The sequence below is a fragment of the Lepisosteus oculatus genome, chromosome 6 (assembly GCF_040954835.1).
Source record: "Lepisosteus oculatus isolate fLepOcu1 chromosome 6, fLepOcu1.hap2, whole genome shotgun sequence".
NCBI classification, from domain to species: domain Eukaryota; kingdom Metazoa; phylum Chordata; class Actinopteri; order Semionotiformes; family Lepisosteidae; genus Lepisosteus; species Lepisosteus oculatus.
The window spans coordinates 27,159,847-27,393,703 of NC_090701.1; the positions used below are offsets into that span (position 1 = coordinate 27,159,847).

At 41.6% G+C, this 233,857-nt stretch overlaps 8 protein-coding genes across 27 annotated transcripts; 5 read left to right on the plus strand and 3 right to left on the minus strand.

Annotated features, from left to right (window-relative positions):
* The first annotated feature begins 5,804 nt into the window (after positions 1 to 5,804).
* Positions 5,805 to 15,317, plus strand: LOC102686764 (protein THEM6). Of its 4 annotated transcripts, none has more exons than XM_069191126.1 (4): positions 5,805 to 5,916; positions 7,220 to 7,354; positions 7,840 to 8,344; positions 11,399 to 15,317. In XM_069191126.1, the coding sequence occupies exons 3-4, from the start codon at positions 7,844 to 7,846 to the stop codon at positions 11,504 to 11,506; spliced, it is 609 nt and encodes a 202-aa protein (XP_069047227.1). In that variant the 5' UTR covers positions 5,805 to 5,916; positions 7,220 to 7,354; positions 7,840 to 7,843; the 3' UTR covers positions 11,507 to 15,317. The 4 variants fall into 4 exon arrangements, with proteins under 4 accessions (XP_069047227.1, XP_069047226.1, XP_015209804.1 ...); XM_069191125.1 differs by having other exon boundaries at positions 7,220 to 7,347; XM_015354318.2 differs by lacking the exon at positions 7,220 to 7,354 and having other exon boundaries at positions 5,805 to 5,933.
* Positions 15,318 to 16,802: 1,485 nt separating this feature from the next.
* c6h8orf82 (chromosome 6 C8orf82 homolog) lies at positions 16,803 to 58,950 on the minus strand. 3 transcript variants are annotated; one of them, XM_069191128.1, is made up of 5 exons: positions 58,842 to 58,950; positions 56,353 to 56,512; positions 35,445 to 35,588; positions 19,782 to 19,830; positions 16,803 to 19,209 (listed from the first exon to the last, which is right to left on the minus strand). In XM_069191128.1, exons 3-5 carry the CDS (start codon positions 35,448 to 35,450, stop codon positions 18,716 to 18,718), a joined length of 549 nt encoding a protein of 182 aa, XP_069047229.1. In that variant the 5' UTR covers positions 35,451 to 35,588; positions 56,353 to 56,512; positions 58,842 to 58,950; the 3' UTR covers positions 16,803 to 18,715. The 3 variants fall into 3 exon arrangements, with proteins under 3 accessions (XP_069047229.1, XP_069047230.1, XP_015209579.1); XM_069191129.1 differs by lacking the exon at positions 56,353 to 56,512; XM_015354093.2 differs by lacking the exons at positions 35,445 to 35,588; positions 56,353 to 56,512; positions 58,842 to 58,950 and adding an exon at positions 20,437 to 20,906.
* arhgap39 (Rho GTPase activating protein 39) lies at positions 22,141 to 162,708 on the plus strand. 5 transcript variants are annotated; one of them, XM_015354221.2, is made up of 11 exons: positions 22,141 to 22,294; positions 96,425 to 96,862; positions 109,841 to 111,323; positions 118,205 to 118,366; positions 125,141 to 125,540; positions 132,670 to 132,762; positions 140,833 to 140,906; positions 149,766 to 149,965; positions 150,531 to 150,622; positions 154,419 to 154,588; positions 155,433 to 162,708. In XM_015354221.2, the coding sequence occupies exons 1-11, from the start codon at positions 22,284 to 22,286 to the stop codon at positions 155,625 to 155,627; spliced, it is 3,318 nt and encodes a 1,105-aa protein (XP_015209707.1). In that variant the 5' UTR covers positions 22,141 to 22,283; the 3' UTR covers positions 155,628 to 162,708. The 5 variants fall into 5 exon arrangements, with proteins under 5 accessions (XP_015209707.1, XP_015209709.1, XP_069047228.1 ...); XM_069191127.1 differs by lacking the exon at positions 22,141 to 22,294 and adding an exon at positions 23,205 to 23,336; XM_015354219.2 differs by lacking the exon at positions 22,141 to 22,294 and adding an exon at positions 79,757 to 80,396.
* A 4,604-nt stretch (positions 162,709 to 167,312) lies between these two features.
* LOC107078209 (uncharacterized) lies at positions 167,313 to 172,140 on the minus strand. The gene is made up of 3 exons (XM_015354088.2): positions 171,946 to 172,140; positions 171,122 to 171,306; positions 167,313 to 170,040 (listed from the first exon to the last, which is right to left on the minus strand). Exons 1-3 carry the CDS (start codon positions 172,127 to 172,129, stop codon positions 169,459 to 169,461), a joined length of 951 nt encoding a protein of 316 aa, XP_015209574.2. The 5' UTR covers positions 172,130 to 172,140; the 3' UTR covers positions 167,313 to 169,458.
* Positions 172,141 to 174,026: 1,886 nt separating this feature from the next.
* Positions 174,027 to 182,993, plus strand: LOC102695793 (GDP-L-fucose synthase). 2 transcript variants are annotated; one of them, XM_006634168.3, is made up of 12 exons: positions 174,027 to 174,112; positions 176,483 to 176,631; positions 177,569 to 177,683; positions 178,743 to 178,871; positions 179,270 to 179,343; positions 179,632 to 179,765; positions 180,000 to 180,064; positions 180,363 to 180,429; positions 181,161 to 181,240; positions 181,379 to 181,478; positions 182,096 to 182,181; positions 182,832 to 182,993. In XM_006634168.3, the coding sequence occupies exons 2-11, from the start codon at positions 176,483 to 176,485 to the stop codon at positions 182,149 to 182,151; spliced, it is 969 nt and encodes a 322-aa protein (XP_006634231.1). In that variant the 5' UTR covers positions 174,027 to 174,112; the 3' UTR covers positions 182,152 to 182,181; positions 182,832 to 182,993. The 2 variants fall into 2 exon arrangements, with proteins under 2 accessions (XP_006634231.1, XP_015209547.1); XM_015354061.2 differs by having other exon boundaries at positions 182,096 to 182,993.
* A 2,636-nt stretch (positions 182,994 to 185,629) lies between these two features.
* On the minus strand, positions 185,630 to 196,337 carry bmb (brambleberry). Its single transcript, XM_006634209.3, has 13 exons — positions 196,258 to 196,337; positions 194,634 to 194,891; positions 194,039 to 194,167; positions 193,548 to 193,733; positions 192,998 to 193,220; positions 191,987 to 192,103; positions 191,637 to 191,816; positions 190,535 to 190,741; positions 189,170 to 189,317; positions 188,659 to 188,708; positions 188,428 to 188,519; positions 188,098 to 188,198; positions 185,630 to 186,692 (listed from the first exon to the last, which is right to left on the minus strand). The coding sequence occupies exons 2-13, from the start codon at positions 194,889 to 194,891 to the stop codon at positions 186,560 to 186,562; spliced, it is 1,824 nt and encodes a 607-aa protein (XP_006634272.2). The 5' UTR covers positions 196,258 to 196,337; the 3' UTR covers positions 185,630 to 186,559.
* A 217-nt stretch (positions 196,338 to 196,554) lies between these two features.
* Positions 196,555 to 205,481, plus strand: pycr3 (pyrroline-5-carboxylate reductase 3). 7 transcript variants are annotated; one of them, XM_015354076.2, is made up of 8 exons: positions 196,555 to 196,661; positions 197,556 to 197,651; positions 199,591 to 199,655; positions 200,358 to 200,537; positions 200,783 to 200,995; positions 201,981 to 202,073; positions 202,482 to 202,666; positions 205,190 to 205,481. In XM_015354076.2, the coding sequence occupies exons 1-7, from the start codon at positions 196,625 to 196,627 to the stop codon at positions 202,662 to 202,664; spliced, it is 867 nt and encodes a 288-aa protein (XP_015209562.1). In that variant the 5' UTR covers positions 196,555 to 196,624; the 3' UTR covers positions 202,665 to 202,666; positions 205,190 to 205,481. The 7 variants fall into 7 exon arrangements, with proteins under 7 accessions (XP_015209562.1, XP_069047231.1, XP_015209565.1 ...); XM_069191130.1 differs by lacking the exon at positions 205,190 to 205,481 and having other exon boundaries at positions 196,556 to 196,661; positions 202,482 to 204,746; XM_015354079.2 differs by lacking the exons at positions 196,555 to 196,661; positions 205,190 to 205,481 and adding an exon at positions 196,889 to 196,974 and having other exon boundaries at positions 202,482 to 204,746.
* A 3,868-nt stretch (positions 205,482 to 209,349) lies between these two features.
* On the plus strand, positions 209,350 to 228,065 carry eef1db (eukaryotic translation elongation factor 1 delta b (guanine nucleotide exchange protein)). 4 transcript variants are annotated; one of them, XM_015354241.2, is made up of 11 exons: positions 209,350 to 209,355; positions 214,579 to 215,813; positions 216,488 to 216,632; positions 220,586 to 220,657; positions 221,408 to 221,458; positions 224,408 to 224,470; positions 225,130 to 225,214; positions 225,732 to 225,841; positions 226,963 to 227,166; positions 227,347 to 227,541; positions 227,961 to 228,065. In XM_015354241.2, the coding sequence occupies exons 2-11, from the start codon at positions 214,579 to 214,581 to the stop codon at positions 227,997 to 227,999; spliced, it is 2,199 nt and encodes a 732-aa protein (XP_015209727.2). In that variant the 5' UTR covers positions 209,350 to 209,355; the 3' UTR covers positions 228,000 to 228,065. The 4 variants fall into 4 exon arrangements, with proteins under 4 accessions (XP_015209727.2, XP_015209728.2, XP_015209729.2 ...); XM_015354242.2 differs by lacking the exons at positions 209,350 to 209,355; positions 221,408 to 221,458; XM_015354243.2 differs by lacking the exons at positions 209,350 to 209,355; positions 221,408 to 221,458; positions 224,408 to 224,470.
* Positions 228,066 to 233,857: the final 5,792 nt, after the last annotated feature.

The following is a 233,857-nucleotide window of genomic DNA, read 5'->3' on the forward strand; positions in this document are numbered from 1 at the left end:
TATAGCCTGAGAAAGAGTTCACTTTGAACAAGTATGGTTCCTGATCTTACATCCATCCATTTTCTAACCGTTTTTTCCAAATCAATCAATCAATCAGTACAGCATACAGTGGTGTTGTCGGCAATGAAAATCGTTGTCCGCGAGCTCGTTAAGAGGGATAGAAGAGTAGAAGGACAGGACTTTATAGGGATTAGATTAACGAAAAGAAAAAAAATAGGATATAATAAATTACACAATTGCAATTTACAATACAATTTACAGATTGTGTAAAAGTAACACAAGGATAGGAGGTATTTCAGGGTTGCAGGGGAGGCAGAGACTATCCCAGCAAGAAACAGGTGAAAGGCTGAGTACACCCTGGACAGAACGCTAGTCCATTGCATTGCACACACAGCACACAACCACACACACACTTGCACTTAGGGCCAATTTTCCCAAAAGCCAATTAACTTACTAGTGTGTTTTTGGACTGTATGAGGAAACTGGAGCACCCAGAAAAAACCCACATGAACACAGGCAGAACATACAAACTCCACACAAATAGTATCCGAGGTCTGAAATTGAGCCCAGAATCCCATAGCTGCTAGTTATCAATGCTAATCACTGTGACGCTGTGCTGCCATTCCTGGTCTTATAGACATATACTGTGTAGTGTATTCAAAATAACTAATTGTCTTCAGTCTAGAGCAGAGAAACTGAGCAGAAATTTGATTTGTGCGTAGAAGATCCTGAGAGGTATAGATAATGTCAAACCAGAGGACTATTTACACTCAGTGGTGAAGCATGGACATGGATTCATAACTGGAAATTTAAGTTGAATTGAAATGCCACAGAAAATAGGAAATGTTTCCTTACTCAAAGAGTTGTGGGTATCTGGAATGGACTTTCCATCCAAGTGGCTGAAGCCTAAACTCGGGACACTTTTAATAAATGGATGGATGAAATATTAGTTTCACTTGGCATCTGAACAAGAAGGGCCAAATGACCTTTTATGGTTTGCATAAGAAATACGTTCTTAATATGAATTACTTTCTTTGTAATTGAGGTTACTTATATTATAGGTGAATAATAAGAACATGAGAAAGGTTACAAATCAGAAGAAGCCGTCTGGCCTGTTTGGTAGATAGTAGTTAATCAACGTTTCTTCAGAGAAGGCAGCATATGAGCTTCAACCACACGGCTGAGATGCTTGTTCCACACTCCCTCAACCGGTTGGTTAAGCCTCCTGTTCTCGGTTTTTAATGCATTTCACCGCGGTAAAGTTAGCTTGAAGTTAGAAAACGATTTTGGCATGCCAGTAGCGTTTTTACGAAACCTCTGGACCTAGAAAACAAAGTACATGGTGAATTTTTCATAGCCTTCACTTTCGTTTCTACACCATTTTTTGACAAATATTCTTATGTCCATATTGCAAGGGAAACACATAAAGCCTTCAAACCAAATGCATTTTAAAGACCACGACTTGTGAAAATTTTCACAACCTCTACAGAAAAAATCAGTAAGCTAATTCTCTTTTTGTAAACCTCAGGTTTTTCATCGATGAATAACTGGAACACCGCTGTGTACTTATGTTCACAATGCGAGAAATGCTGCTCATTACGGGTTTGTGCAAAATACCCGCATATGACCATAGGAAGCAGAACAGCACCGAAACAAACTCAAAGTAGTCTCCAGTTATCCAGTCTGTAAACAGGGAATAAAGCTTTGATTTCTTTAACCCTTTCTTTATGTCCTGTTTTCATTCAGGTAAGGGTCAATTATATACACAATACTGCTGACAGCAGAAAAATTCCTATTCTTTACTCAACAGCTTTTTAAAAACACCACCCATGATGTTCAAACCAATTTTTTACACAGAAGACTGGCACAGCTTTGCGTTGTGAATCTCTTTTTCTTGTGGTTTTATTTAATGTGGCACTATGCAGTGGGATAGGGGGGCTCTGTTTGCGAGCCCATAGCATTTAAACCACAGCACCCCTAAATGCTGCAAGTAAGTGTTTTACACAGTAGGCAGGTCCTCTGACCATTGCTATATTTTTTTCTTAGAAATGTTTTTTTTAGTTCAATGAAAAAGGTTTTGAGATGCAAGCTTTTAAAGGAGCTGTATCTGATATTTGTAATTTAATCAAATGTATTATTTTAATCAATTCAATTCATTCAATAAACTATAACCATGGACAAAAACATAATTTTTGCACCATCAAAAGTGGTGAAACATACAATGTTAACACACTCAGCCAATAGCAAAGCACCCTTCTTCATTCTTAATTCTTTATTAATATTGTTGGTCTGTGTGGATCACCTCTAGAAAAATTGCAGTGCAGAATTGGATGGGGAAAATTTGCACCTCTCCAAAGGTGGATGGAATCTATTGCGCAGACCCTCAGCTAATAGAAAATCACCTTGTTTTAGTCAGATAAGTGTCTCTGTCAAACCTGCTGGGGTTTATAGAGCATCTCCTATTCCCAGACTGGGACCGTGCAGTGATGAACAGGGAGTGGTCTCACTCCCCTCCCTACCAAACAAAAACTTGTGCCTCTCCAAAATACCTCTGATCTACTCTACAGACCCTCAGCTAATTGTACATAACTATGGTTTTCTCAGATAATTGTCTTTGCTAATGTTGCTGGGGTTTATAAGACCTCTTTCTGTTCCCAGCCTGGGACCGTGCAGTGATGGACAGGGAGTGATCTCACTCCCCTCCCGACCACACAAAAATGTGTGCCTCTCCAAAACTAGCTCAGATCTATTCTACAGATCCCCAGCTAATGGTATATAACCAGGGTTTTGCCAGATAAGCATCCTTGCCAATGTTGCTGGGGTTTATAGGAACACTTCCTGTTCCCAGCCTGGGACCATGCAGTGATGGACAGGGAAAAGTGTAAACAACCACCGTGATCCCAAGCAAAGTAATGCTGACACTGAAGACCATAGATCATAGATCATAGTATTGCGACCAAAACCATAGCTGTGACACAGAGTAACTATACAATAAAAAAGGTGCTTAGGCATAGAGTGGATGACTGGCAATGTTTTGAAAAGGCAGAAACTGTAATGCATCTGTAAATCACCCAACAGCCAAATAAACCAAAGGTGGAGTGCGATGCTTGCAATGAGTGGTTTGACTTTGTTTGTGTAGGTATTACACAGAATGACATACATACTGAATCTGCAGGGTTTCTGTGTTGCTCCGAAAAATGTGATGTTAAAGTCACGGCATTAAAAACTGGGTTCAGTTTCATGAACAAATGTGAAGCAATCAGCGGTGTCATAACATCATAAGTCAAATGTAACCCAAAAAAAGTAAAATTGATGTATCACATGTCAGCATTGGTGCTCAAACACACTGGATTATCTAATTTTGGGGGCTTATTGTGTTAAGACAGACAATAAACAGATGGTTTACCAGGATAGGGAGGTCGAGCTAAATGGTGACACAGAAGTGGAAAGTAGAATTGCATGTAGTGCATCCATCACCCAAGGAAATTGTTCCTCATGTCATTCCCTCTGAAAGTGAAATGCACGGTATGTGCAGAAGTGATGTTGATGGTATGAGTCTAGATGGTAGCTGTTATGAGAACACCTCTGAAATTAAAACACTAGCACAGTGGTAATTTTCCAAAACCAGCTAAAATAACATGTATATCTTCAGTGTCATAGTGATTAAAAGACCTCTCTGCTCATATTTATGGCACCTGCATTTTCATGGGTAGTGGATACAGTAACACACTTGTCACACAGTCTTTTTCCAATCTCAGAAGTCGAGTGTCACAACTGAACACTAGCCGTATCCCCACTGTTACAGGTGCTGAAGATGCATAGAGAATGTGAATTCCCCATCTCTTCACTATTAAAAAAACAAGTACATTAAGGCAATGGCAGATATACAGACATGAGAACAAAGGGCCCAATGACTATTTTGGTTCAAAACTTTTTTGGAAAAAAAAAATTTCCTGTCATCAATCCCAATATGGACAGAGATACTAATTGGCAAATTTCAGCAATACCAAAAAATGGACGGACTACATCATTTCTGAGGTAAAGTTCAAAATGAATGTGTGAAAACGTGAGGAACTCTCTACAAAGAACATGAAAGGGAATTTTGTGACGAGATAAGACTGAATTTGTCTAGAATAAGTACGTCTCCTGCCCTTGTGGAAGAGGAGGAATGGAACAAGAACAGAAAATTCCACAATATCTCAGGCATTCATTCCAAAAAACCCTATCAAGACAATCAAACATTTTCAGTCTAAATGATAAATGCAAAATTTATGGTCATCCAAATGATCACAACAAGCCACCTATCATTAAATTCTCAAAAACAGGTAAAAAAAAGCCGTAAACAAGTGCTGGTTTAATTTTGTCATGTAGTGTGTTGCTAATATGAATGCAATACAGACCAAAAAAAATATGGAATTCTATTCTAAAGGTTTTAAGATTATGCCTGGCTGTTTACTGAATTTGGTCAAACCTGCCATCAAAAATCCTAGCAGCTACTTTTCAAAGCCAGTGTTAGATGAGATATTCAAAGTGATATCTTCAATAGATTTCAAGAGAGAAATTGACCCAGATGATTTAATAATTCCCCTTATAATAATAATTAATAATAATTGCTTACACTTATATAGCACTTTTCTGGACACTCCACTCAAAGCGCTTTACAGGTAGTGGGGATGTGCAGCATCCACCTGGATGTCTTGGGTTGTTTGTGGTCAAGTAAACAGTACTGTACCTTTATTACTTCCCATGTAGACTTTTGCTAGAACTGTAGTTTCTTGCATACCGAAATACGTGGAGTCAGTCATTTTTTGGTTGCAGAGATAGCTGCTTTTTTCATGAGTTTATCCACCCTCATCCACAAGTCTTTGCTAGAGAACATAGTCACACAGAATTACTCAAAGTGTAAGCAATCAGTGGTCTGGAAGCAACGATTTAGCTCTTTCAATATTGTGATTCAGATTCCCAGAGCACATTCCACTGTGAACTTTAGTTGAAATTGGAAGGTGTTGGTAAAGTGCAATGTACTATTAAATCAACAATAAGACATGAAGGAAAGTCTATAAGCAGAGGTGGACATTATTGGGCGGTACTTTCGTGCATTGGACAGAAATTTAGAATTAAAGCAAATGATCAAAACATCACAACACAGCCAATACATAGCATAGATTGTGTTTGTTTTCTACAAATAAAGGAGGTATCAGACAGAGACATATGTTGGCCAAACCATGTATTCACAGTTGAGAATGCCAATATTCATGAAACACAAAAAAACCTGGAGCCACTGAACAGTTACAGTTATTTCAGGTATTTTTGGAGAGGCACAAATGTTTGTTTGGTCGGGATGGGGGTGAGACCACTCCCTGCCCATCACTGCACGGTCCCAGTCTGGGAATGGGAGGTGCTCTATAAACCCCAGCAGTTTTGACAGAGACACTTATCTGAGAAAATCGTGGTGATTTTCTATTAGTGGGTCTGTAGAATAGATTTGAACTACTTTTGGAGAGGCACACGTTTTATTCTGTCAGGAATGAGACTTTTTCCTGTCTAGAGTGCACAGCTCTGTGTCAATTTGCAAGGAGGAAGTGATAAGATAAGATTAAAAAAATAATGAAGAACGGCAGTTTCCTATTACCTGTGGGTCTATTTATCACATTCTACCTAGTTCTGAGGATGCACAAATTGTTGTTGTGCTATAAATGTGACTTTGGTCCAGGATTATTTTTTATGAGGCAGGATTTAGGGACTTTTATTTTGAAAGGTGCTGCCAAGCCAGCGTCACTTAATGTAGCTAGCTTCACGCTACTGCTTCCGCTACCACAGTAGCTTATGATGAGTATGACAGGCAGCTGAAAAACCTGCTTTGTTAGCACAAGCCGTCGGAGGTTCTGGTCTGGTGCAGCGTTACCTAATGGAAATGTAAGATCACATAACTGGTAAAATACAAACCGTATACTGTCAGGCAGGGCTCACATAGGCAGCAGGTGAAAATTCTTGAGCGGAGTTAGAAATCTGATTTTTTGGTGGTGTACGGAAGTAATCCATGTTGTAAGGATTTGAATGTGGTTTACAGTGGGATTTTTAACATTACGCTACGGGGTACTGGTATTAAAAATATTCGAAAGCGCCATTCTTCATTGCGTTTTACGACTTTAGTGCTGTAAAATTTCAGTCGAGATTTGTCACTTGAGGCAGGCCTTACTGCTTTGTGAAGCTTAGTGTCTATGGTGCTGGTGACGTAAATGCACGTTGCGGCTGTTAAATATCTTTTGATTTTGAATGTTAGATACAACCACTTCTCATTCATCCCTGACCTCTTCACCACCACTGTTACACAGGCTTTTTAAATAAAACTAATGTAATAAAAATGTCACTAAAATTCTACAATTAATGTTGAAAAAATATTCCGATCCATTAAGTACATCTGAACTTTGATATACTGTAGCACATTATATTCTAAAACCGCGCAGATCACTGCTGTAGTGTAAGTGTATGGGGGGACATTGGATAGAAATTGTGATCTACCTTAACCCATTCCCGGTTAAACTGATTACTTTTCCCTTTTGTATTAATGAAACAAAACCTGTCAGAGAACTTAAAAACATATGAAGAAAAATAGATTATTTAAGCTATTTTTATTTTTAATTAAGCTATTTATATTGAGTGCGTGCACCTATGTAGTATAAAAAATATATTCGATGATGTACATGCAGAATGCTCTTGTACTAATCTCCTGGCACAGGTGAAGCCTAGGTACCAACATTGTTAGGCAACACTATAGAAAGTTATCTATGTTCGGCTTAAGTTATGAAATCAATAATATTCAGTGAAATTGTTGCAATTCACCAGTTCTCTCTTGTGTTAAGCATTAATGACCACAAATTCTTAGTGACTATACATATAGTGATATAATTGTAATTCTAGCTAAAACAACTTACTTTATTTGTTTTTGCACTATCTATAATTGGCACCAGGTGATTTTATAATTAAAAAATATATAAAATACGTGAGTGCATACAGTATATTTATGTGAGTGGTCATATTTTTTGGTGTACCCAGACAATACGACAGAAAGACTATTTGGAATACAGAAAACCTCAAAATCACCCTTCGGTCTATGTGGGTCCTAATGCCCCAGTATAGTGATGGTGACACTATACTGTAAAAAAGGTGCTGTCCTTTGGATGAGATGTAAAACTGAGGTTCTGATTTTCTCGAAAAGAATAGAGGTGTTCACCCCCGGCGTCCTGGTCAAAATTTGGCCCATCCTTTACCAGTTATGGCCTCCTAATAATCCTCATCTATGAGCTTCATCACTCTGTTCTCCTCCTCACTGAGAGCTGGTGTGTGGTAAGTGGTAAGTGCTGGTGCACTTTGAAATCAATGCTGTTGATGTTGATGCTACACACTGGTGGTGGTGGAGGGGAGTTCCCATTACCTGTAAAGAGCTTCAAGTAGATTGTCCAGAAAAGCTCTATAATAATAATAATAATAATAATAATAATAATAATAATAATAAAATAATAAAAGATTGCTTGATCTGCTGAAAATAAAAGTGAGAAGCGGGGTCTAGCGGTCAGACAGGTTCTTTGTGTAACAGTGCGACAGGTTCTGTTTTGTGTCCACTCAACTTGTTCAACTTCCATGTTAAAGCTCCTCAGATTTACTCAGGAGAGAGCCTGGCAATTGTTGCGCCTTATTGCATGACTGTATTTGTTCGGGCTGTCCCTGATAGTTGCAGCTGCATGTTACCCTTTGCTGAATAAAGCAATCTTTCTATGTCCTTAGGCAGCACAGAATGCAAATCTAGACTAAGTGTTTTGTTTCTTTGTCCTTTCCCAGAGACATGTGGCTTTGGATACTTGCTGTGCTGCTGCTGCTGTTCTCCAACACAGACGTGTGGTACTTCCTGCGAGGGGCAGTGGTGGTCCTGCGCGCCTACTTTCAGCCACCAGTGTGGGATGTACTGGCGGAGCAGAGGAGGAGCGGGCGGGTGCTCCCTCACGATATCGACTTCATGGGCCACATGAACAACGCCCGCTACCTGCGCGAATGCGACTTCGCCCGCTTCTCCCTCTATACCCGCAACGGCATGTTCAAGGCAGCGCGGGCACTGGGGGCGAACATGGTGGTGGGGGCCTCCACCGTTCGCTATCGCCGCTCGCTGCATCTGGGGGAGCCCTTTGAGCTGCGCAGCCGTGTGCTGGCCTGGGACGACAAGGCCTTCTTTGTGGAGCAGCGCTTCGTCTCCAAGGTCGACGGCTTCCTGTCCGCCATCATGCTGTGCCGCCAGAACATCCTGCGCAGCAGCCCAGACCAAATCATGCAGCACCTCTGCAAGAGAAAGGTACTGAGGAGGACCCGCTGTCCCCATCATATTGTAGGGTTAACAGGGGACTTGTTTTTACTGCAATTGGATTGCAAATCACCAGTCGCTTTCTAATTTCGAATGTGACACAGACAGGGCTGGTGTGCCAAAAGGGTGTTCTTTTATAGACTGCTCTAGAATAACTGACACACAAACATCCGTGTGGTACACAACTAGTGCTCTTTATTTACAGTGCTTGGAAACTCCACAACCAAAATGCTCTTTAGGCTACTAACTCACCGTCTTCTGTTCCCTCACTATAAGACAGCTAAGCTGATTACCAGCTGCATAATAAAGGAATAAAGTTACTTTATTATACAAAAAATACACTTTTTGTAGTAAAGTCTCCCTTTCAGGCTCTTCATGAAAAAAGGTTCTCTCTCAGACTCCCCCAAAACATTCACACTTCATGGAGTCCATCCACTGGTCATTCCTTCCCCCACTAGTGAGATGAAATATAGGGGAGCTGTCTTTTTTCCCCAGGTGCTTCAGCTTCCTTGTTTTTTCAGTCTTCTGTCCAATTGTCTTCTCCCAGCTGGTCAGGTGAATTGAGACAACAGGACGTTACCCATACCTTCCTAGGGAATAAGATAAGATCACTTTATTGGCCATATACAGTACAACTTCTTGTATTAGGAATTTGTCTTTTCACATACCTTAACTTGCTCTTCATTAAAAACACAGACCAGGAGAGAAGCTTTTTACGGCACCCCTGGAGCAGTTGGGGTTAAGGGCCTTGCTTAGGGGCCCAACAGAGTAGGATTCCTCTGCTGACCGCAGTATACAAACCGGCAACCTTTCAGCCACAGGCCACCGCACCGCGAATGTAGTTGAGGCCAGACTGAACAGGTCTATCCTGTCTGAAAATACTATTTCCTTGATCTAATTAAACCTACATCTGAATATAAATTCTGAAACCTAACACGTCTACATCATGTTCAAAGACATACAGTATCTAAAAGTTAAACTGACACAGTCATAGTGTAGTCCACATGTCCACATTTGGTCATTCCTTGTGCATGGCAGCTTTTCCATTTCTACGTGATCTAATGTAAGTAAGAGAAATATAAGTTAATGTCAGTTTTTAATTTACACAGAACAATTTGTCTAATGACTGATAGAAGCTGTATTAATTTTGAAAAGCAACATTGCAAAGAGATTGTGCTTTGTTTTCATGAAAAGATTAATTTACATGGAAAAATACATTTCAAGCAGCTACGGTATGCCATTATAACCCATTGAAAATGTGTCTTACTGTGTATGTGTATGAAAGGTAAAGTGTTTTAGGATCACTAGTATGCTAGCCAAAACACCAGCTACATTGTTGGCTTCTTTCAAGAAAAGGCTTTGTGAGATCCTTGAATAACTTATCCACTAACCACCTGTAGTGTGCTCTCTGAAGGCACCAGTTCTGTACGGTTTAGGCATTTACTGGGACAATTATTAATTGTAGCAGTAAATCACAAAATTATTCTTTTGATGGCTTTAGAATCCAACCATGCGATATAGCTCAAACAACGCACACACACAGGTGCTAATACACGAGGATACATTTATTAATACATAGAATATGCATATAAACCTAACAGGTCTTATCGAGAGGGTTATCAGAATACAAAAGGTATATATTCAGTCAGTTACGAAGTGTTACATATATCAAGAGGACATATGTTCAGTATATCATTCATTAAGACCGTTTCATACTGTGAACTTGGTTACAACTTCTACATTAGATACTCAAAACAAGTACATAACTCTTAGGAATTAAATTGATATCAACTGGTTGGGATAACAATTGAATTCTCGAGCAGTAATGCAGTGAAGTTGAATACTCATCCAATCTCTGGGGATTCAGATCTCCTGCGGGCTCAAAGAAACCGTTGCAGGCTGTTGCTGTCCAATCCGCGCTCTCTGGCTAGGTGCCAGGCTGTGCTGTGCAGTTTGCGACAGTGCGCTGCAGATGCTCACTGACCGGCTAGTTAGTGTTGGCTTTAACTAGCAAAGTTTGCGCACAGGAGAAAAGATGACTGTGGGTCCCAGCAACTCAGGAAGAGGACCAGTTCGTTCCTGATGAAGCGCTAGTTCTGAATAGTGATTCAGCTGTCCACAGTTCCGACCTGTTTATGAGGCCTGCTGCTGGTGCTAACCTCGGGTGGATCCTCTGGTTACTCTCTGGCAACCTCCGCTCTACACTCTTAGAACAAAGGAAAGTTCTGGCACTTGGACACACTGGCCGTTCCGTGGTTGTCCGGGCTGAGCCTCAGGATGGTCAGGAGGCACGCTGTGAGAATATACTGTTTTTTTTAAATTAAGTGATCCAGATGTATCTTATGTCCTTGTGTTGTACACAATCAGGTTTCTTGTAAACATTTAATCAAACTTTCTTATATATCTATTTATGTTTTAGAACAAATATATACAGAATACAGACCAATGTAGAGTGTTCACAAATATTTTCTTGTCACTGCAGGTGTATATATAATCAGAAACCTTTCATTCCAATAGTATGTTTTCCCCTGTGTAACACTTTACTGATGGAGGCCAGTACATGGGAACAAAATACTGAAACAATTAGGAAAGTGATTAAATCAAAATACATATAATCATTTCTTCTGCTGATTTTCAGGAAGATGGCTCTTCATAAACTCTTACTGTATACTTTAGCCATACAAATGCATGAAGACAATTGGCCTGCATTTGGAAAGACTTACATTTTTCTTGTACTGTATATACAGTACTTCAATACTTGAAACCCTGTCTTCTATGTATTCTGTAAACCCCATCATTCACAGATGAGCAATTTTCTCATACATTTGTTTTTGGAAACCATTAAGTTTAAATATAAATGTGCTGTCTTTCAGTAAGTGGATATGTAAACTCAGAGGTAGTTACAAGATGATATGCCTCTTGTTTCAGTCTGAGCAGAAAGTGCCAATAGAATGCCCTGGAGAAAGCATACAATAACGTGCTATACGCAAGAATAAAAGGGTTGGCCTTAATGACATGAGGTCTGTTTCTCTGTATCCCTTCTAGGTGGAGAGTCCTGAGTTCTCTGAGGAGCTGCAGCATTGGATAAGCTACAACAACGCCAGCAGCCAAGCTCTGAAGGCAGAAAACAGCCCGGATGGGAAGTTGCAGTGAGAGGGCTCTGTATTACGGGTTAAAGACCATAGAGGAGGCAGCTCCATACAGGAGAGATACTGTACCAATGGATTGTCCTAACCTAGCTACTGTAATTCCCCGGGTCAGAGCATAAATCAGCTTTCTTTCGCAAGCATCTTATCAGAAAATGTGCTGGCACATGTCCATTCAGAGCCCAGTAAGATTAAATGAGGACTGTAGTCTCTTACTCTGAATCGCTGGTCGGCAAATTCCTTGTTTCAGAGAGCATGACGCTTCTTGTTAATGATGACCAGCTCCCTTGAAAATTATGTGCTTGTGGGCTGTGTTGGGTTTATGATAGATCCGCATATAAAGGTTTTTATGTAATGTGATTGTATCCTGCACTACAAAATTTCAAAGGGAACATACCGTGCTGAAGGGTTCTCAGATGGCAAAAAACTAAGAGCACTTTAATGCATATGAAGTCGCTGTCCTACAAGGTTTTAAATCTTCATTAAATGAAAAGCTGAAATGAAATGCCTCATTGAGGTGAGATGAGACATTCTTAAATGTTTAGGGGAAGCTGACAGATTAGGTGCAAAATGATTAGCAGCTGTGATAATGTGGCTAAAACCATTATAAAATAATCAAAGAGAGCAGCGTATGTCAAAAATGGTGTTAACCCGACCTTCTGTTCCCACTATCAAATTAGCACCTTGTCATTGTTAAACTATGCAATTTGCTTTGGAATGTGAGTAAATTAAGAGTAAAATGTGGGAATGGGCTGGGATCTGGAAGACTTAGAAGTGCAAAACCTGAAAATGAGGTGTTAGGATTTTGCCCTGTGCTGGGGCAGGTGCAGGTGCAAACCCATTGAATAATTTTATACCTCTTCTTACAACGTGAAAATTATTGGCAGATCCGGTACAAAAGCACACGCCTTTACATAGCTCTCATTTAACTCAGAGCATCAACAGTTGTATATCACAATGTATTTTTGCTATTCTGTGCTGATATACGCTGGTTTTATTGGAACTGCATCTTAAAGACTGAGGTGCAACAATGCACAGAGAATAGCATACAAATAGGCAACAATGACACGTTGCCTTTGTGACTTCACTTATCTGCACTATGATTTTGATATTAGTTATATTGATCAGGCTGAGGATGTCAGGGTGCAGTCTTGTGAGGCACAAGGTGTCTTGGGAATGGGGGGCATTATCCCTGGCTGTGCCTTAGAAGAATTGGTTCAGACCATCTGGCACACCGTCATCTGTTGGGAGAATGTTGGACAATCCCCCCTCCTGCTCCTGATGCAGACCTGCTCTGCTTTGTCACTTCTGCTTTGATTTCTTACCTGCCAGCTGCCGCATTTTCATTACTTGCGTATTGGTCCTCCTGCCTACATTGACCCCCGATACCTGCAGAGGTCTGTTTGACCTCTTAGACTATTTACTTCCTTATGTTGGCAGATGCATCTGTAAAGAGCTCTCTGCTGTGCTGAGTTTAGCTGTAACGTAAGGACGCGCCACAAAAATGAACCTTGCATTTTGTCTTTGTATCGTAAGCGACAACCTCAAACCTTCTGGCCCACACTGAAAGATTCTGTCTCAGCAGAATGAGTTTGTTAACATTTAATTAACAAGATGTAGACAAGATGTAGATGTAGGGTTTGCAAGACAATGGAATAAGGGTCATAACAAGATAACACTCCACATTTTTTGTAGACACATAACAATACTGACACAACAGGACAGCACGCACATGAAATGAATATGCATTTGAGAAAAGAAGATGTATTATGGAGATCATAGGTAAAAACAAACAGTTTCAAACAAACAAAAGTAGTTTCATTTCTCTTCCTGCTCAGTGAAGGAGGTATTTAATGGGATTCTTCTAACAGCTCTTGGTTTATAATTTTTGGTAACATCTTTATTGCTATGAACAAAAGAAAAGCCTACTGGCCAGGAAATAGTGCTGCACATTTAAGGACTACTTCATTTTATGGAACAGGTGTTACAGTGTGTTTTGATGACTTTGCTGCTAAAGAACCCAATGCACATGGTGATGTTTAAGATTTATGGTACCTTAAATAAATTGCATATCTATTATTCTGATGTAGGGCATTGTGGCAATTTAAATTTTGCAGGGTCATTTTGAAGCAGAAGGTCGGTCATAGCATCAGCCCCTAAATGTTCTGCAGTGCAACATTGTAGTTCAAATCTATCAGTTAACCAATTGATAAAATGAAGGATTCCAACATTTGTTTAAAAAAGAAAGAGCCGAGGAGGGAAACCACAAAGATTGAATTTACCTCTTGTATCAGATGTAAATGTAATCAGAAGGTTTTGCAATTATAGAGTTATATGCGCAGACAAGAAGCAGTTTTGTTTTAATTGCATGAAAAACAACATTGTTAGCTCTCTGCAAGTTACATCAGCCATTGATACTTTCAAGAAGTATTTATCCTACTTCTTTTGTCAAAGGTGGACCGGCAGATCACCATAAGAAATGGAATTCATAACGTCTTAAACATGTCTCTCAATTTGGCAATTAAGGTTATTCACACTGATTTTTTTTCAGTGGTTTACGATTATTTACACAAGATCAAAACTGCAGCTATGAATTATTTCTAAACATTAATTTACAAGGTGTGTTATTGAAGACTAAATATCATGATGATATGAATGGTCTATGTTTATGATCTCACTTTGTAATACTTGAAAGCACACTATATGCACTATGTATATAAATGTTTATATAGTGTGGTGATGTAAAAAAATGTCTTTCTGTGATGCTCAGTTTTATATACAGGACTTGGAGAACGTGTATGTTTTTAAATACATAGTTGTAGTTAAATTAATTGGTGTAATATCAGTCTGCACTGCCGCTCTGTGCATTCCTCGCTGTGGACTTAATAGCTGAATAGCCCTGTTGAATTTCTGGGTTTCAATGGCTTGCATTTCTACAGCTCCTTTCTTCCCAAAGTGATTCACATATAGGCGAGAGCAAAATTCATGTATCATTCAAATGCAGCTCGCAGCTGGGTGATGTACAGAAGCCTCAATAAACACTAGATCAGGTAGAGATGAGAGAAACATCACCAGTTGGATTAAGGAAATTTAGGTCACTTGGATTGTGCAGGCCAAAAGGGGAATTTAATAGGACAATGGGATAATTTACCCCTGCTCTTACAACTATAACCATGGGAGCTTTAGTGACCAAAAGTCAGAACCTTGGGTCAATGTTTCATCCAAAGAGTGCTACATCCTACTATAGTCAGATTGGCCCAAAGTAGCTTTTCTACACTTGGATTAAATTCACATTTACTTTCCTACTACTGTTTCATTAAGAGCAACACAAAGTAAATTCAGGGAATAATTAATAGATTTGAACAGTGAACGCTCAGTACCCTGAAAGTCAACAGAGGATGAACAAATGGAATAGGAACTTTATATTAAATTTCAACATCTACTAGATGATCTAGCTGGGCGAGTGGAGACTGAATTTAAACATTTAAATGGTGCTAAAGCACTGTTAAACCGTAAGAATGAGACCTCTAGAACACAGTTAGCCTAAAGGTTCAATACAAAATGTTGAACTACTTTGTCCTTATATTGTGACTTTTCTGTTGCCCCCTTTGAATATTTTTCTGAGCTGCTCTGGTTTTGTTTTCCATTTAAAAACAATGAGACTAATTTTATTGCACAGCTGTCAATGTGGATTCTACCTCCTTCCGGAAAATTGATTTAAATTATTTCATAATGCACTGTGTTTTGAACATGTTTTTCCATTTGTGATTAAGTTGTTTGCCAATGTTATTAATAAATGCTTACACTGTTTGCATGTACTGTGTTGTATGTGTATTTATCAGCATAAAATGGATACATCTTGCTGCTAAGGCAGTAATGGAGAAGGGTGTATAAAAGGGTCTTAAACTTTTCCTGTATAATTCTTATTTGATACATAGTGTATCAGATCTGACTTGTAATTGACCACTAATTGTACTCATTTTGCTGAGCCAATGTACTCCTGTCAAATGCTTTTCAGTTTTTATGCTTTAAATGGCTGTTCAACATAATAAAAGCATTATGTTAAATAATATTTGCATCCTTTCAGTGGATGTTTACAACTTTCATATGTTGCCATATAACAAAGGTCTGATTCAGCCCTGAAAATGATCAAAATTATGCTTATGAAACTATTGCTCATTTATATCTGTACTTTTGTATGAGTAAAAATAGCATGTTTCTGATTCCTATAAAAATTAGCCATTGATAAGGACATGTATAAGGAAGCTTGTAAGCTTCACCAGTGTAAAGTTCCCATTTAAGAAAATTACAAAAAAAAAGGAAATTAGAAAAGGTGCTGCAGTGCTTAGCTTGGCTCAATTCCAGACCTAGGGTGCTGTCTGTGTGGAGTCTGTATGTTGTCCCAGTGTTTGAGTGGGTTTCCTCTAGCTGATCTGGTTTCCTCCCACATCGAAAAACATACAGGTTAATTGGCTTCTGAGAAAACTGGCCCTGGTGTGTGAGTGTCCTGCGATGGGCTGGTGCCCACTGCTGGCTGGTGCAGGCTGTCTCCTCTGTGAACCTGAACTGGATGAAGTAGTTAGGAAACGGATGGATGGTTTATTGATTCAAAGCTTCACTCCACTGAATTATGCTGAATAGATAGACCTCCCATGTGTGTATCGGATTATAGATGGAGTGCGGTCATATTCAGTTTACAGAACAGAAGAATCCAGGTGACTGGGTGGTTCTTACACTTATGTTAAAGTGAAAGTGATGAGGTATGGAATTTGTCTAATGTTTACTTATATTGCCATATATGGATCACAATAAATGCCAAAAAGATCATATTCACTTATTGTCTGTTGTCAGTAGGCTCTCAATTAGGTGACAATCCCTTGCCACAAGAGACAAAGTTAGCACGGTCACAAATGTCAAAACGTAAGACTGCTTTTGTCTTTTCTGTGACCCTGTAATGCTTACCCAACTATACTCTAAAACAGCAAAGAATTTCTGTTAATTTAGAAATATTAATGAAGTCCAAACCTGCCTTTGAAGGATGCATTAATGCAGATTCATGCCTTTATATACTGTATATCTTCCTGTCCACTGTGGTTCCTTCTTTGGTAGTGTGACTAATAGCAACCCCAACAGGCTCCAGCTTGTTTAGAATGTTGCTCCCAGGCAGAAGACCTGTACTTAACTCTCTACTGTACATCACTTCATGCAGTAGTCTACATTGGCTGTCTGTTCAGTTTTTAATGGACTTCAAGGTAGCAACAGTAGCAATATACAGTATAAGTACTGTACATAAGAAAGGACCATTTTGTAGTTTTTAATTAATTTATTCAGGTATATCATTCAGCTGTAAATGTTTTTGAGGATTTAAAATATTTGCATCAGATACCCTCAGTCTCCTCTGTCAGTGTAGGACAGTCCCAGAAAGCATCTTAAGCCCCAGATGCTTTGGTTGCTCTTTTCGGGAAGAGCAACAATATATTTTCTGTAACTTTGTGACCAAAATCATGCACACCATTCTAAATGAGGCTTTTCTACTGCTAGACACAATTTTTAACATAACGAGTTTTAACATAACAGAATGGATTTTAATTCTACACCTTTGACAATTTATCTTACCATTTTGCATTTTTATTGTTCTCCCACCTTGCCCAACATAATAATGTGTAGACATGAAAACCTCTTTAACATCACCGTCTTTTTCTGAGGTTGCCTCTACTAGCTCAGCTTTTCCCATTTTGTATTTTTAGTTCACAGAATATTTTTACTACCTACATGCAAAACCATACTCAGATCTGCATAAAATCTCATCTGCCAGGTGAGATCAGACAGATTTTTCAGTGAGTTTAGCAAAGAGTGATTTATTGGTTGAATCCAGGGGTCATTTGACACTGACAAGACTTTCAGCTGCTATGCTCCCTGTTTTAAAGTCTCCCTCCCAATTCACATTAGAAACCAGGATACTAAATTGTTTTCAAATCAAATTAAAGGCTTACTTTTTTAGATAATGATTTATAAAAGTAAGCCCTTATTTTTGCTCTTTGTAACTGTAATATGTTTTTTTTAAATATTCCTTGTTTTTATGTTTGCCCAAGCATGAAGAGTGTCCTGTAGACAATTAGTAGACTTGTAGTAGACATGTTTGGTATTGTATTATTTAATTCCCATTGAAGGTGTAGTCCTGCCTTGAACCCTGTCCTTCCAGGACAGGCTAGAGGTTGCTATAGAACTTTTGCTTTCTAATGAAGGATATTATTGTAATGTGAGCTACCCTATTAGCTACCCTATTTCCCCTGTGCTGGTCTGTTGCACAGGTAAGAACTGGTAATTCCAAAATGATAAGGTATAAAGTGATGCATAAAATAAAAGTAACAATTCCACATTTAAAATTAAAAAATAAAAATAAGTCATTATCATTGTGAGGATGAGGTCCTTATGAATAAATAAACTTGTGTAATTGTTACCCCATATTATCCAATCAGAATTATTTGAGCAGCAACTACATGTAGATTGTACAAGAATACACTATTAAATTAAATTCAAAACGTTTCCTCACAAACCAATTGCTGGAAAGTTACAGAGGATGTAAATTAGAAAAGAAAATGATTCACATCTGAAAAGATTTAAGAAAAGTATATTTTCAGTATATCAGTATAAATCTTAATTCTTCACCAATGGACCTTTCACCTTTGTGCAACACCATCTTCCTTTGTATACCCTAAAACGTTAATTCTTCTTCAAAACTACTGAAACTGCACTGTTTCATGAACAGAAACATACATAACGCAACAGTTCCAGCATACTGAAAAGCAAAAAGCACTATAAATTCTAAAATACATGAGACTAAGGTATAATTCTATTTTGTTTTACTTAGCAGTACTGCAATATTTGAAGACTGTCTGAATCAGTGACATGTGCTTTCTAGTTTCTTTATGTATACTTTGCTCTATGACATGGTCATCATTTAGATTTCCAGAATTCAGGGCATACTGACCTAAGGCGTGAAGACCAAAATTATCACTGAAGATCATTGGTATTGATACTCAGTACTGGGACACCACTGTAGCCAGAGCCCCGCAATCTACAGAACAACCAGATTATTTTATTATTACTAAATCAAAGCCTACCACACAACATCTTTACTCTTTATTATCAAGTGATCCAGACAGAGATAAAGTGCAGGCATCAATCTCTCTGAGCTCACTATGTCCCCAAGACTTCATTCATTGGGCTGAGCTCCTGGATCGAGTGTGAAGTGGACGGCCAGCTCATTAGTAAGTCTGTGACGCAGGCCTGCCCAGTGGAAATGAGTGGGCTGGCCAGTCTGGGCCTGACCAGGAGCGTACTCAAAGCAGGAGCTGAGCTCAATGGCGAGAGCAGAGCGCACCAGTCCTACAGCCCCTGCCCGTTCGGGACTGGGATGGTACAGTCGTCCAGTCTTGGGTTGCATAAAGAGACACTGGGGGCGGAAGGGAACAGATAGTTTCTTGCCCCCACCGCAGAAAGAGAGGAGCTCTGCAGCCTCACTGACCACTTCTCCACCCCTCTCTTCTTCTTCAGCACCCAGGATCTGCGTGAAGACGACTGGTCGGTCGTCACAGCGCACAAAATTTCGCTCGCGGCCACAGAGAGACAGGAAGGGGAAGGAGTCCTGATAGCGCCCAGTCTCATTCCGGCACAGCCGGCTGAAGAAGAAAACCAGGAAGTGCTGATCTGTGGAAAGGTGGAGCCAAAGTAAGATAATAAAAATCACCTGATCCAATTTTAAGGACATTTGTTTTCATTTTAAAATGTTTATACTGTATGTGGTTATTGTCTGTTTTTTTCAATTGCCTGTGTGTTTATTGTTGTGCTGCATATGTATTCGTCATGGTTACTAATTTCACATTAGTGCTGAGAATTGTTTTACCACAAATGCACTTTATTTGTGTGCACTATGTGAACAGCAGTATTTTTAGACCTTATATTAGAAATGTAAACCATATTATATGCCTTTAAACCACCATATGCCTGCTAACTTTAGATTTCACATTTAATACCACAGTTGTAAAAAAATTAACTCCTTTATGTAGATCCCCAGTTCACATTTCATCAGTGAAATTTGTCAGAAGTAAAGCTATTATAATACCAATCAACATTTTTGTTCATCCTCCAATAAGAAATATATATATAATATATATAATATACAAAAGTATAATATGCTAAATATATGAAGTATATATATAGAAAATATGTCAGAAGTCTGCAGACAAGAGCGTTATATCATGGGCACAACAAGACTGTACCTTTGAAACAAGTGATGAAGTTCTTCACTCTGGTGTCATCTAAGAAGAGCTGCATAGGATACACATCAACATGAAAGATGCTGAATGTGGCCACAGGCACTCTCACATTGACACATACCACTGACTGAATACTAATTGGCAAAGATAATTTAGAAATGCTAAAAAAAGACGCTTCCAAATAAAAAAAACAGTACTACAGTAAAAGACTTTAAATCAGCTACACTTTAATTTAACCTGTCAAAAAATTATCAAGTCCTTCAGAACCAGTAGAAAGATCATTCTTGTATATTTTATAACGTATCCGTTGTTCCTTCATTGTTTATTAAACTGAGAAAATACTTAGGTTTTCTTTTCCAAATGTGTTTTAATTACCCTTTTTTATACATGTAAGCATTCTTTAAAGAATAAAAACCATACACTTTAAGCTCTGTGTAGTTGGTTCATTGTTTTTGCTTCTTTTACGTTTGCTGCAGAATTACCATGTTACCATTTTAAAGTTCATAAGTAAAAACATTTCACAACGAAATTTCTCTCAGAAAATTAAGAAAAAATAAGTGTGAACATCACAATGTAACGTTTAATAAAACCTGTTGTTGTTTTTTTTTTTGCTTTAACGGGCTGGTTTCAAATTTTGCTTTCAACGCGCCCGAGTCACCTGGCCTTGGTGGTCGATATAGTAGAAGTATTCCCGAATGCGAGGCTCTGGGCTTTGACCCTGAGTGTAAGTGACATTTCCCCGAACGCTGCAGGCTGCTATCCGCACGGCACTAAACAGGACGCCCCTCTTCAACCGACGTACCCACAAAGGAAAGAGCATATCAAATTTACACAACGGGCAAAGCCCGAGTCGCTAGATGGTGTTCGTACTACCTAAAGTAATTCTCCCCACAAAAATGTAAGAACGTGAAAACGTTCTTACGTTATGTTTTTTTTATAACCAGCTTAAAATCAGCGGTTTAGTAAGAATAGAATCCCCTTTCTGATTTCGTAAAATTTGTCCAAATCAGAAAGATTCCTGGTGCTAAAGAAAAACAACAGTCCTTTCCCTCAAAACATAAAAACGCCAGCTGCGAAAACCACTTTCTACGTAATGTTTACTTTGGGTAAGGGGGGACGGAACGTCTGTAACACTAGAGAAGGGAAACTAAGAACCAATTTCATTGGTTCCGACTGAATATCGGAATGTCATCCGAATGTCGTCCAGAGTGTCATCTAAATAGACTCAATTTTTTTTATGGGATACATAAATTTTAGAGCCCATTTCAGTGTTCGAAAGCAATGAACATTTTATAATTTGTAATTTTGTTTCAGATATTAATTAAACATTTGGTGGTTACCACTATTAAATTATCCCATACTGTAGATGTTATAGTCACTAGAAATCCATTGGCTTGTGTATGCTTTTAGTCATAACATTTAAAAAACAATACTTATGTTCTGAGTTCAAAATGAAGCGTAATATTTAATTAAATCTAAAATTAAAAATGGAGGAGGCCTGTTTAATATTCAAAATTAAATAAATTGAATCACTTTATTACACCAATGTAATACATTCCCACGAGAGTCTAATCAAACCATTAAATTCGGTATATGACTTTTTATATTTTATAGAAATATAGTATCTTTGAAATTACTATTTATTATTTCGGAAATTTTTACTTTCGGATAGTTACGTTAACTACTATAATATAATGTTTTTTATCTCTGTTTTACAGTATGTGGGTACTGTGCGCCAGAACGCACTATGGCTGCATTAGAATACATTAGTCATGAAAGTATTCCGTTTAATTCAAAACATTTAGACTATAAAGGTGTACGTTTGACAGAACTGACAGTGATAAACCTGATGGCAATTTAACAGTCCACTTCAGACAAACATCCTGGTCTTTAATTTTTAAGACGTGTTTCAATTTCTGTCTTCTTCGTTGTTTCATTGCTAATCACAGATACAGTATATCACGAAGCACAAAAATAAAAAAATTCTTGCACTGTTCACTAAACTGAAAACCAAGGGCGCTCCGGAGTCTTTCAAACAATGGGAATATCCATTCATAATAATTCATTCGTAGTGATTTGGTTCAGTGGGCTTCATTAGCCCATTCATTGGGGTTTGCATGATTTGATATCATAATGGCAGTGTAGCTGTTTTAGCTTTTTTCATATTGTTGTTTGCCAAAAGATTTTGTGAAGACCAAGTGACGGATATGCATGAGTTAGAGAGTGCACACTACACTGCAGTCTTGGTATACCACCAATACTGCAATTCCCAGAGTTCCCAGGGTGGCGTTGCCGTGCCTCCATGACAACGCTTGAGTTATCCGTGCGTGCTCGCCCTCGGGGGGCTGCGTGACGTCAGGTTGTCGGTGGTGACGGAGACGCGGAAAGCCAGTGCATGCTCCATCAGCAAGAGAAGCGACCGACTGCGGCGGCGGATCCTTCGGCACCATGGGTTGCATTCCAGGGATTATTAATTACGGATTTTAACAGGGAAACGCCGGGAACATGGCAGAGAGGTAAGACCGCCGATTAGTTTTAATTGTATCACGCCCTGTCTGTAGGGAAGTCGAGTCTTGTCTCTCGTTGATTGCAAAGTTGGGATTCTGTGGTGCTTTCAAGTTGGTGTCCCGGTCTCTGCTTCCTCCCCATCACCACTACTGGAGCCGGGGCTGAGCGCTCTCCTTCTTTCGGCATGCGTGCAGGTCGCCGCCTCTGTCTTTAGGAAGCTGTTCCATCTTAACGCATGCACCTGTACCGAGGTGGCGCTGGTAAAGGGTAATAATGCTTGCTGTTTACTGCGTTTGTGCTCCCTGATTCCGTTTCACCTTTGCAGATCCGAACTGGGCTGGGCCGCGGGTGTATCGCCTCACGGTCTCTCGCTTGTGATGTTTCAAAAGGCATGAGGCGCGTTAACGGCAGAGCGACGACAACTGTGGAGCTAGGGGAGGTTTGCGCGTCCCCGAGCCAGCTAGCATCCCTTCCGAGCCTCGCTTCTGCATGTCAATAATAGTTGTTTACTTTCAGGTTTAATACTGTAAACCCTTTAACAGTTAATTCAATTTTTTTAGAGGTTAAATATTTTTAAAATAAACGTATAAAACTCCTATCTGTGATGAAGACAATATATTGATTTTTTTTACTGCCTCTTTTTAAATGATTGTATCTGTACTGAAAGAAAGGTGTACAGTATGTATTTGTGCAGGGAGGGCGATGTCATGTATTATGTAGTGAGATTTATCCAGCAGTTTCCAATGCATTATGCCGCGATGGGAAGCTACCATGAGCCACTGGCGCTGGCTGAGATTCCGCCGCGCCTGTGTTTATGTGGTGCGGCTGTTAATAAGAATTTCAAATGGGAAGCGACGCGCGACAGATCAGAGCGCTCAGTCCTAATGTCACGGCGGAAAGAGGAAGTTGTGTAATTATTTCCCAGGCCCAGTCCGGACCGCATCAAGACTGACGAGTGCTCCCCTGGCGAGATCGTGGGGTGCGAGTGTCCCCAGTGCCGTAGAAGCAGTCTGTACATCACCTTTTTATTGTCGCTTGCTCTCTAGGGAGGTAAAAGCGGCGCGTTTGCAATGCCCAGACTGGAATATTGTCCTTCATTTTTGTGTGTGGGAATTGTGGCAACTTGTGTTCGCAGGAGAAGTCAAGGACTGTGAGAAACGTGATCGCCTCTGTTTAGTACTCGTGTTAGGCATTCGTTACAGTTCCAGGGTGAACCCATTGCAAAAACGGGCGTAGCTCTCTCGCGTACTGTGCACGTACTGTATTCGGTGTTTAAGCGCTGGCACCTGTCGGGAAGGAAAGCGTTGTCAGTGTGTGTGAGGTGGGGGTGATGTGCACGGCAGTGAGTGGACTGTTTGGTTCCCTGATATTTTAGTGTGGTTCAGCGTGGACTGGAAAGCTTTTGGTGCGTGAAAACTGGGAGGGGGAGCTACAGTATCTGCAGCCAGACCGCGCACAGCTGCAAAATTCCGAGCGTCTCTCTCTCTGTTGTTGCTGCCCTTCTGTAATGCAGCGTATAGCAATGCACCTGTCGCTTTTAATACCCGTTTCTTCTGCCGTTTCTGCTCATATCAATCATGTATAGTATGTTCCGCATTACTGAGGGGACAATATTTCTAACATTTTAATTTCCCTTATCTCCCTGATTGCGTTCAGATACGATAGTGAACAACCTCTCTCCCGTTAACACCCTACACGTAATTTCTTCTCGCCGCCTTTTTAAATTAAAAAAAGGTTTGGTTTGGGCTCTTTTCTTGAAATCAGATGTTTTGCATTCGAACTGTTGCTGCAGAGACTGGGAGAGTGGTTTTAGCTCGCTGTACCGCCTTACCGGCCTCAAGCAGCAGCATACAGTAAACGCGTGTCATAGAAAGAGACCTCGCTGTTAATCAGCAGCCTCTATTCTCCGCTCTGCGCCAATGTCACACCTAGTAAGTAGGGATCCTGTATAGTGCATATAGACCTCGTTCAGCCTGACCGGACACTGACTGCTGTCTTATTATTGTGGCGATGCAGAGAAACTTGAAGCGCATCATGCATGTCGTAATGGGATCCGTGCCTCTACAATTTACATGCTAATGCCGCAAGCTCTGTTTCTGTTGAGCTGCATTTAGCTACCTGTGAGGCAATGGCTCAGATCATTAACTAGAAGATATAGGTGATTTGAATGTGCACAAAGTTGATTTTATCCCTTATTCTCAGTGCTAAAGGACCGCAGTCATGCTACACAAGCCAGTAGTGAAGGCTGGTTTCATTGTGCAGGATGCAGATCTTCATTGTGTGTACACTAGACCCCTAGGAGGATCAGGGAGGAGTCCTCTTCTTGCATTTTTCCAACAATGTACAGTAAGAGTGAAAAAACTCCAGGAACAGGGATGTCTATGTGTACATGCTTTGATGATGTTGATATGTGTGCTATTAAAAAAACGTATTATAGACAAGGATATACAGTGCTGCATATACAGATATACAGTACATGATAACACTGCTTAAAAGACAGGGATCTCTGATTCAGGTACTGGAGGGCTGCAGGTTTTAAATCCAGCTGGGCTCCTAATGACCTTACTTCATCAGCTCATTACTGGATTAATTAGACCAGTTTAACAGCTTCTCCCAGCTCTTCTGGTACTACTGCTGTTAACAGAACTAGAATACCTGCAGACACATCAGTCCCCTGAGACCAGGAATGGAGACTCCTGGCCTAGATGTGTAGTGTGTGTGGAGACCTGAGTGTTTTCCCTGGACATTGATTTGCGGGGATAATGAAGTCTGCCCACACTAGAGGAACACTGCCTCTCACGGTGCTGATCTGTGGAATGGCTTGGCTTTGTCTAGGCAGTCCATCAGAAAATCATTAGTGCTGTCCTTAATTGTTTCCTCACACACTTACACTACACTTTTTCTTTCCTCCCTGGGCTTCAAAAGTAATCCAGCAGGAGTAATTCTCCTTCTCTCAAAGGAATACATTTACTGGTCAGATGCTTCAGACTGTGTGGGGTGCCTCTGCCTTGCACTGGGTGCCTCGTGCTCAAGGTGAGGCAGTGAGGAGGGAGGCAGTGCTACAGGTCTTGTGTATTCACAGTGCTGTGCTAAAATCATGCCATGTGGAGACCTCTGCTGCAATTAAAAATGAAATTCAAGAGTTGATCTCCATCAACAGCCCAAACGAGTCATGGGACCAGAGTTTTTTCTCAGTGTCTGAGCATGAAGCAGGTTGAGAATGTTAAGAATGTTAGCAGCTCCTGGATGGGGTTATCACAGATTGACCCCTGGTGAGGGCCTTACAAGTCAAGTGGACTATGATGATGTCAGGGTAAAGAACTTTGCTGAAAAATACAGTCACTAACTATGCTGGGGACTTGGAACAATAATGCATGGTTTCTTAAGCCTTTGCAGTGTGCAGTGTAAATATAGAGTCCTCTGTTAATTAGCACCTTTAGATAAGGATTTGAGCAAAGGTTATATTACTATGGAAGAAGAGAAAATTTAAATGGGAGAAAAGAATAGTTAAATAACTCTCTGTAACCCTCCTCCTTAATGAAATGTGTGGCCACTTTGTTTTCTCTATTCATGACTTTCTAGGGCTCAGCACAGAAACTGATGTTTTCATCTACACACACATATATCTTCCTCTGTACTGCACCTCATGATTGATATATTTTATAGCTAGATTTCTCCCTGTTGCCTTCACCTCTTTGGAGATTATTTAGTATTGTCACGCCCCACACTCTACCTCGGAAACGCCGTTCTATCCATGTCGCACCCCACACTCTCCCTCGCAAATGACGTTGCAATCCCAGAACCACTGCTTCACAATCTCATCCCTGATTGAACCCATCACATTCTCACATGCACCAGATTCCTCAAATTCTCACTCCCTAACCAATCATCCAATCACACCCCTTTCCTTTCAATATTTAAACTCCCCTCACACACCTTCCCCTGCTCACTATTGAGAAGCCTCTTGTAGTATTCTTTGTCACTGTGTGTTTCCAAGCATTTTGACTGATCTCATGTTATGAAGCTTCTGCTTCTTGACTTTGCCTTCTGGATTGTTTTAGGATGTTTCTTGTTACCAGACCCTTTGCCTCCCTTATTGACCCAGCCTTTGGATTTCTTCTTTCAGATTGTCCCTTTTGCTACTCTGCATTCTGTGGGATTCCAGTCATGTGTAAGGATCCTCCAATCCTACCTATAGGTTCCCTGACACTTATGGTATAAAACAGGGCTATACATCTAAATATCCTTCCTTTTTTTTTCCTCAAATTTGCAAAGATGGTGAGAAAAACAAGTGAGTGACCATCCTTTGTAAGAATGTTTAGGATTTCAGCATTGGCAGATTCTTTTGATTTTACAGTAAGCCTTAGCTTTGACTGACAGCTGGTGTTTGCAAATGTAGTACAGTTCTCAGATAGAAACAAGATTTCTGGTGCAAAGCTGTTCAGTCTGTTCCAGGTATTCCAAGCTGTAGGTACATGTAACACCAAGTGTTCAATTCATGATTGTTACTTTGTGTGGAGTGAATTTTCAGAGACTGAAACTTGGTTACAATAAATGAACCATGATGAGCTTATCTGTTTCATTAGTGGAATTTCTATGGGTCTGTTGCTTGCAGAGAACCAGAATAATCTGGATAAGCAATTCTTATTTCTATTGATGTTTATTGAACATGAAATGGGACAACTATCTAAAAATTTAAATTAAAATTTTTTTTAAAACTTTTTCTGGACTGTTGACTGTTCTGGGTCACCTTCAGTATGTCAATATTAGATCAGGTAAGGGTGGTGTATTTTTTGGTTTGTTGCACATTTCAGGCCTGTGGTGGGACATGATTTCTATCAGCTGGCAAAATAAAATAGGGCACATACTCAATTGCTTCTGATCTCCCAGTGGACAGTCGATCAGAGAGCACTGCATTTGAAAGATCTGCAGGTCATGCATTTTTAAGTGTCATTTGCATTTCATTCAAGTAAAACCAAGCCCATTATGCTGTTGGCAGCTGCTGTGTGTTGAGGTGCAGCCTAAGGAAGTGTCATTACCACTCTGTTTTACTGTGGTAAACTCGGTGTCTGCGTGGCGACTGCACAAGACAGATGCCTGAGAGGCTCCTGGTGGGAGAAGGAGAGACAGAGTGAAAGTGTTTTTTCTCCACTAACAGGATTAGTGTAGAAATGTGCTGCTGGAATGACGGCGGCTTTGACTTCCTAATCAGTTTTAAGGGATCAGATGCTGGGTGTCTGTAAGTGAGACTAGCCTGGCTTGAAGTACACTTCCTCAGTGCATAATCTGCTACCCAATTCTGTGACTCTGCATGTTACCATGACTGCTGTTTTGTCTGTAGCAAAACATATTACACAGTGTAGGGAACAATGTAGGAACTCAAATGCGGGACAAAAAAAATTCAGATGCAGAGTATGTTTGCAGGCAAGTGGGATAGCAGCTCATCGGCCAGGTGGGGAGCACATTGGACGATTTACAAGAGGAGTGAGCGGGTTAGCTGTGAGTGCCGGAAGGTGGTGAGACCCTGGAAAATTGCACAGGCAGTCCGCTCTAGCACAGTGCCCCATTCCTCAGGCTATTAAAGACGGCATCTAATGGGACTGGGGCCTTAACGTTTTAAATAATGCTGTGTGTATCTCCTTCAACATGTTCATATTTGCCCAAATTCCACTTTCCAGAAGTAAAAAAAAAAAAAAAACTTCTCTGTATTTCTTGTTTGACTTCATAGAAACAAGATCAGAAGGTGCTTTATTTCCTTTCTGAGCATCACAAAACAGTTCTCTCAGGGGCTTTGAAAACTTGAATCACTTTAAAACATGATTTCTTTAAGTGCTAATGTGTGAAAACCTGAACCCACAAAATACCAGTAGAGCATCTGAAATATATTATCAAAGTGTTTTTAAATGTATAATTTGTGGTGTTTGTTTTGCATTAAAGAGGAGTATAGGAGAGTAAGCTATATATTATTGCTTTGTGATGCATGGCAGAATGCACAGTGTATGGTTTTTCTAATTTTGAACTTGTGCAGTGCTTGTATTGATCTGGGAATGTTCAGGCTTTTTGAAGACACACATGGAGAACCATTTAATAACTCTTAAATCGACTCGCATAGTAGTTGCTTCTTAAATCAAACTTTCTATATTGAATTAGGAGTGGAGAGATGGGAGGAGCATACACATTTGGTGTGTGCTAGATGTGGATGCAGCAGTGTAGGTGATGCGTGTTTTTCATGAACTTCATTTCATGCTCATGGCAGATGATCTCATAAGTGCTTGTGTTCACTAGAGGTTAGCTACACAGATGTGACACAAGCAGGTTTTACTTGCACTTTGTCTAAAGCTCTTCACATTCTGATGAGTAAAGGAATTGATTTTAGCTTTAATCATGGGATAGCTAACACAATCTCGCATTGATTATGAACAAAGTGTTGTCATTAACCAGTAGTTGGCAACTGTTTTTTTTAATGTGCCATTTCTTGTGTGTAACATGGCCTAAAAGGTCAGCCAGGGGTCTCACTACATCACTACTTTAGATGCAAATTAGTGATTAATACAAAGTCGGGGATGATCAGATTTATTCCGTTCTCTTTCGGCTGCTTACAATGTGGCTTGTCATGCAATCTCACTGTTGTACCACAATATGCTGTGAAACCACTGACTGGAAGTGACAACAGGGTCAGTCCTGACCCGTCTTTCAACAGGAAGGCCTAGCACACTGCTAGTTTGATTTCTCTTCTTCTCCAGGAAACGTCTCTTCTCAGATCTCATAGAAAATATGAGACCCGCCATGTTAAAATAAGAGAATGTCAGACATGGTGGAATGACAAGATTAGTATTAATTGTGTAGATTGTGCATGAGTGTCGTGTGTGGTTGTCTGGGGGCCCCAGATTTGGGTTTGATCAAGGATGACAAGTGGTAGCAGGTTTATACCCTGACCTGGGATGCCCAGTGTCTACAGGTTTTTATAGGTCTCTTTAAGGCTGCAGAACTGAAGAGTTGGAAGAAACTGTGAATTTGGTCCTGTTAAGCCAGTAATGAGCTGATTGAGCTTGTTCAGGGCTGAGAAGAAAAGATAACTTACAACCAGACTGGTCCTCTAGCAAACAGGATTACCCACCCTGATCTCAACAATGCTTTGGTCTCGTCAGTCGAGCTCATGTTAACTTGCAGTGATAATGACTCTGTAGAATATGGCATGCAACAATTCTTGAATCTTTGTTGCAAATTAGAGAAATTCTAGTCTAGGAGCTGTTCTAGAATTTTTATTACATCTATCACCCTACCAATGCAACAGCAGCTTCAGCTCGGGGGTGAATCATATTGCTGATTCCCTCTTTCAGCATCCAGTCATCGAGAGAGATCTGCCAATCAGCCTTTAAAGCATTTTAAAGTGCATCTCTTTAGATCTGAAAAGCATATAACAGAGTCAAGGCTTTTGTAGGATGGTGTTTGGTAGTAAGTTCAAAAATACATGATAGTAAATTATTGTACATTAAGTCTCTTCTCCAAAGTAAATTGAAATTTCAAACAATATATATCATAACTTAGCAAAAAGCAATTCATTTAAAATGAAGATTACATTACAAAATGAAATAGTTACTAGAGATTTGTCCTGGTCAGAAAGTTATTGTGAGAAAATAAATATAACAAAAGTGATAAGAAACCTGAGGTGTTATCTGCTCTCTTTGTATTCACATGAGTTTTCTCCCACTGTTCAAAAACCAATTGATACGATAATTGGCTTATGGAAAACGTATTGCCCTGGTGTCTGTGTGTGTGGACTGTAATGGACTGGTTTCCAGTCCAGGGTGTACCCTGCCTTGCACCCGTTGTTTGCTGGGATTAAACTCTGACTCTCCCACAACCCTGAATTGGATAAAGAGGTTAGAAAATGGATGGATGGACATTCCCATGTGTTCATGTGTGTATTGGATAGATACAGTACATTATAAAGTAGTTGTACTTTCTAGGCATTGTAAATTTTCTTTAAGTTACAGAGCTTTGAAAGCATTAACATTCATTTTAATAATGTTCTGACCTTTCGCATGTCTTTTATAGGTGTAAAGCGGTCAAGAAATATGAGTGTCTGTGTGCTGATACAAAAAAAGGCGAATAGACCTCTATGAAGCCATTGTTTAAATTGGGGGAGTAGGTGCACCTGTGCAAAAGTGATGAAAAGCAGACAGCTGTTAATGAAGAGAATCTCTTTAACAGATATGCATATTTTAACTCAAGTCCTTGCTGGGGTTTGAAGGGAAACAGGCATGTCCTATCACAAGATGACAAGTTTCCTGTTTTTCCTCTGTCATCTTTGGATTTTATTGCATCACAAAATGTGACTTCTGTCTCCATCCTCTCTGCAGTTGTAAAAGCTATGTTGAGGTTATATAGCACATCGAAAATCTTCAGCCTGCATGATGAGAGGTTTTATACTCAAGCATTGGCTGGTAAGGCAGTACAGAACCAACTGTGTATACTAGAAGTGTTTACAGCAAAGCAGTGTAAATGGTAAATGATGCCTCACGCCCACTACACTCCAATTTGAAAAAACGCAATCTAGATGACGTTTTAAATCACCAAAGGCTACAAAACACATTTTTAAAAAGTCATTTGTTCCAAGTGCCATTACTCTTAATGTATGAGTCCCTTCAGAACATATGTACTGACAGCATACGTATACAGTATATGTATGTCACACTTAAATCTTGTTTCGAGTCCTGTATTTCTTGTATTGACTGTACACATCTGGTAAAATCCACCAGATGTTTTATGTCCTCTGCATTAGCTGTTTTGATTGTCTCAGGGAGAACAAAAGGAACATTTCCACTCTGTGGACAATAAAGTAGATTCTGATTGTGAATAAGAACTAGCTGAAATATGTTCTTTTACACTCTACTGACAAGAACCAGCTCTCTGCAGGGGGAGTTTAATAGACTAATGTAGTAAAGGTTTCCCTGTCCCTCTGGAAGCCTCCAGTGTGCTCACCCTGCATGCTGCCAATTCACCTGTTTTTTCAGAGCCCACATCTTATTTCTCTTTTTGTTTCCCCACGCAGTTGCACACCATAGATATAGTTACAGCCATATTTGATATGGCTGTAGCGTGTGTAGTAGATACCAAGGGGGGGATATTAAATGTGAAGGAGAACACCCTGTAATTCAATCCTCCCCAGGGGGAGGCAGACATTCTTCTGTGCGGACCGGAGCCCAGTTCTCTCTTCCTCAGAACACTGCTGGTCGGGCAGCTCATTGTGCAGTTGGTGTTTTCTGGAATTGTGCAACTGTGGGCGCGAATGCATTGCATGTGAGAGAGAAAGGCATCATATTACAAGATTCAGGGTCTAATTGCACCCCCATTCCTCCACCAAACATCGCCTACCCTCCCATAGTTACCCACTATGTCTCTGCCATGCAGCTCCGCCTATGTGGCTGTTTCTTCCTCCTTTGGGCATTCTTGGGGTTTTTTTTTAACAAGAATAGCAGTCTTGTCATTCTGATATAAGGGCCTTGGACGCACCCCCCTTTTTTCTCTTTCATGGTAGCCAAGTTGCATCTGAACTAGATTTAATAAAAGGATTAGTGGGAATGTGCTGTTGGTGTGGATTAGGCTTGGTAATGCCTTTTCTTTGAATACAGTGTGTGCTGTGTTCCAGGCTTTTCCACATGTGCCATTAATGTTCTCCCCCAGATTCAGTCTGTAATTATTCTTGTGACAAAGAATCACATTTGGGTTTGTTACATTTCAGGTTGTTTGGGACTGTATACCAGAGAGTATTCCAGAAAAAAAAACACACAAACCACCCTCTTCTCTGTTGGGTTTATCCTAAATTAAAAAAGAGGGGCAAATGGTCCATATTGAGTTGAATGAGTACATTTTCGAACTCCACCATTCTCTACATTTGCAGAATCTCATAAAAGCCCTGTCGTATAGAAAGGACCACCTTAACAAAAGCTGGAACTGCTTGGTTTTCCCATAATTCCTCAAAGGTTAACTTACTGCCTTCCCCATGTTTGTTTGAATGATGCCCAAGGCAAAGCTGCTGGCTTCTGCTGTGCCTGTGCTCTCTTAATTTTGTGCTTGGCATTTTGCAGCACTTTGTCAAACCAGGTCTCCAATAACCAGCCTTGGGCTGCAGTGCAAAGTTCTTTTCCTTCATCTTTTTTTTTTCCCCCCTGACAGCTCTCTTCCCAGACATAGGGCCTCATGCACAGCCAGTCTCCTTGCAAAGTGGAGAGAAGACAAGTCCTTTCCATGCATCTGCAATTCAGATGCTCCCCTGGGCTGGTTAATGCATCGGTGAATTCAGACAGGCAGACAATTTGCACATCCATTTCAGAGCTGAAAGGTCACAGTAGGTGTTCAAGGGTGCTGCTCTTGTGGAAGAATTTTCTGAGGCATGGCTGGCTGCTAGCTGTGGTATTTTCATGCCCACGATCACTAGTCCCTTTAGGGTTGGGATTGATTGCTTTTTTTCATTTCCTAAACTATTTCCAGTGGCTATTCTCAAATAAGTTCTTGATACATGGTAAAATTCCTCTACCGTGTTAAACATTTCCACTTCCTGATTCCAACAGTTCTTTCTTGGCACTACAGCTGCTATTGGCTTTACAATTGATTAAAAATAGTTCAGGAACTGGAAATAGATTTATTCTAAAGAGGAATTGAATTTGGGATCATGGAACTGAGCCCCATTGTTGACACAGTGTGAAGTCAACACCAGGCTGACTGCTTTGGGGTAGAAACTGTTGTCAAGAATTGATTGGACTCCTGTTGTCACCACCCTTCCAACAGGCCACAGTACTAGATCTGCAGCACCTGGAAGTGTGGACCCAGCTCCTTCATCTCATTTTCCCTGTTTGGAAATATCCCATAATGTGTCAAACATCATGGTTAAAGACATCCTTTTCAGCACACTTTTCAAGTGACTGCATTAACACATGACTCTTCCAAATCTGAGAATGCTTGAATGTACAATTTAAAGATTGCTGGTTATTGTACACAAACCCAGCTGAAATAAACAATCATGTGTTTGTATCTCATATTACAAAGATCAATGCTGTGCCAGGAAGTGCACAGACTCTTCATGCCTGCTTCACTGCTCTTGCATGATGTTACAGGCACTGCAGTGGTGCATAGCTCAGCATTGATTAGAAGATAGGCATGTCCCTACTGAAAAAGTACAGGTGCAAGTTTCTATGTTTCACCAGGCCCTGGCTGATTTATCCCAGCTGTACCACTGGTCATTGTACTAAGCCCACTGTGAAAGATTTTCTTTTATAAGTAAACCACAGCTGATGGACATTAACTCCTACTACTCTCAGTGACTTGTGTGAATTTTGTTTCAAGAAAAGAGTATGAATTCTATGGTTTCTTAATCGTCCAATTTGTATGCTCAAGTTCAAGATTGGGTTCTAGATCGTATGACTTGCACTGTGTATTTTGCTGTTGCATGATCTGTTTGCAACAGTAATGTTATAGTATAGTACATAGTATCCCCTTCTTTAAGGTAAGAGAATTGACATTCTTTGTACCATTTGTTTAGCTGTTCACTGTCTTGGCTTGTCCTAGAGGCAGTCACGATGGCCAGATAAATATACCAAATTCAAATTAAAACGAAAGCATTGCTGATAGGCCATTAAGCAGTCCCCTCTTACTATGCCTGTAGGAAAAGTGGGTCTCAGGGAAAAATACAGTAAACAGATTAAAATCTCAGTTAGAGAGGATGGATGGAGAAGGACTGTATAAGAGAAGAAACAGCTCAGTTTCTTCAAAGCAGGACTCCTACTTTGGCAGACTAGACAACCGAACATGTCCAGGTAATTTGAGGACTGAAGGGACCAATTTTAGGTTTTAGCAAAGGAACTGTTGGCTTACAGCTGTGGGAAGCTTTTTCTTATTTGTGGTTTTCATAGGCTAAAGAAATCCCTCACCAGTTTATTGATGTGTTGTTTGGAATTGGGGGGAGACTCCTATTTGTTTAGCAGCTGTTTAAGGGAGGTATATAATAAGTTTTTTTTTTTCCTACATGACATCTGTGCTTCAGGGTTGAGTTTTGTTTCCTGATTTTGTTGAAAATAGGGCCCAATTACTCACAGTTGTCTAAATATCTGCATCTAATAAGTGTATAGGAGTAGACCTTGTGTGTTTGTGTTCTTGTAATTGTGTGTAAATCAATGTTTGTCTTGTCTACTACCCAGTCACAACACAATGGGAAACAAAGGAAGTATTGCCTGCAAGAGTTCCACTCAGTTTTTCCTGACAACAGGGTTTGTGAAATAGTTTTTCTTTTATTTGCTTGCAAGCAAGGCAGGTGTAAAGAGATGATTTCCTGTTTTGAATTTTAATCTCTGCTTAATTATGCACACCCTCTAGCTTATTAAAATTGTTTACTTGTTACTAAGCATTTTATCTATGCATGTCTAATAGATTGTACTAGGAGTTTTACTTTACTCATACAATACAGAGTTAACATCTGCTGGAGCATTTTGTTGAAGGAGCTTTTCAGATATTTCAATTACCATATTTTATGCTATGAAATGGTTTTTGTTTTGATTTATGTTTTTGAGTTTTGTCATGCCTGTCTCTATGGGAGCGCTCAAAGAACTTGACTTACTTGAGTTATGAACCTTCTTCATTTTGCCCAACCTCTGCTTGTGTATTTCCATTTTGTCCTTTCATTTAGTGCCACCCAGTTTAGCCTGGCTGCTACAACTTTGTATCTGGACGGTGTTTGACTGTCCATTTTCTCGCACACCTCACTGCCTGCTGTTATCCTGTTTTGCCTGTCTGGTCATGCACCTGGGTTCATTTATTATCCCTGGACTGTTTTTAAATCTGACCATTTTCAAATTTACTTTGACGAAATCTGTGATGTTTTACTTCAATAAATGACTTGCCTACCTGCAGAGAGGGTATGTTGTGTGTTTAAAAGTAATATTTTTGCCTTCATATTCTTACCTAACTCTATAAACTACTGTCTGGAGATAAGCTGAGGACATTCTAATCAGGAATAGAAAAGTAAACATGATTGGTCACCATAAGTCTTTAAACTTCACTCCTCTGTCCTGTGCTTCACTCTTTTTAGCTGGGTCGGTGATGTATGTGTACACCAAGATTTTGAAGGCAGACCGCATTGTCTACAATAGTCATGACACTTACATTCATCCGCGCTGCTTAGCACAGTTTTTCGCTGCAGTAAGCGCCTGGCCCCCTGATTCCACACGCCATGGTTCTGTGAAGCAATGCCAGCTGGAGAAGCATTCAGTTTCTCCACTGGATTGAAATCCATACTGTTTAGTAGAGCTGCAAGACAGGAAAACAAATCGTCGGCTAGCCAAAAGGGAATGTAAAATAACAATGCTGATTTTCCCTGCAGTGTTCATTCTGGGTTTATCACCAGTGAGATGGGGCTTTAATGGAATTCTCCAGTATTGGCCAAACATAAAAACCACTGGATCAAGAGTTGTTATATTTAACACTTATGGTAGAGAGAGCCACAATTCAGCATGTTTTGTATGTAACCCCAGCTCTGTAATTTATAACAATTTAAACTGGAACAAATGTAAGTTTTTCATTTCTAAGTTCATTTTTTCAATTCAGTCTGGTTAAAGCTGTAGGGTCCCAGTTTATTCCCAAGGATCACTAAATTACTTAATTCTGCAAATTAAAGGCTTAACTGTGTGGTCAGAATTAAATTACCCAGAGTCATTAGAGGTGAAGTGATTAAAGGGGACCTGTAAAACCCACTGATCTGTGACTTTCTGGGACAGCGGCTGGTCACCCCCTGCTAGTGTGACAAACTCCCCAGGCAAGTTGTAGGTGCAAAGCCACCTGGGACATTAAACAAAAGTCTTGACAAGGCTTCTGCTTTGAATTGGCTGTGACAGCTGAATGGTCAAGAAAGGCCAAAAACAGTGTTTAATGCTCAGTGTTTTTTGATGTGCTGAAGAAGGCCTGGGTTTGAGTCTCATCATTAATGATTCTTGGCTATCGCCTGCAAACTTAATTTGTAGTTTTATGCCACAAGGGGCAGATTCACAGAAGTGTTACTTTCAGCAATTTCTTAAAAGCTTTCCCCCTGTCAAAGATGGCTGACTGGAGATTCCAGCCACAAGAAGGCAAGTGTTAATCACTGGAGCAGGGATTAGCTGTGCACCCTGCTCCACCCTATATTAACTAGGAAGGGAGCCAACCAGGTACACGGAGCAAACCATTGAACCAAGAAGCTGAACTAAGGGGAGAAAACGAGCCGTATAGAAAACTTGAGAAAGGTGCTACGCTGGGATAAAAGCCATTGTTCTAGAAGAGAAACCACTGCTTTAGCATAGAATATAGAGATAGATTATAATACTTTATTAATCCTGTAGGGAAATTGATATACTGTGCTGTGACAGAAACTACTGTACTAGAATTAAAGGTAGTTTAAATCTGAATATAAAGTAACACACAGAAGCCCAATGAAGGGCTAAATTTTCATTTCTACTCTTTTAAACTCTTTATTTTGTTTAAAAGCAGTAGTAGTAATTTGCTTGTAAATTATACTTTTGGCTTTTTAGACTTGTAGTGGGGTTTAATGATGAAACTTTAATGATTTAAGTAGTCAGGACCAAAGGACATAATCCAAAGGACAGCACTTTCTATAGCACAGTGCCCCTGAGCATCACCTGCTGGTCCCCCACTACTACTTACAGAGGCGGTTTTTCTCCCATGCCAGTACCGAGATCTGACTAGAACAGGTGGTAAATCTAGATAGTAAATCAGGTAGTAAAGCTGTTGTCAAAGGACTTGTAGAGTACAAGACTGCAACAGCATCCCAATATGCAGTAACTGCTCTTAACACCTGGAAAATACAGTCTGCTAGCTAATACATGTTGGTGATGCTCTGAACATGTTTTGTACATTAATCCTCAAATCAAGTCCTCAAAACGAACCGTTCATTGATCTAATCCGCCTATTTGATTTCTCTTTAATTAAAAAGTCAGCCTACTGATAGCAGAGGTCTCTGAGCCCACCCAACCCCTGCCCCACTGAAGACAATGCTCTGTGACACACTCAGAAAACTGGCAGGGCACAGCCTGACATTGTCCGAGCTGCAGCCAACATCTGTGTGGTCCTCAGGAGAGAGAAGGAGAGGACCAGACACAGGAGGCAGTAGACAAGCCATGTGGAGCCACAGATGAGACACAGCAGGGTGTAGAGAACAGTCACAAATATCCCTTAAATATATCTGGTCAACAACATACCATAGGTTCTTGATTAATGTCTGATTTAAAATGTATGAACTGACCTGATGGATAGATGTGTGTGGAACTATTATTATTACAAGCTATGAAGAAAGGCAGAGGCAGAGTTATTCCTTAATTAAAAGCTTTTCTGTTTTAGGCTTCACAGTATATTTACTTTACAACTGAGTTTTTATAGGTTATGCATGACTTACAGTAGATCATCAATATTTTTAAATAACAGCTTATGTCCACATTTGTAGGATTAGCTTTTAACTACACTTAACGGTTGTTCATTAATGTACACTTAACAGTCTGGCACTGTCTATGCAGACATGAATAACGCTGAATCTCACCCAGAATGAATGAATATCCACTTGTCTTTTCAGTCCAACACCGTCTACACAGACATGAAAGACACTGAACCTTACAAAATCAGGCACTAGTTTATGCTGAAATAAAAGCTAAATAAAATATTTCTGTCAGGTTGGTAAAGCATTTTTCAGTCTGCCACACTGTTGGTAGTTTTGGTATTTACTGTCCATCTATTGTTTTAATAACCAAACACTGTATTTATTCCTGTCATTAAATGGTGAATCTACTGTAAATGGGCTGGATTTTTTTATGTTAACCTTTAAATATTGAGTCACCCATTTAATCTAAATGATCTTTAGTTTTATTCCCCCAAGAGGCTGAGTAGAAACTGTGATCAGAAATTGTGTCTGATATGACTTCTTGGCCCGATTGAGCAGGCGGTGGCGATAGTCTGAGCACAGGCAGGGGTCCTGCTCAGCTTTTGTTGCTTGGTTAAACAGTAACTCAGAAACTCCCACATCATCATCAGTTTGCATCTTTTTTTTAGACATTTTCGTTTCCAAAAGTCATAAAAGAGATATTCTGGTGTGATGGGGTGGCAAAATATGATAGAAACCACCCCTTTATGTGTATGTATTAACAAACAAACTGAAGATTGCTCATTTGTGGGAGGGGTTGTTTGCCTCTACCTTCAATGTTTCCAGCTATTGCTCTGTAAAATGTATTACAAGTAAATGTTATGCTAAACCTGTTTCAAGAGTATCTTTTATCTAAACATCACTCTAGCAACAATCCCATCTGGTACATAACATCCAAGTCATAACAATGGGCCTGTTAGTCTGCTCTGTCCAGCTACTTCAATACCTACTAATTTTATTTGGCTGATGCTTTATCAAAACTGACTTACATTTTCACCCATTTGTACAGCTGGGTATTTCACTGGAACAGTACAAGTGAAGTGCTTTGCTCAAGGATACAACTGCAGCATCTCATCTGGGATTTGAGCCCACAACCTTCCATTTACGAGTCCAGAACCCTAACCAGTACCCAAAGGCACGATTCAGCAGGATTTGCAAGACAATCCCAGTAGTAGCCTTAAACCTGTGAAGCCTGAAAGGGTCCATCCTGCTCTGCAGTAGAGATATGAATAGCTTCCTGACTAGAAGGAAGGTTAACCATGGTGTCCTGAGGCTTTGAGCATGTACCTTTCTTAACATGGAAAAGGCAGGGAGGCTGCATGATAGACCAAGCTCTGGTTCTCTCTCTGCAGCAAATGGGAGGTGTGCTTTGGGGTATGACAGGTCTCCAGGGTCCTGCAAAATACCAGCAGAGTTATAGAGCTGCCACTCTCTCGCCCTAGGCTACGGCATACTTAATGAACAGAAAGTAGTAGTGGCTAATATCCCATCCACACTGGGCAGCATGACAGAGCATGCACCATGCAGAGCGCAGTACCCCTGCAGCCCTGTCTACTGTCATGTGCTGGTGCAGTCTGGGGTGAGTAAGTGGAGTGAAGTGTTCAAGTGCTAGTTTAATACTCCAGTCAAACAGTAAAAATGCTGAAGGAGTGTGGTGAATATCACTGCTTTAATCTGGAATAATTCATGAAGAAACAGATGCTGCATGTTTATACTCTGTCACAAGCTTTGGTAACAAATGTAATATTACATATAATATGCTTTGTTTCAACTTGCACAAACAGGTTTACCAGAAACCATGAAACAGTTGGCACAGCAAATCTTTGTCATTAATTTTGCACAGAAAAGTAAATCTGGCTTGAGACAGGTGGCAGAGAATCTGGACTGCATTTCATGGGGGTGAGGGCAGGAGAGAATGTGATCTACTCAAATTAAACTAATATTGCTTTCTTGGTCTCCAAATTCAAATAATTTGTACTGTTCACTCCCATTACTGCTGCTGCTGAACGTTTCCAATATTATGTGGGAATACTTGCTTTGCTTTTACACTATATTGTCAGTTTGTGGGAATGGTAATTTCAATGATGTTGAATGACATACTGTATTATTACAGTAGGTTACCATTGCTCCCATTATTTAGATTTTCTGTACTGGTTCATGTGCAGCCTTTCTCTTGCTGCTATCTCTTCTGTCCTCAGTTTCTTCTGGTTTATATCCCCTCTTTCCCTCCCCCGCTTCCTGCCTCTCCATCTTCCGATCTTCCCCTATCTTCTCTCTTCATTTCCCACTCCCTGCCTCCCCATCTCCCTCTTCTTTCTCACTTCTTTTTCTCTCTCTATTGATTTGAGCCCCTGCTGTGTGTGTATGTTTGCGTGTGAGAATGTGTGCATGCAGTTCCCTTTTGATACATCACCGATAAAATAGGGCTACTGTACCCTGGTCATATGACCTGTGGGCTCTGGTCTCCATGGAAACCAGAGCTGGCTTGTGCATCCATACATAACTGAGCATGCCTTCTCCTCACTATGTTACTATATCTTCCTCAGACAGAGGTCACAATGCACCCTGGATACAGTGTCTAGGGAACCAGGCTTGGCCTGAAGATTTTATATGGTATTTTGCAGTACTCACAAGAAAAACATTTTTGTCCAGTGGCATTTTCACTTTTATGCATTTATAAACTAAACAAAAGTGGTGGTATCCAGTCATTTCCTCTTCAGTATTCCAGAAGATAAAGGTGTAAAAATCTGTTGTCTTCCTCAGAAGCATTATTTTAGTTTTCTGCTGTGTTAATTTAAGTCTGAAACAGTTGCTGAAATGTAGTGGCATGGTATCTCAACTTTGAGTTTTTGGACATTCATACGAGTTGACAATTTCTGAGTCACAAAAACACTTGAGTAGACAATAAGAATGTAAGAAAGATTTTTTCTTATTGTGGGGCTGTCCACTACTGTGCGGATGGCCAGTAAGGATCCTTTTCCAGAGGTGGCCCCAGCCCTGTTCCTTAAAGGCCAAGTGAAAAGACCTTGACACACAGCATGTCCATGTTTGCAGATACTGTTGTAATAAACCCCTGGAATTATTGAGGCTCAGGTATTTTTGTTTTGCCATTGTTTAAAGTCTGTCCTCAGATGGGGAGAATGACCTTTTGATTCTGAGATGACGTGTGTTAAAACAGTGTAGCTCAGCTGTGGAAGAAGTTGTGTGTTTTGCACATGCCCACAAAAATGAGCAAACTTGTGGAAAAGGTTATGCTCCACAATCATTGAATAAAGATTTTTACCATTGATGTGGTAGCTTCAAAATTGTTCTGACTTTTAAATCCCACCTGAAATGGTGGCAAAAGCAATTTGCTTTTACAGTATGTAGCAAAATGGTGTTACTATGAGAATAAGTCATAGGTTTTTGCCATATCGTGGTTTGCAACTGTGGTACTAAAATCATGCATTTTTAATGCGAGCATCTGCTTGAAGTGACTCAAGTTGCGTTAGGGCCACATGGCACTCTGTCAAGTGCTGAGAGATTCTAGGAGACTAATTTTACATTGTGTGAAAGGTTTGTAGTCGCAGCAAGAAAGTTTCTGCGTACAGCCTAAGTTGGTGGGGGAATGTTCAATGTGTCTTAATGCTCAAGATCACCACAGTGTGTGTGTGTTCTGAATTTGCAGTGGGTGGGATGTACAGTATGTGCATTAGGTTTCAATTTCAGTGGCGAATGCCATGCCTTCTGCAGTCTGTATGATTTAGTGGGCTGTGATTTTGTCGTGATTCACTGCTATGTTTTTATTTGTGCATACTGTACTAATTATACACTTTAGTACTTAATTAGTAATGTTAGGTAGTGCTTTATAAGTGCTTTCTGAAGTCTTTGCAAGCATGTGGGACATGCTTAATGCTGTATCTTTATAAAGAAAAACGGCCCCTGTTATTTAGAATTAACCAATTAGCCCATATTTTACTTTGCCAGTTTCTGCTTAACTGTACTGGACTCCTTCCTGTCTTTCAATGTGCTTAAAGTAAAACTGATTCTAGTGATGGCTATTCATCATGTTGTTGTTGCGATGTAGTAATGCAAATCCCCTTCACAGGGTCACAGTCTCTCTTGTAGACTAATAAGGGCCATGGTAAATCTACTCTCATCAAGGCCCAGGACAGGTAAGTGCACTCTGAGCTGAAGAAGATAAACTGGCTGTATGAATCAAGCAATTAAATCTGGCACTAAATCAATGGGAGCCATGCACAGGCGGGTAGGACTGCCTGCAGGAGGGGCGAGGGAGACGGAGAGATCAGTGCAGAGCGTGGAGCCAGTCGGCTCAGGGTGCAGAAGAACCTGCTCAACTGAGCTGAGCCCGTTTGTCTGACTTTGCCGTTCGCTTGACTGCTAATCGATCCATGTCTTATATATGTCTTTCATCGCGCACGTGCAGCCTGTGTCCCAGTAACAGATACTATCTGACGGGCTGTCCTTGCTGGTGCCTTAAAATGGCTGGTAACTCTGGTGTACAGTATCTACGTGTGCCAAGTAAGTACCCAGTCCTGCCTTTGTTGCTGTGTGTCGGCTCTGTTCAACAGACAGTGTTGCTGGCGTCCAAGAAGAAGATGTCTACCAACCGAGAGACCAATTACTTTCCGCCCTTCCGAAATGCATTAGCCCCATTGCTGGTGCCAAAGCAACTAGCGTGCCGTGATGCCCATCGGTTTCCAGTACTTTCACGGCACAGCCCTCAGCAAATGCACGCAGACTGAGGGCTCCTTAATGTTTTATAATGGAGTGTGTTAATGTCAGAGCAGGCTGCTGCTCATGTCAGATTGATTCCAGCTAGGAGGAGGAAAAGAGCAAAGCCTAGAAACGAGATTAATTTAATAAAAGACAAAGTTTTGAAGTACTGCACTAAATACATTGACTGTTATTTCATTGTCTTTTCATTGAGTTCAAAAAGCCAACCGAAGCCAAGACCAGTACCTCAGCACAACCAGAGGGGAAGATGATATCATTCCTGTTCATGTGTCGTGTTTGATGCTCTTTTCAGATGCATTTTCCATTCTCAGTGAAACTGAATTTTCAGGTCATTGATGCTCATGCTCAGGGTTGTCGTAACCCAAGATCATATTCTTCCTGTTTAGGAAACAAGCTGTATGTACAGTATGTGCTACTGATTCCGTTTGTTGTGTTGGGCATGTGATTTGCATTTGAAAAACTTTTGGTCAGATCTCAACCCAGTTTTTTTTTTAAGGACAGTCAATGCAATCTCTTTGAAAGTAGATTGCCGCAACAGGTCAATGCAAACAGACACATAGCATTTTTTATATGACACGTGTGTGTATACAGTAACTTCATTACATTACAGTTCATTTTAAGAACTTAAAAGAAGGAGTTTGAATCCTGATAAAGGATTAACCTAACATGTATTTTATTACTAACTAGCTATTTGTTTTTTAATAGATATAACTAAAATTAAAAAGACCCTTTACATGTTTTAATGAGAGGAGGCTACTCAGCCCATTTTGTCATCAAGATATTTCGTGAAGAATCAGAATGAAACAGCATTAACTACGGCAGAGCGTCTCACTTTTGTACAGTTCATGGCATAACCAACACCCCCTGTTCTTATTCCTGTTCTTTACATTCTTGTTCTTCTTCCTAGTGTGTACCACAAGAAAATGGGTTCAGGTCTTTTAATCTGTTTTAAATAACAAGCCTGGGTTAACTTTGGTCACTCCTTTCTAGATTCCTTCTAGAGCAGAAGTGTGATAGTGACAACTGAAGAGTATTCTAGATGAAGGAGTACTGGCACATTCATAAACCTTAATTTCTGACCTGTCTGGGTACCCTGAAACAGAGAGAAGGGAGAGCTAGCTTTAAATGCAGTCTCAATCCTTTAACTCTTGTCTGATCTAATTTAGCTGGATTGGAACAGGGTTGCTGTCCGCTTGACTGAGTGCTGAAATGGCACGCAAATTCCTCCCTCCACGCGCACTCAACACCCACCCTTGGCCGTCTGCACAATACAGCACAGCACAGACACAACCACAAAGCTGCCAGCAAGCACACTGCTGTTGTTCTCCATATTTCTCTCTTATTCACACATGATTGCCAGTGTTGGTATCAAGGACATGATGTGTGTACTATAATAGTACAATACTGTAATACTGTTCCGTTAAATTAGACATCTGTTGTAGTGACACATCAGTACACAGTGCGGGCATTTTATCTTCAAAACAGACATGATTCAGACTCCAGCTTGAATACAAATCTGCAATCAAAATTATATATTGGGGTACACCTACAGAACATAAGGTACTGTAGACCTCAGTTCCGCATCTGTCAGAGTGTTTTTAGTGTTTACTTTGTTTGCACTTAACATTTCATCTCACATCCCAGCACAGAGACACATGAAGAAAACACATTTGTGGCACAAATACACCAGCACCCATTTAAAATGCATTTTCTGTGTAATCCAGTTACCACCTCACAAAACAAGTATTATTCCCCTGGAAGCAAATGAAAATATCCCAGGACACACAGATGGGCTGAACGAAATGGGAGATGCAGAGGTGTGCATTTCTTGCTGACATATCACTGGTTTCTCATTCATTCTGTGTTGTGGGATTGTGCTGTTGAACTGCAGCAGCTGTCCCTGCCAGTAAGTGTTAATTGGATTGATGTATTGTTGATACAGCTGGTATTGTACTGTTCCCAGTGAATAGTGTGGCTCCAATGCAGGCAAGATGAGTGGAAGTCTGAAGAGCCTATGCTGGTGTTTTTATATATCTTTTTTTGCTATAGTGTGTTGCTTAATGATTTTAACACTTGAAGCTTGCAATTTGGCATAGTTTTGAAATATGTTTATTCTGAAGAAGTGTCAAGCAGAGAGAAAGTTTGTCTCTTCAGATCTTAACTTTGAATCATATATACATTGCTGAGTCCTTTTTATATATAAACCACTGGGGTGGTCAACCTTTTGTTTTAGCATATAGAGATGAAATGTTGTGACAGGAAGAAAAATATATGTGGATGTCAGAATGATCAGCTACACAGAATGTCAAACAGTTTGGCTCTTGACAGTGTAAACAATGATCTTCAGTGTCACAGAGTTCTGTGTTACTTTAAATATGAGAAAAAATATTCTTAGTTCCTAATAGGAATTTACCAAGTTTAATTCTTGACTAGCTTGTTAGAACACCACAAAACATTTTCGCTGTCCCAGTTTTAGTTAAGGCAGTGGAATATTGGGCAAAATGTCATGCATATTTTAGTATTTCTGTCCATAGATACTGTACATGACCTTTGGGGGTGTAGAGAAAGACAGAAAAAGAGAAGGCTACCGCATATTGTTGTTGCTCTGATGACTGAATTAACAGTTGGCAGAGTGGCACAGTGGTTAGCTTTGTTGCCTCACAGTGCTGTAGCACCTGGTTTTTACTTTGGGATGCTAAATGTATGGAGTTTGTATGTTTGTTTACTTGGATTTCCTCTTGTTGTTTACGTGTGATTCCTCTGGTTGCCCCAGTTTCCTCCCAGAGCCAAAGACATACAGTATTGGTTAGTTGGCTTTTGGGAAAATTGGCTCTGGTATGAGTGTGTGAATGCCCTGTGATGGACTGGCATCACATCCAAGGTGTACCCTGTACCCTGTACCCTGTGCCCTGGCTCTGGCTTTTCTATAACACCAAATTGTTTGAAGCAGTCAGAAAATGGATGGATGGATATTTCACTCAGATCATCATGTTCTCCGTCTCCCATTTTGTAACAAGTTCAGGATAAAATTTGTAAAGAAATTTAAGGAAAGGAACAAGATCCAAAGCATGAACAATATATGCACATTGAGTTTATAAAATCTAGGCAGGCTTCAATGATAACTAAAATATAACCCACCACAATAATCCATTTAGCTGGAAAAATTTACAATGGTGAAATCCAGTTTAGAGTAACTCAGTTATGAGTAATTGCTTTTGCGTGGTTTTGCAGAGATAAGGCACTTACAGTATGTTGTAGGTTTCATTTCACATTTTTTTACAGGAAGCAAGGACTTCAGTTTTAAACACAGCACAACATGCATGCTCCACCTCCACATCTGCAATCCGGTCTGTTCCTTCTTCTTTCAGGGGTTGTATTGATTCACGTAATTGAAAATTGGTTTTGATTATGAGAACAGAACTGCATGCTATAAGATTATTATTAAACTATAGTAGAAGCTGAAATATTCTTGGAGTATGGAAGTTGAAGTATGATTATATAAAATGAAGTATGATTTGAGGATATAAAAAGAATTAAGATTATATAAGATTAAGTATAATCAGAGGGTATAAAATTTGATAACAATGTACAAGTTAAAGTATCTATACTCAACTCATGAAAATAATATGCAACATGAAATATGATATAAGTTTGATACTAGGATAGAGTCATTTTGCTTGTAAAATTCCAAGCACTAATGGGCCTACTGTCCTCATTAACCTTTCTAATGGATTCTCTCTTGGGGTACTAATCACCCACCACACCAATGTAAGACAACACTGGCTTTATGTCATTACCACAGGACCTCCTGTTGGCTTTATACAAGCCTGATTAAAAAAAAAATCAAATCCATGTGAAAAGCAAAACTTAGTTTGAAGAAAAAACTGTTTAGTAAAGCTGATGTGTACACTTTTGTGTACCAAAAGTTCCATCAGGCTGTCATCTTACCTTTACTAATTACTAATGTATTGATTAAAGGGTCTCACTTATTAGTTCTTCAAATCCCTGCAACATTGGGTGGATTAATATGCCTATTTGAGGTGTATTAGTCTACTCAGTGTTGCAGGGAGCCTCAGCGTATTTTTCTTTAGTATGACTGGTCTTCTGTTTGTTCAGGTGTCATGAAAGGTTAAAGGAGGGAAGCGCACAAGTCTAGGGCATGTATTTAACATGAAACAGCATGAGGCCTATGCTGGAGAGACCAACAATAAATTTTGCATGAGAGTCAGAGAAGCAGAGAGAGAGATGTAAATGCTGTACAATCAGGCGTATATGTCTGTATGTGTGTGTGCATGGATGAGTAGAATTTGTTTCATAGCTCTTTAATATGATTGCTCTTACACTGAGGATAGAGTATTGATTTAGCAGTGAACAGCAAGCGATTTTATTTGCCAGAGCAAGTGAGGTGAGCTCTCGAAAGCACACAGGACACTGCCCAAAATGCCCTGTAGTTAGTATTGAGACTGAACCTTTGAATGGGGTTCTGGTCAGTCCCTGTCTTTGTCTTCTTTCATTGCCAAATCATTTTTTTTTACAATTAATTGCGAACTCCAAGTTCCATTATTGTTCAAAGAGTTCCATCTCCAATTCAAGCATCATAAAAGGAGTGGGAATTGGGAGAGGGAATTGGAACTGGAAGCCGCAATTCATTTTGAAAAGGAATTGAAAATGGAGCTGAAACCCAGGGTCAGTGATGTAGAACAAATTGCCCTTTTGCCATTTCTGAAGTTTGTTTGCCATATACTCTGCTCTTATCAGCTGGAACTCTGTCTGGACATTCCATGTCCCCTGTTGCTATCTAAAATGCTTGATTGATTCATTTTAGTCTCTATAAACTGATAGGCTTCCAAATGCTTTTACTCCAAATGACATCTGGATAAAAACCAAATACTGCTCTCATTTTACAAGTATAAAAATCATTTTCAGACATTTCATAGCAATTCAGGTTTTTGATGTTTTTTTTTTCAATGGATTTGAGCAATGGCAATTAGAGCTCCAGGAGACACGCAATTTAAAGGATCAAAAATTAAAATGCAGTGGGTGGCAAGAAAATCAGTCGTACTGATGCCTAAACTACCAGAAAAGAAAGAAAAATGTAAACCTGCTCAATTCAGTATTGATTTGTTACTTTACCCCTGTTTGTCTTAGTCACTTGTGTTCATGGGCCACGTTGATTAATTAACACTGAACTGTTATAGCTGCAGCACTTTACTGCATCTAGTAATTAACAAAGAGTGTACATGACTCAAAACAAATCTTTGGCTAATTGCATTAGTTGTTCAATCACTTCATTCATGAGACTCCTCCAGCATAATGCTGTGTCTTAGTTGACAATGGGTACAAAATGAAGCTTCATAGAAACATACTGTAAATGAAGTTCTGGGCCATAGTGTTTAAAAAAACGTCCAAGGTTACATTGTGGACTGGGGTGAGGTCAATGGTCACAGAAACAGCCCAAAAGTTTTGTTGATACTGCTCATACTGAAAACGTCAGGGAATTGCAGTGTGGCCCCTGGCAGCATGTTGGCATGGTGGTTAGTTCTGCTGCATCATGGCTCTGTGTTCCTGAGTTCAATTCTGGAATAGGGTGCCTTCTGTGTGGAGTTTGCATGCTCTCCTGGTAATCAATTTCCATTGAAATTACCCACCTGAACTACATCAATTTCCATAAACAGACTAGAGTAATTGTTGTCTTTATTGTGCTTGTGCTTGTGCATGTGCCTTGCAGAAACTAGTGGCTTCACCTTTGCCTTTGCCTTAAGCTTCTGGGATAGAATCGGAGTTGCCATGACACTTAACAGGAATAAGTGGTTTTCAGGTGATTTATGAGTGGCCACACTTGAAACTTTAAACCACATTTTTGTTATGAAGTTATGATTAAAAATGGATGTATCTTGGTTTTGCATGAATTGGTTTTTACAGGAGGTCAGTCATGCCTGATATGTGAACTGCAACCATTACTTTCAAAGACAAATGATAATTAAAGACAAAGAAGGTCAAGTCAAAAAGCCTTATTCTTATGGAAGGAGCCAATTTCACTTTTGGCTGCAACACTCTGTAAAGCCCCTGCGCTGTCCATCTTCCAGGCTTGTGTTCTCATTAGGTTAGCAGGAAGGTGGGCAGGTGGTACTTTTGGGTGTCATCAGCGTAGTAATGAAAATAAACACTGTGCCCTGAATCTGATTGGCCTTCTACAGTTTCACTGCTGTGCGTAACAGACTCACAGCTGAATGTTGTGGTACAGTATGCTATCCGTGTTGCTGTCTCCCAACTATTTGGAGAATGAAAACATGAATAATGCAAAAATAAATTTCTGTGTTAGCAATACTGTCTATTTCCCCACTCAGAAATGGTTCCCTAAGTAACTTCCTCAGACAAAACCTGCATGTTTTTTAATAGAACCTGCAAAAGTTTCTGAATGTGAAGGAACTGCAAGACACTGATGTTTATTCAGTCAGTTAATTTAATTCCTATATATCACCTTTTAATTCAGAGCATTTTCATAAATACTTTACATTAATTATACATTAAAAAGTACAGTAAGTAAAATATAATAAGACCATGTATAAATGTAAAATTAAAGTATGAAAAAGATTATGAATTGAAGATCATCAAAAATCAGTAGGTTTTAAGGTGATTCAGCTGAGGCTGCATTTTTAATATGGTATCATGCAGCAGAGCTACAATTTTTAGCTTACACTCTGGATTTCTGATTTGTGAATTTTTATTTCCTTGAATTCCCCAAAACAACCAAATAATGGAATCATCCCTTTGCCTGTTCAACAGGCCACACAACTTACCTACCTAAATATATACAGTATACTGTATTCATCAGTTCAAGATTTTTTGAAGAACATGTAGTATGTATATATAAATATATATCACATTTATATTATGTAGCCATTTATCTTTATACAGTTAAAATGATGAGCCAGCTAATGTCATAAACCTTTGTGCTTAAAAAAAACATACCTGTAGCTTTTCACAAGGAAAAGGAAGTCCCAATAGTATTAGGATTTTGTCACAGGCTGTCAGCTAATGCTCATCTGAGAAGCCACAGCTGCAGTTTGTTACTACTGAGATAGACTGCAGCCGTGTCCTCTCCATATAAACTGGTGCAGAGTGAAACGAAACTCATGAACCCAGGAGAAAAAAAAATAGATTAGTGTTAGTGTTAGTGTGTAGTGTGTTTTTTTTCTATTGTTCTAGGAGATTATAAAGAGTGCTGCCTTTCTAGTTTTACGTTCATAACACTCTCACTGTCATTATTGGCTTGGCTTGTTGCAATTGTTTTTTCAGAATAGTTTCTCAACCTGGTTTTCAGAATTTCCTGATCCTGTGATTCAGCAGCTATACCTGGTGTCGCCATTTCAGGCATCAACAACGGAGTATACTGTAGGAGTGTAAGCTAACACATAGTGAATTGACAGGTTTCATATGCTTTATAACTACACTTTGTTAGGAATTCAGTGCATCTCTCTGTGTATTGCTGAGCATTGCTGACATTTTTAATTTGTGTTGGTTTTGAGAGAATCACTCGGCAGATCACAGTAAAAGGATGAATCATTGGTGCTGTAAACAGTACAACTCAGCAGTATTTAATAATTATAGCCCCATTAATGTCAGATTCATAATGCAGGTTTAACAAAAAATGAAACAAAAATGCTGACCTGCTGTTTTTTTTTAATATTGTGTACTGTATACTTAATGACATACATTGTGTACATTTACTAAACAAATATTCAAGGTAAATTCTCAATCATGCTATGGTCTTCCTACATTTTCTGTGCTGCACCTTACTATGCTACACCATGAAAATAACATAATTTACTTTGGTTTATGGAAATGCTGTTTACTATTATCTTTATAAAGTTGCTTGTCTATATAATGTTCTCTTTTTATAGCATATTTCATTTAAAAGAAAGTCTCCAAATACAATAAAACAATACAGATGAGAGCCTACTGTTTTACTAAAGATAATAAATTCAGTCTGTGCTATTAGACCTGCTTTTAAAATGTTTAGAAGAAAAGTCTTTTTACAAGATTCCAAAAAAGACATCAGTAATTGAATCATTGATAGATCTAGGAAAGGAGTTACTACAGGATCCCTTGAGACAATAAGAAGGACTTTTTGACAGAGAACAAGCTCTGTTGTGGTATATACTGACAGAGCAAATCCTTGATGTATGTTGGTCCAGGTCATTAACTGCCTTAAATGTATACAATGAAATCTTGTAATCGATTCAACATTTAGCTGGTAATCAGTGGAGTGATGCTAGGATTAAAGATATACGATGATGTTTTTTTGACCTTGTTAAAACCTTTGCTTCACTGTTTTGAATGCGGTTGAGCCTGTGCAGCAGCTTTGCAGTCAATCCAGATAACGGAGCATTACAATAATCAAGCCTTGAAGAAATAAAAGAATGTAGCAGTTTCTCCACATCAGATCTACATAGGGATGGCCTGAGGCGAGCGGTATTTTGCAGGCACAAACAATTAACTCTGCATGAGCTTCAAAAGACATTTATGAATTGGCATTATCCCATAACCATTAATTTAGTTGTGTATACTGGCCTGATTCAGAGAACCCAATTATAAGTTTTCTATGAATTAATTAAGAAAATGCAGCTGCTGTCATAGATTGTGTCCCTCAAATGCAAAAACTACTTTTGCTTACTAGCCAACTACTGTATGCCACCTAGCATAGGAGCCCTGCTAGGACTCACAACAGGTTTTTTTTCCATCTCCCAGATCCACCTGTGCACAAACAGACCAGGCAAGACAGTTATCCTGCATAATATCCTCTTTATATACAGTAATCCATCTTCTCCTCACATAAAAGTATCCATATAACACAGAAACTCATACAACGTCCAACTCCAGCACAAAGCACAGAACACTATATAACTTGTTCATAGAGCAGTACAAGAGCCCCATCCACCCCAGTTATGAGAAGCAAATGTTCCAAAAGAACAGTCTGACATTGCTGTACTCCAAAACCAGATCTGGTCGAGGCCTTGACGTCCCTCGTTATGCCACTGCAAAGAAACTGTGTAGTTTCAGTTATCCTCCTAAGGCCAGATTGAACAAAGTGTCCCTTTTGAGTCCAGCATCAGAGTGCTGGGGAAGAAGATGATGCCAGTGCCTTCCTCAGCTGTTCTCTGTTGAATCCCTTTTGTCTGAGTCCTTTTCTGGGTCCAGCGCCATAATCTGTGTCTATCTGTCTGCTCTCCGCCTTCTCCAAAGTTCTATTAGTTCTCCTGACTGGGGCTTTTTGAAGCCCTCTTAATCATGGCTCATGACCATTCTCAGGGTGGGTGGATGTATTGGATGTGGGCTGAGCTTACTGCCTCGGGCTCATTCTGACTGCCTCTGTAACTGTCACTTGACAATGTGTCTACCTTGTCCAAAGGCAAAACTTCAGTGTGGTGTTCGCTCGGCGGAGAGGGGCATTGGCTGTCACCTGACTTCTATTGATGTTTTGTACAATTCAAGAGCAAAGAAGATGGCAAGCAAGATAACCACTCCCACCCTGGTTACAACCTGTCTCATAAACTTCCCTCAGGAAGATGTTACTGCTCTATTAAAACCAGAACCACCCAGTATCTGAGCAGATTCTTTCCTTAGAGTTTCTTTTTACTTAACCAGAATTCCTAATTATACAGTATGTGTCCTGTATGAATTATGTCTATTGTCTTGTTTGTGTATGGTATATGCAGGATGTCTTTTTAGCTCCTAGTACACCAGAGTAAATCCCTTATACGTAATGTACTTGGCAAATCGAGGTGATTGTGTTTCTGATATGGTAACAGAGAGCCAAAGATAATTCTCTCAATGGCGTAATAAAATTCAGAATCCTAGCATATCTCTGTTCGCAGAACTCAGATCTAACTTAAGAAGAAAGCAGTTTAAGAGCCTGAGTCAGCAGCCATCAGGATAGCCAGTTAAGGCAGTTTCTGGACTTGAGTAGATCAGAAACCAGACTGAAAATTTTCAAAAAGCAATAAGTGAGATTGGAGTCGACATGCTACCATTTTTTTTGTGCAACACAGGAAATTTAATTACTTAATAGCTGTCTACTGTGAACGAATGGTAAGGTCTCAGAAAAGCACAATTAAGCAAGAACAATTAGTGTAAAATGAAGAAGTACAGTATAATTGCCATTCATATCCTAATGTGTCCTGTGGCTCCAGCATGGAGGCCACAGGGAGGACACAGCCTAACCCTTATTTCTGGATAAGAAAAAGAGACAAATGTGTTTACTCAGGCAGCAACACAGTTCTTCAGCTGTATGTCCCTGAAAAAGAGGGAGCCACACACTAACAGGTCGTCCCTGCTCATTTCAGCCAGACCTCCCCTGACTCTCCCTATTGCCCTAACCTTGGACTATAGCCTTTCCTACACCCTGAAACACCCCTTTCAAGACCTGCGGCTCAGCATTCCTTACTTAGCATCTCCTCAGTGGACTCATCTGTTAAGGCTGGAGGCCTGAGCCCATGTGCTCTAGAGAAATGCTTTTGTTTCTGTTATAAGGAGCTTAAAACAGTGTATGAGTAGAGACTGTGAAAACATATTTATTTGTACAATCCTTTGATCCTCAAAGGAATCAAAGTTAATAAATATTAACCGCACATTAAGTAGCTCTTCAACACCAAAGCCGCAGCTTTCTGCAACAAAGACCAGCTTTTTGTGTTGTTCTCTCTTTTCAGGTCAGCTGCAGCCTGATTCCTGTTAGAGATGATCACTCTCTCTCACTGTAGCCTCTGATCTCCTTATTCTTTTGCCTTAAATAAAGTACAGTTGTATTACACCTGGATGGATAGATTTCAGTGCTCTTATGTTCACCACATGGAAAACCTTAAAAACCTCTCTGCAAGATTAACATTCCTTTTCAGTTTCATTGTTACTTATTTGTTCTTTGCAGATCAGAGCAGGCTGCAGGAATCCAGCTTTTGTTGGCTACATGTCCACATGCTCTCGTTTTCTTATTTAAATAAAGCAGGGGAGTGCAGGAGAGCAGAGATTGAGTTGAGCTGGAGGTTGGCTCCTCCATCTCTGTGATTTGCAATGCAAAACTGCACAGATCCCATGCTGCTAGGAAACAGGATCTGCGTTTGACTTTCACCGTCACAGCCACAGATTGTCAGGAGCTGGGCTGGAGCTACGACAGAGTAATTGAGTCTTGTCTGTGGGCGTAATAAGTGTGATTACGTTGGCAAACTATTCATCTGGTGCTTACGTTTTGCAGAAATAATCTAAAAAAAGTAGGTTTTGAATGTGTAGCTGCCCAGCAGAGAATGCAGTTTTGTCCCTGGCTGGTGTTTAACAGGTATTTATAGTGAGATGTTTCTAATAAGGTATGATATTGAAAGGGTGAGGGTGTACTTATTTCCAGTAACTAAATTGGCGGTACCCCTGTGTGAACCAAAATTAAGATGTACAACAGCTTTTGGTCCAGTGTAAAGAAAAAAAACCTTTTCCAATAAATACTGGAAAAAAATACTGGTGATTTCACAGTTTGGCAATGGACAGCACAAGTCATTTGGGAGCCTGACATTGTAAACACTGGTCCTATACACATATATACAGTATGTAAACACTGTCATACTAAACACATCCTACTGTACCTTCTCATATTTTACTGATGCACATTGCTATATAACATCATAAACACTGCACTGTCATACTGTGCTCACACAATGCTGTGTGCTACATCTTACATCGTACTATGCTTACATTTGTTGCTGCTCTGTAGCGTTGTAATTTGCAAGCAATTAACTGTCTCCTGCTGCAGCAGCCACGTGCTGCCTGGCTTTAATTGAGTTCCTGTCAATAGTGAATGGATCTTGTGGAGTACAAGACTTTTTAGACCATGTTGCTTAATTGGAGAGCGACTCATCTTCATAGCAATACATTACAATAAAGTCATTGTCTTTTGCAGGAACATATATTTTTGGAGCTCTCGTGAAGATACTCTACCATTCATAAGATTACTGCAAGGAGTACCCCTGCAACTACAGTACAGCTTTCATATGAGGAATAATGATTCTTGGAATGTCTTCACCTATTTACATAAATGGCACTAAAGTAAAGTGCATTAACTATCTACTACTGTAACTGCTTCCATATATGCTACTATTCTATCTCGTATTCGTATAGCATTGCTGTACAACAGGATGACAGAGGGGTGCTGGTTGTTCCTGTGGCTGCCCTTACTGTACAGGTACAAACTGTTCATTTTAAACACAGTTGGTACTATTAGTTATAACAGTTTAGACTGCCATACTTGATTTTAATTAGTGGATATGTTACAAACCTCTACATTCCCATATGTTTTCATTCTACTGTACCAACATCTTAGTACCAGTTACTCATGATTGGAAAAATAATCTGAGATCATTTGAATAAAAAATCAATAAGGGTGTAGGGTAGGACATTTATGTACGGGATAGTATATGTAAAGTATGCTATCACAAAGGTAACCATGAATTCATATTATATGGTAATTAAATGCATGCAGTGGCATCCATTAAAAGACATTATTAAAGTGCCCTTATCAATCCTGTTTATTGTATGTAGACAGTTTCATATGATCAGAAAGAAAAATAAATAAATCTCTCAGGAAAAGGGCATGGCTTATCCCCTATCCTGCAAATATAATTCATCCCTAATCAATTAGGGAAGTCAATTTGTTAGTTACCTTTATCATATCCTTTAGAATAGTATTGCTTTTATAAATATTACCTTTATAACTTCCAGATAATTTTCTGTATTTCAGATTGTCTGAAGACTTCTTTCCATTTATCATATATTTATATTGGAAATTACACAAAACCCAGCCATGCAATTCATATAGTTTTTTACTTATTTTATTTTACTTATTTCCCATTTGACATATTATCCAGCAATCTTAGTGTGTTTAATTGTGGGGATAGTAAGATATAACTTCCAGCTATCAGCAGCTCTCTTAAAAAGCTACCTCTGGTTATCATGATTAAAGTAATTTCATTAATAAGAGGCAAACATTAGTACTTGTGGGTCACTGTGAGATGAGGGTAGCAGTGTTGAGCAGTGGTTAGGGTTCTAGTCATCAGCCAAAAATAGTAATTGATATGAAAATTGCAGGTAGATTGTATGTAACAGGAAATTCCTGATGTTCTGTTCCTTGGAGCTTTTTCTAGGGGTTCCTGTTCTTATAATTCTGGTGTACTGCAGCAGAGCTGCGCAGTCGGTCGACGCTTATTAGGCAGAGTGGTGGAAATTCCTGACCTCCCAAGCTGCTACAAACGTCTGTTTGAGGGAAGACAGCTCTTATTCTGAGGTCTCAATTGTTGTCACGCAGTTTTCAGAAAGAAAAGATTCACCCCAAGGAAGGAAAACAAGAAAGGAAAGAGGCATGGAGTCTTTGTACAGTGGCTGTTGCTTGTTCTGCCGTGGATTCAGAGCAGGGAGTTCCCAGCAGGAGTAGGACAGTGAAGGGCCACCTGGCCCATTGAGAGGCTGTGCTGGGAGGTACTGTGTGTGTGGTGCTAGGGGCAGGGGTCTGCACTGAAGGCTCAGCAGCAGGTGTCCCTCTACAAGCTTCCTCCTGCTTAATTGAGGTCTGAGTCTTCAGCACAGGACTGGCTCACTTCCTTTGTTGTCCCAGATGGGAAATTTGCATTGCAGGCAGGTACAAGGCATAACAAAAAACATAATACGTCTATCACGACATGAACCTGTTCACAAATAAGAAGCTTACATGCATAAGATACGAAGAGGTTAGCAGCTTGAGTAATCTTTTTAATTAAAAAAAACAGAAAATGGGTCACCATTGTGTGAGATAGGTAAGATACATGCGTGATGATATCGAAAAATAAATAAAAAGTAAAATACCCAATCATCCATCCACTTTCTGACCGCATCTTCCAGTTCAGGGTCATGGGGAAGCCAGAACCAGCCCAAGCAAGCAGTGGGCACAAGGCAGGGTACATCCTGGACAGGATCCCAGTCCATCACAGGGAGGACACACGGACATGCAAACATAAACTCACACCTAGAAACAATATTCCCAGAAGCCAGTTAACCTTCCAGTTTGTTTTGGACTATTGGAACAAAACCCCAGAGAAAACCCACATGAATACAAGAAGAAAATACAAACTCCATGCAGGTAACACCCCAGGAATTGAACCCAGGATCCCAGCACTGCGAGGCAGCAATGTTAAATACTGCACCCCGGTGCTGCCCAATATCCAATCAGATGTTCAAATTAAGTGGGAATAAATTATACCTTAGTTCTATCTCACTTAAATGTGGGTAGTCTAAATCAACACCCTGATGGAAGGATCTCAGACTCGAAGTGGTCGTGAGAATCAATTATTATATTGGGCTATCACACTATTTGTTTGCCATAGCTTCTGGGGACTGGTGTTGGGCTGTTTCACTAACTGGAGGCTCATTTTTTCTTTTTGGTTTCTGAGTAATGTTACATATTAACCTCATCAAGCTTGGGACAAAATCCCGGCAAATCAACTTTCATAAGATGGCAAATGAACTTGAGAAAATAACTTATGGTCTGGCCTAAATGTGTGGTGTTTGCACTATCTATACTCTAGGTCTTGATCTCCTTATGGAACCTGAGAACAAAAACGTCACTCATTCAAGATTTTGAAGTCCCCACAGTCTGCTTTTGTAACAGGACAAAAGAAACTGAGTTTTTTAAGCTCTTTGCGCAACATACTTTGCAGTCCAGCAGTTAGTGTGGTTGATGGTTTTTTAATTCAGGACTCTGCAGGTGCTGTAGAGATGTCTTCCAGAGGTTTGACTACTAATATTGGATTCTGTTGTACAATTGAGGAGTTAAGATGTATGAAGCGTGTTGTTCGGTGTTAGAGGAGCAGTTCAGCTTGTTCTGTTCACAAGTGTGTGAATGTACGTATACTGTCCGTATGTCACAAGTCAAACATTAACAGATTGGTTCCTTTTAAAGTAGCAGTATTTTATTTTTGTATTTACCGGGTTAGAAAACACAATCAACTACAATACGGCACTGTGTAAAACAATTACGTTCAGTGCAGCAGAATTAAATGCAGCACATCATAATACACTGCCAATGCGATTTGCTCTAGTACAGTGGTTTTCAATCTCCTTCAGAATTGTCATTTTCTGTCTCAATATGACCACTATCCTTCATTTCAAGGGTCTCCATCGCTGATCCTGAAGAGCCCCTGTGCAGTAGGTTTTATAGACAGCCATGTAATCACCTGTTTTTAAAGATCTGAGACTATTAATCAATTAAATATGCATTTTTTTAAAACTGAATAAATTAGAGATAATTTGAGACCAATAATAAAGACCATTCAATCCTCAAGGCCCAGTGTTGCCTTCATTGAACAAATTGCTTCTTTAATTGATCCATAGCTAACAGGTGTTTGTATCTAAAAAACGAAGTGTTTCGGGGTGACCTATAAATTTATTTATATTTATTTTTCTTTACCATGGTTTCTCAAGGCCTACATCCAGTTTTACCAAACAGACTTAACCACGGTTTTACATTACTTCTCTGTGTAAACACACTGCAAACGTGGTGTGGGTTACTTTCCTTGTATGTTGTTGAAGGCCTCGCTATAGACTCTGCAGAAGTTTATAGCCCATTTGTCTGAATGTCTGACTTGTCTGTCAGAATTGTATGTCTCAATTATGAGAAGCGCCAAGAAAAATTTACCAGTCACTTTGTATAAATTGTCTGCCGGACTAAAGCCTGTGCATTTAGTTTCCAGAGCACTTGTGAGTTCCTTTCTTTCTGCTTCCTGCTGGCCCTGCTGTGAGTTATCACGCTGCTGTCTGCCTCCTTCAGGCAGAATGAGTGAAACTTTGTGAAGTCTTTGGGACAGAGTTTAGCCTAGGTGGGGGGGTGAGACATTGATTTCATTTTCTTTTTAAATTTCTGATGACTTTCTAACAAGAGCATCCTGCCTGGCACTGAACAAAGAAGATTTTAAAATTCTCTCAATTCTTTTCAAAAACCACTTGAAAAAGCATAAGCCATAAGACTGCAGCAGACAAGCTGTTTGCAGCTGGGAGATTAGAGAAAGTGAAGTGTGAGAGGAATGGAACATGAGTAATGAAGTTAAATGCACAGCGGCAGAGAGATTGAGACACCCTGAAATCAGACACTTTCTCTCTATGTCTGAAACTTCATTCGTGTTCTGTCTTTGAGAATGTATAGCATTAAGCAGCATTCTTATGTTTTTCTAGCTCTGTGGGGAGTTTATAAATTAAACATGTATCCATGCACATAAACAATTTGAAGAAATAGCATATACAGAGTTACACACATAGAGGAAGTACACTATAAGAGCTGATAAAAGGAACAAAATACTCACATATGTACAGATACTCTCAACGATACAGGTTGCCTGTGAATTCTGGTGACACTGACTGCACTCTAGGGCAGGCAGTGGGAGCCCGGGGTTAGTGCTGTTGCTCAAATGCTTGGCCTGGCTGTCAGATGCCCAGTTGCTAAGGACAGCCTGACAATGTTGCTGAGACGTAGCCAATCCGGAACTCCTGTAGCAGTGCTGTCCTCCCATGATGCTCTCTGGCCCTAACCAAGGCAGAGCCCAGAGAGGAATCATCCAGAAAATGAGCTCCTGCCAATCGAGCTGTCTCTGCCACTCAGCCCTCGCTCTGTGATGGAGATGAACTGCCAAGGCAGCAGTCAGAGGACACTTGCATGCGCTTTCCTGCTCTGTGAATTCTGTGGTGAGGAGAGTCTCAGAACCTCACTCTCAGGCAGCTCCAGTCTTGATGTGTCCAGCCATAAAAGTGGAAATATGGTACTTTATCAGTGCAGTATTTTTTATTATTAAAGCAAAGAAGTAAACAAAATGAAAAGAAGATATCTCAGTAATTTGATATGAGGTCAATTAAAGTGTACAGGCTGTTGTACCTGAATATAGTGACAAGAAAGCTTTTCTACTTCTAAATGGTACAGAACTACAGAACCTATTGCCTAACCTGGCAGTGGTAGAATAGCTTTCACCCCAGAGCTTCTTCCTCTTTACAAGGAGAGACCAGAGCTCTTTACCCCAGGAGTGAATTCATGGGGAGAACTAACCTCCCCTACCAGTCTACTCTTCATTTGGAGCCAAGTAAGCTCCTCGGAGACTGCTCTCCAGGTGAAGCTTAAACCAGCCCATCCAGCCCTTACCACCAAGAGCCTGCTGTTAACATCCAGGAGTATTTTATGGAGACTGATGAAACCCGGGATCTCATGTCTGGAGTTATCATCATGTCTCTCTCGGCCTCGTAACTCAACTGCTTCTTAAAGATAGCAACTAATGATGGCCAACTGCAGTAGGGCGATGTGCTGTTCACATGTACAACTTCTTTGCTCATCTCGCATGTGTTAATGTGTGCTGTTAACTCACATGCACGCATTTGCCCTGATTTCTCCAATAATCCTTCTTCAATTAACCCTTTGTATGACTCTCTTACAACATTGTCCATTCTCATCTCTGAATCTGACTAAAAGTCATTGAATACCCATCTCCCAAATTTAAACAGTGCTGGAAATTGGAGCAGATATCAATACACAGCATTCTTACAGGGTTTTGAGAACCAGTCCGATCCCTACTCCTTCTCTCAATGTAGCACACACACAAACACTGAAAAGGGCCTTCATAGTAAATAATATGGGAGTCTAATTACTGCGTATGAGCTTAACATTTTAAATTGCAGTCTTCTCTTTGCTGTTCTGCTACGCAGTTTCCCACTGCCTTTGTATTTGTATTTTGACTTCCTAATCCACTGAGGGTAAATCTTCCACGTCCTCAAAGGACGCCTTGAAAGAAACATCTACAAGCTTCATAAATTCCTTCACAAGATCTGAGCCCTTCTCACTGAGCTGAAACATTTCTTAGGTAAGAACTTGTCTCTGAAAACTGTGATAATCAGATCCATGCAGATACTACAGCTGGTTTGAGTACAGCATTGGTTTCTAATTGTGGTGCTGGAAAGTCCCAATCAGGTAATTGACCAAAAATCACATTGACTAATAAAGTATATATTTGTTTCTTTTAAGAAAATGTAAGCTGACACTTTTAAGTGACTTACATTTTACACCCATTTACACATCTGGGTATGTTATTGGAACTTTGCTCAAGTGTACAGTAGTCTCTCTCTTGAGATTTGAGCCCCCAACTTCCCAGTTATAAGTCCAGTATCCTAACCACTGCTCCACAATTAATTACAGTATTTGACAGATCTATTGGAACCAGTAGACCCTCTCGTTATTGGTGCTCAGCGCTGGAGAATCATTAATCTTAAACATAAGAGTTACAGAGACTTGACCCCAAAAGATTCTAACAATGGATCCAAGTTTCTAACCATAATTCCACAGTCCCCACAGATCATGTACTATATTAAGAGTGCTAGAGTGTAAGAATCGTTACAAGCCAGAGGAGGGTATTCGGCTCATCTAGCCTACAGTATTTGGCTGTGGGTAGCTGTTTGATCAACCAGCTGTTTCTTTCATTTTGCCAGCATGTCAGCTTTAATAACATGGCAGAGTAGCTTGATACAAACACCCACAACCTTTTGTGTAAAACTACACATTATCTAAAACCATGTTCTACACAATGGAAATGAATACTGTAAGTGATTAATAATATTGGGGCTCATTCCCTGGGAACATTTTGATTCCCTTCTCAAGATATGGCACTTCATTCCTTTTTTAAATCCTGAAAATCCTTTTTTCTCATATTCCACTAGGCTCCTCTTGCCACAGTGTGGCTTCTGTTATTCATCACACACCTGTTCACATTCAGAATAGCATATCATCACCCACTGTTCCGTATTCTGCATGTGTCTCTGAAAACATGGCGTTCAGAATACTAATCGGAATTTAATATTCATCTTAATGCAGTAGCTTTTTGGGTCCATGCTGAAAGCTGTCACCTTCACTCTTGTATTTATTTTCTTAACCTTTATAAAAGAGAACAAGAAAAGATGAGTAAAATGATTTGCTAGGTGTTGTATCATTTCTTTTTGCCTTTACATATATTTTATTGCACAGTGCAGATAGAAATGACAGCTGTGTTATAGTATACCTAATTAAAATAGAGACTGAATTTATTTTTCTGTACTCCATGTGTTTTTAATGAATGTGTACTTCTTGTCTAATTCTAAGACACACATATACTATAAAAAGATGCCAACCTTTGGATGAGACATAAAACTGAGGTCTGTGGCCATTAAAAATCCCAGGATGTTTCTACAAAAGAGTAGGGGTGTCACTCTGGCATCCTGGGCAAATTTCCCCCTGGCCTTTACCAATCATGGCCTCCTAATAATCCCCATCTATGAATTGGCTTCATCACTATGTTCTCCTCCCCACTAGTAGCTGATGTGTGGTGAGTATACTGGCGTTATAATGTTTGCTGTCGCATCATCCAGGTGGGTGCTGAACATTGGTGGTGGTGGTGGGATTCCCCATTACATGTAAAGCTCTTTGAGTGGTGTGTCCAGAAAAGAGCTACTGTATATAACTGTCAGGATTTATTTATTAATATTTTTATTTTATACTGTATAGTACTTATGAAGTTAAGGACATAAATGTATTTTCAACATACTGGCACACCCACAGACACAAACATACGGACAGGCTTTACACAGGTTCCCAGTAGCCACTTACTGTATGATTGTTCTCTGATGTTGTACTGACTAGAAAGCGAAAGACATTGAGCATAGGTGTGTGGGTATGAGCAGGCATACGTCACAGCACTGTTTACCGGTGTGAAGGTTTCCATGGTAACAGGAAACCCTGGTAATACCCTCAACCCTGCCAGAGTATGGCTGCTCACACTCAGTTTGTTACAGCCATTCAGGCACTGAATCCTTCATATCCTGTAGTGGAAGATGAATTCCCATGTACAACTTCCTGCACTGCTGTGCTGGAAGAAAACCTATTACTTTAAAATTGTTATTTATAATTCTGTTATTTCTTGCTGCTGCACACACAGTGTACTTTCATTATATCTTTTAACACTACAAGCAGCTACTGTTGAAAAATAACATATTTAGTCAAAAGTAATGTTTCTGTCTGATGACTCCCACATTTAAATCAATAATGAATAAAATTAAAAGAAAGGGAGCAGTTGCTTGGAAAATTGGCTCATTGCACAAGTTAGAAACAGTCACAGTTCCCTTTAATCAGACTGAAAGAGATGACTTTCTCCTGTAAAACCTTGTGTCAACTTTTAGAAGCTACAGAGCCAACACTTTCTTATCTGCTCTTAAACGTTTTCTCTTCAGCTCAGTTTTGAAATGGCATCATCTCAAAATCTAGCCAGGTTGACAATAAATAAAAACATAGAACGCTGGTTAAAAATAAACACATAAAAATAAAATACACCCCCACAGTGTTTTATAACAGGTACAGATGAGATAGTTTCAAGGGAGAAAACAAACTTTTCCTTCAGAAGTCTCCCACACGTTACGCAGTGACTGTTTCAGGGCACGTCTGAGCGCCGATGATGGCTACAAGATTTGTTTCCTGCTGGTAATATCATTAAAATATCTTTTGAGACAGGTTTCCATTGCAGAAATTTGCTCCAGCTTTTGTGTTCTGTGTATTATTTTTGCTATCAAAATAATTACGATGATATTTCAAATTAACTGTTAATAGTTGGTGGCACAAGGAAGGAGGAAGTTGTATAACAGATATGTGTGTCTCTAAGTAATGGTCAGGTATTCCTATTTGTTTTCCAATCGTAAGTAAACACACTGTCCTTAAGTATCCTGTCCTGTGTCTGCTGCCTCAGGCCGACTGTACAACAAGAGATGCAGATGTACATTTCTTCCCTCACAGAGAGTTACCGTGTGAAAACGACCAGACATCCCAGACCAAGTGAAACGGTCCAGTGTTCCCAGAACACTAATGTGTGAGTGTCTGGACCAGGATCTATATCAAATTATGTGACGCTGCTTTGTTAGTGTCTGCTGTCTTACAGTATATCCTTGATGTTGTGCTGTATTCATATTTAACCTGGATGAAAAAATCTATTTTTAATCATTCATAATAGTCTTGCAACAGGGATTCTGCTGGCAAGGTTTTAATAAATAACGTTAAGTAGAAGCAATTAAACAAATTCATTTCTGTTAGTTATTGCAACAGGTGTATTGTGTCACACACATTCATGCAGAAAGCTTCTTTTTCAATCATGGATGTGTAAGTGTTATTCGAATGCCAAGCATTTTTGCTGTGTATTAAGAGGATTTTAGTATTGGTTTGCCTCACAGAGAGGGTGCAGAGCTTGTTTTGTTCCTCTTACTTGCCTGTCCTAAACGAATACCAGTCCTGTCACTTCATAGACCAGGAAGAGTCCATAACCCTTACATGCAATGACTCTTGTATATACTGTATATACATAGCTAAACATGTATGAAAAATAATACCCAGAAACAAAAGCTGAAATTCTGTACCTTTGCCTCATATTAATGTTTTGATCTGAAATACAGATTTCATCGGTGCACAGCAAAAATGACAAATTTCACTTCCCTGTCACAATACTTCTGCAATGGACTATAATTGGATGAAGCGGTTAGAGAATGGATGGATGACCGAGTCCTTACATTTTTCACTGCACATTCTCTAGTCACGCTCATTTTCTTCTCACTGACTCACCACACACACTTATTCCCCCAGTCTTTCCTCCTACCTTAGCTGCATGCTCTTTAATATTCTGATGCGTTACCCATGAGGCTCAGGTCACCTGTACTAATTATATTTTTCGATGCGCCAATAATGTAAAGTGTAATTCCTTCCCTGAAACTGCAGTTGTAATGGTCTGGAGTTAAACTGCGTAGTTAATAGTTTTTTAAAAAAAGGAATAATATTTGATTAAAGAATCAGCAGTTTGAGAAGACAGATGAAAGAATGCAGTCAAATATACTCGGCTCATTTCTCGTACCCTGAGCCGAAGAGTCACAGCACCAAGACTTGAACCCTAGAAGTACTGGACACACATGTAAAACTGTCATAGTAAAATAATGGTTCCCCATCCCTCCAGAAGTCCTATTTTTTATTTTTATTTTTTTTTTAAGGAAATTATTTTAAGTTGATCACCTGTACTTTTATCACCTTCTACCTTATTTCTTAGGCTTATTGGTTTAGGGGGCAGAATCAAGGGTCAGTAATTTAGGGAATTTATAGCTCGGACATTTTGTTCTGTTGTTCTTGATTAATTGTTCCCCTTGTATAACTTCAATAAAAAAGGTTTGAAATAAAAAAAACTAAAGAATATTAAAAATAATGTACTATATACCTTAACCCTAATATAGTAAATCCAGGTGTAAATCTTTCCACATATTAACATGGAATTTGACACATGCACACAAAGAAATATGTAACATGACTTCATTATTAATACTGATACTAGCTAACCAGTCCTGAAGTTTTATTCAAAAGTGGAGGTTACATTTTTAAACAATTTTTTTCACACTTACATAATTGAATGACTTGAATTGAATGATGTGGTTCACAATATTGTGTGTATTTACTGTATTGATTTCAGCAAATAGATATGTAAAAGTAAAAAGGCAATGAGTCATTTTATGGCATTCATGAAAATCTACAAACAAAACAAGTATTGTAAATAACCTGAGCTTACATTCCAGGAGTTTTAGAACAGCTGTTGGGAAGTGGGTTGTCCATAAGTCATCATGATATTTCATAGGGTCCATAATTTTATAACACTGTCTTCTGTATAAAGTTCTGTGTTCAAATGGAAATTCAAATGGAAAATAGACAAATTGCAATGAGTTTTCTAAAAGTCAAGGTCAGTTCATTTTCAGATTTTACTCAGGATTGCATTCCTTCCTTTTACATTGTTTCTGCTGAAACAATACCACATTGTCCTTATACAATACACACAGTTCCACCAACAGCAAATGTGGCTTCCCTGTGCATCTCTTTCAGGCCTTCATCTGTTTGCTAGTACTCATCAGTTGCTCAGATCTATGGATTTCTAAACTTGACACTTTGCGCTTTGGGACTTGACAATTTTTTTATCCCTTCACAAACCTTTGTGGCTCACACCTGTCCTTGTTTAAATTCCACTTAATTTCCATTCATGTCTCTGGTTAAGCCTGCAGTGTTCATAGTAAAGAATTGACCATATCAACCCATTTTAGGATTTTGATCACCCTGGTCAAAATTCCACATTCTCACTGTTTTGCAGAGCATCTTGTGTTGTACAGAGGAGTTTCTTGGCTCTTGTGCTATAGGTGGAATGGCTTGGCTGTATTGATGGGAAGAAGGGTGTGGGTTTTGTGTTCTAATCCAGAATCTAGTCTATTCATTTGCTTGTGTCACAAGAAGGTAACTAAGCTGGTTTTCTGTGAATGTGAGTCAGAACTCTCCCAGGGGAATTCTTCTTCCTGCTTCAATTTATCTAGGTTACCTGCAATCACCAGGGTGTTCAGTCCTGGTGTATCAAAAGTTAAAAGAATTAACATATCTACTTTCCAAACAACAGCTGCAGCTCAAGCCATATTAGTTGTTCGAATGGCAGTTAGCACTACTCTTGGGTCCCAAGTCCAATTCTGGGCTAGAGTGCCTTCTACGTGGAGTCTGCATGTTGCCACGTGGGTTTTCACTTAGGGTTCTGGTATCTTTCCCCTCTGATATGCGGATCTGGTTGAATTGCGTATTGGACATTGTTCCTTTTCCCTGTGGAGCTGGTGGACTAACGTCCTGTCCAGGTAGAGGGCAGTCATGCTCTCAGTCCTGCCTTGCGTCCTGTGCTTTCAGGACTGGCTCCTTGTTGCTGCAACCCTCCCAAGACAAGTGGCTCCCTGGTCATGGATGGACATATGGATTGTTAAAACTGGACAGCACATCGCTCCTCTAGACACTACATTTGCAGATTCTTTTGCTTTTAATTTGCTTGAGTTTTGTTCTAGGAAAGGAATGTAGAAACCGAATGACATATAACTGTGGAATTTTGAATTTTGTGGGCATAGCAACGTAGAGGATGACAGTACCAGCATTCCTTTAACCGCATGAGTGTCAAAGAGAATAAACATGTCTCCCGCTGCTGGAGGAGTTAATCTGAGTGACCCCCCAGCCTCCTGAGCGAGGGATCAGCAGTGATCCCTCAAGAGACTCCGGGTCTCAGTGTGCCTGAGTCTTGTGAGGGCAAGGAGATGCGGGGGAAAGGGGCTCCTCCATCACCACACCTCTGTCTATCCTTGCTTGGCTGGAGTTGAAGTGTCACTGCTGTAAAGAGAGAAGGAGGGGGAGTGTGTATGGGTGCAAAGTTGCAGCTCCAGTGTTACTCTCATTGTACACAGAAGAAAATATGTTGAGACACTGTGTTACTGATTTTGGTTTCCAGACCAAAACACTCTCAAAGATTTGTTTTTCTGGTTGCTGTTTTAACCTTCAAACGAGGTGCCTACAAGGAGAGACATAGCACTACTCCTTGAACTCTTTATAGTGCAAGACTGTGGCAGAAGGACAGGTCTGAGCACTGCACGCAGTACTTTCACTTTCTATTTTACTGTATGTCTTTTTTGTGCCTGTATGTACTCAAGAACCCAAATGTTGGTCCTTTCATATTCATCTATTTCTCTCTGTCTTGATTTTACACGCAAACCCAAAGGAAAGCAAAGCAACTGCTTTTACATGTGAGCTTAAGAGGAGCAGTTTACCCAAATTGCCAGGACTCTGAAGCATTTATGACAGAGATAAAGCCATCTTCCTCCCTCCTCTAAGCAGATAATAGATAAAGCTTCTATACTGAGCTTTTTGTGATCAATTTTATCATTTTCTTCAGTCATGATTTTTTTTTGTTTGGGCTCTCCCTCCTCTAGCCTGTCTGCGATCTAATAGCTGTAGTGACCCAAGAGGACACTGTCATTATCCTGTCTCATTAACCCTGCAGGCGGCTGAGCCCTGGTTCTGGTTGACTGGCTGCACTGCATTGGCGATAATGCAGGGAGGGGAGCGGGGCAAGAGAGAGAGAGGATCTGGAGAGAGGGAGGACAGGGATGGGGGGAGACAGAGAGGGATACAGAAGGTGGAGGAGAAGTGAAGAAAGGAGAGGGGAAAGGGGAGATAGAAACAAAGGGTTAAAGCCTGAAGGAGGGAGAGAAAGGCACCAGCAGTCAGGGAGGGGGCTGCAGAGAGAGCCAAGAAGCCAAGAAAAAAAGAGAAGCTGAGCAAGACAGAAGGACTCACACCTAATGAGGCTTTCTTTTCCAGAGAGGAGATTAGCATTCCAACCTAGCGGCACAGTCCACCAGAGGAAGGGGTATGTACTGTAGAAAGAGGGACCGGAAGAACAGAAAGACAGCTTAGGGAGGATGGTCGTGCTGTACAGCGCATCAGATCGAAAACTCTCAGCCTTTCTCACCTGAAGCCTATTTAAAACTCTAATTAAGTGATGCATTAATCCCTTTGCCGGCATGCAATGCACTGCACTTGCCTTATCCTCACCGGGCCTTGAGATGGCTCAAAGCCACTCTTTGGTATGCAGGGGTCACTGCAGTTGCCTGACTCAGACAAGAAACAAAGGAGAACCCTTCGTCTTCTGTCCTGCTGTCTCCCAGTTAAACAGTAAATCCACAGAGGGGTAACTAGAGGGGTAAGATGTGTTGTTCTATACTTCACACTTGTTTAAGGGTAGCTTGACTGGGTCTTGAGATTTATAAAAAGAAAGAGGGTGTAATAACAGACAAACGTATGTGTTCACTGTAAAAGTGCCTTGTGGAGAATATCTAATCATTGTGTTTTTGTTAATGACATTTTTCCCCACTGCTTCAACAAAGCAGCAATGCCATGATCTCTATAACCTGTTCAAGGAAATTAGAAAGGTTATTGGATTTTCTCATTGAGGGTGATTACAAGACTCTGGAACACTGATGTACTTGACACCGACTGACGTATAGGCTTTTAATTTGTGTTTTGGCAGTTTCATCAATGATAAAGAGTTTATGTACAGGTAATTGTGAATCGTTCATGGCTGTACAGTAGCTGACCTTGATATTGTGACAACAACAGGCTTAGAAAATGATGAGCGAGAGCCTCTGTCAGTGCCTTTATTTGTTTAAAGAAGCATCGCTTATTCACTTTTAAACAATTTCCTCAATATAGCCCTTTCCGGGAGTCTCTTTGACATAGAGAAGAGATTGCTTCAAACAGAAGCAATCTTATTAAAGGGGAACTGCGATACTATTTTGTTATTTCTATGTTGGAAAGAATCAGCACTGATGAGCGCATTTCAAACCACAATGAAGCTAAAATGCACACTCTAATGTGTAAAACCTGCAATTTACATCACAAAATTTCCAAGTATGTGCAGTTTCATTCTACGATCTTGAGATGGTTTTGCTAACAAATGCAACCTACTTGTTAACTCTACCTGCAGATCATGTTGGAACGTTTCCGCAGTGAAATGTCTGTCTGCTGTACTTATTTGCTCGTACATCACTTTACATTTGTCATTACAGTGAAGGGCCGCATCACGTAGCAATTCGTGGGAGCTCTCACTCTCGCCTGTGGCGAGACCAGGGGCTTGCAATAGCACGACAACTTACAATACTTTCACAAAGTTCATGATTTTGTGCTTCATCCTGAATTTGTAAACTTTTTCTATAATGTCAATGAGTTTATTTTGTTACCAAAATGTAATAACTGGTCTAAGAAATTGAGACTGCAGTTCCCCTTGAAACCATGTGAAATACATGACAGAATTGATGATGTTTCAAATAATTTCAGTTCCTGTGTCACTAATGATCTGAGTACATCACAAATTTATCAGGAGCAGCCTGAAGCTCAGCAGGTGTGACCCTAGTCAGTACCTGGATGGGAGACCTTCTGGGAAAAACTAAGGTTGCTGCTGGAAGAGGTGTTAGTGGGACCAGCAGGGGGTGCTCACCGTGTGGTCCGTGTGGGTCCTAATGCCCCAGTATAGTGACGGGTACACTGTACTGTAAAAAGGCGACGTCCTTCAGATGAGATATAAAACTGAGGTCCTGACTCTCTGTGGTCATAAAAAATCCCTGGGCGTTTCTCGAAAAGAGTAGGGGTGTTACGCTGGTGTCCTGGCCAAATTTCCCATTGGCCCTTACCAATCATGGCCTCCTAATAATCCCCATCTATGAATTGACTTCTTCACTCTGTTCTCCTCCCCACTGAGAGCTGGTGTGTGGTGAGTGTACTGATGCATTATGGCTGCTGTCCCATTATTCAGGTGAGGGCTACACATCTGGTGGTGATGGAGGGGAGTCCCCATTACCTGTTTTGAGTGGAGTGTCCCGAAAAGAGTTATAGAAGTCTAAGGAATTATTATAATATATGTCTGGTGAATGGTTCGCTTAGAAAGTCATGCTTATTTTACATGACCTGTGTGGCACTTTCCTCAGTTTGCACTAGAGTAAATCAGCAATTGCACATATTTATAGATTTCTATTACAGTATATTATTGCAGTCATATCTAGTATAAAATAACACTTACAATTATTTGACAGTCGTGTAATTTTGTAGACCTGTGTAATAATCTAATGTAAATGGTGTAATATAAAAACATATTTAGCCTGTCATGTCCGTTGCATTGCACGGAGCAGCGACACGTGATTTAATAACTGTTTTGTGGCTAGTGTTGCTTGAAAAAAGCATTAAATCTCATCTGGCAATAAACAGTTTAATACGTTTCTGTCCCATTTAAAGTGATGCCTGTCAACGTCAAACATTTCAAAGGTGACATTCAGAAGCAACTATAATGTAAGACAGTTATAAAGGGAAAGTGGAAAGTAAATCACCTTTAAAATCCAGCCCAGCTACTCAGTGGCAAATATTGTATTGTTTTACTAATTAGTTACCAGTCAGAATCAGTAACGATTCTCAAACCTAAGTAAGTCCCAAGTGCACATAACCACCTTATAAACAAAGATGTTATTATTGAACTATAAAAACTTATCTTACAGTACAGATCTATGTTAATTTTAACTGATTTATTGTTAGTGCGTATTACATAGCTAACAAAGAGTTCTGAGAGAAATAATGTTATGAATCAATCACCTGATGTAAATTGTTGTGTTTCTGTCTGAGTGATTTACCTCTTGCTCTTTAACTGTGAGACCAACACTCAGCAAAGTTGACACAAATCAGTATAGAAGAGTTCATATTACAGGCAATCTGACTTAACATTGCTTTTTTCTGCAGTATTAAATGGGTCGATTAAAGTAATTAAAATTAGCAGATTACTCTGTAAATTTGGAATCAATAATCATAATTGTTTCAATGAATACTCAGTTTAAGTATTCACTCAGGAAACCTCAACTTTCCATTCATGTGATACAGGATACATTTGTTTAATTTTACATCAGCAGCAATATCACCCTGCAACTCACGACTGGCAACCCATTGAAGCTAAGCAGGTATGAGCCTGGTTAGTACCTGGACGAGAGACCTCCTGGATAAAACTAAGGTTGTTGCTGGAAGTGATGTTAGTGGGACCAGTAGGGAGCACTCACCCTGAATGGGTCCAAATGCCCCAGTATAGTGACGGAGGTGCTGTACTGTAAAAAGGTGCCCTTGTTCAGATGAGACGTAAAACCGAGGTTCTGACACTCTGTGGTCATTAAAAAGCCCATGGCATTTCTCAAAAAGAGTAGGGGTGTTACCTTGGCGTCCTGACCAAATTTTTCTATTTGCCTTTACCAATCATGGCCTTCTTATAATCCCCACCTGTGAATTGGCTTCATCACTCTGTTCTCCTCCCCACTGATAGCTGATGTGTGTTGAGTGTACTGGCGCATTATGGCTGCCGTCGCATCATCCAGGCTGCACATTGGTGGTGGTGGAGGGGTGTCCCCTTTACCTGTAAAATGCTTTGAGTGGCGTGTCCAGAAGAGCACTCTATAAGTGTAAGGTTTATTATTATTATTATTATTATTATTATTATTATTATTATTATTATTTTGGGAAAACAAACATTAAGGAAGTTTCCTCTGGGCATTTTGAGCTATGTAGTTCAGACTTTGTGGATTCAAGTGAAGGTTATGTTGTGATCCATACTAACCAGGATTCCTCAGGATGCTGAATGTAAAGTAGCTGAGCTAGTACCGCTGGGGTTAATTTTGCAGAAGTTGACCAGTAGCTTGCTTCTTTCAAGAAAATAGATGAGAACCTCAGATCAGTTAACTACTGACTGTTAAAAGTAGCTAGATGGGTTGAAAGGCCTCCTCTTCTTTGAAACCTTTTTTTCTGGTCTTATTAGCTTTGCTGTACAACAGCAACCCTACAATTTACCAGGCTTCTGTGAGTCTGGGCACTGATGTCTCTTCAGTTCCGCATTTCAGAGGCAGGTGTGCACAGTGCTCATCCCTCTTCCCCCATGTTGATTATCAAAGAGAGCTTACAAATCAGCAGGTTATAAACAGAGTAAAACAATAGCCAGCTGATTATGATTCTTTGGCCAATATTGTCTGTTAATGGTGAGTATGCAGGAGTAACAGCAAACCTCAAAATATGGCTTGTGCAATGGACACTTTGGCAGCTTTAGAAACCAAGTGACTTGGGAGTCTTAAAAAAAAAACAAAAATGTAAGTAATGATATTTCAGATTTGGTAAAGGAGATTTTGTATGACATTCAAGATGTGCATACGATGTTATTGGTGTAGCAATCTGAAAAGCATGGTTTTGGATTTAGGCTTCTTGAAGGTTTTCCAAAAGTGAGCTAAAACTCTGGAATCCAACCCCTCCCCAACCAGCTCTGTACAATTTCGATCAAGTGTCTATTACTGTGTCAGACATTCAGATCAGGGGGTCTACCCATGATCTTGAAGATGAATTTGTAATAAAATTTAATTATGATTAAAATCAGAGACTCTCATCTTATAAATTTCCTTAAGGGTGCAAAAATCTCAAGAAAGACTAAACCTTTTTCAATTTACAGTTTCAGTGTACTTAATCATAAAATATTAGGGAAAGTGGCTCAATGCCAACAGACTTTCCTGCCAAAAGAGTTTTTCTTTACAGCAGTGTTCAGCCTGATTCCCACTGAGTCTAAAAGCCTAAAACTGAGTCATTAGAAATAGGTTTCTGAACATTTCAGCCTCTGTTTTCATGCACAGTGGACATGTGAACATTTTGACATAACAGGACAGTGAAAGTCCTGTTCTTTTCACAACCACTGAGACATTACAGGAGAAACCATTACAGTTATGGTACTTCACCATATGATATTCTACATTTCATAAAGACATTCTACACAGATTAACAATTACTGAATGGCTGAACAAAGTGCCGTGTTACGAAACATAGGGTTTGAAGTTAGAGGTTGAACTTGGGGGGCACTAATGCACTTACCCTTGTGTTCAGCTTTTGCAGGTTTGGATGTTTGTGGCCAAAGCATTATATCCATGGTTAACTGCTTAATTTGCCTGCAGCAATATATTGTTCATAACCAGTTGATTATTTAATGGGGATACCCACTCCATTTTACTGCTGGTGTTGAACTGATGATCAAATTGCTGACAGGTTTATTTAAAAATAGCCAACTCAGAGTTCAACTCAGAGGTGGTTCTAACCTCTTCATGCCCAGCACTGAGCGCCAAATCTTTTTATACCAGGAGGTCATTTCAGTGTTTTTGATGTTGAGTAATGAATGTCCTTTTAGGGAGGGAAGGAGGGGTGAATGCGCTTTTGATGGCATTTCCACGCAGTACAAATGTAGGTACTTGTCTTCACCTCTATTCTTGGTGCGTTTGTAATGTTAAAATGAATCTGTTTTTCACTAGGTCCATCATTTCAGCTCCTGTTATTAAACAAGCTAAAATTAACTGCGGAACCAGAAAGTAGCAGGCAATAACAAGTAGAGGAAGGCATAGATAAAGAAATCTCTATCTTTTGGGCAAGTAACTTTGTGCTGTGTTTTAATGCTGTTGAAGTGACATTGAACTTGCCCTCATGGCTAGATCATAACTGTCAACTAGAGCACTCTTGAAATATACCTTCAGCCCATAAGGCCACATGGACATTTACCAAGAGTTAGGGCTGGAGTAGATTTAGTGTTTAACTTCCAATTAGTGTAGTGTGTCAAGATCATTGCAAGAATTGGGTATATGGAGATTAATTAGCTACTCTGTTCAGTTTGTGTGGGACTATTGTGTACCAGTGTATATTGGTATATTTGGATACATGGATATTTTAATATATATGTATCCGGATGAACACATATAAAGGCCTTGGCTCAGCAGACAACAAGGCAATTGTTGACACTCCATTAAGCTTGAATAAATTATTACTAATTGTACTATTATTGAGTATCACAACCTGATAGTTTTCTTTTTCCATTTGTATTCATTTATTGCCATCTATTCTAGCAGAAGCCTAACTACATAGTACAATAATGTAATATCAAGGTGACAATTCACACTCACAGAACTCTAAGGGAAGCCTATAGAATTCATGAGTGAGGAGTGTGAAATAAATAGAGTCAAGTGAGACCTTACACTGCCTGATGTTTTCTCCTGGTTTAATTGAAAAGGTTAATATGGACGAAAGACAAAGAACTTGACATCAGAGTTTCTGGTTACTTATTATGCTATATATATTCCTCACAAAGAGGCAAACACCAAGGCCTTTTTCACTGATGACGTAAAAGAACAAAAACAAAAGAGAAATGCTGTGATTCCCATTATCTCTTATCAAAAAATACTGTGATAGGAAAGATATTTCTAGTTCTTGAAAGAGAATTGTTGTCTTGATTGAACTTGAGGGCCGTGCCGTTTCAGTTGTCACAAGAGAATAAAGATGCTGTTTTAATAAGTAAAGACAACTGTCGGTCCTGGTTAAGCTGAACCCAATTATCTCCCCATTATCAGTCTTCTTTTGTTATGGATTGCGCTGCGCTGCAGGTTTTCACTCAGTGGCGAGCAAAGAGTGCTTCTCTTCATTATCTTCTGGCTGTCCCCACTGAAGGGCAGTAGAGGGGCTCGCTGCACAGCAGAAAATTCAGTGAACATCCTGGAAAAACCACTTGGCACCAATCCGGTTTAGTGTTTCAGCTGTTAAAAATATATGTACCTGCTTAATGCTGGGTTGAAGCAGAGAACAGTGACACTATGTTGGAACTGCAAAACACAAGCAGTTTTGAGAGATGCATGTCAATAACTTTATTTCAAAATATCTCTAAATGGTTGCATCAGCCTTATGCTCATAATTGCACTAAATCACAAAATCGAAATATGCAAATGAGCGTATAATTGAAAAGTTTAAAAAAACAATGCAAACCCAGAAGCAATCCAAGCAAATTCTCTGGGGAATTACACTTGAATGGCACTTTCCATCAGCTAAATGGCAGTTATCATCATTGCTTTGCAGAAAAGGCTAATTCCCCAGTGATGTTCTTGTAGAAGAGACAGGATTGCATTTCCAGGTTTTGTTCCGCTGAATGTGCATCTGTTGATGTAAATACCTTCCATTGTCTGGGAGGTGGTGGAGTGATTTTGTTGTGTTGCTACTAGATACTCTTCTCGTCCGTGCCAGGAATGCAGTGCAAACGTAACAATTCATTGTGTACATCTGCATTATCTCATTCACAGCTGCTGCCTAGCATACAGTAGTGCGGTGGCAAATTAAGCTGCAATATGTAACTGAGATCGCTGGAGGGGGAACAGCGTGTCCTTTCAGATAACAGAGAGGCTAGAGGGGGAGGCTGAAAAAGACTTCCTCTGCATTGTCTTCTGATCTTTCTCTGATTCTGCCCTGAAAACTTTTCTTCGTCAGAGTTCTCCTGCTCATGCTGTCTTAAAATCAATAAATGCTGCTGTGTCAAATGTGACAATGTAGGTTTTTGCAGTCCAAGGGAAAAAAAGGGCTTGTTTTAGCATTTTTAGTTAAGGTGCATATTACTACATCTCCATTATTTTCTGAAAATAAGTCAGTTTTATAAACATATACATTTCAAAATCAGGTTTCGGACTGCAGTTTTAAGATGTACATTTTGGCTGAAGTATAAGGTCCAACTGAAATATATTTAGCTATTTTATTTTTAACTTATTATTTAAGACTGCTTTTTGGAGTGTGAACTTATCTTATAAATTAATAAGTGTTGAAGCCTTTAACTATTATTTTTGCATTATAGACCAATGTCACCACTGAATTACAATAACAGTTGTCCCCTCTACAGGACCCTAGCAAGCCATGCATGGGAAGTAAACTTTAAAAAACACAACACGTCATTGACCGATAGGTACATACATCCCAAGTAGCACCAAGCATCCTGAATTACAACTACAGCACATTCGAATCCAATTACAACTGCAGAGCAATGCAACAGAATTACATCTAAGCCAGTTCTATATAGTGTAGACCACTATTCTTATTTAATTATGTCTAAAAAACTATTTTAATCAATATTTCTTACTAAATTAGGACTATAAAATATCACACATTAGTGAGCAATGCAGTGAATGCTAAATCTTATCTTCAAGATCTGGGAAATAAGAGCTTGAAGGTCTTCAGTCATTCGTCCTTAACCAGAGGTGTTCATACGTTTCTTTCACATTCATTTCTCCAGTTCCAGATTAAAAAGAGTTTTATTTTCCAATGGAAATAAGAGATTTTTCCTTTTGTCTACTAAATACTCTGTTATAGTGAAATCAATCTTGCAATCTGTCTCTCCAGGCCTTTTCATGGTGAGCACAATCTTCAAGTGTTTTAAAAAATGTTTTAATGAAGGACATAAACTCTTGCATCAAATTGAATCATAACATTGTGAGTAATGGAATAATACTGGGCTATCAAGCTTTAAGCACTTGAGACAATTCAATGTACTTTAAATTTCAAGGATTTTTTGGAGGTTTCAATTCTAAGTAAGGCATTACCAAACTGCATTTGAGGGCTTCATCAGTACATTCTGGCATACAGGCATGTGTTCTAAAGATTTGGAAGAAGACTAACACAACATTAGCTTCCTTTATGAATCTTCAAAATAGAGAGTCATTCACTCATACAAGCTGATCCACACTAGTTTTGGTTTTTTTTCTGTGCACCTGGCAACTGTCTGCCGCTCCTGTACATTTCTGTCAATACCCCCACCTCACCTCTCCCCAAAAAGATCTAGGAAGATTCTTCTTGCAAAAGTGCTGACAAGCCCGTAGTCTTCCTAGTTTTCCCGAACTGCCAGTCGAAAACTTGTTGCTGAAGTGACAAGTTGATGAGATCACAGACAAGGTAAACCGTAATATGGTATCAAACTACATCTCTGATCCTGTTTGCAATGAAAAGTTTAATTAAAAAATAATTTCAGAGGTGGACAACGTAAAACATGCTGTTGTGAGAGGTGAATTACAAAGTGCTCTGTGAACTCGGCAGACCATCAAACAAGGTCATCACAAAAACATGTGGTCTGGAAAGCCATCCCATCTGCCCTTGGTGTACCTTGTGTCAGTTGTATTTAATAAAGTATGTAATACTGTATATGGGAATTAAAATATGAATTCATAATGAGAAGGTATTATACTGTATGTAACATAATTTTAGTTTGTTATTTGCTTACAACAACATAAGGAATGGCAGGGAAGGGCAGAGGCTGATGTTATTTGTACGATATGCACTGGAACAGAAGAGGTTTTAGAGATGCAAACCAGTGTAGACTGCCAAATGAATAAAAATGCTATTTCATCACTAATAACTGATACACATGATAATCCTTATTATGCTGCTAAACGAGGACAACGCACATGTCAGAATCCGGTTTATAAACTGACATGAGTTAAAATGAGTAGGCCTTGTAGCTCAATCCCTAACACATCCAATTTGATCACCTCCAAAACGACCCAAATGATATTGTTTCAGCTTTTTTGTACACACTCCTCAGAATAGTGCTCAGCCTGTGTACCCAAAAATATGCACCAGTTTTATATGCAGGAATGATTGAAGAAACTAATGTATTGACAGGCTGAGGCAGAGACTGTATCTCCGTGAGCTTCTTTCATCTCTTAGGGCAAAAAGTTAGTATAGCTCCAAAATGACAGTGATTCTCTTTGGGGCTGGGCTGATGCCAGAGCCTGGAAGAAGACTGTTCTCCCTCCCTGGTTTAGACAATGTGTTTTAAATGTAGTATTACACCGTTGAAAATGAACGGTTGAGCAATGAGTGGATCAAACTAATAGTGGTATCCGATAAGTAGAGCTTCTGTCAGCATTGCTAACCTGACAGTGCACTTCCTTGGCTAGAGACGCTGATGTTGAAGTAATAAAAGCGCTTTGGCAATCCCACCTCAGTCTTTCCAACACAATACTACCCATCTGAGTCCTATCTGTCCAGGTTGGGCGACTCTTGCACTTTGGAAAGCAGTGTTGTGGGAAGTTGTCAGAGTTCTCAGTCCTGTGCTTTAGCAGACAGGGGTGGTTTTAGTTTCCAGTGTTTGCCTATCTTGAGCATCCAGAAGACTCCAGCCTGGCACACATTCTTCCCTTATGTCTTCTCTTCACACACCCCGGGAATGAGGACAGGGCATAGTCAGGAATGGCTGCCAGGTCTGATTTTATAATGTGGTGAAGCAGGGCATGAAAACTGCTTTTTATTAAAGCCCATATGAAACATGAGGGAGAGACAGTAATTTACCGAAAGCTTCTAGGAATTCAGATTTTATCATTCTTGTACACTTTTTAGGTAGATTGTTACTGATGTCCTGCTGTAGTGAATACAGGGGCAGGAATGGGCAACTTCACTTTATTGTGAAGGATGGTGATGTTATGCAAATTTTGCAGTGCTTGATCTTAATAACTGGTCCACACAATATTCCTTATTATGAATGTTAGAAATATCCATTTACCTTGTACAGTTACAGTGCAAGGCTTTGTGGTGATAACTCGTCATGTATGATGATACAAATATCACAGGGAGTATTTTGTTTTATTTTAGGTTTGTTTTTCTTATTACTCAGTCAGACTCTCGACGAGTCACTGTGCCAAATGAAGTTGCTCAATAATGCTTAAGATTTAGAGCTGATTGGAAATTCACTTGTTTTCACTCCTCAGCTTAATTGAGCATTTACTGATGGTAATGAAACACAAAATAAAACTGCCCAGTTCAACTGACTGTTTGAAATTGCGCTGAATTCATTTTCTTAAGTTAGATATGGAGAATCTCCAAGAATAGCACAAGTCATAGCAAAAATAGCTTAAACCTCCTCTAGCTATTTATAGACATGATTGTGCTGAAGAAAAAAATGTAGATGGTTTCATGACTGCTGATTACAGATTTCTAAGCCGGTTACATGATAAAGAAGAAAAAAGCAGCACCTATTGAGTTCTATAATGATGTGTCATTAGCCCAGGAGTACTGGGATGGCCCAAGTCACTAGTGACTAATTCTCCAAGTGAAGTCAGAAGGGCAGCCTCTTTCTGACTCAACTGAGTAACTCCCAGCAAACCCTGGTTCTGTAAATGTAGTGCATAATGCCTTAATGTGCTATTCTAGATTCTAGATTTGTTTTTTTTATGACTCATTTTGCATCACTATGCTTTATGGCTTTATGACGTTATTCGTTAATTAAATCTTGATTTGTTTGTATCATAAACCTTCATCAAGGCCATAACAGAGCTTTGAGTTTGCAAAGTTGTGGAGTTGCAGTAATTTAAAGTTATTGGTTTTGTGTTACTCCATTCTGCAGCTTGAAATTAATCAATTAAACTGCTTTGGAGTAGCAATATCACTTTTCTGCACAGATTTTTATGAATAATTAAATAATTAAGGAACGATTTATGCTGTTATATTTAAGTTTAGTTGAAATTCTTTTGATTGTAAAGGAGGTGTTTTGTTAAATGTTCTACAGAATATAGTGCACTGAAACTATTAACTCATGTTGTGAAAGTACAGTGATTTTAAAAGCCAGCTTGTGAGGCACCTTTGAGATGTATTTATTTCTTCATTGCATTTGTGACATTTTCTCTAGTCTCTACTCCTTTCATTCATTTTTTAAATATAAGAGATAAATTGGATTGGACAGCAGTGTGAAAATATCATTTGGAAGATTGCTCCATTTCTGATTGTTTTTAAGAACTGCAACACCACAAAAAAGATTGGTTGCCACGGTGAGCGCTGAATGGAGAGATGGTTTGTTTTGGGACTGTGATCCTGTTTGTTGAGGCAGCGCTGCCTCACTGCTTGTCACAATGGTTTGTTTGATGAGCAGAGATGGAGGTGGGCCGCTGCATAGGCTCACCATGGAAACGGAACATCCCATTGTTAAATGGATTCTACAGCCCACGGGTGAAACTTCCTAATGGCCTGGAGCTTTGAATCCAGGAAAAGAGGAAAGATGAAGTGAGGTGGACCAGGTTTTTTTAGTAGAATCCTTAATTTTCTCTAGTTTGCCCCACCTAATGTCTCCTTGCCCTTTCAGTCTAACTGGATTCACATTCTACAAGCTGTCAGCCCTGTTCGGCTGTTGGTAGTGCTTTATCATGGTCTTTTTCTGTCATGTAGAACGCTGCCATATGAAAAGGGGTCAGAACTGGCCTTTTTAGATTGAAAAAATCAGTGTTCTTTGCAGTGGCAATGTTGTGGTTAGTTTCGAAGCTTTCACTGGAATGCTTAGCTTACATGGGAAGTATGAACCGTAAAACAGACCATAAGTAAAAAAAGACTCTTAACATGCCGTGCAACAAGCAAGCAATGTTCAAGGGATACTATTGGTGGCAGAAAATATTAGTAAATACTGAGTATGTACTCTGGTGCTTTCAAGGGTGAATTCTCCATTACCAGTTAGAGCCTTTGAATGTGCTTGGATATAACCAGTTGCATACTGGAGGAGTGTTTTCGATGATCGTATGAGTACAAGCAGAGCAACAGCAGCGCACACAACTGGTGGAAGGAACAACTCTTCTAGTCCAAGCCTACCTTTGAGTCACACAGGGTGAGTCTCCGCTGACATGAAGTGCTCAGGACGGTCTGACACTGCCAGCTTCTTTGCTGAAGCACACAGGATGCATTTGCTGCTTCAGTAGTCCTGGGACTCATTTAGGATGCTCTGTTGCTGTATATCTGAACACAAGGATGCAGATTTATGAACACTGTCTTTAAATGAGCCTTGCATATGTCACGGGAAGCTCAGCATTCGGAATGGAGGACTCAGTCTCCCATGTGTTTGTAATTAAGACCCTCTGAAAGGCGGTTTATCCGGAAAGTTCAGGAGATGGACATCAGGAAAGAAACACAAGATTTATTATGACAAAAGTGATACAGTGGTAATCCATGGCATAGTGAAAAGGGGGAAAGTTCTGATAACAGAAAAAATCCATTCAGGTCCAAGGGGAAGCCAGGAATCAGTCCAGAACCCCAAACTGGGCAATCAATCAAGACAAGAACGGATTAAAATCCCCGGAAGGGGGGGAACATGAACAGGGAGACACGAGGCATCTGAGAGACATGGGACAAGGCGCTCCAAGCCCCGGGCTCAGAGGTCAGGATGTGTGGGGATAAGGCCTATGCCCTCAGACTTTCTCATAGTCTGGTCGTAGGTGGGCCTGCAGCCGTCCATATTCCAAAGTTAGCCTAGAGCAGTGGTTCTCAAACTGTGGTACACGTACCTGCAGTGGTACGCAGAGTGACGCCAGGTGGTACGCCAAATGACCCTGGAACTGTGTTGTGTGCACTGAAAAATCGGGACGGGTTTTCATATTTTGTATTTTAATACGTGTCGAATATGCGGCCTACGTACTACGATACAGTGCATGCTAATACTTCAGTGGACACAAAAGATACTCTGTAATTCTATACCACTCTATAGGAATGCGTGCTATGGACGCAAGTGACCAATTGTATTTTAAAAAAAGCTACTGTATCTCCAGCAAATAGGGAGGTAGGAGAATGTGCGTGATTTTGGAACAATGCCAATGTTGTAAACACAGGAATGCATAGAAATACGTGCTACGAATGCTGGTAATCTTGTGAGCACAGGAAAGCGTGATAGATAACAGAAAAATATTTAAGAACTGTTCTAAGTTAATTTGAGAAAAATATACTGAGCGTCTCTGTTTCGCTCCCATGCACATGAATAAAAACAAAATAAATACGGAAATAAAAACGGAAACGCTGAAAAATACAAGCTTGCGGATTGCTAAAGCAGGTAAGCCCCACACTATTTTTGAAGAATCTTATTTACCGTTGGCAAAAGAGCTGACACGTGTTATGTGTGGGGAAAAAGCTGCTAAACAGCTCGACCTGCTGCCCCCTCGAAAGACACAGTCACTCATAGAATTATTGAAATGAAGGATTATATCAAAAGTACGCTGATAGAGCGCGTTAAAATGAGCAGATGTTTTTCACTGCAATTAGATGAGTCTGTAGTCCCATGAGGACTTTCTGTTCTGTAAGCCGCTACCAACAGGAACTACAGGAGAGCACATATTTCAGCTTCTGAATGAATTTATCGAAGAGAATGGCATCGACTGGATAAATCGCGTCGGAGTTTGTACAGACTGTGCTAGAGCGATGCCAAGCCGACACAGCGGTGTAGTTGCACGAATTAGAGAGTTTGCTGCAGAAATGAATGGACGCATTGCAACATCCACCCACCGCGAGACTTTTGCCGTCAAGAAAATGCCTGACGATTTAAAATATGTTAGACTCTGTTGTGAATTGTATCAAGTCTCGAAAAATTAATTCACATCTGCTTTGCTCGACTGAACAGGCTCACCCCTCTCACTGAGATGGTGCTTTTTATTATTTTTATTTGTTGTTGTTACTGTGTTTTTCTGTAAAACACTTTGAGAAGCCACCTTTAAAGGCGCTATATCAAATAAAGTTTATTATTATCATATTTATTATATGTATGTGTGAGTGTGTATGCGGGTGCGTTCATGTTGGTCATTGAGAATTTCTGGGGCTCCTATGAGATGATGACTTGTAGGTGGTACTCGGATGCTTTGGTTAGATTAGGGGTGTTACTTGGTCCAAAAAGTTTGAGAACCACTGGCCTAGAGCATTGGAAGAACTAGGCTTATATAATAAAATATTGATTAAACACACCAGGAAACGTTTACATCAGAGTTTAAAGTAGAATTAGTGGCACCTAAGGGTAAGAGCGCCCCCTGGGGGAAGGATGCCAACCATGACAGCATATTGCAAACAAACATGCTGAAGAGACCAATGGTCAGTTAGGTTCTCACATAAACTAATGCAATACAATGAATTGCAAGATGTTTGGGGTGTTCTGGACCTCAAAATGTGCTATCCTGCCCAGAAAATGTCTTCTGAGATTAAACAGATAAAGGGACCTCTATGCTTTTCCATGGTACCAGTCTTGTCCGTAAAGATGACAAACAGCAGAACTCAGAAAAGCCTACTACCTTTACATTTTGTGTCTGTGTGCTCATTTCTTTTTTAAAAGAATTTGCATTTTTGCAAGTTGTTCATGATTATAGTTGCAGCGGTTTGACTTCACGTGCTCAAAGGCTAAGTGCCGCAGATGTTATAACTGTGCACAGTACCATGCAGGAGTGAGCTGCTTTGAGCAAGTTCTCCTCTTGGTTCCTGAGTTCAGCTCCTTGGTGCCACCAGCAGGCCCTGCAATCCCTGGAGACTTTAATACAATATAAGTTTTTTAATCAATTCCTTTGCTTCACAGTCAATTCAATTCAATTCAAGGTGCTTTATTAGCATGACTGATGGGTACGATCAGTGTTGCCAAAGCAAATAAAAATAATAAAATTAACATGGAACAAAACATAGAATAAAACTAAAATAAAATCTACAAAACAGACATTTACAACAGAGACATATCATAAAATATTTACATATACTGTAAACATATTGAGCATTATTGGGAGACAGGCTCACTATTCCTCAGGCTGTGACAGGAGATCACATACAGTACTAGGCTGCCAGTTCAACTGAGTTCCCTCCTCCCTCTCCCATTAGTACTGGGACCCGTTGTGATTCTGGCAGGTGTGGGAACTCTGGGACTAGATTTCTGAATTTAGGGAACAATGTTTCTCTAATCCCAGAGTATCTTTCACAGTGCAGTAGGAAGTGCACCTCTGTCTCTATTTCTCCCCGCTGGCAGTGGGAGCACAGCCTGTCCTCTCTGGGCAGCCAGGTCTGGCTGTGTCGCCCAGTTTCTATGGCCAGGCTGTGGTCACTGAGCCTGTACTTCGTCAGGGTCAGTTTCTTTTTGTTGTTTCTTATCTTGGTCAAATATTCGGCTAGTATGTATTGTCTGTTCAGGGTTCTGTAGCATTCCAGTTTATGTTGTGGTGCTCTAGCAGTGCTGTCCTGATGCTGGTTAGTGTCGGTGTGGTTTGTGTCAGTGAGCCTCAGGACCAGCTGGCTCAGGGGGCTCTGTTTTGGACTCAGCTCTTGGCTCAGCAGGGCTTTGTGGTGGTATGAATTTTGGTCTCTGTTTTTTAGGTGTAGCCAATACTTTAATACTCTTTTCTGTATTTTTATCAATAGTGGGTACCGGCCTAATTCGTCCCTGCAGCTGTTGTTAGGTGTTTTTATCCCCACACGAAAGATGTTTCTACAGATCTCCATGTGCAGAGTTTCTGTGGGGTGTTTGTCCCAAAGAGTGTACTCCTGGTATGTGAGGGGACCCCACACTTCACTGCTGTATAGGGCAGTGGGTTGGATTACACTTTGAAATATTTGGAGCCAGATTCTTGTTAGTGGGTTGATGTTGAAGAGCCTCCTTCTTATTGCGTAGAATGCCCTGAGTGCCTTCTCCCTCAGTGCCTTCACTGCCAGGTCAAAACTCCCAGATGAGCTGATGGTGAGACCGAGATATGTGTAGCTAGATGTGTATTCCAGTGTGTTGCTTTTGAGTGTGAATTTGTACCTGTTTCCCTGAGGTCTGGCTTCCATAACTCTGGTCTTGTCCAGGTTGACTGTCAGCACCCAGGTCTGACAGTACTACTCTAGCAGTGCCAGGTTCTGCTGCAGCCCCTGTTCTGTGGGTGACAGCAGGACCAGGTCATCTGCATAGAGCAGGAACTTGATTTCTGTGTTGTGTAGTGTGAGACCAGGAGCTGCAGACTGTTCCAACATTCCTACTAATTCGTTGATATAGATATTGAACAGTGTTGGGCTCAGGCTGCAGCCCTGTCTCACCCCACGGCCTTGGGTGAAGAATTTGGTCCTTTTGTTTCCAATTTTCACTGCACATTTGCTCTCTGAATACATTGATTTAATTATGTCGTACACTCTGCCCCCTATGCCACTTTGGAGTAGTTTATAAAACAATCTTTCATGCCAAATCGAGTCAAATGCTTTTTTTAAATCGACAAAGCAGGCAAAAAAATTTCCGTTGTGTTTTTGGTGGACGTGTTTGTCTATCAGTGTTTGTAACTGTGTAAATGTGATCAGATGTGCTATGATGTGGTAAGAAGGCAATATGACTCTTGCTGAGGACATTGTGTTCGGTAAGGAAGACCAGTATTCGTGTATTTAGGATACTGCAGAATACCTTCCCCAGGTTACTGTTCACACAGATGCCCCGGTAGTTGTTGGGATCGAGTCCATCTCCACTCTTATAGATGGGCGTGATCAGTCCTTGGTTCCAGGCTTCAGGGAAACATCCAGCTGTCATGATGAGATTGAGGAGTTTGAGAAGGGCTTGTTGCAACGTTGGGCTGCTGTGTCTCAGCATCTCGTTGTTGACTCCATCTTGGTCACAGGCTTTGCGTGGTCTGAGGGCCTGGAGTTTGTCCAGTAGCTCCTGCTCAGTGATTGGGGAGTCTAAGGGGTTTTGGTTGTCTTTGATAGCCAATTCCAAAATTATGAGTTTTTCATAAATGGTGTTTTGTTCTGATTGATTTGTATTTGGAAGATTTTGATAGAGATTTTCAAAGTATGTTAGCCAGATTGTTCCATTTTGGATGGCCAGTTCTTCTGGTTTTGATTTGTTTAAATTGTTCCACTTCTCCCAGAAACAGTTCTGATTTAGTGACTCCTGAATTTCTGCAAGTTGTTTGTTTACGTATGCGTTTCTTTTCTTTTTCAGTGTGTGTTAGTAAAGTTTTACCGTTTTCGTAGTGCATTTCTGATTTTTTGCACTCTGTATTAAACCACTTTTCTTTTGCTTTTGTTTTTGGTAGTTTTTTTATTTAGTTGTTTTTAGTTTAGATTTTGATGCCAGTTTGTGAAATAGGTGATTTAATTTTTGTGTGGCCAAGGTTATGCCTAATTAGTTGGTTTGATATGGAGTGTTTAGGAATGTGTCCATCAGTGTCTGAATTTCTTCATCGCCCAGTTCAGTTTGGTATCTGTCTAGGCTGTCAGTGTCCCATCTGTATGCCTGGTTGAGATCGTACACCAGGCTGGGCTGTGTCAGTGTGTTTCTGTGCTGGTGTGCTCTCTTCATGTAGAGTGTGATCTGGCTGTGGTCAGAGAGAGCAGTTTGTGGCCTGACAGTGAAGGCACTGATACAGGAGGGGTAAAACAATCACTGAAAACAATCATCTTTAGAAAGTGCAGAAATTTCTAAAATCACTTGGGCTCCTCTGAGCTCTTGGTTAAACCTGATGTCTAGCAGGTCAGCATGATCACCTGTTAAACTTCAGGCCGTGCAGGACTCTGCAAAGGTGTAAGGCTGATTAAAATAATTAAAATTAGAAATAGCTTTAAAACACGATTTCCTTTGGATATTGATCAGTGGTTTTCAGAATGGTTTCCTGAGATTATGAGGCTTGGTGACCAACAGTGTTGTGTCTCCTGCTAACTATTTGGCTACCTGTCTACAAGATCTGCCCTTAATTTTTTCCAAATAATTTTTTTAAAATTTCCAAACCCCAATGAAACATTGCTTCATGGAGATATTCGGATTGACTGAAAGTGTTCACTTAATTGGCCCCAATTAACCTACTGTCCAGGTGTTTCTCCATCAGGGAGTTGAAGTTGCGTGTAAGATCTACAGGGCTGTGGCTATCAGGAGAGAGTACCACTGGTTAAGGAGGCTTGGCTGTGAACCGTCTTTCCTTCTGCTGTCTCCATGGGCAGAGGCCTGCAAAGACTGAATCCACCTACCACCTTGTGAAGGCCACATGATCCTGAGTAGAATTTTTAGGCTTATAAGTTAGAACGTCTCTAAACTATGAAGTACCCTGTATTGTGATGAATGAGCTTTCTTTTTCTCTTACTCTATTGTTTTAGAACAGTCTTCTAATGCAGTTCAGAGCTACACTTATTAAATAAGGGCAGGCTGCCACAGAGTTGAAGGGAGTCTTGCAGATGAGATGTGAAAAGACTCATTTACCTAGATTTGGATGAAAGTAGGGTAGCAAAAAAAGAGACGAAAATGCAGAAAACAAACAAACCTACAAACTGGTAGACAGAATGTGCTCAAAGGTGTAAATATTGTTAGTAATATTATCACTCTGAAAAGATCTCAACCCACTGTCATTTCCATTAACCAAAGAACATTGATAATGCTCCACCCTACAGACACCACCACCTTTGGGAGTATTAATCTGCTCCTACTACACTGTGATGCTATGAATAGCCCAGCTCTCGAGAATGCCGAAGGCTGAGTTTTCTTGTGCCATTTCACACATCTCTCGACCGGTATGTCTGAGAGAATGCTCTGCGTTAAAGTCCTTTGGACTTGATTTAGCACTGTCATGCAATTGTTTATACTCCAGGCCATGGGGTAACAAATTAGTCATGGCCTTAAGTTGTAATGTTTTATTTGTAATAGAAGAGCCCTGAGTGATGTAAACATTGCAATACACTACAGTCGCTGCCAACACACAAGTGGAGTCTCGAAGGGATTCTTGGTTCATTAAACTATTGAGTGCAAAGGGGGCTGGAAGTTACATCTGTAACCTGTCTTCCATTCCAAAGTTACCACTTACGTTGCTGTGTTCAGGCATTTCATCACCATTCACTGTACCAGAGCATTTCAACCTTTTCCCCATTTTAATGAGCAGTCATCCTTCAAGTTCAGGCTCAATTCAGAGTGGGTTTGTGGGCAGCATCACCACCTTGCGGCCTGATCTCAGTTACTCAAGGTTTGCCTGGTCAGTGTTGGGGTGGGAGACCTTCAAGAAAAACCAAGATGCTCCTCTAAGTGGTGTTAGTGGACTGATATGTGGTGTGCCTACCTTTAAACTAAAATTTACAGAAGGATGTCTATGTGTTGTGATCAGGGACACTGCGCTGAAAGAGGTGCCGCAGATGAGACACTAACCTGAGGTTCTAACGTCTTATTCAACATCTCACCATTCGAAAGAGTGGGGTAACTAAACCCCACACTGGGCTTGAAGATTCTGGCCTTCCTTAACTTAAAAAATGAAGCTGAATTTCAGCTTTGCAACTTTTTGCACCGGATGTTGCCATTGTGGGAGGGCTCAGCTGGCTGACTGGCACTTATATTGCCACTCCTGCAGAGTGGCACAGTGTTGCCTGGAAGGTGTGTACAGTATGTCTGTGTGTCGCTCTGTGTTCTCTAGCTGCTAGGTTTCCATTTTGGATTACAGTGAGAAAAAACAGATTTGCCTGTGAAGTATGTCTCAAAAGAATTGTGTGTATGTGCACATATGACAAGTGTACAGTTAAGCAGTGCAGCAGCAACCTGTGTTGAATATAAAGTAGTGTCTGTCTGTGCTAATGTCTAATGTAATACATACTGTAGCTATGCTTTTTTACTAGGCTCTCAATATACAGTATATCTACTGTATGTTCGATGCATATTTTCTATTAAGGATAGTGAATCCATGGGGGCTAATGCACAAGTCGTTTTCATGTTCATTATCCGACCAGCTCTGCTGGCAGACCGTCGCATACACCTTTTTTTTCCTCTTTTTGTGCCTTAATCACCTGTTTAATATTCCTCTAATCATCTCTGCATGTTTGACCAAATTATAGTGATTTTTTCTCTTTCATGCAAATTACACACTGACACTAACGATAGCCAAAGCAGATATACTAATTATACCTCCTGAGTCAGCTATACAAGCCAGATTAATACCGAATGATTTCACTATTGTGATGTACACTTCTTGTTTGCACTAATGACCATAACCTCACAGATTCTGGGATAAGTAAAGACTTTTTAAAAACATGACACTTCTGTTTTTACTGTATAATCCCAGAACGTGCCTTCAGAGTGTATGTTTTTTTTTAAATAAACAATTGATTTAAGTGTTTTTGGCGTCAATATGACTGATTTAATTGATCGATTGTTCAATTGATTGATCAGTTATGACCGACCATTATAAGCTCCAGGGACTTTGACCCTTGCTTAAGCACTAAATCACCTCATTGAGTGAGAAAATTAATTGGGTCCAGGTAACAAAGTGATGTTACATCTGGTGAATAATAAGGGTTGAGATGGAGATGTTTTTCTGGTGAAAACTGAGAAAGAGACTTCTCTAAGATTTAAGGGAACCAATCATAAGAAGAATGTCTTTGTGCCAACTGGTTGCTGAAGGCTGGGCAACATCAGTGCAGTGTTTCTCATTTTCAGAGGTGCTCACAGCCTGCAATTTCTAACCTGGCAAGATGTTACAGCCAGACACATGCTGTCAATGAGAGGCCACAATCTCATCAGCACCTCAACAAGATGTCAGTCTCATCAACACTTCAACAAGATTGACACAACATTAAGTTTTGCCTTTGTGATCATTTTCACACTTCCTGTTCATTTGCATGAGAAATGCCCAATTGTAGTGGTGAATGCCGAAAGCCTGGCTAAACAGTGCTTCATCAATCAAGGGCCTCACTCACTGCTCTCCCTGTGGCCTGGTGTGATAACATTGCTGCAGGACCATGCATATCCTAATACTGCTCCTGTAACAACAACTTCCTAATATGATGAGAATTCAATAGTTATGTCATGGATTCCTCAGTCACTAGACTGGAGCCCCATTGAACATTTGTAGGAGGAACTGCAATGACTTATGATAAATAGGGCTCAGAGACCAGTGAACAGGCTGCTCAGAAAGACTGGGAGAGAATCCCACAAGACCCACATCTTGCTGGACCTATTCAAGACTGCATCTGCGAAGCATCTTGTATTGCTGCCAACAGTGACAACCTGCGTTATTAATCTATGTCTTTCACAGTAGACCCCTGTCAATTTATATTGTTGATGACAAGTGTTAATCAGCTTATTTTACCTAATTCATGTCTGTTTAATGAAATGCAAATGTGCCTGCTACAAAAAATGATTTGCTGTTTTCTTGATTACTTCATGAATGTGTTATAGTTATAAGTAATATGTATCTTTTGATGCTTACTACAGTATATACTGTGTATGATTTATGAGGACCTGTAAGATAAGATCAGATCAGATTGCTTTATTAGCCAGATACAATTTCTTGCATCAGGAATTTGTCTTTTCACATACCCCAGCTTGCTCTCCATGAGACACACAGATGGGGAGAGAGAAGCATGGGGTCAGAGCACAGGTTCAGCAATTTATAAAGCACCCCTGGAGCAGCTGGGGTTAAGGGCCTTGCTCAGGGGTCCACCGGAGCAGGATTTTTCTGCCAGCCATGGGATTTGAACTGGCAACCTTCCAGCTATGGGTGCAGATCCTTAGCCACAGTGCCACCACTCTGCCCCTGTACAGTACAATAGTTGAAAAATCTTATTTTGAACACTGAAGCACAGTGAAAACATTATGATTAAAATCATCAGGTTAAGTCAATGTACAGGGGAACTGTGTATAGGGTATAGTGTAAAATACCAGGAAAATTATGCTAAGAACTTTTTGATGTGTTTTTGATGGTGAATAAATCTCGGAGGGAGTATTGAACGGAAGGCTTGCGGGTTTTCTGAAAGCTGCTCTGTGGACTTTGTTGGCTCGTGGTATGAGTGGAGGAAAGATAAGGGGAAGGCAGGGGGAAGCAGGTGGTGCGGGCTGTGGTGAGAGCTGACAGCCTGAGGGCTGGTTGTGCATACGGCTGGGAGAGAGGTGGGATCTGAGCTGAGGAGCAGGCGACTGGGAGGCAGGGTGGCTACGTGGTCGACACCACAGAACGGACTGCCAAAGCGATGCCCGTCGATTCAAATCTTCAGTAATCTAGTTTGTCGCTGTGGTTAAACTGTCTAAATCAGGGATTTAGAGATGTGTCCATCACTTGCTAAAAACCCCCAGGCTGATGGCATTGACTTTCTGTTTTCTGCTGTCAGCACAAACTGACGTCCCTCGTCTCCCAGTGCAGCACTCCCTCTGCTTTCTTTGCACATCCTGCCTGAGTACAGCCCTGCTCTCTTTCTCGTCAAAGATGCACCAAAGATGGGTTTTTCTCTCGTTTTTGTGCTCCTGCATTCAGTTCGTCTGGCCAGACCTGTGTGTTGACAAAGCTGGCTTCTGACACGCAGGCCTGTAATGCTGTCACTGACTTTTTGTCTTAAAAATAAAGTGTAAAAAATAGCAAAACAAGCTGTCTTGTTTTCAGTCGGGTTTACTACACAAAATCCACCTTCTGTCACATAGTTAATGGCAAGGGATGGATCTTCAATCTTCAATCAGCTGAGTCCAGGGTACAGACGGCCTCAACACATACTGACTCCCTCAGCAGCCACACTAGCACCATCCTAGCTGCACACAAAATACACACAAAATACACACCTGTCATCAAGCTTTAAGCAAAACCTATTGCCCTGCATTACAAAAGTAATGAGGTCCACAATCAGTTAGCTGTCTAACAGTAAGGCCTGGAGCGGGACATTACTAACCAAGATTAAGTCATGATTAACTCTGGAATGCCTTACCAGACAATCACTGTTATTGTGGTCCTTCAGCTTTGGGTAGTTTTCGGTGGCTAGCTGTTCCAGTTAAAGTGCTGCTCTGTGATAGGGGTGGCAGCTACAGCTGAGTGCCAGGCCTTTGTTCATTAATATTTAAAAACTCTCTGTTCCCCAGGATCTGTCTTGAGCCCCAGTGCTATAACAGATGGGGACACTTGGCGATGATATAGACCTAAAAACCACTTTTTCCCATGTGACCTCCCAGCTTCACCCAATTATTTGTCACGGTTTGTAAGGCAACCAATATTTTGGACTGAAGAGTAGTAAAGAAGACTCTCTTTGGACTGTTTCAGGTTTAACATGTTTCAGGTCAATATGTATATTGCCTTACAAAAGTATTTACCCCTTTCCAAAAAGTCACAAAAGTTGCAAACAAGAGGAGGCCATTCAAGACATTAATCCTGTTTGACAGTTAGTAGTTAATTGATCCAAGGTTCTTATCCTGAAGTTTCTTGAAAGATACCAAGGTATTGTTTTCAACAACATGGCAGGGTAGCTCATCCCATATTCTCACAACCTTCTGGATACAAAAGTGCCTCATGTTCTTGGTTTTGAAGAAAAAGCTTGAAGACGCAGCCTGTGCTGTAATCTTTCTTTATTCAATCAGTTCGGTGTTCAATAGCGCCATGTGTTTCCCCTTGTCAGAGACTGACCGGGCACAGTACCCAGGAATGGTCAATACTCATTTTAAAGGGACTGGCCTCTGCTTTTAGAGCAGAGCAGTCAGACAGGGGATGATTTCTGAGCCAGGACTGTCCTTCAGGCTGTTCTAATGAGAAAATGACGTGGAGTCCACAGTGACATTTTGCAGTGCAGTACTGATACACAATATGTCAGTGAATAAATAAGATCAACTTTTTAAAATTAAATGTACATTATTTATTATAGTCATGACAGTGTTTTATATGAGTATCATTGCGTGATGCTTTTGGAGAATTTTAAGTAAAAGCGAGCTACTGTTATGGTGACAGGCTGGCGTTGTTGTATGCAGAGGTATGGATCACACTTAATCACGTCTGTGCTTAATTCTGTAGGAGTTACTGTGATTGGCAACTCAATTTCAGAGTGTAAAGGGGTAGAGGTACCAGCTCTCTTCTCATCCCTCCCCACTAGAAGCAAAGAGCTGCTGCTGAGCACTGAGATTTAGTGTGTGAGAGCCATACAGAGCACCTGCCTGTCCTGGCTAAGGAGAGAAGCATTTTTTCTGCTAATAATACTCATATTTGCCATATCACCATTCCTCTGTCCTCTTCCACACACACACCTATTTCAGCACCTGCCTATGACGGACAGCTCTCATCCTAGATTTTTAGAACATGGCTTCTGTACTCTTTTTTCTATTTTGGCAGGGTGGAGTGGTTGTAGAGGTCATTTTATTTTTTTGGCTACTTTTTCCAACTTTGTTCCAAATTAAAATATACAAAAACAGTGAAGAATAAAGACACGGTTGCAATAGTTACCAGTGCTAGAATTCCACATTGAATTCTTCATCTGGTGGACATTGATAACCTCGCTGTTCTGTATCCCTGAGCTGAGGGGTTTTTGAGATGAACCTGGCTTCTCACTGGCTAGGAAGTCTCTAGGAAAGAGCATTTTGGGTTTTAATTGAATGTAAACCAAGTGAAAAAGACACCTTTCCATGGCAGGCAGTACAGATAAGTACTTACATTATCTTTCAGTTACTGCTCCAGCCTTAAAGCCTCAGCAGTTTGTGTCCATGCTAGATGGAGGATATATGCCTGAGCCCGAGGGGGTGATTTTCTCCTGCATTGGTCCCCAGCTCCAGACCTCAAGAGTCAAAGTTCCATAGGCAGTACTAGTTACCCTTGTTCAAAGTGTTGCAAGTTTCATAGGTTACAACCAGAATAAATAATAGTCATGTAATAGTCATTTTGAACACACAGCAGGTTGTCCTTGGAACATCTTAACAGTTCTTGCTTTATTTAATGTTCTGTAACCAAACAATTCAGTTGACACCATTCAGCAGAAGACCACATGGCGCCTGCTGGCTTCATGCCCTACATTACATGGTGCCATCGTTCCCGGACTTTCTACAAGTACCGAATTAACAATCGCGCCATCATGCAATTAAAAAACACTTTTTTAGAGACAGCCTTTGTGATTGCTCTGGAAGTGAAGGCATGGGCATTTCAAAGATAAAGAAACTGCATTCCGCAAGCCATCTCTGTTTAGTCAAGGAGAGGATTACAGCCTTAGACCATAACCCAGGGGTACTGTTAGGTAGAATGGTATTAGCCCAACACTTAATCCCTGTAATTTGTTGACCCTAAACCATCTTCCCATTAATAGACATTAGAATTCTGCAGCAAGGCCTGATAATAGTTCCCCTGGACCATGTTACTATGGCCAGACTGAAGAATGTGGGGCTTACATGGTACACTATGTTAATAACAGGTGTGACCAGTGGTGGTGGGGCAAAGTTTTGGACTGTTCAAACGTTTAACCCTAGCAGAGACAGCTGTTCAGTATTTGCATGCATCCCAAACTGGCACCTGAACTGGAGGTACAGTTTAGCACCTTGTTCTCTTTACTGTATCCATGCTGGATGGAGGTACCCCTGCTGGCCAGATAGGGCACATGTACAGAATGGTCAAGGTATTTTCCACCGGAGCTGTAGGTAGTAAATATTCAGATGGATATCTGTAAAAATAAGTATTTAATAAGTATACTGGTTTACAAATAAAGGTGCATAAATATTTTTTTGTATTACGTACAAATGAACAAGGAGTCTGTTACATGACAATGAAAAGCTAATTTTAACTTGATAAAAACAAATTGATTTTTATACACACTAAAAAGAAGTCTTCATGTGTATGAGAGCTGTGGTGCAAGTTTGAAGAGGATAGAATGTATTTTTCCCACCAATGCTTAGGGTGAATGGTTATATTGCCTCCTAGACCACATATATGTGCCACATATGACAAGTCATCAGGGTATATGTTCCATATGACAAGCTCTTTAGGATATATGTTCTATATATGATAAGCTCAAAGAATGTATGTGTCATGTGTCACAAGCTCTCTTAGTATGTACACTGCTTTGTAAAATACTTAGGCATGTTTAGTCATTATGTAAAACACGGTTCTGTGGTGATCCTCTACTGAAATGTTAGCTGTTAAGTTAATCTAGGATCATATATTGCAGTACATCAAGTAGCCTTTTTGTTTAATGGGTTTGTAGAGAGCAAATGATGTTAATGAAAAGAAACACCATACAACGAGTCAATTATATTTGATTGGTAAATGTAATGGATTAGCTACCCCATCATATTGACTGCTCATGTACAGCTGACCTGAGGTATTTGTGTTCAAGTTTTTGAAGATTTTCAACTGAAAATTTGCTACAATGACAAGCTTGACTTACTCTTACCAAGCTAAATTGGTTATAAACGTTGCCAAGATTTCCAGAAATTGTATTTGCTGTTTTCTAAGGGAGAAAATCTCTGCTATACATTCCTAAAAGTATCTTTTTAAATAGGATTTTACCTGTTTGGTTACAGCCTGCCTTGCTTGTGTACTCTTGTACTTTGTTTTTAATTTTGCGTAACACTCTCAAGCTGGCTGGTCATAACAAACTCAATATAAATATAAATATGGAGTGCTTCATGCCGAGAAATATTACAGTGTAGTGGACACTATCTCATCATTGCATTTATGGATCTCACTGCATTGTATACTGTCATCTGCTCAGATATTCTTCTTTCTGTTATGTGTCTTAGTTTTTCATTAGAATGAAAACACTGAAAATTCAGCCTCTTTAAGATGATTTTCAAGTTTCGGCAGTCGATTGAAACTGCCATTGAAACACATGAAAATGATTGCCTGCTAAAGGGAGCAGTTGTGCAGTGATTCTAGGTTGGTGTCTGAGGTACAGGGCTGGGCGGTGTTTGTGTCTTCTTCGATCTGTGAGCACTGTTGCATCAGATACTGTACATGTCATTAGCCCTGCATCAGTCTTGCTAGTTTTACTGTGTAATGGCTCTGTACTTAATCTGTGGAAGAACAACATAAAGTTAAATAGAAAAAGCAGAAACAGTACCCTAACAGTGAAGAAAAAACAAAGGCAGCCCTGTTTCTGCCAAGCTGTTCAGCAGGGTCTGGAGCAATGTGCCACCTCTCGTGTAGACAGACTGTTCGCACACAGACACTCAGAGCCAGGCACTCACACTCTGACACTCTCTCAGCAGGCTACGTGATGTGCTTGTGAAATAGAACTGAGAATGGAAAAATCCCCTCTTATACACACAAACTAATAATTGTGCTAAGTGTCCTCCCAATCGGTGCAATGCCTGCTAAATTATTGCCTTTTCTTCCTGCACAGCAGGGATTAGAGTTGAACAGATAAGAACACATGGCCATGTTTGCACATCCAAGGATGCAGAAGAGAGGATTGAGCTGTGAAGGTGAAAGAGGTTCTGTGTCCATTCTTGGGTGCAAGCACATGCGCGTGCACTCTCTAAGGCATACTATGAAGTAGCCTTTTAGCATGGTCAATTCTTGTATAATGTACAGTGTACGTACTGTTTATATGTTAATGTGTAAAATGTGTTTTCTCTGTTATGTTGAAGTATTTCCATTTTTCAAACTGAATATTCTATGTCACAAGGCACTCTATAGATAAATCATCTCCTTCTCAGCAACACTGACTTGTTCCCCAAGAAAGCTGTTTTGACTTTTTCACCTCAATACTGTAACCCAACCCATCAATTTCTACAGCTGCCTATATTTTCACCTTGACAATCTTAAGCTTTATCAGGTCTCTCCGTGTGTGTATACTATGTGTGTGTGTGTCTCAGTACCATCTGAAAGCTGCTGTAAGAAGGGATCCCCAGTCTCACTCACCAGCTGCAGTACTTTTTTCATAATTTCTACTGTCGTATTTCTAAATCCCTGCTGTGCTGGGAGAAACTTCTACGTATCTGACTTTCATAGGAAATCAGAAAATGAACGGGATATCAGCTCAGATGTTATGAGTTCAGACATACCATATTCTTACTCACTCAGTCCTCTTTTCACCTGACGGAACTCCATCTACCTTACCACATTGTTTTAAGAAAAAGTAAAAATCCTGCTATCTTTACCGACACGGGATAGTGTCCACAGCCCATGGCGTTCCTTTCTCGGAAGAGCTGAAAACACAGGTGGGAATTGCCTCTTCTCTCTCCCCCAGGCTGGAATGGGTGGAAATCATCGAGCCGCGCACCCGAGAGCGGATGTACGCCAACCTGTTGACAGGGGAATGCGTCTGGGATCCCCCCCAGGGCGTGCGCATCAAACGTACCAGCGACAACCAGTGGTGGGAGCTCTTCGACCCCAACACCTCCCGCTTCTACTACTACAACGCCTCCTCGCAGCGCACTGTCTGGCACCGGCCCCAGAACTGTGACATCATCCCCTTGGCCAAGCTGCAGACTCTGAAGCAGAACACTGACTCGCCTCGCGCCTCAGCCGAGAACAGCCCCGGGAGGAACAGCGCCGTCAGCCGGGAGGGCAGCACATCCTCCTCGCTGGAGCAGGAGCTGCTGGAGACGGGGGGAGGAGGAGGAGGGGGCGGCAGCGGAGGAAAGCAGGGCCTGACCAACACGCTGAGCAGGGAGGAGGCCGAGAGGTGAGCGAATGGGACTCAGGGTGTGGGAAGGGCTGAGGTGTGGGAGGGGAGGGCCGGAGAAAAGTGGGAGGGCAGAGGGAAGAGAGCAGGAGGCAACGGAAGGCAGAGGAAAGAGAGAAGGAGAAGAAAGTGTAAGACCTGAGAGAAGGAGAAATACAGGGACTGGGACTGTGAAGACAGGAAGGAGGTATTTTTTGGTGCCCAATAGCTGTGCAGCTGGGAGGCATTGGGGAGCAGTGGTTAGCATTGCTGCCTCACAGGGCTGGGGCCCTGGGTTCAAACATGGAGTATTTGTGTGTTCTCTCTGGTTCGCGTGGGTTTCCTCTGGGTGTCCTTGTGTTTGGGGCTGCTTTGAGCTCACCCCCCTCTTTCATCTCCTTTAAACACACTCTGTGCTTCAGGAATAGGCACCCTAACAGGCTATCTGCATGGATCGCCTGCTCAACCTCTGGCAGTTTTGTAACCCTCTGGTATTCTGTGTTGATCACAGCTTGCAGGCTGTGGCCTTGAGGTTCTGAAACAATAATGCTTCCCCTCTTCCACAGTACAGTGATTGGTCTGTACTTATACAATCTTTGCAGTTAAAGATTTCTGTGTTTTAAAAAGTAAAATATTTTAGCTTTCAGAGCAGGGATTTGCAGTCTTCCTGACAACATAAAGAACCTCTAAAATGATATAATAATCAGAAAACAAAACTTTGCAATACAGTGCTAAATATATATAATCACATACATCTAATCCTGTTAATACATGTAGAGAATAAACCAGGAAGGAAAAGTCTGTAAGTGAAAACAAGAACGGAATCTTTTTAGCTTTTTAGCTTGGAACAACAAGGGGTTTGGTCATGCTATTCACAAAATTCTCCAAAAAATATAGGCAACAAATATGTTCAATATAGGCAATCCAGTTTACTGCTCAGAGTGGCACCACAGAAAATACAAAAAAAGAGATCTAGAACTGAGAATAAGACGCACTTCTTTTCACAAAGAATCTCTAGTTGCTTGTGCCGAGCTACAAAGCTGTGGTGTGAAAGGCAGTGTCCTGGGATACGTCACATATGGGTCAAAGTTACATAGAGGTATTTATGCACAGTTACCGTACACATTTAGCAGTACAGGAGCGTTGGAGAGAATGTGAAGACTGGTTGTGTGGAGTTTTGTGTATTTACTGGCACAATTTATTAACTGTAACAGTAAATTACATGATCAATCAGCAGATCAACAAGCAGTCTGCACGGATTCAAAATACACACAATATATTTATTAATGCACACAATATCTACAAAAAACATAGAAATAAAAACAAAATGCCTAGATACAATTACAGATTGTTTACTTGAGGGTTACTAAGATATACTGTAAAGTAAATACTGTTACTTAGATTAATAAAATTTATTTTTAAAATGTTTTAGGTTAGCAATTGGATTCTGGAGCTGGATAATGCTGAATATCGAATTATACCGTGGGTTTGTAACTCCCATGCAGTCGGATGAGGAAACAGGTGATTGGGCTTATGTAAGTGATGGCCGATCTGTGCTCTGCCGGCCTGATGTCAGCCAGTCCTGGTGCGGCGCTGGAATGCTGGGGGAGGAGAGAGAGAAAGTCCTGTGGCAGCCTCCTGCTGTCTCTCAATTCTCAATTCTCAATTCACAAGGGTGACTGTTTGGTCAGGGCAAGTTACTAATAGGTGGAGAAACTTGGGAGTGGCTACTTCTGAATATTGAAATATTCAAGCGTGCCAATGAAAAATACGGTTAGTGATTGGTTAGGAAGTCACCAGGTGGTGTCAGTGTCCAAAGCCTACTGGTCCGTGATTGGTCAGTCATCTTTCATAATTGATCACAACCTGTGACTTTAAGACCATCATCCAGATGGTCTGACACCTGAGAAAGTGACATTGTGAGCCATTGACTTGGCAACTCCCTAGAGGTATTCACATGTCCTGTAACTATTGGATATCCTTCAGATAGAACTTTTTGTCTGTTACTTCCTGCCCCAGCAATGACTAGAGGTCAGATCGGTGTTGTCTGAGACAAATCTGTCTGAACTGGGATGGTCCACAACAATGCCTCCCCCCCCCCCAACCTGTGCTCCTATGGGGCCAATCATCAGATTGACTGCGATGAAAACTTTTGTCATGGCTCTCAGCTCGCCTAGCTCAGCTTGTGGGGTTTGGCAAAGCCACATTCGTCCCTACACTGCTGGTGACAGGGACGGCTCTCGCGCCCAGCCCCAGATCCTCCCCACGAGCCCCTCAAACTGACCTCCCAGCTCTCTGCTTCCTCAGCACAATCCATCTGGAGAACTGAAATGTCAGCGAGATATGGAGAGAATAAGATATTCTGTTTTAAAAGTTTAGACAATACAAACAGGTATACAGTATATATATATAGATGAAGTGGGACAAATATATCAATATATATTCAAGGGTATAGTGTCAGCATTTAATCATGCTGTGGAATAGTTGCTGGAATATGTTAACTTACCTATGCTACTCTGTGTCACTCGACAAACTGCCTCAGTGTCTCTTAAAGTACAAAAAGAAATTACATTGTAAAATCAACAGTAATTGATTTGCTCCTAATGAGTTTAACATACAGTAGAATACTTGGGTGTGTTCAACAAGATAATTTTTCCTTTACTATTTTGTTGGGGATTTTTTGCCTTGAGGATCTGCCACTTTGCTTGGCCATCAATATCCTGATCGATATGTAATAAAGAAAGCAAAGGAGGATATTCCTGTAACATGTACCTGCCTGGTGTGATCTTACTGATGTAGTGTGTGCTCTGCTGGTCTGCACGAGCTCCTTTGAAAACACTGGGAGGCTGAAGAAACACTGCCCTGTTGCCCCCCAGTTAAACTGTAGCATGTGCAGTAGCTGTGCAGGGCCAATGATGGTTAAGCACAGCATCAGCTGTAGGCCAACCACCTGGGGGTGTCTGTCAGTATGATGAAAGCACACGGGGTATGAACCGGCATTTTCCATGGCAACAGTGCCAGAAGCTCAAAAAGAGAGCACCACTCTGGTGTTCAAGTGTCACAGGTCAGCAACTTTTCGAGGCTTCTTTTTAAATACACATTGGTTTCATAGCTGGTAAAAGGATGAAAATAGTCCAAATGAGAAAATAATCACTTCTGTTAAACAAGTATGAGCTGAGGTAGAAGGTAGAAAACTAGAAGACCCACAGCGCTCCAAGGCTGGGGTTAGAAAGAATCAACATGAATGAGTGCAATAATAAAAAATGAAAGCAAAATGTACATAGTAGTGTGTAAAACCTTTGATTTACATCACAAAATAAGCTAAATTTCCAAGTATGCACAGCACCATACTCTGCAATTCAGAATGAGGCAACAAACCTTCCGGTGACGTGAAGCTTGTGAATTCATCTCTTAATAGATATTGCCGACAAATAGTACTTACTTGTTAATACTGCATACAGATCGTGTTGGAACATTTCTGCAGTGAAATGTGTGCTACACAATCTGTTGTTATTCGCTAATACCTGTTGTTATTCGCTAATTAGTTATTACAGTGATTAGTGAGCAGGAAGGGCTGCTTCACTTCGCAATTTGAGCCCATGGCGAGACCAGTGGTTTGTGACAAAATGAACACCATACAGTATTTTCATAAATTCTAAGATTTTGTGCTGAATTCAGAATTTCTGAAGTTTTGCGGAACCATTAATTTATTTTGTTACTGAGAATTAATAACTGTTCTGAGAAACTGGGACTGCAATTCCTCTTTAATTCTTGGAGGGAGAACAACCAAGCAGGATGAAGACATTGACATTGTCTGCTTGCCAGATAACAGTTCTTGTAGCTAGTAATTGACTTCTGTTTCCTATGTGTGGAGATGCTATAAATATAGGAGGATTAGCATACACTGTAAATTAAATTCAAAAAGTCTTAGATAGAATTCGGGATTGGGCAAGCACTCGGCAGGAGACATTTAATATAGAAAAATTCTATGTTTTAAATGCAGGCTGTAAAAACGTAAATTATAAATACAAAGTGGGAAACACTGAGATGCAAGAGGATTCTTATGAATAAGACTTTTAAGGTGTTTAAATTCATACATTGTTTACATCCTATAAAGTATGTAGGGAAGCAATAAAAAGGTCAAATTTTAGAATAGTTAAAAGTGTATAATTTAATTCAAGCAATATTCAAGTGATATAAAGTTAAATTTGCACATTACAGTATTAATTACATTTTTCACTGAAGAACAAGTTACACAGCTATGTTGTTGAATATCTTGGCTTATTTGAAGAACCAGCTGGATGAGATATTTTCATCAATTAACTATGAACTGCGAAGCAGGGCTAGATGGTCTCCTCTGGTTTGTAACCTTTCTTAGGTATTGCAAAGCTCTTTTTATGTCTATAGGTGTAGAAGCTGGAAATCTTCAGAATGAAGCCCGTCTGAACACATGCAACTCCATTGTGTTTGTACCTGGTGGAGTTGTGTACAGTGGAGCAGTCACAGATAAACAGGAATAACTGGCAGAATGAGCTCTTGAAGGATACAAGGCATTTGGCCTGAAAAGTCTTTCTGTCTCATCAGAAAGTAAATGTCTCATTTTTTTTAAATTGCCTCACACTGCGGCTTCTACCTCAATCCCACTGACAGGTGGTGTGGTGGCTCTGTGGCTAAGGATTTGTGCCAGTGGCTGGAAGCTACTTTGTTGGGCCCCTGAGCAAGGCCCTTAACCCCAGCTGCTTGAAGGGCGCCGTATAAATGGCTGACCCTGCGCTCTGACCCCAAGCTTCTCTCTTTGTCTGTGTGTCTGTGAGTCTCATTGAGAGCAAGTTGGGGTTTGCGAAAAGACAAATTCCTACTGCAAGAAATTGTATATGGCCAATAAAGTGATCCTAAAAAAAGTGCTTGGTCTGTATGTGGTTAAAGGCAGAATGATCACACTAGAATTGTCCGGTCCCAATGGCTAACGTGGTAAAATAGTCAAAGTTTTGTTAGGTAAGTAACACACCAGTATGTGTTTTCAGCTGCCAGGAAGTTCATTTCTTTACACAAAGTAATTCACTTAAGTGAAGGTGCATAACAGTAATGTAACCCAATACTAATGCTTAACAATAATTCTGAGCTCCACCTAACGCTACTGTCTGGGCAGCTTCTTTTATCCCTTCATCGGTGGATGAAAACAGTTACAGTACATGGTCATTATATACAATGGATATAAAAAGGAACAAGTAATAGGTTTATTCCATGCTGAAAAATCCATACCTGAAGAAGGCTCCACGGCCGAAACGTTGTGTTTTCTTTCTTCTTTTTTTCAGCATGGAATAAACCTATTACTTGTTCCTTTGCAGCCTACGCATGCTGACGCAGCTACCCACCTGAACTCCAATGGATATAAAAAGTCTACGCACCCTTATTGAAATTGCAGATAAATCATGTCAGACATTTTTCCATCTTTAATGTGACCTTGCAACCAACAAACTTCAAGAGAAAAACAAATAGATAATTATTGGGAATAATAATTGAAATGAAAAAACCTACACACCCTGGTTGCAAAAGTGTGCACCCCCCCCCCCAAATAATACTTTGTGGAAGCACCTTTTGCATTTATTACAGCCTTTGTGAATAAGTCTCCATCAACTTTGCACAACTGGACATTTCAATTTCACTTCCTTGCAAAAAAGTTCCAGCTCCTTCAAATTGCCAGGGGATCTCCTGTGCACAGCCCTCTTTAGGTCATAAGTATATGGTTAAAGTGCAGAGTGGAACAAAATCAGTGATCCTTTCTGTTTCAGACACTCATTAAGGAAATCTGATGCGAACAAAGAACATAAGAATCATCGCTATGTCCTTAATTGGCTAGATCTTAATCACTTTTCGAACATCCTGTATGTTTAAACATGAGATCTCAGTTTGCAGGTGACATACTGTGTATACACAGGATAAGATGGAAATGAACAGTTACCAAATGCTTTAAGCTGTAGACAGCTGGGCTAGAGTAGATGAGTGTGGATGACGAGTTGAGTACTCGAACCTTTGTCCAGCACTCAAAATTTGCAACCCTCTTTCTACTCAATTCGATTTTTCTGGCTTTCATAAATTAGGAGTGATGTTTGTTTTGTTTCTTATTCAGAACTTCACATATACTTGAAAAAAGCTGGCAGCATCAGTGTTGTTTTGTGCTTATTAGCTGGATTCTGCAGTGACTGAAGATGTGACAACAGTAGCATACAATAAGAGAGGAAACCCGTCACTTTCACACAAACACACTCAGTGATGTATTGATCCTGGAAGCTCAAGCTGTTCCATGAGAGATTCCAGTGAATCGGCCACCGACAAGCTCCCAGCATTCCAGTTCCCAGGCTCTGTAACACAGGCCCTTCAAAGCCACATGGAGATGCTGATTAAAGGACTGTTTCATACCATTGATAGTTTATTTCAGTAAATTTCTTTAGTTATTTCCTGGCTTTTACTGTAGATGTTCTCCATATGATATCATTCTGTTCTTTCAGCTGGGCTGCAGTGCTGTATAATATCATGCTAAAAGATATTATGATAAAAGAGTACAGGTCATTTTCAAAACTGTCACCAATATTGGTAATACAATGGTTTTTATCCCCTCAAGGATGCTCATGGAAGCTCCCACATGATCAGATTGACCACTGCTGTTTATCTAGACAGATTTGTACTGTTTGACTTTATATTTTCATGCTTATTGTTTTTTAATTTTAATTAATTACTAATAAAGTTGTTAAATGGAATGAAGTTGCCACATTTTACTGTGCTCTAAGAAGAGGACAGGCCATGTGCCGGGGGCAGATTAGCCACATGATCATCTTGTCCACTAGGGACCAAGTGTCATGGGTGAAAGAGCAGGTGATTAAGTTTCCGTTTGCTTTGCTGTGTGCCTCACATGCTTCTTCTCTTCCACCAAACTGGGAGCTACAGCATGGGACTGGGCTAAGGACTGATATCAGGTCTCGTTTTTAAAACACAGACTTGTGGCAGACAGCTAGGGGATGAAATGACAAACTGGCCATGGATCCGACCAAGGACGGAATCATTCCGGAGGTGATTAAGGAGGAGGTGATTAAGGAGGTGATTAAGCTTCTGAACCTCCAGATCAGACTCCTCTCACGTTTTTAACCTTACCTGTTTGCAAAGAGGGTTCCAAGAGTGTTTGACGCTGTGGGGAACTCAGGTTCCCATTTCAAGCTTAGGGCTCCACCATTTCCAAGCTCCTGTAATCTGTGCATCATTTCCTTTATAGAACAGCTGTGGGGGCTTTTTATCAGAACAATCTAGAATGTACAGTAGGATGCCATATTCACCTTGTGGGCTTACTCCACCTCTCTAGACGGAAACAAAAAGCTCAAAAGACCCTTGCCAACCCTTCCCACCTGCCCAGCCTCTGTTTACTTTGCTTCTCTCCGGTCGGCAGCTCCAGTTTATTAAGACAAAGACCGCTAGGTTCTGTAACAGCACCTACCCGAAGGTGGTGAGATGCATAAACTCTCCACTTTAACTTTGGATATTTTTGCACAGCTTATTGTTACTCCATCAAGCCTCAGTATTATTTATCTCACTGCTGTTTATCTTATTACTGATGTATGTTTAGGATCGTGCGTGAATGTGTTGAGTGGATGCATTCTGTTATTGGCTTTATGGTGTATATTTGTGTTGTATGTCTAATTGTATGAGCTCAACGAACAAAATTCCGTGCAACTAGTTGTGATGGCAATAAAGTGAAGGACTGAGCACAACTCAGTGGAACTCTCCAGCTTTATCCTATCCAGAGCCCATCCAGACTCTTTAGCATTGATCGAAATAATGGCCATCTGTAACTCTGTTCCGTTTGTTGGTGTTGTGGTACATACTGTACAGTGCCTTGCTTTGAAAGCTTCTTAATCTTCATGGTTAAATTTTTGCTTTAAATTCTTTAGCTGACCAACTAACCTTTGTTCTGAAATCTTGAGAACCACTATTGATAGGATGCCATGTAATTGCACAGAGGCTGCTCAACGAATTGTGTAGCTTGTTAAGGTTATTTTGGTTTACCAAACCAAAGAATTTGAATACTTTACTGTATTACTTTATTAATCATTACATTCAGAATAGAATGTGTACTGTACTTGTATATAACATATTCATTGCTGCTTCAAAGTGTTATGACTGCAAGCTTTAAAGCAACAAAATGCAAAAACAGTGCAAAGGTCTGAATACCATCTGTGTGTCAGACCAGCTTATTTCAACATTGAATTGTTATAGTCACTTTTTAAAAAAATCAGAAAACAATGCTAATAATCCATAGTTCTTTCGACCTGTCTGTATTGATTTCTTGTATTGAATACCCATACTGACTGCATTCTCAGACAATTTAGCTACAAAGTCTAAGATGTCAGACAGTCTGGATTGTTAATTTCTTCCATGGTCCCCATTTTTGTACTGTGAGACAGTGACTACAGTAACTACAGATATAGTTTATCTGAACGTTTCCTTTATACCAAACAATATTGACACAGTTTGTTTAAGACCATGCACTTCTCTCCTGCAATGAAGCACGACCTACACAGAAACACAGATACACCTTTTCTAGCTTCAGTATTTTGCTCCAAAGTTATACATTTATTTTTTCAGAAAATTTAGCACTAGAGCGCATCACTTTTGAAAATCACTCTGGCCACAGGAGTGGCTCTTAAACGTGTGCAGGCCCCAGTCGTTGGGTTGTTGCCGTTTTATGTACAGGCGCAGCGTTTGTAGTCCTGTGTTAGAGGCAGACGTCTGTAAAACACTTTTAATTTTCCAATTTCATATTCTTCCAAACACTGCCTTTATATTTTACATACCCAATGAAAAGGGTATTATTGGCAGGATGTGTGGGCCAGCAGCTGAATCACTGGCTCTCAGAGAACTTGCACATGTGGGCAGAAATGGCATGAATCACATCCCCTAGACGGAGAATCCTGGGTAGTTTTTTTTTTCTTGCTGTTTTCTGGTGCTTTATTTGTTCATTTTTTTCATTTCATTTCACCCTCGCTCCCTGGCTATGGTTGCGCAGAGGTAGGAGCTGAAAGATCCCGGACTCTGAGTTTTAAGGAATGGGACTGATAATCTCTCTACTGTCTGTGGCCGTGGGCATCATCAGGTAGGATTGTGTGTGCTCATCATCGCACCAAGCTGCATCAGTGGAAATGAAACACTCTATGGTTACAGCATTAGACTTGCATGTAATGATTTAGGCTCTGATTTAGCCTAGTCAGGAGACTCGGATGTGGGCAGTTCTTGATTGTGTGCAGGAGTTGATTTTCTACTGTTTTGTACTAGGGGACATAAGTGGAAGTGCATTTTGAATTGAAAACAAGAGGCTCTTCTTTGCCCAGAGTGTTGTGGAACAAGCTACCTAGCCATATTGTTAAAGCTGATACTCTTCTTTCAAGAAATAGCTGGAAGAGATTTTTGGATCCGTTAGCTACTAACAAAAAGGCTAGAAGGGCCACATGGCCTCATATTGTTTATAACAGTTCTATTTTCTTATATATCATCATATGTATTTACTATGAAAGCATAGTTCCTTTAATTATATCTGCAGTGCGATTTGTAAAACAGAGGAAAGCAACAGTGAGTGCATGGTAAATTAGCATAAAATGGATTATCTTTTATATTATCCAGGTAAACATCCCCAAGGATTGTACTTCAGGTCCACTCTGTACTCCTCAGCAACATTTCTTGTTGCTTCACTACTAAATCTGTGTAATGTCTCAGTGTTTTGTGTCAGTGTAGATGGAACACTTCAGACCAAAGGGGTTTGGGGAAAAATATGCATGCAATCACTTTCTTCCTTGTGTTTTTTATGAGGTTCTGCTTGACGATATATTTCAATTGTTTACAGTGAAATGTGCAAAAAAACATTCTTTCATAGAGTATTTATGGTTTGAACCTAACACTGTCTGTTGTTCATTGTGAGGAAAAAAACATACGGAAAGGGTTTGGGGAGTCAATTAATTTCAAGAAGAAGAAGCTCTCCAGCCATGTTGTTAAAGCCAGTATCCTGGATTCCTTCAAAAACATCCGTATATGATGCTCAGTATAATAAGCTACCAGCAACTAATTTTCTTTACTCAAAAAATTGTGGGAATATCAAAGAAACTTTCCAGCCATGTTGTTAGGGCCAATAACCTGGCTCTTTTTAAGAATCGGCTGGGTTAGACCTTCAGATCAATTAAGTACTCATTTCCAAATGTGCTAAATGGTCCAAATGGCTTCTTTCTTGTTGGTTTTTTACCTTTTATGTTTTGTTGCAGCTCTCTAATTTCATAAAAATTACTATACTTAAATTCCCAATTACTTATTTTTACTACATTGCTTTTCAAGTCCCACCTTAATGCATTGTTGTTAGCTGACATGATGAAGTTATCATTATAAATAGGTGCTTTAAATGAAGACAAGCACTTAACTGTGTGATCTTGTGTGTGAACTAAACTGTGTGATCGGTATAATAGTCTGATGGTGAGGGAACGCCAGATTTAGTCATCTGTCTTAGAGGTGTGGCGCAGTCTGATTTAGACTGATCACATCCTGATACTTAAAGTATAAATACTTTATAAGAGGAAAAGAGGGTAAGAGAATGAGAAGAAGAGAGGGAGAGGAAGAATGAACATTGGGAATGAGAGGAATGGGGAGAGGTGAAACAGGAACAGAGTGACTGAAAGCAATTGATTTGGAGATAAGTGGCAGAGTTTGTTTTCTTCTACGTTTGCTTTGGGAATGGGAGTGGGAATTGTTACACTGGAGAGGTGAACAGAAAGGAAGAAAGGCAGAGGAACAGGAGAGGCAACCTTGTGTGGAAAATTTTATTCTGGCGTGTAGAGGTTAAGTGATGCCCAGGTGCCCAGGCCCTCCCTGAAAACGCATTGTCCCAATTCCTTTTCCTTTTTTAAATTCTTGACACCAAGGTCCCATTTTATTTTACTGCAGGTTTTCTAACAAGTAAGGATGTGTAATCACTTAAGTTAAAAGCTCATATTAAATGCAGCAGAAACAAGATACAATGCCCTTGGAAGTACTAGGAGAACAAGGTCTGTATTTTTGCTGTTATTTTTGCAAAACATTCATTCAATTTGTAAAATCAAAATCAAACTAAATCAATCATATTTATCAAATGCACAACAATACAGCGTACAGCAGTAGTTCCTGTCAATTAAATGTCTTTTCTGCAAGCTCACAAAAATCACAAGAATCACAAAAATCACAAAATTAAGGTTACAAAAATGAGGTTACATAATAATAGATAATAATGTAATAGAAACTGCATAAAACTCAATATGAATAGTGTTGCTATGTGTCCATGGTGTATGCAATATATACAAGTAGCGCAGTATGCTGAATACAATTAAAACTGTATGTCCATGTAGCCATTACGGGTGATTTGCTAAAGGAGCTGCAGGTTGGCTATTTAGAAGTCTTATTGCCTGGAGGTAGAAGCTGTTCCTTAATCTGTTGGACTTTGACCGAATGCTTCGGTACCATTTACCGGACGGAAGGAGAGAAAACAGTTTGTGACTGGGATGACTGTGGTCCTTGAGAATGGACCTGGCCTTCTTAAGACATCTAACTGAGTATCTAGCTGAGTATCCTGGACGTTTGGCAGCTCACAGCCGGTAATGAGCTGCGCTGACTTCACCACCCTCTGCAGTACTTTGCGATCCCAGGCGGAGCAGTTCCCATACCAGGCAGTGATGCAAACAGTCAGGATGCTCTCAATAGTGCACCTATAGAAGTTGGCCTGGATATGTGACGGCATGCCAAACGTCTTTAGCCTACGGAGAAAGAATAGGTGCTGCCATGCTGTTTTGACCACGGTGTTGGTGTGGTGGGTCCAGGTTAAGTCCTCTGAGATGTTAACTCCCAGGAACGTAAAACTGCTGACCCTCTCCACTGCAGTTCTATTAATATAGGTGTTTGATCTCCTTCCGTGTGTTTCCTATAGTCCACAATCATCTCCTTAGTCTTACTGATGTTCAGAAAGAGGTTGTTCTCCTGCTCCTGGTTTCAACCTCCTCCCTGTACGCAGACTCTTCACCATCTGTGATCAGGCAGATGACTGTTGTATCATCCTCAAACTTAATGATGGAGTTTGAGTTATGCCTGGTGACACAATCATGGGTAAATAAGGAGTAGAGTATGCGTGATCATGAGATTAATAAGGATGATATATACAATATATGTTTAATGTTTGGGTAAATAGGGTAAATAATGCTACATTTGACAATAATATAGCAAAAACATACTGTAATATTTGACAACCTATGTAATCATTCGAGATGCTTTGCTGCAGCCATTTGTGTTCCTGCTTACTCTTGAGTTTGTCTGTCTTCAGTTTTTTTCTTCAGGATGCAAAATGGACTTAAATCTGGAGATCCAGTCTTTCCAAGACTTTCCATTTTTTCTCCCAATCAACTGCTTGGTTGTGCACAGGCTTTATGTTTTGTAAAGCAGTCTTGTGAAGCTACCTAATAAGTATAGGAATACATGTATTTTCTACAGCAGAATAACACAGTGTTTCTGCAAAATCAGAATTCATTTTGCTGTTGCCATTATCATCGTCATCATCAATAGATGAGTGAACCAATGCCAGAGGCAGAAAAGCATCTCCAGGTTCTTCTATGTTCTTTTGAGCAAATTCTAATCTAGGTCTTCTGTTCTTGAATCTGATGAGAAGTTCATCTTGCTCTGTAGACTTTGTTATTCTGCGGCTCTCAGTCTTCAATATGCTTCCATTTGACATCTGTCTCAACGGCTGCAATCACCAGCTTTGCTCATAAGGAGCTCAGTAAAGACCTTAGCGTTAGTTCTGCTCTGGTCTCTGTTAGTGAGAGAAGAACCCAAGGAATGGTTGAATGTTTAAGAGGGCTAGAGCAGTGTAGCTCCTTGCGACCAGAAACAGGGACACACACAATCAAGTGTCAAGAATATTGACATGGCTGTCCTCTCTGTCTTTCTTAGGACGTCTCCTTTCCGCTGGAACACAGGCACCAAGGAGCGCATGCTGATCAAGGTGACAGACCGCGAGCCCAGCTTTTTGTCCCACCAGGGCAACGGCTTCTCCCCTTGTGAGGGTTCTGGAACGGGAAGTGGGACTCGCTCACGACGTTCGTCCGGGAACGCCCCCCCTGAGCCAGACAGCCCTTCTGTCTTCTACCCTGAGCGCCGTCAGTCACCATTCCTGAAGCGGGCTGATCTAGGGGGGTCACCCCTGCTGGGGGGAGGCGGGGGAGGGCAGCTGCGGCGCGCCTCAGGTGACTCCCAGCCTCCCTCGCCCCGCTACGCCTATGAACCACCCCTGTACGAGGAGCCTCCCTCTGAGTACCAGCCCCCTATCTATGAGGAGCCTCCCACGGACATGCACTGCGAGGCTTCCCCCTACAGCAAGGCCTGCTCCTCATCACCATCCCCCTCCCCGCAACAGAAATCTCCAGCCCGCAAGTCCCAATTGCCTCTCTTCCACTCCCCAAAGCAGGGCTCCCATCACTCGCCCTTCCAGCAGCTGGTGCTCACCAAGCAGAAGTGTCCAGAGAAGTCCATGAGCCTGGAGTATAGTCCGGCAGGGAAGGAGTACGTGAAGCAGCTGGTCTATGTGGAGCAGTCAGGCTCCAGCCCCCGGTTCAAGACTGCTGACCGGCTGCATCGGTACCAGACAGCCAACCCTGGGGTAGGAGGAGGCATGGTTGGGGGATACGGTGGGTTCGGGGGCTCCTATACCCTGCAGCACAGCCAGTCTCTGATCAGGGACCCCCGATCTGCATGTGACTACAGTAGGGGAGAGATGGGAGGCGGCGGAGGGACAGGTGGAGGAGGTGGGGAGATGGGTGAGCTGCGACAGCGCCTACACTATGAGGATTCGATGTCCTGGTCCAGCAGCAGCCAACATGACTCCCTCTCCTCCTCCACAGGGGGTGGTTACTCTCCTGGTAACCGGAAACGCAAGACCCGCAAGCCCTCTCTGCCCCAAGAGGTGCTAGCCCACTGCGGGGAGGGGCCCAGTGACTGCGAGGGAGGGGGCAGTGGCCGGGTGCCTGACTCGCCCCACTCTGCATATCCCGAGTCCTTCTTGGCTCACGCTCGGCTGGCTTGGGAAGCCCAGCAAGTGCACCAGCTGAAGCAGCGCAGCAGCTGGGATGCAGCTCAGCAACAACAGCAGCAGCAGCAGCAAGGGGGTGGGGGTGGAGGGGGGAGTGTATCTCAGAACCAGCAGTCGCATGGAGGGGGCGCCAAGGACGGGTACGAGAGTGACGGCGCCGTGCCCCTGCCCTTGCCTGGCCCCGTGGTGAGGGCATTCAGCGAGGACGAGGCATTGGCACAGCAAGATGGACGCCACTGGAAGCGCAGCACATTCGAGAGGCTGGGCTTCCCCCAGGTGCTGTTGGAGAAGAGCCTGTCAGTGCAGACCAACCTGGCATCACCGGAGCCATACTTGCACCCCTCACAGGTCAGTAAGGAGAGAAATCTCATCCCTTTGTCCTCAGACATCCACAATCAATGGCCAAACATGCCCCCTCCACCACCTCTCAACATCCAGCTTTTTTTAAAAGAAAATGTCAGTATGCTTTTGAGCTGTTAGTGTAATCCTAATCAAGACATTTCACCTGCTTTGATTCCTGATGTGGTCAGAGCTGTGTGTGGATGTCAGTGTGGTGTGGAGCGGGTTAACACCTGTCTGCAGTCCCCTCCTCATGACCTCCCTGCACCACTGCTAAGATAAATAACCTTGTATAATTGCCCTGCGACTAAAGAGAATTGCAAGCTAATTATGGGGCCATTATTTCTGCTTTCCTGCTTTTCACGAAGCACCAATTTGTTCACTTTAAAGAACTCTTCAGCGGTCAGCATTAAAAATCCTTTCTTGCTGCCAGTGCTTGAAATTTCTAATGTATGGCAGGCAAGTCCTTCCTTGACTTGTGAGGGCTTGTACATTGAGCAGTTTGCCCTGATCTTTAAGCGGTATTGATAGTTGCTGCTCTATTGAACTGTGACACAGTTGTACCAGGCTGAGAACAATTAATAAAACCAAAATCGGTCCAGCAGCAAAACAGCAATTGTGTTGCTGCTGCAGTAGGTGGGAAGAAAGTCAATCGAAGGCCTCAGCAGGGAGGATCACCCAGCAGGAATAGCAAAATGAAAGAAAAATAATGTATTATCCCCTCACCCTGCATACAGCAAAGCCAGCACTCAGGATTCCTGGGCCTTTTTATGGAAAAAAAGCCAGAAAATGAGAGAGTAATTGACCCAGTCAGTGGTTCTTAGACCTGGTTCTGTTATACAGTGGTGTAAACTGGCTTTTAATCCAGCCAAGTTTTTAATCATAGGCTATTGTTTTCTATTTTGTGTTTGAGGCCTTTGTTTAAATTAGCTTTCAGCTCTTAAAAAGATTAATGAGATTTTGTACTAGGTATCTCTGTGATAATTAGGTGGTTTCAGGTGTTCCTTCCAAAGTATAACCAACTGGACCTAAGCAGCAAGAAAACACTGACTCATATTGGGAGTGTCTGATACAGTGTCTTTCACACTTGTGCAGGTTCATCAACTGCTCAAAAGCTGTTAAGTCAGAAATAAGAGAGCAAATATTAATTAACAAGTTGAGGAGAGACTACATGTAGTTCTGTGTGAAGCTGTTAAAAATAACACACTCATTAGACTATTGTTGTAACCAAGGTCTGAGTGTAGAAGTAAACTCTAAGCCAGCAACTAGATCAGTTACAGACACCAGTTTGCACTGCTAAATCAAGAACCCAATTGAAACAAAAACCAGCAGAGACAGGGACTTCCAAGATGAAGTGAGAGCAACTATACTAAGTGAAAAAAATGAATTAAACTCCCACCTGAACTAAGTGAGCAAAGAGATGCTGTCTTAGTTCAGTTGTTGAAAATGCTCTCAGAGCCTGTGGCCAGCCACAACACTCCTTACTTTATTGTCTGCAGATTTCACTTGACCAAAGTGCTTGACAAAATGCCCTCCCTCTACCAGAGCTTACTTTGATCAGGTACTCCTCTTGAGTTAGACATGCTACTTCTGCTGTTTGTGTTGCCATATGATAGCACAAGCTGTCCAGAATCGATTGGACACTTAAATAAAATCAATTAAAAATGGCTGATAAGTATTCAAAAACATTTCATGTTTCATATACAGTAAATTATATTTCTGGCTTCCCAGAATTCCCCCGAGGGAGTCCCAAAGGGTTGCATGTTGCACAGTTTGAACTACAGCTGCATGACCACCCCGTAGCCTGATCTTGTCAGATACCAGAATCTAAACAAGGGTGGTTTAGGCAGTCCTGGGATGGGAGACCTCCAAGGAAAACCAGTTGCATAAGTGATATTGGTAGGTGATGCCCTTTCCTCTGGAAATGCCAGTTACCACTTTAGTTAGTGGTAACTAAAGAAATGTGTGCTGCAGAAGATGCCATCCTTCAGTTAAGACATTAGTCTGAGGTCCTGACTACATTACAGATGCCATAGCACTCTTCAGAAGTGTGAAATAGTTCACCCCAGTGTGCTAGCTGAATTCTGCTCTCAGCTTGTAAACTTTGGGCTCCCTGGAGTTCCTGCTTAATCGATTTGGTACAATTTGCCTTAAACACTGCTTTAATCAACAGTAAGCCTATGGCATAAACAATCTGTGATCCCGTTTTAATCTTTATGGAATTGTTTTTGATGGCAGCTCACAGACTGAGGCCATGAGTTATGTTTATTGTTTGACATACAGAGAATATGACAGCCACTTGCTTAAGCATAGCTGTGCTTTTCATATTGATCTGCTTAAAAAGAATGTAGTTATACAGTTCGAACAATATAATAATAATTCCTTACACTTATATAGCGCTTTTTCTGGACACTCCACTTAAAGCACTTTACGGGTAATGGGGACTCCCCTCCACCACCACCAATGTGCAGCATCCACCTGGATGATGCGAGGGCAGCCATAGTGCGCAAAAACGCTTACCACACATTAGCTATCAGTGGGGAGGAGAGCAGAGTAATGTATCCAATTCATAGATGGGGATTATTAGGAGGCCATGATTGATAAGGGCCAATGGGAAATGTATCCAGGACGCCGGGTTTACACCCCTACTCTTTTCGAGAAACAGCCTGGGATTTTTAATGACCACAGAAAGTCAGGACCTCGGTTTTATGTATCATCCGAAGGACGGCACCTGTTTACAGTATAGTGTCCCTGTCACTACACTGGGGCATTAGGACCCACATATGCCGCAGGGTGAGCCCCCCCTGCTGGCCCCACTAACACCTCTTCCAGCAGCAGCCTTAGCAGCAGTTTTTCCCAGAAGGTCTCCCATTCAGGTACTGACCAGGCTCACACCTGCTTAGCTTCAGTGGGTTGCCGGTTGTGAGTTGCAGGGTGATATGGCTGCTGGCCTCATTGTCATGATAGCCTCAGTCTTGCAGAATTGTGTGTAAATCCTGATAGCTGGCATGACAGTGTGGGAGTGGGAGGAGCCACAGCGAGCACCGGTAAAGTCAAGTGAATGACGGGGTGGCCTGTTCCATATTTCTGCAACTCTTTAGGTAAAACAGTTGAATTCTGTCCTCGGTTTTAAATGCACATAGTTTCAATTTCTGTCCTCTGGTCCGTGTTTCACAGTTGATTTGTAAACCTGGTAACCAGGAATTACTATAGAAACAAGCCACTGCTGGAAAGTGGAATGAAAGAACAAGAAACACGATGCTTTCTTCATGTGTGGGGAGACAGAGGGAGAGAGCAGGTGTAGGAGGGTTAAGGAGAACAAAAGAAAACGAAGGTGAGAATGGTTAGGGACATGGTCCAAACAGATCTGAGATGTAGAAAGCAATGAATTGATTATTGAGAGCTGAGGGCAGGTGTGAACCTATTTAAATTACAAGTCTGGCTGCTGGTGTCTTTCTGGAACAGGAGTCCTTGAATCCCTGTGAATGGATGCAGACAGAAAGGTTAATACAGGTTAGTCATGACAGGGAGAGGTAAAACTTAATCTAAATTGGCTTCATGGAGGTCACCAGACTTATGTCATTGGTTGTTTTATCAGGTAAGATTCTAAGGAAGGGGACATGGTGGTGCAGTAGTTAGCATTGCTGCCTTGTAGTGCACGGACCCTGGGTTCAATTCAGGACCTGCAAAGCTGTCCCGTGTGGCTATGTGGAGTGCTGTCCAGGGTGTACCCCACCTTGCACTTGTTGCTTCCTGGGATAGGCTCCAGCTCCCCCTCAACTCTGAATTAGATGAAGCAGTAAGCAATTGGATGGATGGATTCTAAGATGTTGCCTTCATGGAACTTTTTGGGTGGGTTAAATACGTTAGTGCAGAGTCTTGATGTCTTAAAATGAGTATCATTCCCAAACTCAGTGTCTTACCTGGTTTTCCCACATGTACCATTTGTTTACTATCCGCCACTGTATGCTGTGCTCACTGTCTGCAAGGCTTCTGTTAAAGAAAGAGAACACCTCTATCCCCCCTCTTTCACACAGCCATGTATTCGACACCAGCTGCAGAACAGTTAACAAAGACGCGGTCGCTCATCTCTGCTGGTGGGATTTTCCCTGATCTCGCCATGTGTGCTAATTGGAAAACGTGTCAGACGGGCAGCAGAGTTCAAACAGGAGGCTCCCGCGTGAGGGTGAGAAGAAGCCTAGTAGGGGACATAATTGAGAATAGAGAGGAACAATCCCCCTCCCTCACTTTCTCACTTTCATGTAGCAGGCATTGCCCTAGAGTTGAATGCATTATTAATTGAACAAGCCCGTTGGTGGTTTGTGCGATTACATTTGCACTTCCTTGGGTGTCATCATTTGTATACAGTTGGGTTGTCTGTATATGCATGTCGGTATCCTTTGACTCTTCTCTAATGCTTGTGCATGAGGTGGTGTGTACAACAGAACCAGAAATTGACCTTTTAGGTATCTGTAAGCATTTTCTGGACTTCTAGCCTGCACTTCCACACACTATCTGTTTGCTTTCTTTCTTGTGAAGCTCAAATAGGTTGAACTGCTAATCCATCCACATCCTCATGTTATGGTTTCCACATAGTGCTTCCTGAAATACAGCTAGTAACAGTCCACTCCACTTACCTGCATGGTGTATATCTCTAGATTCTGCTGCAATTCCTAAACAGTTTTTGTCCTTGTTTTGCAGCTGAACACTTGATATTTGTGTTTTATTTTAATCTGGGTAGTTCGGATATTACCTGAAGGAGACTGCCACAGACACAACAGCTCTATTACTACAGACGTTGACAGATCAGATACTGTTTGATCATTCGTATGGGGTAGGATATAGGGGCACTGTAGTGAGAGACAGGAAAGACTAAGTGGATTTGCAAAATGTTGCCACTTTTAATTGCAGTTCTCATTCAGACATTATAGGTCAAAAGTGCTAAAAAATTAAAATAAGGCAAAAGTGAAATGTCAAAGAACACAAAATGAGCTCAACAACGTCCCCAATCCTTCTCATTAGCTGCATGATTAACACATGATATCCTTTATCTCAGATATTTCAACCTCAGCTTATAGGCTTATAGATTTTCTTTAATTAATTTTTTACCTTATTTTACCTGAGCATATTTCCGAAAAAGTATCCTAAGAGCTACATGTCCTGGGATGGAGAACCTCCAAGAAAAAACAGGTTGCTACTGTAAGTAGTGTCAGTGGACCAGTAAGTGGTGCCTTTTGCTCAGGACCAGTATTTCCAAACCGGTATATGTATTATAAGAACTTGGACATAGCAGGGTAAATTTGAGATCACTATGAGATATCTACATGAGAATATGATCTCGTGAGAATGTGAGATAACTCCATGAGATAACTCATGGAGAAGCCCAGTAAGCTGGTATAGAGGAAAAATAATTTTCCTCTAAGGGTCGTACCCTTGAACAAGATGATTCAATTGAGGTTACTCCAGTGAAACATCCTGCAGTATACAGTAAATGGATACTCCTTGCGTTGTCACTGGAGTGAGAGTTTGATCTCATTTTTCTGATCTCTATAAAAATAAAAAAGGTTTAATGTTAAGTAGGATAAAGAAAACATCTGCAAAGCCAAACATGGCTTTGTGCCAGTTAAGAACTATGTCAAAACAAAAATATATGGTTGTGTAATGTCTATGTTACTCATACTGTAGCTAATCTAAGAAAAAAGGCGTATGCGGTAAAACCTAATCTGGGTATTCTAGAGTGCACAAATTCTGTCTGAATAGTGAAAAAAAATTGTATAGCCATAGATCTAAGAGTATGTTGAATAATATGTGTGAAGGATTTTGTGTTTAAATTAAAAGTACCACATCGGTTTTGTTTTGTTAGCAACCCACAACAAAGATGGTCTTGCATTTTATGTTGCAATTTACTGTACTTAACAGCTAAATAAAAAAGACAGTTTGCTAAAGTTATGAATGAAATAGTATTACGTGATACTGTCCTGAATCATACTGAAATTGTAACTGCATTGGTGTGCAGTAGCTGCTCAAAGAGGCCTTCTTTCTTCTGAATTATCTGAAAATCTCTCAGCAGCAGAGGTACGTCCATTGGACAACAATTAAAGGTACAGAAAATAATGTAGCTGGTCTCTTCAGCACGCTACACTTTCATGCCAACACTTTCACTTTCAATACAAGCACTGGTTTTGACAGGTAGTTTCCAGAAGAATTCTGATAGTCATTAAGCCTCTGTCCTGTATTTAACCTCCTAGAAAACTGTGGCATTATGATTTGCCTACTTACTGGTTTACTGTAACTTGCTTTTATGGTTGTCACAGTCAGATTTTAATATTAAAATAATGATGGCTTTATCAGTGGATAATGTAATACTTGATTAATGTATTCACTTTTATCACTGTTTAGTATGCAGGACCATAGCATTTTTTAAGTCAGGCTTTTTTCTACTCTGCAAGCTAATCATTATATTTTTGAGTCTCTTTTACTGTATGTCTCTTCTGCAGTTCCAGCTGCAGATATAATAGCCTTTATTTCAAAGAGATTTAGATAAAACAATTAAACATACTTATATACCTGCTGTTGGATAGCCTGAAATTGCCATCTCTAGTGGTATTGATATTTTTCAGTCATTAAAATTATTACCTCAAATGCAATAAAACAAATAATAAGAATAATGTGGTTAGTGCTAATTATTATTTCAAGTTTATGATACAGTGCTCAGTCACCGTTTTATAATTTTTTGACATTTTGACTTAATAGCCTTTAAGTCAAAATAGCTTGCAAGGCTAGAAACCAGAAGTAAAGTTAATTAACATTAATTCTTTTTTCGTTCGCTGACAGTGTGAGACATGAGGTCTGACATTTGTCCTGTCTTCCCCACCTTGTCTCTCTCTCAGTCCGAGGACCTTGGAGCCTGTGCCCAGTTCGAGAACAGTCGGAACGCCCGCAACATGATGCCAAGTGCCAGCTGTGTCTTCCCAGAATTCACGCTGCGGAAGCCTTCCTCAGAGACAGATATCGAGAATTGGGCGTCCAAACACTTCAACAAGCATACACAGGTGAGACACATTGAAGAGCACAGAAGCTTTGACACACTTGCACAGCCAGTTCTTCCCATACATCCATTCTTTACCTGCTTTATCCAGTTTAGGGTTAAGGGGGAACTGGAGCCTATCCCAGCAAGCAACAGATGGGATGCAGGGCACTTACAGACACACACACTCTCATACCAGATCCAATTTTCTCAGAAGCAAATGAACCTACCATTATGTCTTAGGACTCTGGGAAGAAACCAGAGCACATGGAGGAAATCCATATGAACACAGCGAGAACATAGCACCCTAGCTCGGCTAAGTGCCTTTTCCAGCTCCCACAACAGGTCCATTTAATGTTAAAGCCCTGGATGGAAGAGTCCTCAGCTTTGGAGTCATCACTCTGCAGACTATTCCTCTGAGTCTCAGTCTTGGAAAAACTCATCACAAAACCATTTCTGTCTTTTGTATGCCCCATGGTCTGCCCCTTGTGAGGAGCAAGATGGCTCCTTAAGACAGGGCATCTATTATCAGGACTTGAACCAAATCACTGTCAAGAACCAATATTCATATGCTCACTCCTGGAGAGGTTCTGCCAGATTACGTTTTTTTTTTCTCAAATTGAGGAGGGCCTACAACCTGGTGCAAATCAGAAGAGGATGAAAGGAAGATAGCTTTTAACACCAGCACGGGCCTGTTACAAGTTCGGTAATAGGGACCGAACCAGTGAGTGAACCCACTTGCAGGAGCGAACAAAGCCAAGTCGTAATCCGAAACCAAACCGTAATCGTAGGAACGAGCCGAGAGTCCAGGGGAAGCAAGATATCCGAAAGGGAACGTGTACCGAAGCCGAAGCGTGATCCGAAGTCGTAGTCCGTAGAGCAATCCGAGAATCCAGAGGTAGCCAGTAATCCAAAACAGAGCGAAAGTACCAATCCAAGCCGAGATCCGAAAAGCCGAAGTCCAAAGGGAAAAACCGTAAACCGAAATCCAAGACAAACACAGAGTAGAGGAAGCGCAACCAGGAAGCTCGAAAGGGAAAACCAATACTGAGCAACGAGGTAGGGAAGGACAGGTGTTTAAGTAGGATGAGACGGGGGTGTGGTGGTGAATGGGAAAACTGATAGGTGAACTGATGGATAGGGACTACGCCTACTTCTTCCTCCTCCGTTGCCGAGAGGCAGGGATCGTAACATTACCCCCCCCTGACGCCCTAACGGGACGATCCGGGAAGTTAAGGTGGAAGTCTTGGATGAGGTTGGGGTCCAGAATATCCTTCTCTGAAACTCACGAGCGCTCCTCCGGACCGTAGCCTTCCCAATCGACGAGATATTGTAGGACTCCACGAGACCATCGGGAATCCAAGATTTTATTGACCGTGTAAGCAGGGAGTCCATCAATCACTCGAGGCGGTGGGGGTTTTTGTTGCGGTTTCGACAGGGTAGATCTGTGAAAGGGTTTAAGGAGGGAAACATGGAAAGTAGGGTGGATCCGAAGGGTAGGAGGCAAGGCCAGTCTGTAAGTTACAGGGATGATCTGGGCGAGGACACGAAAAGGACCAATGTACCTGGGAGCAAGCTTGCCAGACGGTTGCTTAAGAGGGAGGTTACGAGTAGATAACCAAACAAACTGACCACGTCGAAGTCTGGGTGGGATACGACAGCGCCGATCAGTCACCTTCTTCTGCTGAGCGGAGGTGCAAAGAAGAGTGGCTTTGGCCTTCCTCCAGAAGGTCTTCAGGTTAGAGATGTAGTCCTGAACCGAAGGTACCTCTGTGTTGGGATGGGAGTCAGGGATAAGAGGAGGCTGATAACCTAAGGCACACTTAAAGGGAGACATGCCAGTCGATGTGGTATACAAAGAATTGTGTGCATACTCTGCCCATGGGAGCAAGGACACCCAATTATCATGGGTAGAGGAGATATAAGTCCGTAAATAGGTCAGCAGTTCCTGATTCATTCGTTCTGTCTGACCGTTGGCCTGAGGGTGATAAGCTGAGGTAAGTGAGACTGAGGCGCCCAGTGACTTACAGAAGGCCCTCCAAAACCGGGAGACAAATTGAGGACCCCTATCAGAAACAATATCCTTAGGGATGCCATGCAGTCGGAAGATATGCTGTACAAACAATTCTGCTAGTTCTCGAGCTGTAGTTAAAGATGGTAGGGGAATAAAAATGAGCAGATTTGGGAAAAACGGTCTACCACCACCATAATAGTCGTGTGTCCATGTCTGGGTGGAAGGTCAGTAATAAAATCTACTGAGAGGTGGGTCCAAGGACGGTCCGGGATGGGTAAGGGTTGAAGAAGGCCCGCTGCCCTCATCCGGGAAGACTTCATTTGGGAGCAGATAGAGCAGGCCTGGACATATTCCTTGACATCCTTGGCCATAGTTGGCCACCAGAAGTCTCTGGAGATGAAATCCAAGGTACGGTGGAATCCAGGGTGTCCGGCGAAACGGGAGTCGTGTCCCCATTGTAAAACTGCCGATCTGACAGAATTAGAGACAAATAACTTGTCCTGAGGGCACCGAGGAGGTACCGTCTGCCCTACCAAGGCTCGTCGGACAATTACCTCAATGTCCCATCTTACCGCTGCCAGGAACTTACCAGATGGGATGATGGGTTCTGGAATCAATTCGGCCTCAGGGGGGTCGTGGATCCGTGAAAGGGCGTCTGCCTTGACGTTCTTGGAACCTGGAGTGTAGGTGATCAAGAAATTGAATCTGGAAAAAAAAAGGGACCACTTAGCCTGGCAAGGACAAAGACGTTTGGCCGACTGCAGATACTCCAGGTTTTTATGATCAGTGAAAATTAAAAAAGGGTGATGAGCACCCTCTAACCAGTGCCTCCATTCCTCCAATGCCAGCTTAATGGCCAAGAGCTCACGGTTACCGACATTGTAGTTCATTTGGGCAGGGGATAACTTCTTAGAGAAGAAGGCACAGGGATGAAGAATCTGTTTTTCTCCATGACGTTGGGAGAGAACCGCACCCACACCATGGCCAGAAGCATCCACTTCTACCACAAAGGGCAAAGTTGGATCAGGGTGTTTTAGGATGGGGGCTGTAGTGAACAGATGTTTCAGACGCTGAAATGCTTCTTCGGCTTGAGGGGTCCATTTGCCTTGTTTAGGTCCTTTACGGGTCAAAGAGGTTATGGGAGTAACCACCGAGCTGAAGTTTCGAATAAACTTCCTGTAAAAGTTAGCAAAGCCGAGAAATCGTTGAATGTGTTTGAGATTCTTGGGAGTGGGCCAATCAGTAATCGCCGAGACTTTACTCGAATCCATTTCCACCCCCTCCGGCGATATGACGTACCCTAAAAAGTGAATCCTCGAAGTATGGAAGGTACACTTCTCTAGTTTGACTTATAGTTTATTCTTAATGAGCCGGGAGAGTACTTCTCTGACATGGAGAACATGATCCTGGAAAGAATCAGAAAAAATTAATATGTCATCTAGATAAACCAAGACAAATCTTTGTAGGAGATCACGAAAGATGTCATTAATAAAAGACTGAAACACTGCTGGAGCATTAACCAAACCAAAGGGCATGACCAAATATTCGTAATGTCCATGGGTTGTCATAAATGCCGTCTTCCATTCATCCCCCTCCCGAATGCGGATTAGGTTATAGGCCCCTTAGGTTGTTCCGAGTCGGCAGATCTGAAAGGTGATAGCCGAGGAGCCTCTAGTATAGGGGACCGGGATCTCTCAGCACTCCTATGACGAATTCTGAGTTCTAATTGCAAAACCTGTGAAATAACTTCCTCCAAGGTATTGCCCAATTGTGGCATATTTACCAGATGGTCCTTAATTTCTTCACTGAGTCCTTGACGGAAAAGAAAAATAAGGACCTCATCGTCCCAGTGAGTCTCTGCTGCCGCTACTTGAAAATCAATAGCATAATCATGTACAGACCGGCGGCCTTGGTGGATGGAGGAGAGGCGGAAGGCAGAGTCTTGGCCAACTACGGGACGACAAAAAACCCCCTTAAATTTTTCTAAAAAAAGATCATAATCCTGAATTTCAGGAGCCCCGCGATCAAGCAGAGCAGTAGCCCATTCCAGAGCGCAGCTGGTTAGCAGTGAAACTATGAAGGCGATCTTGTCCTGAGGAGAAAAAAAAGTTTCCGGATGGAGCCTGAAAACCAGCGCACACTGTGCTAAGAAGCCCTGACATTTGGTAGGGTTGCCGTCAAACCTGTCAGGTGGAGTTAGTGGAAGAGGTCGAGGGGCAGGTGTAGCAGCTGGCGGGGGCGGAGCCGAAGCGGCAGCTCCAGCGTTGCTTCCTAGATTGCCGATGGGCGGCATTGCAGACAGGTGCGCAGAGATCTGTTGGACAGAAGCCTGGAGCTGGAGTAAGGCTTGTCCGTGCTGATCCAAAGCCGAGCGAATCTCCTGTTGCTCCGCTGGGTCCATGTTAAATGGCTTAGTATTCTGTTACAAGTTCGGTAATAGGGACCGAACCAGTGAGTGAACCCACTTGCAGGAGCGAACAAAGCCAAGTCGTAATCCGAAACCAAACCGTAATCGTAGGAACGAGCCGAGAGTCCAGGGGAAGCAAGATATCCGAAAGGGAACGTGTACCGAAGCCCAAGCGTGATCCGAAGTTGTAGTCCGTAGAGCAATCCGAGAATCCAGAGGTAGCCAGTAATCCAAAACAGAGCGAAAGTACCAATCCAAGCCGAGATCCGAAAAGCCGAAGTCCAAAGGGAAAAACCGTAAACCGAAATCCAAGACAAACACAGAGTAGAGGAAGCGCAACCAGGAAGCTCGAAAGGGAAAACCAATACTGAGCAACGAGGTAGGGAAGGACAGGTGTTTAAGTAGGATGAGACGGGGGTGTGGTGGTGAATGGGAAAACTGATAGGTGAACTGATGGATAGGGACTACGCCTACTTCTGCCTCCTCCGTTGCCGAGAGGCAGGGATCGTAACAGGGCCATCATGAATATACTGTATGGTGATCCCTGACCTGTCCTGACCTGGTACTCTATCACCACTTGTATATAGAGCTGGAGAACTGTGAGTTCCACATGCCTGAGGTACTGTTCGTGGGATACAATTTCTTCTCTCAAGGTCTCCAAATGGACCCAAAGGTCTCAGTGCTACAAGGCTAAACCACTCACACCTCGCTAAAACGTCGCTCCTGGGATTTGCGAGTTTCTACTGCACTTTCTGTTTGGTCATGGCCCCCATCACAGTCCTCACAAAGAAGGATCTTGGTCAGGGAAGATGGATTCCAGAGGCATACAGGGCTTTCACAGAGCCAAAGAGCTGCTTCATTACAGCTCTTTTTTTGTGGCACCCTCAACCTTACTTGCCCATTGAGCTAGAGGTAGATGCATCAAATGTGGGATTGGGGGCCATCCTGTAAAAATATTCAGGTCCATCTCCCTTCACCTGTCACTTACTTCTCCAGGAAACTCTCTGCAGAGAGAAACTGCAACGTAGGCAATCAGGAACTCTTGGCAATGAAACTAATCTTCAAGAACTGGAGGCGAAACTCATCTATTTCTTGCACTCACTGGTCATAAAAACCTGGCATACATAGAGAATCATTCCCCTGATGACTCCTCAGAAGAGCCCGAAAACATTATTCCACTACCTGCATCATCAGAGCCACTCCCTTATCTGTGTAGGAGGCAATGAAAATAACAGTGGCATCTGATCCCGCACCTCTGGATACCCCACCTGGCAAGCTGTATGTCTCTCAGTGTATCAGATCCAATGTCCTACAGTGAGGTCACATCTCGAGGCAGGTGGGCCTTCTACGCGTTCAATGGATTTTAGAGCTCGTCCAACGGTACTTCTGGTGGTCAAAAAAGTGGGATGACATTGCCTCCTTTGTTGCGGCCTGTCACAACATGCAACCAAACCAAGCATTCTCGTTCACTCCCTGCATGCCTTCAACAGCCTCTCCAAACTTTTCCACTGATTTCATCAGGTGGCTTCAATGCTTCCAACAGTGTTCAGTGATCCTCATTATTGTGGATCATTTCTTGAAGGCTGCCCATGTTGACCCTCTTCCCAGGCTGCCATCTGCTTCCCAGATAGTGGACGGTGAAGTAAATGTTCAGAATCCATTGCTTTCCATCTGACATTACTTCCAAATGTGGGCCCCAGTTCAACTATCTAGAAACTACTATAGTTTTGTATCATGAAGGGCTTGAGGTTGAATGTCATGCAGATGGTTGGTTTTTATACCACAGGTACTGTACAAATTTATTGAGGGAGAAGTGGAGCAATCCACTGATTCACAGTTCTTTGCTTGTAGTCTTGCAGGTCAGTTTCTCAGTAGCTACTTGAGAGGAGAGAAAGTACCAACCAGGGGCAAAAAGAGAGTCGATTTCCAAAGAACCAACCTTTTCACGAAGCAATTTGAAGTCAGAATGCTAAAAGGATGACAAATATTTGAAATAGTAACCAGATAAAGATGTTTAAATCAGGACTTTCAATTTCTTGTAGCAGAGATTCTTTGAATACTTTGAATTAGAGTTTTGATTCTTCCATTTACTGTATGTGACTGTGTTACAAGTTTTAGTGTGTATGCCTGAGGGAAAGACGATCTGCCTCAGAGGTTTCCTCACATTATACTATGCTTTGTCTTTCCTGAGTGCTTATGTATCAAGTTAGGATTGAGCAAACAAGCATAGATGGGCAAAATAGCCTTTCCATAATTCTAGAATTAATGCTCCTACATTCTATCCTTACTACTTTTGCTGTTCTCATGTTCCAGTGTTCATTTTTCCTAGTGTTCTTTCATTCTTCCTGTCCGTTTTCCTGTCTGTGTTGTCTCCCCAGGGACTGTTCCGGCGCAAAGTGTCCATTGCCAACATGCTAGCCTGGAGCAGTGAGTCGATCAAGAAGCCCATGATCATGACAACAGACCGTGGGGTGAAGAAGGAGGCAGTGGAGATCTTCAAGCTCATCCAGATGTACATGGGTGACCGGCGAGCCAAGACAGACCCCCTGAACGTGGCTCTGGAGATCGTGGTGAAGGGCTGGAGCTGCCAAGGACTGCGGGACGAACTCTACATTCAGCTGTGCCGCCAGACCACAGAGAACTTCCGCTATGACAGCCTGGAGCGTGGCTGGGAGCTGATGGCCATTTGCCTTGACTTCTTCCCACCAACACCCAAGTTCCACTCCTACCTAGAGGGTTATATTTACCGGCACATGGACCCCCTCAATGACACTAAGGGTAAGGCACAGAGGCGCAGGTGGGGAGCTGCTGATCCACCCATTTCACGCTCCAGAACTATGCTAAGAAACATGGCTCCTACAGGTTGTACTTACCGGCTGTTGAGAGGGGTCAGAATTAGAATGTGAAAAAAAAGGTTACAAACAAGGGGGTGATGTGGTTGCCAGTAGCTAGTTGACCTGAAGAGCTCGTCTGCACATTTCATGAAGAGAGAGTATTAGCTTAAACAACATTGCTTAGTACTTGTTCCAGACTCACAGGGTTCAGGATATAGAACTTTTTGGTTGATTTAGGGTTCAGGATGAGTTTAAGCAAAGGAATTGGAATTGGAGCTTCAGTTAATTTAGGATTTGGATGGTGTATAAATGAATATTGATGAGCCGGGTGCCATGGATTCTCCCACGGAGTTTTTAGTGGATGGATCGGGAATATGCATCCTTGGTTGCACTGCCATCGCTATTTGCTATCAATTTGCCTCGCGTTTAACACTGCTGCTCTATTTGCTGCTACTATTTAATACTACAGCTCTGTCTACCACTGCCATTACTGTGACTGCAGCTGCTTTTGCTACTGTTCGGTGCTACTGATGTAGCTGCTGCTGTTTACAGCTTGTACTGTGCATTGGCACCACTGAAACGGCTCCCATTGGTGATGGATCCTGTGGCTTCTGCTGTTCCTGTTTCCTAGTGGGATTTATAATGTTGCTACTTTTTGTGTCCCAGACTTGAATCTGGTGTCATCTTTATTTTCCTGTCTCCCTCAATTATTTTTGTTCCCCTTTGCTTTTTCTACTTTGTGTAATCCATTTTATTCCTTATTATTTATTTTCATTTCTTACTTTCATTCTCCATCTGTCCTGTTGTCTTCTTTGAGTAGATCTTTCTTGATCCTGATGTTAATTTTGATTCTCAGTATTTAACCTGCCTATATTTCTTTCTACCTTCAATTATTTTCTTCCCTCCTGTCTGTTGAACCTTACCTCCTATTGCTGTACTCTTCTTCTCTGTATCTGCTAAGGCCTGCTATTGCACTCATTCTTTGCTGTCTCATCCTCCTCTCTCCATCTCATCTTACCATTTTCTTACAACTCGCCTCCTGCTTCACCATTGATGTTCCCACTATTTCTCTTCGTTGGATTCTGTCTGCCTTTTTTATCTTCAATCTTGTTCCACCTGGCCTCCACATTCCTCTCTCTCACTCTCTTCCTTCAAGTGCCCCACCATCTCTCCCTCTGTTTCTCAGGTTCTTGCTGTTACTTTTTTAGAACAATATATTTATTAGCACTGACTAATCACATGGAGTCTTGGGGTGTGAATAGTCCCTACCTGTATACACTGGAAAAGCAAGTGAAATGTACTGGTATAGACTGGAAGAGTGAGTGGGCAGTACTGGTACAGTACCCTGTGCTGGTATGGGCTAGAAGAGTATGTATGTTTTACTGGTTAAGAATGGAAGATTGATAGCTAATGAGTTCAACTTTGTGGACTTAGAGAGTATCTGGGTTGTACTGGTTGAAAGGGAGGATAAAGGCTAAATGAGACTCTTGTGAAATTGTTACATTGGTAAAGACTAGTAATAACTATACTTGTGTGAACTGAGAGATTGACTGGACTGTACTCTAGTGACAGCGGTATTACCAGCTAAAAGCCAAATTTCACATCCTAAGCTAGTAAAATAAGTTCTCTGTAAGTAGTTTAGCCGGATTTGTAAAGTGGTGCTCTTTCCAATGGCCCAAAATTTCCACAACAGTGTTATAGTATGGTAACCAAGGACATTGTGCTGTAGGAAATTTTGTGTCTTCCATTTCAATCTCACATTAAGAGTAGAGGTGTTAACCCTGGTTACATGAGTAAACCAGGTAACCTGAAGTTATATCACCCTGCAACAGGGTGGTGCGGTGGCTCTGCAGCTAAGGATCTGTGGCTGAGGCTAGAAGGTTGCCGGTTCGTATCCCGTGGCCGGCAGAGGAATCCTAATCTCTTGGGACCCTGAGCAAGGCCCTTAACCCCAACTCCAGGGGTGCTGTATAAATGGCCGACCCTGCGCTCTGACTCCAAGCCTCTTTCTCTGTCTGTGTGTGTCTCATGGAGAGCAAGTTGAGGTATGCGAAAAGACAAATTCTTAATACAAGAAATTGTAAATGGCCAATAAAGAGATCTTATCTTAACTCATAACTGGCAACCACTGAAGCTCAGCAGTTGTAAGCGTGGCCAGTACTTCTTAAGAATCCTCTTGGGAAAGCTAAGGTTGCTGCTGAAAAAGGTGTTAGTGGGACTTGAAGGGAGTGCTCACCCTATGGTATGTGTGGGTTCTAATCCCATAGTACAGTAATGGGGACACTATACTGTAGAAAGGCACAGTCCTTTGGATGAGACGTAAAACCAAGGTCGCAACTCTCCGTGGTCATTACAAATCCCAGGGCATTTTCTTGAAAAGGATAGGGGTCCTAACCCCAGTGTCTTGCCCAATTACCAATGGCCTTTACCAGTCATGACCTCCTAATAATCCCCATCTATGAATCAGCTTCATCATTCTCTTCTCCTCCCCACTGCTATCTAGTGTGTGGTAAGCGTACTGGAGTACTTTGACTGCCATCGTATCATCCTGGGGCGACTACACATTGGTGGTGGAGGGGAATCCTCATTACCTGTAAAGTGCTTTGAGTGGAGTGTCCAGAAAAGTGCCATAGTATATAAATATAAGGATTATTACTAAATTCAACTCGCCCTACTAGAATACCTTCCACAGTGCCACTCTAGATATAGTACCCTCCAAATTGCTACTCTGGACAGAATTGGACTGAAATGAAGTTTAGGTGCACTGAATGTCATGGAATTGGGTTGGACTGCACTTAATTGGAGTTATTGAACTGACCAATACTGGTTATACTGAATTTAGCTTTTTTGAATTGAATAGACAATGCTCCAGTCAACTCAGGCATGAGAGCCTAGCCTGTGATTGATTTTGTTTCTGATGGTTTGTTTTGCTGGTGGCATTGTGGCACAGTGGTTAGCATTGCTGCCTCTCAGTACTGGGGGCCTGGGTTCAAAACCTGGAGTGTTATGTGCATGGGGACTACATGTTTTCCTCTTGTTCACAATGGTATACTTAGGGAGTTCAGTTTCCTTCCACAGTCCAAAGACATACTAGTAAGTTAATTGACTTCTGGGAAATTTGGCCCTCATGTGAGTGTATTTCTGTCAGTGTGTGCCCAGCGATGGACTGGCACCCATCCAAGTTGTATCCTGTATGAGGCCATGGGACAAGCCATCGCTTTAAGGATGTTATCCATCAAATCTGTCACAGTCTGTTGGGGAAGCCTTTTCATTCTATTTTTCCCTTGCACACACACTGTCCTCCAAGAGTGGTGCTCTTAAATGCCTCCTCGTCTGTAGGACACGAGGCATGCTTTACTGTTTTCTCACATGCAGTCCGTCAGAGCTCGGCTTGTGGACTCTCAGGCTCACAGTTTCGTACTTGTGACTCATCGCCCTCTGTGCCATAACATATTTTTCATGCCTCGATCCTTAAATGACCTCCTCTGAGGTCAAAATGCAGTAAAGAGTAGAGGAGTACAGTAAAGTGTAGAGTAGAGGAGTTCACTGCCATCTGTACAGTGGTGTGAAAAAGTGTTTGCCCCTTTCCTGATTTCTTTTTTTTTTTCACACTGAAATGTTTCAGATCATCAAACAAATTGAAATATTAGACAAAGATAACACAAGTAAACACAAACTGCAGTTTTTAAATGAAGGTTTTTATTATTAAAGGAAAAAAAAGGGCCACCCTTAGCAGCAACAACTGCAATCAAGCGTTTGCGATAACTGGCAATGAGTCTTTTACAGTGCTGTGGAGGAATTTTGGCCCACTCATCTTTGCAGAATTGTTGTAATTCAGCCACATTGGAGTGTTTTCAAGCTTTAACCGCTTTTTTAAGGTCATGCCACAACATCTCAATCGGATTCAGGTCAAGACTTTGACTTGGCCACTCTAAAGTCTTCATTTTGTTTTTCTTAAGCCATTCAGAGGTGGACTTGCTGGTGTGTTTTGGATCATTGTCCTGCTGCAGAACCCAAGTGCGCTTCAGCTTGAGGTCACGAACAGATGGCCGGACATTCTCCTTCAGGATTTTTTGGTAGACAGCAGAATTCATGGTTCCATTTACCACAGCAAGTCTTCCAGGTCCTGAAGCAGCAAAACAGCCCCAGACCATCACACTACCACAACCATATTTTACTGTTGGTACTGTATGATGTTCCTTTTCTGAAATGCTGTGTTACTTTTACGCCAGATGTAATGGGACACGCACCTTCCAAAAAGTTCAACTTTTGTCTTGTCAGTCCACAGAGTATTTTCCCAAAAGTCTTGGGGATCATCAAGATGTTTTCTGGCAAAACTGAGACGAGCCTTTATGTTCTTTTTGCTCAGCAGTGGTTTTTGTCTTGGAACTCTACCATGCAGGCCATTTTTGCCCAGTCTCTTTCTTATGGTGGAGTCATGAACACTGACCTTAACTGAGGCAAGTGAAGCCTCCAATTCTTTGGATGTTGTTGTGGGGTTTTTTGGATGAGTCATCGCTGCGCGCTTGGGGTAATTTTGGTCGGCCGGCCACTCCTGGGAAGGCTCACCACTGTTCCATGTTTTCGCCATTTGTGGATAATGGCTCTCAGTATGGCTCGCTGGAGTCCCAAAGCTTTAAAAATTGGCTTTATAACCTTTTCCAGACTGATAAATCTCAATTACTGTTTCTCATTTGTTCCTGAATTTGTTTGGATCGCAGCATGATGTCTAGCTTTTGAGGATCTTTTGGTCTACTTCACTTTGTCAGGCAGGTCCTATTTAAGTGATTTCTTGATTGAGAACAGGTGTGGCAGTAATCAGGCCTGGGTATGGCTAGAGAAATTGAACTCAGCTTTCCAAAGATGTGATAAACCACAGTTGATTTATGTTTTAACAGGGGGGGCAATCACTTTTTCACACAGGGCCATGTAGGTTTGGATTTTTTTTTCCCTTAATAATAAAAACCTTCATTTAAAAACTGCATTTTGTGTTTACTTGTGTTATCTTTGTCTAATATTTCAATTTGTTTGATGATCTGAAACATTTCAGTGTGACAAAAATGCAAAAAAATAAGAAATCAGAAATCACTTTTTCACACCACTGTACATGTACATAGGAATTCTTATTTGCACAGATCTCTGGGGACATACACATTACAGCAGATGACACAGTACAACAGGTAATACCATACAATATAGACAGTATATTACAAACATAATAAATAATAACAACATTCTCATGGACTCCATGCCCAGTGAATCTCTCACCTCTTTTTCTGTTTGTCGTTTTCAACAGTAGCATTTGAAGATCCTCAACTTGGTTGTTCTCGTTTGGCCAGTCCCACTCTACTGCCTTATTTAATTATTTAATGACCAACATGGTAACAACCTGGAATGCAACTCTTCACAAGTCTTAACTGCTCCTTGCTGACTCTTTTCTCTAGGAGCCTCCCTGATCCTCAACACCCCTCATGGAGCCTCCTGCCCCCTCTTTCACTCAGAGTCTACTCTCGCACCTCGGTCCAGGCTCCAGCTAACTGCTGTAACTCGCTCACGATGGCTATTGGCTCACTCACTCCCTACCAGTCACCCTTGGACTACAGGTCTCTTTTTTGCCCTCTCAGCCACATCTGCCTTTACTTACATTACTCACAGCTTCTGGTGCAGTTCCCTTGTGCCCAGACCTCATTGTCTTCACTATAAATCAGTATCTCATATCTAAGCATCTTCACCATGTGCCTACAACCAGAGATCAGTAGTTAGATAAACCCTTTCCACAACTCCTTAACTTGTATCCTACAATGAGGGCCCCTGTATTTCACCCCGGGGGCCTGGTAATTGAGTATCTCTTCTGAACTATTTATTTTAAATATAAAACAGATTTTCTAATCTTCTAATCCTTTCTGGAATTGCTGTTTTTACTCTGCCCTTTCCAGTATACTTTCATTATTGCACAAATCATAAACGCACAACCCAGTCCCCTCTGGAACTGCTGCTCTAACCTGTCCCTCTTGCAGGAAAACAGAAACGTTTATAACAACTAAATCCCAATTCCCTCCAAAATTCTTGTCCCAAATCCTTCCCTTTCAGGACAGTGCACAATGAAACAGCTATCTGCTAATACACTAACCAAAGCCACCACAAGCCTTCTGTTATAAATGTGGCTGCTGTGCTCACACGGCACCGGCTCACTTGCAGCACATAACTTCCTCTCAGGTAGGCACTGAAAGCACCACAAGCACTCCTGCTCCACTAGTACTGAGAAAGACTACTTATGATATGGGAGCTAGGGTCTTACTATAGCTTAATTTATTATAAGACTGCCTACAGCTGTTGCTCATTTGATTACCATGTTCCTACAGCTGCGGTTGCTTAGCAACCAACACCTCTCTAGCAAGAGGCCTACCTACTTCACAATCACACCCCATATTTTGTCACTCCTGCCATGCACCCATTGCTTGCTGGGATAGGCTGCAGATTCCCCACAACCTTGTATTGGATAAATTGCTTAGAAAGTGGATAGATGTATGGATTTGTTTTGTTCTTAGCAGGACTGGTAAGGTGTATTTGTATGTTTAGACCATGAGAATTAACTGAACGTCTTATCGAAAACCCCAATCCACTTCAAAAATAGAAACGTTTTCAATTCAGACCGTCTGAGTTTCCATGTACGTGTACCTATCTCATCTTGCTTGGGCGCTGTGTATGAGGGCAATTTTGAATAATTAATAAATAAAAAAAACTGAGTGCATGTTGTACTATAGAAAGGGCCTATGGTGAATTGTGCCAATTCTGGCCTTGTTCAGTGCGCTGTCAGAGGGTGGAATGTGTATTTGTGTCTTTGCTGTTTCATGGCCCAGCTCATTGTTAAAGTGAGTGTGAAATCCAGGTGGAGTTCCTTACCATCGTCACATTTTATGTTGAGACTGTTTTATGTTTGCATAGTATGAAAAGACTATATTTGCATTCATACTCTGTGCTGTATGGTCTGTTGGTTCTGTTAGGAGCTGTGTGTGTGTGGCTCCACTTTTATCACTTTGGTGCACTGGGTGACGGTGTGGTCTGTTTCTCAGTGTCGCAGCACATTAGAGAGCTGCTGGAGGCCCGGGACAAGAGGAGGCCCAAACTGCGGCGCCGAGCCAGGCCCCCTGACCCACACACCCTGGGTACGGCTCTTCCCACCTCCTGTGTGGGGCAGCTGCCTCTCCACACACTCTGTCCCTCAGTACAGCCTCTTTCTGTCTGTGTGCAGTACTGTGTTATTCACCCTGTATTCCAGTCTGTCTGCTAGTCTCTACATCTGTCTGCTGCCTTTCCTGTATAGCATCTCTGTCTTTCTCTGTCACATTTGTCCTGATCAACAAATCCTGTCTGATCTTTCTGCCTATCCCCGTGTGTTTTCTTGTTTTCTGCCTTGTTATTAGCCTCTATCTCCAACTATCAGTCTGTTCCTCTGTCTGTAGGCCTTTGACACCTCTACCTTCTTTGTCAGTTTCTGTCTTTCTGTTTTCTTGTCTGTCTGTGTGTTTGTGTTTCTGAGAGTCTGTCTCTATGTGGCTCTTAGTCTCTCTATTTTCTTGTTCTGTTGGTATGTCTGTTTGTGTGTCTGTTGGCCAGTCTGCTAGCCTTTTCATGAATATTTACCTGTTTTCTGTGTCTGTGCGGTGATGCCTAAATATGGTTGAGTGTAAATCTGCCTGGACGGATGAATATGTAACTGTCTCTCTCAGTCTAGCTTTAGTACTTGTCTCTCATAATTCTTGTAGCTAACAGTTTTTCTGTATATCTGTGAAGCTGTCTGATTGTCTGCTTGTCTGTGCTGGTCTGTCTATATAGATCATTCTGTTTGTCTCACTGTGTCAGCAGTACCATCAGTATCTGTCTTTGCATTTGTAATTTAGTTGAGGTCTCTGTCTATGACAGTATGTCCATATTTGTGAGTCTGTCTGATTATTTGTGTGACTGTCAGTGTGTGTCTTTTTTTCTCTTAGTTTTTGGGTTTGGTCTGAGACTTTCTCTCTCAGGTATGTCATTCCATGAGTCATCCTGGTTTATTTTTGTCAGAATATCTCCATGTGTCCATAATCCATAGGGACTAGACTACACCACAACTATGTGTGTTCAGTCTGTGTCTGTCCTTGACACCGTATTTATTGTTATCAGTGTTTGAGGGTAGAAGGTTTTAGCTTAAAACCCATTTTTACAACACAGATTATATCCAATAACATCCATGATAACAATTCTTATTATTTACAGTGATTACAACAAAACAACATGACCACATAAAAATATAATGATTTGTTGGTCCCTGTGAAAGAGCTCAGGAACATTGTTTGGGTTGCTAGTAGCTAAATGACCCATGATCTCATTCATCCATTTCTCAAAAATAAACCATGATGTCAGTTTCAAGAATATGCTCAGTCCCTACTCCCACAACTCTTTGTGTAAGTGTTTTACAGTATGTCACTGACTTTTGGACCCTGTGACAGGTGTAAAAGTGCTTCTGAGCCCTCAACACATAGCCCTCAATATTCCTCCACCAGTGCGACACCTGTCAGCAACAGTGGAAAGATACACTCCGGGACTGTATAGAAATATGTCACTAGCACATATGTTAAATAGACCAGATCTGAGTTGTCAAATGTACAGGTAATGAAGTAACTTTGTGTGGAGCCTTTCTTCACATTGTACAGAGTACTGTCTTCAGTTCTGGGCTCTACATTATGAAAGACACATAGGAGCTGTAAGAGGTCCCGTCCAAAGCAGCAGACTGGTGTGATGTTCACAGGCTTAGGTGCTGAAAGGAAATAAAGCAAGGAAACTGCAGGAATTCTTCTCAACATCTAAAGGACAATCACTGCTTTTAGTTTCACTTCACCTGAGCTATGCTTTCCCTTAATTAACTCAATTTGTGACTTAATTGATCAAAACCACCATCTTATTTAATTCTACAGCCTCACTGATGATGATTCCTGTTTATAAAAAAAGCTTACATTTCAGAAACTGAAAAAACAGATGGGGAGAGGGATTTTATATACATACAGTATCTACATTTCCTTCTTGATTGTTAAGCAATAGGATGGAAACTTTTTTATTAAATGCTAAGAGTGTGTACAAACATTTGATTAACATTATCAAACCTGCAGCACTGCTGCAGTCATGGAATAGGAATAGCTGTTACTCTTCTAGACCAGAGGCAGACAGCCTTAGCCCTTCTAGGCTGTCTTACTACAGGAAAGGTGCTGTCCTGAATCAGGGCTCTCCATCACATTTCTAGACCAGAGGCAGACAGCCTTAGCTCTTCTAGTCTGTCTTACTACAGGAAAGGTGCTGTCCTGAATCAGGGCTCTCCATCACATTTCCAGACCAGAGGAAGACAGCCTTAGCTCTTCTAGTCTATGTTACTACAGGACTGGAACTGTCCTTGAACAGGACTGGAATTGCTCTACTAGACCAGTGGCAGGCAATTTCTGCACTTCTCGTCTATTCCACTGCAGGACTTTGATCGCTTGGATCGGATTTGAGATCACACTTGGTTACTTGTAGCATCTAATTGTTTCTAGGAGGATCCTGCTTCTGGCTGACCTCACACATATAACCGTTTGTACAAGAAGTACTGTACCTCTTGTTTTTATTTTCACTAATTTATTGTTCAGAGATCCCTTGCCATCTCCTCTTTTAATGTCCAAAGAGAATGTGTCTACCATGTCTGTGTATGATTTTTCTTGAAATTATGAATTATTCTTTTCACCTTTACATTCACTTGTCTCCAAGCTTGGCTTCAGTCTCTTTCTCACACTTGCTTCACACCACCCTTTCCTCACTCTGAATTGTTTACTATGTGTTTCCCCCTGATATCCCCCTTTCTTCCAGTCTTCCTGCATTCTGTGTGTGAACCAGCTCTGACTCAGTACTGTCTGCACAGACCAGGAGGCCCAACTGAACTGTCCAAATCTCTGACTGCTTCTCGCACTCATTGCTGTGGCTCTTCTGTCTCTCTTGCAGATTCTGCTCAGTCAGTTGAGGTGTATAAGGACATATTAGATTGGTATTGTACAAATACATATTAGTTAGGTTTTGTACACGGACATATGAGATTGGCATTGTAACACTAACAGGAAGCGGCAACAGCACAGTAGCACTGCCTTAGAAAGATGGTAGTTAATATTGAACACTATTAAATATAGCTGTTTCTTCAAAATGGTGGCAGCTCTGATAGAGATTGTAGGTCACCTGGCTAATGAAATCTGGACTGTTCAAGGTTCTTTACGTGTTTCATTCTTGCAGATTTGTACTTTCAAATATTATGAAAAAAAAAACACGAATAACAAATTGGCCACAGTAAGCTCTCTTTTGGAGATTGTCAGGAAAGTGAATAGTGGACTATGGAAAATGCATAGTATGCAGTCTTGGTTTGGCAGCAGTGGATTGTGTGCCTTTGTAGTAAGAGCTTTGCTCCGTGTTGTCTTTCATCTGCAGTCTTTCCCAGCTAATTGGCTTAAACAGCAGGTGGGTTTCCGCAACACTGTGCGTTACTCTATTAAACCCCTCCTGCTGGAAGCCCATTAGTGAGCCAGTCAGCACCAAAGCTGACCCAAACAGAGCCCATCAGGAGCACCAGCACTCTTGAAACACCCTCCCCGCTCCATGAGCATGCTGGTTTTCCTTAAATACAAATGTTAACTGCTTAGAGTGTTTTATGTGACTATACCCTCGTCATGAACATTGCATAAACAGTAGGGGGTGTTGACCATGGAGCTGGTCAGCCTTCCCACAGAACAAGAGGTTAGAAGGCCAGGAAGCACCTTCATTTTCATGTGAAGGCTCATGGGTCTCATGGAACCATTCAGTGCTGCGTTCATTTGTTCAAGGAGAAGAGTGCTGCATGCTCTCCTCTGCTAATAAAGAAGTAGAGTAGCAGATTACCTCGATATTACCCAGGCTGCCCAGAGACAGAACAACAATGGCATCAGAAAATCTGAGAAAGATATCTCCCTTTAAGACCTTCTGACTGAATTGGAGGACTGAGGCTACCGATCAGTCATATATTCTTGTCAACCTGCTCGAAGGTACCAGGGGAGACTTCTATGAAAATGTCTGCCCTCTCTTTTTCAAACACTCTGAGGTTATCAGGCTACTTTAGTTCTATTAGAGACAGCCTTCAGGTGTCTAGGCATCCAGAAGATTAGAAGCAGTTCCTTGGTATTACAGAGGAGCACTCCTGGTCTTCTGGATTATCTGGCTCCACAGCACACAAAAATGTTCTGCAGTCATGTGGAAAGTTTGTTAGAATGTGAAGTTCTCAGTGTGTTCAACAAGAAACATGAATTTGTATCACAGTTGGATGGATACAGAGCTGGACTTGTTGCTTTACTCTCAGACAGAGCTGTGTTTTATTATGTCTGTCTGTTATTTCTTTTGCATATAAGCCTGCTATGGGAGTGCACTCCTGGATTTCTTCTCAGAGTAGAGTGTGACTCTGCAAGTTGTTCTGGTAATGTGGAGAGAGGGAGGTATTGTTTTGTACATCCTGAGACAGCTGCACAGGACCCCCTGCCCGAGAATGAGTGTTCTTGTGTACTTGTGGGGGTGAATTTCAATCTTGGTTCAGAGGCACTGAAGCTGATGTCCTTGTGTCTTGGGTCTGGCAGTGAGGGTCACGGCTGAGGTGCGAGCTGCCATTTCTCTCACAGCTTAGTGAGAATAATTTTGTCTTTGTTCTGATTTCTAGATTGAAGTTGTACTGAATGTTTAAGTATTTGAGAGTTCACTGTTGAATTGCTGTGCTGCACAATCTGAGCTTTTGTTTTCAGCATGAGCACTCCTCCGTTCTCCTCTGCTTGTTATTGACGTGTTACATATATCCAACTCCCACAGGGGGAGCTTTACTGCTTTGCTGGGACATGTGTCTTGAATTCAGTCATCACAAAAATTAAATGTTTACTGTAGATCTTTCTATACAACATACAGGACCAAATCACTTTAGTTCATGAGATGTCTCTCAACTCCACTGCTGTCCACATCTTTCAGAATAAACTCCATAAAGTTTCTTCTGCAGTGATACAAAACAAAGAAGGGTCTTGTAGTGGTTAATGAAGAGATAAAGGGGTTCCAGCCCTGACACTGAAGATCAATTCTGATTTTGAATAAGTAACATTGAATCTCCAGATTTCCAGAGAACATACAGTACTAGTTTTTACAAGTATTTTATTGTTTTTAAACCAACAAAAATACAAGATGCCTAAGTTAAATATTAAAGTAATATTACAGAACATGTAAATTGTTGGTACAGTGTTTTATATAAGACTGATTTAAGAAAAATACAGACAACTGTTTTAATTTGGCTTTAATTTGATTTTTAATCCAGTGCCAAGTATGTCTCTCTTTTAAATACTTCCAAACCTCTTCGCATACTCAAGATTTAAATAAGTTGTGCTTGGCTGTTGTAAAGAAATTATTATTTTTTAAAGATTTTAGATTTTCCTTAATTAAATCACAAAATATATAGTCTCATTGACTATGATTTTCTTTATCCCTCTTTGCTCTACAAATTTAGTTCCAGTCCTTATACTCATCAGGCTGCAGGTATCACCTGTGCTAAATATTAGCATTTAAACTTTTTACTTCAGAATGAGTGTTTAACAGATTTTGTAGAGATTTAAAATAATGAAAGCATAAAACGAATCATCATTCGTTGGGGGAGATTAGCTAGGACTAATCATAGTGCTTTCGCTATCCATTTGAATAAAAAATAAAACCAAAAAGTGAATTTCACAGAAACTAAAATTTTGCCGTTAGAAAGAATAACAAAACACTTTTTTTGCCTTTAGAAACAATAACAAAAAACAATACTTTTTTCACAGAGATCAAACCTGAGCTCTAATTTTGTTTCTACTTATAACAGACAAGAACCTATTAGGATGCTGTAGCTATAGGCCATTATCTCCATTATACATAGACATAATGGTGTGTGTAAAGGTTCTTGGAAACATTCAGTACATGTGATAACTAATCTTATCCAGACAGACTTCCTGAAGGGTTGATGTGCTTCCAGTAATGTACTACTGTACAGTATGTCTCTTCCATAGACTGCACAAAAATCCTCCTATGCAGTGTTGTGTTTAGGTTGTAGAAGAAGCTTCTGATTACATGGATCTATGATATTTGTCCCCACCTTATTTTCACCCTCGGTTTTAGATGTTTCTTTTTTGTGTTTTGTCAACTTTTTCTATTAAAAAAACACTTTGCAATATTTTCTTTCAAGAAATGAAATGAACCACGTATCATTTTGGTTATCCATTTTGATGTGGCACCATGCCCAACTCATTTTGTTAATTCAAAACCAGCAAAAACACACCATGATATTTTTACCAACTGAGGGAACAGCGGTGAGATGCTTCAAGACTAAAAATGTACACTTTCTTCTGCCTGTCACTATAGGACAATCCCTCAATATAGAGAATGTATTGGTATGATTCCAGCAGCAATATTTTTTATTGGAAACCTGATGATCGAAATTGTGCACAATATTCTAAATGAATAACCCAAACCTCTAACCCAAACCACTGCCAGACCATTATAAGTAAGTTGACCTTCTATTGTTACTACTGGAAATCACTTCAGTAATAAAAGACTTGTTGATAAAATTGAAAAATTGACAAATGACAATTGTTGGAAGGAATTAAACAATGTTGCCCTGTCTTCTTTCTTCACATTTGGTGCTTTAAACCACATTTTACAATGATGTGATAGATGGCAGTGCTGTGGCAAGCCCATGCCAAACAGTTTGGATTGACATGGACTCCCATTATAACCCTGAAATAAATGGCTTACTCTTGTCTTTGCATATTTGTTTTGCCTTGTATGTCCTCGCCCTATTTTGTACCTTCCAGCCATTGGTCAGGCTGGTGCTGGTATAATGTTGGGGTGAGGAGGGGGGTTGAGGTGTTGAGGGCCAGCAAGCACTGTCTTCTCTTTTTTCACACAGCTAGCCAGAGGACACACTCTGCTCCATAACAGTGTAAAAAGCCTTCAGGAGGACATGCACCTTTGGCTCAATGATGTCATAACATCATACAGTTATAACTCAATTGCTTAACTTCATAATTGGGGAAACTAGGCATCTTTTTATGTAGTAAGTTTTGCAACTGATTAATGTTAGGTGACGTGCCAGATGTGCCTGTCCAGGATCTGATTAAGGCTAGCATATAGTAAACTTGTCACGATATTAGTTCCCCCTCCTTAAGGGTGCTCCAGCCCTTTCACTAGACTTTATTCTCTGCACCTGTTCCCTATTCCCAGCCCACCTTAAAAGCCAGGCGCTGACGCTCATCCAGGCTCTGGATCTGATTTCCATATCGTGCGAGTCCGGGACTTGGAAGCGCCTGGTCCCGTTAAGGTTTTAATCCCCGTTCCCGTTCCCGTTCCCGTTACCCGTCCGCCGGTTCCGACCCGACCTTCGTGTTTTTTTAATTCTTGCTCTGATGGATCTCCTGGTTTTGGACTTACCCTTGCGTTTTGGATTTTCCCTAAAGACTACTCTCGGATTGTTCGCCTCAGCCACACCTCCCCCGTGCACCAGCGCACCTTGGACACGCCCCCCCTGTCTTCAGCCCCGTTTTCCTGCATGACGTTTCCCTAGTGTTTCCCCACTCCGTCGGACTGTGTCGTCCGCATAGGGTCCGGAAAGAACTGTTCGTTACAAAAGTAGAGGCTGTGCTTCTTGTTCCTTTTATTGTTTTGATGTTTTTTTGTTGGATACTACCTCCATAGCTTTCCTATAGGTGTGCTTTCTTTTCTTTTTTTTGTAGACCTATTCAAGACAACCCTATCCTAGCAGTACTGGGGTATCGTGAATTGTCTTGTGCTCTCATGTGTAATTAAAACTATATTTCCTGTTTCAAAGGCAAGACACAAATATGGATTATGTGGATGCAATATTTAAAGCAATATATGCATTTTTTTTTTACAGCTGGATTGAGAATGTAGTTTGAGTGCAGATTTATTGAGTGGGACTGAGTTCTTCAAACCCGAATTTAAAAAAAAAAGCTGTCTTATATTAGTTGCTTTTATTTTTCTTTTATTTAATTATTTCTTTTATTTTATTTAATTCTGAGAGACACTTGCTCAATCTGTCCATAAAGGTCTTTCTCTGAAAAAATGCATGAAGCAGCACATTACATTGCACCATTGTGTGAGCCTGGTATTGATCAGTGTGTGTCTGCTCTTTTCTGCAGGTGTGGCCATCAGCACCTATGCCAAGTACTGTTACCGCAAACTGCAGAAGGCAGCTCTGACTGGCGCCAAAAAGGTAGGAAGCTTTTAACTGCATCAAGCTTCACTTTGTGCTGCCTGTAAAGCTCAGTAGTACCTTTTTGTAACCTTAGATGTCAAATTTGTTTGCTAAAGATTTTTGCTAGCAATATATACTAATCGCTGTCATGTTCACGCTTGGTGAAAGCAGTTCATTTCAGAGGTAATTAACAATTAAAGAGTAATTTATTTCTATTACAATCCCTTGCCTCTGGGAATCGATGCCTATGTACTAAACGAGTCATGCTGTTAATATAGCCTATTTGTTGATATGGTACTGCCACTGTAAAAGTATTACAAATATTTTTGCTTTAATTGAAATTTGAAATACAATATAGGACTTCCAAAATCAGATTTGTTATTGAAGGTAGATAGTTTTCTATTTACTTTTTTGGATCAAGTACTTCAGCATGGCTGTCATTTTGCTATTAACATTTTAATTGCTTCATAAGGCCTGTTTTAATTGTGACAGTACATGAAATTAGTCGCTTCTAAATACTGCTAATGTGCACCCTAGGGGTATTAATCCACACACATGATAAAAGCCAGGCACATGCCACATTATTCTAAAACATTTACCTATTCTACATATCACATTACCTTGATTTGCCTCTCCGAATAGTAAAACTGCACAAGTGATACAGTATGTAAAGGTTGCTTTACTTTCAAGCTTTCAGGATGCCTTTCAGGAGTTTCTATGTGCTGTTGAAAATGTCTTTCTAATTATGCAGAAAGATTTTCGTTGTCCCTTCAAAAATGTTAACTACAAGATTGTCATCCAGTTCTGTGCCTCAACCTTACATCTTGATTGTCTGCAATTATATAACACAGCAAACATGAAATGTCAATTGTTAACTCGCCATCATCCAAGATTTAATGTGTTTGATCTGTGTTGATACTGTGTCTGATTCGTCAGCAGGATTTTAATCACACAGTCAAGTGAAGATGGGCTCAGAACATAGGGTTGGTCTTCTTGATCTTTTTTTTAAATTAGCAGCACCTTTTAGAGCAAGCAAAAGCTGTTAAGCTGCTCCAATTAAGCCATAATAAATTAAAACTTGAACTGGGTCATTAAGAGCTGGGCTGGAATGAATGAAACAAAATGCTTCATCAACATGAGCCAGTCTGTGTTCGCTACTATTTAGAAAAAAAATAACCAATGCAAAGCCTGGAGTGGGAGTGGGAGGGGGTAAGGATAGTAGTGAGGTAGACATAATGAGAGGCTGAGAGGTAGTTAAGGGGGAAATCTGGGGATGGGAACGTGTGATTTGTGTGACTGGGTAATGGAGATGCTGTGACTGTGTAGGGGAGTGGGGAGGGGGGTTGTGCATGCTCTTTTTCTCAGGAAGAAGACAATTCTGATGGATTACTGTGGGTAAAGTCTCCAGCAGTGTCTCTGCATACTTTATGACTATCCATCACAGTCCTGAGAGAGAGCTGCAGGGGGACAGGGAGGCTGTGGAAAGTGGGCTTGGGGTTTCTATTTCTACAGGATTTTATAGGGTACAAATAAAAGCCTGTTGTCTGTCCTGTTAGCGACCTATCCTCTTCATTTTTGCAGATGCTTTGTGTTAGGTTCTGTGCAGACACATATACATGATTGCGACACACTGATAAAACATAAATGCTATCCTTGCTGTGTTTTTTGTTATCTATGCAGAACAAATAAAAACAATTGAGTGTAGTCCCACACTCTGAATGTTTGAAAAACATTGTGGATTCACATGGCTGTGTCAATAGCTCCTATACCTTAGCAGGATGCATTGTGGCTGTTGTGCATGTCAGTTTTGAGAACTTCTAGTGTAAGTGTATCTCACTGCAAAGGTCCCAACCAGTTCATTTTATTGATGCCTTTTCATGATACCCATTTTACACATTGCAGCAAAACGGACTGTATTAAAAGTGAAGCACGATAATTAAGATTTATCACCTACCACAGAGTATCATTGAAATTCAAGGACTCATGGAGGTCTGCAAGAAGATACCTAGCCATTCTGTGAAAGCTGGTTCCTTTGGGATCCTCTGATGAGGTCGTGGGATCACTGGCCTTGCAAGCAGCTAGATGAAGAATATAGTAGGAGGAGATCCCTGTGATGTGTAACCTTTCTGGTGTCCTCATGGACACAGTGTTGGATAAACATGCTACAGGGCTGTGCCAGATAAGCGCCTGAGTCCAGTGTTCATTCATCAGCCAGTTCTGGTTCACAACAGTGACCCAGTCTCACCCACCCAAGAGGAGCTAAACTGTTTGTTAGTCTGTTCCGAGGGACATGGCAGACCTTTTTTTCTAAGGTTAGTAATACATAAGTATGTATAATTAGTATGGATAATTTATCCATGTGAAGATAAAAATATTTTTATGTTCGTGAGCAGTACAGCAAAAAACAGTACTTGTCTACAACACTGGAGCTGAGAGGAAGGCCATTTTGTACATCTCAACCCTCCTAATTTTTCATGAATTCCTCCCACTCCCTCATCTCTCTGGTCCTGGTCTTGGCTTCGTTTGAAGTACTTGTTTTTGTCAAGCTTCTGTTTTTGAATTTAAGGTGTTGTTTTGCAGTTGTCACCAATGCAAGCAGGAATACCAGGCATAGTTCAGCTTCAGGATTTTTTACCAGAGGTAAAAGAAAAAAAATCCTGCAGTTATTGCTTTAAAATGCAAAAGAAGAGTGCTTTGAACATGGCCTCAGTGGTATTTGTTCTGTTCTCACTGTGAAACCCTGACTGCAGTCGGAGAGTGCTGTGTGATGGCTGAAGTAGGGTTTTGCTCCAGGGTGAATGTGCTCTACTTTCACAAAGTGGCAACAAATGTTTTTGAACAATGTAAAACAATTGATCTGAAAGTTAAATCTTCTGCCAGAGTTATTTCTTCAGTGCATTCCAGAGAAAAGTGATGAAAATTGATTTTGTATTAAAAAAGGAGTTAGGTCATGAGCTTGGGATCTGTGGCGGTAGGATTTTAATCTTGTATTACAGATATGTGGGCATAAACTGTTTATGAGGTCCATAGCAGTTCTGGGGCACATTTTGAATTCTGAGCTTTGGGTGCAATTGAGCAAAGCTTCAGAGAGAATCTTTTAAAGATAAACTGTGTGCAATAAATCCCAGAACAGCCCAGATTAAACAAGTCATTACAGAGTTAGTTGCATCAGAATTACAAAACCGGGTCAGATGGAGCCACAGTGAACACGCACAGGGTTTTCCATGCTGTGTCACTGTTATACCAGGGTTCTCTGACTTGAGTACAGTGAACAAGCACAGGACTCTCCATGTTTTGTCACTGTTAAAAATCTTTTTTTTTGTTTTTTGAGTTTCTTTACTTCCCTTCTAAACTTACATTTTGTCATTTTCAGTCTTCGATTATTATTGCCGTTCACTGTTCACACTCCTCACACAGAAGCAGAACTATAGGAATAAGACATGAGACACACAGATACTGCGTCAACTCAACCTCATCTCACATAAGACCATAAGACGGGTTACAAGTGTTAGGTGGCCACTCAGATCATCTAGCCTGTTAAGGGTAGCTAATTGATCTCATCCAGTTGTGCCTTGGAAGAGGCCAGGTTATATGCTTCAACAACATGGCAGGCTAATGTGTTCCAAACTCTCACAACCACTTGTGTAAAAAGAAGTGTCTACTATTCTCTTACTCCCCACTCCCCACTGTCCACTATTGTTGGACCACATTGTGTGTGACAGTTTTCTGACTAGCTCAGGTGGTGATTGTCCTCAAGTTCCCAGATACTATCCAGAGAGCAGGAAGCACCTAGTAGATCTCAACTATCTCCGTCACTGTTACTGTTGTGCTTCACACAAATTATAATGCTCTGTTGTCTTTGTTTCTCTTGTTACATCATCTAGGGGACATGAGAGTTAAGTACTAATAAGTCAAGCCTGAAACTATTACTGTCCTTCACTGAACTTCACTGAGTACAGACTGCTAATCGTGATTTGGATTCATGGGATATGGGATCGTTGAGAAAACATCTTAATGAGGTTCTTGAATCTGTAAGATATTAATGTCCAAACGTAATTGTCCATACTGAATTATGAAAACTTTCCGATCTTTTATGGTTGCATCTGAAAAAACCCTGCTTACAAACTGTTGACCTTTGACCTTTTCATCTTCTTTAAAGAAACTGTTTTCTGTGCAATATTGACACATTGAAGACTAGTCTGTTCCGACCGGGGATAATAGGACTAGGGACATGATAAATAGATGTGGGTTACGGACCCATTTGTCATCCTATGTGTTTAAAATTAAGAATTTACAAACAGGATAGGTTTAACATGTTTTGTATCAGTATATCCCAGGCAATGACACAGCTTTTTTTTTGGTGTGATTGGATTTCTCCACACTGTACCAGCCTGTGCAAAAGGGAAATGGTATTTCTTTCTCTTATAAAAGCCATAGGCAGGGAATGTATGAGTGTTCCAGTTTTCTTTAACTGTCCTCAAATATCTTAATCTCTTTTCAAATAAATCAGATAGCAAATACACATAACAAGTACAAAAAATAAACTACAGAGTGAAAAGTGAAAATAAACTCTTGGATTTATTTAGAAATACGGCACTTTGGAACAGAAATGTTCACGCTGCTCTAAAAGATGATAGTCAGAAAGGATATTTTTAATTATCTGTGCCAGATATATAGGAAAATGCATAAACACACAGACACAGATAGAGCACAGGTCTCCTAACGCAGCAACATTTATTTTGGAATGAGTGAATGAGTTTGTGTTAAGTCAAGAGTGTGAGCTGACAGAGAGGGGAGGATGATTCAGAGCTGAGGGTGTAATTAGGTTGATACTCTGTGGGCAGATTAATTAATTTCCTTGGTGCTGTTAATTGTTTTTCAGGCTATGGGGACAGCTTTTGGGAAGCAGATAAAGTGTTAGAATAATTCTAACACTGCTAGGCACCCTGGTATGTAGGGAAAGCCAGAGACCACTGAAGGCAGGGCTGCAGACAGTCCATACTGAGTGACATAAAGCAACAAATTCTGGAGTGCTCTACAGAATCTTTTTACCTATTCAGAATAAGATCACTGACTGAATAACTCAGCGTGAAAATGAGTCAGAAAACATAAATCCTCCAATGTAATGTAAAATGTAAAATGCTGTGGATTTGGCCTCTATAATTTTTTTTCTGAAAAAATCTGTGGGATCTGAGTGTCAACAGTGCAGACAGGATATCAGTAAAATTTCTCAGGTGTAGAGGTGGCACTTACTGAAGACTGCACTTTCTGGCTTGGAAACTGTGGTTCAGACTGGTTGACTGTCACCAGGGAGCCACCTACTGGTTCACCAGTACTGCATAATTCCCTGCAGCATCCTGATTTTCCTAAGAGGTATCATCATCCCATAGTGATCAGGCCTATAGTCCACTGATCTCTTGTGATTTGACCAGAGCAGATATCCTGCTGAGCTGTACCATAGTACTTTATTCATTTCCTGAAGGGGCTGAAGACTAGATCAAGTTTACTTGTTCTTTGAGTGCTTGAGTGCAGTGCAGTGGTGTTGCTTCAGACAGGGAGAGTCCTGAGATGAGGAAGGTGTAAACTGGATTGGATGTACAGTATATATGGAGATTATCTGAGATAATCTAGCCTGAAAGAATGAGCTCATTCACCCGCCTACTCTATATTCTGCTCTCTCTATCATCCTCACTATAACATAGAAACTGCTATAGAGAAGAGGTGGTCATTTGACCTATGCAGCTTGTTTGTTTTTTCTGTATGTTACTGAACAAAGGAACGTATCCAGCTGTTTAAGAAAGGAAGCCAGGATATTCAGCTTTGGATAACTTGTTTAATACCTGTTCTGAGATTTAAATTCTTCTGCAGGGTTTTCTTGTGTCCCCTGGTTCATGTTTCACTGTTGATTCAAGGTCCACTGAATTAACTTTTTAAAAAGTTGAGTTGCTTTCATTCTGTCAGCATAGGACGTTCCCTTAAACCTTGTATCTGGTCACACTTCTCTGCATTGCCTCCAGTGCGGAATTATTATTTTTTGTAACTGAAACAAAACTATGCACAATATTCTAAATATTGAATATTAGCTGCTAGTGCATCTTTATATTCGCATGTGTTCAGTCATCCTCATACAGATCCCTGTAGTACTCCAGAAATGTCTAAACCTGTACTTGTAGCTCATAATACGCTTTTTCCTTAATTGAATCTTGCTCTTTTTGAGTGCTTTTGAAGTAATTTCTTTCTCCTCATATTCACTGCCTTGGTTTGGATACTTGTTGATGTGTCCTGTGCTTCAAGCTCAATACCTTTATCTCTATTGAACATATCTTTCTTGTTCTATTTTCCTCCACTTCTTGTCTTCAGCTTACATTCCTATATAAATGGCTTTCCTTTGCAAACTTTTGATTTAAACCTTTACAGTTTCTGTGTACAAACTACAATCTGGTGGTTCTCTTACCTGTTTGCCTCACTCTGTCTTGATAGTTTAAATAGACAATTTCAATACACACCGCTAATGTCAGCAGCCATATCACCCTGCAACTCACAACTGGCAGCCCACTGAAGCTAAGCAGGTGTGAGCCTGGTCAGTACCTGGATGGGGACCTCCTGGGAGACCTTCCAGCTGCTGCTGGAAGAGGTGTTAGTGAATAAAGTTCCAGACAGTTCCTTCTAACCCTGTTACCAGCCTAGATCACTGTCCTTCATTAAGGATACTGTTAATCTAGAATTTTGCTGCGTAAAGACAAGTGATGAAGCCAACCAAGCAGTAAGGAATAGTGGCTGGAATAATCCTCAATGTTCAGATTCCTACTTCAACTGACACTAGAAGGAAGATTAAACTTCTTATATCTGCTTTTCCATTGTATTACATATGTCACATTGGTTTCATAGTTCATTTCGCTCATGCACTTCATGACGGTAGTTGTGGGGTGGTGAGGTGGTAGAATTATGAGGGTAGGGTTGCCCAAAATGCAAAAGTGTCTATATCGAACATTTCTTTAAAATGTCTTGCAGAACTGGCAGATCATAGATATTGCAGGGCAGAGATATTGCACCTCATTTGTGCCCTCAATAGCCTACAGTCTGCCTGCAGAATAAGGAAAGACACAGCACATCTTCACAAATCCAGTGTGCGGAGTTGTGTCAGTGACAGAGTTTATAACTGAAGAGGGCGCTGTGAGTGGCTGAGTGAGTTTGTGAAGAAGTGAGAGGGTGAGCACATAACTAAGAGTTGGTATGAGTGGGGAGGTGAGTGTGACAGACTTGTGGAGCGGCAGCCTGTGCCTCCAGCTCTGTTCACACAGCATCAGAACCTGCTTCTATTTCCAGCGCAGTCCTGCCAGGAGCCCAGCAAGCCAGCAGCAGGACACGGCATCAGTAATTAGGGCTGTTTGTCGCTCGCCATGTTCTCTGCGCCGAGAGCTGACCTCCTTTCACAGGAGCTGGGACTGTCAGGGAGAATCATTTATCCCTCTTCAGTCCTCTGCCAGACGTACTGGGCTCAGTGCCCAATCCAGTGTCCTGTGTGTTTCTTTAAAGTGTATCTAGACACTCTGGAGATCTTTAACCCTCTGACTACCTACCTAACTGGACTACTGGGACTCCTGTGTTAATAGAGCAAAGTTAGTCATCTGCAGCTCTCAGGTCTACATGTGGTCTAAACTGATCCAGCTCTCGACTAATAATTTATTTTAAAACCCTTGTTGCACATTGTATAGTACATACTAATACTCCCATTAAAATTTTAAAAATCTTTTTACTTGCTTTTCCAGTAGAATAACAAAGCTTCGATTTACATTGGCTTTCCATAGGAGGAAGAGACACAAACAAAAGAATTATTAAACAATGTAAATTTCAACACCAGGTGCCTGTGTTTTAGATATTAAGAGAACATCATCACAACAGTAAAGACATCGTAACCAGGTTAGATGTGGACTGACTCTAAAGTTTTTGGTTTTCTTTTCAAGGGACATTGCTGGCATTGAATGTATCCACTGAGATGCAGTAGGTAATGGAGTCTTCATGACTTCATTTAAATGTTATACATCTTTTAGCAACTAGAAAAATTCAATTCTGCAGTATCTCCAAAGACAGTGTTTTATATGAAATCTATAACAATACACCTTTTAAAATAAATAATTTGGTGCTGACAGGATCAGAAACCTGGCTCATTGGAGGTGCAGTAGAGCAGCGCTATAAAAGCTTTTTCTTTTGTAATCTGGGGAATTGTCAGATTAAGCAGCCTCTGCTCAATTAAATGACAGCAGTCGGAACATGTGGCTGACTATTCTGTCTCTCTTTGCTACTGTATATAGGAATATGATCATGTCAATGTCACAATTATAACCATGGTTATAGAACCAAAATCAGTGTATTAACTGTGAAAGCAGGAAGCAATTATTACAGATCTTTTAAAACACTGTGCTGCAACTCTTGGATAGGTTACTAATGCCACTTCGTGGGAACTGATAGCATAGGCTATCAGTAATACAGATACAGTATATGACTATATAGTAATACACAGTTTCATATTTGTACTGTAATAAATTCTTATTTGCGACTGGGCAGGAATTAATAAACACTGCTTATGTTGGCTATCTCCTTCAGTTCTCTTACTTGAATTTATTGCTGCGCTTTCTCATGCTTGTTTTTGTTACTAATCGTAGATTACAAATGTCTTTTTAATGCTGGATGTGCAGAGCTGGAACAGTTCAGTTTCTGAACATCCTTCAGGAAAATCTTGGGTGCAACTGGTAAACGTGAGAACTCAGATATAGAGGATTGGGCTGAGTGCAACTGAAAACTCAGATAAAGAGGATTGGGGTCAGTACACTTGAAGCCCTTCTGAAGTTCTTATGTGTTTATCTGTGTCCTATCCAGGGTTTGCAGAAACCCAACCTAGAGGAAATCAAGCATGCGCGGAACGCTATCTTCAGCCCCTCGATGTTCGGCAGCTCGCTGGAGGAAGTGATGGCATTGCAGAAGGACAGGTACCCCGAGAGACAGCTACCCTGGGTGCAGACGCGGCTCTCAGAGGAGGTGCTGGGGCTCAACGGGGACCAGACCGAGGGCATCTTCAGGTACAGTGGGGTACTATTGCAGAGTGGGGCAATACTGAGGAAATATTCAAATAATCATTCCCTTGAAGCAATAAGATTGGGAGAGGGCTCATAATGTGGAATAGGGTTATTACTGAGGGGGTCATCATAAGGAGCACTGGGTACACAATGGGGGGAGCCTCTATCAAGAGTGAAGGCTGTCATTGTGAGAGAGAAAGGGAAGTAAGGCAATTCAGGTTCATGCACTTTGGGAAGCAGGAATACCAAGGACAATTCCCAGGGGGAAGGGAAGAGATGTACTGAGAGAGAGGAAGGGCCGAGGAAGAAAAGGATAGAGGGACAGTGTGGAGACGGGCAGTTTGTGTTGAGTGGGGTGATGCTGAAAAAGATGGGTGACTGAGAGAAAAAGGGAAGATTGGGACAGTTCGGGGCTGAGAGGCAGTTTCTATGGGGGCTGGGGGCTGAGGGGAGAGTTTTGGAAAAAGGAGATTTTTCAGGCTTTCCTGGGGGTTGCAGACAGAACACAGTTTCTGTTGATATCGTGAGTGTGTGCATCAGGTGTGTTGACAGTGTGCGGTCATTGCAGGGTGCCAGGTGACATTGATGAAGTCAATGCACTGAAACTACAGGTGGACCAGTGGAAGGTGCCCACTGGGCTGGAGGACCCCCACATCCCAGGTAAGACACCCTCTTCTCCACTGGTACGCAGCACTGGCTATCAGAGAAATCAAAACTTCCGGTTCTATTTCCGAATTTCCACTCAGACAATTTTGTGTTCAAACAAAATAGACTAGTAGAAAATCACTGCTAACATTTAAATTTCCATGCAGGTAAGTAAATTTGCCTTAGTCTTGCTCTGTCACTCCTGTTGTGTAGCTCGCTGAGTGTTCCTGTTTTATTCTCTGGTTGTAGCCAGAAGGCTGTGGTGCTGCTTTCAGCTAAGAAGTAAATAAGTGTGAAGCAAACAATTTGCTGCTGGTGGTCTTTTAATATTAAAGTAGCGCTTGACACAAAATCACACTAACTTGCACATCCCACTGGCTCCTTATGAACAAGCTTTGACCTCTGTATGAAGATGGAAATTAACTGAACGTCAGATTTCCTTCTTTGTAAATGAAATGTCTTTGCTTAAGAAATTAAATAGGAAGTGGTTGCTGCACTTGAAATGAGATTAGCAGGATTATAACATCTTTAATATGCAGGAGTGCTGTCAGTCTGACTCTGATGTTCTCTGTTCAGAGGGTTATGGTCCACTTTGTCAGAAGAGGAGAACAATTACAAACATGAAGTCATTAGGCCTTTCTATCCAGTTTGGTGGTTAGTAATTAATTGATCTACAGATGTCATCCAGTTGTTTCCTGAAATACAACGGGATTTGTTTTCAACCACATAGCTGGGTAGTTTGTGTTAAAGTAGAACTGCAATGCATTTACAGTTTATTTTGGGGATAGTAAGAATCAGCAATTTATGAGTGCATTTCAAACTGCAATAACAGTAAAATTTACACAGTAACTTGTAACACAGTAAACCTCCACTTTACATCACAAAATAAACTACATTTCCAGCACAGCGCTATGTTCTGAGATTCAGAATAAGGCAACAAAACTTCCGATGATGTGTTTCGTCTCTATAACATTGTAAACAAGCACGCTTGTGAATACATATCTTTTAATCCAATAAAAATATTGCTTTCGATTTTGAGATGACAAATACGTCTTACTCATTAACTTTGCATGCAGATCACGTTGGAACATTTCTGCAGTGAAGTATCTGCTGCACAGTCTGTATTTATCGCATTACATCAGTCATTACGGTGACTAGTGAGCAGAAAGAGCCACATTATGCACAATTTGTGAACACTTGATTGCAAGTTTGCAACAACATGGCTACTACCAGTACTTTCACAAAGTTCACAATTTTGTGCTTAATTCAAAATTTGTACTTTTTTCTATACTGTCAATAAATGTATTTTGTTACCGAGATTCATTAACTTTTATTTAGAAAATATGTGAGGTTTAAAAGAAAATTTTAACAACTGCAAGTTGTGTTAATTACTTCCTATAAGGTATTTGACATCTGGTTTCTACCTCTGACCAGACACTCCACATAGCTCATAAAAACTAGACCTGGCAACACACTTGAGGTGAGGCACTGTGAAAGTGTATGGCATGCATGCATAAAAAGGCTCACAGCTTCATTAATTTTAACTACAGTTTAACACTGCCAGTGACAGATTGGAGCAAAAATTCAACCCTGGCATTTACAAGACAACTACCAGATCCACAGTGGGGCCTTTCTAATATATTTCCCTCTTGTTTTCAGTTAGTGAGACACGAATAGAAAACATGTGATGAGCTATCATGTGCATATTGTTGCCTTTCCATGTTACCAATCATTTTCAGAAAATTTCATTGTGCCCTGAAGGAAAAACAAATAAAACCCCACCTTCACACAGCAGGCGGTCCAGAACACAAGAGACACTCTGGAGAGAGGAGACTTTCAGATTGAGTTCCAGGCCACTTCCTTAATTTTCTTCACTAACTCTTACAGCGGGTGGGCTATAAGAGAAAAGGGAGTTTCTTTTAGCTCCTTCAGGAAGCATGAGCTGCTCTAATTTTTTCAGAATAAAAGTGTAAAAATAGAAACACTTAGTACAGGCTCCAGGCTTCACTACCTCACACACGTCAGGCATCTTCACAGTCCATCCGAAAGCTGTGGACCTGCACTGGGAGGGCATTAATCAGTTTGGATGATTATTGGTTTGCAACATGACACCTGTGGAGGGGTCATGATATTTAGACTGGCATCAGACACACAGAGCCCTGACACAATCCTCACACAGTCATAGCAAATTATTTATAAAATGCAGCAACAGATTTCCTTAGGGTTTATCAGAATTGCACAATGAGTGTTGGGTACCATATGCATTCTGTTTTTACTGGCTTGGGTCTGGTAGAAAGGACACAGAAGGGTGCATTGTGTTTGATGTAGTTGTACAACATGATATGAGCACTCACGGAGAATGGACTATTTCACTACAGTACCTAACTGGACTTCCTTTGTCCAAACTGCCCTTTTTACATAAGTCTTTGTGTAGTGCCACTTTTGAAAAATATTCTGTCTTTAAGATTAAGTTAAACATAAATTACTTAAACCAGGTGAACTGGAACATAGTTAGACAACAAAAGCACCTGCAGTTAGATCATATTTTCAAGATAAGTGATAGAAAACCTTTTTGGTTCACCATTTGTTAAAATATCTAGTAGCTCATCTGAAAATGAAAGCAAAAAAGAGGACCAAGTATGCAGTACAGTGGCTTTAACAACCATCTATATAGCCAGTGTGTGGAAACACTTTAGGGGATTTGGGGTGGAATTAGCTAGCAAAATGGTCACATTTTATAACCTATTTTCACATCAACTGCTGATATAATAGGGTTTAACACCCCTTTTCATTCTTGTGAAAACTGCTGAGGGATCTTGTGTAATGAAAAAGGGAACATTCATGTTTTAGTCAAGAAACAGCACCTCCTATAGAACTAGTCAGGGGCACTGCTGCTGCTTAGACCACCCCAGCTTAGTTTCTGAGTCAAAGGCAAGAGAGATAGTGACCCCTACAGGTCTATGCAAAGCACATCCCTTACTAAAGCAACCTGATTTTTATTTCATTTCTCCTATTCCAGTACTGAACAGGCAGAGGTGATCTGAGCAGATCAGGTGAGATCTGTGCAGGAGAGCTAAATTTCTGTGAGCTCACAAAACTCCTGAGCTTTCAGTGCCGAATTGTGTAGAATCTGCAGGCTCACAGAATTGTTTTAGATTTGTCTGTATCTCACTCAGTATTTGGGTACGAAAGACTCCCCTTTTATGTTTCAGCTGTGGTGTCAGGGTAATAAATAGTGCTGGGTTGGTTTGGAGGCTCTATTTTTGTTCATTGCTGTCGCGAGCATGCAGAAATAAATCACAGCTCTTTCCAGTTTGGCTGGCTGCTGCCTAAAGGTCGACGGAGATACAGCTTGACAAATTGCTGCGTGTGGAGAAAGAGATGCCATTAGGACCCAGGAAGTATTGAATCCAGGTTAAGTGCAGACCTTCCGACTGGCACTGACCTGCATTGTGATCAGAGTTACACAGAAATACAATTTCCCACTTTCTTCCAGTCTGTTACGGTACAATGTGACAGTGCTGTGGAGTGTGAAGGCTAAACTGCCTGCTATACAGTAACTCTTCTTTAAAAATAGGTGGAGTCAAGGTTGTTCCTAAGTCATCCTTCAAGGATGTGAGGCAGTGAAAGAGCAGCTCTTAGAATTAGTGCAATTTCATGTACTAGCAAGAAACTGTCCTGTTAATGCTATAAACTGCCACAGACAGACCTAGCTCCTCCCACCCACCTACAGGAAGTGAAGTATGATTCTGTGCAGCTCATAGGCTATTTACTCAAGTCTAATAACAATATGGTGTCTCTGCCCCCTCAGCATCCCTGTTGAAGCTGTGGTACCGGGAGCTGGAGGAGCCCTTGATCCCTCATGAGTATTACGAGGAGTGCATCACTAACTACGACAACCCTGAAGCCGCTGTGCGTGTGGTGCACACACTGCCAAACATCAACAAACTGGTGCTGTGCTACCTCATCCGCTTCCTGCAGGTCAGTCTCCTGCTTGTCTCCCTCCTCCTCCCTGTCCCTCACGCCATCCAGTCTCCTCTCTTTTCTCCTCCCTTGGATCCTCCTCACTCTCTTCCTCCCTTCTCCCATGCAAACTCTTGAAAGAAAATTTTCAAATACATTAAGGCTGCATTGAGGCTTGCAAGCCTATCACTATTACTAGCCTGATTTGCACTCATTTATTTTATCAACTGAATTGTTTTAATTGCATTTTATGTGAATAAACCATTAGCCAGCCAATCCACTTCAATTCAAGGGGCTCTATGGTCATGATTGATCCATTATAGAACTGCCAAAGTTAAACAACAAACACGTTTTTCTGATTAGCAGAAATGTTAAAAATCTGTAATTTTCTTGGCACACAGTTGTTACATTGCTACCTCACAGTACTGGGGCCCTGAGTTCAATTCCTGTGGCACTATCTGCATGAAGTTTGTATGTTCTCCCCATGTTCTCAGGGTTGCCTCTCAGTCCAAAAAATATACTGTTAGGTTAATTGATTTCTGGGAAAATTGCCTCTGGTATTTGTGTCTGTCTGCTAATGGATTGGTGTCCCATCCAGGTGTACCCTATCTCTCAGATTCCTTTGACTGGATAGGCTCTGGCTCCCATGAGACCCTGTACTGGAAAAATCTGTTAGATAAAAGATAGCTGTCATTTTTATGTCATTTTAAATGGGTAATTGTCCTAGGTGGGAAGACAAGTGTCCTAGCACAAAGTCCACCCTAGAAGAGAGTGAGGCTCCTCATTTGAACTGCTCACCTGTGATCTCTGCTCTGTGCCAACATGCCCCCCAGGGCCATAACATTTGCTGTTGTTACTGCAGGTGTTTGCTCAGCCTGCCAATGTGTCTGTCACCAAGATGGACGTGAACAACCTGGCCATGGTGATGGCGCCCAACTGCCTGCGCTGCCAGTCCGATGATCCGCGCATCATTTTCGAGAACACACGCAAGGAGATGTCCTTCATCCGCATTCTCATCCAGGGGCTCGACACCAGCCTCATGGAAGGGGTGCTATAGCTGGAGGAGAGGACTGCTCCACGCAACACTCACACTCACACTCACACAGAGAGACAGGGTCCTTACAGTATGTGGATATGCAGATAGAGAGACACACAATGACATTGGAATACAGGGTCCCGTACAACACATATCAGCACGGACATACTGGGTCATTCCCGTGTAGATACTGACACACACAGACGGACACATATTGGAGACACTGACAGACACACAAACACAGAGAACTGGACACACCCAGACAGAACTGGACACAAGTACAAGCACTAACATTAACAGAGAATGAGAGGAGCTTGCAATGTTGCTAACAGACTATCCAGCTGCAAACAGCTCCTGCAGACAGGCACTGATGATGCTTCCTCCAGCCCAGGTTCTCCACTTCAGTCTGGGTCAGAACCAAGATCATAGAGTCAGTGTCTTTGCCAGTTGCCATACTTCTACACTGCCTGTGAGGCTGTATCAGGGCCTGCCAAATGGACTGGGTGTATACACCATCTAGCCTCTTCATCGTTACCTAAAGAGCTTATGGTACCCTCCAGACACTGTGAGAGGATGCTTATATACAGTATGTGTATGTATAAGTACTATATAAATATTATATATACTAGTATACATATGTACATAGCCCTGTAATGTTAACCTGAGTAGGCAGGGATTGCAGATGCTGGTTCATTCTGCCAAGACAGAAGATTGAAACGTTCATATCTGTAAGCTTGGCCTTGTGCATCATAATCATTCCTTGTGCGTGAACACATTGTGCATAAAGTTAACCATGTGCAGCAGAATTTTTGTGACGGGGCTCTGTATATAAGTATATTTTACATTATTTTGTCCTCACACTGGGCTGTGGCCTGCTATGAAGGGTAACACACACCTGAGCTCTGTCTTCTGCACCGCTTCCATCACAGTGCTTATTAACAATGCTGCGTTGTACTTCAGAGATTGTTGCTGAGATCTGTCTGCCTTCTAGCCCTTGTAGAAGAGAACAGAGCACAAGCCCAGCCTCCCTCCAGGAACTTGACTGTTACATGCAGACACATGCCACATGAGTTTACCAACAAATAACTCCTTCAGACTCCAAAAACAAACTCAAATTGAATTTCTAATTATTCTAAATATTCCCAGTGACTTGCGGCTCCCTCTGGTTAGAGAACAGTAGGGATAATCAAATACCAGCCCTGCCAACGTATTTCAGTAATATTTTTGGACGTACCAGCTAACTCAAATTCAAGTTCATAGAACTTTATTGGCATGACTGATGATAAGCATTTGACAGTTGGTGAATAGTGGCTTTTCTGACACATTTGCAATCATTTGGAACAATAACATAATTATATGAGAGAGTCGCTACTTTGTTACATAATAGAATTGACTATTAAACAATGAAATGATTAAAGAGCTGGTTGTGCCAAACTCCTGCAGCACTGTTTAATGGAAGACCTGGTGTTCGGCTTTGAGGTCCACACTGCTCAGGAGCTGGGAGTCGTGACTGGGGTGCCTGACAGCGGAGGTCCTGTGATCCCCTCTGTGTCCATCACTGGCAAACTGGGGCCACAGGGAGTGAACAGTCCTCTGTACCCCAGTAGTACCCAATCAATTCACATCTCCATTCCAAGTGAGGGCTCAATTGCACTAACTCCTCATTTTACAAAAAGGTTTGCATTGCATGGAAATCAGTAATATAAGCAAAAAGTTAAGCAAGTATGAAATGTCCCATTAATTTAAAAGCAACAATTAGAGATTATATAAATATTTATAAACTATCGAAAGGAAATGTAATAAATATTACAAATATATATACTATATTCATTTTGTATAAGAAACAGCAATTAATCTGGAATAGACAGTACTAAAGAAAACAAACAGTGTAAGGGAACACAAATGAAAACAGAAAATGAAATGGCACTATTTTAGCCAACAAGATGGAGGCTGTGTGCTGTCTAGTTTTCTGTCCAGATTTGTAGGCAGACTAGTCTTCTAGCCTGTAGCGCTAGTGATGTTGACAAGTTTGAAAATCTAGATGGATTACAAGATAAACAACAAACAATATAGTACAAAGATGGTGACTGCAAGTGCAGGGCTGTCCACATAAACACAGCTATCTTTGCAGCAAAAACCAATTACTCATATGGGAAAATGGGCTATTCCATTTTCAAAAACATTGAAGTGAAAACTCATTAATTAAATGTTTGTATGATGAGGAGTTTGTGTAATTCATTACATCCTTAATTGAACTAGTAATGTGCTTAACTAGAATTTTTATATTGCTATCAACTCTCCTTAAGCTGTAGGTTTCAAGTTGCTCATGTATGTGTATACTTAAATTGATGCAAGCAATTTAAGAGGCATATATATGTATAGAGCAATTATTTGATCAATTGAGGGTGCAATTAAGTCACTGTGAGCTCTGAATTGGTTTTCAAATTCATTTGCCACTTAGAAATAATGTGAAATTATCTCCAGATACAGACAGATTAGGCACATGAAGTGACCTCATAGAGACAGCATCCAGGACTGCACCGTCTGTGTGGCAGAGGCTCAAGAGGTCCTCCTGGCTCTTGAGAGGATGCTTAACATCCTGCAAGGGGGCAAGAGTTTTAGAAGGGACAGGAGGCTACATATGTAAATTAGACCTTAGGCACATTTAACTTAAGAACTGTTACAAATGAGCCATTTGGCCCATCTAGCCCATTAGGTACTGTAGTTAGATGCTAATTAATCCAAGAACTTCATCCATCTGTTTTGTTGAAAAGGTATCCAGGTTATCAGCTTCACCACTATGGCTGTGTAATTTATTCCATGCCCCCACAATCCTTGGGGTTACAGAACAGCTTTTTGGAAGACATTTTTCATGTATTACCAAGGAGGCCCTTCCGTTCTAGAGAATGTGTGCACAATCTTAGTGTGCCAGCCAGAGCTCTGGGTCAGCACTCGTAACATGCCAGAGGGAATGGGCCGTACCATTGTCACTTCTGGATTAACCACAGGCCTCTTTTCCTACTAGACAAAAGCAGCAAGTCCTGGCAGCACACAGCATGTTGCCTTTTGTGTCTTGTTGCTTTTATAAAGCAGATTTGTGACTTTGTTTGATTTGCCACCATCACTCCTAATCCTAATACTTGGTGGACAGTGGAAAGGCTGGCCTGGCCTGGCCTGGGATGGTCCTGTCACTGCACTGCTGCTATAGGATAAGATGGTTCTGACTCTGCAGCTGAGGTGACAGAGGGGAAACTAAACTCATTCTCTGAAGCCACAGCAGGTCCTAAACTAAGTATTGAGCATTTTCCTCCATGTGTCATGTGCCACACCTTTTAGAAAGTGGAGAACCAAAAAAGAAACACTGCTGACAATGATTCTTAACTTAGCATACTAAGTATTTTGTGTAGCTTCTTAGGATTTTTTTCTTGTTAAAGAATGTAACATGCTGAAAAGCAGCATGGTGGTGAAAGATTTTCAAATGCCAATGAGAGATCTTGCCCTTCATTCACCTCGGTCAGTGTCTCGGTTCATCTATCTGTGTGTTTGGCTGTGTGAGGGCATCACTGTGAGTATGTGTGTGGGCTGCATGTACTGTAACAGTGTTTGATATTTGTTGATTGCTATTATTTTGAGGTCTTCTGTTTATTGTCTGCTTTGGCTTAATATGGCTTCCATTAGTCTTTTTTAGTCGTGTTATGTAATGCATTTAGAAATATATTTTAGTTGCTTTTGTGAATGCCTCTTGGAGCAGTGATAGAGACAGTGTGGCATATTTCTGTGCATATATATGTGTGTTGGCCTCTTTGCAGTTTTAACACATTCATTCAGAACAAAGCACAGATGGTATTCGTACCAACCGGAAAACAAATTCAGACAGTGGGTTAGTTCAGAACACTTTCCAGTAATCTAATTCATTGCAAGGCTCTCAGGGGTTTGTCTGTGGACAAACTGTCCATCGGTGAAAGTGATCCCTACCAGCCTGTGAGAGACTTTGCCAGCGTTAACTGTGGCAGACTGTGGTAATAGAGAAACAGATGTTAGTAAAAGCATCAGACTATTTGAAATATCCTGATACATGCATAAATGCAAATTTGGGATCTGTTTTACATAATAATTGTCTGTGCTGTGTGAGTTAAAGGAAGGCAGTTTCAGTAGAAAAAAGACCCAAGGACAAAAATATCCCTTTGCTCCATTAGGCCACATGCCACTGCAATTTCGCTGCTAAAATGTTTTTAGATTGTTTTATTTCAGTCTTCTTATTGATGGTTTGTTTTACTATTCAGATTGTTACTGAAGTGTGTCTGTGAGTGTGAATTGAAGCCTTCTTTATACAGTAGCATGTGTGTTGGAGTGCCAGTAACTTTGTGCTGGGGCATTATGTCTATTGTCTGTGTGTGAGTGCTTCTTGGGTGCTATGATTCATAAAGCATGCACCATAGTAATGTTTACAACAGGCTTTAGAAAAAGGAACAGCCTTTATTTAACCTTGCCCATATTCCCAAATATCAGACGGAAAGTTTTAACAATATCTGCAGAGGATCTTGTAAGAGCAAGTGCAAAGCTATATCGCTTCAGTGTGTTAATGCTGGGGTAAACCCTTGTTCTTGAGTGTGTGATGCGTTACACTCATTAGGAAACGTAACAGCCTCTTTTATGCTTAAACATTGGAAATTGCAGATCTCACATTGCAGTTATAATAAGTTCATAAAACCAAAGTGATTCAAGACACACTTAAATGAATGCCAGAGAGCCAGCGAATGTTGTGTTAGGGGACTAGGTAATGGTGATGTGCCAATAGTTCCCACTTCCAGAACAGCAAGATCTAATTTACAGGTCCACATCAATTTAAAATGCCTTTGTGAGGCAATCTATATTTCTGACTAGTCTTTGCACCTGAGGTGTCCCTGGTAGGCTTCTGTAGAAGGCAAACATTTTGGCTCATCTCCAAAATAAGAGTGGCTCAGTCAAAATGGCTGCTTTCTACAGAAGCCTCTCAAGGACATCTCAGTTGCAAAGACCAGTCAGGAATATATATTCCTTCACAGACTTTCAAGACAAACCAAAGAGGCATAGTCCTTCTCAAGGTTAGAACTGCTTTCACCCAACATGAATTGGCTGAACATGGAAAGCTAAATCTGTTTCAGGGAGCAGATAAAGATTCATTCCATGCTGGAAGATAAAAAAAACCCAATGATTCAGCTGTAGAACCTTTTTAAGTTGATCAAGTCAAAACGTTGTATTTCTTTTCTTACTTTCAGCATGGAATGAATCTTCAATGGTTCCTTATGCAGCCCATGCATGCTGACACAACTTCCTACTCGAATGTCTTACATCTGTTTTAATTGAATCCCCATCTTATGGGTTTTACTTATTTGCACAACTCTTGCAATATTAAGGATTTATAATTGACTTTTTTGGGTGGAGGTGGGGCACTGTGTGGTTGCTTTAGAAAAGGTGAAGTCTTCTATTAAGTGTGAATTATTAACAGAAAGGTTCCCCATCTCTCTTGGGACACCCTTCTGAAGCATGATGGTGTGAAAATCATCAGGAGGAGGAAGATTTGTGCTGCCTTCATTTCCATCTTTATCATCTCCAGGACCTGTGTGTGTGAGTGTGAGGCAGGGTAATAGAGTAATAGATGAATGAGGAAAGGAAAGCTACCATTGTCATGTTTTCTCCTGGTTCTGAACCTCTTGAGTAAGCTGGTGCTGCAGTCAATGGTAGAAGGAATCTCTCAGTCATCCCACATCTTTGACCACTGAAACTGGCAGGACCAACATGTATATACAGCCACGTGTACAAAACAAACATGTAAAATAGAAATCTAAATAGAATAATGAAAATTGCAATGGACATAGTCCTGACAGAGCAAGTTGTTTTTATATGAATAGAGGCAGTTTGTATTTCAGACAAAAGGTTGTGCCCTAGAGGAATGAGACTGACTCCCGTTGAGGTTTATACGGGCCAGGGTTTGACCTTTCGGGCGGATAACTGTGGCCTCGGAGGTAGAAAGACTGCGCAGACTTAAAATCATCACACAGATTTTAATTCTGATCACTGTCTGGTAAGACACTGCTGTGAGATATTGTACCATGTACATACTGTATGACCTGCTATTTAAAAACAAGCAGATTAGAGAAGAAATATACTGTACAGTGAGTTCAAAATGAAACATGCACAAAACAATGCCATGTCTGGCTACCCTTTCATCCTGTGCATCACGCAGGGCCTGATGCAGACGGTTGTGTAAAAGGCTGGGTTTTTACATCAGTTGTGGGATAGGTTATGGGTAGAACTGGACAAGTACACCATGTTTGGGAGTGCTTACTCTAATATGGCAGGGCTTTGTCTTAGATGCATTCAATAATATATATATAATTTATTTTCTAATTTCCAAAACTACACTCTTAAAAGTAGAGCAAATGTCAGCAGAAGAGTAGATCCCTCAGATCTAGGTAATAGGAAAGGAATCCCTTCCCCGACATCAGTGACAAGTGAAATTTAACCTGCTCAGGTGAGGACTAAGTTCTTCTGACAGGGTTGTAGATGTCCATCTGTCCTGGGACAAGAGGGGAGGGTCTGGGAGAAAGAAAGTCACAGGGTTGTACTGGGGGTGCTGCCATGAAGATCACCATAGCTACCGATTCTTTCCTGCATGTGTCATGTGATCAAACAGCCAATCAGATCTCAGTGGGTTTACTATTCAGCATCCAGGTGGGAGTGGGTAAGAGAATCTGAGAGACTCCTAGGTTTGTTTACTCTTTCAGAAACATAATAATAATTAAAAAAAAACCTTACATTTACATTTGAACTACATTCTGTTTTAAAAAAACTTTTAAAAGAGATATTTTTTGTTTGTGTTTTTTTATTTTTTAATTTATTACTGCTGTTGATGTTCTTCTGACAGTTGATGTCCATATAGTTACTATTATTATTATAATTACTATTGATTGGAGACGGAGGAGCAACTGCAAAGACTCTATCCTCTGCTCCCCTAATCCCCCCAACCCCAGGTTTCTGTTTCAAGGAGAAGTGTCACACACCCTGTAAGAAATCGTACAGGGGGGACAGGACATTGTTTAAATAAATTATTGAAATGTGATCAGCTGTCTGTGCTCTTTGTTGCCTTTTCTCAAATTTTCATTATGAACGACAGTAGAACCCCAGCATGCTCCAGGCTTAACCTAAGACACTACCCAAAGGTGAAGAATCAGGAATCTGTTTCTGGCAGGCCACATTTCTACTCCCATTTTGGATGGGCCCCTAACAGAGTGTTGTATGCTGTTGCACAAACTGAACTGGTGATTTTCATACCCTCGGTGTGGGAACCAACTGAAAGTAACAGAATCCCTTTGTTCTCATTCTGCGGGTCTGGTTTGGAAATGGTACTGGTGAGCGGTTTGCTCCTAAGTTATAAAAGACACTGGTTATATATGTATTTTCCCCTCTTCTTTTATTCTTTTTAAGGTGGGGGTGTACAGTATCTATGGTATTGAAATGTAACCCTTGCAGGTCAGAAGTACAAAGAAAGATATGTTTATAGCTTCTTTCAATCATCTCCAGACTTCACCCTTGAAGCGGTTTGCAGAGATATTTGTGAATTCCTTGTGAAAGAGAGCAGGACTTTTAATCAAGATCTGTAATGGGGTACAGATGGAGGCTGTTTGTCCAAATTAACTCACCTAATTGCTAGGAGGGAGCTTAATGACTTCAGAAGCCCAGCAAGACTTGTCTTGTAGTTTCTTAGTGACTGAACATCTACAGCAGTGAGCTTTTTTGATTCAAAGAAATAAAGATGTCTGTTAGTAAAGTATGAAATGTCAACTTAAAATCCCTACATACAATAAAGCCTTAACAGCTTATCACTGTTCTTTAAATTGCAATGGGGGGCTTATAAGGCAGCAGTCTTTATTAATTAAATCCTGAAAGGGCTAGTAATTGTGGTGAGTTTTTTGATGCATGATGGGCCACCTCCTCTCATGTTTCCTAATTTAATTAAAAGGCTGTATTTAAACCTGCTGAGTCAGTTAAGGTATTGAGAACTCACTCTTTGATTTATTAATCCATTTATGGCTCCTGTCTTTTTCCATAAATAATGCCCTCTGGGATTTTTTGTATAAATACATGCAACAAGTGGCCATTGCAGCTTACATTTGCAGACACAAGTGTGAAGTACTGAATTTTCCTGAAAATAAATCTTTACATCTTCAGATGGAATTAATCACTCAAGACATGATTGTCATTTTTCTGAAGGAAAGAAGTTCAAAAAGCTTTCAGGAAAGTGGCAAAATCATTTTTGTAGCATGTGCACTGGCATCTTGTAAAGCAGACATAGGGACATTAATGATGTTGATTAAAATGTATCACTAACAAGACTAACAAGATCAACAGAAGCTCCACTGTGAAAGCCACAGCTTAGTAGTGCACTTGTCCAACACTGAAGACAATAAAGCTACAGATCTGCATCATTTTGCAGATGCTGTTTTGTAGGATCCTATCCCAATCACAACGTGTCTGATTACTGGGGTTTGAGCCCTAGATTCCACACTTCTTCCGAGCTCATCTTGTACTTGACTATTTTAATGCTCCTACACTCATACCAGGGCCAATTTTCTCAGAAGCCAGTTAACCTACCAGTTTAAAGTCATTGGACTTCAGACATTTTCCAATACTCTGAGGTCAGACGTTTGGCAGTCTTAAGACAGATTTCAGACAGTGAGTGAATCGGGACCAGGCTACGAACTGCTATAGCACCATGAGAAATATAAAAAAGCCCTTCATCTTCTCAAGAACATACTGTAGGAATATCAGATGAAATATTTATTCACTCCAAAGTAAAGATGATAAAATAATGGAGTGGGAGTAAGAAAAAGACTAACGACCTATTTATAACTTGGCAGGCATGAAACATTTGATAATTCCATGAAGATTTTTCTTATAAATATATTTTCCATATTCAGCACTCTAGGCAGGCTGCTCTAAGCAGAGAATTGTAGTTTCCTTCTCCAGGAAGAGGAGGTTGATTCTCAATTGTCATAGCTGTCATAAACTCAACAAGTTAACCCAGCCTGAAAATGAGATACCTGGCTTCACATGCAGAGTGTGAGCTGATTTCTCCAAGATCCTTCTAAAAGGGCCACGATTGAAGTTCAGAAACCAAAAGAGCCAAGCCACACAATTGAGCAAGATGGATTTGATTGTAACTTTTTCAAATGGTTTTATTATCATGTTAAAAATACTTTTAAAATGTACAGGATAGTGCTCCTGCCTGTCAGCATACGTGACTCAGTGACTCTCCACGAAGACCCTTGTTGCACTCTGTCACCTTCCAACAACAACACATTCCTTCTTCAATGATGCTACACAAACACAATTTGGTAATCTTACATATGTGCTTGCACACTGCTGAGTATGCAGTCTATACTGCTGTAGGAGAACGAGAGTGAGAGAGAGTCTTTATTATCCCCGTGGTGGGGGGGGAGTGTTGTTGTTCAAACAGTGTAAAAAAGACATGAATGAATATATACACATTGAAGGCCAAGAGTTAAGTAAGGATATGGCTACAGGTATGAATGAGAACTTAACTCTGTTGGTTTTGGTGTTGGAGAGTCAGTACCTGTATTCTGATGGGGGTAACTGGAAATTATTAAACAAGGGGCGTGAAGGAACATGCACACTGAAATCTGATCATAACTGGGGAAGTGCAACTAGGGTATTTCAAGGGATACATGTGGCAAGCACCAAAGACAGAATTAATAAAAGCATTTGTTTACTGTCAGTTAAAGACAGAGAAACAGCATGTCTAATGACAGATGCCACCATAGACATAATTGTATCAGAACATTTGTCCAGAAATATTATTACAAAACTTCCAGCAGGACACTTTACACACTTGCATAATGCTGGACCCTAAACCCTCTTGGGAAAGGGCCTACAGGTAGGCCTTAATTTCCACTGGAATAACACTGTTTTGTGAGTGAACAGCTTTAAATAAGAAGCTTAATACATGAAATATGAGAACACAGGCAACATGGTAGCATAGTAGTAAGCATTGCTGACTCACAGCGCTGGGCCTCTAGGTTCATTTCCTGGGTTGCTATCTGTGTGGAGTTTGTATGTTCTCCCCAAGTTTACATAGGCTTAATTTAGGTGCTTTAGTTTCCTCCCTCAGTTCAAAGAGATACTAGTAGGTTAAATGGTTTCTAGGAAAATTGAACCTAGTGCAAGTGTGTTGCTGGCCTGCTACGGTCTGGTGTCCTGCCTAGGGTGAATCCTGTCTTAACCCCAAGGCTTCCTGGAGTAGTCACTGGTCCACTGTGACTCAGAATTGGGTAAGCAGTTATTGAGGATGATCTGATGTGACAAGAAAATGCTTCTGTGGCTTCTACAAATTATATACCTCTCATCGGCCACTAGATGGCACTGCAACAGAAGACAACATTTTTATGGCGTTAAGCTTGGCTACTTCTCTCGTCTTGGTGTGTGCGTTTTCCATCTTCACCCATATGGTTATCAGTAATGACACCATCATTGAGGAGCAAACTATTTTGTCTTCAGTAAAAGATAAGAAATGGAATTAGAAAAAGGTAGTCTGGTCTGGTCTGGTCTTGCATCAAGGATTCTAATTGTGGTAAGTACGGAGCAGCTTTACTTGGTAATGGAGTTCTGAAAGTCATGTTATGCAGACTAAGGAACAATCTTTCCAGCGGTGCACACAGCAGCATATTGTGAAAACATTTGATTCAAAATTCTGAAGTCAACCCTATTGGAATACGTTCGCCTTGGCAGAGAAACCAGAACTCAAAGCCACTAAAGTTTAACCCAGAAGGCCACTAATAATCAATTAGTGTTTTGGACCTTTATTATTCTAAAACTGTGGATGTGACCTGGTGGCCACTCACAGGATTCCCTGCAGCAGTAACAGGGAACCCCTGGAGCACATCCCACAGCCCTATCCAGAGCCTGGGAAAAGACTTGTCCACATGGCCAAGGACTGTTTTACCCAGTGACCCCTGACCTCTGTGCCCCCAGGGTTGCAGACATGGCCCCTGCAAAGGGTGATGCTTCACTTTGGGTCCAGAGGAGCTCGAGTGACCAGGGCCAAAACTTTGAGTTGAGGGTCACGAAGACAGACCAGGGAGCAACAGAAAGCAGACTGTAGTGGTTCAACTAGCAGACCCTCGCAGCCCAAACTCACCACCTGCTGCATGAACCAGGCTGTGGTGCTCCCCTGCCGGACAGCAGACAGGAGCCATCAGGGCACAGGCCAGGCATCAGGGAACCGCGTACCCTGGCAAACCTGGAATCAGCAGGTTCATCAGCAAGTAGCCGGTACTGGGTTTGTGATGGAGATTTCCCACTGCCCAGGTGTATTTCACAGTGCCAGAGATGTGGAAATAAGAGGAGCTCAGACCTGCTGTCTAAGAGTCAGGGCCTGACACCTGGGGAGCAGGCCTGGGTCTACTGTCCACACTGCAAGAGCCTGTCACACTAACCCCTCCATTATTAATTTGTCCCAGCTGGTTTGAGCATGGTGCTGATTCTACCAGGGCACAGAGTTCAGTGCCTGTCTGGTCCCAGTAAGAAAGGGATCTACGCACCCGCTTTATCACCTGAGCTGCAGAAGAGAAGCTCTGGTGCCTCTCAACATTGAACTGAAATGGTTATTGGACGTTATATACCTTATCAACATCATCAACAACAGCATAAGTCCTCAAAAAAGTTTAATTGGTTCAATTCAAAATATAGTTAATTTGAGTAAAATAACAGGGCAGTCTGTAGGGCCATCAGGACAGGACCCATAGCAATGTGCTCTATCAAAGAACTGCCAGTCTTGTGCAAACTCAATAAACCCACAACGTCCTCACATCTAAAATAAAAATCATAAGCATAAAAAAGTTACACATATCTGACTTGACAAATTTGAAGTTCAATTAAAAAATGAATTGGTTGAAAAACCAGAAGAGATAAGTCACAGGAACCAGGACTAGTTTGCTTGGTTACAGAGTAGATCTCATCTGGTTTCTGCTTCAAATTGGGCCTGGGATTATGGGTATAACTACATTCTTCAAAATAAAATCTTGCCAAATAACCAATAAAAACATTTACATTCCATATGTATAACTTATCCACAGTGAAACAATAAGCCAGTGGCGACCAACCCAAATTCAAAAGAGTGCAAATCCTTCAAGGATCTTAATTTTACCTAGTTAAGGCAAAAAATTCTCAGATAATTGACGAGCCTGAATTGTAACCCGACTCCAGTAGATCACCCCCGTTTTAGCTGCAGTAATGGACATTAAACTCCCTTCAGATGTGCCAGAACCTCAGAACACACCATGGGAAGAGTCTGTTCAGAGTAATCCCTGCCACAAGAGGACTTACAAAGCATGTTTTCTGAACAACTTCAATATGATAAATATAACTTTTGTGCAATGCTATTACAATTACAATTACAGCATGCCATTTCAATTTTTATCCCATTATACTATCCTTACATGTGTATTCATATGTCATCAGGGATAGGAACAGATCTGAAGGTTTAAAGAGCAAACTATTGGATCCGGTAAAAGGAAGGTGGGAACGAATATATTACCAAAAGTTTTCTAACTTCTGGTAATAGATCTGATTATTATTATATTGGTAAATAATAACAATCCATATGATCTAATATGCATGTGTATTATTATATATATATAATACAACATTTTTGCAGACAAAAACACTGTACCAACTAGACAAGTTTCAGAAAGATACTCTGAAAGGTGGACTTTAGAAGACCAAAACTCAAAAGCTCATTATTGTATAATGATGCTGTTAGCAGCACAAACTGTGCGAGGTGAGAGGTACATTTAGGTGAAAAATAAGCAAACAGACTCTTTGACAAAGGTTGATGAGTTTTTCAGATGTGGCTGAATTTCTTTCAGCTCTTTTTCACAGAGAATACAGTGAAGAACATCAAAATGGAAAAGATTATTGTACAGACACGACAGTGATCCCACACTTCTGAAAGTCAGTAGACTTACAGGCCCTGAATGTCAAGGTTTGTCATCAGACATTAAGTTCCTTCTCCCTTTTCAATAACAGACTTTCATACTTGCATTTCAATGTAACAGATAAGCCTTAAGAATTTAAATGTATGATTTAACAACACTCACAGACATTTGCTCTAAATCAATCACCTCTGCAGGAAAATATCCTTATAAGAAAATCTAAACATTCTATTAAATAATTTTAAAAAGGGTGCCCTAGACATGGCTGTGCTGGGCCCACTAAGAACAAGTCCATCTCCAATTTATTTTACTGGAGTTATTGGCAGTTGATCGTGTTGTCTGTACGTTTTAAACCAGCATTCTGCAGCCTAATTTCATATAGTATTTGTTTTCATTTGAGACCATATGACACTGAAGGTCTCACAATTCTGAAAAAAGATGGATTACACTGTGATCCTGGCTGAAAAAGGGACTGGAATTTGAGGCAGGGCTGAGCACACTGAGGGCACCTCAACATCCTTTTAATACCATCTAATGATCTGCACAGGTCTGGATCTCTACATAAGCTGATCTGGATAGGATCCTGTTAGCACAACAGGACCACTAGTAAGAACCTTACCCACAAAGATCCTTGAATCAGTCACAAGAATAAAAAAAATAAGAAGTATCAGAAAAAAGAACAGGCCTGAGGAATGTGTCCAGACAGCTGACTGTGGCCTAAAGGTAGAAAGCCCACTATTGCTTCAGCAGCCAGTCAGTCAGTATATCAGCAAGCTCATGAGGTAGGTCTGTCTGGCTGGTGGTCTGTTCAGTGGTCTACAACCCTTCCTTTGGCAAAAGTCTTGGAAGGGGGTGGTCTCTCACTCTGAGGGCTCACTCTTGTAGTAAGCGCCAGCCTTGCGAGAGAAAGGGGTCCTGTCTCTGTGAGGGGACTGATGGGGGTGGTCAAGATGGCAGTCGGAATCAGAGAGGCCCTCAGGGGACGACAGGGAGGCAGCAGCAGGGGCAGGGGCCTGCGACTCGAACCCGTGTCCGAAGTGGGGTGGCTGGGACAGGCCGAACTGGGCCTCGAACAGAATGTTCTGGATCTGCAGCTTGGCGAACTGCTTGGCCCGCAGGTTGCCCACCAGTCGCAGCTCATTGGCCACGTGCTTGCCGAAGATATCGTCCTCGTCGTCGGGGCGTGGGGGCAGCGGGGCGGGCGGCAGGCCACCAGCGGCCGCGGTCCTGTAGGCCCGCGCGGCCTCCTGCAGCAGCAGGTCCTCTCTGTTGCGCTTGCTGTGTGCGCGGTGCAGGGTCTCGGGCGCCCTGCGGCGTGGCGCTGCCCCTGCCCCTAGACTGGAGGTGCCCCCTGCGACTGTGGGGTCAAGGTCTTCACTGCTGAGGCGCACTTCTCCTCCTTCGAGGTTCCCTTCTGCTCCCCCATTCTCCTCACACGGCTCCTGGAGGACAGCAGCAAGCAAAGACGCTCTCTGAGAAACTGGGATCCATTACCGCGCACCAGACTACAGGGCATGAGGCCAGCTGGGATCTACCTCAGCCACACCACGTTTTCCACATCTGTTTCAACTCACCCTAGAGAACAGGGATGTAGGCTAGGAAGGAAGGATTAAGTACATAGTTGTTTTAGTCTTCCAGTCTAAACTGGAGGGCCACGGGTTCAAATCCTGGACAGGTGAATTTAAATAATAATTAATTCCTTACACTAGTACTTTACAGGTATACTTTACACTCCACCACCACCAATGTACAGCTCCCACCTGGATGATGCGAAGGCAGCAATAGTGCACCAGTACGCTCACCACCCATCAGCTATAAGTGGGGAGGAGAGCAGAGTGATGAAGCCAATACACAGATGGGATTATCACGAGGCCATGACCGGTAAAAGCCAATGGGAAATTTGGCCAGGACACTGGGGTATCTAATACCCCTACTCTTTTCGAGAAACACCCAGGGATTTTTTAATAACCACAGAGAGTCAGGACCTCAGCTTTATGTCTCATCTAAAGGACAGTGCCTTTTTACAGTATAGTGTCCCCATCACTATACTGGGGCATTAGTACCCACACAGACCACAGGGTGAGCGCCTCCTACTGGCCCCACTAACACCTCTTCCAGCAGCAACCCTAGTTTTTCCCAAGAGGTCTCTCATCCAGGTACTGACCAGGCTCACGCCTGCTGAGCTTCAGTGGGTTGTTAGTTGTGAGTTGCAGGGTGATGTGGGTGCTGACAAAAGTCCTGTTGATAATCCTCCATTGTAAACGATAACTTGCCGTCAGTTGACTTATCTTGTTAAATACATTTAATGAAAAAAGGAAGCACATATGAAGAGTTGCTACAGGTAGTGGATCACAATCACATAGCATAACAGAACTGCTGTTCTGGCACTGGACATGTTTTATCAAATAGCAATTATTTTAATTTAATTTACTAACGCTGTTTCTACTTCCCACACAGGTCGTTATGGGACTCTCTGGATATATTCTGTATTGAGCGCGGATACTCAGCTCTCTGCACGCTTACCTGCACGGCGGTCTTACGAGGGACGACCTGCGAGCTGAGGAAGAGGTCCATGTGATGAAAAAAGGGCCACTGTGAGCGGTACACCTGCCCTCCCGCCCCCGGGCGCACCCGAGACCGCTTGACCTTCGCCAGCTCCTTGCTGTAGTAAGTCCGCAGGTTCATCAGCTTCTTGTTCACCTCGTTCACTAGAGGGGAGCAGAAGCTGCGTCACCTTATTTGCTTTAGCTCAACTGCATCGTACAACCCCGCTGCGACTAGTCTTTGCATTAAAAGGCTTGACGGAGATTCATAACGTTTTGTCATTCCAATTCAGATTACAAAAAAACTGGATTAGAATGCAAACAAATTGCATATAGACTCTCGTCTCTAATGCTTGAAGTAGGCAGAAATCCTAAAACGAAACGATTTGAAGGACAGAAAAAAACGTGTAAAAACGGCTTGATGAGAGCGAAGTGCATTACTATTGTAGAAGCAACATTATACTCCGGACTGTAGCCCATATAAATACCATTTAGGAATAATTACTGCATTCCTGGAAGACATGAGCTGCCTGACAAAAACCGGGCACCTAAAGGGCTGAACGAGAGCTCCTGTTCCCGTTATGCTTTTAACAATAGTTGGCGTGCTTTTTTCTGTAATACAACAAATCGCAAAACACACATTTACCAATGCAATGAAAGAGACCCAGACAGTGCCATACGAGCGCAGATTAAAGGTTAACAGCTGCAGACGACCCCCGCTTCCCATCTCCAAACAAGCCCTCTTGTCCTCCACTCTTCGTTCCAGTGTTTGTTGTGGCGGCTTCCCCGGCCGGCCTAACTCACCGGGCACAGCCAGTTTGGCGCTGAGGCGATCGAGCGCAGCCTGTCGCATGGCCTTGTTGTGGTAGTCCCGGCACCGGCCATTCCACAACACCTCCTCCGCCTCATACAGCCGGATCAGATCCAATACCCGCTGCCTACTCCACGGGAACTCCGCTTTTACGCCACCATCCATGGGCGCTGCCATTCCGAGGTCACATGACCTGCCCAGCGAAGTCATATGACCGCTGAGGTCCAAAGACACAATAGTCTAGAGGTGAATGTGGCTATTTTAAAATCTAATTTAAATTGAACTTAAAAGAAAAAAAAATCTAGATCTAGCTGTAAATTGAAATTATTCACAATTTTAAATTTTCAGAATACCTACAAAAAAACTGCCACACTTACACAGGTACTACTAATGCTGAAAACAAATGTGAGCTTCTAACTGGGTCAGCGGCAGGTGTCAGTACTAATCTTTATCTTCAAATACCAATGACAGCAGAAGCAGGACAAGCAGCAGCTTCTCAAATCTGATGGGATAATCCTACAAGATGGTGTTGTAGGATATCGGATTGAATTGAAAATCATTATAACCCTTGAACCATCCATTTTCTAATCCTCTTTTCCAGTACAGGGTCACAGGGGAAGCTGGAGCAACAGGTGCAAGGAAGAATACACCCTGGATGGGGCGCCAGTCCATCAGTACAGGGCAAGCACAGACACAGATACAGCTACACACACACACACCTAAAACCAGTCCCAGAAACCAATAAACCTATCGGTATGTCTTTGGACTGTGGGAGGAAACCAGAGGACAAGCAAGTGAAAAAGGTGTATACACTGACACAATTTTAATATTCTCTAAACAAAATGAGGAAGCAATTTAAAAAGCAACAGAATGTTAGTATAAATTTGTTTAAAATGTAAACTTGAAATTAAGGTGTGTTATTTTTAATTTTATGATGCTTGACAATGAGTTACTGAAATCAATCCGGAGGAGAGCAGATACATTACTGGGCTTCAGGATGGAATGTTCTACGAGGAATTCAACCTCGTTAGTCTTGAGGGCAGGGCAGACAATGGGGGTCCCTGATGCAAGTATTCAAAATTATCAAAAGTAATGTCAAAATCTACCTTATGGACATCTTCAGAATAAACAATGAAAAACAAACCTAAGGACACAAATGCAAACCGACTGCCAACAGCCAGTTCACCTTGCAACTCACAACTAGCAACCCACTGAAGCTCAGGAGGTGAGAGCCAGGTCAGTACCTGTATGGGAGACATCCTGGGAAAAACTAAGGTTGATGCTGGAAGAGGTGTTAGTGGGACAAGCAGGGGGCGCTCACCCTGTGGTCTGTGTGGGTCCTAATGCCCCAATATAATAACAGGGACACTAAAAAGACACCATCCTTTGGATGAGACATAAAAATGAGATGCTGACTCTCTGTGGTCATTAAAAATCCCAGAGTGTTTCTCGAAAAGAGTAAGGGTGCACCCAAGTGTCCTGACCAAATTTCCCATTGGCCTTTACCAATCATGGCCCCCTAATAATCCCCATATATGAATTAGCTTCTGTGCTCCTCCCCACTGATAGCTGATGTGTGGTGAGTGTACTGGTGCACTATGACTGCCGTTACATCATCCAGGTGGTGCTGCACATTGGTGGTGTAGGGTAGTTCCCATTACCTGTAAAGCGGAATGTCCAGAAAAGTGCTATATACAGTAAATGTAAGAAATACTACTACTACTACTACTACTACTACTACTACTACTACTAATAATAATAATAATAATAATAAGAATTATTATTATTATTATTATTATTATTATTATTATTATTATTATTATTATTATTATTAACTGTAAGTGCTACTTTAAACAAAGTGATGTGGGTGTCTGGAAATAGCTACCCATCTATAATATCAAGCCTGGCTTCTTACAAGGATCATTTAACTACCAAACGTAGAATTGATAACTGAAAACCATAAGAATCTGGTAACAACGTTTCGGTTTTTTGTGTTCTTATGAATGTGCTTCAATGTCTCGCCATGAATACCAGGTCAAAAAATACATTTCCCATGAAGCTCTGCTTTTCTTTCCCAGAAGGACATTCGCTAGCGAGAGTAAGCTGGTTCAACAGGATCAAACGAACCACGTAAGCAGTGTGGCTTGAAAATACTAGAGAGTAAGTATACATTAAGTAAAATATTTTCAGTGTTTATTTATGACGTAGTTGCGAAATCTGAATAATGATTTAAAAAAGCAGATTAAACGGATTACGCGTTAGCTCTTAAATTAGACAGGAAGAGCGATAAAATCATTTGTTCTCTGAATGAGATTGGTTAGGCCGATCATCCATTCTTTCTAGAGTGTTATATTTTAGTAAAAATTGCTAACTAATATTAGGTGTTACGAATGAAAGAGTGTTGAATTGGAAATTACCTGTGAGTGCAACGATAGGTCACTGTCTTACCAACAGGTGGAAAGGCTCAGCCTCCCATTCAATGAGTTCAGACTGCTTAGTGTATTTCCAGTTTACAGTATATTAGCTTTCATCAGAAATTAGAGTGTCCCATATAGAGAAACGTGTCTATGAACATCACCGAATAACACATTGCTGTACGAAGTGCTGAAAACCGACAGCACCCAGCGAATATACTTCCTGATCGCCCCTGCGTCCCTTCTGCAGTCTGAAACCTCCGGAGCAAACATCAGTTTCCATCAGTCTATTCCTTCAGAATTCCTCTAGTAATCGAGTCCTTCAGTGACTGACAGTCCAGTACACCAGAGCAGTCATCTCTTTTTGGTTTATTCGCGACAGGAGGTCTGTGTAGTGCTGTCAAATATATTTTTAATTTAACAAATCCTTTCTTGAAAAGCTGCTAAAGCGCTTTCTAAGTAATAACTATTATTATTGATGTTATTGGTTTTATTAATAATAATAATAATATTTGCGCCCAAGGCAGTATGTAGTTTCCTTCTTTTTATTTCATTCCTTCAATGCCATGAAATTAAAAACTCACAAATACAGTTTCTTACAGTATATTGCGCTGTATACTGTACACAGTGTACTTTGTATACGCATTTTAGTACATTATACGCACTATGTAAGGGAAAAAGACACATTTCACAATTATAAGGAGCGAGGGTGGCTCGCAGCCTGTTCCGCAGAGTTCGCGATGTCCTAACGCCGTCAAATTGAATGTAATTAGTCGAGACTAGTAACTGCGGTGGTAATTAAATTGCCGATCTCTGCTTTAATAGAGGAAACAAACCCTTCCCACACATATACAGTATTGTTTCCCACCGCAACACTGTAGTTGTGATATAAATGGAGCAGATAAAGGTTTAGTCCACACTGAAAGGAAAAGAAATGAGACACAACGTTTTCCAAGGATGAAACTTTTTTCTCTTTTCCTATCACCATGGAGTAAACTTTTACCGTTTCTTTGCAGCCTACACGTGCTGACGCAGCTCCCTGCATGAACTTCTTGTGGTATACATATGTCTCCACCTTGTATATGAGCATCTGCATCAGTCCCTGCAGGACACAAAAGGCCAAGCTGCCTGATAGGCTTTGATTCTGTCCCAGGTGTTGTGCTCAGTGTTAGAAAGATTACAAACGATAGGCTTTTCAGCCATTCAAGCCTGTTTGTTTTCTAGTAGTACACTCCCACAGCCCTTTGCATCAAGAAGTGCCTCTTCTTAGTTTTACACACTTCCCTGTAATTTCAACCTCTTATTCAATTTCAATTCAGGTTTTAGTGTTTTACGGCACAGTCAAACACAACACAATGACAAATAAACATCATCAAAAGGGAAAAGAATACAGCAGTGTTACAGGAGAAAAGAAACAAGAGAAAAGGTAGTTACAGTACTTTGCATTGTTTAAGATTGTAATTGGAAGATTGAAAGATTTCCTGAGTCTGTTGGTTTTACACCTGGGGGCACAGAGGCATCTCAGATGGGAAAAGTGTGAATTCAATCCATGATGCTTTTGGCTTTCTTAGTCACCCTCTGTTTGTAAAGGTTGCTTAAGTTGATTTGATTATTCCTGATTATTTTGCCACTTATGTTCACTAATTTACCCAGCCTATTACAATTACCGGTACTTATGTTGCCAAACCAACAAGTGAAACAGTATGTTAACACACTTTCAATGAATGATTTGTAGGAAAGTGTAAGAATAGTTTTATGTACCTTAAAGTAGCTGAGTTTTCTAAGAAAGAAGAGTCTCTGTTGGACTTTTTTATAGATAGTCACAACATTTGTCTTGCTAGTTATCTAAAGTATTGCCATCAGTTCTGTAACCGTGTACTGTGTCTTCACCACAGATGACTTTCCTTCCAATTTGTATACTCAGGGAATGTCAGAGTAAATTGGATTACACTCCAGAGAGTTTGTTCTCAAAAGTGACTGTAAGACTAGCTTGAAAATCTCATACGTGTGGCAAGGCAGCTCATTCCATTAGGACATGGGTGTGTGGAAACAGAACTGGCGCTGTGCTTTCCCTGTTCCTCCCTCACCCGCTTCATTCAGATCTTTCTCTCTCCAGATGGCAGAGCAGGGTGCCAGGCCCTGGCGTATACTAGTGACAGGGGGCACAGGGCTGGTGGGCCGGGCGATCGAGAGGGTGGTGAGAGAGGGTGAGGGCCATGACGATGAGGAGTGGATCTTCCTGTCGTCCAGAGACGCTGACCTGACGTGAGTCTCCTCTCTTGATTGTAACATTATCCCATTGGCAACACTAACTGCCTGGAACAGCTGTAGGAGCAAATCAGAAATAGATATCATACAAGCCGCCTCTCTTTGTCTGGGAGACTTACATTATATCCAGTGTCTTTACTTCCCATCTTTCTCTCCCCTTTTTCTCCTAAATTTGAACTTGTATGCAGTGTAATTGCTATATTCGTTGAGCTGTTAATTAGTATTCAGTAAGTATTCAGAATTAGAAATCCTCTTCACAAAATCGCTGAAGCTTTTTAGTGTGAATGTTTTAGTTTCAGCTTCACACAATCACTGAAGCTGTTGAGTGTTTAGTGATTTGCTCTGCACCCAGTGATTGTGTACTTGTGTCTTGGGATAGGCAACGTCCTTCGGATGAGACTTAAAACCGAGGTCCTGTAATGACCTCTGTGGTCATTACAAATCCCAGGGCATTCTTCTAAAAGAGTAGGGGTGTAACCCCGACGTCCTGGCCAAATTTCCCATTGGCCCTTACCAATCATGGTCTCCTAATAATCCCTATCTATGAATTGGCTTCATTACTCTGCTCTCCTCCCCACTGATAGCTGATGTGTGGTGAGCGTTCCGGCGCACTATGACCACCGTCGTATCATCCAGGTGGATGCTGCACATTGGTGGTGGTGTAGGAGAGTCCCCATTACCTGTAAAGCGCTTTGAGTGGAGTGTCCAGAAAAGCGCTATATACGTGTAAGCAATTATTATTATTATTATTATTATTATTATTATTATTATTTTATTGCTTAACCTGGAAAGGCGCTGTGGTAGAACAGAAAAAACTGTCTGCAAGGCTCACGTCATGCGTTTCTTCTTTCCACTGGGGCACTGTTCATGCACTGTGTAGTTGCAGAGTTGATGCATGCAGTGTATGAGGTTACTGTCACCCTGTGTGTGTTAGGAGCGCCACAGAGACGCGGGCTGTGTTTGAGAAGCACCGACCCACCCATGTCATCCATCTGGCTGCAATGGTGGGGGGGCTGTTCAGGAACATGAGCCACAACCTGGATTTCTGGGTGAGCTACATTTTAGGAGGTTGTACTGCTGTAAATCATGGTTTTACCACAATCCAACAGGTTTCATAGGGCACTTTCTTAAGACATGGGATATTTTGACAGTTTCAGATGATTATTCATTTGAATTTTTAGAAAATCAGGAAGCTTTGGCTTCACCACTCTGTTCTCCTCCACACTGTTAACTGGTGTGTGGTGAGCGTACTGATGCGCTTTGTTTGCCTTCGTGCCATCCAGGTGGATGCTACACATTGGTGGTGGTGGGATTCCCCATTGTAAAGTGCTTTGAGTGGAGTGTCCAGAAAAGTACTACATAAGTGTAAGGAATTATTATTTTCATTCTGAAATATGTTCATATATTGATCACTTCTGATTTGCTTCAGACATAATCGACACCTCCTGCTTGTTCCAGTTCTTGTCAATAAGAGGATTAGGAGTTTAAAACTTGCAGGTCTCTGGCTTTAAAGTTTTGCCTCAGATGTAGAGTGGCGCAGCGCATAGAAAGAGCAGAGTGAGGCTTATTTGATCCAGGAAAACCACATGTGTGTAACTCAGGGCCCAGAATCCAACAGATTTCCTGCTCACTTTCGAACATCAGTAGCTGGAGACTGTAAATATGTCTGAAAATGGTCCAGTGACGCTGAATATTTCCTCATCTCAGTTAAGATCAGAGGTGGAATGAAAGCCAGCCTGGAGTACTGAGCCAGAGCCCAACACCTTTTCTGACTTGAGTTATTTTTATCTTGCACAGAATGTCACTAAGCGAGTAAGGCTGCTGTAATATGACAGCATTAATCACGTAGCATAAGAACCACTCAATCAATCTCGGACTGCTGCCTGTGTCTCCCCATGTTACATTTGTCTTTTTTTGGAATAGTAGTGCACTTAAAGAAATCCCCATTTGATGTTTTTTTTAATTCTTTATCTTGGTTATGAACACCAATACAAATACAGGAAAAGATTATGTTAAGGAGGCAGATGCTTCTTTTGCAGCTGAAGGAGCAATGGAGGGTTGGTGTTGAATGTGTTTTGGACTGTGTTCATTGTTTCTTATTCCTACAGAGGAACAACATCCGCATGAATGACAATGTCCTCCAGACTGCCCATGAGCTAGGGGTCTGCAAGGTTGTGTCCTGTTTGTCCACCTGCATCTTCCCTGACAAGACCACCTATCCCATCGATGAGACCATGGTGAGAGATGGAGGGACTGCAGCACAAAGGAAAAGGAGCAGGGGGGAATTTCAGAATTGGGGTGAATGGAGAATGGGCCAGAATCTGACCTGCTGAGGAGAGATCATAGACATGAGACTGGGAGGGATGTGGAGCTGTCATGTCGTTGAGATAAAATAGTCCAGCAGGAATGGGAATGGAGACCGTACAGCAGTTCCATTCATTCCCAGGTGGGGGTGGGAAGTTGTGCAGTTTGGGAAGGAGGAGTGGTGATTATTCTGTTCTCTACTGGGCATAAAAAGCAGGGCCAATGCTGCTTTCTGCTATGTGACGGGAATAAGGGAACAGAGACACAAGTTGAGGGTCTTTTTTTCCCTATCGAGATAAGTCAGTGTCCTATATGCCCCTCCCCACCACAGATCCACAACGGGCCACCCCACAGCTCCAACTTTGGTTACTCGTATGCTAAGAGGATGATCGACGTGCAGAACAGGTACTATCCTTGTCTGTCTGTAATGACCTTTTGCTGAGGAAGTTACTTGGCCTGGCAGTGTTGGCACTAAGATAATTAATAGAGATGGTACTAGTGTATATCTACTATCACTTTCAGTGTGAATGGAAAGTGCTGACAAAAAGGAAAACAAAATTATATACACTGTATGAAACTGTAAGAAAACCGCGTTGTGCTACTTGGTTAGTTTATGTTGTATACAATGCCCTTTTCGTCTTTGTATGTGTCTGTTTTTTTTCTCTGTATGATTCTTTGGGGGTCTGTCTGCAGGGCGTATTTCCAGCAGCACAGGGACCTCTTCACCGCAGTGATCCCCACCAACGTGTTCGGCCCGCATGACAACTTCAACATTCAGGATGGCCACGTGCTGCCGGGACTAATCCACAAGACATACCTCGCACAAAGTGAGCCACGCTGTTTGTGTGTCCTCTCTCTTCCTCTCTTCTAAAGCCCTGCCTCACACAACAGTGAGTTCGCTGCTGTTCACTAGGTGAAGCTCACCTACATAGAGTACTTTCTCTTATCACACATACAACATCCCCGCTCCTGCTGTTTCTCGTGTCTCACTGACATTACATTCAGTGGACCCAGTGAGTCTCCCTCCTTCAAGTCCTTCTCTTTTTTTTCTTCCTGTCCAGAAGAGGGCTCAAGTCTGACGGTGTGGGGATCAGGAACGCCACGAAGGCAGTTTATTTACTCTCTGGTATGTGTTTTTTATTGTCATTCCTGCAGAGAATAGACACACTTTTAGCTGCTCATTTGGGACATAAACAGAAAATATTGTTTCATGTGTCAGGGGATTAAAATGTCCAAATTTAATTCACAGTACCTCTGTGAATTGTCTTGTCAGTAGTGATAGTCTGAATGTCTAAACAACTGTACAAATATACATTTCAAATTCAAAGAGCCTTATTGGCAAAATATGTGAATTAGTATAGGGGACACAATAACAGCTGCTGGCACAGTTACTTCTGATTGATTGTTGTGTTGTGATTTTCCAGGATTTGGCTCGTCTGTTTCTCTGGGTACTCAGAGAGTATAAGGAAGTAGATCCGATAATCCTGTCAGGTGAGAATGTTACTTTAGCAATACTTGCCATCACATTGCACTGACACATGAGCACTGTATATTCACATATGCACTCTACTCATCAACTGAGGTCGGGACAGATGTGCAGATGCTCTTTTAGCATTATTTTCTAAATAAAAATGTAAAAGAATTAAAAAAAAAATGAAATTCAAATGTCATGATGCTTTAGTCAGAAAAAAATGCAGTGCTGTCTGGAGTATTTAAAATCCTTTCCAAAATAAATATTTAACTTATTTTTCCCCCAATTTTAGTAGTACTCACGCTTATTTAAAAGGTCGGATGTTGAAACTACTTGACAACAAGGAATAAACAAAACAAATACATTTTTCTCAAAATCTTTTCAGAAAGAGTCTTGACAGTGTCAATTTTCAGAACATTCTTCTAAACTTCAAGACTAACTTCAAATGTCAAATCTTTAGTGAAGGTATTGTTTGCCCTCTCTTATAGACACAATAGCTTCTCAGTGACAAATGGGTATGTCCTATTAAATTAAACTTTGCATTGTATCTAAGTTGGCAATGATCTCCAGGGAATTAAAGATCTAGCTGCCCTACTAAACGTGGATGACACTAGATTTCTGTCACATTCCAAAAGGTTGAATTTTCTTGACATACCTGGTCAGTATACACCCCTTTGTAATTCTGACCCATGTTAGTATTCTATACAGTTGCAGTAACCCTGTACTGTTTGTGTGTTTTGTGTTGTTTCAGTGGGTGAGGAGGAGGAGGTGTCTATTAAAGACGCAGCAGAGTGTATTGTGGAGTCTCTTGGGTTCAAAGGTCAAGTGGTAGTATCCTTCATTGAGCCAAAACTACATTGCAGTGTCTGTACAAATAACACACCACCTCCCCATGTCAGTTTTTATTCAGTACATTGTCATCTTTTTACACTGCCGTTTGCTGTTTCTTCCTCCTTGACCTGACACCAGTTTGACACCTCCAAAGCAGACGGCCAGTTCAAGAAGACAGCCAGCAACAAGAAGCTGAGGCAGTACCTCTCTGAGTTCAAGTTCACCCCCTTCCGACAAGGTTAGGGCAAGCTGGCTGATCTTTGCTGCATCGCGCTTCACTGTATCCATCACACTGAACTTCAAGATGATTATTTTCTTATCGTTGTTTCTGTTACTGCTCGTGAATTACTATCCATGAATTACTAGAACGCTCTTTGCCTGCTGACTCTCTGTGCAGCCACAGCTAGGGTTTTTTTACCTCATCAGCCGGAATGCTCAACAGGGAGGTGATCCTTGGATTGTAAAGCTAAGGAGACTAGGAAAGTGACCACTTCAGAGACAAAATTACAGCTGTTATTCTGCTTTGAAGCAGATAGTGTTTTAAGCCCCTATTATTTTAGGCCTTCATGTATGGAAAGAAAGGTTGACTAGGAACATGAGACCCAGTTCTTACATTACCAAATATTTCCTGTATAAAATGTTTTTTAAGGGTTTCTAGGAATGAAGCTGCAGTGTTTGAGTGAGGCCCACTTTGCTGCCTTGATTACCTGTAATGTAATGTACCAATTTAATTCTACACTGTACTGAGGATTGAATTTTAGGATCATACACCTGCAGTTTCCAGAACAGAGTATAATAGCACACTGTAAGCAGCACCATGGAAGCCAATATCTTATTCTCCTTTTCCTCTTTCAGCTGTGAAGGAGACCTGCGACTGGTTCGTGGCCAACTATGACACAGCCCGGAAATGATGCCTCTTTTGCCTTACTGGAGGAGCAGCTGTTCGTCAGTTTCAGCTACCTCAAGAAAACACAGATCGTTCTGGGACATGGATTCTCAGACTCTGTTCCTGGGGTCTTCAGTTTTTGTCTAAAAACTGAGTAGTAGTAAATTTGTTCATCTAATTATTAGACAAACCTTAACACACTTAAGGTGTCTTACTTTGAACCTTCTCTTCATTAAAGGTACTGTTATCTATGTAGCATTCTGGAACCTGGTTATGAATATTAAAATTATGCAGTTAGTTTATTAGGCCATTTTTGTAACTGAGAACAAGGACTGAAGAAATACCAGAAGAGACAGTCACTAGACCCCTAGGAATTGAGTCTTTGACCCCTGTTTTGGGACAGTTAGGGAAATAAATCAGCTGTAAATACTCATATTCATAATTGTAGCCTTGACAGACTGAAACAGTTGAGAAACATGAATTCAGATTGGAAGAAACAGTAACAGTTAGAAAGGACACAGTTTTTTTGCTGGACATAATTTAATCAATTCTGAACATGTTTCTGACCCTGAAAGTTCATGTGGTGTGGTCCAGTGGTTTTCTGGTTGGTGGCTATATTTGGTTTGTGGGTCTTCCATGATTCTCTTTGGTGTTAACAGCTGTAGTTGTCTCTCTAATTTCACTTTCTTGACTTTGGGTCGCTAGGTGTACTCAACAGAATCAGGGTTGATCGCCTGTTCTTCAGTTAGCAGCACACCTGGAGGTCCCAGAGGGCAGATCCTGCTATCCCCAGCTCACGCCTGGGCCTAGAAGATTACAGCTTTATCGGGAGCTCAACACTATCAATGAATAAAAGGGCTGCTGTAATCAATTGAGTCAATTATTGATTCAGCTAAGTCATTAGGAGATCAAACTGAGATGAGAATCGGAAGGCTTTGTGGCTCTTCGGGAACATGAGATTCACTGCTCTAGTGCATTCATGTGGTGGACATCCTGCCACCTACCCTAAACCTATAATCCCTATCTGTGACGCTATGTGCTTTTTTTGTGTGCAGACATCACCTTTGCTCTCACACATTTCTTTTCTCATTTTTATTTTTTCATACTGAGGGACCAGCTAATGGAGGAAATAGGATGCATCAACTACAACTGCTAACTAGAGCACAACCTCTTAAAATCAAAAGGATTAATGAATGATTTAACTAGTGTATAATAATTAGAAATGACCATTTGTTCCTGAGGTGATTTGGTATAGGGTTTGTAATGTACAGTGCTGTACTTGTTAGGTGTTGCTGCTCAGGAAGTGCTGGAAAATTTTAAAAAAGGCCGTTTTGGAGTTCTGTCACAGTTTGAGGTATACTGAGGTATCTCCATTCATACACAGCGGGGTGTTGTGCCCTCTGGTTCAGGGCTGCTTAGGGCCTAATGTCTTCTAGCTCAGATGTCCATTACTTGAATGGAATTTCCCAAATTTGCCTTTTTTAATGTTTTCAAACCTTTAGAATCCGAAAGCTTTGCATAAAAGAATTAAGTAGTTAATTTAAGTAAGTGACATCTCATCTCCAAACGTAAAAGAGAGTGTGGCTCATGTGTAATGCAATCCAAAAGCTGTGCTCAGAAAAATCGAGTGCAACTCTCAGCAGATGAGTCAAGTACATCAGTTGATGTTACGTTGAATAAATTGTGTGACATTGAACTCAGAAGCTGGGAAGTTTTTATATGCTTTAATAACAGATACATTAAAACATTTGTTTTGTATATCGAAATTAAACTCTTTTTAGGGTTACATAGAGCAAGAGTTTAATACAGTTTCTTCATTAATTTAACTGATTTGGCTGCACATAGCTGCTCATTAAAAAAAATAGAATCAAAACCTATTTTTATTCCTATGTGAGTTAAAAGGAAATCAAGTTTTTCCATGTCTTCAGTATGTTAGAATCTAAACCAGGAATCAGAGACTTGCAAGAGAGAATTCCAGCGATCCAGGTTTTTTCGCTTTCTGGAGAGGGAGAATCTCTGTGACCATATTCCCAGTTACAGCAGGAATTATCAAAAATAATAATTGCTTACACTTATGTAGCACTTTTCTGGACACTCCACTCAAAGCGTTTTACAGGTAATGGGGACTGGGGCATTAGGACCCACATGGGCTGCATCGTGAGCGCCCCCTGCTGGCCCCACTACTACCTCTTCCAGCAGCAACATTAGTCTGCCATCCAGGTACTGACCAGGCTCACACCTGCTTAGCTTCAATGGGTTGCCAGTTGCGAGTTGTGGAGTAATATGGCTGCTGGCTAGAAAAGCAGATTCAGCTGTTTATGTCCACCATTTTTATATCACAAAGTTTATTCATTTTACAAGAGGCTGTTCATTCTAACAGTTGTTTTTACTGTTCCCTGGGCTATCTTAAGGATCCAGTCAGACTCACCCTGTGCTCTGCCTCCTAAGGTCCCCCTTATTTGTTCCTCCTTTCCTCTCAGTAACTTTTTTCATTGTTACTGGGTTTAGCTTCTGAGAGTCAAGGCCAAGTGTTCAATCCACATAGCCTGATCCTTTCAGCTAACAGAAAGTGCCTTCAGCCATTTTGTGCAGCATGGCCTGAAAAGTTTTTTTAATCTTTCGTTTTATACACGGTGAAGAAACAATTGTCGATTCCAGGTTTCAACCAGTACCATCTGATCCAACAGTAAAGCTCACACTGGGTAAAGGAAAGACATGCCTCTTCGATATCACTGCAAGTCTGTGTCTGTCTGCTGAACTGCGGGGATCACTGGCATGCCCAATGTAGGAAAAGAGAAGGTGGTCCTGACTTTTTTACAGCTCCCCGTTAATTGTACAATGCATGGGGAATTGCTACCATCAGCTAGTGGTGTAGACCACTTTTAAATCAAAAGATGGTAAAGAAAAGGTTTTCATTTTGAAGATTTCAGAATAGTTCTCAGAACTCCAGTCTTCAAAACGGGTCTTCCGTTCAGCATTTTCTCCCAATTCAAGCTTCCACCTAATTTAAAACCAATCCAGAAATAGGATCCTGTTTATCTTCTACAAGAACAGAGTTTAAAATAAACATTTGAGCAGGATAACAAGCTAAGTTTAGCCTCAGCTGTCCAACAATCTTAATCATTCCCAATGTCCTTTCCTTGTGTTAGACACTAATACTATACAAAGGCCCCTTCTCTCCTTAATTCATCTTTTGTATTCCTCCTCTGCCTCTCCACCTTTGTAGCTGTTCTTGGTCTCTCCTCTCTCTATTGGGGTCTCAGCCTCCTAGATCTACAGTATGTCCAGGAGCTTGGCCCGCAACATTGCAAGTAAAGCCAAACTTACGGTGACTAAAATACTCAAACATTTTCAATGCATTTAATTCTGGGGTGGTGTTATTCCTCTTGAATTACTTTTTAGTACAACTACAAAGAAGAGACTGTGGTCACTGCTTTTGACAATCACAGTTTTCCTGTAGTGCTACCCCATCCCCCCCCACACACACACACAGTACATTGAAATAAGACAGGAAAAACTTATTTATTTTAAGTGAAAAAATAAAAATTACAATATAAATAACAGACACATACAAGGCCACATAATTGAGAGAGAACATACCACTAAGCAAAGACCTATAACCTCAACTTGGAAAATTTTTAATCTTTTCACTTGGCCAGTATAAATCTTGCATAATTTTTCCCCCCCAACCATTCTAAGCACACACAGTGTATCCACGTCCACATAAAGATGACTGGTACTGATTTATTCATATGTAAGTGTAAGAACCCTCCACACTTGTATCCCAGTACCAAACTAACCCAGCTACATCAGGCTCTTCAAAAGACTCACCACAGTAAGAAACATCATGGGCTTTAACCCACCAGAGTGTAGCCTTTGGGGATCGGATTTGGAGGTCAGCAGTTACTACAATCTGACCCATGTGGGATAAAGACACTCAAGGAACTGGAATGGACTGACTGGGAGTTGAAGAAAGGTTACAAAAAGGTCTAGAGTAGGGGTTACCAAGCTCTAAAATCATTCATTTGTGTTTTTCCTCCTGTGCATATTGGAGGTTCCCTTTTATCTTTTACATAAATATCAAAGTTCCAAATATATTAAAATCATTAACAGGTTTTTAGTTAAAAGAAACCAGAGATCTCTTTTGGAACAAAAACCAGCAGGTGTCAAAGTGCAGAGGACTAGAATCAGGAAACACCGGACTAGAGAACAGGTGTGAGACTAGTCCCTCAGACCCCTGTACCAATTCAATCACTGGCTTCATTGGACAATGTTTTCTAAAATAATTTTATAGCTAATAAGATGCACTTGATCTCAACACTGAGGTCCAGAGAAAGTATTGACGCATTAAGATATCGAAACCTCGGGTGGAGCGAGGTCAATTGTCTCCTGGAGACAGCAGGACTGGTGGTGGAGTGGTGTGGGGTGGGCCATCAGAGGGGGGGGGTGTAGGACGTGTGGCCACCCTCGTGCAATCTGCAGTAGTCCTGACCCAGCACCGCCCTCTTCTTACACACTTGTCCCATCTTTGTGACGCCATTGCACAGCTGTCTGCCGGACATGGAGCTGCCCGCGGAGAGAAGGAAAAAAAGTTTACATAGCTGGGAGATGGATAGAGTACGGAGTGAGCAGAAGAGAGAAGGATGAGTGGTAATTTCATGCACAACCCGGGAAAGACCATGCACCAAAAGGCAGGAACCACGAGTTTCAGATCACTAAATGACCCCTTCACATTCTTTAAAAGACATTTAAGCACATTACTCACAGGATCTCAGTATACAGAATGCACAGTATATAGAACTGTAGATTGATAACGGCTCATCCAGGAGTATTTGTGCTTTATGATTACGTTATATGAGGGGTGAGAGTTATAAAAGGCAAATTAAATTTGAATGCATGGCTAAAAATCGTTGAAGGTTTGGAGCAAATACAAGTATAGCTAAGGCCTCATGCTTGTTTCCTAGAGTGCTCCTCTGGTTTTCACTCCTACTGTACCTAAGCAGTTAGGTAATCAGCCTAAAGAGGTGTTTTCTTAACATCCCTTACATTTAATTACACAAAAGATTGACTTCACTGAAGGTAGAGTAGTCTGCAATCACCACAGAAGAATTGTTAAATTAGACCAACTAGGTCTCCAAGGACTCATGTGGAACAATAACAAGAAGACACACCAGGTCCTCCAGGAACTGTTTCAGACACGTTAAACATGGGAATAGAAAGTAAAATGGAGGTACAGTCTATGCAGTATCTTGTCAAATTCAATTATGTCCATTTTTGCTATATTACAAATGATGCATTTGAGGACAGTTGTTAAAGTGAATATTTTTTATCCACCCCTTCCATTTCAGAATAATCAGATTCTGTGTAGCTGAAGTTCTTAATACCCTTCTCCTGATTTGTACTGTTCTATAACATTACCAAGTTTTTTTGAGAACTCTTTGGTCTTTATTGGACGAGTCTTTGCTCAAAATTCAATTCTAAATGAGGGTCCCTACACAGATGCATATTTATAGTGAAATCATGTGAACCACTATTACTGCACACAGAATCCATTCAACTAATTGTGGAAATTTTGTGGATTTGAACTAGTTCAGGATTGCCATAGGAAAGACTGATGGCCAAGAAAATGAGAATACCTTTGGAGTTTTTATTTAACTTTTCATCTCTAAAACTGAAAAGTTAGAGACTCAAGATTTGATATAAAAATATTTACTTTAAAAAGTGTGCACATCCTAAGTAATTCAAGAAAATGAGACCTCATTGGAAAGGGGTAATACTCTTGCAAGGCACAATAGAAAGTCAGAACAAAAAGCTAAAAGGGAGATGGGATTGGAAGGGAGGGCAAAAGTACAGTATGGAAACGGAGAAAGTCAGGCGTATCTTAGTTTGTGCACAAGGGTAGGGCCTGCTTGCAGTAAACCAATCTCAACCACTGTAGGAGTGACACAGGGAGGGGCAGGCTCCCACTCACCCAATGCTCGCTGTGGAAACGTTAGGGCTGGAGCTACGGGAGTCACTCACAGCATCCAGCAGGGTGACCAGATTCCTCTGCCGTATGCCCTCTAGCGCTACCTGCATCGTGAATCATCAGTACTCCAATATCAACACAAAATTAGAAAAACATAGATAATCAACAAGTTCAATTATAGATTAAGGTAAGTAATGTTTCTCAACTTCCTCAGGAGACCTAGAGGTCAGTGTGGCGTTTGTGCCAACCATTCAGGAAGACTGTAGCACCATGTTTCAGCACAGAAGTGAACGGATTTCCTACAGGTGACAGACTCTGTGGACTAGCTCTTACCCCCGGCAGGCTGCGCCGGCTCTTGAACAGCGGAGTGGAGTGGCTGGGGGTCGTCTGAGGGGGGCGAGACACACCGGCCATGCTGGGCTCGTCTGACAGAGGAGGAAGGAGAGACCGAGAAGTGACTTTCACAGCTCCTTTCTCCTCTTTTTCTCATTGTTATAGGAGAGTGGATGCGTGGAGGAAAAATAAAAAGTTATTTGACAACCGAGCACTGCGCCTTTCACTCACCGAAGATGTAACTGTCCTGCTCCAGCTTTACACCAGCCTCTCCTGGATCTCTGCAGATGGAGATGCATCAAGAGAGTGTCAAAGGAAGACAAGACTGCTCCAGATCGGCCAGGTTTCAGCCGGACTTTGAGCTTTGCAATACTCCTGTCAGTCATATCTACAAGCTTAAAAGAGCTCTCCAAATATTTAACAGCTATAAAACACACTGCAGACATCTCCTGCCCAGCTGTGGCATTGATGATCTTAAGATGCCCTCCCCATGACTCTCCTCTAAGGCTTTTATGATATGTCCAAGTAGTGAAAACCAGAGAGTCAGGTTAGATGCGATACCACTTCTTCAGTTCTTTCAACTATAAATCCCTGATCGAGATCTTGGTATCCGTTTTGGGGTACACAGTACAAGATGGCTGTTCTCTGTAAAATCCCACTATGGACCATTGTCTTTCCGTTCCTAGACTGGCTTTCCTAGCTGTAATGAAAAACAAAGTAGGAGGAAGGTATTGTGATTGACCTGTCGGGGGTAGATGAGGTCAGGCAACCAAACTTGAGGATCTCTGTCTCCGAGGCTGTATTCCCTGGACATAGCATAGGTGGGGAGGCACTTCTCCGGCGATGGAGCGTCACACAGCCCCGGAACAGCTGGAGCAGGAACCAGTGACCTGGAATGAACATCACCATCAACATGAACAGAAGGCAGGAAACGAGACTATGAGAACTGCATAGTAGCGTGTTCAGGTTAACGCCATGAATGGGTACTCTACTCGAGTGGTTAGGTTTCTGGACTCATTAGCGGGAGGTTGCAGGATAAATTCCCAAGCAAGACCCTCTAGTTGCACTCTTGAGCAAAGTACTTCACCCGAAAACCTTCCAGTTAAAATCCCCAGCTGTATAAATGAGTGCAAATGTTGCTTTGAACAAAAGCATCAGCCACATAAATTATTAGCTGGCTAATTCCTTGCTCACAAAACAGAACTCTGGAACTCTACCACTCTCAATCCTGCTCTAGTCTGGAACAGAAGCAGAACTTAAACTGAAAACAGGTGATCAAAACTCAGTCCTTAGTTACAACTAACTGGCAAAACATTAAGAAACTTTTTTGTTGAGAACAAGTGCTCATTACCAAATGGCAGAATGAACAAAACCTATGCATTTGCATTAAAGGGGAACTGCTTAATGAGTTTGTCACAGGTGTTCAATAGAAACACACAGGCTAAAATGCCACTTTGAAACAGCAATGATTGTGCTCTCCAACTTGAAACAATTACAGAGTTACTGGTCTTGCTCCTTTTTTATCAGTCTATAACCACGTAACAGCAGCTTCAAACACCTGGTCTGTCTCTTTCCAGAGTGGTTTTGAACAGAACAATTCCAACTAAACCCCACACCCATGCAGCACAGTGATCAGCCACCAGCTCCAAGCCAGTATTCTGGATCACTGCAGTCTTGACTTTAGCAAGTAGAGGTCTTCAGCCATGGTCCTGGAGAACACCAACCTAGTAGAAAGACTGACAACTCCTGTGAGCTACTGATGAATCAAGAAATCTGTTCAATTTACAGAACTCTGGTCCTCAAGGGCTGAAGAGTACTTAGATGTTAGTCCAAAATTAGCTAATTGAACACATTACCCTTTTAATGGATTACAATGGAATTGCTCCCTATCATACGAAATGGGCAATTTAATGGTGAAATACAATATCTGCAGGACTTCACCTCTCCAGGACCAGGGCTAGAGATCCCCAAGGTGGTCCATAGTAGGCATTATTAAAATTAAACACTTTCAACACTGACACTTGCAATTTTCCTGGCCCAATTCTTGACTGCTCTCCTGTGTAAGAAGCTTAAGGGCGATTCTGGCTTTCGCTAATCCCGGCCTTACCCACTGAGACGAGGAGCAGCAGCAGGCTGAGGCTGGTGAAGTCGAGCGCTGGCTGCTGGTTTATCTCGGCCACGGCATTGAACAGCACCATCACCAGCAGGGCGACGCGAGAAAACCCCGGGGTGTGCAGGAAAGACATCAGCACTGCAGACAACAGGAAATAACCCCCATGGAGGACACACGTGGATACAGCCGCCAGACTGCAACCTAGAGGGACCATAAAACAGACATTAGTGCAGCTTAACGGTCCTCCCTTGTTGAAGGACAGACAAAGGTCTAATAACACCACCTACCGTAGAAAATATGCTAAGTAATGTTAGGAAACAGTGGTTTCTATACTTGTACACAATTGAAGAATGCACTTTACAACACTTTTTACAGATATAAACAGATGCACACAATATTCTGTGGATAACCACAAGACCTTTAAAAACTGCCATCTAAAATGCATCACATGCAGACAAAGGTTTAATATCATAAGTCAATGGTCCGCTGCTGTAATGCAAAATGCATTATAAATCTTTAATTGACCTGTTCCATTGTAATTGCTGTTTTTATTATTATTAGCAGTAATGTTAATAATACATTGTTGGGTAAACTGACTGCATATTGACTAAATGGCCAGCAGTCAGTGTGAGCAAGGCCAAGCGCATGTACCTTATTTAAAAAAAAAAACATTCTAACAAAAAATGGTCGCACTGTGGTGAACCACAGAAACACAAACCATTATTCTTTGTAAATTTACTTAAACCCTAAATGAATGTGTTGTACCTGGATGGATACTTCGTTTCATTTCTGAAGTGCAACACTGCAAAGCAACTCTATTTGAATCTGACAGTGAAGCACAACAGCATGGTGTGGACGATGAACTACTTCTCCCAACATGACTTGAGGAAAAGAAAAGAACTTGTCCAGATTCATCTGAAGACAGCTTTAAGGAACGTTGCGTGGTCATGTTGATCAGTGCTAGAAACATACGTGGCAGGAATGTTCATTTGAAGGACCACGAAATCAAATTGAAGCAAGTCTGGTGTTCACAGAAGTGACAGGTGTTCCACACAGGTCCCAGGAAATGAGAGGGATTGCTGAAGGAGTTGGTTACCTGCCCATCCCAGGTATCCTTGAATTGAATGCAGCCTGTCCTCCAGTCGCCCCTGCATGACGTCCAGGTAGTGGACCAGCAGTCCCAGAGTGCTGTTCATTCGCTGAAGCTTCCCCATAAGGTCGTCATAGAAGTGGGCCGTGCGGTTCTGATAGAGCAGGAAACCAGACAGGTTCTGCTCTGTGAGTGAGAGGGCAAGAGCAGGAGTGAAACTGAGGCAGAAAGGTCAAAGGTCAAATTTGCTGCAGATGTCAGAGTTCACAGTGATTTTTTTTTTACTGACTCTGGTTAAGACCTGATAAAATGGTATTATACAAATATAATCTTCATAATAAACTTATACAACGTACCTATTTTCTTGTAGATGTCTTTTGCCTGACCCCTGACCTCTGCCAGGTCAGCAAGGATAGCCCTGTGTCCATCTTGAAGCTCCAATCCTTGACCTTTCAAGTGCTCGCTAACATTTTCTAAAGACAGAGAGAGCAGAAACATGACAGAAGTGGGATAAAGGCAAGAATACATTCAACATTAACTCCAAGAGTCCGTCTGTACAAATATTAACCAAAAAAGGTAGCAGGTTTGAAATACCCACCTCTTGGTGTGGATGATGGTTCTTAATATATAATAAGTATGTAAGTTGTCATGTATCCTATTGTTGTTCGCCCTCTACCTCCAGTAAACACCAGTTTCAAAGCAGTGGAATTGTTAAATATCTTTCGGAAGACCCCTCCAAAACTAATCCCCCTAGACATTGACAAGGGGTATGAGTATGGGAGTGTATTTCAAGATTATAGCAATAACCATCTCATGACCCTCAAATGTGATGCAAATGTAATTAGCATCACAAAGAAAGTGCACCAGAGATTGTATTTCCTGCATCAGTTCTCTTTCAATTTTATAGAGCCACTATTAGAACTGAATAGAACTGTTTGGTTTGACAATGCGTCTGTCCACTCCAGAGGCAAACTGCAACACACTGTCCACTGTGCAGACATCCACGGGTTGTCCTTTGCCATCTACTGAAACCCTTTACAAACTTAATGTAAACAGTGAGCAGAAAAGACTGTGAATGACTCCTTTCTCCTGTGATCTCCTAATAAATCGGCCTCGGGGAGATGCTACCAGTCGATCAGAACTAAATCTGCCCACCACCTTAACAGTTTCTGCGAGGTGTACACAAATTATTGATCGTTTCCATCTAGGTTTTAGCACCAAGACACCAGATCAAATTTCTTATATGTGCAACATACTGTACTTGGTAAATAAAGTGATTATGATTTGACATGATGAGGAATTTGATTTCCCCCTCCCTCATAAAGTCATGTGTCTGGTTTTGCAGTCAATGCGTGTTCATGTCCTACCCATGCGCTGCGTGATGCGCTGGATGAGCTGTGCCACCAGTTCCTGCCCAGAACTGATCAGCTCCTTCTCCTGGGTAAGTCGCTCAAGGTTTGAGTTAATGGCCGAGTCCAGTTGCTGCTGCCCATTCTGTAGAGCCCCCTGCTGCTCTAGAAGGGCCCCATGACTTAGCAACAGCTTCTCCACCGAAGAGGCTGTAACCTCCTTCAGCTCCAGTTGACCCTCCTGGAAAACAGGGAAGAAAACGATACTTGATGCACAGGGGAAATTAAACAGGCAGGGAGACTGAGCCTGACAGTCTCCACCTCCCTGATGACCAAAGAGGGGAATAACCTTGTCCATGTCATCCATAAGTGAGAGTAAGGGAGATGAAGTAATGACACAGAGAGGAAGATGTAAAAAGACAGAAAAAGATGACTTTATTGTAGTTAGTTTTGCATTAAGAACATGAGTCGCAGGCAGTAGAAGGCACAGCAAGCCATTTTAGACAGTCAAGGTACAGGGGATGCAGGAATCACCAGTGGGTGAGAGTAGGGTATAGGCCGTTCTTACCTTGAGGGTCTTCATGGCCTCCAGCTGATTGGCTGCCGAGGAGATGAGAGAGTTGACGGTTAACTCCGCCTTCCTGCGGAAGTGCTGCTGGCGCGTGGCGTAGCAGACCGAGCGTGCCCGGTTACTCACGATGTGATATGCATTCCAGGTGTCTGAGTCCATCTCCGCCGTGCACTCTTTGATAGTCTGAATGGGAGAAGAGGAAGGAGATATTGAGGTTAATACTGTCACCAGAGCAAGGGGGTGAGAAAAGAAGGAAATGAAACTGGAGGAGGTGACGGTAAATATTGCCTCACTAGGAAAATAGATCATAAAAAGAGGTGGTTTTAGGTTTGAGACTTAATAAATGGGTACACTGGAAACTAAACAGTACAAGTGATTAAAATGCTTAAATAACTGAACACTGCAAATATATAATATATAATATATGGAACTCTTAAATCCATGCTCCTATTCACGAACTTTCCAAACCCGTCCCTTCAGGACCGTACCATTTCTTCAGTGCAGGGGAAGGTTCTGCGCCCTTCTACCTCTGCTTGGCAGTTGAATAAGACCACGCCTAGCTTGGCCAACTCCTCCTCTGACAGGCTGCTGCATGTTGTCTTGATCTTGGCAATCACCTAAGAGAAAGAACGGCATACTCAGCACCATCTTCTAATGATCACATTGATAATGTTCTGGAACTACACTGGGAAACGTTCGAGAAGTCCTCCTCTTCTCCAGTGAATCAACAGACTGACAGCACTCAGATCCAGCTCCTTGCACACGGAAACCAGACTTTTACAACTCAGCTGCTATCTGCACCTCAGACAACATGACCTGAGACAACCAATCATCATGTCAAAAAGCTACATTAATTGTTAAACTATAACTTTGAACTATAAGCAGCCAGAAAAATTGGTGCCATTTCTGCTTGTGGAATATAGATGTGTAAAATGCTAATGGAATCATATGAAGGTTTGCATTTCTATATTCCTAAAGATTCAGACAGACAGGTAACTAGTATACAGACACAAAATCGGGACCCTTTGAAGATGGATCCATGCTCAGAAAGACTCTGCAAGGGGCACAGACTCAGCCGGTTACCCGATAATGGCAGGTGTCCAAGGGGCTCAACTCCAGCTGTTTGGCCTCGGCCAGGAAATGCTCATCGGCGACACTCATCTCGAAGGGGGGAGGCGCCCCTCCTTCTGCCTCTGAGAAGGAAGGTGGAGGGGGGGCTGGGCTAGGGGCTGCCTTCTTTGTCATCCATCCAAAAAAAGCCCTTGCAGGCCTGACGTGGGTGCAGAGCCCCCAGAGAAACAGCGCAGACATTAAGCGTAGGCCAGCAGCCATGAGCATCATCTGGGCAGTGAGAGAGAGAAGGTCCCTTGTAAATCTATTTCCATTTCCAGCTAAATCTCAAGTTCATTTTCTGAAATTGTGGTTCCATGTTGGGGGGGAATAGGGTTTCCACATTCTTCTCTCTTCTTGAATGTATTAACTATTCTTTATCTTGACATAAAGAAGTCGGCTCTGCAGCCCCAGGTTTTGAAGTCCCTCTTGTTTCATTACAAGAGACCAGTTTTCAGGGTGGTGAGCATGGATCAGAACGCATGATGATTATATTAATGTCTCTAAACTTTTGGAGCAATTAAGGAAATGCTACTCTGCCCTCTTGAAGTCTTCATGAGATATTGCTCCTGTTTCAGGTATGTTTCCTACTTTGTCTCCTTTGTGAAATCCTGTTTCCCAGACCTTTTTGAATATTTTCTAAATGTAAGTGTGAAGAACAAGAAGCATCACACTACAGAGGCTAGTTCTAGCGCTTTCCAACAAGAAAAAACTAAAAGAGAGCTCAAGATGTTCTCAGTGTAACATAGCAGACAGCAAAATAAGTGTTACAGATTAAATAGTCCTGGGATGAAACACAATCCCACTCCACTACACAGAATCCACTGTCCACTCCACAAAACTATGACCCTCAGTTTTGTGATACCTTGTGATGATTTTACATCTTAACTTTTGACTAAGAACCACAATATTAAAATGCCGTCTCAAAATAAAGGAACAAGCTATCATATTGTTCAAGACGATACCCTGCTTCTGTCAAGAAACGGATAGTTGATCCAGGATCTCATCTACTGTATCAGCAACCAAACGGTCTTCTCTCCCTTTATGATGTTTTTACTTTTTTTCTAGTCAGGACATGCATTTAATTCAAAAAGCTTTAACACCAAAACGCATTTGACATATTTTGAGTTAGTTTATTGATTTAAGATTCATAAAACACGAAAAACATTAGTCGTACTTCACTGTTCAATGTTCAACCAGCTCTGTGTTTGAGAATGGCCATTGTCAACCGCGAGACAAATTTAACAAAGAAAATAGAACACCTGTAGATTTTTTTTACCAACTTTCGCTAATATAATTTGGTTATGAATTATAATAATCAGATTTGAGATCTTGTAACTGCGCAATACTCACAAACGACGTGCGTTACACCAAGTTCTGTTCTTATGACTGAGTAGTAACCATTTAGTATTAACATCTGGTATCAGAATGTTAACAACGCCATGTTTTCACATTATTTCAAAATATGTACATATAATTTTCTGTATGATGCTTGCGTTGTTTTTTCCCCTCAATTACTTATAATAGTTACTACCTGGCTCATCCTAGAGGTAATAATTCGAAAAAACGCGTTAAACGATTATAACACAACGCTTACCTCCAGTGGCAAGATATGTTGTACCTTGTAGGCGACAACTGATCCACACAAGAGATACGCCCTTTCTGTTCTACTGAATAGACCTGTAGAAAAAATCGTATTCCAGCTGGAAGCATTTATCACTTCCCGGGAAAATATTTAAATAACCACGGATCAGCCAATCAAATCCGTAATGTGAAAACAGGAAAATTGAAATGCTGAATGGCGCGACCCCTGGCGTCATGTAGCGGAAACAGAAAATAGCATCCATTAAAAGCATATTAATTTGTGGACTCGTTTAGATAATTATTTTTCCAACAAAATGCTGTTTGATTCGTTTAGGATTCAGTGTGAACACTGACACCGAAATAAATACTTCCTTTAAAAGATGGTCATTTTGGTGGAGGAACTATGCATTTTGTCAGGTGCTGTGTGTTGCGAAGAGTCGCTTATCTAGTGATGCGGCTACACATTTGATGTTGTTTTATTTTCATCTACGTCTTTCTTATAGTGTAACTATCCTTTTATTTTAAATTAAGCCGAGGTCTTGATTCTATAAAGTAAATCGCTATTAATAAATGGCTTAATAAAAGACGTCAACTTTTAATAATAAATCGATTAATCTGAAAGTAAACAAGGAGAAAGTACATGGTCGGCCATACATTTTTGCTCCTCTACTTATCTCCGACCAGAACTCGAGGTTATATCATGGTTGTCTAGCTGAAAGACACGTGTATAGTATGTATATATTTATTCCTGGTTCGTAAAGAGCTGACTCGATTTTGCGTGATTATTGTACACTCGATTCTTATTTCTTTCCCCTCGGTTATTAAAAATAAATAGTTAACTGATAACTTATCTGTGGGGGTAAGGTATCACTGCAAATATATTGAACGATTTACTAGACTGAGGTATCCATGCTTGGATAAGAATAATACCACATTTTTATTACAGATTTTGCATCCAGTTTATACTAGATCCACTTTATTGCCGATGTATGGAATTCCATGATTTAATTTTAATTTGACTACTGAGGCGTTGACGTTAAAATGCATTAATATCACCGCGGTAAACGTCTGCAAAACATTGACAGTTGCGGGTAATGTCTTAAAGTTATGGACCAGACGGTTATTTTCATGTGTAAATGCTACAGTTTCCTAAAGCAGTTTTATAAATAATACAAGTTGTAGCAGATCGCAGGTTTCTCGCTGAGTTACTTGGTGTTTCACCAGTTTTCGAGTAATTTTTACACAGGAGGGAACTAGCGTGATTTTATAGAAAAAAATCAGTTGTAACATTGATTTTAATTTTCTTTTCAGATTTGGAGATGGAGCCAGATTTGTCAGATCTTAAAATTGGCTTCATTGGAGCCGGGAACATGGCCTTTGGAATAGCTCAGGGGCTTCTGATGTCAGGTGAGACCTCTTTCCTCAGTGTCGCAAGGCATCTTGGTAGAGTTTCTGCCTGCAATAGATGACTGTATGCTAAATCCCGCATTTTCGGGGCTTAAAGTTTGTCGTGAGACGTTCCTTTAAATTTCCTTTTTTTGGTAGATTTGCCTTCCCGGTTATAAATAATATAACTCTCATAAGTGGAGGCATCATCATCTGGATTTTTATTACAATTCTCTGATTCAGTCTTTATTTTAAAATTGATTTCATTTTTAAAAAGCTAAGATTCGTATTTGGTATAAACCCAAAGCTAATTAATGGGTTTCATAAAGTCCCTCATTCAGGTGTGCCTGCTGAAATCTAACCAACTGGCAGAAAGAAAAACGCTGACACAGTGTGAGTATCTGATAGTGTCATTCCCATCACCTATTAAGAGCTGCTTAGTCAAAAACTAAGGGAGCCAATGATGCTGTAGAAAGCTCTCTGTGTTGGCGTTGTTGGAAATAATGACTCTCTTTTAAAAAAAAACAAGGCATGTGTGCAGAAAAGTCTATATACAGTGGTGAAAAAGTTTGTGAACCCTTTGTCATAGCAGCGGTGCTGAATTTCTTCCATTTGTAAACTATCTGCATGACTGTGTACTGATGGAGGGCCAAGTCTTTAGAAATCCTTTTGTAGCCCTTTCTTATGAGTTTCAACAACTCTTCTTCTGAGGTCCTCTGAAATCTCTTTTGATCGGGCCATATTGCACTTCAACAGAATTATGGGCTGAACTGTTACTAATGAGACCGAGCTATAAATTGGTCATTACTGATGATGGGGTCAGTCGGGCTGGGAATAAGATAGATGTGGACACAAGAGCTGACTAATGCCTGTGTGATATTTTTAATATGGATGGGAAAAATGTAGGGCCCAGGATAGTATCTTTTGTGACTCCCTTAGTACCTGACAGAGGTTGTGCAACAAATCTAACATGTTTTACACACTGTATGTGTATTTTACATACACTTTTGTGTACTGAATTGACCTAATTTAAGCTAATTTATTATTAAATTATTTTTCTTATACCCACCCAATTTGGAAAGTTAATTTTATGTTGTTTGACATTTTTCCTGGGAGATCCAAGCCCCCTGACTGTACACTGGGGAGAAAGAGGAAGGCTAGACAGATTCCTCTAGCCCACCTGCCTTTGTGTCGCTAGTCTTTTAACACCTCACATTCAGTATAGACCTCTTGTCGTGGCTACAGTGCCGATGGGAGGAGAGGTGCGTCTCTCACGCCCCACATTGTGGGCTAGCTGGCACCCAGGAGCCACAGGGGTCACTGTGTGCTTGGGAGCTGAGAGAGCCCTGGCCAACTATACCTTACTACCAACCCGGTCCTGGTGACAGCCAGCTAGTGACATGACCAGTGGTCAGGAGAGCCTCTTTACCAGTGAGCCACTTGGGAGGCCCAGTAAGGAACTTCTGAAACCAAGCAGAGGATTTCATATCAAAAGCGGTACTAGACAGCATTTATAAGACTGAATGATATTGAAAGTGTGAACTTGAGTGACTTGAGTGAGAACCTTTGTCATATCCTTACAACTTTCAAGGCTGCAGTAACATACCTGTGCCCTGAACGAAATCAAACTGCATCTCAAAATATATTTGCTGTATAAAAGAAGATTAACAGCTTGTTTAGATTTTTTCCTGATGTTAGAAGCCCAAAGCACATTGGATATATTGCAGCCCTACAATAATTAGGGTCTGACTTAAGGTTAGGCTGAGAGGGTGTTGTTTAAATGTAGCTATTGTTAGTTGAGACTGAAGAGATTATGTTCCTGCTTCAAATAATATGCGTCTGGATCCTTAGAGCATATTTAGCATTTTTTTTAGATGATAGCATGTCTATTCTGTGCTCTGCAAGATAATGCAACACATATGCCATCAATGTGCTCCATTCATCCCTTGTTTTCCTGCAGGTAAAGTGCAGCCCGCAAATGTGATGGTGAGTGCACCCTCGGACAACAACCTGGGCAGATTCCAGGTAGGCTTTAGTCAGCGGCATTGCCTGTACTTTTTATTGCCGTATTCTGCCAATTTGCTGTGGTGAGATATAATTTCACCAATTCATAAATAATGTGCATAAAATGTGTGGGCCTTTGTGCATCGTTCATAGGCTTACTGTAATATTGTGGATCTACTTACCTTCCTTTCTTAAGATTGTTATAAATATTTATGAGAAATATTTATAACCAAATTTTAATATTACTATAATTTTAATATAATTTAATATAATTTTAAGAAAGAGAAAGACAAAAGTGCAATGTTCATCTGTGTGGGGATCTTCCATTTCTTTTATCTGTCTTTGGAACAAGTGAGTTCATATATCTACTGTTAAAAATACAGCAGCTAGAGTGCCTCTGATCTATTGTTACAAACTGAGTGGCTTAGATCAGCACTGCGTTATTACTTGGGTATTATTGTACTTCTGTACTGTACAGTTACTCCCACTTTTTACATAGCGTTGCTCAGCCCCTTGCACTGACTAAGAAGTGTCCAGTACTCTCATAATAGGGTTTTTCTGTTTTAGTCTCTTTGTCATTTTGTAGAATGTGTAATTGGAGAGTACTCAGTAAAGTCTGAAACTCTCTAATTACATATCTAAAACTCAACACTTCTTAGTGTCTCAGTTAGGGTCTGTGTTCCTGGGCATCTCACAACTTCAGTCTCTCCCTTTGTGCTGTAGGAAAGAGGAATGGTGGTGTCTCACTGTAACGCAGATGTAGTACACAGCTCTCGGCTGGTCTTTTTGGCAGTGAAGCCACACCTCATTCCCATCGTGCTACAGGAGATCTCCCCTGCTGTCACTCTGCGGCACACCGTTGTCTCTGTGGCGGCAGGTGTTACCATAGCGACCCTGGAGCAGGTCAGTGCCAAGCTGGGAGACACACTTGGGTGTCAGTACTGAGCTACTGTCACATGACATCAGAAATATTCACAGTCGCACACTCACCTGCATTGAGGCACGCCTGACAGAAAACGTAAAGTTATGAATGATTTGGCTTAAGTGTTGTTAAGTGTTGTTCACCTAATTGTAAGTGAACTGAAATTGAATATGTGCTTCAATTTCTTTCTTGTCCTCCCAATCTTCTCCGTCCCTTTCCTCTCAAGCTGCTTCCATCTAGCACCACAGTTCTGCGCCTGATGCCTAACCTACCCTGCGTGGTTCAGGAGGGGGCGCTGCTGTTCTCACGGGGTTCGATGGCTGGGGGGGAGGAGAGTGAGCTCCTAAAGGCCCTGCTGGCCCCCTGCGGCCTGGTGGAGGAGGGACCAGAAAGCTGGATCGATGCCCACACAGGACTCAGCGGCAGCGGTGTGGCCTTTGTGAGTACAGGCCCTCACTGTCAAAACTCAAATCTCCTCGCTCTCGCTCTCTTTCCCTGTGTCAAGCCCTTTACTGTTCCCCCTGCAATTTCTATTCTTTCACCCCTTCAGTCTCTCATTATTTCACTGTCTCTCTTTGCTTTGTCTTTGTACAGTAAATCCCCACAAAAAGGTTTGCTCATGTGCAAAGTCCTGCCACACAATGTTATAATGTGTGCAACACGGCACCAAGCACACAGTAGCACCAACGCTGTGGTGCCTGGTAGCTTGGTCCTATTTGTATCTGGCAGGACCTGGTGCAGATACTCCATCAGAAGGCTGATAATACGACTAAGGTGGCTGAAGTGAAGAGAAAGCACACAAACTGCACGGTTAACCAGTTTTTGGGTCACCAGGTCTGGGAGACGTGTGTGTGTCACAGTGCCTGTGTGCCTCGGTGCCTTTTTTTGGATTGGTCCTTGTTGTGTGGCGGGGGACTGAGACATGTTTTTCCAGGTGGAATTAGCACGTTCTCCACATGTCTGTGTGGGTTTTCTGCAGGTAATCCAGTTTGCTCTCGCAAGCCAGACACACAGACTTGATTGGTGGTTCTGAATTGTCCTTTCTCCTTGGCTCTGTGATGGACTGCCATCTGATTCTACCAACAGAGAAGTCAGTGAAACAGTATTACAAGGGACAAGATACTGTACATTGCTTGAAAGAAATATGGCAGTGGGGATGAAAGATTACACCTGGGGACACAGGGGTGTCTCCCAGACAGGAGAAATGTGAACACGCAGTGGAGGGGGTGAGAGACACAACCCATAATACTGGGGGCATACAGGGTGGATGTAGGTCTGAGCTTGTTCTCTCCTTATGGGATAGATTCTGGCCTGCTTTACCAATGAATAAATGGACAGATGGAATTAAGTAAGCAGATAAGAGCCTTGTGCCACATATCCTCTGCTTGTCTTACGTCAGCACTCCTGTCTGGTTGGTTTGGCAGGTCTATCTGTTTGCTGAGGCCCTGGCGGAAGGTGGAGTCAAAATGGGCATGCCCAGTGCTCTGGCTAATCGGATAGCAGCACAGACTGTGCTGGTGAGTGACGGCCATGGAAGCAGTAAATCTGTGTGTCTGTTGTGTTTCTGTAATATTAAAAGTATTTCTGTTGTATCTGAGCTTTACCTATAATCAGGCAATCTGTTGTACATCATTAGTGAATGCCTTATATGCAGCCACTAGCTTCTTTATGAATTTGATTGTGCCTTAATTGTCTTAATGTGAGGTATACTATGACATATACTGCATGTATAGGTATATAACACCAGGACACTTTCAGTGCATTTCGACAGGGAGATTTCAGACTGAGAAGCAGTAGTTAAGGCAGGACATGCCAAGTAGTGAATTGCTTAGGTGTTGTTTTAGAGTCCCTGTGCTGGGTGTATTGCAGTGTTTGGGTGCCGTATGTGACACTGCATCTCCCTCTGTGATCTTTGTGTGTTACAGGGTGCAGGGAGGTTGCTGCGGGACTCTGGGAAACACCCTGCTCAGCTGCGCTCCGAAGTTTGTACACCCGGGGGCACCACTATCTTTGGGCTTCATGTGCTGGAACAGGGGGGCATGCGGGCAGCAGCCATGGGTGCTGTGGAAGCTGCGACTGAGAGAGCCCGCGAGCTGGGGCGGAAGTAGAGGCAAGTGGACCTCATGGACTGATGTCTTGACCATAAGAATAGTCTGAACTGGCCACACGAAAGAAGGAACAGAATGTATTTAATAATAATAATAATAATAATAATAATTGCTTACACTTCTATAGCGCTTTCTGGACTCTCCACTCAAAGTGCTTTACAGGTAATGGGGACTCCCCTCCACCACCACCAATGTGCAGCATCCACCTGGATGATGCGACAGCAGCCATAGTGTGCCAGAACGCTCCCCACACATCAGCTTTTAGTGGGGATTATTAGGAGGCCATGATTGGTAAGGGCCAATGGGAAATTTGGCCAGGATTACACCCCTACTCTTTTTGAGAAACACCCTGGGATTTTTCTTAATGACCAAAGAGAGTCAGGACCTCGGTTTTACGTCTCATCCGAAGGACGGCGCCTGTTTACAGTATAGTGTTCCTGTCACTATACTGGGACATTAGGACCCACATGGACCACCCTCTGCTGGCTCCACTAACACCTCTTCCAGCAGCAACCTTAGTTTTTCCCAGGAGGTCTTTCATACAGGTACTGACCAGGCTCACACCTGCTTAGCTTCAGTGGGTTGCCGGTTGTGAGTTGCAGGGTGATATGGCTGCTGGCCGTAAATGAATATGAATATAATTTAAATGAATTTCATAATGTTTAAATGTTTCTGTGATTGAAAGACAACCAAACAAAGGGTTTCTGAATGTCTGGTACAGCAACAAACTGGAACCAAGAGAGATGGCCTGCCAGTGCAGTCACATTCCCCCAGCTGCAGTGACAGAGATTTAAATTCATGAATGAAATAACAATTGCCTGCATTTTAATTGGCTAATAACCAGATAAAAGCATCTGAAAGCCAAGATTACGTGTTTGACCTTCAAATAAATGTAAAACATATCTTCAGACCCTGAAATCTTACAGTCCTGGAACTGAAACGAAGCACAGGTGTACATTTGATCCAAGCATCCCAGTGCATTCATCCAAGTTCTCCACAAAACTGCTTTTCAATCCCAGTTATTTTTTTAGTTTTGCCTTTTCCTCTGTTGTTTGTGCGTTTATTTGGCCTTTACCAATTATGGCCTCCTAATAATCCCCATCTCTGAACTGGCTTCATCACTTTGTTCTGCTCCCCACTGATAGCTGATGTGTGGTGAGCGTTCTGGCGCACTATGGCTGCTGTTGCATCATCCAGGTGGGGCTGCACATCGGTGGTGGAGGGGAGTCCCCATTACCTGTAAAATGCTTTGTGTGGAATGTCCAAATAAGCGCTATATAAGTGTTAGGAACTATTATTATCATTAATTATTGATGTAAAACTATATTTTAAATATATCTTAATGTTTTTGTATTTATGCCCAATTTGCTGTAGGATGCAATGATGTTGGCTGTAGCCAATCCTAACTCAGTTTTGCTTCTCCTAGTCAGCAGGCAGATTACTGTGCTGTAGCCCAGGGACTCCAAAAGAATGATTTAATTGAGAAAGGACCAACTCAAATGTGCTAAAAGCACAAAGGGAATACTGGCACAAAACAAAAATCAAACTCTGCAAAACTGCATTATATAATGGAATACAATTCTGTATAATGGAATTGCAAGATAATTTTTTCCTACAAAAGATATGTAGAATTTGTAATAGTTTTGATTTGGAGCAACAAGTGTAAATCTAGTTTAATGTTGATCAGTTTGATGCACTGGGGGTATATCTGTGTAGTCCCTGTCAAACAGTCAAACATGTATAGAGAACAGACAAGAGGGCTGGTGCACCATACAGTTATCATTTCTGTTGGTCAGTTTGTCACTTTACTTTATTAGTTAATATCTGAATGCAAAATGAATATGCAAGTCTTACATCAATAACTCATTAGGCACTAATGCTATTTTAATTTCAAACAGAGAACAGATAATCTCACTATCTGTAGTATTGTCTCTTGGGATAGCACAATATGAAATCACGTGATTCAATAAAAACTCCAGGCACTCATTATTTGATGTTTGAATTGTTAAAAGTGATTAAGAATCTGTATAAAAATGCATTAAATTGTCTTGGTAATGATTTTAATAAACAGCAAAAGATTAACCATCTCCCTCTTGAGTAATTTCTCGATTGCCTGGTTCCTACTGTATTGGAATGATTGAAGGTGACCTGTATGTGAGAGACTTTTCCCAGAGAATTATGTGTTCTGCTTCAACAATCTGATCTAGTACATAGAATCCAGGAAAGCACTGTTTCCTGCAATGCACAGTGTCACCAATCTAGACCAGTACTTTCAGTGGACGTGGGATGTCCGGAGGCATCTTCTTAATACCTCCTTTGGTACATATTGAATACAACCTCACTACTCTATGATGCACTGCCGAAGTCCTTAAACTAACAGTTTTTCTGTTCCTCCATGTCTGTCTGGAAGTATCTATTGTTCAACAAGACAAGACCACACTGTTCCAGGATTACAATGGAACAATTTAAGGAAAACAATATTGAATTTTTGCCATGGTCTAGTTTTCCTTCTGATCTGATTCCAGCTGAACATCTGTGGACCCAACATGACTAGGCTAACAGGAGACTGACACAACTGGTCAACCTTTGCTGGCTGGCTGTAGCAGCACAGGAAGAGAGGTAGATCATACCAAAGCAGTCTGTCCAGAGGCTGACAGGGTCACTGCCAGCTCTTCTAATGCTCGGAGAGGTCAAACCCAATGCCAACTTCATAATGTTTTCACATTTTGCCATGTTTCATACTGGAAAGTTATTTCTTTGATCTGTGTTTTTCTTCTCATGTTCTGTGATTTTGTGCAATGCGTATGAATTAAATATTAGATTAAATCCATCAGACCAGTGTTTTTGATTTTTGCAACACTATAGGTGCAAGAAATTAGAGCATCTTTAGTCAATAGTACTTCTTAATTTTTAATCCAATAAAATAATATGTTAATATGTTGGTTGAAAATATCTAAATTACATTCTGTATGCCATAGAATTTATCAGTCTGTGGTGTAAAAGAGCACAGAGCGCCCCCTCGCTTCACAATTGTATCATTCCTTTTTTTGTTAAACTGTTATCTCGAGTTAAGTGTGACCGGCGACTGCGCACTTCACTCAATATTAGGAATGTACCAACTTCCAGATTGTCAGAGGAAAAAAATCAAACCCAGCTATTTTATTTTTTAAGGTGCACATAAAATAAATAAATAAATAAATAAATAATATTTGTCAAATTATTTCCACGTTTAGCTCAAGAGCTTGTAAGAAATAGTTTGAATCAGCTATCTGGATCCAACCTTCCCCCCTCATCCGTGTGAAGAAAGTGAAGTGTTGGCCCTGCTTTCTCTCTTTCTATTCCTCTGTTCCTACAGGAGGGACACGCTGCGTACATCTGGTTCAGAAAACCACCCAAACATCGGAAAGTGAGTATAGACAGTGCTGTCTGAGCGTCGGGGTTTTTAATAGGAGTTGGTCTTTCAATCTGGGGAGTTATTTCATTGCTGTGGTGATTGTTCTCGGTCATTTTCAACGGAATCGGAGACTTGACAGGGCTTCATACTGCCAGCGCGGTGGCAGGGAGTGTCTGCAAAACACGTCTCAGCCTGGAAACGCGCACTGCAAGAGATACTCATCACGCTGCTGGTAATTTGGAGTTAGTTATTAGATTTTCAACTCGGGTTGGTGGTATTGAGGTGATGTGTTCTCCCTGCTTGTGAAATCGGTAAATCGGTTTGCCTGAAAGCTGATGATCTCAACGCTAACCTCCAATTCGTTAGGGATCATCAGAAAGTGTGGAGAGGTTGAGTAAACGTACAGTACCTTTTCATTTGTAATCTTCCGAACGGGAATTTGTGAATTTGCTCCAGGTAAATGTGAGTAATGCAGAGTCTACAAACTGAGATGAGTATTATAAAGTTTTTAAGTGTAGATTTAAAAAACAAATAAAAGTTTCTCCCTTGTCACCTTGTCGGATTTGAGATCATGACGAATCAAGTTTGCCTCGTTCTTCACGAGCGGGTTGATAGCTGGTAATTTTAAAACATAGTTAATGTAGAGTTTTATTTATCAGTAATGTCTGTGGTGGGTATGTAAAAATGTATTATTACTTTAAATACAGTAAGCCCTATATGTGTGTAGTGTGTGAAGTATGTGTAAATCTAAAGTTTATAAAATTGTGCATGCGTGGAGTGCAGAGAATGTGAATTTAGTACACTGCTTTTATGCTAGATTTAATGTGTTTCGTACACAGTCCAATTCGACTGTTTTACATTAGTGTCTTCTCTGGATTAAGCTGAAATAGAGGTTTGCATCTTTACGTGTGCACCTGAAACGTGTTTCCCAAACCTCAGGAATTGGTAGTAGGGTGGGGTGTACTGTGGTAGAGGAATTAATTAAAATCTGGTCAGGAGTCTCAAATATTTAGCAGCTACTGATGGAATTGGTGGTGCTAGCTTCATCACAATAGCTGAAGCAGTCCTTGTTTCAGTCACTTAACATCCGTTTCTTTCCATTACTTAAGTGCCTCTTGTCAATTATGGCTTCCCTCCTGATCGCACTGGGATGCATTTAGGGAGCTTTTCATTGGTTGGGCTCCTATTTAATGGCCAGGAGCCCATTCATGATTCTTAGCTGTTTTAACACTGATGGTGATCCATATGGCTCTATATTGGAACCTTACTGTTTAGTATTTGAATGTTACCCTGTGAGTTTCCCTGCAATGCTATAGACCTTGAGATCTGTGTGCAGACCAAATCAGAACCCACTCAGCAGTTTCAATACTTGACAGATGCCTGTCTAATATGAAGACATAGCTGCAGCAGAACTTCAGCTAAACTGCGACGAGTGCTCAGGGGCTCCAGGTTGCTGACTTCATTCTTAATGGTCCTGAAATCAAGTCTTTGATGGATGTTGGAATCCGTTGTGTTACTTTTAACCCAGGGCCTTCTCGTGAATGTTAGCAGCATTACAAGAACATCTGCCATCTGTGTGGAACATTGCTCAGTTGATGCTGTCTGAAATATTGGTATGTGCCTTTATTTCAACAAGATTCGACAACTTTGTTGGCTTAATTCCCAGGGTGTCTTGTGTTTAGAGGCGTCAGTCATAATCTTAGCAGATGACGGCTTCACACCATCAGCTCCTCAGCCTAGCACAGACATCCAGTGTCTGAACCTGGAGTTCCTCCTGTATCAAGCAGGATTACTGAACTGGATTACTGCAACAGCAGAACACCAGTGGGGTAAAACTAACCTCACGTTCCCTATTAGTTGGGAACAAACAACTGTTGAAATCTGCTTCACAGCACGAGGAAGAGCCGACCTCCAAGGATCAAAAAGTGGCGTTGCTGTGAACCCCTGGCCGCCACAAGCCAGTTATCCCTCTGGTAACTTTTCTGACACCCCCTGGTTAAAACCAAAGCAGTGGCTGCTGGGAAGTTCAGAGTGGAAATGAAGGTTCTCCTGTCCACAGAGCTCCAGGTTACGTTGAGGTTATGTTTTTGTGGATCTGATTCTGGCCTTCTACAGAGAAAGACCAGACTCCACTCAGTGGCCGATGAAGCCCTCGTGTCTGTGCAACACATCAGGGACTCTGTGACTGTCTCAGTCAGAAATAATTGAACTAGTTTTAATGTAGAATTTAGAATAACTCATGGTTCTAGGAACTCGCTTTGCTTTTTACCTTAACTTCTTTTTTTGATTTTGCTTCTGCTGTACAGTTGTTGTGCAGTGCTGTTTTTGTTAAAGAGTGCCCCTAAATAAAGTCGGATTATTAACAGATGTAGACCCGGGAAGGTTTGCTACCTTTCCAGATGCCTTCAAGTGTGCAAATGTGTAAAACTGGTAAAAGTTTAGACATATTAAGTTTAATCAGAAATGGAGCATGTAATTGAAGTGGTATGAATTCCACAGAACATACGCTCTGGTGTAAGAGTGTGAGTTGAGCAGTTCTATATATTTTCTGTGTAAATGACTCAATATCTCCAAACCTGCTCCTGCAGAACACCAATCCGTAAGTTAAATTACAGGTTAAATCATTGCTAAATTATCAATTTCTATAGTTATTGAACAATTCCATTGTGATCAATTAAACAAGTGATTTATTAAGTAATTTGGAGATCATTAAGATAAGATGAGATCACTTTATTGGCCATATACAATTTCTTGTATTAGGAATTTGTCTTTTCACATACCCCAACTTGCTCTCCATGAGACACACAGACAGGGAGAGAAGCTTGGTCAGGTTGAAGGGTCAGCCATTTATATGGCGCCCCTGGAGCAGTTGGGGTTAAGGACCTTGATCAGGGGTCCAAAGGGGTAGGATTCCTCTGCCGGCCGTGGGATATGAACTGGCAACCTACCAGCCATTGGCGCAGATCCTGAGCCATGGCGCCACCACAAAGCCATTAGGACTAAAATCTAAAAACTGTTCAGTCATCAAGGAGCAGTGTTCTCTTAATTCATCAAGTTGCTTGATAAATTCCACCTGTGATGCATCAGTAGCTCACAGGTGTTGAAACCATCCAGGCCTAAGGATTTATAACCCAGATCTACATATATTATTGAGCTGTTCTGTGCCTTGTATACAAATCCTTGCTGATTTTTTTTTTCTGTATGTTCTGCTCTGCTGCTGTGTGGTTTCCCTCCAGTTACGCAATACTAACCTGTTGCTCTTCTCTCTTTCTTCGCTGCGGCTCAGGATTGGAAACAGTGAGTATTTCACAGTCTAACTTTGCCTCGGTCTCTGTCTGTCTGAAGTTCCCATGTTCTCCAGAGCTCCACTCCATGTCATGACACTGACATACCATTGCCAGGGTAGAGGAATTGCCACTACCACCACCACCTTATCCATGTTGAATGAGAATATTGTCCCTGACAATGTAAAGAAGCATTTGCACGTACATGACCTGAATAAAGGGGGGCTTATGGGTGTCAGTGTTTCACTAAAAGTATACTGCCACAAAGCAAGCAAGCAATGAATCCTGTCCTCTTTTTGTAATTAGTCTCTTTGCTTTTCCTGGTTATCCACAGAACTGAAGTGGTTCTTGCTCTATCCTGCCTTAATTGGGAAGTGTGGGATACCAGATAAGCCCACGCTCAGTGTACTTGCAATCTCGAGCAGCGGGTGGCTTTCAGTGTTTTGCAGAGAGCACTTCTGCAGTGGAAAATAATCAGAACAGCCAGTGTTCTCCCTGGTCTGTGGTCACATGGTGGGGATTCCTCTGTTAACCCCCTATGCTCTTTCTGGTTGTCTCCTGGGCGGTGCGTGCCCCATGTTACCTCTAAAAGCCGGTCAGTGCTGTCGAATTTGACATTCCTTTCCCTTTTCGCTCGTCTCCCGCGTCACATGCTGGCCTGGTCTCTGTCAGATGTGATTGGCTGATTAGGGAAAATGCATCCTCATTGGATAAATATTGCTGCTTTAATTCTGCAGCAGGCTGTAGCAGTGCTGGGTTATGGTGCTCCCATGGTGTAATGGTTTCATTCTTTGTAGGCTTTAGGTCCTTGGGCCTTTTATATATAAGCCAGAGCTTTATATCTTCTCTAACCAATTCTGGTATGCAGTTTTTACATTATGTGCTTCTTGAGTACAGTGCACCACAAGCCTGAAGCTGCAGTGCAGGGGGAGAGAGATCTCTGTCCCAACCAGTCCTAGAGGAGTAGCCATGTTGCTGCAGGAGGGGCTGGACTCACAGCTCCAGCAAGCTGATAAATTTACATTCCACGTGACAGGGAGCCCACTCATGGCTATAAACTCCCATGGCTTTCTTTTCCCCTCTTCAGAGAACCTTGGAGATGGTTGTGATTGATTTGTTTTTTAAAACTCTAATACTTCAATGTTTTATCAGTTTCAATTCAATTCAGGGTGCTTTATTAGCATGACCGATGGGTACAATCAGTGTTGCCAAAGCAAATAAAAATAATAAAATTAACATGGAACAAAACAAAAAATAGAAGTAAAATAAAATCTACAGACATGTTACAGACATTTACAACAAAGACATATTATAAAATATTGAATGTTTTACTCAATGTTTTATCTCCCTGTGTGTTCAGGGCTTTGATAGTATGTACAGTTCAGGCATCGGCATGGGAGTTATGCTTGTTGTGAGCAAGATTGTGCTTTCAGCATCCATTTTGCAAAGTAAAATGGGAATTGCAAAGTAGATTTTTTTTTCAAATGATTGTGGCAAGGCAAATCCTATTGAACCTATGTAGCAAAAACACTCCATCTCCTTCTTACCTTCACATGCTATCTTTACATCAATACACCCAGCTGGGTCAGCTCTCAGTAGGCAGCAGTGGGGAGGGGTAGTTCAAATACTAGATGGGAAGCTGTTGTACCTTTGCTCATGGTGAGTCACTCAGATAGCTACAGTAATATGCCCAGCTTTGGATGAATGCGTTAATGGAAAGTATAAATGTAATAGAGATTTAAAGGTAGGTAGACTGTCGGGAGATATACACTGAAGTGCTATTGGAGTTGCCAGGAGAGGGCGATATTGCGCAGGGAAGCAGATGCTGCAGGACTCACTGCGTAGCTATTGCGGGCTTTATGAGTCATTGTATGAGTCCACACCCCCTGCAGGATGTTTTATTGTCACTGTTAGTAGGCTTACATAGACGAGTGGTGAGAAAATAAGGATTTTCTGCTTCATGTATATAATTTGTACTAGAGTCTGCAGGAGGCTAATCCTGAAGTAGATTAGCTCGTTTCGCTTTTTAAAACCCAGGGGTGAATTGCATCCACTTTTGCTTTTGGTGCCTGAACCCACTGGAGGCACAGGTGTTCAGGCTGTAGAAATAGGAATGTGCTGAACAGCTGCCTGGCTCTTAGATTCCACATTTCTGATCATTGTAGGTGCTCCACCCATCCCTGATCTGTGCAAACCCACAGCCCAGTGGGTGTGAGTTTATAACTGTGATGTTTATATCCCTCCACGCATTAATTAAAGTAACAAATAAAGATTAATTCCAGGCTGAAAACCAGAAAGACGTGACAGAACATGACATTTAATCTGAAACAACAAAACATTTTCTTTTTTCAACATTTCAGTTTTGATTTAACCTTTATTTTGTACCTTTTTAGCCAGTACATGCTGTTGAAGCTCCCCACTCAAACTCCTTTAATCTTTTCTGGATTTCATAATTAAGGATCTTTTCCTGTCAGAAAGACAAAGAATAAGTAAAACATTACCAGTCCTGCTGCTGTTGGGCTTTTCCATTATATTCAGCAGCAACCCTTTGCTGTGGTGGGTTCCTTAATGGTGTAAGTGAACATCCAAGGACAGACCAGTTGTTAAACTGCTGGCTGGACCATAGGAACCCAGGCTGCCTGTCACTGGTTAGGACATTGACAACCCAGCCTGGTCCTGGAGAGCCTCGTTCCTGTGCAGGTTTTGCAGATGCCTGTAAACAGTCAGTGGGAATAAATCTGTATGAATTCATGGGCAACTTCAGTGAGCTCATTGATCTACATATTGATGGAAAGACATTGTGGGCTTTAAATTATATAATAGAATTATTAATTATCTCCAGAAATAGGAGTGTTGCTGAATTCCAACAAACTGAAGTTCTTTGGGCCTTGATTTGATCCTCAGTAGTTGCATAACCTAAAGTTGAAAGCAGAAAAGAAATGGGAATCTTAATTGACTGTTGAATACAGGGACGCAAACTAGCTGAGAACCTCGCTTTGCAGGATAAACACGGGGCTGTGCAGGATATCCTGCAGTGGGGCTCCAGGACCTCTGTGCTGAATGTGGGCACGCGCTCAAGACCAACCTCTCATTTCATCTCATCACGATTGTCCTGTCCGGCACTGCATGCATTTCATCAACATTAGTCCAATTTAGATGGAGAAACAGGGGAGTTCTCACAAGCTTTTTGTGAATGTCTTTTGTTGATTGATGACCAAAAGCCGGTGGTTTGTCTGCATTTCATGACTCCCACCTCCCGGCTCTTGCAGTGGATTTCTCTCCCTGTGCAGGTTCCCTCCAGGTGAGGGAGCAGGCAGCCTTCGCTTCCATTCCTTCATTGCAGGGACCCCTTACCCACTGAACCACATTGTGCGTTCAGCAGCGAAGCAGCAGATATTTTTAGAAGTGTCTGAAGATCAGCAGTAGGGTGGGATGGAAGAGCAAAGGTTGCCTGAAAGGTGGAGACCTCACTGTTCTGTCTCTAATTGTGCTGTAGGCTTAAGATGATGGTGGTAAGATCTTGTCAGTGTGTGCCACATGTACTGATAGGCCTCCAGGCCAGCAGGTGGCACTGTTTGTTGCCAGAATGCTGTCTGATTACCACCAGCATCATTTCTATGGGTAGTGAGTCATTCCACTGTTTCTCCACTGTTGTCCAAGTGTTCACTTTTCACTTCTTGTGCAATAATCCTTGGAGTAACGTAGCTCATTTTATTTGTATTCTGTATTTTCTTTAACTTTTCCATTCGGTTCTGTACCTCATTCCATATTAAAAAATGGTTCCTTAATTTGTTATCCACTTGTTTGTTTGTTTTTTTGTTGCCATGCCCTTTCTTTTTTTTTGTTTCCTGGGATGAAGCTCTGTTAGCTCCTTAGTAAACACCCTGTGCAAGATATTCATTCTTCAGGGTTTTGGATTGGAATATTTTTGTCACCCTGAAAACCGTCCCTCCCAGGGTCTAGCAGTGTTCTTCCTTAGTCTTCTACCTGTTTGTTCTAACAGTTAGATCTTGAAGAGTAACGGTCAGCATTTGAGAGGACAGGATTCCTCTGAGCTTATTTCAGTAGTTTCCACATCTTGACTGTCCTGTGGGGGTCAGTCCCAGGAGCTGGGGAACAGGGGGTTACACAGTCACCCCCATAAATTTACTAGCAGAGTTTCATCTTAGTTTTTTTGCATTCTAATTATTTTGTCCATTGTGAGTCTTTCTGTACAATTATGCATTGTGTCTATAAGTGGCATGTGGGACTGGTCCAGAAGCAAGTACCTTTTCCTCGCCTTGAGCAGTAGCACTTGTTTTGTAAGAACACAGCCTGACCTACTGGCATCCTTCTATCATCCTTGATTTCAGAGATTTCTCCTAAAGCGACCCCAACATCCCTTAACTCTCCACCCAGTGCAGCGAGGGTTTGCTCATTTACACAGCAGCCCTTTTGGCAATTCCAGCACAACATGGGGCAGATCTTCTGAAATTCCTGGCAGATGCATTCGGAAAGTCGAGGCAATGCTGTATTGCATTGGCAGGTCAGATCTCATCCCACACAAAGTAGAAGTGCCTTTATCCATTGATCTTAAATTGTAGGTATCTTTAATGAGAACGGTGGCACTCTTAGTGCATTTGATTTATTCCTTAGTGTAGCCTTACTGCCGTTGGTAGAAAAATTGCTCTTAACAATGTATAGAAGTTGGTAATATTTTAGTTAAAATTCGGACCTGATTTGGACTTGTATCCCAAAGTGTTTTAATGACTCAACCTTTTGCGTGAAGAGAGGCACAGGAGTTGGGGAACAAAGGCAGCTGTTTGAATGATCTGTGTGGCTGCCAGGTTGAAACTGTACACAGTTCCCACACCCAGTCGTTTGGGGAATGGGGGGAGGGTTTGCTAAAACCACTGCCCTTGAATGAGGATCTGAACAACGAGGCTTAAAAATAGTCTCTTTGTAAGTGCAGCAAATTGAAATTCAGGCGGAATGCAAAACAATTCTGAGCTTCATTTCGACATCACTTTTTTTAGACAATTTAAGCATTTGAGGCACCGAAATCAAAATGTCAGCTTAGGTTGCCATTTTCTTTCAGCTCTTGCACTCCCTAACCCAGCTGTCTCCTGCGGTGTCCTCTTGTGTTTCTGGATCAGTCTCCCTCAGCTTCCCTGTTTCCTTGTCTGTTACTAACCCAGCAGCCTGTCCTTGTTGCCCTTCCTTTTCTTTCCTCTTTCACTGCTGCTCTGGGAGCCAGATGAAGAATCGCAGAGATCCCGGTTGCCCAGCGGACCACCCTGGGCCAGAGGAAACTGGGGGGCCGGGCCAGGCCGATTGTGCCGGCCTGTTGGCTGCGGTACGAAGGGCCGAGCCGGGTGAGGGCAGCGGGGGCCAGGCTTCATCCTCTCCGGAGAGCGGCAGCCTCAACGGTGACGCCAAGCGACCCGGGAAGAGACAGAGGAGACGCAAACGCTCTCCTCGCGTCAAGAGCCAGGCCACCAGTCCTGTCTATTCCCTGCTTGGCCTACAGGCCGAATCCGTGTGGTTCGATCGGCACATGTTCGAGGAGGCAGAGGGTGCGTACCATAGGAAGCTGGTGGAGGCACTCTACGGAAGCGTCGCCCAAACAAATGAAGCCGTGATTGCGTCACGTCCTGACTGCGGCCCTGCTAATCCGGAGACGGCTGCCTCTGTGGGCTCCAGCTATGATGACCCGGCTGCCGTGGCCTGTAGCCACGGTGACCTTGTCGCCTGCCACCACGTGGTGCAAGCCGTGTGGGTGAACAAGCTGGCCTTCGACTCCGCTGAGTCCCGATTCATGCTGCGGCCCACGTCTGCGTCCGTCTCCACCGCGCCCCGCTCCCTCGCCCTCCCGCTGCCCCATGAAGAGACCTCACAGAGGACTCCGGATGAAGGGTACCTGACTCTTACACCCACCCCCGCCACCCCTTCACCTTGCCCCGGCCGCCTCCAGCAGTCGGTCAATGGTATGCCCCACTACTCGTCGGCGCTGCGCGGGCTCCTGCAAGAGGTCTGGCTGGAGAAGCCGCTTTATGACCACGCTGAGGCCTGCTTCTACCAGAGCCTCCACGACGGGCCCCCGGTCTCCAGCACTTCCGGAGGCAGCCGGCGAGGCAGGAGCCACCACAGAGGCAGCCAGGAGCAGGAGGAGGCAGTATCTAGGCCAGTTTGCTTGGAAGCTGGAGGCTCTCCAACTGAAACTGGACGTTACCGTCCGGAATCCCAGAAAGCCAAGCGGGACAGTGCCGTCCAGGACAAAAGGGCAGCAGGTGGCCACCTGGACCCGGGCCATTCCCTCAGGTTCATGTTGCACCAGGATGGCGAGCGCATCTGGCTTGACAGACCTCGTTTCGAGGCAGCTGAACGGCGGTTCTACGAGGCGGCTGCTTTGGCTAAGCAAAGAGGCTCAGGAGGGTTAAATCGGCCTTCAGCAGCCTCCACCAGTCCTCGCTCTTCTCCTCGGCATTACAAGTATGGCCCTTTCTGAGGGGTGTTTGCATCTCCAGGGGCTGTTTTATTTTGACTCCGATGTCAGGCTCACGACCGGTGCTTTTACTGAGTTCTGACAGTCCTCATTCCTGTGTGGGATGGAGGTTGTTTTTAACAGTTTTCTTTTTTGTCGTAGGTGTCAGATTTTGTGATAAATTGCACATGGCTTAATGCTAAAAACAGCGGAAAAGCTAACCTAACTCAGAACCTTAAACTAGAGTTTTTAAGCAGGAGGCTTGTCCAACCAGCATTTGTTCTGTCTGTTAGTTTCAGCATTGTGGCTTTAGAAAGAGGGAGGAGATTTGTTTTTAACGGTGAAGCAAGTGAGACTCGTGTTGTGGTCTTGTGAGCTTTTGGAGGATATTTGTTAAAGCAAAACCAAGTCACCAATTTAAAAAAACCCAATAGAAGCAATGAAACTGCCCAGAGTGTATAGGCACTTGAATTAACATAATTGTTTTGTTTTCTTATTAGGAAAAATCAAGTGTGTGTCAGAGTTGGAGGTTAATTTCTGTGTTTACGTTGTACATATTCCAACCTTCTGGCACAGCACCGCAACGTGACCAGTCGTGCTGAGTAAGAATGTCGCAGCTCGTGGTCTACTGCTCCTATCTGACGTGGACTCCTGTCCCCCCTGCCCTTGTCTCTCCTCACAGCATCATGAGTGCGGAGTACCTGGCCCAGGAGAAGATCTGGTTTGATAAGCACCGGTATGACGAAGCTGAGCGGCAGTACTACGAAAGGATGAACGGCCCGGTCTCGGCCTCCTCATCCTCCAGCGCCCCCACACACACAGCTCAGGTATTGCACCTTCCTGTGAGAGGCTGGGGGGTCCCTCCTGTCTGTGAAGCACCTGTCAAGTTTGCGGTCTTTGTGAGACGTGCAGCGTGGGCCTAAAGATCAGGGGAAGAGGTGGGGAGAAAAGGCCCTGAAGTTCACATGGGAAAACCGAGACATAATGTGTGAATGTGAACTGAAAGAAGAATACGACAGGCTACGTTTTGATGACCTTTGTTGAAAAACTGTTGCCTTTGGCCATAAAAAAAGTGTATTGAAGTAAAGAGAAGGTTGTGATGAATAAGGGGCAATCATGAAGTGGGGTGGGGAAGAGAGGAATACTGTTCATTTGTGTTCATCTTGTGCTGGTTGTGGGTGTGCTTTGCAATCTGAGCTGTTCTTGGAAGAGATTGCAGTAAGACTCCCACTGCAGGGGGATTTGATCCATGTCAGGTTTCAGGTATACCAGGTATACAAGCTGCAGTAAATGAATGTTTGCAATAAAGTGGCGGGGGTGCGGGTGCTAGGTCTAGGGTGCTGGGGTAACATACTGGCCAGCGGTGAGGATGTAGAGATTGAAGCTGCAGGTGTAGAGGGGAAGGTGTTTCTCCTCCGTGTGGATAAGGTGGGCCAGAGTCGCAGGGGTTGGAACCTGGGCTGGTTCCTTTCTGCGTGTGTGTCCTGGTGTGTTCTGAAAGGGGGTGTGTCTGCTGTGCTTGGCTACGAGTGCATGATGAAAGATCGGTGACGTGCTGAATGGAGTATCTGAGCTTTATCTGCTGTGCGTGAGTCTTTTCAGTGCGGAAACATATCCCTGAGTTTATCCTTTAGCTTTGATGTTCACTTACCCCAGAGTCACAAACAGGACAGCGTTGTGTTATTGCCTACACTGTCTGATCACTGGAAGCAGGACCACTTTATAAAAGCTTCCCAGAATATCTTAATGGCCATCTCTCCTACTATTTAAACTAAAAACCACAAATAATCCATCAGAATTGTGCCTTTTTTTGTCAACATTTGATACAGAATCATGTTTTCCAGCCTGTAAACCCTGTTAAATAACAGGGTTTACAGCTGTGAGGGCTAGAATTGATGATGTAGAGTTTTAAAAAGGCTGTTTTGTGATTCTAAAATACACAGAAAGATCACCAGTTTTAATGTGATTGTGTGTTTCAGTTGTCCTGAGCACACATGGCACCAGTGTGGTGTAGAGGTTAGGACTCAGGACTCCAGAGCACAGGGTTGTGGGTTCAATTCCCAGGTGGGGATCCTGTTTTTGTGCCTGTGAGTGACTCTTCCCTCCAAATAATCCTGAAAACGCCCTGCAGCTGAAGTAAATTGCAAATGTTTATTTTCTAACCAGAGAATTTAAAAATAAAGTTGTAAATAAAGGTTTACAAAAATAAAATGTGGTGAATGTGAGAAGACAGTGCCAGTGTCTTGTCCTGTTTACATTTGCTCCCGTATTCCGCTAACCAGCTGAAAATTTTTTAAAGAAAACATGCAGAGAGCAGGATGAAATTCTGACTTTAACACCACTGAATCAAATCTTTAGTCACAAAAGGTGCAACGAGTTCTTTTAAACAGGAAGTAACAGCTTCTGAATATGTTCAACTTCATTACATGTGCAGCAAGACTGTGACTAAAACAGCTGCAGTTGGAGCCAAATAATGTTTTCTTGCTGTTTTTGTGCCTTCTCCCTCAAATAACTGGCAGGCAGCTGATCACCTCTCTAATGTGAACCCTTCCCCCTCCGGAACATGAAAAATGAGCAAGTGCTGAGGAGGAACCTTCAGAAGCAGCATTGTCCTTATCTCGAGCAAAATGGTGTATGTTTTACCCATTACATTAATTAGGGAACAAAAGTGTTTGGTCAGGTAGCTCATGGCTTCGAGAGTGAGCAGTCTTGGTCCTGGAGCACTGGAGCGGGTTCTTAAGGTCTGCCTTAAATCATCAATTAATAGAGACTTGCATTACTTTTAATCAATTCAGTAAGTATTTATTAATTGGTTCAATTAATTGGTTCAGACGTGGCCAACTGCAGCATGTGCGAGCAACCTGCAGAGGGTGATTATGTTTTCTTTTCAGGTGATATCTAAACTATTAATTGTACAAATTGCCAGTTTAAGTGCTCAAAACAACATTGTTTCAAGTGTTTAGAAAGCTGTGATTTAAGGGTAACTCTTAAACCCTTAAATTAAAAAGGTTGACCAGCCCTGGCCCATGTCATTGCTCAAGGGTGAGCAGATTCACAAAATGTTATAGTATTATGACCTTTAAGCCTGGCTTAAAAACAGATTGTGCTTCAACAGCAGAAAAAAACACTATTCAGCAACACATGGGTAGCACAAATGCAGTAAACCTTCCAAATATCAAGCCTCTGGGGGTGAAAATGTGTTTTTTTGCATATTAAATAGTTTAAAGTTATTTCTCAGGATAAATGAATTTAATCTAGCCTTAAAGAAATGTGTTGGTTTAATTTTCAGTGCCTTAAAATAAGACAAGGTGGAACACAGTAGCTCAGCAAAACTGATGGGAAATGTGAGACATGTGAAAATGCATATTAAGAGGCATATTAAGCAATGTAAAAAACAAAGTAAAAAAAAATTAGGGATATGTTGATTTTTTTACGTGATTTTCTCAACTCGCTGTTTCTGAATGTCTGACTGTTTTTGAAGACAGAATTTGCTCTGAAGAAAAGACTGCTATTAGGCGAAAGTGTTACTGTACTCTGTACTGTACTTACTGTAATGCTATTGTGATTCTTATACAACTGATGCACGGAAAAAGAGAAATAACTTGCTTGCATAGTGCTTTGTACACTTTATTAGATGGGTGATGGCCCTAATTGACCAATGTCATTATATATTTATGATACAGCAATATATTGATTTTTGGTGTGCACAGTCAGAGTTGAAATGTTCCTGCTTATGCAGTGTGTTTCTGTGTCGTCAGAAATGCTCTGTGCGCCTCTGTGCATTGGCACTGCAGTCCATCTACATATAAGACAGAACTATACTTTGTATCTGCAGTTGGAGTTGTGGTCAGTCTGTGGATGTAGTCAGGACCACGCCGTGTGTCTGCGCAGTCGGAGTTGTGGTCAGTCTGTGGATGTAGTCAGGACCACGCCGTGTGTCTGCGCAGTCGGAGTTGTGGTCAGTCTGTGGATGTAGTCAGAAACGTGCCGTGTCTCTACGTAGTAGGAGTTGCGGTACGTCTGTGGATGTAGTCAGAATGGTACTGTGTGTCTGTGTTGTTGGAGCTGCGGTCGGTCTGTGGATGTTGTCAGAACCGTACCATGTGTCTGCAGTTGGATTTGTGGTACGTCTGTGGAAATGTACTGTGTGTCTGCGCAGTCGGAGTTGCGGTACGTCTGTGGTTGTAGTCAGAACCGAGCCGTGTGTCTGCGCAGTCAGAGTTGTGGTCAGTGTGTGGATGTAATCAGAACCGCACTCTGTGTCTGCACAGTCGGAGATGTGGTACGTCTGTGGTTGTAGTCAGAACCTCGCTGTGTGTCTGCACAGTCGGAGTTGTGGTACTGTACGTCTGTGGTTGTAGTCAGAACTGCGCTCTGTGTCTGCACATTCTGAGTTGCAGTACATCTGTGGTTGTAATCAGAACCGCGCTGTGTCTGCGCAGTCAGAGTTGCGGTACGTCTGTTGATGTAGTCAGAATGGTACTGTGTGTCTGCGCAGTTGGAGCTGCGGTCAGTCTGTGGATATAGTCAGAACCGTACTGTGTGTCTGCGCAGTCGGAGTTGTGGTCAGTCTGTGGGTGTAGTCAGAACCGTGCTGTGTGTGTACGCAGTCGGAGCTGCGGTACATCTGTAGATGTAATCTGCACTATGCGTGTCTTGCAGCCCAATTCTGCAAGTACAATCAGAGCTGTGTTGCAAGTGTCAGTGTGTGAGGTCGGAGTGTAGTGTGTCTGTGTGCTGGCTTGTGTTTGACCTGCTTCTTTCTGCCCCTGTTCTGCAGGAGACTGGAGCAAATACCATCCTGCAGGACATTGCAAGAGCCCGTGAGAATATCCAGAAATCCCTAGCCGGAGTGAGTACTGCACTCTCTCACCCAGCTGGCCTCTTGCCCTCCCTCCCTCTTGTTGTGATTAATAATTAACACACACCCTCTATTCCTTGCCCTCATGTCCTGTGGACACCATTCATTCTCGGCTCATCCCATGACCTCTTCAAGCTGCCCTGCTCCACCCAGACTCGTGCGGGCGCTCGTTGTAATTGCTTGCCCGCCCGCTGTCACAGAATGGCTCTCTTGTGTCCATGGGAGCTTTTGAAACTTGATTGCGTTTTTACTTTCCAAATCAAGTACAAGTCAATATACAGTATATTTCCTGCAAATAGTGTTCTAAAGGCCTACAAAATGAGAGACATGCTGCCTTTTTAGACAGTTTGATGTCTTTTCTGGCTTTCTTTTTTAAAGTGGCAGAGTTGCCACTCAAAGCAGTTTCCTCAGACTCCGTCGTGGTCGTCTGATTTTGAGAAATGTTCACAGCACAGCCGAAGTCTGAAACTTGTTTTAATAAAAGGGAGTAATGAACAAAAATGACAGGAATGATATTGACGTCACAGTTCACAATTTTGGAACCTAGCTTGACCTCCTTGACTAAATACACGTGCTGCTCCAGCGGTACGTGCGGAAGACTTTTTGAAATTATTATTTTTTTTATTTCGGGGATATTGCTGCCAGAAAGACTCACATCTCATAAATATTAAAAGGAGAAAAAATGGAGGGTGGCTAAATGATGATTATGGGACACTTACATCTCCATCATTCCCATTACAGGTCACAAGAGAACAAGCTGCCCTCGGCCTCTTCAGACTGCAACGTGCAGAGGCATGCAATGATAAAGCAGGCTAATCCCTCTCTCATGTTGCATATGGGCAGAAGAATTATATTTACACAAGCGCTCAGTCTCTCTTAAAAACTCCCTCCATGCATGCCATCTGTGTGGAACAGGGTTAATCAAATGCATGGTCCTTTAAACCACTCCATTGCAGGACTTTCACCTAAGCTTATTGCCCTTGTCAATGAGTTGCGTAATTAAGGACGCCTCCACTGTAGTGAGTGTAGAATATAGCTAAGTCCCTCTGCGCTATGTCATTGTCTTTCCCCGGTCCCTGAATGCATACCTGACAGCAACGACCAATTTCATGTGCACCATTGGGCTTGAAATGAAAGTAATTTCGGCTTCCCCGTTTTATTTTTAGTTTCGTTTGTAATTTTCTAAAAACTGTTAAAATTTAGAAGTGTGCCTCTTCGTTTAAGGAAGTTTGGAGTTAGTCTGGAGGGGTGTCCATTCTTCATCTTGAAGTCCAAAGTCTCAGTTGTTCAGAAATGCATCTTTGTTTTCTGGGGAAGCATTTCGGAGATCCATCCAAAAAACAAAACGCATTCCAGCTGCTGACACGTCCTACACCAAAGCATGCCAAAAGGAAATGTGTTAGTATGCTATTTCGTAATAAAATAGCAACCCTGCCATAAACATACTTTGCACAAAACCCCAAGCACAATGTGGAGCAGATACAAACATTTGTGTATGTAAACCTTGAGCACATGTTGCTGCTCTAATTCATAGTCATGGGAATGTTTTGGGAAAGCTGAACTGCTCTGCCTGGGGCTTTGTCTGGGGGCATTCATTTTAACTGTCAGGGCTCCAGGTATGGACACGTTTGCTCTATGGAAATTTGACTCCCTGCAGTTGAAACAGCTTGGCTATTTGGCCAGGTTTAGGCTGCAGTGATTCTTCATGGGGAAGTCCTCTGGCGGTTCTGCACTATGCTGGGAAAGGGGACAGTTTCACATCAGCAATCCTAGTTGGCCTGTTAAACTCACTTTTATATTGTTGATTAAAGTGATCTAGGAAAAGCTTGTTTTAATAGGAGAATTTCTGTGAAAATCCACCTTTCAGTTTTGTGGTTTGGTGCTTTTGTAAGTTAAAGTGCTCAGGATGCTGTTGTAAAACTGGCCCTTGCAGCCTGGAGATACTGTAGCTTGAGAAGTTAGTGTCTCAGATTATCGATTACTTGAGTGTTGAGAACCTAAAATGACAAATTCAGGGAGGCTGTTTTGGGTGTTCTTTCAGTTTTGGTTTCATTTTGTCCCTGATCCCGGGATACACTTATTTTCTAAATGGCTGGGTTTACATGGCTCCATTGGTTTCAGTTATTTTAGTGATTGGAGTTTTCGAAAGACCTGTAAAACCTGCAGGATTGTAGTTCTCCAGGAACAGGGGTGGTCTCTGGGTTAGTGATTAAACTGTCACTTGATGCGCTTCTCTTGTCAGCAAGATTCAGAAGCTGTTTCTGCCCTTGTGGGCATCACTTGGGTTTCTGCACTTGTTTTTCCGGTTTAGGAAGCAGCACAGGATGAAGATCCAGCATCTGTTGCACCGCAGCGTTTTCAGTTTCATGGTTAAATTTGAGTAAATTTCAAAAGACATTATGTACATGGAGATAAATTCGTATTAAATCTTTCTGCTTTTATGAATCCAATGTCAGTTGCCCCCCTCGAAACCTGAAATGGACTGCTGTGCAGAGGGAGTGGGATTTTCACCCCTGACTGGAGCTGTGAAGGCCAGAGCCAGTGCTGGAAAGCCAGGGAGCTTTGGGGTTTTCTTTCCATCCTGAGCCCTTGCGGACTTAATTGGTCAGAATGACTGTTGACTTCCATCATTAAAAAAACAAACCTTGTACACCTTGTTAACAGCCTTAAACCTGCTGGCCTGGGGCTCTCCAGGACCAGTGCAGATCGTCCCCAGTGTGAAGCTCCCAGCTGGCCTTAACACTGGAGTCCATTTCCACACCAGCTCTGCAGCAATCCTGCTTGGGTGGCTATTTACGTGTGTTTCTGCATATGTGTTTCTCCAGGGTTGTCAGTGTGATTGTGTATATGTGTGCTCCTGTTTAAAGATGAAGCTCCGTCCCTCGTCCAGGTCTCTTTGCAACGTTTGCAGAGAGATAAACGGAGGCAATGGAGGCTGGAAATAAAAAGATGAATTTTGCTCTGTATTGCTTTTTGAGGCATCATTGTTGTGAGGATTTTATGTTGCACATTAATTGTTTCAGAAGTGTTTTAAAACATTCGCAGTTTGTTTCTCTAAGTATTGAAATCGGGGGGAAAAAAAAAAACAGGAAATGAGGGCCTGAATGTTAATGACAAATGGTTTAGTCATCTCATTTTTATAGGTTCTGCTGCTGGTTTTAAGGGTCAGGTTAAACAATAACCAGTTTAAAGCTTTGGTGAACCACTCACCTGATCCAGTCCCGTTGAGCTTGTACAATCCAGTCAGTATGGTGACACTAATTTAACAAACCGCAGGTCTCTGGCGTGTGTGAAGAGACACAGTGAAAAGTCTGAAATTTGGGGGGGGCTCGGCTGCCGGCTCTCAGCCTGCATGTGCCTGTCTGATTTCCTCCTCCCCTGCATGTTTTCTGTGCTGTGCTGCGCTCCACTCTGTGCTTGAATTCACTCCCTGACGTCACATGCACACAGATGTTTGAAAGCATCGTTCCTTTATTAAAGCTTTTATACTTAAAAATTAACTTGATTGAAATTGTTTAACAAGGTTACTAAACAGTTTGAACTTGTAGTGCCTGTGTTATTTTATTTACACCACGTCGTTCTTGCTCATTAGGAGAGCTAACAGGTAGCTTCAGTAAATTAGTTGGTTCTGGTGACGATTAGTGAATACAAATACACTCTCTCGTCTCTTTCCTGTCAAAGCTTCATGCAACTTTCTCCTCCCTTGCCCCCTCTCTGCTATCCTACCCTTGACCTTTCCAGATGAGGACGACTCTGCACCCCTCTGGGCCCCCGCATGCCCCTCTGCGCTGCCCTGCCCAGCCTGTAAGTGCCCTGTGCTTCCTCCTCCCACTTCACTGCCAAGAGAGGGTGGCGCCACCTGCTGCACACCAATGACTCCTAGCGTCCCGTTTTTATACGGTCTAGTCTAATGATTTCTGCTGCCCCGTCCAGATCTCCAAAGCCTGAAAAGCACAGTTACCATTCCACAAATGTGGATGATCACCAAAGGCCGCTGATAGTGCTTCTACCTTCCTCGCAGTTGGGGGGAAGAGCTGTAATAAAGTTCCCACTTGTATTTAGAAGAGTCCTTCACGTTCCACCTGTAACTCCCTGCAGCCGGGAATATAGGCAGTGCAGGCCCCTGCTGAAAGGAGATAGGGGTGATTTGGAGACACCTCTGCGCTTCCATGTCCTCTCTCCCCTGCCTTGGCACTCTGTCTGTCTCTCCTCCACATCCCTCTCTCCCACCAGTTCCTTCCTTCTTTTGCTGCCTTTTCTCAGTTCTCTGTGAGTTGTGGGTTGAGTTGGCTCCAGACTTTTAAAGGCATCATCGCGTAGGTATATGTGGAGAGCCCTGCCTCCTTAAAATAAGCCTCTTTAACAAGCAGACTTTCTTTAACAGACCTCATCAGAAACAAAAGAGCAAAGACAAAGCCACAGGCATGCTGTTGACTGTGTGCTGTATGTAACATTTTTTGCAGAGCGCGGTGTGTCCTGCTGGAGATCAGAGTGAACTGCTCTCTCGGATGAGAAGCCTAGAGCTGGAGAACCAGAGTCTGCACAAAGGTCTGTCTGTCGTACCTTGGGCCACCAAGCTGCTTGTACCTACCATCACAAATACAGCATCCATATTCCAGAAGGCTGAAGGGGAGAAGTGACACTGATCGTGTTTGTCCTTGAGAGTGCACAAATTGGCCTTGTAAATTAAGGTTTAGCCGTAAAAGTCCCTGCTTGAGGATTAGAGATTGCTTTTTTAAAACTGGGCTGTAATTAGGGTTCCCCATGTGTTTGGCCAAAAGTCAATGACTGGGATTGAAATTATTATTTTTTTTAGCTTTCTGTACAACAGTGATGTTTGTGGCTTTGAGCTTGCAGCGTTGTCAGTGTGAGCTACAACCAAACAACATCTGATGCTCGAGTTCTAGACCGTGTAGTTTGAAGAGAATGTCATGGATGACTATATTCATCTAGCCTGTCTCTTTCCCATAAGGTTTATTGCAGAAACTGCAATGATAAACAGGTGTCGGAATTGGGCAGTGAATTCCAGATGTCCAAAAAATAAGGTTTTCTCATTCTCTCTCAGTTGTGGAAGACCTCCGGCTGGCATTATTCAAGCTGGAGTCCCGAATTTCAGTACTAGAGAAGTCACCAGCAGGGGGCGTGCCAGCAGCTGTCCCTGGAGTCCCAGCCAAGGTGAGTGGGAAGCTGGTCGGAAGATGAGGAAGTAGGTCTCGGGGTGGTGAGATCATAGCTCATCCTTCATCCCAGATTTATTTTAGAATCGGGGTCAGGTAAGGGGCATGGGGTACATCATCTTTATTTTATATGGTGCCTTTTATGGTACATAAACAAAAAGACAGCTAGACACAAAATAGTAAAATAAGAGAATTAAAATGTGTTTTAAGACATTTTGTGTTGACTTGTGATATTTGTTTAATTTTGATTTTGTAACCATATCTTTAATAAATGACAAAGCTCCTTTAGTATCATGTCCTTTATTTGTGTATAATCATACTGAAATGCTTAAACTGAACTTTAGAGCTGCCTTATTGCTGCAGTGATATTAAATTTACTTCAATAAAAATTCATATTATGTTGCAATTGATTTTATTCTGGATGTTAGTGTTAATACTTAAGTACCTGACCTACATTACAGAGAAATAGGTAATACCTTCATACATGAAGAGGCAGGGAGTGTCCCCACTATTCAGCTACTACTGAAATCCTGTGTTTTCTGTCGCTGGTTTTCCATCCCCCTGAACCCCACTGCAGGGTTCTCTAATAGTCCTAGAGAGCCCCAGTCCAGTTTGTTTTTTACAGATAGGCAACACATGAGAGATATTGATGAATCAAGCAAGTAATGTGTTCAATTAAGAGCCCTCTTGTCCTTGAGGGCAGAGGCGTACTTTAGTCTCAGATCTTTAGAAATTAGTGATTAAATGACCTACTGTACCTGCTTGATGGGCACCCTCTAGGACCAAGGTTTAAAATTCATGATCTAGTGGAATGTTTTATAATGCCACGGAAAGGGGTCATTTTTTGTGTCTCGTTGTTTACTATACATTGTTTATTTTGCTTCCTTACTGTTATCCCAGCTCTTAACTGCACTGAATACACTGCAGAAGTCACACTGATAGAGAAGCAGTAGATGCCAGTTCTCTTGAGCTATTTTTGCACTGTGGTAACCCAAGAACTTGGTATCCATGGTACGAAGAAATGGTTGCAGTTCCGAGAGCTGCTGTACTGTTACATCCTTTACCAAACACAGAGCACGGATGATACAGACTCGTTGATCCTCAACAACTCTCTCTCAGGAGGCTCCAGTGCAGCAGTTGAACTCCGCAGCACCAGCAGAGAACAATGACGACGATGACGACCTGGATCTGTTCGGCAGTGATGAAGAGGAGGATGAGGAGACCGTGCGAGTGCGGGAGCAGCGGCTGAAAGAGTATGCCGAGAGGAAGGCCAAGAAGCCTGCCATCATCGCCAAGTCCTCCATTCTATTGGATGTCAAGCCGGTATGGCTCCATCAGTCATTCTTACACTCACTTTTCTGTCACGCTTTCTTATACTCTTTTGTCAATATCTCTCCACAGTGGGACGATGAGACGGAAATGGCCAAGTTAGAGCTGCATGGGCCTTTGGTCTCCACTCTCTCCTCTGCTTCCCTCACATTCCCCCTCCCTCTCTCTCCACAGTGGGACGATGAGACGGACATGGCCAAGCTGGAGGAGTGTGTGCGGTCAGTACAGGCAGACGGACTGGTCTGGGGGTCCTCCAAACTGGTGCCTGTTGGCTATGGGATCCGGAAGCTGCAGATCCAATGTGTGGTGGAAGATGACAAAGTGGGAACTGACATGCTGGAGGAGGAAATCACCAAATTTGAGGACTATGTAAGAATCTACTGTAGGAAGAGCATATACTCACATGCATGAGATAGGGACATAGAACACACATTACACCCTTTAAACCATCTGCATTTAGCACCTGCATTTGTTTTTGAGAAGTCGGAATAACCAGTCGTATTTCAGCAGACCTTTCATTTTTTTTATTAGTAATAACACTCTGCATATAAAGGATTACATAATACAGAGTATTACAGATTGCAAGCTGGACAGAGCTAGCACAAGATAGAAATATGGTATATTTGAAGTGAACCTTGATTCATAATAGCTGTGTACTTCTTAAATGTGTTGTTTTTGGGACTTGGATATGCAATAATAAATATGCACTTCTGTCCTCTAGAATGTCTTTCTGCCATGAAGTGCTTTGAAGTAATTTTTCCTCAATTTTTCTCTCCCGTCTTTTCCAGGTCCAGAGTGTTGACGTTGCTGCTTTCAACAAGATCTGAGAAAGACCTGGACTGTTGGTGCTGTTTTTCTGACGGTTTTCAATAAAGAGCGGAGCTCTGTGCACACCCACTGTGTCCGACTGGGTTGCTTGGGCTGGGAGGGTGGGGAGGCTGGTCTCAAAGTATTAGGGCTTCTTCAAAGATAGGATATTGGTTCTGGGATTAATCCTCTGGAAAAAGCTCACTGGCATTTTACTGAAGATATGATCCAATTACTTTCACACTAGGTCCATCATGCAGATTACCAAAATACAAGTGGAAAGTTATAAATGCAGATTTGTCATAAAAATTAATAAATGTAAGAAGTTCTATCATGATTTTCATGTTGGAGGATCCCAGATAGCTTCACGCACAAAAGGGCACCCACTTCCTTAATGTGAGGCACATACCAGGGAAATGCTCAGGAACCGTTCTGCACCAGCAGCCCCACTACACAGTACGTGAGGTGGAGAATAGAGAATCTTCTCTTTGCCTTTGTTAGTCATTCTGCCTTTTCCCCCAGCAATAGCCTGATCTGTGTAATTGTATATTAATCTACTGTAGCACTTTTGCACCTTGACACATGTAGTACTAGCAGCACTTCTCTTCCCATGTTTTAGCACCATCCTCTTCAGCTTATGATTGAAAGTTTCAGATACTCCACTGCCTTTGTGCATCTCTGTGTGCCGAACAGACCCTGCTTTCCTCGCAGGCTGGGGCCCTTCGCAGCTCCTTGGTGACCCTGTGCCTAGCCTGACGCGGGTGTCTGTGTGCCCTGCTGGGGCTGGGCCTGAGACAGGTGAGAGAGGGCGAGCTGTGGCTGCCCTTCAGTCCTGTGGAAGTGCTGGTCTTAACAGCCTCCTGGACTACAGGACTACAGTGTGCAAAGACCACATGGTGGTCTTCATGCCAATAGAGGCAGATTCACCATGTAAAGAATTTGGACTCTTAATACATTCCTGTTCCCTGACCTTCCTCTATACGTAATCCTCTTTCCAATTTTCCAATTCTCTTCTCTCCTCCACCTACTTGCACTGGCCCTCTCTGAGCTGCTGGAGCAGCCGGTGAGAGCCCATCTGCTGAGCGGGGATCCCTGCCACAGTCTGGAAGTGTGAGGCATCTTTCAGGGCCTGCAGTGTCCAATAAGTACAATATAATAGATTGTTTAATAAAATAACTTTTCATCCCAAAGTTCTCCTCCAACATAAAAAATGGAAGAAAGCTTGAGAGAAAACTGAACTGAGGGGGTTGTTGAATGTCCACCTGTGTGAATTAGGATATTTCACATGAGTTCAAGCAAAATACACCTACAGTATCAGTGTGAGGTCCCACAGTTGATTAGTACAGCTCCCCACAAAAACTACATCATGAAGACAGGCACTTTTCAAAGTAATTCTGGGATCAAGTTTTTGAAAAGCACCAGTCAGGGGAAGGGTATAAGAAAATTTCCAATTACGTATTGCCCAAAACACAGTGAAGTTGATTATTAAAAAATGTAGAAATATGGCACAACGGAAACTGTCCTCAGAAAGAGGAAATTGAGGGAGAGTGGGGAATGACAAAAAGGACTCAAACACTAGACAGCAATATTTTGTCAGTGAAACATTTCTCTGAAGTCTCAAAAGCACAGCAGTGGAAATATTCATAAATCACTTACACATACTGTATAGTACCTGTTGTCAAATTACATAACGTTGTAAAAATGTGTTGGTTCTTAATGAGCTCTTCTCCCTTCCTCTCTTCCTTTCCTGCCACTGCTTCTTCCCCCTACTTTTCCTCCATCTCCCCCTGCTCTCCCTTTTCCCTTTGTCAAAAATGTCACATGACCTGTCACAGCCCCCTACAAACTATCTCAGCCGGCAGAAAGAGCTTCATTTTCTTGAAAATTGTCCTTGTACAACCAAACAACTGCTTTAGTCCAGTAACAGCTTCTTACATCGCCGTTATAAGTAGGTCTCTAAACTGCAGCTCCAGAATGGTGACCAGCACCACTGTATTGCAGGAGGTACCATCCTTCAGATGAAACAGGTCCTGTTTCACAAAAAAGATTCCACTGCTCCTTCCTCACCCCTGATTGCTCCTCCCTCACCCTCTCACTGCTCCTCCCCTCACCCCCTCACTGCTCCTTCCTCATCCTCCTCCTGTTACGCCACGTCCACAGAGGACTTGTCATTCTACCTCGCATTCCAGCACAGTTCCCAATTAGCCCATTTATCCCAGCATATTTAATGCTGCTTCACACTCTCCCCTGTGCTCAGTAGTAGGGTTTTTCTGCCTAGAGCTACTCCGATTCTCATTGGTCTTACTACTTGGTTTTTGGCTTCCTGACTGGTTTGTTCTCCTTCTATGTCTCCTGGTTTTGGTTTTGGTACTTTAGTTCTCGTTCTGGTTTTGACTCTCGGCTTCCTCACAGCTTACGGCTCCGCTTCTGGTTTTTGTACTTTTGCACCGGTTTATCTTCGGCTTTTGAACCTCGGATTGTACTTTCGACTACACCTTCTGAGATTGCCCTGGTTTTCTGAATAAGGTCCTCACTACTATTTGATAACACCTCCCTCATGCTCTTACTGCTCCTCCCTCATCCTCTCATTTCTCCTCCCTCATACCCTCATCCTCCTCCCTCACCCCCTCACTGTTCCTCCCTCACTGTTTCGCCTGGTGGATGCTCATCACTTATTGTATTATTGAGCAATGCTTTGGAATGCACATTCCCACATGGGTGTTATTATGTAAAACAAGGGTGGGGGTAGGACATCACAACGATATTGGTGGTTGGGAAGTAGTCAGGGTTTCAATAGTAAATAGGATTCTTAATTTTATTTAAAAATGTGGTTTATTAATGTTAAAAGCCTTAAAATGATCTCATCAGCATGATTAAGTGGTTGTGTTCCGAGTGTTTTGTGCCCAGATTCCCTGAGCCACTCTACCTGAAGTGGGAATTTGACACAACATGTACAGTATACATGTTAAATGCCCTCCTTTCTTCACCACCCCTTTCTCCTTGTTGTTATTCTCTTTCTTCACCCCCTTGCTTTATCCTCAGCCTCCTGTTTTACTGGTCCCTTCCTTCTGCATTCTTTTCTTTCTGCCGGATCAACGATCTGCACTGTCAAGCATGTTTGCGCTATGAGTGTGAAGACCTCACTGAGGGCACTTTGCCCTGGACTCAAGGAATTGCGGGACAGACGATTTCACACTAGGGGGTACATAATACAACAAGATTTAGAGAGACCTGTATAACCTGCTGCCCCGTGTGTTGAAGAACACTGCCATAGAATACAATTGTTTGCTCGGGGTTGCAGGATGGAATTTAAGATTCTTTGAGTTCTTGCGTCAGTTCCAAACTGGATATGCAAAAAGTATCTAAATGCTAATGTTCAGAGTGCCTGTGAGATGTGTCACAAAGTCCCACAGACAGTAACACTGTAAAAAATCTAAAGGTTCACTTTGACCTTACATTTCTGTTTGAATTGTATTGCGTGTGTTTTAGACACACAAGCAATACAGGTGTTTTTGTATCTGTTTCTGTTGACAAAGTACTATAGTTTGTAGTACAGACTGAAACATACATCTGGTTGACCAGCAGCTGGATCACAAGATCTTTTGCAAGGCTTGTTGTGATTGTACTCCTAGCTTGCTAATTAAAACATTTAAGCCAGCTGAAACACTGAACTATTAAGAAAAAGAGAATCTTCTCTTCTCATTAATAATCACAGATCATTAGTATGAAAGTTCATTATATATATTTTATGTGCTGTATATCAAAAAGATACAGGTGGAATAATTCAACTATTTAAAAAGCTTATAGAAAACAATTTAAATACAAGTGATTTGATGAGCTGTTCTGTTCAATGCTGACATTTCAAAATCCCAACCTTCCATGAAAGCCTATTTGCAAAAAAAAAAAGCTGGAGATGAACATACAATAGTTTCTCTTGAAATATTACAAAGACAAAGCAGAGATCCGTGGATGTCATGTTGACAAGCTTGGATCCTTTTCAGCCAGGCGAACTGCCAACTCATTTGCTCTGCTGAGTTGTATGTTATGAAATGGGCTCAGTCACGCACTGAGTATATGCAAAGAGAGGTACGCAGGGAGGAATGGTGCAGGAACAGAGACATACACACGAGGGATGTGTAGTCTGGGCAAACAACACAGCCTGCAAGCCAAAGGCCTGCGCACAGAGATGGAGGGTTTGCTGTCTGTGCGCCATGATTGGATGGCAGCAAGCCAGTGGCTGGAGGTTCTCTCTCACGCCCAGTGTGTACATCTGGAACTGATCAGGCATTGCGATACAGTGATGTCACCCCCCCTGCAGACGTTCACAGCCTGACCTTCACACTCACTTGAATTGCAGGTGAGTTTAGGTTTCCCCAGGGGAAGGAAACAGGCAAGAAAATAAATCATTTTAGTGCATTTTGGAAAAAACAAAACCCAAACTTAACATCAAAATGGAACCTTTATCAAATACTGTCCCCACATTAAACCTGATCACAAACAGCACCAGCATATCAGTCTGAGTAAATTCATTGTAAATTGATTTAGTTTGAAACACATTTACACTTTTTCAAATCGTTAATTTTCCTTATTTTTGTCCATTTGACCATATTTTATATTGGTATAAGACTCATTGTGTCTTTTTTCACCACTTTAATTTTTGCTTTACTTTGGTTCAAAATTAATATCTGGTAGACTTTTCACTGTCTTCTAATATTAATAATAGTTGCATTTATATTGTGGTTTTCATCCCAAAGCACCTTACACACAGGAGGGGATCCACTTTATCCACCATCAAAGTGAAGCAAACAGTTGCATGGGTGACACACAGCAACCATTAAGTAGCACAAGCCATAGTGCACTGCACATCAGAAGTGATGGAGAAGTGCGAAATAGCTTTGCCAATCAAATTTTAACAATCTTTCTGTGAGTTTTGTCTAGCAAGTTAAAATATGCTAGACATGTCTTTGAATTGTTGCTGGGAGGAAAAAAAATTACAATACTAATTTGGGGGAATTTAGAGTGGCGTGGTGGCACAGCAGTGGTGGCGTGGCGTGGTGGCCTAGCTGCCTCATAGCACTGGGGCCCTGGGTTCCATTCCAGACCTGTGTGCTCCCACAGTCCAAAGACATCATGATAGGTGAACTGGCTTCTGGGAAAATTTTCCCTGGTGTAAGTCTGTGCAGTACATCTCTGTGTGTGATCCTGTGATGGACTGGTGCCCCACATAGGGTGTATCATACGCTGAGCCCGTTGCTTACTGAGATAAGCTCCAGTTCCTCTGCGACCTTGGATTGTGTGAAGAAGTTAGAAAATGGATGGATGAATGTGGAAATTTAGCAAAAGGTGACATCTGCGCAATAACTGAAGAGTAAGATGCAGGAAGGACTGAGGTCTTGAGGCTGTCCTTGATGTCTCTGCAAAGATGCTCTCTCCTGTGGTGATTTATTGTTACATTAGTAAGACAGGAACTGCATAAGTAAAAGCAGGAAAGCAGGAAAGGTCCCAAATGGCCCCAAAATACAATACATACAAAGAAAATACAAACAGACCCAAACAGGGTCTCAGCTTATAAATTGGTTTGTCTTGAGCTCATTTCTCTTTTTACTTTATACATGGGCATTACATACATTGGGTTAAGGTGTGCCCGGGATTTTGAATAGCAGGATAAAATCCTCAGTTAGTTAAGTCTACTCCAGTACAAAGCTAAAAAAGTTATTTTAGCTCCGTTTCGTGAACGACAAACCTGTGAACTCTGTGTCTCTCTTTGTTTCCTGTTTTTTAGCGATATCCTCTTAAAGCACTTTTTACGTCTTTTTCTTCCAGTTTTGTGAGATAAGGTTCAAATGTTTGTGCTTCATCAGAAACCATTTTTTAACTT

Excerpts from the sequence above, each read along its gene's own strand:
- LOC102686764 (XM_006634206.3), top strand. Across the intron at positions 8,345-11,398 it reads AGCACCTCTGCAAGAGAAAG|GTGGAGAGTCCTGAGTTCTC; the intron begins GTACTGAGGAGG and ends TATCCCTTCTAG.
- c6h8orf82 (XM_015354093.2), bottom strand. The coding sequence starts at position 20,598 with ATGCTCTTTCCTTTGTGGGTACGTCGGTTGAAGAGGGGCGTCCTGTTT. Across the intron at positions 19,831-20,436 it reads ATATCGACCACCAAGGCCAG|CTCTTCTTAGATGACACCAG; the intron begins GTGACTCGGGCG and ends TATCCTATGCAG. Across the intron at positions 19,210-19,781 it reads CTTCATCACTTGTTTCAAAG|ATCAGCACTTCCTGGTTTTC; the intron begins GTACAGTCTTGT and ends ACCTTTCCACAG.
- arhgap39 (XM_015354219.2), top strand. The coding sequence starts at position 80,311 with ATGAGTACAAGCAGAGCAACAGCAGCGCACACAACTGGTGGAAGGAAC. Across the intron at positions 118,367-125,140 it reads ACTTCAACAAGCATACACAG|GGACTGTTCCGGCGCAAAGT; the intron begins GTGAGACACATT and ends TTGTCTCCCCAG. Across the intron at positions 149,966-150,530 it reads CAGACCGAGGGCATCTTCAG|GGTGCCAGGTGACATTGATG; the intron begins GTACAGTGGGGT and ends CGGTCATTGCAG.
- LOC107078209 (XM_015354088.2), bottom strand. The coding sequence starts at position 172,129 with ATGGCAGCGCCCATGGATGGTGGCGTAAAAGCGGAGTTCCCGTGGAGT. Across the intron at positions 171,307-171,945 it reads CGCCAAACTGGCTGTGCCCG|TGAACGAGGTGAACAAGAAG; the intron begins GTGAGTTAGGCC and ends GCTCCCCTCTAG. Across the intron at positions 170,041-171,121 it reads CTCGTAAGACCGCCGTGCAG|GAGCCGTGTGAGGAGAATGG; the intron begins GTAAGCGTGCAG and ends GCTGTCCTCCAG.
- LOC102695793 (XM_015354061.2), top strand. The coding sequence starts at position 176,483 with ATGGCAGAGCAGGGTGCCAGGCCCTGGCGTATACTAGTGACAGGGGGC. Across the intron at positions 178,872-179,269 it reads ATCCCATCGATGAGACCATG|ATCCACAACGGGCCACCCCA; the intron begins GTGAGAGATGGA and ends TCCCCACCACAG. Across the intron at positions 180,065-180,362 it reads GGCAGTTTATTTACTCTCTG|GATTTGGCTCGTCTGTTTCT; the intron begins GTATGTGTTTTT and ends GTGATTTTCCAG.
- bmb (XM_006634209.3), bottom strand. The coding sequence starts at position 194,891 with ATGATGCTCATGGCTGCTGGCCTACGCTTAATGTCTGCGCTGTTTCTC. Across the intron at positions 189,318-190,534 it reads GCTGCTCCTCGTCTCAGTGG|GTCACTGGTTCCTGCTCCAG; the intron begins GTAAGGCCGGGA and ends TGTTCATTCCAG. Across the intron at positions 188,520-188,658 it reads GCAGGACAGTTACATCTTCG|ACGAGCCCAGCATGGCCGGT; the intron begins GTGAGTGAAAGG and ends CTCCTCTGTCAG.
- pycr3 (XM_015354076.2), top strand. The coding sequence starts at position 196,625 with ATGGTCATTTTGGTGGAGGAACTATGCATTTTGTCAG. Across the intron at positions 197,652-199,590 it reads TCAGGGGCTTCTGATGTCAG|GTAAAGTGCAGCCCGCAAAT; the intron begins GTGAGACCTCTT and ends GTTTTCCTGCAG. Across the intron at positions 200,996-201,980 it reads GCGGCAGCGGTGTGGCCTTT|GTCTATCTGTTTGCTGAGGC; the intron begins GTGAGTACAGGC and ends TTGGTTTGGCAG.
- eef1db (XM_015354241.2), top strand. The coding sequence starts at position 214,579 with ATGAAGAATCGCAGAGATCCCGGTTGCCCAGCGGACCACCCTGGGCCA. Across the intron at positions 216,633-220,585 it reads CCCCCACACACACAGCTCAG|GAGACTGGAGCAAATACCAT; the intron begins GTATTGCACCTT and ends CCTGTTCTGCAG. Across the intron at positions 224,471-225,129 it reads TGCGCTGCCCTGCCCAGCCT|AGCGCGGTGTGTCCTGCTGG; the intron begins GTAAGTGCCCTG and ends CATTTTTTGCAG.